Source organism: Camarhynchus parvulus, chromosome 11 (assembly GCF_901933205.1).
Source record: "Camarhynchus parvulus chromosome 11, STF_HiC, whole genome shotgun sequence".
Classification (NCBI taxonomy): domain Eukaryota; kingdom Metazoa; phylum Chordata; class Aves; order Passeriformes; family Thraupidae; genus Camarhynchus; species Camarhynchus parvulus.
The window spans coordinates 2,152,612-2,430,120 of NC_044581.1; the positions used below are offsets into that span (position 1 = coordinate 2,152,612).

Here is a 277,509-nt window from a genome sequence, read left to right on the forward strand (position 1 = left end):
TTTCCAAGGGCTTTGCTTGGGACCCTTCCCAAAGATTCCCACATGGACAATGTGCTTGTTTCACCCATGATGGATGGATGGATGGATGGATGGATGGATGGATGGATGGATGGATGGATGATGGATGGATGAAGAGGAGATGGATGGATGGATGGATGGATGGATGGATGGATGGATGGATGGATGGATGGATGGATGGATGGATGGATGGAGGCGCTGGGGCAGCACCTCAAGCAGCCAGAGCAGGTCCCCACTGGGCTGGCAGAGGATTTACCACTTTCCCTTCAGCCTTTTGGGCCGGGACATCAGCTCCTCCCGCTGGGCTGAGATCTCTCCTCTCCCCAGCGCTCCCCTGCCTGCAGCGGGGCTGTTTCCCGTTGGAGAGGGCTCAGGGAGGCGAGGTGGAATTACAGCATCACAGACGAAGCTTTAACATAATCTTCCCTGCACGAAGAGCAGCGTTGCAGGGGGAGCGTTCTGCGGGGCGAGCTGCAAATGAGGCACGGGCGGTGCAGGATGTACCGGGAATTGCTCCATCACCGCTCCTAATGGCTTAACCAACAAAATCCATATTCATAAATCAAGGCAGGAGCGGGAGCCGACCTCTGTTCAGTGGTGCAGCCAGGAATAAAGGCAGATTAGGAATTGCAGGGAGCTGCTGCAGCTGCCACGGCTCGGCCTTGGCATTAAAGGGAGCCCAAGGAGAGAAGATGCAATCAAAGCTGTCTGGAGGCTGCTGAAGGATTAGCTGAGTCAAGCAGCAAAGAGCTGAGCTCATTTATCGGGCTATTTTCAGGAGCCTGGATGGAATTTTACCCTCAATTAGCGATCTCACACTTGGGCAGAGGGGAATCATCCAAAATGGGCTTTTTCCATGGGCTGGTTGTTGGGGTTGGGCGATGCAGGGGAGTTCTGGAGCTCACTGGGGGGAGCTGGTGAGGGCTGGGAGTGGAGCCAGGGAGGGAGGGAGGAATGGGTGGGTCTGTCCTCTTTGGCCAAGGGGATTGTGGTGCAGGAGTGTCACAAACGTGCTGGCAGAAGCGCCTGGGGCTCTCTCACCAGCACTGGGTCAGGCCAGCTGGGGCTTTTTCTGTCCCCCTCAGGGACTCAGGATTCCTTGTTTTCCAGCCTGAAAATGACCAACGACCCCTAAAATGTCACTGGAAAACCCAGCACAAGGTCTGGCTCTGCCCCTTTGCAGCTGAGCTTTGGGTTATCACAGAATCCTGGAGTGGTTTGGGTTGGGAGGGACCTCAGAGCTCATCCCCATCCCACCCCTGCCACGGCAGGGACACCTTCCATGTCCCAGGGTGCTCCAAACCCTGTCCTGGGGACACTTCCAGGGATGGAGCACCCACAGCCAGGGCCTGCCCACCCTCCCCGGGAATGATTCCCAATTCCCAAACTCCCACCCATCCCTGCCCTCTGGCAGGAGGGAGGAGCCATTCCCTGTGTCCTGTCCCTCCACCCCTTGTCCCCAGTCCCTCTCCAGCTCTCCTGGAGCCCCTTCAGGCCCTGCAAGGGCTCTGAGCTCTCCCTGGAGCCTTCTCTGCGAGCCAGGCCAGGGTGATCCTGCAGTTTGAGCCAGAGCTGCCTCAGTTTCCCCCAAAGTCCATCCCTGCCCTGGAGTGTGGCAGGGGAGGGAAGGGGCTCTGCAGGGCTGGCTCCTCTCCAGCCCCAGCTCCCTGTGACAGAGGGGCCGAAAACAGAACCTTTCCCGGGAGAGGAGAGGAATTACACCTCTCCTGACACCCTGCAATAGCCTTGGGGCTGGTGATAAGCAGCTGTTTGCCTGTGCTCTGGGGCAAACATGGTTTATCTCTTCCTTGTTCCAGCCCTGCGGGAAAAACCCGGCGATTTCACTGCTGTGGGACCCCCCCCCACCCAGGTCTGTATTTGATTATTTCTCTCTCTCTTGGAGCAGCAGCAGCACCTGGAGCTTGGACTGGAATTCCCAACCCTGGCCGGGCTCAGGATGGAAAGCCAGAAGCAGGAGGTGCAGGGGAGCTGTGCAGGTTTTGGTGGGGATGATCTGAGGGGTTCTGATTCCTGAATTAGAGGCGTTTTGGAGGCTGGGGAAGGCAGGGCTGTGAGTGCCCATCCTGGCTGCTCCTCCCAGTGCTTTTCCGGCAGGAGGAAACGTTCCTGCACAAACAAGAGGCCCCGAGGAGGAAACACATCGGGGCTGGGGAAATCCTGACCTCCTCCTGCAAAGCTCAGGGCTCCGAGAGAGGATTAAATCCCAGAGAAAACTGGGATTCCTCCCTCCCTCTGCTGTCCTGCCCCCAAACTCCCGGTTCTGTGTGAGGAGGCGCCACTGCCCCGTGCAGAGCACGGTGATGCTGCTTTAGTGTGCAGGAGAAAACCTCGCTGAGACCCTTCATAAAACATCGCTATTCCACATGAAAACTGATTTTAAGCATTTTTTAGCCAGCAGCTCCTGAGGGTGACGTCTCACTTGGGCGCTCTCAGGCTCTCGCAGCCCTGCCCAGGTTCTTCCCTCCACAAAACTCCTCCAATCCCCCCCTTTTCGCTCCCACCTTCCCCGGGGCGCGGCCGGTGCGAGCAGGAGCTTTTCCCATCTCCGGCAAGCAGGATGCCGTTAAATCCGAAACAAATTACCTTGTGCATCCGAGCGGGGCTGCTCGGCTGCGTTTTCCCTCCCTAACGATGGAGGCAGTGGGAATTTCAGCACCATTAACTCCTCCTCTCGCCTCCTGCGAGCTGTCAGCGCCTCTCCCCCGTGCCCGGTAAGTGCCTCGTCCTCCGGCTCCGGTGCTCCGCTGCATCCCCGCAATCCTCTGGGCTCAAAGATCTCCCCCAGCAGCCTGCGTGCGAAAAACGCCAATCGCTTGTTTTTAAAAATTTTTAAAAGTTTAATAGTGATAAAATGGTTTAAAAAAAAAAAAAAAAAGTAGTAACACAATTAGAGTAATAACAATTCGGACAAATGGAATTAGGACGATATGAGACAATAAAAACAAAGAGTTACAGACGGCCGGGTACCTTTTTCTGGGCATCACGAGCCCTAAAAAGGACACAGTTAACAGAGGATTAACCCTTAAAAGCAACAGCCTGATGCATATTCATACAGCTCATCCATGATGCATAAATTCCATTCAAACACAGGATTCTGTCTGGTCATTGTCAGCTTCTTCCTCTGAATCCTGACAGCGCCTTCGAGGTGGGAAGAAGTTCATTTCTTCTGATAAGAGGGCAATAAATTCTTTTTCTCTTAAAGATTCAGGTGTCCTGTGGCTGCTATCTCAGTGCAAGCCCTTTCTTTAAAACAAAGTATCTTATATAGCATCGTTTCTATTTTAACAGTTTTTATAACCTAAAACTATATTTCGCACACTACTTAAGAGAATTAATACAGCATCACTTTCTAACACAACACATATAACATTCATTTCAATATTTGCCAAAAGCCAATCATAAAATACATGCATTTTTCACGCTGGGGATGCTGTGGGGATCCCAGGGAGCTCAGGAAGGGCCACCCTGACCCCAGCATCCCACAGGGTTTGGAGCTTTTTGGGGTTCCTGGTGCAGGGTCAGGGGATGGAGCAGCTGCCAGGCTCCAAAGCTTTTCCAGCCTGGAGGAGAATCAGCTGTGCTGCCAAAAACCGCTGCTCAGAGGGCAATAATGGTTATTAAATGTCAGGGAGAAGGAAAGCTGCATTTCCCGCAGTTTTCCCCCCGTTTTCTCCCCCTGGCTGTGCTGTTTGCGCTGCCTCGGGGCATCCCAGAGGTTCTGGGTTTGGGATGGGGGATCCCTGGGGTTACTCCTCGAGCATTTCAGGGCCCCAGAACAGATCAGGGGTATCCAGGCCCAGCCTGGCTCGAGGACGGATTAAATGTGTTCATTCCCTGGGCAGGGACAGGGAATTTAGCTTTGGGGTTTTCATCAGAGTGTTGGGGTTTTTATCAGAGTGTTGGGGTTTTTATCAGAGTTTTGGGGTTCTTATAAGAACTTTGGGGTTTTTTATCAGAGTTTTGGGGTTTTATCAGAGTTTTGGGGTTTTTATTAGAGCTTTGGGGTTTTCATCAGAGTTTTGGGGTTTTTATCAGAACTGTGGGGTTTTTATTAGAGCTTTGGGGTTTTTATCAGAGTTTTGGGGTTTTTATTAGAACTTTGGGGGTTTTAATAAATGTGTTCATTCACTGGGCAGACCCAGGGAATTTCGCTTTGGGGTTTTCATCAGAACTGTGGGGTTTTCATCAGAACTGTGGGGTTTTCATCAGAACTTTGGGGTTTTCATCAGAGCTTTTGGGTTTTCATCAGAGGTTTGGGGTTTTCATCAGAGGTTTTAGCAGAACTTTGGGCTTTTCATCAGAGCTTTGGGGGTTTTATCAGAACTTTGGGGGTTTTAATAAATGTGTTCATTCACTGGGCAGACCCAGGGAATTTCGGTTTGGGTTTTTCATCGGAGCTTTGGGGTTTTTATTAGAACTGTGGGGTTTTCATCAGAGCTTTGGGGTTTTATCAGAGTTTTGGAGTTTTTATCAGAACTTTGGGGTTTTTATCTGACCTTTGGGGTTTTTATCAGAACTTTGGGGTTTTTATCAGAACTGTGGGGTTTTTATTAGAGCTTTGGGGTTTTCATCAGAGTTTTGGGGTTTTTATCAGAGTTTTGGGGTTTTCATCAGAAATTTGGGGCTGAAATAGGTTCGGGTTCCTCTTTGGGCTGTGGGATGCATCCCCCCGTGTCCCCAGCCCTTCTCCGGGCTCAGGGCGTGGGTGACAGCCCCAGGGGCGGTGACAGGAGCCCTGCCGGCCTCTGCCACCCCTGTGGTGGCGGTGCCGTGCCCGGCGGCCCCGGCAGGAGCCCGGACAGGTCTTTCCAGTCCCGCCGGAGCTGCCAGCGGCGGGCGGCACCCGCGGCCAGGGAAAAGCAGCGGGGACATCCCGGCCTCGCCTTGTTTGGCTTTCACTTTGTCACCCGGAGCTGGAATTAGTCATTGCACAGCGGTGAAAGCCGGCGGGAGTGTCCCTGTGTCTGTCCCTGTGTCTGTCCCTGTCCAGCCCGGGCTGGGCATCGCCGCTGGAAGGAGCAGCCCCAGGGCCAGGAGGTAAAAAGGGAATTTTGGGGTCCCCCGTGGCAGGCTGAGCTGCTGGGAGGGAATATCGGGGGCTGGGCTGCGGCGGGGAATGGCAGAAGTTGGGAGATTGGCTGTTTTCGCGTTGTTTTGTGGGGCGGTGAGGAGGGCGAGCCCCAGCGAGCAGAGATCCCCAATTGTGCAATATCTGCTGCTGCCCCCGGGCTCATGCACGGCCCTGGGTGACACAGCCACCCCCGGCTGGCCCCGCACTGCCCGGCTCCTGCTTCACACACGGCTGCGGTGGCAACTGCTGCCTCCGGAGAGGAATTTGGGAATTCCTGGTTGGGGTTTTACCCAGCACGGGGTGGATCCCTCTGGGGCTGCTTTGGCACGGGTTGGATCCCTCTGGGGCTGCTTTGGCACGGGTTGGATCCCTCTGGGGCTGGTTTGGCACGGGTTGGGTCCCTCTGGGGCTGCTTTGGCACGGGTTGGATCCCTCTGGGGCTGGTTTGGCACAGGTTGGGTCCCTCTGGGGCTGCTTTGGCACGGGTTGGATCCCTCTGGGGCTGCTTTGGCACGGGTTGGGTCCCTCTGGGGCTCCTCCCCAGCTCCATGGGGACTTGCAGGGTGCAGATCCCTGAGGATGTTCCTGCACCGAGCTGGGTGGATCCAGACAAGATCCAGGATTATTTGGAGGGGAAGCAGAGGGAAAGGAGCCCCATTCCCACCGCTCCAGCCTGTGCCAGCCTCTCCACCTGTGTTTCCCTTTATAAACACGTCCAGCTTTCCTTTTAGGAAAGATAAAACACATTTCCTTCTCTGTGTCACGACTTTCCTGCAGATTCCAGGGAGGCTGAGGGTAATTTTAGCATTTCCATCCTCCTGCTCTGCTCTGCCACACGTGTGCTGGCAGATGTTTGCTGGCCCTGGGCACACAGGGCAGGGCTTTCTCCTCCCTGAAGCAATCAGCATCACAGAGGCTGTGACAGCCCGGGGCAAACCCACAGCTTTGTGTGCTCCCCATGCGGGATCCATGTGTGGGATGGCCCCGGGGCGGGCAGAGCATCCCCAGCCCTGGGCTGTGGTGGGCAATGTCACAGACATTTCTTTTATGAAAAATCCTCTCTTAGGATTTTCCTGCTGGAGCTGAGAAGATCAGCAACAAGATGGAAACAATAGGTTATCTGCTGCTGTGGAATGCAACAGGTGGGTCTGTGATTGGTCTCCTGTGGATGTTTTAGTTCAGTGAGCAGTCACAGCAGAGCTGGCTTTGGCAGTCTGTCAAGGCCAGCCCGGGTGTTATCATTCTTTACTTTTCTTAGCTTAAAGAAACTGGAAACTCTCCTTTCTTTTTCTTTTTAGTATAGTATATGTATATATCATAAAATAATAAATCAAGCCTTCTGATCATGGAGCCCGTCTCATCTCTTCCTTCATCCCAAAAACCCTTGTGACCACCGGCACAGGGGGATATGGCTCTGGCACCTTCTGTGGGAATATCACACCAAAATAATTTGGTTTGGGGCTGTTTTCCTAACCTGGATGCCAGCTGGGATTTGTGGGGGAAGCTGGAGGTCAGAGCAGGGTTTATCTCCTCCTGCTCTTCCCCTGTGTTGGGATAAGGTGGAGAAATCTCTGTTTCCAACCACGAGAACCAGCAAAGGAGAGCTCCTGGCTCTGCCAGGCTGGCACAGGGGCAGGTTTCCCATGCCCAGGTGGCACACAGGGGTTGTGCCAGAGGGATTGGAGCTGGGAGTGCAGGTCCCTGTCCCCAGACACCTCCACACACCAGGAGAGGGAAGCTCTGGTGTGTGACCGTGCTCACAGGGGTCTGAGGATGAGGGAAGAGATGAGGATCTGACTCCATGTTTCAGAAGGCTGATTTATTATTTTATGATATATATATTATATTAAAACTATACTAAAAGAATAGAAGAAAGGATTTCATCAGAAGGCTGGCTAAGAATAGAAAAAGAGAAATTAATAATAAAGTCTTGTGATTCTCAGAGAGTCCGAGACAGCTGGACTGTGATTGGCCATTAATTAGAAACAACCACATGAGACCAATCACAGATGCACCTGTTGCATTCCACAGCAGCAGATAATCAATGTTTGCATTTTGTTCCTCTCAACTTCTCAGGAGGGAAAATCCTAAGGAAAGGATTTTCCATAAAAGATGTCTGTGCCACCGGTGCCTTCTGCATCAGATCTCCACCCTGCACTGAGAACAGCCCGGGATTTTCCCAACTGTGGAGCAAACAGGGGTGTCCAGCATGGGAGGGTGCAGCTTAAAGCCACAAACAGGATTGGATTAGGAGGGATTTGCAGAGGGTCAGTGTGGAGGAGCAGCTTACTCAGGCTCTCAGCAGCTGTGTCACAACCAGCCCTGGTGTGGCAACGCTGGGGTTGCGTTGTGCTGCTCCTGGCTGCTGGGTTTGAGGGGCCAGGAGCTCCGACCAGCACCAGGAACCTGACATCTTCCTTGTCCTGGGAGGCTGAGCCAAATCTTTGAGCCCTGAGATGGTGGAGGGTGAGTTTTTTGGGGGGATTTGGGTGTTTTCCTACAATTAATGCAAATTAATTCATCCTGGTGCAAATGAATTCACCCTGCTGCTGTGGCTGGGTGCTGTTGGAGCCTCTGGTTGTCCCTGTCCCTCTCCAGGAGCTTTGGCTCTGGTGGCACAGCCCTGCCCAAGGAGCTGGCCCTGGGCTCTTGCAGGGCCTGGGCTTTGGGGTTTTCATCAGAATTTTGGTGTTTCATCAGAATTTTGGGGGTTTTTATCAGAGCTTTGGGGTTTTTCACCAGAGCTTTGGGGTTTTCACCAGAGCTTTGGGGTTTTATCAGAACTGTTATCTCGTTCCTCACAGCAGCATTTCAGATGCCAGCGGGAAGGGCAGTGGCAGCTCTGACACCCCTGTGGTGACCAGGGCCAGGACCTGAGTGACAGAGCTGGGCCAGGGCAGGTTCAGGGTGGAGCTCAGGGCAGGTTCTTCCCCCAGAGGAGCTGGCACTGCCCAGGCTCCCCAGGATGGGCACAGCCCCGGGCTGCCCGAGCTCCAGGAGGGTTTGGACACTCCCAGGCACAGGGTGGGGCTGTTGGGGGTCACTCAGGGGCTGGGTGATCCCTGGGGTCATTTCCAGCTCAGGACACTCTGTGACTCTGGGATTCTTCTGCCACCAAAGCCCTTCCTGGGTCTGCCAGCTCCTCCCCTGGCCCTGCTGCTCCGGGGTGTGAGGCAAAAAGTTACCCAATGCTTCAGGAACTTCCACAAAATCTGCTTCCCCTGAGGTGTGGGGGTGTCACCCTGATGGGGACATCACCCTGTCCCTGATGGGGCCGTCACCCTGTCCCTGATGGGGGCCTCTCCTCTCCTTGCTCAGGTGAAGAATTCCCAGGCAGGGCTGTGAGGTGGAGGATGCACAAAACCTCACAGAACCATGGGAATTTTAGGTTTTGGTGTGAAGGGACCTTAAAGCTCACCCAGTTCCACCCCCTGGCATGGGCAGGAGCACCTCGCACCACCCCAGGCTGCCCCAAGGCCCGTCCAGCCTGGCCTGGAACATCTCCAGGTGCCAGGGATGTGTGTGCTCCCAGGATTTCCACCTGCCATGCTCCAAACCCAGGGTCACGAGCAGGATAAACAGAATGAAACCAACCAAACAAAGACCAAACAAAAACCCAACCAAGAAGAACTGGAGAGGGGGAGGCACCAAACCCCTCCCCATGCTGCCCTGTCAGAACTGGGAGGGGGGTTTCCCTGCCACTTGCAATTCCTGAATTCTGCCTTAATTACAATAATCACCCTGGGCAGGCAGTCAATTAGGGATGCTCCTGGGTTCCTGCTGAGCTGTGTCACAGGGAGCTGTTCCCTCCATGAGCTGATGATGATGATGACGGGTGTGCAGCGTCCCTGGCTGGGGATGGAGGGCACAATGAGCAGTTTCACACTAATTACATCCTTTGAGCTCTCCTGACGAGGATGCTCCGTGGCAGGAGGGGCTCACCCAGCTCCCTCAGCCCTGCCTGCCTCCAGAGCACTGAACACCTCCCAGCTGAGGCTTGGGGTTCATCTCCAGGGCTGCCCTCGAGCAGCAGAGCTCAGCTTTGGCCAGGCTGCGCCGGGGCTGCTGCATTGCCCACCCCAGCTGGGTTTCCCTGGGATCACACAATTCCCTGCTCCAGAGGGGAAGGTTTTTGCTGACCGGTTTTTGCTCTTCTTGCGGATCAGAGTGAGGCAGCAGCTCCTGCCTCCCTGTCCATGGGGAGGCTCTGATGCACAGAAAAGGGCTCTGCTCGGGGTTGGGCTGATGCTGGCGTGGGGAGGATGAGCAGGAGCAGGGATCCTGTGCTGATCTGGGGGTTTCCAGCCTCCTCTGCTCCCCCAAATCCTCAGGGACACCCCTCTGGGTTAATGCAGGCAGTGCCAGGGTCCTTTTGGGAGGGCTGGAAGGGCAGAGCTCCTCTTGGTGGCCTCCCCCGCAAGCTCCTTTGCTTCTCTTTGTGTCAGAGACTCCCCTTTGTGGAGAGCACCCCAAAACTGCCTGGCCCAGGACATCCCCTCTGCCAGGGGCTCAGCCTTGCCCTGTTCCCATCTCTGGCCATGAAACCCCTGCAGTTTTTCTCCCAAGGCTCAGGGAGAAGCCAGACCCCAGCGCTGTCAGGGGGCAGCAGTTCCCCCGAGCTTTGCCCCTGTCCTGGTGCTGCTCCCACCGGGGCTTTCCCACCTCTGCTCTCACCTGAGCCCTGTTGCCCCAGAGTGGCTCAGCAGGGGAGGGGCAGAGCAGATAATCCACAATCCTCAGGGAGCTGAGTGCTGGGGACGCCTGAAAACCAGCTAGAGGTGAGGAAAGGGTGAAGAATCCCCCTTTGGTGAGGATCCTGCTCAGTTTTATTTAATATTGCAGATTTCAGAGTGCAGAGGGGCTTGGACAAGGAGTTTTGGGTTGAAAAATCCCCCTTTTATGCAAACCCCACCTCATTCTGGTTAATATTTGGTATATCTGCATGTGCAGGTAGTTAGGCTGGTTTGGGCTGGACAATCTCTCTTTAATGGGGACCCCACCTTATTTTAGTCAATATTTGGGATATCTGCATGCGCCAGCACTTAGGCTGGTTTGGGCTGCAGAATTTGGTGTGAGTGATGTCTAATTTTGCTGAATGTCCCAGATACCAGGGTGCACAGGGGCTTGGAGGGGCTGTTTTGGGCTGGAGAATCCCTCTTTTATGGGAACCCCACCTTATTCTGGTTAATATTTGGGATATGGTGGGACTTAGGCTGGTTTGGACTGGAGAATCCCTCCTTGGTGTGACTCATGCATCATTTTGCTGAATATCCCAGATATCAGGGTGCAGATGGGCTGTTTTGGGCTGGAGAATTCCCCTTTTCTGGGAACCCCACCTCATTCTGGCTAATATTTGGGATATCTGCATGTGCAGGTATTTAGGCTTGTTTGAACTGGAGAATCTCTCTTTAATGGGGACCCCACCTCATTTTCCTCGATATTTTGGCTATCTGCACCTGCAGGCACTTAAGATGATTTTGTCCCCCTTTTAATGGGGACCCCACACCATTTTGGTCCATATTTCCCTGTGCAGCTACTTTAGGCTGGAGAACTCCTCTCTGATGGGGATCCCACTTAATTTTCCTTAATATTTCTCAACATCGGGCGCACAGGGGCTGGTTTTGGGGGAGGATGGGGATTCCCCCCCGGGTGGGGATCCCTTCCCCGGGTGAAACGCTGGCTGTGTGCCGCGGGAAGGGCTCTGGGGAGCCGGCACAGCGTGCCCGGCTGGCACCGGGAGCTTTTTCCGCGGCGCTTTCCCGGAGCCGGCGCTGAGCGCGCAGCCGCGCGTGGGCACCGGGAGCGCCGGAGCTCCGCACGGAGAGAGGGAGGGAGGGAGGGAAGGAGGGACAGCAGCGTCCCCGCGTCCCTCCAGCGCCCGTCCGCGGCCTGCCGGCCACCCCCGGCCTGCCGGATGCTGCCGGGGCAGCGGCGAGCCGAGGCGCTGCGGGGCTCCCGGCTGCAGGTAAAGGGCGACGGAGGAGGGAGGATGAGGATGAGGATGGCGCCGTGACCCCGCCTGGGGACAGGCCTGCGCTTGGCTGGGCTTTAGTCCGTCTTCTGACCCCATATCCCGCTCGGGGAGGGGATACCCCGCTTTTTTTTCCAGCTGGATTTGGGCTCAGCACATCCCGGGGGATGCAGGCATCGTTCCTGGGAAGGATCCCCCGGTGCTCCCGGTGTCCCCGGGCTCCATCCCGGGCACCCCCGCGGGCGCTGGAAGCAGCATTCCCCATTTCCCATGGGAATGGGGGGCTGAGGGTGGTCGGGGCAGGGAACCCCCCCCATCCCGCGTGTGCTTTTCGGGACGCTCATTTCCAAAACGCAGCCTGGTACGGCCCCCCCCGGGAGGAATTTTAGCCTGGTAAAAATGGGAATTGCGGACTAATTAGCCCCGTTTTGGGGCTCCCGGGGGATGTGGCCGTGGCTGTGCGGGAGCTGTGCGGCTGGGAAGTGTGAAAGGAGAAACCGCTGCTCGCACAAAAGCCCGGCTTACGCAGCTCGGGTCTATTCAAGGGACATTTAATTCTCCTCGCAAGCCCGGGCGGATGGGGAGCTGCCATCTGGTGTCTGATGGCAGCGGGGGGAAGGAAAAGGCTCTCCGGGAAGGGAAGCAGGGCAAGCTGGGAGCTCGCCGGGCTTCAGATTCCCGGGAAATGGCTCCGGTTTAAGGGCTGGGTGATGGTTTGTGAGCGCCCCGTGTGAGCTAAAGCCGGGCTTGGGGAGGGGAGGGATCCGCCTGGATCTCCCAGCGCTGGGGCCGGGAGAGGAGGTGATGCTGGGGAATAGATCCTCGAAATCTACACATAAAATCACACGCCAAAAATCCTCCCTCACCAGGGATTGGGATCCCGGTGGGGGCTCAGGATGGGCTGGGAGCTGACCCTGGCATGCACCGAGCGTGTGCGGTCTCTGCCCCGCCTGGCACCGCTCTCAGGTACCCCCCTGGCATCCAGGGGATTATTTTAGGGGGTCGCAGAGCTGTGGGCAGGGCTGTGCCTCGGCCAGGGCACAGCCGGAGCCCCCCCGATAAAACCGGGAGCGCGTCCGGGCCCCGGGATCTGCGGCCGGGGGACGGGCCAGCCCAGCGAGGGGAATTTCGGCTCTCCAAAGCGCCAGGATGTGTTTAAACAAGGAGGTTTGTGTGTTTAAATTCAGTGGGGTGCTGGGAGGGGGATAAGCGCGGTACCCCCGGACTGAGGGCGCGTTTGGGGCTCTGGCACTGAGCGGGTCCGCAGCCCCGAGCCGTGACCCTGTGCAGGGGTGTTGTCCCCGGGGGAGGGACACGGGGAACAAGACTGACCAGTTCCCGGCAGGAAACACGCTGTTCCCGGCCGGCACACGGAGTTTTCCTTGGCAGGCGCTCAGCCGTGCCCAGGGTGCCCCTGCAGAGCCCGGCCGGGCGGGCACAGCGGGTGCGGTGTCCCCGGGCAGCGCCAGCCCCAGGAGCGGGTGGCACTCCCGTGTCAGACCCGTGTCAGACCCGTGTCAGACCCGTGCCGGGGCGCCGCGAACCCCCGGGGTGGATGGGACAGGGGAGGGTTTCCCGGGAGGGCCGCAGCGTGGAGAAATGCCAGCAGCGAGCCATGGCACTCTGCCAGCCCCCGAGCAGCGGTGACACCAAAGATTCCTCCCGGCGTGTCCCCGGGGCTGCCTCCTCTGCAGGGCATCAGCATTCTGCCCCCTTTCCTGCAGCCTGGGAAGGATTTGTGCCCTGGCACAGCTGGCAGAGAGGCGTGGGATGTGTTGGCATCACCTGTGCAGCATCACGGGGCACAAACCCTGCCCTGGCCGGGCCGGGTGCTGCCCACCTGAGCATCCCTCGGCCCTGGCACAGACACAGTGCCAGGGCTCTCTGCAGAGCTCTGGCTCTGCCCAAAGGAGCAGAGTTGTCCCCTCTGGGCTGCCAAGACGAGTCCTGCAGGGACATGGGTTGTGGCTTTTCCCCTTTCCCGGAGCTGAGTGCCCCCGGGGGCTGTCAGAGCTCCTGCACTCCGTGTCTGGGTGCCAGACTGCAGGGGTGAGGCCGCGAGGAGGCAGCCAGAGGTTTCTTTGCTTTAATTACAGTTTTTAGTCATCCCTGACAGCTCCAGTCGCTGTGCAGGATGCAGTGTGTGGGTTGGAGCAGTGTCACCGCGTGGGATGTCACCCACGGCCCGAGCTGATAACCGGGATTATCTCAGTTTGTCATCCAGCTCTGGGGACAGGCTGGGAGCAGAGCATTGGGCTGGAGAGAGAGGAGAGCTGGGGCACAGCTTGGCCAAACCCTGCTCCCCACTGGGATTTCCATTGCATTGGATCCCATTGCCCAGGTGCGAATCGCTGAGGCCCCACAGCAAACCTGACCTCAGCACCTGGAAAAAGCCTCAAGGAGAAACTTCAAACCTGACCTCAGCACCTGGAAAAAGCCCCCAGGGGAAACTCCATGCAGGGCTTAGGGATGCTGGGAGATCCAGCCAGGAATGCTGGATTCAAGGGCAGGTCATGGCTAAAAGCTGCTTGTACAATGTGCAGCTGTAGGTGAATCTTTCACATCTACTCCAGCATTTGTTTTTAGTAAAACCAGGCGTTTCCCAAAGTTTCAGGGCACTGTGGTTTTCTTGTGGCATTCCCAGCATGGCTTCAGCACATTCATGGATTTTATTCCTGGGCTGGTGCCTCCACTTGTCTGGTTGAGTTTCATGGTTAAAGTCAGAACTGCTGAATTTCAGGATGATGCTGAAGCTCAGGATGTTGGATCAAGGCTGCCAAGCAGCCTAAAAGTTCCTTTTCATTCCAGAACCCTCATTTCCTGTCCCACTTGACCCAGCCAGGCATGGGACACCCCTGGGCCATGCTGGGATGTGCAGCTGAGCTGAGTCCATGAGTGGAAGGTGCCAACTGTGGGACCTGAGGCTCTTGTTTGGAATTTTGTCTGTTTCTTCCCTGGATTTGTCCTGCTGGAGCAATTTGGAGGTTGTGGAGTGGGGTCAGGGCTGGTTTTGCAGCTGGTTTTGGGTTTGAAGCTCTTCTGGGCTCTGTGCTGAGAACCTTTGGGGGATGGATGGATGGATGGATGGATAATGGATGGATGATGGTGGATGGATGGAGGGATGGATGCAGGTCCCTGCAGCTGGAGGGGTGGTTTGGGATGGGTCACACTGCCAGGGCATGGAGCCAGGCTGCAGCTGGCTGGATCCCCAAGGGAACACTGCCAGTCCCTGCTGTGCTGCAGCCCTGGGCTGCTCCTCTCCCAGGAGCCAAGCTGTGCCCAGCTCCTGGAGCTCAGCAGTGTCCCTGCAGCTCCTGGGAGCAGCTTTGGGTGTGTGCCAGGGGCTCAGTGTCAGGGAAGCTGGCACAGAAGCTGCCAGCTGAGGTGGCTGCAGGGGTTCTGCCACCCCAGGTGACTTTTCTCTCTGTCCCTGCTGTCCCAGCCACTCAAGGAGCTGTGTTTCTCTCACTGTCCAGTGCCCCACAGGGTCCCTGGAGGAGAGGAGGAGGAGGAGGGGGATGCTGCTGAAGAGCAGCTGCTCCTGCAGCCCAGGGGTTGTTTTCCCACTGTGCTGTGCCTGGGGAAACACATCAGATCTGCTTTCAGCTTGATCTCCTGTTTGTCTCATGAACTGGACATGGGTCCTTTGGGGAATTTCTGCTCTGGGAGTGGTTGCCTGTGTCCTGGGATCAGTGCCCGGGAAGGCAGAGGGGCTGTGTCAGCGCTGCTGTGGTGCTGCCCTGGGTTTGTCACTGTCACCTGTGCTGCTGTCCCTGCTCCTGTCCTGCCTGTGCCCGGATGCTGCAGTGTCTGCAGGGTTTCAGACACTACAATTCGCCTCCTCCTGGGGCAGAATCACCCTCAGTGAGTACATCAGTGACTCTCTGACACAGGGCAGCTTTAGGGTGGCCTCTTTTGCCTCTTTTTTTTTTGCCTCTTTGCCTCCTTTGCTGCAGCAGTGTCCAGGATGGTCCATCCCCATCCCTGTGCTCCCTGTACCTCCTTTGCAATTTGGGGTGCCAAACCCCTTAACTGCAGTCCAGAGCTCTGCATGCTCATCCCATTGCAGTTCCTGTGGTGTCCAGCATCCCCTTCCCAGCTCAGTCTGTGTGTGTTAAGCTCCAGGATGCTCCACCCTGGGGATGATCCCATTTCCCAGCAGGGTCAGACAGAGCCCTGAGCAGAGAGAGGCCAGGGACAGGAGGGTGTCAGGGCTGCCCTGGAGAGCCACCAGTGTCCTCCCAGCTGCTGGCTCCTGCCAGCCCAGTTCTGCCCGTCAGGCCACGAGATGTCACATCCCAAATGTGACATATGGAGCTGAGGCTCTGCTTGTCCCTTTTCTGGGCTAAAGGATGGAAAACCCTCTCGAGCAGGGCCCTTGGCATGTGAGCGTTCCATGGGATTGCTGATTCACGTGGCTGCTGGAGAGGAGCCAGCTCTGTCTGTCCCTCAGTGCTGGGGGACATCTTGGGGACAATTGTGGGTGGTGGCCTTGCCCAAGCTGCATGGTGGTGGCTTCCCGGGGTCCTGTCCTCACTTTTGTCCTCTTTGTGTCTTTCAGATGTGCTGTGGTAACCCGTGCCCTGCTGGGAGGTCCTGCCTGCCTTAGCCAGCATCCTGCCAGCCATGGCCTCAACACACCAGTGAGGGACAAAAGGACGAGGAGAGAGTGTCCCCAGCACTGCCACATCCCCTGGGGGAGCCATGGAGGCCCCTCTGGATGTGCCTGTAGGGAACCTCATTGACTTTGACAGCGAAACGCCCGCCTGTGACCCCTCAGAGCCGGCTGCTCCTGCTGCCCCCAGCGACAACAGCCACCGGGGGGATGACAACGGCGACACGGGGGACACAGGGGATGTGGCCGCGGAGGAGAGCGATGCCACCGAGTCAGCAGACAGCGAGAATGACATGGGGGGCTCTCCCCAGCACTGGGGGGGCCCCCGGCGCTCCTCCTCCAACGAGTCCCTGTCCTCCAGCCAGAGCTCGGAGTCGGCGCCGCGGGACGAGCGCCGCGAGTTCATGCGGGGTTACGTGGAGAAGATCTTCACTGGGGGGTGAGTGAGCAGGGCCAGGCACATCTCAGGATACGGGGCTGGATCTGGCTGCTTTCCCACCCCAGGAGCAGCAGTTTGTCCTTCCCCTTCATGGCGTTGGGGGGATGTGGTTTGTGACCATGTTCACAGGGGTCCGAGGATGAGGGAAGAGATGAGGATGTGACTCCATGTTTCACAAGGCTTGATTTATTATTTTATGATATATATTATATTTAAACGATACTAAAAGAATAGAAGAAAGGATTTCATTAGAAGTTTAGCTAAGAATAGAAAAAGAAAGAATGATAACAAAGGTTTGTGTCTCAGACAGCGAGTCCGAGCCCGCTGGACTGTGATTGGCCATTGATTAGAAACAACCACATGAGACCAATCACAGATGCACCTGTTGCATCCCACAGCAGCAGATAACCATTGTTTACATTTTGTTCCTGGGGCCTCTCAGCTTCTCAGGAGAAAAATTCCTAAGGAAAGGATTTTTCAGGAAATATCACGGCTACAGTGGTTTTTTCCTTGCACTCCTCTCCTGGCTGCATCTTCCACCCCCAGCTTCCCTCCCTTCTTCTCTGTCCCCATTCCCATGCCAGGGGCTCACTGTCCCCATCCCCTCTCCCCACTGATGCTCAGGGAAGAGCCAGTGGCTCTCACGTGCCCAGGGACCCTGTGGCAGCCCCTGGCTGTGCCCCCAGCCCTGCATCCCCCAGCTCTCCGTGGCTCCGTGTCAGGCTGGATGCAGCAAACGGAGCGTGAGGAGCAGCAACAGGGCTTGGTTTTGCTCTGGGGCTCCCTGCCTGTCTCTGGAGCTCAGTTTCTGCTCACACTGTCCTTGGCTCTTCCCTTCTCCCTCTGCCTTTGGTTTCCCTCCTGCCAGTGAGGGAGAAAAGAGCAGCACAAGGTGAGGGATGACAAAATGGATGCTCCTCTCCTCCTCTTCCTCTGCCTTCCTCCAGCACCAGGATGCTGATGCCAAGGGGGGGTGCAGGTCACATCCTTGGCTTTAATGATGCTTTTTATTCTTTCTCTGTTGCAGAGAGGATTTGGACCAAGAGGAGAAGGCCAGGTTTGGGGAGCTGTGCAGCAGCGAGGACGGGAAGGGCAGGGAGTGGTTTGCGAGATACGTGAGCGCCCAGGTAAGGGCAGTGCTGGGGAGGAGCAGGGATCCTGCAACTGCCTCAGGCCAGGGGGATTGAATCATGCCCCAGAGGGGTATTTTGGGAAGGCAGGAACTCAAGGAAAGTGAGGAACCACAGCAGAGGGAGACACAGGAGTGAATAAATGCATTTTGAGCAGTTAAATGCAACGTGGGAGAGAATTCACTCATTTTATTTAACATTAAATCTCACCAGCACTCGGACACATCCTATTCCCTAAAAAAAACCCCAAACCCAGACAGGCACAATGCTGGGAGTCCCAGCCATGAGTGCTCTTTTCCCTGGCCATGGGGGGGGTGCTGGGGGCTGAGGCTGTCCCTGCTGCTGTGCTGACCCCTGGGCTCTGTCCCTGCAGCGCTGCAACTCCAAGTGTGTCTCAGAGCAGACCTTCTACCGCCTGATGCAGTCCTTCGCCCTCGTGCTCTTTGAGTAAGTCCTGGGGGCCCTCTGGGGCTCTGTGGGAACCCCCAAAAGGCCCTGGGGGCAGAGCTCTGTTGGGCTCCCATCCTCACTGAGCCCTCCCTCTGTGCCAGGTGTCACCAGATGGACGATTTCAGCCCTGCCAAGAACCTCATGACCATGTGTTTCACCTATTACTACGTAGGTAAGGGAGCCTGCACCCCTGGGGAGGCTCTGCTGCTGTGAAATGTGTCCTGTGCGTGGGAAAGGTGTTGGAGGGGTGCCCCAGGTGGAAAAGAGCCCAGAATCCCCGCAAACCTGGCAGAACTCCTCGCTGGGGTGGGGATGCTGCTTTGTGCTCACTTCCAGCCAGGAATATTTGTGTATGACAGCCCCCAGGGTGGGATGTGAACACCCCAGCCCAGAAACACCTTGGTTTATTGTTTGGTGTGCAATGGCTGCTCCTCCATGAGGGGCTGGATTTTCTATCCAAAATGGGAGTGGGGAGGATAAAAATAAAAACCTCCAGGAGCTGGGATGGGATCTGGGGCGTTCCCATCTCCTGGTGGTGCATCCTGGAGCTGGATGCAGGTCCCCAGCAGCTGGCAGCACCCAGGGCTGTGTGCCCACTGAGCTCCTGGCACATTTTCCCCAGGGAAGCCTCAGGCCCTGCCCCTGGAGGCCAAGGAGAAGCCTGCGGGCAGCATCGACTCGTACCTGAAGTCAGCGAACACCTGGCTGGCTGAGAAGAAGGACATTGCAGAGAGGCTGCTGAAAAACACCTCAGCCAAGACAGAGAACGTCAAGGGCTTCTTTGGGGGCCTGGAGACCAAACTGAAGGGTCCTGGCAGCAAAAAGAGCGAGTGGGTACCACTCCCTTGGGGGCTGGGCTGGCACCATGCCATGACCAGGGGTGTGGGGCCACCATGGGGCTGCCATGGCCACGAGAGCCTGGTCCCATCTTTAGTCCCTGTCACCTCATGGTCTGGGAGTCCTGTTTCCCTTGGCCATTGTCCTGATTCCTCCTGATTTGTCTCAAAACTGAGACAGCCATGGAGTTGTGTGGTTCCAAGCTGGTGATGCTCTGCCTCATCTCTGTACTGAGGGGAGGGATGTCGCTGTTTCACTGTCTCTTTGTCACCTTTCTGGCCCTGGGGATGGTGGCATGGGATCAGGGAGTCTTTCAAATGAGGTTCCCTCTGCCAGGGCACCATGGGCTGTTGGGGGAACAGGATTTTTGGAGCTGACATTGATTTCTTGTGCCACAGAGAAGGTGAAGACAAACCTAAGGAGAAGCTGAAGAAGACAGGTGAGTGCAGCCAGCTCTGGTGAAATGGGAATGGCCAAGGCACCCCTGGGGAAGGAGAGAGGGGTGGAAATGCTGGAATGCCTTGGGGCTGGGTTTGAAATTCCAATCACAGCTCTCATCCTGTGAGGATCTTGTCCTCAGTGTCACAGGCTGCAGAGGTTTGGGCACCCACTGCCCCTGGGCTTTGGTGGTGCACCAGTCTCCCCCAGCAGCTGTGTGCGCTCCCCAAAGTGGTCCAGTCCCTCCAGGGTCCTCCTGGGACATCCCTGCCTTCCTCAGGGCTGATCCCTGCCCTCCAAGGGCACTCAGAGCTCCTCCTCCCATTGCAGGGATGTGTTTGCTTTGCAACCCATCCCAGCTGCTCAGCCACCAAAATCACACATGGGTGGGAAGCTGGGAGTCCTCAGGTGCTGGTGTGTGACCGTGTGTCCCCACAGTGTCCCTGCAGAGCCCGGAGGAGGAGAAGAAAGGGGAGAAGATCTACCTGTACATGCACCTCAAGCAGCAGCCGATCTGGTAAAGCCCTGGGGCCAGCTGGCTCCTGCCTGGGGAGGGTTTGTCCTGCTGGCCACATGTCCCCAGATGGTCACCAGTGCCCCTAACAGAGCTGGCCTTGGCTTTGGCACGTCCCTTGTGTAATGAGCGTGCGTTTGCAGCCACCAAAGGCTGCTCCAGGTTTGTTTGGCCCACCCTGACCCTTGGGAGGACTCAGGAACAGGATGGGTGAGATTGTGGAATCCTGGAGTGGTTTGGGTTGGAAGAGACCTTAAATCCCATGCCATCATGCCCATGCCATCATCCCATCCCATCATCCTCATCACATCATCCCATCCTATCCCATCGTCCCCATCCCATCATCCCCATCCCATCCCACCCCATCCCTTCATCCCCATCCCATTATCCCATCCCATCCCACCCCTGCCATGGCAGGGACACCTTCCACTGTCCCAGCCCCATCCATCTGGCCTTGGGCACTTCCAGGGATCCAGGGGCAGCCACAGCTGCTCTGGGTACCCTATGGTTCCTAATTATAAATCCCAATTAGCCGTTCCCAGCATTCCCTCCCTCCCTGCAGGCACAACCTCCGTTTCTGGAACGCCGCCTTCTTCGACGCCGTGCACTGCGAGCGCAGGAAGAGATCCCCCACCACCAGGTAGGACACGTCCCTGTGGGAAAAGGACACCCTGTGTCCCCTCCAGCCCCCCAGGGAGCTCCTCCCAACAGCCCTGAGCTCACCCAGCCCTGGGGAAATGCTCTGCTTTCCATCCCCACTGGAATCCTGCCGGGAGCACTGGGCAGCGGGGTGCGCTGGTGAGGTCTGCAGCCTGGCAGGGCTTTGGGAACAGGAAGGGTTTCTTGCTTGCTGTGAAGCATTTTTGGGGGAACCAAACCCTAGAGATGTGCCCAGAAATCCCAGGCAAGGCTCAGGCTGCTGGTGCTGAGTTTGCCAGCAGGTCTGGGAGGCGCTCAGTGCAGCCACCAGGATGGAGGGGATGTCCCAGCTGTCCCCAGGAGCAGCCAGCAAGCAGCAAGGAGAGAAGCTGGGGATGGTGGCACTGCCAGCCCCCAAAATTGGGATAAACCTGCCAGGGAAGGGGCTGCTCGTGTCAGGGGGTGCAGAAGTGGGTGAGACACTCACCAAGCTTGTGCCCATCTCTCGCTGCACCCGGAGCTGTGTGAGGGCTCCAGGCTCTCCCTCCTCTCCTGGCAGCAGTTTCCCACTCCCAGCCAGCCCCTCCCGCTGTCCATGCAGTGCCTGAGGGTCTGAGCTCTCCTTGGAGCCCAGGAGCTGCCCCTTTTTCCCATTTCAGAGCTCTGCCAGCCCCCTCGGTCCCCCCAAACCCCGAGCCGAGCGCAGCAGCCCTGGCTCACACCCTGGGATGCTGTGCCAGGCTCAGCTCTTGGATCAATCTCTGTTTTCCCCTTTACTGTTCTCCTCTTTTCCTCTCAAGCAAGCACGGGAAGAGCCTGTAGAGCAGCAGTGTGGCCATAACTGCATTTGCTCTGATTAAGCCCCAAATTAGCAGCAGCAAGTGCCTCCCAAGGACAGACGCCACCGGCAGCTGCTCCCTGCTCCCAGTGCCTCTCCCAATTAATCTGATGGCTGAGCCTGCCTCGGCTGCAGGAGCAAGCCTGGCTGCCAAAGGAGCTTTGGGAGCTGCAGCCTGGAGAATCCTGAGCGCCTCAGGGGGTTGGGAGGTGGTGGTGACCCCGCTGAGTCCTCTGGAGAGGATGCAGAATCCTTACAGTGAGCTGAGGATTGAAATCCCTGCTGGGAGGACGTGGCTGGGGCTGGGTTTGGAATTCCAGGTCGGTCCTTGGCCATGGCAGATGCCCAGGAGATCCATGAGGATGGGGCTGAGGTCACCTCTGTGCTGGGGTGACCAGGACATCTCTGGGGTGGCCGGGCTTTGTCCTTTGCGAGACCTGGGGGGGATTTTCCTCCTCTGGGTGGGGAGGGCAGGGGAGGGGGGCAAGGAATCAGAACTAAACTCCTCTTTTTCTCTCTCTTTCCTCTCTCTCTGCCTCTAACAACCTTCTTCCATCTCTTCCTCTCTCCGTTCCCCTCCACCCCCGTGTCTTGCATGACCTTTTCACGCGCCACTTTTGGGGCCCCGTTTCTGCCGCCGCTCCAGAGGGAACCCTGGGGAGGAAGAGGAGAAGAGGTGTGTCTGTCCCTGTCCTTCCTTAGTGTCCGCAGGCTGGTGCTCCCTTCAGGTCCAGATCCTGCCCTGGGGGCGGGGGGGATGTGTTTTGGGGGGCTCTGCAAGGCCCTTTCTCCATGGAGGAGGAGGAGCAGCTGCCGGAGCATCGCCCTCCCCAAGGGCCTGAGGGGTTTACATTGGCTCCTCTTTCATGTGGCTCTTAAACAGGAGCCTGAATGGTTTCAAGCTGTGCTATTTCGTTGGGAACATCCCTCTGGGCAGGTTTTGGGCATGAACTGAGTCTCTTTGTGTAGAAAGCATCCCCCTCTCCTGTCCGTCCTGCTTGCTCCTGGCTTCTGCTGCCACTTTGAGGTGCTGGGGATCCTTTGCCAGCTGGAAAAGCTGCTCCTTTTCCATTTTTAATGCACTTTTCTGCTGCCATCCCTTAACAAAATTAAAATTGCAGATGGGGAGGGCCGCATGTCACGATTGGGAGCGTGTCCTTGGGGCCACGAGCTGGGAACAGTCACTGCTCTCTTGGAGTGAGGGGTCTGGGGGCAAATCCCTCCAGGTGATGGCATTAGCAAGAGGATGAGGAGTTTTGGAAGCTTGGCAGTGAATTTTCTGTGTGGCTGAGGAATGTCCTGGCTGAGGGATGGTGTAAATGTCACTGCTGGGGTTTGCTGTGTGGGGGGAAACCCTGCGGCTGCTGGAAGAGGAAGGAGTTGATGGAGAGTTCTCAGCACTTCCAGGCACAGCAAGGCTTCCCTGGATACCCCAAAATACAACCCCACAGCCCAGGGGGTTCCTCATCCCTGTTCCTGGCCTGCTGGTGAAGATCAAAGGCTTTGAGTGGAGCCACATGTGGGTTTTCTCCCTTCCCAGGCATGTTACTCTCCAATAATAAGCCAGAAACATGGCCAGGTTTTTTTTCTGGGTCACTTTGATAATGTTTTTTCTCCCTCCTTCCTCCCTCCAAAACATAAAAAGGCAGGAAAAAAAGAGTTACAAACATGCCTCTTCTGTAAGTGAGCCAGTGGGGTCTGTGAAGTTTTGCTTCCAGATTTCAAAGCCCCTTAATTCCATTCTTCCCCTCTCCTTTCAGCCTCTGCATTTGGCTGTGGGTTTTGTTTGCTATCCTAAGCTTTATCTGAGAGAAATTACACCTTCATTTATTTAAAAAAAAAAACCCTGAAACATGTTGTGTGCATTTCCAGAGCCCTGTAAACAATGAGCTGCTGGCTGCAGGCTCAGCTCTGCAGCTTTGCACATCTGGGTTGGGGTGATTTAGTGGGGACTGGTTCCCTTTGTGGGGTCAGCCTGGCTGAGCCCCCATCCTCTCCCAGTTCCAGCCACACTGGGGCTGAGCCAGCCCCTCTGGATTTTGGGTGAGACCCCCTCTATCCCAGTTTCCCCCCAGCACAGCTCCCCCCTTCCTGCTTGCTATTCTGGCCAGCTACAAGTGTTCCTTCTTCTCCTGGTGTTCTCCTCTTCCTTCTCCTCCATTTTTCTTCTGCCTGTCCCTGTTTTTCCTCGCTTCTCCTCCTCCTATCCTTGGCTGTAACCTCTCCTGGTTCTTGGGAAGGGGCTGGCTTCACCCTGGAGCTGTAGTTTCCCTGGCATGCGTGCACCGAGCCCTGCTGCCACCACCGCAGTGACATCCCTGTGGCACAGGCTTCATTCCCGGGCTGGGCACTCTGCCCCTGCCCAGAGCTGGTTGCAAACACCCAGAGCTTTAACCCCTCCAGCCCTGAAGGTGCTGCTGCAGCTGCAGGGAGCCGGAGTGGAGCCAGGGCAGCCTCAGGGCACCGCTGGCCCGTGGGGAGGGCAGTGGGAGCTCCTGCCCTGTCCGAGGGGGAGGTTTGGGGAGCACCTTGGCAGGGATTTGGGGACTTGGAGCCTTGCTGCAGGTGAGGGACAGCTGCCTGGTGTCCCCTGTCGCCCTCCCAGGCTGGGGGGCTTCAGCAGAGCCCTGCTGGGATGGCCATCCCTGCTTCCTCCTCGTGCCCACGGTGGCACTGAAGGTGAGCTCTGTGCTGGAGGGACCAATGCTACTTTAGCTCTAAATCAGGGCCTTTCCAGGCAAAGCCAAGGTTGAATAAGGTTTTCTTTTCCTGGGGCATCTCTTGCTTTGCTCCAGGGCAAGAACTCTGCAGATGGATCCATGTTGTGAGCTCATCCAACACCCAGCGCCACACCCAGGGGCTCTCCTGTGCTCCGAGGGGTTCTTGGTGCTTTCCTGTCCTTCAGCAACGTGGCCCAGGGTGGGAGGAAGCAGGCAGGGGGTCCTGAGGTGACAGTGGTGACAGAGTGGTGCCAGACTGGCCTGTTCCTTGCAGGGAGAAGTGGTGCCACATGACGCAGGAGGAGCGCGACGACAGCCTGCGCTTCAACGAGAACATCACCTTCGGGCAGCTGGGGTGAGCAGGGCACGGGCACCACCCCCTGGGGACACCTCCCAGCTGTTCCCCCTCTGGGGACATCCCTTATGGCGCAGAGCATCTTTGATGCTTCTCCCTGGGACCTGCTCCTGCCCCTTCTGTTGAATACCCAAAGGGACCGAGCTGAGCATCATCCCAGTGCCTGCTGCAAGGGGCTGTGGAGAGGGAGAGGAAGGTGGGGGCAAGAAGGGGCAGCCTGGCCATTCTCTCACCCAGAGCCTCTCTGTCCTCCCTCAGCACCTTCATCCACAACATGCTGGCGTTTGGCCTCAACAAGAAGCTCTGCAGTGACTTCCTGAAGAAGCAGGCGACCATTGGCAACTTGGACGAAGGTAGGGGAGAGCCCGGGGACGTGCAGCCCCTTCCTGGGGTTCTGGGGGGATGGAGCGTGGATGGGGTGGTTCAGCAGCCTCCCTGAGCCCTTCTCTCTCTCCTTCCCAGAGCAATACAAGCTGCTCAGTGACCACATCGAGCAGATGGCCCCGGAGTAGCCGCCGGGCAGAGGTGGAGATGGCGGCCGGCCAGGTGGGGAGGGGAGAGGAGCCCACCCCCGGGGCTACCTGAGGCTGCAGCTGGGCTACCTACGAACCAAACCACACCCACGAGCTGCAATAAAACCTGCATGATCGTCCATCAAACTCTAGAGCTGCCCCAGGGCGGCCTGTAGACTTAGGAGCCAACCAGCCCCCGCCCTCGCCAGACCCTCCCGCCTCTATTGTCGGAGTAGACACTCCCAAAAGTGAATTTGGTTGGTTGAAAAGCAAAACAAAACACGAGGGGAAAGCAGGAAGAGTGTGGCAGTGCAGCCCCCCCATGCTGAGGTCTCTGGTGGTAAATCCAGAGGGATCCAAGGCTGCCCTTCCCTGCTGGAGTCCCCTCGCTGATGCAGGAGGTGGTGGCAGGGACCACAGCCAGGAGCTGGGGCTGCACCCAGGCACCACTCAGGTTCTGTGCTGTCTGCAGGGTGTCACCACTGCCTGGGGACATGGGCAGGGTGGGGCCTTGCTGGGGATGGCAGAGTGCTGCTGCCACCCTCCCTGGGAGCTGGAGGGAAATCCTTCCCTTGGGAAGCCTTTGCTGTGCTGCTGCCTGGGTGGGTTTGTACCTCTGGGCAGAGGGACAGCAGTTTGCTCCATATCATTAGCCTGGATCAGTAGGAAAAAAGCCATGGCCTTGGGCAGGATTGCAGGCAGAGGCACAGGAGCTCTGCTTGGCTTGGGAGGAGATGACAAAACCTCATCCCTCTCCCTGCTGCCCTGTCAGTGTCGGGATGCTGCTGAATTGTGACATTTCCCAAAGCCTCCTGGCATCCTGTGGCAGTAGATTAATGTCCCCCTTCCCCAGGCTGCTGCTCTCTGCCCCCTCCTTTGCTCCAGCTGCTCATCCATCAAACCTGAAACAGCCCTGTCCAAAGGACACCTCCTGCTCTGCTCCAGGGACAGCAGATCTGTTTTATCCCTTGGACCTTGGCACGGTGCTTGCAGAGAGGCTGGGGACACGGGGACAGACACGGGGACATCGCTGGGGACATGGGGACATCGCTGCTCCCCTCTGCAAGGAGCAGCCCACAGGGGCAGAAACCCCCAGCCCTGCACAGCCAAGGGTGCAACAGTCTCACCCCAAAAACATCATGCTGAAACACGAGTCCAGGTTTCAAACAATCCATTTTCCCTGTGCTGCCAGCTGTATCCCATAGGAAATAGCATAAAAGGATAATTTTTCCATGTAGCTCTTGGCTTCTGGTGTCATTTCCAAGCATCAAAGTGATGCTTTTACCTAAGCTGGGCTTCCCTTGCTTCTGGGGATGGAATCCATGCTGGGTCTTGTAGGAAGGACAAATCCAGCACCAATTTTAGCTTGGCCATTCCCAAAGCTGGGCAGAGTCACGGGGGAAGGGTTTTTTTTGGGGTCAGGGGCTGATGTTGGTCCCTCGTGCCAAGAAACCCCTTCCTGCTGGATAAAATGTGCTGCACCATGAGCAGCTCAGCATCCTGGAGCATCCCATCCCCGTGGCCTTCCCTGTCTCTGTCTCCACTCAGGTCTTTTCCCAAATCCTCCTTCATTTCTTTATTATTATTTCCAACATGAAAAGAAATGTTCAGCGCTGAAGTATATATATATTATTTGCATGTGTATTTTTCTATAAAAACAATTAAAATCCAATAAAAAATAGCCATAAACCCTCCTTGACTGGGACTGTGTGAAGGATGGGATGTGAGAGAGAGAGAGAGAGAGAGATTGGAATAAATTATCTTAGAAATGAATATTTTTGCTCAATTGTTGTTGTGTTTTTTAAGCAGATGGATTCTCTCCACATTGTTCAGCCTCAGTGGTCCCTGTTGCCTTCACCAGCTTCTCCCTTTTGATAATCTATTTTTTAATAGAGAAAAATTGTTGTACCTTTTACAGAGATATTCACATTTGCCCTGGAGCCAGAGAGTCACTTGAAGGAGATTTCATTTTTATTTTCTTTTCCCTTGTGCTTTCCATCTCTGCCAGTGGCCTCGGAGCTGACGGCAGAGCTGGGATCCTGCTCTGGCCTCGGGACATTTGATTTCAGTGTATTTAAAAATCAATTACTCAGTATTATCTTATTAAAAGAAAAGATGTTCCCTTAGGTTAGCAGGCTGGGAATGTCACATTCCACCCAGGATTCAGAGTCCACGTCCCCTCAGGTCTCTGGGTGGCCAAGCTGAGCCTGTTCCTTGTCCTGCAGGGCTGGTTTCTGTCTTGCTAGCCCAACATCTCTTGGTAGCCACGTTTCTCTGAGGAAGGACCTTTCCCTGTCCTTGTTTTTATTGAATTACCCTCATGCAGGAGGGAAAGCCACCAGCCCCAAAGCTTGGATGTTCTCCCTGGTGTTTTCCTTGGGTGTGTGTGGACTGCTCAGCTGGGGAAAACAAAGAGCCTGGGATCAATTTTGTTTCCTCCACCTGCTGAATTCCTTATCACCTGGCTGTGCCTGATAAGTTTGTGTGTATAGGAAGGGAGGGGCTTGTTCCTGAGGTATTTGCCCAGCTCCACGTGCCCTTTGCAGCAGGTGCCCCCTGGCATCTCCCTTTTCCTGGTTTTGCTGGCTGGGTGCTTAGAATTGGTTTGGGAGGCTGCAGGGGCACTTTAGGGAAGTGGGAATGGGATTTGGGGCTGAATCCCAGCCTGAGAGGGTGTGAGATCCATGAATGACCAGTTACCCTGGAGCTGGGAGATCTCCTGTGCTCTGGGAAGTGCCAAGGGACAGCGTCCCTGTCCTGCTTGGGAAGTGCCAAGGGAGAGCATCCCTGTCCTGCTGGGGAAGTGCCAAGGGACAGCGCCCCTGTCCTGCTCAGGTGGTGGCCATTGAGCCAATTTAGTCAGTACTGTTAAAAAGTTAAAAAGTGGCGTCACCACACCCAGGGGGGTCATTAATGCAGCTGGAAGCAGCCTTGGTTTAAATCCCTGCAGGTGGGCCGGGCCAGGTGGGGACTGCAGGAGGAGCCCTGGAGAAGGTACGGGATGCCGCAGGCACAGCCTGTCCCCTGTCCCCCGTCCCTGCCCGGTGTTAATCACACCATGCAGCAGCTTTGGGAAAGCTGATCCAGCTCCGGGGTGATTCCACCCATCCATTAAAGCCAGGGTCAGCCCAGAGGCTGCTGCAGCTCTGCTCCTTCAAGGCTGAGCACAGGGAGCAGCTCCCAGCCCCTCTCCCTCCCTCGGGAGGGATCAAAGGACGGCTGCTCGCCCAGCTCTGGGGGTTTTATTGCCTCTCTATTAAAGCTGTTAAAAATCTTTCCATTGTGGCAGTGTCTGGGAGTGATAAGTATTCATAACAGAGGGGATTCAAGATGGGTTTGGTTGTAAAAACACCTCTAAGCCGGCTGGATTTATGGCTGTTAAATCATCCCTCCTCTCAGCTGTCACAGCCTTTTCAGATGTTCATCACTGAACAACAGCGAAGCTGGGGCCATAATTTGTGCTGCAGTGTGGAGCAGGAGGAGGGGAGTCCTCTCCACCAGTAACTGCCTCAGGATTTATGGAGACTTCTCCCAATTTTTTTTTCCCCTCAGCAGAAGAGGCTTTGCCTCTCTTTCTGCTGTTGCCAGCTTGTTCAGCCAGCTGGAGCCAGGGAGGTCCGGGTGGATTTAGAGCCCTGCTGGGAGGGCTGGCAGCAGCTGCTTGCAGGGAATTTGGGGCTGGCCAGGATCTGCAATGCAGGGCTGTGCCTCTGCTTTGGGGCTGCATCTTCCCATCCTCCCCGGGTTTGGGGATGAAATACGGGAAAATCCCACTGCTGCAGCTGGCAAAGAATCCTGGAGTGGTTTGGGTGGGAAGGGAACTGAAAGATTTGCTGATATTGAGGTGTAGGCTTGGGGGGGGCTGGTTCATCAGGCTGCAGACCAGGGGCTCCCTGCCTGCTCTGGCAGCCTGGGGGGAAATTTCTGGAGATCTGGGATGATATTTAGAGAGACTTTCTCACTCTCTGCACCCTCCTGAAAGGTCGGAGCCAGGCGGGGATGGTCTCTCCCCTCAAGGAACAAGGGACAGGATGAGGAATTGTGAGATGCTGGAGCTGGGGAGGCCAGGCTGTGTTTTCTTGTTCCCTGCGATGATTTTGGGGGCCAGCACTGCTCTTCCCACAGGAAAGCTTTAGGATGTCTGGTTTGGAGCTGTGCAGGGCTCCCCTCTCCCCTCTGGGTTTATTTTAGGGACACTGCACAGCAGCGCCCAGAGCTCCCACAAATTTAAAACCAAGATTAGACAGAGCAGTCAGGGACATCTCAGGGGTTTTGTGCTCAGTTATTGCCAGCCCCAGGTCAAACCCCTCTGTGGCTCTGCACTGGGGAGGGGACACGAGCAGGAACCTGCCCCGAGTTCCCATCCCAGCCCCTCTCAGCGACACCCTCAGAGCTCTGCTGTCCCCTGGGTGTCCCAGTGCTGTCCCCAGCACAGCCCTGACCAGAGGGGAGCTGTCCCCCTGCCACACCCGGTGTCCAGTTAAAGCTTTGAAAGGGTTGGATGTATTTTTATCTGGATTGTGTGAACATTTCCAGGAGTTGAGATTTTTTTTTTTGTTTTGATATTTGCGAGTTTTTTTTTTTTGTGTGAAAATAAAGATTCAAAGTGGAGTTGGGGAATTTGCTCCCACAAACAGAAGGGTGGGAAAGGAATTCCATAATCCCATGGAGGTTCCATAGGAAGCATTTATACCCCTGTGGCAGCTAATAATGCCTTGCTAATTGCCAATATTAATAAATCTACTGTTTATTATAAGAAATAATCATAGTTTTAGGTTGTAATGAGTGGTTGTACTACTGGATCCTAAAAGATAATATTGTAAATAGAATTTAATAGATTTAATAGATAATTTTTAGATAATTTTTATTAGATAATTTTTAGATAATAGATTTAATAGATAATTTAACTGATAATGTAATCCCAACAGTAGAATTTATTGATGATTGTATTAATAGCTAACACCAATTCCATAGATGCTGCTGCTTACAGGAGATGATAATAAATACTAATACAATAAACAAATATTACTAATTAATAATAAATATTAATAAAGCTAATAACCAGCCTCTGTCACTATGCTGAGAGGACAGAGGGCAAAGGATGGGTGACACCATAGGCCACTGGTGTCACCTGAGGCCTTGGGCTCCCCTGGACTGGGCTGGTGGTGTTTGATCCATTACGCCAAAGTGTCCCTTCCTGTCTGGCCACAGTTCATAAGAATCAACCCACTTGACCCCTTGATCAATTAATGGGGACACAAATGACCCCAAGGCTCCCTGTGTCCACATTTGATCCCACAATCAATGAATGGAGACACAAATGACCTCAAGTAACCCCCAGATCAATTAAAAAATATTCCAATGACCTCAAATGACCCCTGTGACCCGAAGTAACCCCAATCATGACCTCAAATGACCCCTGTGACTGGAAGTAACCCCGATCATGACCTCAAACGACCCCTATGACCTCAAGTAACCCCGATCAGGGCCTCAAATGACCTCAAGTAACCCCAAAGAGGGACTCAAAATGACCTCAAGTAACCCCTGGATGAACGAAAAACGATAAAATGACCTCAAGTAACCCCTATGACCTCAAATGACCCCAATGACCTCAAGTAACCCCAATCATGACCTCAAATGACCCCTATGACCTGAAGTAACCTCGATCATGACCTCAAATGACCCCTATGACCTAAAATAACCCTGATCAGGGCCTCAAATGACCCCAGGTAACCTCTGTGACCTCAGGAAAATATAAAGAAGAGTTCAGTGCATAAAATCTCATTCCAGTGCTGTTGCTGAGAGAGTTTTCATAATAATTCTGCCATAAAGTCACTTTCTAAGCTGCCAAAGGGAGGCCAGGTCCCTCCTTTCTCCAACTTCTGCACTGGGTACACCTCTGTAGAATTCCAAACCAGTTCTTCCACGATAAAAAATGTTTTTTATCTGTTAGGATCCACCGGTGTTTTATTATTAAATTGAACGGGGAGTTTTGGGGGATCTTTATTTTCTGCAGCTGCAGCCCATGTTTGTATTCACAAACAGGAGAAAAGCTGCTGACAGCAGAGTTGGCAGCCACTGGGTCCTGGCTGGGATCTGTGCTCAGGTTCTGCACTCCCAGAGGGCTCACTCTGCCCTGGGCCACCCTTAACAGGCAGAGCTGGAAAAACGTGTGAGAAAAAACCTTCTCTGACCAGGACTGGGACTCGAATCTCTGGGATTCAAGGAGTAACACAAACCCTTCTGCTTGTGGGAGCAAACTGCACAACCCACCTTGAATCCATACTTTATTTTCACTTTTTTTTTTTTATAGCATAAAAAAAATAAAACAAACAAACTTGCAAGTATTGGACAAAAAACCCCAACTCCGGGAAATGCAGACACACTGCAAGGAGAAGCACTTAACCCTGGGCACAGGCTGAGCTGGGCAGGGACAGTCTGAAGGCCCTGCTGAGCTTCTCTTGGGCCTGGGGTCTTAAAGGAGAAAAGAGCAATTGTTGGGTGCTATAAAGTTGTTTATTTTATATATATATATATATATATTTATTTATTTATTTATTTAAAATTTATTTGAATATACATATATATTTTTATATATAAATTTATATATATAAATATATATAAATATATATAAATATAAATATATATTATATATATTTATATATATATATTTATCTATACAAAATATTACATATATTATATGTATTATAGATTATATATAATAATATGCATTATATAATAATTAATACATTAATATACATATATTTATATACCTATATTATATGCTTATTATTAATTTTGCTATATATATTTTAAATTTATGTTAATATAACTGTATATTTTTAATATATATTATATATTTGTCTATATATAAAAATATTACAATAATATATTATATATAATATATATTATTATATATTATATAATAAATAATACATTCTATATAATTTTATATTATATAATGAATTTCTATAGGTATATATAATTTATCATATAATATTTAATTTATTATGTAATATATAATTATATATAGTTTTTATATTTTATATAAAAATCTGTTTTATAGACAATTTTAATATTAATATATAATTTTTATATTTTATACATTATATAATTCTATATTATTTATTATGTATTCTATTATTTAATCGAGTACATATTTATTCTATATGAATAGATGAGTCGCAAAGGCAAAGAGTTCTAAGTCTAAAAGTCCATACTAAATATTAAAGTCTGTGCTAAAATCTTTCTGCCATGGAGTCCCACGCAGAAGCTGCAGGGCTGCTCTCTGCTACAGAGCCCCAGGTTCTGTGAGGAGCAGCAGCAGAATTTGTTCCCTGCACAGAGTCCAATGTTCCAAGCAGCAGCAGGAACCACGGCCTTTTCTTCTTCTTTCTTCTTTTCTTCTTCTTGTTCCTGCATGCCAAACACCTCAATACATATAATAAACATAATTTATGTTTTTATTCATAAATCATCCAATCATCTGAAAGCACAATTCTAAAACACTCTTTCTAAACCAATCTAAATTAATTCTAGTGTGCTAAAGTAGTGTCAGCTCTTACCTAAAAACCTACATATATAATATTATCTATTTACACAAATATACTGTTTGCTTACTTAAAATTTCCATCTATAAGTTTATTCTATTCACATGAACAGTTTTATCTATTTACACATACAGTTCCATCTGTTCTAGAGACACAAGCAAAGTTCTGCTATGTCTTTGTTAAGTCTGGAACTAAATTACTTAATTTTAAACTAGGCCTTAGGGCCTTTACTGGCTAACACAGTTTATTAAGGCACTTAAAATGTATTTTTACTCGCTTAAAACTATTAACTTACACTTCCACCTACTCCAAACTTAAACCTACGCTTCTACTTCATATCTATGTGGCTTAATATATCTTAATTTGTCTAAAGGCTTTTATTCAACCCCTGCATTCATCCCTCTCTCTGAGGAACTCAGGCTGGCATTCCAACACTGAGGGAAGAACAAAACACAGGGAATGAACAAACCCCCCCCTATGGACACCCCTTCTGCCCCTTTCCCACCCCCAAAACCCCACAAGAGATCTTCAAATGCAAACTCACAAATGCTAGCCACAAAATGCCTTCTCTTGTACTTCTACTCCAGTGCTGGATTCTGGAACTCCTGGAGTTTCCTGGAGCACCACAAAGAACCCACAATTTCTTTAAAAATTATGGATGGTGGGGGCAGGATGGTCTCCAGTCCAAGCAGCTGCATCACAAGTCCTGGTAGAGTCACCAGGAACCAAAACCTTTTCCCTGGTGCTAAAGTTGTGAGCCAGACTGGGTTAGGTGATAAAAAGGGGTTCCCTCTAAAAGGATCCTTATGTGCACGACACGCTGAATGAAAACACGCCCTGTAAATATTTACAATTTTGTGTTTTTAGCAAATTAGCATGACTGACAAGAACCCCCAGTTAGTGATAAAGGCGATGAGTTAATTCCTCCCTGGTTCTACCCTCTCCTGAAGTCCCAGAGAAGAGTTGATGTCACAGGGGTTCTTTGAGGTCATTTGAGGCTCTGATAATTGATCAAAAGACAATACAGGGTTAATAATTATGAGTCAAATGGTGTAATGGATCAAACACCACCAGCCCAGTCCAGGGGAGCCCAAGGCAGAGAGAATTTGCTGTTAGGGGCAGGAAGGATGGGGAAGAATGGGCTGTCTGAGCACTGTCCCCATCTGCATCCCCCAAGAGCTGTGGGGCAGAGCCATGTCCTGTGCCAGTGTCCCCTGGACACCGTGTCCCAGCCCAGCAGCAGTGACAGCCTGCTGCCACTCTGCTCTCAGCATGCACAGAGATCTCAGCATCCAACCCACGGGCTCAGGCCACTGATCCTGCTCCCACAGAGGGGACAACACACGTGGTGCCAACACCGGCTGTGTCCCCAGGACACCGTTGGGAGGCAGCACGTCCCTGAGCAGCACGGCACAGCCAGGACTCCCCGGACATCCCCCAAGCTCTGATCCTGCTGCCCCAGCAGGAACCCAGCATTCAAACCATCCCTGCAGCATTGCCAAGGCTTCCCCTGGCTGCTGCTCTGCTCCCTGCCCAGCTCTGCCCACCCACAGCACCCCTGGGAGCAGAGCTTGCCTGTCACCCTGCTCTTCTAAAGTTCCTCTAAGCCTCCTGATGTTTACATTTTTGTAATGGAGTTTCTCACACACTTTTCATGTAAATAATGATTGTTTTGCATTCCTTTCTGGAGGAGAATTGATAGACTGTTAGCTTGATCAGTGTAGTTAGAGAAGTGGCAGTTTCATCCTCCAATCCATAGTCACTTTTAGAATTCTAAATAATAAAATTCTAAATAATAAAAATAATAATGCTACATAATAAATTCTAAATAATAAAAATAATAATTCTAAATAATAAATTCTAAATAATAAAATTCTAAATAATAAATATCGAGGTCCAGAAATAAACACGCTTTTTTGCCTTCGAGATCTCAGCGTGTGAGTGTCGTTCATTTTGTGTCGTGTTGTGACACTTGCCCATCTCTGCACCCCCTTCCTCCCAGCCCAGCTGCCCACAGCAGTAATGAAAGGGTGGAAAGGAAATGGTTAATGATGCAGGGCAGGGCATGGAGCAGCTTCTCAAGGATTGGTAGCAGAGCAGAGACAAGGGTGGCATCACAGCAAGGCTGGGAGTGTCACTGCCACCAGCCCTGCCACAGCAAAGGGGGCTCTGCACACCCTGGGCTGGCACACGGCCCTGCAGAGGGGACAGCAGTCTGTCCCCAAGCAACAGAGCCAGCCCAGCCTGGGGACAGGAAGTGATTGCATCAACACCTCCCTGATAACCCCTGCTTGGCAACAGCCACCACTGAGACTTCAAAGGGCAGCGCCACAAAATGCTCTTTGTTTGGAGTGGGTTTGTGGTGGCGCAATGCCAAAATGCAGCCAGCAGCCCTTCTGCCACAGCAAAGGCCCCAACATGCAGGATCAGCCAGCTCAGAAGTCCCCAACACCCAGGTTCTGGTCCTCACCCATCCCCTCAGCACGTTGCAGCTGGCACTAAGCAAAGAGGGGTGAGCAAAGCACAATACAGCAAAGAAGGTGCTGGAAAACCAGGTGAAAGCCCCAGAGAGAAGCACACAGCATCCAGCGTGGCCTCAGACACTTGCAGGGATCCAGGGGCAGCCCCAGCTGCTCTGTGGGGCCACCCCACCCTCACAGGGCAGAGTTTCTCCCTGATACCCCATCTCACCCTGCCCTCTGACAATGTGAAGCTGTTCCCTCTGGTCCTGCCACTCTGTGTCCTTATCCAGAGTCCCTCAAAGAGCTGGGATTCAGGCAGGTGGGAGGGAGGAAACTCACCTTACCTTGCCACTGCAGCAGAAATCTTCATCAGCACTTCGCAAGGCAGGAACTCCCGCTCTCCCTTCCCATCTCCGTGCTCAGAACATGGAAAAGCTTCGGGAGGTGAAGCCTCCAGCTCTCCCCAGGCGCTGCCAGGTACTCACTCAGCATCCAGGAGAGGTGGAGCCCGGATTGAAGCCACCTGGGCGCAGCATCCCGCCTGAGCGGTGGCAGCTGTGACCCGGCCAGCCTGGCACCCGCAGAGAGGGACCCCAAAACATCTGGCAGGGGCCGCTGTGCCCCCCGGCCGTGCCAGCTGTGCCGGTGACCGGTTTCGCAGCCCCATCCAGTGTCTGCCAGGCGAACTGCACCGCTGGCCCCGAGGGGATCGCGGAGCTTTGGCTCCCGGGGCCGTCGGGGCCGGGATGTGGCTGGAAAAGCCCGGGTGATGCGCTCCAGCTGCTCTCCCTCCGGGAAAAGCACAGCTGGGAAGGGGGGTCTGGGCAGGGCTGTCACCCCGTGTGTCCCTCGGTACCTGGTAAATAGTGCAGGTGAGCGTGCCAAAGGCTCTTTGGGGTTGGTGTGGCAAGGGAAGCCCTTCCCAGGGTGGGGGAGCTGTGTCGGGATTCACAGGAAGGGCCAGAAACGATGAGCTGAACCCAGCTGGCTGCAGAGCTCCCCTCTTTAGATCACCTGATGTCTAACACATGGTGGCTCTGCCTGGTCTCAGCACTTTGGGGCTCTCTCCTCTAAATGCTGCTGAGTTTCCTCGGGATTGCTGAAATCCCCCTATTCCTCCCTCCAGACATGGAACATCTCCAGATGTTTCCTCTTGCCCTGTGGGACGTGTCCAAGAAAACCCAGGGGAGTCGTCATGGTCCTTCCCACTGGGATTTGGGCATGTTTAGCTTTAAAGTCTCCAAAGAGATGAATCCTGCCACTAAAACCTTTGATTTCATCCCTCTCTGAATGATTTACCACTGAAATTGGAAGATTCCCATGCAGAAGCATAACTTTGATTTGTTTTAATTTATTTTTTCCCCTTCACAGGAGCCTGAACTCCCCAAATCAGTTTTACTGCAGCAGAGGGAAGCTGCTGGGAAGGGCTGTGCTGTGGCTCCTTTAGGAAGGGCCTGAAGGCAAGGCTGAGTCACTGAGACAGAGCTGCAGAGAGGGGCTGGACAGTAATAAAACACATCTGTCCTCTGTGGCCACATCCCAGATGTGAGTCACATCCTCTCCTTCCTCGCTTCCAACTCCGGGCCATGTTTGGACAAGGTCACTGCAGCTCCTTGTCCAGCTGGGAGACACAGGGGGTGTCTTGGCTGAGCTGGATTTTCCCCTGCTGCTTTCCCCAAAGGACTCTGAGCTCATCTGCCAGCAGTCCTTGCCGTGGGCTCAGCCAAATTTGCCCCTCCACAAACAAAGAGGGATGGACAGCTCTGTAAACACTGGATAAGCTGGAAAATCCCAGGAAATCAGCATGATTTCTCTGCCTCTGGAGCTGGCTGGGTATGGAGCTCAGGGATGGAGCAGGATGCAGGACTGAGGGGGCCAAACCCACCAGGCAGTTCCCTTCTCTCCTGGTGCTGTTTCTGACAGCTCTGCAGAAGCTTTTTGTAGTTTTATTCCAGCCCTAAGGCTTTTCCATGCACCGTGACTTCCCAAGGAAGAGGAGGAATGCTGAGCTGGCTGGCTTGGGACCAGCAGGCCCTGGAGCCCCCACCAGCAAGAAATGCCAGCCCTGATCCTGGGCAGCTCTTGTAAAAGGTGAAAGCCTTGTGTGTGTCCTTGCTGGGAATGGAGGCTGAAGGGAGATTTTCCTCCTCCTTTTCCAGCCAGGATGGAGGCAGGTGTGTTTTCCCCCAGAGCACGCTGTCTTCATCTGGCAGCTGATCTGTTCAGCTGCATCCCCGAGCTTGTGCTTTATGAGCCATTTCTGCACTTTCTCCATGAAATGGGACATTTTTGGCTGCAACCCTGGGATAAAAATCCCGTGGGGCCAGGTGGGACACGGATTCTCTGGTGTCACCTCTGCTCAAGGTCACCTTCTCCAGCCTTTAGCTTTTAATAAAGGATGAACACCTTTCCTTCTCCCTGGGGATTGGGAATTCAGGGTGTGAGCGCCCCTTTCAGCAAGAAATCCAGGGATGTGGCTCAAAAAAAAAGGCAAAGGCTGAGATCCTCAAGGGATTGCTGTGGGGCTGGCAGCCAGCAAAGCTACTTCCCTGCCGAAGGGAGGCAAAATGGAGCAGTTTTCCTTGGCTGGCCTCTCCTGCCACTGCGTGTGCCGCTTCCAGGCAGGATGCTCGGGGACATGGGGGGACAGCAGGGCCACTGCTTGCTTCCCGCAGGCTCCCAGCTTTGCTGTCACTCAGGCCGTGCTGGAAGTGGGTCTGAAATGACCTTTCCCCACTGCAGCCCTGTGGGTTGGTGCTTTAGCCTGTGGGTTTTGGCATCCAGCCCCTCCATCCCTCACAGAGGGGACGGCTGCTTGAAGAGGAGCCGGTCCCTGGAGCAGGTGAGGAAAAGGATGCTGGAACTGCTTAGCTGGGAGGTCCAGTTTCCCAAGATGGCACTGTGGTGGCTTTTTTGAAGATGTCACTGCCAGCAGAAAGGAAAAAAACCCCTCCTGGATAACGCGGGTCTGTGCAGGGCAAATATTTGACGTGCTGAATAAATGAGCAGGAGGGAGACGTCAGGGAGAGCAGGGAGCTCTGACTCATGTTCCCACTGCACTCCAGACACCTTCCCGGCAGGCAGCTGCCAAAGGTCCCTGTCCCTGCAGCATGGCAAGCACAGGAGAGTGTTCCCACAGCCACAGATATTTGCAGATCTCCAGGGGTGCTGTGGATACCCCCAGGTGGGCTGGGACAGCCCCAGGAGTGATGGAGAGGCAGCAGCAAGGGGGTGTTTGGGATTTTGTGTTGGCCCTGCTGGTTCTGCTCCCTCTCCTGGGGATGCTGAGTGCAATCCATCCTTGTCCCCACTTGGGATGCTCCTGTTGAACAAACAGCCTGGGGATGCTGCAGCCATTTCACTGTCAGCGTGATGGGCTTCACCTCCTGGCTCCACCACAGCTTTGGGGTGAAAATAGTGGCCAATTTCCTCCCTCCCAACATGCAATTTAAGCATGTGGTGAAGCAGCAGCGTTTCTCTGGCTGGAAAGCTGCTCGGTGCGAGCATTTGAGCAGAGCTCTGTGGTTTTCCTGCCTGTCCTCCTGCAGCTGCAGGGGAAAAGCGGAAGATCTCGGCTGAACTCTCGTTTCCCATCAGGGCAGCGCTTGTGCACAGCGGGGAGGGCCAACCTGCAATTCAGTCTCCAGCTCTGGGGACAATACAGCCTGTGTCCTGCTGCTGACAGCCATCCTGTGCAGGGACAGGCTGTCCCAGCCTCGTGCTCACGCTGGTGGCACCGGTGCCTGGAGGGACAGCTTGTGCCTCTGAGGACACGGAGTATTTTGTGATGTGAGTCGGCTTTGCTGCCTGTGTGTGACTGGGAAACGCTCTCTCCCCCACCGGCTGCATCCTGAGGTTTGTGGATATGAAAGTCCACATGCCTCTTTCTTCTTTTTAATTGCTATAATTTGTCTGCCTCTTACCCGTGGTCAGGAGCAAGGCTTGGCTCTGAGTTCCCTCCGTGGATTTATTTTGGTTTCGATGCTGTGCAAAAAACCAAACCACCCCAGCCCCTCGCCTGGTGCCCTGGGTGCGCATCCTGTGCCCGGGTAATTTTCCTCGCTGGAGTAATTTCCTTGCCCCCAGTGGGACTTCTCTTGTGAATAAAGCTATGTGGGATAAGAGGCTGAAAACCACAGCCTGGGAAATTTATGCAGAGGAGGGAAGGAGGGAGATTGTTCCTAGCAGGCGAGCGGTGGCTCTGATTGCTGTTCTCATGGCAGGCGGAGCGGGCTGGGGCTCATTAGCAGGCGGCGGGAGGCAGGGCAGGGTTCGGAGCTCACAAATTGCCTCGGGGCACAGGTTGGTGCCTCCTGCCTTGGATGCCGTGAGGATGGGTGCCCAGGGGGATGGGGGTGGGCTGGGAGGGCTCCCCTGTGCCGGTGCCAGGTGTGGGATGCTCGGTCCTGCCCCCCGTCTTCCAGCAGCCTGGAGTCTGTGATGCTGCTTCCTCTCTTGAGCAGGAGGGGAGCCTGGATGTGCTGCGGTTCTGGGGCTCACTGGCAGAGAGTCAGGGTCTCTCTGTGGTGTCCAGGGTGGGGTGAAAACAAGGGCTTGAAATATCAGGAAAGGGAGTAGCTGAGAAAAAAATAGAGGGTCCCAAGCTGAGAGAGGTGAAATTTGAAGTATCATGGGCAGGAAAAGGTAAATGCTGGTGGTTTTTCACGGGGAGAGTGCCAGGAACTGCCTGGGCTGAGCAGAGGACATGGAGCAGGGCAAGGGCAGAGCTGTGATGGGACACATCCCCTGGGATGTGTCTCATGGTCCTATTCCTGCAGACACAAGCAATGTCCCCATCCCTGTGGGACTTCCCAGGAACAGCTCCCACACCTGTACCCATCCCTGTGGACCGGGTGCCCCCAGCCCCCTGGCAGAGGGGATCAGCATGATCCCCCCAGACCCTGCTGTCACACCTAGCCCCGGCAGAGCCAGCGAGCTGCGTGTCCCCACGCCGGCACTGCCACCCCAGGTGGCCTTGTTTTCCTCGGCAAAGGCGGATGGGAGCCACCATCTTCTGAGCAAAGAGCATTTTTAATCTCCTGCTCCCGCTCCATGCAATTAACTTGATTCCCTCCCCTCGTTTCCTGCAGAGGTTTAATTAAAATGCATTGTTCGCCTCGCCAATTATTTGCTCTGTCCCCCGGATAACCTCTGTGCAGCGGCTGCTTCTTGGGGCTTTTTTTTTCTTCCTTTCTTTCTCTCTCTCTTTTTTTTTATTCCCCCTTGTTGTTATTGAGGTTTCTCTCCGCTCCCCCCTCGGCAGCTCCAGCAGCGTTTACCTGCCCGGGAGAGCGGGATGGGGGGATGATGGAAGCGCCGCAGCCCTGCGCGCACAGGGGCGAGCGGGGCCCGCTGCATCCCTGCGGAGCCGGGCGGGGGGAGCGCACGGAGCTCCGTGCCCCCGAGCAGCTGAAACAACAAGACCTTGTTGACTCGCTTTGAGTTCCCGGCACTCGGCAGCTGCTGCTCCAGCAGGTGATAATTGAAACCGGGAGCGAACCTGGATGGCGGCAGGGGTTGAGATGTAGTTCAGCCTTCAGCCCCCCTCCCTCCCTCCCTCCTCGCCCTGCTGCCAGCGGGATTTGCACAGGGTGGGGACCCTGGGGGCGGTGGGTGACAGTCCCCAAGGATAGGGGTGGTGCTGGAGCAGGGAATGAACGGCTGCAGCTCTGCAAGGTCATCCCTGGAGGAGCCGTTTGGGAGAAGGGGTGTTCAGCGCTTTCTAAAAATAACCCCGGAGCAGGACCGAAATAACAAGCTGCTCTCGAGCAGTGCTGGGCTTGAAGCCGGGCCAAGGCAGCTGCTGCCGGGCCGGCGGCGGCCCCTCGGGTGTGCCGTGCAGCTGGACCTGGAGGGGGGGCACGGGAGTCCCCCACACCGGCTGGGGGCGAGCATCGCATACGGGCTGGCTCGGAGAGATGCTGATGCTCAGGCTGAAAGTGGGGGAGGAAGGGCAGGGTCTGCTCCTGGGAAGGTCCCTTAGGAAGCAGGGTTGATCCCCTTGGAGGAGCTGGGTGTTGGGAGGGGGGACACGGCCATGTGGTTTCCTCCTTTTCCACGGGGTCCAGTTTGGAGAGCAGGGCTCGTGTCTGGATCTGTTGGAAAATGCTGGGTGTCTGCAGAGTGTCAGCATCATCTCCTCCTGCAAAGTCTCCTTAATGTGTCCCCAAAGGCTTCCCTGCTCCTGCCTTTTGCAGATCCTGCCCCAGTTCTTGGCTTTCCTTGCAGGGGCTCTGGCAAATGTCACATTCCTGGTGGTCCCACACACTGGGATTTGCTGGCTCGCTGATATTGAGGTGAAAGTCTGGGCTTGGGGGTTCATCAGGCTCTGTGCAGCTCCAGGCTGCAAACCAGGGGCTCCCTGCCTGCTCTGGCAGCCTGGGGGGAAATTTCTGGAGATCTGGGATGATATTTAGAGACCTTCTCACTCTCTGCACCCACCTGAAAGGTCGGAGCCAGGTGGGGATGGTCTCTCCTCTCAAGGACAAGGAATTGTGAGATGCTGGAGCTGGGGAGGCCAGGCTGTGTTTTCTTGTTCCCTGGGATGATTTTGGGAGCCAGCACTGCTCTTCCCACGGTGATGGGGTTTATTGGAATGTACAAGGGGTTGCTGGGGATGGGATTCAGCTGTTCGTGGACCTCTGCTCCTTGAAGTTCCAACCCAGCAGCCTGGCTGGACCTCAGAGAGCCATCCCTGAGAGATGCAGGTGGAAATTCCTCCTACAGGACATTGGGATGAGCTGCTCTTGGGGCTCCAGGCCACTGCATTCAAGCCCAGCAGTGCCAAGCTCCCCTCTTCTCCCACCCACCTTTCCAAATCCACCGATGAAACTTGGAGCAGTTTCCAGTCTAATTGCAGCTTCAGAGTGGGAATCCCCAGCCCTTCAGGGAGGATAAATCCTCTTTTATCCCTCTGGAAGAGGGTACAGCAATAGCCTGGGGAAGGCAGCCCCACTCACGCATCCTTCGAGGGAAAGGTCCAAACCTGCCTCACATTCCTGCTTCAAACCTGGCTCGAGTTCAGCCCTGGCACCTCCCAGCCAGACCTGCAGGGCTGATTTTGGGGAGAGAAGGGCCCAACTCTGTGTCACAAGCTGTTGGCACTGAGATTGGGACGAGCACATCCATGGGCTGACAGTGGTGGCCCTGCTCCACCCAGCCAAGCAGCAGCTGGTCCCTCCTGGGGCAGCGTGTCCTTCCGAGTGCCTCTCATTTTGTTTTTATTTTGATGTTTTTTTAGGCTTCAAATCCATACTCCTGGCTGTTCCTGCCCTTATATGCAAGTGCTCTATAATTGAAAACTCTCAGTTGTGCGCTTCTCCCATGCAAAGCGAAGGCTTCAGAGCAGCAGGTGGAAATTGAGCCGATATCTTGGCTGCCAAAGTGAAAATTTGAATGAAAATTTAATTTTTCCTTCACAAAGCAGGGAACTGGGTTCCTGGGGCCCTGGCCAAAAGCCTGATGTGACCCTGACTTGCAGGGGCAGTGAGGGGAGCAAACCCCAGCTCTGCCTCAGGGATACAGGAGATGCGGTGAAGGAGATTTTTCTGGAAGTTCTCTTGGCCAGATGGAGTTTCAGCTTCTGTATAGCAATAATGTGATTTCCTGGTGGTTTTATGGGTTTAGTGGGTTGAGGAGAAGGAACTGAGTATCTCCTGGGTTTTGAGCATCACCTGTGGGGCTCAGTCCTTTCCTACGAGGATGTTCAGCAGCCTCAGAGCCTCTTGATGGCTTTGAGTGCTGCTCCCAGACTCAAGGTGTGCTTCCTCCAGGTGCTTTTCTGCAACATCCAGCTGTCCTCCATCCTCTTTGGCACGCTGCTTTTCATCCCCACCCACCTGGGGGCTCAGGACCCTGTGCTTTCTGCCGTTGTCACCTGCAGAAGGCAGCAATGACACTGACATGGTGCAGGAGGTAAAACACCCCCATGAGCATCTCCTCCTGGGCTGGGGGCATCCAAAACCTCCTGAGGGATGCCAGGGGCTGGATCCACTGTGGAGGGTGCAGGGCAGGAGCTTCCCATCCCCATGCCCACATTTGGGGACCAGAGGGATGGCAGGGAGGGAGGGAGGGAAGAGAGGAGAGGGAATGTGCCGGAGCTGGAGCTGTGCCATTGCCGGCTCTGAGAGGGAGGAGTGCTCCCCCGGGGGGCCGGGGGCTTTCAGGGGGGCGTGTGGCCCCTTAGGAACGTTCTCTCGCATCCCACGTGGATTTGATTTCCCAGCCCGCGGATTCCTTTGGGCTGAGGAAAGCCGGCGGGGCCGCCTGTGCGATGGAGCCGCGCGGCCGCAGCGGGCGGGTCCCTCCCGGCTCTTATTTTGTGTTTGTTTTTAATTGAAAGACAAAAGGCCGCGTGCTAGAGGCAGCCTGCCTTTCCCTTTGTCCTACGTCTTCATGGGATGAGGAGAGGGAGGCGAAGGGAGCGCAGCAATCCCGACGTTATCCATTCCTGGGGCCAGCATTCCCTGTTCCCGTGGGACCCCCAGACCCCACCGAGCAGCAGCTGCCCCTTTCCTGGGGGTGAAGGGGGAGCAGCTGCGGGGTGATGCCGCAGGCAGGTGTGCCCATCGCTCCTGCTCTCCTGGGCTTTAGTCCTTTCTTCTTTTTTTCCCTTTTAATCCCTGGAAACAAAGCCAGAGGGCAGCTGCGCCTGGCAGCTCATCCTGCTGCAGGCAGGGCCGGGGCTCTGCTCGCTCTGCGGGATCTCGGCTTTGCAGGTGATTCCCGAAAATCCTTTTGCCAAAGGGAACCCTCTTCCTGCCCGGGGAGGTCCGGGCAGGTCAGGGTGCTGGCCAGAGCAGGGATGTTTGGGAGTCCAGGAGAGGAGCCCACCTCGCAGCACCCAGGACTGCCCAGCAAAGGGGTGGCTATTTCTGGGCTGCAAAAGGAAAATTGTCCAACTGCTGAAATTGGCAGTGAACCCCAGGACTATAATAAACAACTTCCCGGCCAAGGTCCCTGGCTATTTTCTCTCTGTTTTGGCTTGGAGAGGAAGATTTATTTTGTTTGCTGCTTGGATTTTTTTCCCCTTGTGTTTTTTTCCCTCTTCCTTTGGAGGTATTTAAAGCCAACAACCCCCCCGAGGCCAGGCTGGGGTTGCTGCTCTCCTGGATGTCCCTGGGTCCATGGAGGTGTCAGTGCCACCGGCTCCCATGGTGGCACTCCAAGCAGAACCTTTTGGGATGTGTTCAAAGCCCATCCCTTACAGACCTGCAGGGCATTTCTAGCCTCCAGATGGGCCTTGACAGTAAAAAAAATGAAATAATGAAAACCAAAGAAACAAGCAGAAAAAAATTCCACTGGCTTCCAGGAAGGGTTTTCCTGGCTGTGGGACTGACCAGTCAAGCAGGAAGATGGATTCTCTGTGCAACCTTTTCCATCCTCATTCTCCTTGGGGAGGTGTGGGCTGCCAAAGCCTGGTTTGGGAGCTCCCACGTTGCTGTGCAGTCCCTGGGTGCCCCTTTCCCCATGCTGCAGAGAGCTCCCAGGTGCCACAACTCATCCCTGTGGGACACAAAGGGCATCAAGCTGGATAAATCAAGCTCAAGTGACGGGGCTGTGCAGCATCTCTGCAGGGTGACAGTTCAGTGGTGCTGCAGCTTCCCAATCCCTGTGCCTGCAGCAGGCTGGGGCACTGCAGGTGGGATAGCAGGAGTTGAGATCCATGTCTTGGGACAGCCCTGGCTTCACACAAGTGATGGAGCAGCAAAGTGAGGGACCACCAGCACCCAAACCCTCTGGGAACAGGGGGAGCTCTTGGCACAGGGCTTTCCTTGCAGGTGGAGGGGGAGGATGCAATTGGAAGTTTGTTGTGGAGTGGGTTTGGTAGAGGCTGCTCCCCTCTGTTTGTTGATGTAAACTCTCTTGGAATGACATTTTCCCCCTCAGTTTTCCTGAGGCAGGACTAACTTTGCTCTCCAGCCAGGAGCAGGGTAAGTCCAGGTGTGTTTTCCCTGATACTGCATCCTCAAGGTGCTGCCAAGGACGTGAGGATTTGGGCAGAGTGCGATGCTTCAGCCAGCTCTGGTCCCACAGAGCCACCAACTGTGGCAGAGGGAACCCCCAGGAGGGATCCTTTAGGATTTTGCATGGAATTTCTTCCTTTTCCCACAGAGCCAAGCTGGCTGGTTGTTGTCAAGCTGAGTGTGGGCATATCCAAGGTCTCCTCCTGAGGGAGGAGCAGAGTTTGGCCAACAATTCTGTTACTCTGTGATGTCTGGGCTGGTGCATCCTGGATTTACTGGGGGTCATTCCCCACTGGAGGGGAAGGGCAGGGCAGGATGGGGCAGGTGGGGTTGGCAGCACTCCCACAGGTGCAGCACCTCCCTGCAGAGAGCCCCATGGAATATGAGGTGCTATCCACAGTGGGGTCCGTTGGCATGACCCACATCTGGCTGGAATTTCTGGGATGCTGAGAGCCAGCTGGGACATACAGAGTGGGGCCAGGATGAAGCTGTGCACAGCACGTGGAATGAGGGGCCAGGTCTCAGCAGAACCATGGGAGAGGTCCCTGGGGCTGAAGCTTTCTGAGCTGGGTGAGCTCAGAGCTCTGTTTTCACCTCTATTCCAAGTGGATTTGGTGTGTTTATATGGGCAGCTATCCCTCAGCACCCCAAAAGTGTATCTTCTATCCCTACAGCTGGAATTGGGAAATGGATGGACTCTTGGAGGTATTTCCATCAGGGGTGAATGGGAGACTCCCCTCATGGGAGCAGGATGAGAGCTGGGGTTTGGCTTGCTGCATTTTCCCAATGAAAACGAGGTGCTGCCCTATCCTGAACCCACATCCCTGGATCCATGTGACCTGGGGAGGCTTTGCAGCACCTCCTGGGCGAGCTGCAGCCCCGGGGAGCTGAGGCTGACACGAGCCAGGTTTCGGAGCCGGGCGCAGGAGGCTGGCGAGGCCTCGCCTTGGCAGAGCAGCCAGGGGAACAGCTTGTGACAGCCTCTCTCCCTCTCCGAGCGCCTGCTGGGGTGCGTTCCCTAACCTTTCCTGCCTCCGTTCCACTCCTGTGTTTCTCTCTCTCTCCTCTTTTTTTTTTTTTTCCCTTGCCTTTCCCCTAACTGTAAATGCGCCATAAAAATGGATCAAATTGCTTAAATCACTGTCATTAAATCAGTGTGAGTCCCCCCTCCGCCCCTGTGCTCGAAGCCTGGCAGAGAACATTTGTTCCAAAGGCTGAACAGCCGTCTTATTGCTCTGAAAGCATATTTGCTGCTTGATGGAAGGAGGAGAGGAGGAGAAAAACAGCCTGCAAGGGAAGGAGGGGGGGTGAAACCACGGGGGGCTGGCTCTCCTTGGACACAGAGGGGGGAGCAGGGGCTGTATCCTGCAGGCTGGGTCCATGGGAGGTGATGGGGTGACAGAGATGAGGGGACTGGGGCACCCCTGGGGTTGGCTTTGGTGGTGAAGTTGGGGTTTCATGGTACAGGGGATGCTGGAGAGGGGTGGTGGGGATCACAGTGCCAGCACAGACCACACAGCCCCATCCTGCAGTCCTCCAGAATGCTCTCCATTGAAGCCCAGCAGTGATGCTGTGAAACAGCTCGGCCTGGTGCAGCACAGGAGAGCAATGAATTCCCAGTAAACAGGGCAGGCTGGGCTGGTGAACCTTCCTGAGGCCCTGGGTTGATAAAGCCCTGCCAGTCCCAGCTTAAAGAGTGGCTTTAGACCCGCTGGTGTTTGCACATCCGAATAAAAAGCTTTTGCAAACCCTCACCACAGGCCCAGGGGAGCTGGGGGAAAGTGATTGCTCTGTAAATTCGGAGTATTTTGGGAGCCTGGGTTTTGGCAGGGCAGAGCAAGGCAGCGATGGAGGCAGAGACAAGGCTGGCTCCGGGAGCTGACGCAGGCACCGGGCCACACGGGGGAATGCAGGAATGCTTCTACCCAGGTGGTCTGGAAAATCCCTAGAGAGAGCAACGCGAATGCTGGGGAGAGCCGGGAGCTGGAGGCAGATCAAAGGGCTGGGGAAGGGGCTGCCACAGGTGGCAGGTGCTGGCAGGGAGAGCACATCCCAAAGGCACCGCTGTGCTGAGCCCTCCTGCTTTTCCAGAGCTCCGGGCTCTTGCAAAGCAGTTGCACTCACCAGAGGCTTTCTGGTGCTTTGTCCCCAGGAGGGTTTCTCAGAGGATGCTGTTCCCTCCACATCCATGAGCCAGGACCCTGCCTCCTGCCCTGGAGCTGCCTCTGGGCTCTGCCTGAGCACTGAGGATGGGACTGAAGTTGTCTCCAGGACCAAAACGTGACCCTGGGTGTACTGTGCTGCCCACAGACCACGGCGGGGCTGGTTGTAGCCTCCTGCTGCACCGATCCCAGCTCCAAAGCCCCGAGGGAAGCAGTAAGATCATTTATAACAATGAGATGTGCTGGCGCAGATCCCCGTGTGTGCAGCAGAGCTGGGGGGCACAGCCCTGCTCCTGCCTCTGCCCTGGGTGCAGGAGCTAAAAGCCAAAATGCAGAACAGCTCCGAGGGCTGGAGAGCCGCCCGAATTTCCACAGATTAAAAACGCACCAGCTCGGAAAGGCTGCCCGGAGGCTGGGGAAAGGCTCAGCCTTCCCGAGGCTCAGCACGCTGGGGATGCCTCCGGGTGCTGCTTTGGGGAGCCAAGCTGGCCCTGCCTAGCCCTTTGGATGCCCTGTTCCAGGCTGGCAGGGACTCCCATGCCCTTAGACCCCGTAGATGGTGAGCAGGGACCCCCTACCATGAGATGGGATCTGACTGGAGCATTTCCAGCTCCCCCTTGGAAATGGGAGCACGGAGAGGGCAACGCAGCCGTTCCCTCCTCGTGGGCTTTGCAGATTAATTATTCCCAGGGTAAGGAGCTGCTTAATGGCTCTCCCCCTCCAGCCCCCTTCCCATGGGAAACTGCAGGGACAGCTTCTCCTTGTCCCTCAGGGGTGATGCATGTCAGGCTTAATCCCTGAGCATCCTGCTGCTTTCTGGGGACACTCCGAGCTGATCCTTGGCCCTGCTCTGAATCAGGAACAACTCCCTTAAAGGCAGCAGCAGTGAGTTAGCATCTCCTGATGCTGTGGCACAGGAATGCTCCATGGAGGAAAGCAGGATTGATAGGAATAATCAGGTTTTGTTTAACCATATTGAACTTTAGGGTGAGGGGCAACTCCCCTGTTCCCAGCTTTTGGTCTTTACTTTGGTTTCTGAGTGCCTGAGGGCAGCAAATCTGTCTTGACAGAAGTGCTAATGGAGAAAAAAATGGATATTAATTCAGGGGAAGCGTTTCCAGACAGGGATTCATCTTTGTAAGCACCACTGAAGTACATGAGCTGCTCTGCTCAAAGCAGGAGCAATGATTTTTTCCAGCTGAATCCCACAAGGATGCTGAGGGACAAAGCTCATTTTGGGCTCTTTTGGACCAGATACAGACCTGGGGTATGTATCTCCCAGGTCTCCCAGCTGGTGGTGGCAGAGCATCCAAAAATCCACTTTACCTCCAGGCTCTACATGCAATGAGGCAGTACAGAGGAGAGGAGGTGACTTCCCTTCTTTCCACCCCAAAAACCCTCTGAGAAGCAGAGTTGTGTCATCACCTCAGGCACGATCCAGCCCTTGGCTTGATTTCCCTCATCCAGACATCCCAGGATCAGGAATTTCTGCCCAGGGATGGTGAGAGGAGGAGGGAGCAGATCCCTCCTGGCAAAGGCAGTGGCTGCTATGGAGCCCTCACAGCTCCCTCCACAGCAGGTGTGTTTATTGTTTCCTGCCGGGAAGGGTGACAGCTGGGATCTGTTTGCTCAGGACCTTGTCAAGGGCTTGTGGGCTCAGCCACTCTCTGCTTCTGCCTGCCTGGAACCCTGCAGCAGGGATAAATCCTGGCAAACCTGGCCTGGCACAAGGCTGTGAGCCGCTTCACCAGGAGATACACCTTATTTTGGGGGCTGGTTACCTTCTGAGGTTAGGAGCCATCAAGGACCTCTCTGCATTGACCAAACTCTCCATGAACTTCATCCAGAAGTGCCTGGGCGCGACTGGAATTGCCAACAAGGGCCTGAAAAATTGAGCCACGATGTTCCTCAACATAAAGAACCCTCTTTCTCACCTCCTCAGTGGCTGGAGTGTCCTTCTCCTTGAGCACTTGTTTTCTGTTGGGGGTTAGGATCTTTTCCTTCTCTCATGGAATTTTGTCCCATCTGTTGCTAAGAGAAAATAACGACCATATTTAAGAGACAAAGGAAATGGCCAAGATGGGTGAAGAGTGCCCTTGACTATTCTCTTACCTGGGGGCTTTCTCTTTGGAAGGGCAAAGATACCTCGAGATTTTGGTGGGGCTGAGGGGCTGGGCTTGGCTCCTCTTGCTCTCAGCATCTGAGGGAAGACAGACTGGGGTTGCTCTGGGGAGAATTCGCCACCATTGCAGAGTTCTGTCTCCTGCTCTCTTCTCCTACTGTGAGTGAAGTTCTGCTCATGGGAGCAGCCATTGCACTGGGACCTTATTAACACCCAGCCTCAGTGGAAGGCGCCCTCACCATCTTTAGGGTGAAGGGCAACTCCCCCATTCCCAGCTTTTGGTCTTTACTTTGGTTTCTGAGTGCCTGAGGGCAGCAAATCTGCCTTGACAGAAGTTTGTGCCTCAGGGGAGAACCCAGAACCCTGGGCCCTTTTCCCCTACAGACAAGCCTCTCCCAGCCGTGTTCATTAACCTGGCTGCCACTGCCCTGAGTTTTTTTGCTACACTGCTTGCCGGGACACCCTATGGCTCATTCTACATCTGCAGAGTTTCAGATACATCTTTAACTCACGCGGTGTCTGCTCCTCCCCGCCCTTCCAGCCGCTGTTCATGCTGCAGCCCGCCCTCGCTGTCCATCGCGCCCGCCATCCCCGCGTGAGGGAGACCCGCGGCGCCACAGCGCCCCCTGGCAGCTCGGAGGAACCACGCCCCGCCCTGCCCGGCCGGCAGCCAGCAGCGCCCCTGGCGGCCGTGCCCGGAACTGCAGCGCAGGGGACGCGCCTGCAGGCGGGAGAGGCCGCGCTTGGGTTTCTGCTCTTTTTGTTGTTTGTTTGCCTTTTTATACATTCTAGTAAAGAAATGTTGTTCCTTTTCTGTGACAGTGTTCAGAGGGGTCAGAGGATGAGGGAAGAGACGAGGATTTGACTCCATGTTTTAGAAAGCTTGGTTTATTGTTTTATGATATATATTATACTAAAAATATACTAAAAGAATAGAAGAAATTATTTCATCATAAGGCTAGCTAAGAATAGAAAAAGAAGGAATCATAACAAAAGTGTCTGTCTCGGACAGAGAGTCCGAGCCAGCTGGGCTGTGATTGGCCATTAATTACAAACAACCATATGAGACCAATCACAGATCCACCTGTTGCATTCCACAGCAGCAGATAACCATTGGTTACATTTTGTTCCTGAGGCCTCTCAGGAGAAAAAATCCTAAGGAAAGGATTTTTCATAAAAGATGTCTGTGACACTTTTCCTCTTATTGTTGGCTGAAAGCATCTTAATTTCAAAGTTATAATAATTTGGAGGGAAGGGAGTAATTTTTTTTTCTGTTCCAAGGGTGGTTCCTGCCTTCCTTGGCAGACACCTGTCTTTCAAACCAAGATTCCTTCCCTGGAGTGATGTCCACCTGTCAGATGGACCCTGAGGCCAAGAATCTGGCAGAACACAGCTGGACAAGGCTGGCAGGAGCTGTGCTTGGTTCTCCAGCCTCTACATGTTTCCTGCCCTTCCCAGTGCTGGTGGTGCTGGTGGGCTCTGGGCTAATGACTGGGAGAACCTTGAATTTCTCTATTCCAGTGAACTTCTGCTTCCCACTCCTCTGCCAAAACCAAGCATTTCCAAGCCACTCTGGTGCTCCAAAGCCAGGTGGCGTCACATCCATTCACCCACATGAGCTGAGGACTAATGAGAGAAGGGAACTGGGACCAGTAAGGAAAAAATGGGAAGAGCTGACATGAAAGTGAAGGGAAAGGGAAAGCTGTGGGGGCTGAAGGCACATCTGGGGATGCTTTTCTCTGGAGACAAGGAGGATGCTGGCTGGATTGGGGTGCACGGCTTGAATCCATGGACTGTTGGGAACACCACCAGAGCCAGCAGGTCCACACCAGATCTACCTGGTAGGTGGGAGAGTGGTGGGAATGAAAGAGATGTGTCTGCTGGGAGGAACACCTGGGGCAGGAAGGAGGATGCAGCCTGGTTGTAGCTGCCTGGGAACCTCTTGAGCTCTGGAGCTTTTTCCTGACGAGGCCCCACAAATCCCACGGCGGGATCTTGGCTCGGATTGCACAGACTAACGTATGGATCCAATAGAGCACAACCCCTGCTTGTCAGAGCCGCCGCCGAGCTCCGGCAGATGCAAAGTTTCGAGGAAATTGTGGTTTCTCCATGTGTCTCTGAACACTGGATCCAAACAGGGTCCTTCTCCTCCACCTCCTGCTCTCGCTGGGAGGTAGCAGGACAGCAGGATGCTTCTCTCCCTGCTTTCCTCACTTGAAGGGATGCAGGAGGGGCTGTCATTCCCTGCACATGGCTTTCCCTGGGGAGCTGTGCTGGTGGAAGAATAATCCCTTGTGTATTTGGAGAGCAGAGCTGTTGGTGGCAGCCTGCTCCAGCATCCCCACGCAGGTAACAGTGCCCAGGCATCATTGCTGGGCTCGTTTTCAATTAAAAACTGATTTGCTACAGCCCTTTGCTGACCTTCAGCCTGGCAGGCTGCTGCTCTGCAGGAGAAATCAGCCCAGCTCCCCACCTCCCTCCCTCCCTCCCTCCCTGCTCTTGTTTCCTTCCCCCATGCCCGAGATAACTCCCTGTCTTGCTCTGTCATCATGTCTTTATCTTAACCCTACAGATTTTTTCCCTTCCCCAGCGAGCTGGATGATTTCTTAATGCTTATTGACAGGGGTTTGTGAGCACGATATAGGAGCCAGGAGCAGGACACAGAGGAACCTGGGGGAGGTCCGTGCTCCTGGTGGCAGGAGGGGCCACGCACAGACAACACCCTCGGCTCGCCTGACTGACCCACGGCTGTGCCCACACCCTGCAGCTGATGCTGCTGCACAACCAGGGTCCCAAGGGATCCTGCTTCCCCAGGGTCCTGAGACATCTCCCATCCCAAATTTGTGCCAGCGCTGCTGCTGTATAACCAGGATCCCAAGGGATTCTCCTTCCCCAGAGTCCTGAAACATCTCCCATTCCCATAGCCAGATCCTGCTGCATAACCAGGATCCCAAGGGATTCTCCTTCCCCAGAGTCCTGAGACATTTCCCATCCCAAATTTGTGCCAGCACTGCTGCTGCATAACCAGGCTCCCACGAGATTCCCTTTTCCTGGGGCTCTTGAGGCATCTCCCCACTGCTCACAGAGCATCATCCCTCCCTCCTCCCCGTGTGCCTTGGAGCTTACAAGGCCGTGGCGTGGGCAGGAATTGCCAGGCAGGCTCTGGCTCAGCAGCTCTGGTGCCAAGCCTGGGGACCCGCAGGCAGGGCAGCTTTGGCCGGGCCCTCTGCCAGCGCTGGGACTGCAACGACAGCTTTGGATTTAGCAATCTGCAGACTTTGCCTTCCGGATGCCAGCCTCCCTGTACCTCCTATGGATTTGCTTATGAGAGGGAAAATTACGGAGCTTTGGAGGGAGGGAGAGAGGGAGGGAGGAGGGAGTTACCTGTTGGGATGGGCACTTTCTGCCCGGGGATGGAGATGGGGATGGGAGGAAGCGTGACTCCAGGGTAGGTTGCAATCCCCTGGGGGGTGAGATTGGATCTCTGTCCCGGAGATTTGATTTATTTCCTGGAGATTTGATTTATTTCCTGCGTGGAAGGCATTGCCCAGCTTGGCTGAGTGTCTCTGCAGGCTCAGCTAGCAGCAGTGCCTGTAAGGAAAAGCCTTAAGTGAGAGATAACAGGGACATGGGACCAGAAAGGCTCTTTGCCAGCCAGGGGGGTGGCACACATGGCTTTGCCGAGGCGTTGGCAGCCGGGCTGAGCACGGGCACACTCAGCGCACAGTGGCACCGGGGGACAGCGGTGTCCCGGCCAGCCCGGCTGAGCCCCCGGGGTGGGAGCCGGGCTGTCCCCGCTCTCCCTGTCCCTGGACCAGCAGAGGGCAACAGTGACCTTTGCAACCGCCTTGTCCCCAAAAAATCACCCTCCCTGCACCTGGGAGGCTCGGCTGGTGCATCCCGGCTGCGGGGGACACGGGGGCCCCGGGCAGTGCCATGGTCCTGCCCTGGGAACACTCTCAGCGTCTGCTGTGCAAAGCGGTGGCACCTGGAGTGGTGACCACATCGGTGGAGTGACAGTTGCCACCTTGGAGCCCATCCATGGGAAGGAATAATCGCTCCAAAGTGGGAATGATCGTCTCAGTGATGGCTCCGAGCTGGGACTCGTCACCCCATCCATTAATGATCTCCAATGGGGGCTACAATCCAGGGAGAGCTGCTCTGAGCCCAAACTTTGGGCCTGAGCAAGACCTGGAGCTGCCCTCAAGGGTGATGGGTTTACCAGCAGCAGAGCTGCTGTGTTTCCTCCCCGTGGGCACAATTTCAGGTAACAACCAGTCGATGAGAAGTGCTTGGATGCTTCCTTGAAGCCCGAGTCACATCCCCGGCGCTTTGGGAGGGAATGGCTGGTGGGCAATGCGCCGGGATGGGCTGTGGGATGTGGATCTGGAGGAGCAGGGCTGCAATGTGCGAGATGGGCACAGCCAGAGCCGGCTCAGCTGCAGCTTGGAGGCTGCAGCAGGATGAGCGCTGAGGGACCTGAAACCAGACAAGCTGTGAACCATCACCCCCAAGCCTCAGCGGCCAGCCCCGCTGCAATTAGCCTCCTGAACCAGCCAGCGGGCTGAAGCCGCAATTTTCTTTCTGGAATAGCTCTCTCCCTCGACCTGCTCGAAGGTCACTCCCAGAGCGGTCGTTAGCGCCGCATCGACCTCCCATTAACGCCCCGAGCTGCCGGGAGGGGCGGCCGGGCAGCCCCAGCCCTGCCGGAGGGGTGGGAGGGGGGCCCTTCGATCTGCCCGCAGCCGTGGGAGTCGATCCATTTGCTGAAATGAATGGGAAATGCTTGAAAGGCTAAACCTCAAATGAGGTATTGACTATCTGCCGAGCCGGGCAGCGCTACCTGCCGCAAGCTGAGCCCTGCTCCCATCGCTCTGGGTGTGCCTAAATCCGCTGGACCTCCCCAGGGCTGTGCCAAAGGGCTGCTGGCATCCCAGCGCAGGGATGCTGGAGCAGGCATCACCTTGGCATCAGGTTTTCCAGTGCCCGCTCGCCAGGGAGCCGGAGCCTTCTGTGGGGCTGAGCTCCAAGGCGAGACAGTAGGGCTGCAATCCTGCCGTCACGCTTGGGTTAATATTAAACCATTAAATGTGCTCAGCTCTTAATAGAGGGGCTGGTTGGAGCCTTAACCCTGTGTTTGCTGGCAGCTGCTGAGTGTCCGCCTCTCCTCTGCCAGGGATGGCAGTCCTGGCCCTGCTTTGCATGCTCTCCCTGCCGAGGTGTTTGTTCTGCAGGCTGTTTTCTTCTATTTTATTTAATTTCATTCAATTTAATTTTCATCCCTCCCCCTCCCAGATATTCTCCTGCCTCTTTCGCGGTCCCAAATCCAAGGCCACCCCGCCAAATATGTTTTTAAAAGTCTATTCATTCGAAATGCCGCGGTACTCTGCAAAAAAACGGTGTTTGAACAAACTCGAAATCATACTTTAAAGAAAACACAGCTGTTTAATTACAGCCTGCATGCAAAGCAGCCTCCATCATGTGAGTGGAGGAGCTGGGTGCTGACTGTGTGTTTGGCCTCTGATCCCCTTTAATCTCTGCAGTCAAAGGATTTTGGTTTGATTTCCTTTTATTTCCCCACCCGCCTTGGAATCTGCAACCAATTTGTTGTTGTTGTTTGGGAAATAAACCCCAGGGAAAAGGTCTGGATCCGGCAGAGCCGGGCTCGCACCGGCTCTCGCCGTGCCGCCTCCTGGTTACCCCAGCGCCAAGAAAAAAATCTGTTTTCCCTTTGCCCATCCTGCTCTGCTTTTTTTGGCCCGTCTCTCTCCCGCCCCGAAGGAGCCGATGACTTTCGCATCTGCTGCTGCATCTGTTTTCCCCATCGGGTCCGAGAGCGCCGAGAGCTTCAGCTGGGAACGGGAACCACTGCCGAGCCAGGGCTGGGGGGAAAACCTTCCTCCCGAGTCCTTCCTCCGCCAGGAATTGAGTGTGAAAAGCAGGGGGGTATGTCAATGGCTGGGTGTTCCACTGGGGCCTGGAGTCCTTCAGAGGTGCTAAATCCAACCTCGAGTTTTAGGCAGCGAGAAGAAGATGGGGATTCCAGTCGCACAGCCGCCCCCCACATCATATTTTTAGGATGGGGAGTGTTTTGGGGATGGTGAGGATAGCAGGCTGTGTTTTTTGGGGATGGCGAGGGTAGCAGGCTGTGTTTTTGGGGATGGAGAGGGTAGCAGGCTGTGTTTTTTGGGGATGGAGAGGGTAGCAGGCTGTGTTTTTTGGGGATGGCGAGGGTAGCAGGCTGTGTTTTTGGGGATGGTGAGGGTAGCAGGCTGTGTTTTTGGGGATGGTGAGGGTAGCAGGCTGTGTTTTTGGGGATGGAGAGGGAAGCAGGCTGTGTTTTTGGGGATGGTGAGGGTAGCAGGCTGTTTTTTTGGGGATGGCGAGGGTAGCAGGCTGTGTTTTTTGGGGATGGTGAGGGTAGCAGGCTGTGTTTTTGGGGATGGAGAGGGTAGCAGGCTGTGTTTTTGGGGATGGAGAGGGATAGCAGGCTGTGTTTTTGGGGATGGAGAGGGAAGCAGGCTGCTCGGCGGGTGAGCACACACAGATGTTGCTGCAGGCTGCAGCCCCAGGTTCATCCTGGTACAAATCCAGCGCTTCCAGGCTCTGCCTGAGGGGGATCCAACAGCAGCGAGCAACAAGGCAAATAACCCCTGGCTCTGGATTAAAGCACAGAGCTCCAGGCGAGCCCTGGTTTGCATCGCTGGGGGGTGTCAAGGGGCTGTCCCCGAGCTGCAAGGGCAGGGGTTGGTGTCCCAGGGGATTGCTGGCTGCAGAGCAGGACCACCAGGGCAGCAGGATGAGCTCCCTGGGCTCTGGCAGTCAGTTATTCATCCAAACAAGATGTGGGCAAGGTGGGAGGGTGAGTGTCCTCATGGTGTCTGGGGTCACCAGCTGTTGGGGACAGTGAGTGATGTCTCCTTGGGCTGCTTTGTTTCCCTGAGGTGACCCTGGGCTAACTTTGGCCAGGCTTCACACAATCCCAAACTTTCCCTGTGTCCCTCCTTGCCCTGCTGAGCTTTACCCCGTGCCTCCAGCCCTGCCAGCCCCGGCCTGGACCCTGCACCTTCCAAGGGCTCCAAGCTGTGCTCAGCTCCAGCTTTGATTCCCCCTTGGAGGCTGCACCAGCCTTTCATTCCTCTCTGCTCCTCCGTGCCCGGTGCCTGTGCCATGAGCCTTTCCAGGCGAACATTAAAGCCTTTGTCTGCTTGGGAGTGCGGAGCAGACCATTTAGGAGGAATTAGTGGTTACATTGAAAGGGGAAAATAAGGGCTCCTGGGTTAAATGCACTTTAAATGTCTTAATAATTGCAATTGGCCAACTCGTTCCTCCCCGGAGCCAAAAGCCTGTAATATGGGAAGCTTTTCTCTAATCAAGAGCAGCACTGATACCTTATGTAGGAAGCCACATAGGATGGAGGGAATTATTTCCCAGCGCTGCCTGTCTGTCATCCCCGGGCTCCCGGCCGGCCCCTCGGAACCCGCCGGTCACGGAACAGCCGGGGTGGCTTTGGGATGGCTGCGAGCCCCAGGTGCTGCCTGTGGGATTGCAGCCACGCTCCCTGCTCCGAGCCAGGGTGGCCTCGCTTGTCGCAGTGCCACCCCCCCGGGCTGTCCCCCTGTCAGTGCCATCCAGGTGGCTTGGCCGGCTGAGCCCCCGTGCAGACACAGCCCGGCTCCCTGGCTCCAGCCGCCGCACAACCACGTCATCCATCAGCGATGACAAGCTCCTTTTGCAAGGAGCCTTTGTTGGCACCCGGTGCCGAGCCAAGCAAAGGGGGAAAATCGGGCGGGCTGGCTTGCGGCAGACCTCCAAGGCGAGAGCGTTGGCCCCGGGTGAGGAGCAGCCCCCCTCCCTGCCAGCAGCCGGGGGAGGGAGGTTAAAAGGTGCAGCTTGGAGGAGGTTAAAAGCGAAGCAGCTTTTAATTTATAACGTGGCCGAAAGAGAAATGGTAGCCAAAAAAGATAAAGATGCTGAAATAGCTGGAATTCTCCAGCCGCCGCGACTCCGAAGGGTAAAGCCACTGGAATGTGTGTGTGTGGCGGGTGGGGGTTCTGCTCTGTGCCCCTCGGGGTGTCCCCCACATCCCCCCTGGCAGAGGCAGGGGGGGTGGAGGTGGTGATGCCCGAGGGTGCCCTGGCACCCACACAGCCCCACCAGGGACTGTGGGGTGCAAGTCTGCCCCTGCTCCCAACCCCCCCGGCTGCTTTTGGAGCAGAACTGGACCTGCTGCCACCCGGCCTGGGTGAGGGCAGGCTCGGAGGTGCTCCCAGGGCAGGGCTGGGGGCCAAAGCGCCTCCGTGTTTGGGCTCGGGGCTTGGCTCGGGCTTTCTCAGCTAAAATTGAACGGCTGCCGGAGGAGGAGGCTGCTCCTGCCCTGGAAAGCAGAGCGAGCAGGGGCTGCCCCCCCAAGCTGGGTGCACCCCCACCGGCAAGGTGTGTGGCAGAGAAGGGGTGCAAGCCAGAGGGGAGGTCTGCTCTTCCAGACGGGCCATAAGGCCGGGTCTGCCCTTTTGCAAGGTCTTTTGCAGCTCGGGTTTCTCAGATCTGGGTAACCTTCAAGCAAGGCTGGCCTTTAGCACCTGGCTGCATCGCTCAGGGCTCGGGCCACGGCCGTGACGGGGACCAGCCCGCTCCCCATCTGCTCCCTTCCCTCTCCCCATCCACTCACAATAGCCCATTCACAAACCCATCCCGGCTCTTGGAAGAGAGGAGGAGGAGGGAAAGAGCCATCAAACCCTGTCTAGATGGGGAAACACCCCCAAAAATGACTGGGAGTGATCCATCCCCTCACTGCCACGCTTGCAGGGATGGGGCAAAGCTCATCCCAGCTCCAGGGGTGAAATGTCTCTGTTGGGGAGGCTTGAGATGGAGCTGGTGGTGCCTATGCCACCTTCCTGAGCTGTGCCATCTGCTCCATGCTGGGAAAGCCGGCTGGAGCTTTATTTTGGGGACCAGAAGAGGATGGATGCCCCCAGCACAGGAGCTGTGCATGTCCTGGCTCCCTGCTGCAGAATCCAGCGCTCTCCCCGGGCTGGCAGCACCTCCAGACACGGGCCAGGGGGAGAAAGAAGGAACTGCTGGAGCTCTGCGAAGTGCAGGGCCTGGCTGTGGGTTGGCCTCGCAGGGCCTGGCAGAACAAGGTGTCCCTGTGTGGCTCTGGCAGTGCGCCGGAGGCGGCTCGGCCGCAAACACCGCTCGTGTGTCTGCCAGAGCTCCAGCCCGAGCTGGGCTGGTTGTGCACACACAGCCCCCTGCTCTGGAACTGGGCTGGACATCCACTCACAGACCTCTGCTCTGGAACTGGGCTGGACATCCACACACAGACCCCTGTGCTCTGGAGCCTGGAGCTGGGTTGGACATCCACACACAGACCCCTGTGCTCTGGAACTGGGCTGGACATCCACACACAGACCCCTGCTCTGGAGCTGGGTTGGACATCCACACACAGACCCCTGCTCTGGAGCTGAGCTGGTTGGAATCCACACAACCTGCTCTGGAACGGGTGATCCACACACACCTGTGCTCTGAGCTGAGCTGGGTTGGACATCCACACACAGACCCCTGTGCTCTGGAGCCTGGAGCTGGGTTGGACATCCACACACAGACCCCTGTGCTTTGGAGCTGGGCTGGATGTCCACACCCAGCCCTGTTCTCTGGAACCTGGAGCTGGATGTGCACGCCCAACCCCTGCTCTGGAACTGGGCTGCACATCCACACCCAGCCCTGTGCTGTGGAGTCTGGATCTGGGCTGGACATCGACACACAGCCCCCTGCTCTGGAACCTGGAACTGGGCTGGACATCCACACCCAGCCCCCTGCTCTGGACCCCAGAGCTGGACATCCACACCCAGCCCCGTTCTCTGGAAACTGGAGCTGGAGCTGGAGCTGGACTGGACATCCACACCCAGCCCCCTGCTGTGGAATCTGGAGCTGCACATCCACACCCAGCCCCGTGTTCTCTGGAGCCAGGGCAGGTCTGAACCTCCTGTCCCGGCCTCACCAGCTCTGCCTGCACGGATGGATGCTCTGACCCAGTTATTGGCACTTTGCTATTGCAAACTCCAGCCAGGCATGAAAACCAGGGCTGGGGCTGCCTGGATGGACATGGGCGAACTTTAGGGATTTGTTTTCTTTCCCAGCCCTTCCCCAGGCAGTACAAAACCACTCAGGGCATCCTGGGTGGTGTCAACAGAGCCAGGCTGAGTTGCTGACACTCATTTCAACTCCCTGGTTTCTCCTTTCCATGGTTCATTTTCCTTCCCTTCATCTGGGAGATGGGACAAGAGGCTTCCTTGATTTTTTCCATGGTGTTTCTAACAGCAAATCCTGCGCCTGTGGTTGTTTAATGGGAACAGTGTTAAAGCAATGGAGTTCATTTGTTGTTCACCCCCAGGCTGCCAGGCATCCCTTCCCAATGGGATTGGAAGCAAAATCCGGGATAGGCAGCCAAATTATCCATGTTTTGTTTGTGTGGCAAGAGGCAACAGCTCTTGGGATGGCACAACCCTGCTGTTGGGGTGGAAAAGCCCGGGATGCTTCCCCTCTAGGATGAAAAAATCCCATTTTCCAGTGTCTGCAGGGAAATCTGAGGAGATGGGTGTGTATTTCCCCCCCTTCTCTTCCACGCTTGCACAGACACAGCTTCCAGCATCCCTTTGGCCAGAGAGGAGCCCCATCCCATCTCCCATCCAGATCCCAGCTGAGGTCTGTCTGCCTGGCTGCTTTTATCCCAGGCTTTAATACAAATAATATCATTACCAGGAGCTAATCGAGCAAGAGTGCCTCAACTTCCCCACTCCTTGCTGCACCTTCCTTATTTACTTCGAGTTATTTAGAGGGAAAAAGAAGTAAAACCAGGGCTGAGCCCTCCCCCATCCCCACTGCTGCATAATTAGTGCTACAGCAAACCCCTTAATGCCATCCCTGGAACAGGAACTGCTCCAGCTGCTGGCCTGGGAAACAAAAGGGATTTTTCTCCCCGCATGGCTTTATTGTTATGGGAATACCCAGTGCCCTGCTCAAAGCCACCTCAGGCAGATGTTGTCAGCCTGAAAATCCCACTTCCTGAAATCCCACTCTTCCCTAGTGCTCCTTCCTCTCACCACCATGAGAGGGTTAGCCCAGATGAGTGGGATGAGGATGGAGCTCCTTCCTCCTGCATCATCCTGAAGGGGAGCAGACACCAGAGGGAATCTCCGTGGATAAGCCAGGGAAGTGGTGATGGGGAGGGTTGTTTTCCCTGCTAGAAGCTGCTTTGCTGCTGAAAAAGCTGCTTTATTTTACCCAAGGTAAGTCCCACCCGAGAGCTTCCCTGCAGCAAAAGCTCCAAACCCAGCAGGTCCACCCAGGAGGGTGCCCGTGGCCCAGCACGGGGAGTTATTTCATCATGAAATTAAAGCAGCTCCTCTGTCTGCTCTGCTTTCACCCCGAGCCTCAGCAGACAGCGCTGAGCTTTTCCCAGCTTGTTAAGCTCAAGCCTAAGCTTTGAAATGGCAGCGCCGTCCCCGCGCTGGGACACCGGGTAAAAATAACGCCGGGGGGATGAAAGAGGATTTGCCATTTTTAGTTGAACTGCTGGAAGTTCTGCTTTTTTGGCAAGTCATCAGGGCGCTGCAAGGGGGGCTGCTGCCGTGCTTCCCGCCCCGTGTGGCTCTTGGCTTCGCTGTGGTGGAGGCCTCACCAGTGTGGAGCAGCTTTGCCAGATGGGAAATGTGTTGTTTTGCAGCCTGTGTTAAATATTTTTTAACCTAGAAGGCATTAACAAATAAAAACTCAGTGGTATAGAGCGAGGTGATGCTCCTTGTGCTGCTTTTCCATCACAGCGTGCCCAAGGGCTGCAAAAAGCAGCTCGGAGGCTCCTCTTTCCTTATCAAATTGAGCAAAACCTCTGGTTTTCCAGTGGCTGGGTGTCAGGATGGCAGCAGGGAAAATCTGCCTTCAGATCCAGCTGGATTAGGACTCCACAGCCTGAGATTTCCTCTTGTGCCCGCGGTTTTTGTCACCATCAATGTCCCCACAGATGGTCTCGCTGTCCATATAACGGCCTAGGAGATACTTATTTGTTGGGAAAGGAATTAATCCATGAATTTAATCCTGCTGAGCTCCCAGCTTTGCTGCTGGGGAGCTGTGAGGAATTCCTCAGGTTAGCACCGAGCTCTGTTCTGGAGGAAAAAAAGGGAAGTAATTTTCTTTCCATGGGCTGGTTCTCCCTGCTTAATGCTTCCTCTGCAGCTCTCCCAGTCCCTCTGCATCCCATTGCCCAAGGCCTGATCCTTCTGCTCTGCATTTCTGCACTTGGCTTCCCTGCAGGGAGGCAGCATTGGGCAGCTCCAGCTCCTCCTCCTCCTCTTCCTCCTCCATAGCCTTTTCTTCCTCTCTGGTGGTGCTCCCCAGGCTGGGGTTCAGCAAGAAGAGTGGTTTGCATTGATCCATCTGCTGCCACGCTTGGATCTCCCTCCTGAGGGATTTGGGCTCGCTCTGAGCCTGGCAGTGTTCAGGAGTCGCTCTGTCCATCTTCCACACTGCCAAAGCTCAGCCCCTGCTGCCTCGCCCCAGGCCCTTCCCAAAACCTCTGAACGTGTTCAGCACGGGCCTCACAACCCCCTGTGGTATCCTCCAGCTGGATCACGCCTTTATTCCATCCCTCTGGAGCTGTTTCCAGCCTTCCCAACCTCGCTGACCTCGGCAGAGGCTGCGGCAGCCTCAGGCAGCGCTCTGCACCCTCCGCCTCCCAGCCCGTGTCCCCTGCCACGCACCAGCATCTCCCTCTGAGCACGGATCCCGCTCAGCCCCTGGCAAATCCCTGTGCCAGGAGCCGTTAGTGGGAATGTCTTGGCTTGGCCAAGCTCCCTAATTTGAAGGTTTGCCTCCAACACGCCCGTGCTGGCGCCCAGCGCCGCGTCTGTGCTGCCGCGTGGGTGGTGGGGAGCAGGTTCAGATGGTTTCCCTTTATGGAGCTGGGGGGAAAATAGGTTTTCCTGGGGATTTCTCAGCCAGAAAGCTGCTGTTTTGTTTCCATGGATGGAGCCTGGGATGTCCTGCTCTGGTGCAGAAGCAGGGAGTGATCAGGGCGATTGGGGCTGAGAATTCCCTTTTTCCAGATCCCAGCTGGTGACAGCGGCCCCTGGACTGGGGAGAGGGAGCCTGGATCACATTTATCCAGGAAATTTTGAAATGTGGAGAGTTTTCCTACGAATCCCAGCCTCTCCCTGTTGTGTTGCTTCTTTCCCCTCCCTCTCTGGGAATCCTGGTCCTAGGGGAATTCTGAGGGCTCCTCAAGCTGAACCCCTTTGTCCTGCTTGGGGTGAGGGGGCTGATGTTTATAGGAACTGTCTCAATGCTGGTTCAGAAAACCCCACGGAGTGCCGGGCTGGATTCGTGTTCTCAGGGACTTTCCCTCCTGCATTTGTCAGTGTCAGCAGGAGTAATTTCATAAATATGCTGGGAGCAGGGGTGGGGACTTCACCCAGACTTTACGTCAATGTAAACAGCCCTAATTGGTGCTGGAGCCTCATAATTCCAGGATTCTCCCCCCTCCCCGCCCGCGTGCATCGAGGAAACTCGTGGTGCCAAGGCCAAACGTGTTTTCATTCACAAATCCTGGGAGGGGGGAGCAGGGCCTCGCTGGCATTTCATGCCTGGGGGTGCTTTTTTTACATCCCCCTCTTCACCCTCCTCAATCTGACTTATCACTGGCTTAAAGCAGTGGCAGAAACGCGGAGTGTTTAATGGGGGAGTGCTGGGAAGAGAATAAAGCCATTTACTGCTCAAATGCTGTGCTGGAGGCTGCTGAGGGCCTCTGGGAGCCTTCATCCCTCTCATATTCACTCACTTGATGGCCTCTGTGTGACTGGAACCATGTGGGCTTTGTTGGGGGGGGCAAACCCACCTGCCTGCTCCACACCTGGGGGTTTTAGGGCAGGAACACCCCCCTGGGGGCTGTGGGGTGGGGTTGTGCAGGTTGGCTCCTTGGAGCAGGCAGTGATCCCTGTTTTCTTGCTGGCCTGCATCACCGGGGGGCTGCTGGTGTTTAAAAATCCATCCTTGTGCTGGGAAGCAGCTGGGAAGGGAGGGAGATGGGTGAGGGTGTCTAGCAGGGAGGCACAGAGCCCTCCAACCCCCCCTGGGCAGCCCAACATCCCCAGGAGGCAGCTGCCAATCACTCACTTGCGCTGCAGCTCTTTTTTTTTTTCCTATAAAATTAGGTTTTCTAAAAGAAGAAAAATAAACTTTGTAGCCCCTGGGGCTGTGTCCTGCTTGGCTGCAGCCATCCCTGAACCACACAAGGGTTGGCAGCCATGGGATGTGGCTCTTCTGGCTGCCCTGCTCGGTGGGGATGGGTGTGAGTGTGGATTTGGGGTCCCAGGAAGGACAGCATCACCCCTGCTCCTCCTTTCAGTGACTCAGTGGGTGCAGCACGGTGTGTGGGAGGGTTGTGGTCCCTTTTCTAGGCTGGGAAAAGGGAAATGACTTCTGCTGTCCTGACTTAAATCCTTCCCACCCACTCATCCCCAAATCCAGGGGAAATCAGCCACTGTGGCTGCGTTTGCTTCCCACATCTCAGTCTGTGGGGACCGTGATGGATGGCAAAGCCATGTCACCAAGCTGGGGGAGCCCAGTGGGTCCCTGGGGGGCTCCCCATGGGTCAGACTCCTCTGCTGGCAGCACCAGGACGGTGTGGGTGCAGCTTCCAGCGCCTTGAGAGGCTGCTGGGGGTGCTGCATGTGCCGTGGTGGAGCCAGGGGCTGCTGCTCATGCTCCCAGCACACTCTGGGCTTGTCAGGGTGAATCCAGAACTACACAGAGCTGGGCTCCATCCTCCCCAGGCAGCTCTGCTCTGAAAGGCAAGCCTGCTGATTTAATCCATGTTTTAGAGGACACATTCTCAAGCTACGTCAGGGAAGGTACAGGTTGGATACTAGGAAAAATATTTTTCACCGAAAGAATAATAAAGCACTGGAGTGCTCTTCCCAGGGAGGTGGTGGAATCACCATCTCTGGATGGGTTTAAAAAAAGCCTGGCCATGGCACTCGGTGCTGTAGTCTGGTTGAGCTGTTAGGGGATAGGTTGGACTTGATGATCTTAGAGATCTCTTCCAACCTCATCATTCTGTGGTTGTGTGATCGTGTGATTCAGTGATTCTGTGACTCCGGGATTCTGTGATTCTGTGATTCTGGGATTCTGGGATTCTGGGATTCTGTGATGGATTCTGTGATTCTGGGATTCTGTGATTCTGTGATTCTGTGACTCTGTGATTCTGGGATTCTGGGATTCTGTGATTCTGGGATTCTGGGATTCCGTGATTCTGTGATTCTGGGATTCTGTGACTCTGTGATTCTGACATTCTGTGATTCCGTGATTCTGTGATTCTGTGATCTATGATTAGCCTCTCTGGGTTCCAGAGCTGAAGGGAGAAGAGGGCAGGATCTGGGTGTCCCCAAGCAGGATCAGCTGCCCTTGTGCCCCGGTGCCTGGACAACAGCTGGCCCTGGTGTCACCGTGCCCTGGGGCACACACAGAGCTGTCCCTGGTGTCACCATGCCCTGGGGCACACACACTCAGAGCTGTCCCTGGTGTCACCGTGCCCTGGGGCACACTCAGAGCTGTCCCTGGTGTCACCGTGCCCTGGGGCACACACAGAGGCTCACTTGCAGCCTCAGCCCCTCGCTGACTTTGAGGGATTGCAGATGTTTTCTCTGCAGCCCGGTCAGCGCGGGAGGAGCGGCTCCGTGTCCATCGGAAGCGCTGTAAATCACCGCGATGGGTTCCTCAGAAGGGCTTCCAGCCAGGGCCATAAACATCTTGCCTCGGGCCAACGTGACATCCGTGGAGCTCCCCGGCCGTCCCCCCTGCCGGCTCACGGCTCACGGCTCTATCCCATCCAGCTAGCACTCAACAGCTGATAACTTTTCCCCCCTTGCCTTTTCTTCCAAGAGTTGGGCTGCTCTTCAAACTCAAAAGCTCGGGAGGGCTTCCAGCCAAGAGTTTAAAGCCCAAGAAGAAGGTTTTGTGAGCTGGGTGGTTTAGCAGTTACAGAACACGTGCTCCGGGACCCCCAGCACGGGCCAGGTCCCCCCAAGAAGAACCTCAGTCCCTTCCCAGTGTGCAAAGACTCTGGAAAAGGAAATTTATTTCTACTGGCCACAGCAACTCCCACTTCTTTGGGGAAGCAGTTAAAAAAAAAACCAAGAAACCTTTGAGCACAATTAAATTTTTTAAACCGTAGTCATCCCCTCTGTTCTCCAGTGATTTCCCACCGGCAGGGTTAGGAAATCATGTTTTACATCATTTTGGCTGCTGACCCTTGTGGGAGCTGCTGGATTTCTGAGAGGAGCTGGAAGGGATCTTCTGAGCTCACCTCAGCCCAGGCAGAAGGAGCTGTTTCATAAAGAGGTACAGTTAGCAGCTTGATCTAAAGAAAATGGCTTGGAAAAAAAATCCCTGAGTGATGGATTGCATTGTGGAATTTCAAATCTTCTGTGAGGGAAAAGGTTCCCTGTGAGCGCTGCTGCTCTGTGTTTCTGGATCCTTTGGGACCTTCAGGGAAGGGTTGGCCTCCCAAAAAGTTTATAGTGGATGTGGTCAGATGTGGAAAAGTACAAACAAGGGATTTTAATTTAAAGTTGTCAATATTTGATCACTGCACAGTCAGTGTTTCATCCCTGGGTCGCAGCATCCTCGGCAGGGTGGGCTGGGTCACAAGGGACATGGCGGGGCTGTGGGACCATCATGAGAGTGAGAGAGTTTTCCAGTCCCTTCTTCTGGTGCTCTCAGCAGGATCTGGCTGGGATTTTATCCTGACTCCCAGTGCTCTCTCCATATGGGTGACTGCTTGGCATAAGCCTCTGGCCCAGCAGAGCTGCCTGCCCTGGGAGAGCTCCTGAGAGCCACAGCTTGGCCTGTGGACAGGTATCTGCTGCCTTCCACAGGCTTTGCTGCTCTGCCCCTGTCACCTCCAGCTTTTCCATTGATCCTGGGGGATTTGGGGACCTCCCCATGCCGGGGTGCTGCGCTCAGCATCCTGGCTGTGCCGTCCCACCCCAGAGCACCGCGGTGCAGGTGAGCTGCTGGCAGCTGGGCCAGCCGGGAGCTGCTCCCCCACCTCCTGCTCTCCCTCCCTCCCTCTCTCCCTGCCGAGAGTTTGGACAAATAAAGTTCGGAAAAAATCCGAGCTGGAGCTGCTGACTCCTTGTGCAAGCGGTTTAAAATAGGCCACGCTGTTCCAGGCTGGCGGCAGCCAGCTGGCCCCGCGGCCTCCCCGCTGGAAAACAACCGGCAACAAAAACACGGGAGCCCCGCGCCGGGCCTGTCACCGCGGCCGGGGACGTGACCCGCTGCCACCCGAGGCTCAGGGACCCTGGCAGGAGCAGGAGGGCAGCTTCATGGATATTTCCCTTTGCCGTGCAAGTGGGATGCCAGGGCAGGGAGGCTGGGATGGGCAAGGAGCATCTCCAGTGACATCTCCGGTGACATCTCCGCGCGTTACTCGGGCTGTGCCCATGTCGCTGCCCCCACAGCGGGGTCCTGGGCAATCGCCCCGCTGCTGCCATTGTGTTTGTGGGTTTTGAAGACAAAGCAGCAGCGCTGCTGGCCGGGAGCCCGGCGGGAAGTGGCCCCAGGTGGGCTGGACAAGGTGCCGGGGGGCAGAGCCCGCGTCCCCCCGGGGCTGGCCGGTGCCGCAGCCCGCGGTGCCTTTTCCGTGCTCGGCGCTCCTTCGGGGACAGGAAGGGCTGCATTGTAAGATGGCCTGCCAGGATTTCCTCCAGCAGCCCTTGGGGCAGGATGCGGCCGTGCACCAGCTTCCAGGGGAACCTGCAGGGATGCTGGGGTGTCCTGGACGTTCTCCACAGCTCCTTTCCAAGCCAGCCCCAGGGCAAGCCCAGGTGTTGTGGTCCTGGTAATCCCAGGATTGGGTGATTCCTCGGGGGAGGCCAAGAACCCAACAAAGTCATGAGAGCCCCATCAGCCCTGAACTGATCCTGCTCACCCAACAGGCCCATTCACCATCTTGGCCCCAAAAAAGTGTGTGAAGAGAGCAATGGGATCCCAGTGCAGGTGGGTTAGCTCAAAGATGATCCTTGGCAGTCTCAGGGGATGATGTGGCAGTGAGAACTCAGCTGAACACAGAGCAGGAGGAGCACAGTCCCCTGAGGGAGATCTGAACTGCAGGTGTGGTGATGCAGCTTGTGAGGATGTGAGCAATGTCCCTGGGCTCCCAGGGGTCCAGGGATGTCACCCCATCCCAAACCTGCCTGCACACGCACTGAGACTGTCCCTGCCTTGTTCTCTTGTCCCTGAACACCCCTGCTGGCACCTGCTTTGCTTCCCTTTGTCACAGTGATCATTTTGGATCTTCCTTCCAATGTGGTCTGGGAAAGCAGGAGGGCAAGGAATCCATCCACAGGGACAGAGCAGCTGCTGTGTGCTCCAGCAGCACATCAACCCTGGCTTGGGGCATTAACCAAAACCTCTCCCAGGAGTGCAGCAGCTTCCCTGTCACCTGCATGGGGGACATCAGCACTGCCACTGATCCTCGGTGCCCTGATGATGGCAACGCCTTGTTGCAAGGTTTAATAGTTGTGTGCAGCTTGCCTCAAAGAGCTCTGCACCTTGGCTGGGGGAGGAGGAGGAGGAGGAGGAGGATTTGGCAGCCGGGAGCAGGGGGATTAGCAGAGATTTGTTGGATCTCAGGGAGAGAGGTGCCAAGTTTTATTTGTCAGAGCAGGAGTCCTGCAGGCAGGGCACGTCCCCTGAGGATGCTGCGTGTCCCTGTCAGCTGGATGCAGCACCCAGGGCTGGCTGAGGGGGATTGGGGCTTTCTGTGTGGGGAACCCCATGGGCCACTGCTGGGGGAGATGCCAGGGAGACAGATTTTGGTTTGAAATAACCACAGGCTCCTGGATGGGGGTGTCCTGGAGGATGGAGCTCTGTGGAGCAAATGTGGTGCTCCTGGAGGTGTGCAGGTTAAACCCAGCTTGGGTTTAAGCTGAGCCCATGCAGTGCTGGTCCCAAAACGCCCTCAGGATGCAGATCCCTGCTGTTGGGGAAGCAGGGAAGGTGGCGACTCGTACCCAGGGCACGGGGAGCCTGCAACATCTTGTGTAACAAGGAGCGAGCATCAAAGGGAAATGCCTGAGCGAAGCAATAACCCATGCTAACAACAGAAAAAAAAGAAAAAACCCTCTCCCCTTTCATTTCCCTCCCTCCCCTCTTGACCTTGAAGAATGCTGGAAGGTGTCATGTCATCAGCATTTCCCAGCCGCTGGGAGCTTGGGGGGGGGATTTTTTTCTTCCTTCAGGGCACCCTGCCAAGAATAACAGCCGACTCCAGCAGGTCGGCACAGGAAGGGAACGGCTGGAACCTGATTTGCAGTCAGACGCTCCGAGAGCCAGAATGCGTTTTATTGAAGAGGTCTCCAAGGAGGCATAAACCTTTCCCCCCCAAAAAAAAAAAAAAAAAAGGAAAAGAAAAGAAGAAGAAGAAGAAAAAAAGCCTTTCCGATGAAGCTGTATTTTTTTATATGAGTTTTTAAAAGTCTTTAAGATAAATTTGCTTTTGGGTCATGCTGCTGGTGTTGATTTAGGGCAGGAGCAGGAACGGGGAGGAATGGGGTGCATGGAATCCCTTGGATGAAGGGACATTTATTTTCCTGGTGGGATCAGGCTTCATCTCTGCCTCCTCCAGCAGGGCCAGCACATCCCTGGGGATGGATGTGTTCAGCAGAGGTCAGAGAGAGACACAGGCATGATTCCTCCCAGGAAGGGGATGTTGATTGCCTGGGAAACAACCTGGGAACAGGTCAAGAGGTCCAAGGTCCCCATCATGACCAGTGCTCCTGTGTCCCACAGTGTGGGAGGTGTGGGGGCACTGAGAGAGTCTGGAATGGGAAAATCCCTGCTGGAAACCCAGGTTTGGTCAGGGAGGTGGTGAGCAGGACAGAGGGCTGCACCTCAGCTGGACAGACCGGACAGGAGCTGGCAAAGGAGGCGATGCTTGGCCCACGTGGAATCTCTGGGGCAGCTCTGGGGCTGGTGGTGCCTCCCAACAGGCACAGGGGGAGCAGGGCTTGGAGCAGGGAAGCCATGACCTGGTGGTGATGGCAATTTGGAAGGGCTGGGCTCACATTCCTGCAGATTCCTTGCCTCAGTTTCCCCAGGCGTGAGCGCTGCAGTGTGTCTGGAGGGATGTGTCCATCACGGCTGATGGGTTCCAGTGCCATGTGGGCAGGGTGAGCCCGCAGTGACAGAGGTGAGTGCCTGTTTCACCTGGCTGGTGGCACCTTTCCTGGGCATCCCTGCTTGCCATGGGGGGGCTGGACCCTTCACAGGCTGCTCTGGCTGCTGCATGGCCACGGATTTCTGTCCCATTGCTGCCTACAAAAATCTCTCCAACACAGGAGTTTCTCTGGTCACCCTTTGGCTACACAAGGGGACAGTGATTCCTGATGTATTCCACTGATTCCTGATCTGGTCCATTGATTCCTGATCTGGTCTATAGATTCCTGATCTGTTCCATTGATTTCTGATACGTTCCATTGATTCCTGATCCATTCCAACCTGCCTGCACCAGCTTGCCTTCAGAAAAGAACCAAACCAAACCCCATCCATTGCTTGACAAGGCACAGGAGAACCCAAAAAAGCTCTTCCACCAATTCTTACAGGGAAGACACTGGAGGCAGCCCTTGATCTCCAGCTCTGGGGGTGAACCTGCTGAGCTCAGCCCTTGTTCCTCTGATCTCAACCCCCAGCTCTCTAAATCCAGCAAGACATTCCCAACCAGGAGCAGAGACCGGGCTGGGGTTGTTTGCAGAGCTCCATCCTTGGGAACATCTGGGACCGCTGGCTCGTCCCACCTCCAGCTGGCTTTGGGGGAGCAGCGACCGTGGGTGGTCACCCTGGGGTGCCACAGGGCTGGTGACAACATCCCTGGGACGGATCTCCGTGCTGGCAGCTTGGCTCCTCCTGGCACATCCCCATCCCAGCCCCGGGAAGCACCAGGCAGGAGCAGGATCCGAGGGTGAGGTGATCCATGCAGCTCCCAGCTCCCTTCTAATTCCTTTCCCAGCTGCTTTTGCTCATGGCCATGACCAGGCTGTAACCGGAGCAGGTCAGCGTTTTGCTGATGGAATGTTTTTCCATCGGGAAATACCAATTTCTGTGGGAACATCTCAATTTTGACCAAAGTTTTCTCTTTTTTTTTTTTTTTTTTTGGGGGGAGGTTGGGAGAGGGAGAATACTTGAAAACCAGGCTTTCCCAGAGGTGAACCTTCTGCCATTGCTTGTGAGATGAGCACAGAGGGTGGCTGTGGGAAAGGTGGGAATGAAAGGTGGTGTGGGAATAAAACCGTGGCTAAGGACAGACCACGGTGCGAAATAGTAAGCGAGAATATTTTTTAAAAAGTCAAAATGAAGTGAACTGGTGGATTATCCTCAAAAATACTCTCATCCTGGGTTTTGGAGTAAGACTTGGGCTTTGTCTATCTCTTCCTCTGCTTGCTTTATCTTTTCCCAAGCGCTGTTACTTGAGCATCCCCTACATCCACTTGGGTTTGACATCCTGGCAGGAGGGAGAGGTGATGCCAAGGGGGATTTTCAGCTGGGCAGGAGCTGTAAGCTCCACCTGCCTCCCAGGGGGACGAGGGTGCTTGACCCCGGATCCAGCCCCATCTCCCGTGGCCGCCCTGCGGGTCAGATCCACCTTGGAGCGCTGAATAACGGGCTGGGAATAGAAAGCTGAAACCAGAGACCGCCGTCTTCCCGTTGCATCTTCGCAGTCATGTGAGAGGTTCCTTCCCTCCCATCCCACTCGGCAGCGGCCAGGGCTTGCCTCGAAATAGCTCCTGGCACTCAGGGGGCAGGAGCTGCACCCCGCCCGTCCCGGGCAGCCGGTGCCGTGCCCGGCCCTGCTGTGGATGCCTGCAGCAGGGCCTGGAGGCCAAGCAGCAGCACAGCAGGCTTGGAAAACCCTCGGAGCTTGAAAAACACTTTGTGCTGCCCACAGGGGATGCCGAATTGCTGGGATGGGTTTGTGCTCTGGGAGGACACAGGGTGCAGAGTCCCTGCTCGATGCCAGCGCCCAAGGGCACTGCAGGGGTCCGGCTGCTGCTCCCGGGTTTTTACTGCTCTGCAAACTGTTATTGTTTGCAGTGACAAACCTTTTCTTCTCTTTTTCACCCCTCCTCTCCCTCTCCTCTCCACCCTTTTTTAATAGCAGCCTCTAACAGCCACACTCATTCTTCTTTGTTGACACGGCCCTTTGGCATCAGCACTTGGCATTTGCAGAGCTGCTCGCCCTGGAAAGGAAAAGAAAAAAAAAATCTCTTAAAAAAAAAAAAAAACCTTCTGAAAAAGCCCCACAGCCAGCAACTGGGCCCTTGTGCCTTGCAGGGGACGTGGCTCCCTCCTGCCCATGGGGACATGGGGGGAATCAGGGCTGGTCCCAGTGAGGGTGAGCAGGAGGAGCAGCACGAGGCCAAGGCTGTGGGTGCCCACGGAGGGATTTGGGGCATGGACTGAGGTGCTGGATTGTCCTCTTAAATTCATGGGCCCACAGGGTGCTCCTGGTTGGACTCAGCCCCTGTGACCACCGTGCCAGGCACTGAATGTGTCCCCACATGGCTTTGTCCTCCAGGAGCAGCAGTGTCTTTGCCACAGCCTGGGAGTGCCCAGAGAGGCTCAGTGTCCCCACCGGGCTGTGGTGGCAGTCAGTTGTCCCTTCCTCTCCCCAGAGCCACCTCCCTCCTTCCTGCCTGCTGGGGACCCATGCCAGCAGCATCCTTCCCTCCTTCCCCACCTCCTCTCTCAGCCTGCAGCTGTGATTCCAGCGTGGTGTGGCCGTGTCCCTGTCCCCTCCACCCCGTCACAGCTCCCTGTCACCTGTGCACAGCTTTCCTTGGGTCATTATTTTTTGATTCCAGGCTCTCTGCTGTGCAGAGGCAGATGTTCCTGCTCTCACCAGCTGGGATCTTGGCCAGGAGCATCCTTGACTCACCTGCACGGCCACACGAAGGACTGGGGGAAAACATTTTGCAGGAGAAAAACTGCCTGGGCTTTTCCAGTGGAAAAAAAAATCAATGAAGCCAGTCCAGAAGTTCAAAGAAAGGTTGAAGCAGCAGATAAGGGATATATCCCCACCATTTCCATGAACCAGCTCTATCTCTCCCATCTGAAAAATCAGCACCAACCGAGTGCAGAGATCAGCCTTTTTAAAAACAACAGAAAAAAAAAGGAAATACAAGCTTGCCGAGACAAATACAGCTGTTGAGTGCAGAGTTCAAGGTCGCTGAACTCCAGACCAGTATCCCAGCATCCCGTGGCAGCCACTCTGCCACCTTCACCCCGGGCAGGTGACACTGCGGAGCTCAGCCTGGCCGCCCCGTGCCTCAGTTTCCCCAGGTGGCACAGCAGGGATGGTCACCCATGCTGGCACGTGGTGGCATTTAGCTGGATTTTGAGCAGGGATGATGCCAGGGCTGGGCTGCCCTTCCCAGTGCCCTTCCCTGCCTGGCTTTGCTGTCGGGCAGGACGCCAGGAGCCCACGGGAGGAGGTGGGAGCCTGGACAGGCGCTGTGGAGGCAGCGGCTGTTCTGCCTCCACGGCCACTCTCGGCTGGGAATTGCCTCCTTGGAGAAATATTCCCTTTTCAAACACCAGGCCCTGCTGAGGATTATCCAGAGGGGGTGGCTGGGGCAGCAGTCACGCTGTCTCGAAGGCACTGTGTTGTTTGAAATGCTCTTTAAGGCACTTGATGACTCACAGCAACAGCTGGAAGGAATAAGCAGTTGGTAATTTCCATATTAACCTCCCGGTCCCAGGGCTGTGGGATCTGCAGCACGTGCCTGCTCCTCGGGGTGCCAGGGAATGGGTGCTGCTGGGGCCTGTCCTGCAGGGCAAGAGGGCAACGGGGACTGGGATAGGGATTGGGATAGGGACAGGGATGGGGATTGGGATGGGAGGAATGAGGGTGAGGATGGGGATGGAGATAGGGATAAAAACGGGGATGAGGATGGGGATGGGAACGAGGGTGAGGATGAGGATGAGATGGGACAGAAGTGGAAAAAGAAAGGGGTATAAGGATAAGGATGGCAATAAAGACAGGAGTGGAAACAGGAATGAGAATAAAGATAAGGTTGGGGCTGGCAGTGGGGATGGATGGAGGAATTGAGGGAGGAATGGGAATGGAAATGAGGATGGGGACAGGAATAGGAATGGGGACAAGGATGGGGACAGGGATGGACCCAGCACCCTGTGGGCTGCTCATGCCTCCATCCTGACCTACACAGGCCAGAGGAGCCCCCTCTGCCCCACAGGGCTGATCACAGCTGTTTGCACAGCACCTTGCACAACTGGTGCTGAGTCCTCACACAAGACAGGGCCTGTCCCCTACCCTGTAAGGGACATCTGTCCCTGAGGCTTGTCTTTGAGCAAGGGGCCACCTCTGCACCACATCCAGCAAGGCACAGTGGGACACTGGCCATCCCCAGCGAGCCGGGAGCCACCCTGCCCTGCCTCCCAGAGTGCTCACAGCGCTGGGGGAGCAGACCTGGCTGTCACCACCCCGGCCCAGCCCAGGGGTGGCTGCTGTGCAGGGCCAGCTCTGGCAGGAGGGCTGCGCGCCGGCCGGCGGGAGCCGCGCTGGAAAATCCTGCGCTAGGCTCGCCTTGATCCCCGCGCGCCCCGGGGGACGCGTTTGCCGCCAGGGCATGTGTTTTCAGTTCTTGCCGAGGCCGACTTGAGAAATTTTCTCTCCCTCCCGGCTTCTCTGTTGCAAACAGCAACCGCAGGGCCGGGGCGGCACAGGATGATAAATGAGCTGCTCTGTCCGGGCGCAGCCGAGGCCCGGGAAGCTGCTCCGAGGCCGCGTCCCAGTGGGGCATGGGGGGAATGGGGGAGCCGGGGGCTCGTGGCGCCTCCAGAGAGGGGCACGGAGGGTTGGTGGTTCAGGGCAGGCTGGGGAGGGGGGTTTGGCCCTGCTGAGCTCTGGACTTTGAATACGGCGTGTTGTTTTCTGGCCCATCTGTGGAGCAGGCGGGAGAGCATCTGTCGGCTGTGCTCGAAGGGTGGGCTGAGCTGGTGGCCGCAGCTCCCCAGGGAGCTCCAGCTGGGCAGCTGGGGTGAGGCATTCCCAGATCCGCTGCTGCTGCCTAAGGTCAGGGATCCCATCCGGCCCAGTGGCCCCTTTCCATCCGGGAAAAGGGGTGACACCGAGACACCGTGCGCGTCTTTAAAGAGCATCTGAGTCATGCCCACCCCGAGGCGCGGCGTTCCCGCTGCCCTCGATGCATAGAGCAGCCACCACATCAGCCCTATAAATAAATAAAATATAACGAGGCCCTGCTGTCTTCTGGAAACCCCTGAAAAAGCCCCGTGGAGCCAGTTCTCCCAAGGTATCGTGTTCCCGCTTTGTGCGTTGCCTCCCACCCCCTGCTTCTTTACTACCGGAGCCATCTGCGTGGAAACTGGATCCGGGTCCCTGAAGAGCCCTCCTGCCCCTGCCCGCGCTCCAGCTGATGTCACACAATCTGTTTGATCTCAGGGCCAGTTGCCGGGGAGCACCGGACGCTGTCACCCGCAGTCCGGGTGGGAGGTGACACCGAGGGTTGGTCAGCCCCAGGGGTACCCGGACAGGGCAGCCCGAGCAGTGATGAGGAGCAAGGGGCAGCGTGGCTTCTGTGCATCATCTGGGTGTGCTGGCACGTGGCTCGGGCATTCACCCTGCTGTCCCTCTGCCCCTGCGTCCTATCCAACCACTGACCTTGCCTCTTTGGGCTTCATCCTGCACCCTCCCAGCTCAGGCAGATTTGCAAGGACAGCACCTGGGATATTGCAGTGCCTTGCCGTGAACCCAAACTCCACAGCGCTGCCGGGAGCAGGCTTCCTACTAAAACGACTGTTTGAAAAAAAATCCCCCTTCCAGCTCCTAATATATTTATTTAATCGGGAGAGCCGTGCCGAGCCGGTGGGCACGCTGACGAGCCGCTGGGGTGCTTAATCAGTCAGGTTTAATTGAGGCTGGCCCTGGGCACAGTTTGCGCTTCCGCGGTGCCTATTGTCCAAGGACAGCAAAGTGCTTTCCAAGCATTAAATCTTATCGCGGGCTGCGAGGCAGGTAAGGATATACCGGGATTATTGCATGCGCCGCTGAAACGCCGCCAGCTCCGGCTGGGAACGCATCAGCTCTTTACCAGTGAGTGGCAAAGCGACGCAGCATTTTAGGACCGAGCGGGAAATAGAATCTGGTATTGAACTGGAACAGCGGCAGCAGTTTGAAAGTGGGAAATAAATTACCGGGGGTGGTCGGGACACCGAGTTAATGGCTGGAAAGGGCAGGAAAGGGCCGCTGCTTTCGGTGGGACCCGTGAAGCAGGACGCGGTGTCTTTGGGGAGGGCGAGCCGCACAAAGCGCCGTGGCGCGGTTTGGGGGCGGCGGGTGGGACACGGGTGACGGGCGCGGAGGGGACAGCGCGTGGGGGCCGGCGCGGGGATCGGTCACAAACCCGCTCGGGGGGCGGCTGTGAAATCCCCACGTCCCTCCCTCCCCCGCGGGGTCCCTCGGCTGCGCTCCGCGCCGGGCCGGCTCCGGGCGGGCAGGCGGGGGGTGGCAGCGGCTCGTTCCTCCCTCCGGGCCCCCCCGGGCGGGCAGGTCGCGGCGGGGGGGCCGGGGAGGAGCCGGGCCGGGGGCGCCGGGGCCGGGAGGCGGCCGGCAGCCGCCCTTCCTCCGCGCCGCCGGCGGGACCCAAACTTTCGCACCGAACTTTTATCCCGGGTTTATTTTTGTTGCTGTTCGTGGATATTTTGTTGCCGCGGGGAGCTTTTTTGTTGTTGTTGTTGTTGTTGTTGCCGTTGTTTTATCATAATTTTTTTTCTTTCCTTTCTCGCTGCCTTCCCCGGCGGGAGGAGGCGGGCGGAGGGGTGGGGGGAGCGCTCCGCAAACCCGCCCCCCGAGCCTGCGTGTCCGGCGGAGCCGCGGGATGAGCCGGGGGCGGCGATGAGCGCGGCGGGGCCGGGGGCGGCGGCGGGGCCGGGGGCAGCGGCGGCGCCGCTCTCCCGCAAGCAGCGGCTGATGGCCGCGCTGGCGGCCGGCGAGGCGGCGGCGGCGGCGGCGGCGGCGGGGGGCGGCCCCGGGACCGCGCAACCCTCGGCACCCCCGCTCTGCTGCTTCATCTGCGGCGGCGGCATCAGCCGCGGCAAAGAGCTCAAGCTTCAAGTGCGACCCCCCGCGACCACCGGCCCTTCTTCCCCTTCCTGCAGCACCAGGAGCCGGCGCCCGGAGCCCGCGCCGTCTCGGCGGAGGGCTGCGCCCTGGTCTGCGCTGTCTGCCGCTGCTTCCTGGGCGAGCAGTGGGACTCCTTCGAGCGCAGCCGCACGCCGGTGGAGAAGCGCATGTACTGGCTCAAGCGGCCCCATCAGTGCGAGGCGGCGGCGGCGGCGGCGGCGGCGGGGGGCCGGGCTGCGGCGGGGGGCCACGGGCTGGGACCCCGCCGCGCCGCCGCGCCGCGCCGCCGGCCACCCGGAGGAGGAGGAGGAAGAGGAGGAGGAGGAGGAGGAAGGGCCGGCAGCCGGCTCCGAGCTCTCCGAGCTCTCCGACGCCGAGCCCCTGTCGGAGCCCGAGGGGGCGGGCGGCGCTGCGCGGGCCCCCCCGGCGGCGGGCAGCGAGCGGGGGCCCCCCTGCTGCTCCTCGGACAGCGAGATCAACATCACCAGCGAGGAGGAGGAGGAGGAGGAAGGCAGCGAGCGGCCCGCTTGGGCACCGGGCACCGCCTGCTACATCTGCGGCAGCCCCCTGGCACCGGGCGCCCAGCACCGCGTCCACGTGCAGAAGCAGGAGAAGAGCTCGCCGGGACCTTTCTTCCCGTTCCTGTGGCTGCACAGCCCCCCGCCGGGCGCCCAGCCGCTGTCCCCCACCGGCAGCACCCTGGTGTGTCCCTGCTGCTTCGCCTCCCTCATGCAGCAGTGGCAGAGCTTCGAGCTGGCCAACGTGCCCGTGCTGCAGCGGCTCTACGTGGTGCCCCTGGGCGCCGGGGCCATGCCCGCCAAGGGCCGCCGGGGCATGAAGGAGGACGGCACGGGCATCCCGCCGGTGCCCGAGGCTTGCTACCTGTGCGGGGAGGAGTGCGGCAAGGAGGCGAGGCCGGTGGCGGCCAAAATCACCAACGGCAACGCGAAGAGCACCATGCATTTCCCCTTCCTCAGCCTCCTGCCCTGCCCGCCCGGCGCCAAGGGGCTGAACAAGCACTGGGAGGTCAGCAGCTGCCGCAAGTGCTTCGGGGTGCTGCAGGACCTGTGGGCCATGTACAGGGCCTGTCACAACGAGGAGCTCATCTCCTCCGTGCAGAGTTTCCTGGGCAGGTACCACCAGGTCTTCTCCGCCGGTGAGCTCGCCGGCCACGCCGCTGTCATCAAGCCCGGTCCCACCTCTGTCTGCTACATCTGCGGGGCCGAGTTGGGAGCTGGCAAAGAGTTCCAGCTCAACGTCAACCCTCCGGGCCGATTTGGGGAGAAGGAGCCCTTTTTCCCCTTCTTGACCGTCTACCCGCCCGCGCCGCGGGCCAGGCCGGCCGACTCCACGGGGCTGGTGGCCACCTGCATCCTGTGCTACCACGACCTGCTGGGACAGTGGCTGCAGCACGAGGGCAGGAACTCCCACCACCCCAGCAGCGCCTGGTCCCGGCAGTACAAGGTGGAGACCTTCGTCTGCTTCTTCTGCCGGCAGGAGAAGAAGCGATGCCTTGGATTAAGAGCGGTTCAGGTGGCCAGGCTCCCCGTCTTCCTCTACACGCTGCGCGTGGCCAACAGCCTGCTGGTGGACGATGGCAAGCAGCTGACCATCGGCGCCTGTGCCGAGTGCGGGGCCGTGGTGCTGGCTGGCAAGAGCGTGACCCCGCCAGAGCTGCTGGCAGTGGCGCCCCCGACTCTGCTCCCCAAGGTAAGGCAGCTGGCCCGGACCCCATCCCTCCTTTCCCAGCGCTTCCCACCTCTGGAATCCAGGAGGAGTTGGAGAGGTGACATAGATGGATGCCCTTCTTTTGGGTCTGGGTCCTGGGGCGGATGCTAATGGATGGGGTGCCTTTAGCAGTGAACTTTTGGAGCTGTCAAGCTGCGAAGGAACAGATAAAAACCCTTCCAGGAGGTGGGAAGAGCCAAGACCTGTCCTGTTCCAGAAGTGTCTGTGTTGTTGGCAGCTTCGCATGAGGGAGGTGGGAGCCAGGACAGAGGAAATCCCAGTCCTGTCCTGCTGGCCATCAAGGGTGCTCAGAGGTGCCAGGGAGGGCTGCCTAGCCTGCCCTCCATGGGGGCATCCTTGGGAAGCTGGAAGGAGCTCATGGGCTCTGTAGGAAACTTCCCAACTTATCCCCAGTTTTACAAGGTGCCTTAATGAAGGGATTTCCCTCGGAGAAGCCCCAATTCTTCCCACAGCTGCTGGGTGAGCACAGGGCTGGGTTCCCCCCACCCGTGCTGCTCTGGTTATCCTGCAGTGAGGGCTCCCCAAAAGCCCTGCAGCCCTGAAGGATATCATGGGTGTCATGGCCCAGGTGCTGCTAGATTCCCCAGTTGCTCCTTTCTGTGGCTCCCCCTGGGGTTACACAGGTTGCTTTGAGGCCATCACCTCAAAAGCACATGGCAGACCAAAAGTTTATTCCTCCCAAGCTTGTCTTTCTCGTGGGATGGGAAAATAACAGCTTTTGCTCCCAAATTTCCAGCTCGTGGGAGCTCTCCAGAGCCGCTGCTCTGTACCACCAAACCAGGCCCCAGGCTGGGCTCTGTCAAATGCCAACATCCCAAATCCCCGAGGTCATTTTCAAAGCCTTTCAGCTCCATCCGTAGCCAGAGCCCTGCAGCTCTCTGAGGCGCTGGCATTTTCTTTAGAAATGTAAACCAGTCCTTCCAAGACAGCTGCTCCTTTTCTCTCCCATCACTCTCCCCTGGCTGCTTACAAACGTAATTTCCCATTCAGCTGTGCTGGCTCCTGACCTGGGGGGACACTTGGAGAGCCACCAGGCAGGAGCTGCATTCACCTGGAGGGTGCCAGGATGGCACAGGAGGTTGGGTTGGCACTGCTGATGGGAATCCTCTGGAAGTTGTTCCTTTTGGGGGATTCCCCCCCAGCTCTGTCAGCCTGAGCTGGGTGGTCCTGACATAATTTTGGGTCGTTTGTGGATGCATTTCCATGGTTGCTGGGTGGGTTGTGATGCCCATGTGGCCACGGGTCTGGTGGCATTTCCAAGGTGCTGGTGGCCACGGAGGACTCGGGAATCAGGTGAGCAGCCTGTGGTGCTGATCCAGGGTGGGTGCAGCTGGTGAGAGGGGCATCACCTGCATGTCCCCAGCTGGTTCTTCAGGCCTCTGCCCCCTTGGTGTCCCCAGGCCACCTCATGGGGACATTATCAACAGCAATTCTGTTCCAGCATGGGCGGGTGCTCTGGGTGCTTCCCGTGGGGTTCCTTGGTGACCCCCCCAGGTCCCAGCATTTTTCAGGTACTCCAGTCCTCGTCCCCATTGGCCTCCATCCCAAACTCCCAGGAGGACACAGAGTGTGTCCCTGGGAAAGGGACATTATTGAGCTCCTCCTCTTGTTCCCAGGTTTGCTAATGAGCAAATTAAGGGGCTGGTGGCAGGAGGCACAGCAGAGCTGCCTGGGGACATCGTGGCCTGGTGGGGACTCTGGCTGGCCACAAGGTCCTGGCACTTTTCCCCTCCCTGTCCCCGCATGCTTTCCAGCAGGCTGAGGCCTCACAGATGTCAAGGTTATTTAAAACACGGCTTAATGCTTGGGTAGGGCACTTGGTTAATTTAGCTGTACCCTTGTTCAGCCATTCTCAGTGCTCAAAGTCACCCCAGATGAGCCTTTCACTCTTGTGTGACACCCAGGCCCCCGTGATGGTGGGACCAAGCTGGAGGGAATGAGCCTGAGCAATTAAATCATTAAATTAAAATAATCTCCCCAGTTCTCCTTTCAGCTCTGCAACTTCATTTATGGACTACACTTGCTTTTTTGCACCCCCTGCACCCAGCTGTGGTGTGCTGCTGTCTTGCCTGTGTATGGTTGACACAAATGGCTCAAAGCTCGAGGTCAAATACCCCAAAAGCCACCAGACACCCCCACATGTCCCTCTTTTGGCAGGGCAGCAAGAGCAGGATGGGGTTAAGTCCTCTCTGTGACAGTGGGGAGGTGCTGATGAGGGACCCCCACATCTGGGGCTTGCCAGGAGGGAGCAGCCACTGATCTTTTGGGCGGGTGGTGCCTGTGCTGCTGGTTTGGTGCTGGGGAGCAGGGGCACAGGCAGCGCTCTGGGGAGCTGGGGTGGTGCCTGAAGCTCTCCCTGCTGCAGGAGGATCTCCTGGAGGTGAGCTCTGCAGAACCCTGCTGGGGTTGGCACGTGTGGGGCGGGTTTGGGTTGTTCCTTCCAAGAAGAAAAGGCAGTGCTGGGTGTAGGAAGGGCATCTGGCTTGGGCATCCTTTGGCTTGTCACCCTTGGTGCCCAGATGTGCGCTGTGAGAATGGATTCTCTGTCCAGCTGTGCCCCTTACAAGGGGAAGCTGTGTAGATCAATGCACTTATTGGTGTGGGGCTCTGATGTTGGGGTATCCAGGTGGGATATCTCCTGATCAGGATAAATGTGCATCCCACTGGGGTGTGCATGAGCTGGTTGCTCGAGCAGCTGCTGCTGGGAGCCATGGCTTTGCATAAACCACCAAATGCCCAGGTTTGGTTGCTTCCCAGAGGTGACAGTGACCTGTTCCTGGCTGGCTGTGCCTTCTCAAGTCACCCCCAGGCTCTCCAGCCCTCTCACAGGGGTGAAGTGATGCATTCCCAGCTCAAGGGCTGCTTGTCCTCAGCCTGCCTGGCGTTCTCAGAGTCCTGTGCTCTCCAGGAAAAGCTTCCCCTGTCCTCCAGCTCTTCCCATCTTCACCTTCCACTGCTCTCCCTGCACTTATGTACCTGTAAAAGTGACTCCTCTTGAGGTTTTCTGGTTTTTTTTTCCCCTTAAATGCAACTTTTTGGAAATACTTCCAGGTGTCTGGAAAGCTCTCAAACCCTACCATAACTCGAGCACAGCTGTTCAGGACAACCAAGTGAGCAGGCCAAGCCCACATGGGTTCACAACCAGCAGGAATTGTCACCTGATGTCCTGTGACAAGGTGACCCACTCAGTGGGTCTGATCTTGTCTGTGTGGATTTTAGTAAAGGCTTTGGCAGCATTTCCCTGGAGAAATTGCTGCTCATGGCTTCGATGGGTTGCTGTTCCTTGGGTAAAAACCTGTCTGGGTGCTGGGCCTGGAGGGTGGCAGGGAATGGGGACATGTCCAGGTGGTGGCTGGTCACCAGGGGTGTCCTCAGGGCTCAGCACTGGGGCAGCAGAGCTGGGAAGGGGCTGAGGGAGCTGGGAGGGGGCTCAGCTTGGAGCAAAGGAGGCTCAGAGGGGCCCTGTGGCTCTGCACAGCTCCTGCCAGGAGGGGACAGGCTCTGCTCCCAGGGAACAGGGACAGGAGGAGAGGGAACAGCCTCAGGCTGGGCCAGGGCAGGCTCAGGGTGGATATTAAGGAAAATTTCTCCACTGAAAGGGTCACCAAGCTCTGGCACAGCTGCCTGGGGAAGTCATGGGGTTGTCATTCCTTGAGGGATTTAAAAAATGTGGCACTTGGGGACGTGGTCACTGGTGGCCTTGGCAGCGCTGGGGGAGCGGTAGAATGATGATCTTGGAGGGTTTTTCCGTTTTCCAGCCCAAGCCAATCTGTGGTTCTGTGCTCAGTGTCCTTTGGTGCTGTGGAGGTGTTGGCATGGATCTCACTGCTGCTCCCAGCCTGCTCCTCAGGCTGGTTCCTGGGAATCAGGTGGTGCTTTCCATGCCCCATTCCCACTTTTCAGAGCACACCTGGGGCTGGTGATGTGGGGCTGTGCCTGGCAGGGCACAGTCAGGCCCCAGGGGCTGCGTTCACTGTGTTTATTAATTGCCAGCAGTGCTGTTGGCTCAGCTGGGGATTTGGCCCCTGCTGCAGGTTCCCAGCTCCAAAGGTCATGGCTGCATTTCCAAATCACTGCGTGGAGCTGACAGCTGTTGGTGGGCACTTTCCGTTTGGCTTTCGAAAAGGGTTTTGGGCAAAAATCAAAGAGTTCTTGTGTTCTCCACTAAACCTTGTCCCACTGATGCTGAGCAGCAGCCAAAGCTCCTGGATGCCAGAAAAACAAACCCAGAAGGCGGGGAGTGATGCCTGAGCACTCCTCCTGCATTGCACCAGGCCAAATTATGGGATATTTGGGTGCACTGCAGCATGAGAATTAAGCGACCTGTGTAGGAAGAGCCCCAGGCGCCTCTGCCTTCTTTGCATCTTTTATGGATTTTGAAGGAAATCAGAAATCTTCTGGCCACTGGCAGTGTTTTGGGTGGTGGTGCTTTTTTGGCCAAGCTGGTGGCACCTCTGTGTCCCCGCCCTAGGCATCATGTGTGGGCTCCAGGGGGGTGGCACAGGCTGCATTTGGCTTCTCCTCATCCCTTAAATAAGGAGCAGAGCTGGTCTTACTCACCTCAACCTCTTGCCTTCCAGCTCGGGTTGGTTTTGGTGGTTTTACCTTTGCTTGTGGCAATTTTTGCCATCAGGAATTCCAGCAGATTCAGAGCAGAATTTTAGCCAGCTTCACTGGGATAAAACCTGTTCAGTTTGCAGCGTGTGAAGTTGTTTTTAGTGAGGCCTTTCAGCAAAGCAGCTGCTCAGCCAGCGCCGACCCGGGCTGGCATTTTCAGATGAGATCTCAATCCCAGCATGGAGGTGGCAATATAATCATGAGATGACTTCATGTCTCGGGGCACGGCCTCCCTCGGGATCGTGTTCCCACATGGCAAACAAAGAAACAACGCGGGGAAAATGCACCCTGGGCTGTGATGGTGTTCACAGGGGTCTTTGGATGAGGGAAGAGACGAGGATCTGACTCCATGTTTCAGAAGGCTGATTTATTATTTTATAATATATATTATATTAAAACTATACTAAAAGAATAGAAGAAAGGATTTCATCAGAAGGCTGGCTAAGAATAGAAAAAGAAAGAAAGAATGATAACAAAGGTTTGTGGCTTGGGCTCTCTGTCCGAGCCAGCTGGACTGTGATTGGCCATTAATTACAAACAACCACATGAGACCAATCACAGATGCACCTGTTGCATTCCACAGCAGCAGATAATCATTGCTTGCATTTTGTTCCTGAGGCCTCTCAGCTTCTCAGGAGGAAAAATCCTAAGGAAAGGATTTTTCGTAAAAGATGTCTGTGACACTGGGCTTTCTCCTGCCACTGTGGTCAGGGCTGCTCTGCTGGGTGGGAACAGCGCCTGGCTGTCCCTCCTCATCCTCACCTGACACTTTGCCTGTGTCAGTCACCCCCTGGGTTTCCATCTGGGAGTGTTTGTCCTTCAGCCCCGCTGTGGGGAGCAGCACAGGGGTCTTTGCTCTGGCCAGGCTGACCTTGCTGGAGCAGCTGTCCGAAATTCCAGGGCTCTCCTGCCAGCGCCGTGTCCCGCAGACCTTGTGCTGACTCCACAGCTCACCAGCTGGCTGCTATATATTTATTTTTCACCCTGCCCTGCCTGCTCTTTGCTTTCTCCCTGCCTTTCCCAAAAGCAGCAGCTCGAGCAGGCACCTGCCAGAAGCGCTGCTCTGACAGTGTGCTGCACCCCCTGAAACACCGCCCTGGGGAGAGGCACCGGCTCCACTCTCACCCCATGCAGGGAAAATGCTTTTGCAGCCTCTGGAGCATCCCCTGGAGTCGCAGCCAAGTCGGGAGATGGGGTGAAGGGCCGGCTCTGGCTGCTGCAGACAGACAGATGTTTTGTCCAGACACTTGGCCTTTCCCAGCCGTCCGGGAAGCTCTGTCACAGGGGGCAGCCTGGGATGCTCCTTGGCTGCTTCCCAGCGAGGAGGGACTTCCCTGCACAGCAGCGTGGGTGCCTGCTTTTCCAAGTACATCAGGAATGGCAGGAGTTGGCTTTTCACTCCTCAGGATACCAGCTGAGTCCTGTCCTGACATCCCTGTCACTGTCCTTGAGTAACAAGGAGCCGTCTCCATCTCCTGAACAGGTTTTGGGGCACTGGGCACAGCTGGTTTGCCAGGAGCCCTTTTACACCTCTCTGGCTGCAGGAGGTGCCCTGGATCCATTCCCACGCTGGTTTTTGGGGTAGGGAGAGCTCTGTTTGCTCCCTGATGGCACCTTTGGCTCCTTTTTCGGAGACAGTCCTGTGCTGCTGGGCAGCATCTGGCCAGATGTTCCTCCCTGCAGCAAAAGGCCTGTGCCACATGATGCCATCCTGGCCTGGAAGGGACGGCGTGGAAACGTCCCTCTGGTGTGCTGAGGGGACACTGCCCTTCTTGGGGACTGCCAGGGTGGGGATTTGGGTGCAAACCCAGGGAGGTGCTGAGGCAGGGGCATCCCTGGAGCTGGGGCAGGACCCGGCTGGCGGTGGCAGCTCCCAGCCGTGCCGGGCTCTGTTCCTCCAGGAGCAGCTGGCAGTGGGAGCCTTTCCAGCAGCACGGCTCCCCCGGGCCCCGTCCCAGGGCAGTGACAGCCCCAGGTCCCCACAGCCAAGGCGGGTGGCAGCGGTGCCCCGGGCGTGCCTTGGCTCCTGGCGGTGCCACGTGCCAGCCGTGCCACTGCGGGGCTGCTCCTGTGCCAAAGGCATCACTCCCAGCCTGGTTGCCCTCCCTGGGCCTTGTGGAGGGTGCCAGGGCCCCGGTGCCAGCCCAGGCTGCTGCGGGCAGGCCGTGGTTTGCTCCTGGTGCCTCTCCCCAGCACATGCAGCTGAGCTGTGCCCTGGCTGGATGAGCAGCCTCGTGCAGCTGCTCTGGCTGCTGTGTGGCTCCTTTTCCCTGCTGGATCTCCGGTAGCAGGGCAGGGATGGAGGGGATGGCTCCAGGGTGGATTTCTGGCTGGGCTGGGAGAAGGGTGGCGTTACCTGGGTGCGCTTCGCAGCCTGGCATGTGCATGACGCTGCTTCTCCCTCTTTGCTTTCCTTCTTTCCTCCCCCCTTCCACGCTAGCACAAGTGCTGCTGGGCTTTAGTAGCTCTCGGGAGACTGAAGTCATCTGTTTACCCACGGAGCTGGCGTGCTCGGAGCAGCAGCTGCCCCGGCTTTCCCTCTCCAACCTGCAGGAGAGGGGCCTGTGCCGAGCGTGCCGTGACCTGCACTGGGGCACAGCGAGCCTCTGGCTGCTCTGGGCTGCCTCACATCCCACCCCATGCCATGCCATGCCATGCCATGCCATGCCATGCCATGCCATGCCATGCCATCCCATCCCCATTCCCATCCCATCCCATCCCATCCCATCCCATCCCATCCCATCCCATCCCATCCCATCCCATCCCATCCCATCCCACCATGGGGTTGGGGTGTCCATGCTGTGCTGGTGCAGGTGTAGGAGCTCCCTCCATCCAGAGAACTCCCAAAATTCTGTGTTTTGGTGGCTGTATCCAGGCACCAGTGCTGGATGGGCCATTCCTGGTGGCACAAGGACTTGCTGCAGGATTTACCAGGGGTTATTCCATTCCAGGATTTACTGAGGGTTATTCCATTCCATTCCATTCCATTCCATTCCATTCCATTCCATTCCATTCCATTCCATTCCATTCCAGCATTGCCTGCCCTGGTATCCTGGCAGAGCCAGGTCTTGGCAGGGGTGAGCAGCTGGGTTTTGGGGCTGGCTTTGACCAGGAATGCGTGGAGAGGGTCCTGGCACCCCCGTGAGGGATGTGAAGAGGGCAGGAGGGCTTGCAGGGACTGGAGCCGGGAGCATTTTGGTGACAGCCAGGACGTTGGGCTCTCATTCAGTGTTTTGCAGCCACGGTGGGACAGACAGACCCAGGAGGGAGGGACACACAGACAGCTGAGGGTCTGGGGCACGCAGCGAATTGCCACCATCCCCTTCCAGCATGTTTCTGCAAAGGGGCTGACTTCAGTTGGCTGTGGGGCTTTGCATTGAGTGATGATCAAGTGCTGATAATTCCAGTTATCATCCTGGCCAGGAATAAGTGTATATTTATATATTTATATATGTATATATTTATATATTTATATATTTATATATATATGGATGGATGGATGGATGGATGGATGGATGGATGGATGGATGGATGGATGGATGGATGGATGGATGGATGGATGGATGGATGGATGGATGGATGGATGGATGGATGGATGGATGGATGGATGTCTCCTGCCACTCTCCTTGTCCTCACTGCCAAACCAGGCTCATTTTCTCCCCAGCTCTGGGAGCAGGCAGCAGGAGTTATCCCAGAGTGCAAACCCTGCAAACACAAGGCCTTTCAGTTCTCCCTGGTGGCAGCGCTGCCAAAGTCAACCTGCTGTGGGGACAGACATGGGCTGTCCCTGCTGGCCCCGCTCTTGGTGAGGGTGGCACCCCGGGGGTGTCCAGGCTGTTCCCAGTGTGGGGCTCTGGGGTGTCCCAGCTGTTCCTTGTGTGGCACCCCAGGGGTGTCCTAGTTGTTCCCAATGGGGGCTCTGGGGGTGTCCTGGCTCTTCCCGGTTTGGGACTCTGGGAGTTTCCTGGCTGTTCCCAATGTGGCACCCCGGGGCACCCTGGGGATGTCCTGTTCCCAGTGTATGGCACCCTGGGGATGTCCTGGCTGGGGATGTCATGTTCCCAGTGTGTCCAGGCTCTGGGGGTGTCCAGGCTGTTCCCGGTGTGGCACCCTGGGGATGTCCTTGCTGTTCCCAAAGGGAGCTCTGGGGGTGTCCCAGCCGTTCCCAATGTGGCACCCCGGGGCTGTCCCGGTTGTTCCCAATGTGGCACCCCGGGGCTGTCCCGGTTGTTCCCGGTGTGGCACCCTGGGTGTGTCCAGGTTGTTCCCAGTGTGGGGCTCCCAGGGCCGGGGGCAGCCGGCTCTGCTGCCTGCAGACACAGTCCAGATGCTCCGGCTGCGGCGTCTCTGGAGAGGGAGATGAATTCGCTCCTGCCGTCTTCTGTTTTCAGTCCAGAACATCTGCACAGTAACTGGGAAATCTGGGCTTTCTCCTGCTTCTCAGCCAGGTCCTGTCAGCCCTTTCCTCTTCCAAAAAGGGGTTTGGTGGTTGGTTTTTTTTTTTTTTTCCCCTCCCCTTCCCGCTATTGCTTGTGCTGTGTAACCTGCTCCCTGCTGTGCATCCTGTCGGGGCTCTGCTTGGGTTTTGCTCCAGAAGGAGCATTTGGAGGGACCTCCCCATCTCAGCCGCCTCCTGAGCTCAGGGATGTGGATCCCCAGGAGCAGATTTTCCTGTGGGGCTGTTCCCTTGTGGCGCTGGGATCACCCAAGCTGCTGTATCACCCATTCCAGGTTTTTTCCTCTCATGGATCTCCCCGTTCTCATGCTGATCCTGGAGTCTGGGTGCTGCATGCTGAGTGCTTGGGGCTGGACAACCCCTCCCAAAAGCTGGCACTGGGAAGCATTTGAGGCTGCAGGGTGGCCCCCACCCTGCTCCCTGTTCTTTCCAGCACTGTGTGGCTTGGCCAGGCTGGCCCTGGGCTGGCCAGGACAGCTCTGGGCTTGGCAACGTCCCACAGGGGTGAGGTTTGTTCCGCAGCCGCTGGCTCGGGCTCCTGGCACGGCTCTGGTGGGTGCTGGGCACCTCCTTTTCCTTGCTGCTGCTTCCACCATGCCATGGGGACCCTCAGGAAGTGTCACCCCAATAACTGAAGCTCTGGTGGAGGAATAAATCCTGCTGTCGTGTCCTTCCTCCCTTTCCATGCACAGTCTGTGCTCTCACCCTGACCTTGCCCACTGGAGCTGCTGGGGTCCAGTGACCCCAAATCGGGCTCCATCCTTTATCCACCCTGCTCCTTCTCCTTCATTCACACTGATTTCCTGCCTCTTTGCTCATCTTTTGGTCCTTTTGCTGTGTTTTGTCCCCCCCCTTTGCTGCCCTAGTTGTGGCTGTGCTGGCGCTGTGCCCAGTGCCCTCTGCTCGGAGCGGAAGGAAAGGCTCCAGGGAGGGATGGCAGCGTCGGGGTGATGCCAGCAGGGGTTTGTACTTGCCTGGGACAGGGGACTGACCCCTCAGAGGGGCTCTGGGGCCATGGATATCATGGCTGCTGCTCCCCCGGGCGAGCAGGGGTCTTGCAGGACACAAAGAGACAGTGGAGGAGGCAGATGCCACCTCTCTTTTTGGGGACCTTGGGACAAAATGCAAAAGGTTCTGCCCTCCCTTTGGGCTCCCTGCTCCCAGAGGAGGGGGGAACCCTCAGGACGAGATGATTTTGGGTGGCCTTGAGGGGCCAGCAGGCTGCCTGGGGAGGCTGGCTGGGCTGGCTGGCTGCAAGCTTGGCACCTGGAGGTGACGTGTGCCCGGTGTCCCTGTCCCTGGGGACAGCCACACAGCTCTGGCCTCACAGCTGCTATTTCTGTCCAGCCACCACCGCCGGGGCCAGCAGCTGCTGCCCTTTCCCTTCCCATCCCCTCGGAGCCGTGGGATGGATGGAGACAGGATGAGGAATCCCCCCAGCGCGGGCAGCAGCTCAATCCCCGTCGGGATCTTCCCTCCAGCCCCGTTTTCCTCCCGTTTCAACCCGGGCTGTGCCTGTGTTTGGTGGGCGGCTGTAAAAATAGCGCTGGGCTGGAGTGAGGAGGGTGGCAGGGCCGGGAGGGGGCCGGGGTGCAGGGGGAGGTCCGGTTTCTCCCTTTCCTGGAGGAATTAGGGAGGCCACATGCTGCCAGGAGTGTTTGGCTGGTAGAGGCAAGCGGAGGCTCCGAGGAGGCGAGCAGGCGTCCGCACAGATGGAAATTTGATCACCCACGGCTCAACAGATTGTTTGATTTATTTTAAAATCAAGCAGATGGCTGCAACAGGAGTTTGTTTAAGTTCAGCTCCGAGCTGGGCCAACGGCCAGGATACTCGGGGGTAGGCGTGCCAAAAAATGTTCAATGACTTTGGTCATCACCCACCTCTCCTCCTCCTCCTCCTCCTCCTCCTCCTCCTCCTCCCTTGCCTCGCTCCAGCACACACACCCCGCTCCCCCTCTTATCGCATCCTCGCCTTCATCTCTTGGCTCCTGCAGCTGGCTTTGTCTCTCCCGGCGGGCGCAGCCTTGCCCTCCGCTTTTCCTCCCCTTCCACGAGCTCCAGAGGGTTTAACTCTTCCCCAGCCATCCCTTCACCCTGCTTCCCTTCTGCTGGAGGGGGTTGTCCCCAGGGGAGAGAGGGAGAACCCCCATGTCTGTCTTCTCTGGGACCAGTCTGGGGGAATGCAGAGCTGTAGGAGCTGGCTGGATGCCCAGAGGGATACCCTGCCCCATACCCTGCCCCATACCCTGCCCCATACCCTGCCCCATTCCCTGCCCCATTCCCTGCCCCCCATGGCTGTCCCTCTGTGATGGGGAGGGGGTGGATGCATCCTGGTGTCCCCCTGCCCTGCCCCACACTGGTGGCAGCCTGGATGAGCTGGGGTCCCAGCAGTGTGAGACCCCCATGGTGGGGTGTGAGGGCTGAGCTGGGCACGGAGCAGAGCCCCTGCTGCAGCCTGTGGTGCCTCTGGATGTGTTCCTGGCCTGGCTGCCATATGGCCAGCAGGGAAGGGGATGGAGGAGCCAGTGGGAGCAGCCTGGGATGTGCTAAACTCCTGTAAATGGGATGGGGCCTGCTGTGTTCGGGGCTTTAAATCACCCAGTGCCCCCAGGCTGGCACTGCCCGGGGGGTCTGACCACCCTGGGGTGGCACAGGGTCCCCAGCACGTGTGGCCGTGTCCCCTCAGCCTGCCGAGGGCCATCTGGGATGCTCTCTGTGGCAGGGACACGGAGCTCTGGGACGAGTGGGTGGGATGCTCCAGGACCACCGGGCATCCTTGGTGGCCCTGGGATATCCCTGTGCCCCACAGCAGCTCCCAGCACCACGGCAGGCTCAGTGCACCCTCTCCCTGCAGGCTCTTCTGCCAGAGAATCGCCCATTCTCCCGTTTTTGGGAGCAGGGTGGTGTGGTGGGACCTCTCCCCAGCTCTTCTCCTCTCCAGGCGGGGCTGGGGGCCGTGGCTCCTGCTGGGAGCAGCGCGTGGGGCTGGAAGGGGTTAAGGCAGGCAAAGGAAAACAAGAGTGCTGCAGGGCCTGGGTGGCTGACAAGCCAAACAACTGTTTTTGACTCACTGTTGCTGCCTTGCCAAGTGCAATTGCTTCCACATTCCCATCCCCTGGCTGGAGGGGCGCGGGGAGATGTTGGCTTTTTGTGGTCAGGAGGGGAAGGGGGATGCCGGGGGAAGGGCTGGCTCTGCACTGCTTTTTCTCAGCTCTTCCCTCTTCAATTCCCCTCCCTGGACAGAGGCAGAGGGTGATGGTGCCAGGGGGGTGATGATGGTGCCAGGGTCACTCAGCCCAGCTTCTGCTGGAGCATCCCCTCTGCCAGAGTTCAAGGTGGGAGAGGGAATGGGGGGTAAAATGCACCCCCAGGGTGTCTGTCCTGCCTTTTCCTGCTGTTTGTCTGCAGGGAGGAAGCTGAAAAGTGGCTCCTTCTCTGCCAGGGGGTGCTGGTGGGTGTTGGGGGCCAGCAGCACCCATTTCCCCCCCTGTCCATCCCTTCAAGCCCCACATCCTCAGTGTCCCTATTCTGACCCTCCACAGGGGTGGGGAGTGACCCCCTTGCTCAGAGATCTGAGGTCTCATGTGGGGCTGGGCCCCCCACCTTGCCTGGCTGCGGGTGAATCTGTCTGCAGGCTTTGGGGGACACACACAACCCCAATAAAATCCCCAGGCCTCCGGGTGCTGCCGTGGTGCTGGAGACAGGAAGAAATAATTCCTCGGAGAAGAGGCTGGGGAGTTACAGCGAAGATTTGAGCTACTCAGGGTCGCTGCTTTGTGGAGTTAATTATCTTCTGAGTCTGGGTTTTTTGGGTGTTTTTTTGAGTTGGTGGTTTTTGGTTTTCTGGGGTTGTTTTTTTTTTTTTCCTCCTTGGGATTATTTCTTGGCAAATGAGGCGTCGTTCTAAAGCACTGAGCTCTGCTCCCTCGGAGCTCCTGGCTGCTAAGTGCTGTGGAGGAGATCCTGGTCTTTAAAAAAACCACAAAAACAACGCACCAAAAAAAAACCTTCAAAAAAAGCCCTGCTGCTTTTGCAGAGTGAATATGGGGTCTGGGATAGCTGAGGAGGATTCTGTGTTCCTGGAGGTGTTTCTTTGGGGAAGCTGGAACAGGAACCTCCTGTGGGCAGCACTGGGATGGGCAGGGGAGGATGTGGAGATCCTTGGAGGGGTCCCTGTAGGGCTGTGAGCTTTCCTGGGTTCTCCACAAAGTCCAGCCTGTTCTGGGGGTCTGGAAGGAGCCCCCAGCATTTGGGAAGCTGTGGGGGTGTGCTGTGAGCTGACCCTTGGGTGAGGAGGGCGTTTATGGGGCACCTTGTGTGGCAGCTGTTTCCCCATTTGGGATGTTGTGGGGTTGGGACATTGCTCCAGCATCACATTCCCGTCACCCTCCAGCTCCTGGGGCTCTGCTGCTGCCTCCCCCCACTTTGGAGAGGCCATTTCCCCCTCCTGACTGTGGGGAGGGTCTGGCTGTGCTGGGACAGGGGGGCTGTGGTGCAGAGGGTGGCCTGGATGCTGTGGGACAAATAGGATGCACCCCTGGAGCTGCTCCTGCAGGATCTGGCTCCTCGGGCTCCTGCTGCTGTCCCTGGTTAATCCCAGCCTGGTTTGCTGAGTCCCAGGGGAGGGAGGCAGCAGCAGAGCAGGAGCTGCTGGTGCTGGAGGTCAGGATGGAAATCCCTTCCCCTGTTCATGCTGCAGGAAGGACCCCAGAGCTTCCCCCAGAACATCCCAATGTCCACGAGGGATGTGGGATGGCTGACCCTGGTCTGGCAGCTGAGACTGCACCCCTGCAGGAGCCAGACACAGCATCCATCACCCCACCTTCAGCCCCATCTCTGCCTCTCTCCTGGGCACCCAGCACCCTGCAGGAGCCATCCACAGCATCCATCACCCCACCTTCAGCCCCATCTCTGCCCCACTCCTGGGCACCCAGCGCCCTGCAGGACCCATCCATGCCACTCCCACCCCGCTGGCACCGGGGGTGTCACCAGGACAAACCCCCAAACTCTGCCCAGCACACCCAGGGGCCCTCCCCGCCACAAGTGGCAGGGGATGCTGGTGTCCCCTGTGATGTGGGACACCCTGTCAGCCCCTAATCGCGACATGAGAAGGCAATTAGGGGCCAGGATGGGCAGATGGGGCGCAGTGCTGCCGTGGGGCTGCTGCTGGGGCTGGGGCTGGGGCTGGGGCCGCTCTGCCTCCTCCTCCTCCTCCTCCTCCTCCTCCTCCTAATGTGTTTGCAAATCCTCCCCAGCTGAGGGGATTAAAGCCGGCATCTGGCTCGCTTTAGAATATTAAAACAAAGGGAGTTGTAGGCGCCATGATCGGGGGCAGGCGAGGGAGGCAGCGGGGCCGGGGCTGGGGGGGGCTCTGGCAAAGTCTGCAGGAATCCCCCCCTCCTGTCCCAGCCTTCCCACCAGCTTTTCCCTAAGGAACAAGCCCCGCCGTGGGTTTGCAGCGGGGCACAGGGGCAGCACCGGGGGGATGCTGGAGGCGGGTGGGCCGCGCTGGGGGTGCTGGCTGGGGGGGGCCAGGGAGGTTTCTCTGTGCTTTTTCCACCCCGTTGAGCTGTTCTGGAAGCGGCAGGAATTCAGGAAGCCGGCGTGCGGCGAGTGCCAAGTCAGGCTGTACCGCAGCCAAGCCCCTGCTTGTTTTCTCGTCTTGCTGGAGCCAGTAAGTGACCTTATTAGCTTAGGGGGCAGCTGCCTTATTAACACACATCTGGCGGCGAGGGGGCCGCATAGGCCCGATATTGTCTCCCTGCCTGCTCCCAGCGTGGCTGGGGGGGTTCCCCCCGTGGCTTCTGCTGCCCCTCCCGCTGGCAGGGCTGGCATCCAGGCAGCCCCACTGCCCCCCATCCATCCCCCGGGGAGGGGCAGGATTAGGCAGATGGGCTTTGGATTTGTTGGGGATTAATAATTTAAGGTTATAATCTGTGTGAGGTTATAATCTGCAGGGCAAGGAGGGGTGTGGGGTCTCCCAGCAGCGTGGGGCCTGTGCTGTTGGCATTCCCATGGATGCTGGCCCATGTCCCATCTCCCTTTTTGGGGCTCAGCATCACCCTGCAGGATGGGATCGCTCAGAGGGGCTGGACCACCCATGCAGCATCCTCACATCCCTGCCAGCAGCCGGGGTGGGCACTGGGATTTCCTTCTGGATTGGTGTCAGCGTCTCCTGCAGCAAGGAGAGCCTCGAGCATGCTGGATTCAGGGCTTTTCCAGCACGTTTGGCTCCTGAAGCGGGGGGGTTCCCAGGAGGATGGGAGCTGGGAGGCTCCTGCTGTGCCAGCACAGGGAGCTGGGGGCTTTTTGCTGCTGTAGAATCACCCCAGGCCCTGCTCAGGGCAGTCCCTGTGGGTGTACATCCCATCACAACCACCATGCAGTGCCCACCCTCACCCAGAGCTGCCCGTTCCCTCTCCCTGGCTGCAATCAGAGCCGAGCTGGGAGCAGCCCTGTGCCACATCCCCTGACCTGGCACATCCCTGGGGGGGCGCTGGGCGCCCGCCCTCCCCTGCACCACACAGGGATGCCCTTTGTCCTTCTTGGCCTGTGGGGGAACTCGGCAGCTCTTGGCTTCTCCCTTCTGTTTTGGAAACTCAAAACATTTGCAGGGCGGCCCACTCGCGCCCTGCCGCCACGGAGAGAGGCACTTGGCTGACTCCTCTGCTTTCCTTGGCCGCTGCTCCCTCCCGGGGGGGGGCTTTTCTCCCTTTTCTCCACCTCCTCACCCCTCTTTTTTCCTTCCCTCTCTTTTTTTTGTATTATTTTTCCTTCCCTATGCTGTAAGCTTGGAGAAACCCCCCCAGCCTTCAGGAAGAGCCTAGGGGGGGGCTTTTCTCCACCTTCTCACCCCTCTTTTTTCCTTCCCCCTCTTTTTTTTGTATTATTTTTCCTTCCCTATGCTGTAAGCTTGGAGAAACACCCCCAGCCTGCAGGAAGAGCCACCCAGGGGGGGCTCTGGTGGTGCCAGGCGGCCCCTGGCACTGACCTTGCTGTCTGCTGGGAAGGGCGGCTGTGCCGGGTGGCCGGAGCAGCACCAGCACTAATGAGCTCTGCCTGAGCAGCAGGATTAATTAGCTGCTGGCAGGAGAGGGGGGAGCATCCTCGTGCGGGGGCTCTGTGCCACCCGAGCCTGGCACGGGGATGGGATGCTCCAGGAGGAGATGTGGCTCTTCCATGAGCCAAAAGGGGAGAGGGAATCCCAGTGCCACACTGGGAAGGTGCAAGAGCTGCTGATCAATCACCCAAACTCCTGCTCTCTGTATTCTATTTTTTTTTCCCCAAAAAAAGCATTGTAGGTTTTTAATTGATGTTTCCGTGCTGTTTCTGAACCCAGGTGTGACATGGATGTGTTAGGTATGTCCTGTGCAATCTAAAGTGACACTACAGGGGACAAAGTGGCAGCTGGCTGGGAGCTGGGTGTGGGCAGGGCCTGGCAGTGTGCTGGGGTCACCCCTCACCCCAAAATCCCAAGGGATTGGGGATGATCAGGAGCGTTGTGTTGGGGACTGTCACCCTCCTGGAGGGTGCCCCCAGGCTGGCTTTAGGTGTCCCATTTAGCTGGGTGGATTTTCGGGGGGCTGGCTGTGTGCCTTGTCCTCCAGCAGCCCCTCGGTGCCCCTCTCCTCTCTGGAGAAGCATCCCCGGGGCAGAGGTGACATCGGGGGGCCCTGGAGAGACAAGCAGGGACACGGTGTCGAGGCCGGGAAGGTCGCGAGGACGCCGAGCTTGAACTTGAATTAGATGGTAATTGCACCGTGCCTAATTACAGGGAAAGAGCAAATCACTGCGGTGCTTCAGAAAGTGTCTGACACGCAATAACGAGCATAATTAGCAATCAGACGGGAAGCTGCTGCCTCCCCGGCCCCCCAAAGCCCTGGGGAGCCCCGCTCCCCCTCCCCTCCCGCAGCATCTGCCCCTGCCTGGGGTGCTGTGTCCCCCAGCGTGGGACATCTGCCCCTCCAGCCACACCAGAGTGGGACATCGGTGCAGCAGAGCCACCCGGGGTGGGCTGAGGTGCAGCTGGTGGCCGTGTCCATCCCCACGCGTGTCTGTGTTGTGTCCAGGTGTTCGTCCCCACGCGGATCCGTGTCCAGGTGTCCGTCCCCACCGCCGTGGTGTGTCCAGCTGTGCAGCCTGTGCCTGCTGCCAGCCGTGCATTAATGCTGCCTGACGCTAGAGCGCACCAGCAGCATGTCGTGACATCCTCCCTCGCGGGGCCACGGCTCCCAGCAGGGCCACCTGCCCCGGCCACCCCGCTGTGACCCCCTGGGGACCCCGGCTGGCCTTGGTGGCCGCAGGGGACATCAGTGGGTGTCAGGGCTGGGACTGACGGTGCCTGATTGCACTCGGAGGGAGTGGGAAGGGAGGGGAATTGTGGCGCCCCAAAATCCCCCCTGCCGTCCCAGGCTGGCTGCTGTCACCCCTCGGGGACCGGGAGGAGGGCAAGGAGTGTCTGGCTCCTAATTAGCTGCACTTTTAATGATGCTGCTGTTGGTTGAGGGAATGTGTGTGCCCCCTCAGGGAGGCTGGGTTGTGCTGGGGAGCTGATCCTAAACCTCCTGTCCTCCCATCCCAGCGCCCAAAGGCTGAGGAATATCCTCCCTCTGGGCATGAAGGCACCTCCCAACCCCAAAATGCCTCTGCCTGAGGGGTGCCACCTGCTTTGGTGACTTCACTCCAACTCCTGCTGTCCCTGGAGCCACCTCACCCCTGTCCCCCACCCAACACCGGCAAGGCCCATCCCTCTGTCCCCTTCCCAGCACCTTCTGGGAATGCCACAGCAGATCCCACCAGGATTTTCGGACTGGTTTGCCCCTGGGTTTGCAGAGAGGGCTGAGCCCGCCGGTGCCAGTATGGGGATGCTGTCCCTGGTGTCCCTGAGTGCTGGGGCAGGCTGGAGGTCACGCCTGCTCATCCTCCTCCGTGCCTGTCTCCTTCCCGCCTCTCCTGCTGGCTTCTCCTTTTTTTGTTTCCCCCTCTTGGAGCAGCTGTTCTCTAATAAGCTGTTAATGATGATACAGTAAGTAGGAGCAGAGAGTCCTGCGGGAGCTGCCACGATTTGTGTAATTGGCCTCAGAGGAGACAGAAGTATCTAATATTTACATGCCGGTATTAGTCCCCCGGGAGCCTGGCTGGGCTGGCACTGAGGCAGCTCCCAGCCTCAACCTGGCTGCTCCCCCCCGATGCATCCTCACATCCCCAGTGGCTGGGAACTGCCGGCTGGGAATGGGGGGGATCCCTCCCAGAAAACAAGCTGGGGGTGGCTGAGCATCCCCAGCAAAATCTGGGGGTATTTGCGGGTGTTGGGTCACCCCAGGAGTGGCTGAGCATCCCCAGCAAATCTGGGGGTATTTGCGGGTGTTGGGTCACCCTAGGAGTGGCTGAGCATCCCCAGCAAATCTGGGAGCTTGTTGCAGGTGTTGGGTCACCCCAGGCTCTGCACATCCCGTTGTCCCCACGTGCCACCAGCCCTGTGCCAGTGCCACCCTCACCCAGAGCTGCCCATTCCCTCTCCCTGGGAATCAGAGCCAGGCTGGGAGCAGCCCTGTGCCACATCCCCAGACCTGGCAGGGGGATGTTTGTGGGAGCAGCGGGGCTGGGCTGAGCTCCCAGAGGGAATTGTGAGGTTTGGGGAGCCCTGTGCTGGGCAGGGGAGCTGGGCATGTCCCACAGTGAGTTTATCAGGGCTTTGACCTGGCTCTTGAGGCACAGACGTGTTCCTGAGCTGGCTGGTGCCTGGAGCAAGCAGTGGCAGTGAGAGGGATGCTCACCCTGTGGCCACCAAGCGCCTCTGCCCTGTGCCGGTGGCTGGGGTGGGTCCCTGGGAGCTGTGCTCCTGGAAGGGCAGGTTTGGGAGCAGCACTGTCACCGTGGCCTGGGTGAGCCGTGGGGCTGGGCAGGGACTGCTGAAACTGCCCCTGCTGATCCTGCCTGCAGCCATGAGGCCGGAATGCCGGGGGAAACTGAGGCACGGCTGGGGAAACTGAGGCACGGCTGGGGAAACTGAGGCACGAAGGGCTGAGGAGCAGCCTGCCCACCCTCCTGCCCCTATGGGGTGTTGCCCTGGGCTCCATCCTGTGCTGTGGTGTGGACAGGGAGCCACCAGGGCTGTCCCACTTCCCTCGGTCCCCCTGGTGTCCCCAGGGCTCTGGGGCTGTCCCCTCCTGCTGGGGGTCAGTCTCTGGCCAGGATTCCCTCAACTGAGCTGTTCTGGATGCTGGGGCCGTGCTCACTCCAGTGCTCACCTTCCTGCACCCCCAGTCCTGCAGAGACCCCCCAAAGCAGAGGGTGGGGACTGGCATGGGGACACCAGTGCTGAACAGTGGGGCCAGGCAGTGGGAACATCCCAGTTCCTTGCCTGGGGTGGAAGCTGGGGGGTCCGCCAGCCCATCTCCCATTGCATCCTGGTGTGCTGGTGTGCCCCCAGCCCTGTGGGACTGCATCCCCCACCTTTGCCACCCAGATTCCCCCTCTCCATTGCCTTGGCAACCCCGGAATGGTGGCTCAGCTGCAAGGGGATGTCTCACATCCATGCTGGGGGTGCCCTCCAGGGAGGGTGAGGGCCATGTGGGGGGCTGATGTGGGTGGCCAGGGGGGTTTTTAGTGGGGTGCCAGGCTGGGCACAGCTGCTCACCCTGCACAATCAAAGGCTCAGTGTTCTCCAACTGTTTTCCAGAAGGCAAGTGGGCAGCTTTGCTCTGGAGGTGGCCTCATCCTGCCCGCTGGGACTGGGCTGGGAGCCACCAGCACCTGGCGCCCGGGGTTCCCTGGGGTCTCCAGGGGGCTGTGGTGGGGAAGGGCTGTGGGGTGGAGGTCGCTGAGCCCTGGCAGGGCCATCACACCCTGAGCTCCTGGCGGGATGGAGGAGCTTGGCTGGAGGCCTGTGGCTCCACGCTGCTGTGGTGGGGGTGAGGAGCTGTTGGCTTCTGTTCTTCCCTCCCTGCCTCCTTCCCTCACCCCTCCATCCTTCCCTCTGTCCCTCCCTCCCTCCCTCCATCCCTTTTGGGTTGTGCTCGCTGCTCAGGACGTTCCAGCCTGTCCCTGGCTCCCTGCCAGCCCTTTCCCACACTCCCTGATCCCGGGCTCCAGCCCTGGCTGCTGCTGCTGCCCCGGGAGCAGCTGCTGCAATCTCCCCGAGCCAGGGAAACAGGACCTGGCCCTTGACCTCCCGGGCAATCTGGGGGTGGCAGCTTTGGCCTGGGGACAGCAGGGGTGTCCCCGAGTCCCCTGCTGTGTCAGCCACCCCTCGTCCAGGGCAGAGTGGGTGGATTGATGTTGGGAAAGGGTGCAGTGGGAAGCAGGGCAGCACCCCTGGGTGCTCACAGGCTCCCGTGGGGTGGAGGGGGGTGTTCACAGCCCCTCACAGCCCTGTTCTGTGGGTGTTTGGGGGGGACATCCCCCCCACCTCCTTCCCTCGCTCCTGCCTGATCTGTTCAATCTGCTAAGCAGGGGAATAGTGCAGCCGCCATCTGTGAGCCTGCCAATAATGGGATTAACTCCTTCCCCTGGCCGGGCTGAGCCTGACGCTGGTTCTGGCACCCCCTTCCCGGGCCACCCCCTCCTCCCAGCGCTGCTGCCGATGCTCCAGCCCTGGCTGGGGACAGCCCCGATTTGCCCCCCCGCAGGTCTCAGCCACCAGCACGGACTCACCCTCTCCTGCCTCAGTTTCCTCTCTCTTCCCTCTGCGTCCCTCTTGCCTCAGTTTCCCCCCTCCTGCCTGTTTCCCCCTCTTCCGCCTCAGTAATACCCCATTCTGCCTCAGTTTCCCCTCCAACCCAGCGGGGTGGATTTGGGGCATTCCAAAGGGCTTCCCTGCGTGAGAGTGGGAGCGCACTGAGCTGTGCCTGTTTGTGGCAGAGGAATGCAGGGTTCGAGCCCACCGCCTGCCCAGGGGATGCTGCCCGAGGAGGGATGCAGGGATGCAGGATTGGAGCCCCGTCCCCCCCGGGATGATGCCCGGGGAGGGATGCAGGGATGCAGGGATGCAGGGATGCAGGGATGCAGGATTCGAGCCCAACCCCTCCGAGACGCTGCCCGAGGCTGGGGCAGAGGCGACACCGCACGTGGGGGGGGGGGGTTCAAGGGACGCCCACCCCCATCCCTGCAGCTTCAAGCCCTTTTGCCGGGGGCGGGATGCCCCCGCTAATCCTCTTAGGCTGCGCCCCGGAGCAGCTGGCGAGGCCGCTGCCCATCCTCCCTCCCTCCCTCCCTCCCAACAGGTGCCCCCCGGCCCCCTCCCCGCCGGGGCTGGGCGGGGGGCTCGGGGCTCCCCGCAGCAGGCAGCCCCCCCTTCCCCTTCCCCTTCCCCCGGGGCCGGCCCGGGAGCGCTCATTAATTATCTAATCTTCCCTTTATGTTTAATTTACAGCCCCGCGCGGCTCTGGCCATATGCTGCTTTTGTTGTGTCTGGCTCTTTGTTGTGGCAGGCAGCGGGGGCTGGCGAGACCCCCCATCCCACCCCCCAGCCCCAGCCTTTGATCCCCCCCTCCCCTCGCAGCGCCACCCTGCAGCCACCCCCGCGGCACGGCGGCGAGCCCCGCCGAGGGGGTAAGTGCCTTTTCCTCGGTTATTAATTCCCTGACCCCCCCCCGGCTCCCCCAGCAGTGCGTGTGTGTGTGTGTGTGTGTCTGTGTGTCTGTCTGTGTGTGTGCGTGTGCGTGTCCCCCGCCTCTCGCCGCCGGCTCGCTCGGGATGTGATCTGTGATCGCGCGTGTGCGTGTGCGCGGCGCTGCCGCCTCCTCCCGCTGCCGCCGCCCGCCCGCCTGCCCGCTGGGGTCACCGCGCTGCCCGCACCGCGCCCCACACCGCAGGTACGTGCAGGGCAGCCGGCTGCCTGTGCCCCCCGGACTGTGCCCCCCGCCTCACCTGTGCCCCCCTCACATGCCCTGGGTGTACCCTCCATCCTCCATCCCATCCCATCCCATCCCAGTACCGCCCCTACCCCCGGTGTGCACTTCCCTCCTCTCTGCCTGTACCCCCCTCACACTTGTACCCCTCCATCCCCATCCTAAATGCCCCAACCTCCTCCCGTATCCTCCCACCCCTCTGTGCCCCCCTCACCTCCCTGTACCCACCCTGTACCCCCAATCTGTGCCTGTGCCCCCCTCACACTTGTACCCCTCTATCCCCATCCTAAATGCCCCCACCCCTCCTGTGCCTCCCTTGTACCCCTCCATCCCCATCCTAAATGCCCCCACCCCTCCTGTGCCCCCCTTGTACCCCTCCATCCCCATCCTAAATGCCCCCTGTATCCCCTCCTGTATCCCCCTGTGCCCCCCCTATGCACTGCCTGTATCCCCTCACCTGTCTGTGCCCACCCTGTACCCCCCTTGCTGTAGCTCCCCTCCCACCCCTGTCCAACCTGGAGGAGGGCATCCCACCTGGATTATTGGGGGGATAAACCCTGTACCCCCCTGACTTGTTGTGTGTCCCCCCCAATTTTGCTGGGTGTGTTTGGGGTGGCTGTGGGGGGACCCCTGTGGCCCCCTGACCCATGGGGGTGCTTTGTGGAACTTGCTGCAAACTTTGTGTGGTGCTGCCGGGTGCCTTCTGCACTTCCCGTTTGGTTTTATTTTTTTCCTGTGGTTTTATTTTAAAAAAGTAGCAGAATGGTTTCCCTGCACCCCTGCAGGCCCATGCACAGCTCTAATGGGGTGCACGGGGGAGCACCCCAACCCGGGGGCTGCAGCAGATGTGCCCACCCTTGGGGGGCTCAGTCTGGCTCCTGGGGGGGCAGTAGGCAAAGGGGTTGGGGGGCAATGTGGGGCTCCATCTGTGGGTGATGGGGAACCCCCCCTGGTGCTGGGCTGGGGTTTGCTGGGCTGGGGTTTGTCCCCCAATGAGAGAAGCTGCTGGCCCATGGGGTGCCCCCCTGGGCTTTGCCAGTCCCGCTGTGGGCAGGGGATGCCCAAACCCCCACGCCAGAGCTCGGGGCGGCACACAGGGGGCTGTGCTCATGCTGTGTGTCTGTCTGTCTGTCCGCACCTCCCGCAGCTGCTGCTGCCCTCTCCCTGCCAGCCCAGGATGGGGAGAGTGGCTGGCTGCACTGTGGCAGGGTGGGTGCCAAGCCAGCAGCCCGCCTTGGCTGGAGGAGCCGAGTGCTGGGCCAGGAGCTGGGCCAGGAGTGCTCTGGCAGCGGGGTAAGGTCACTGTCACCGCCAGCCAGGTGGCCCTGCCAGGGTGTGCTGGCTCCTGCTGCGTGCCAGGAGCCACGAGGTGGTGGCAGGAGCTGCACCTGAGGTCACCGAGCCGCTCACCAGGTGAACAAATCTCCTTCCATGGGCACAGGAGGCAGCTGGCTCTGCAGGCATCCCGCTGCCCGGCATTGCGGGGTCTCCGTAGGAATTCCTTGTCCCCAAGGGGGTGCAGTGGCTTGGGGAACCCGTGTCCTAAAGGTGGGATGTGGCAACAGGGGACAGTGCCAGCTGCTGGTGTGGGTAATGACATGAGGGTGGCGCTGGATGGCCAAGGCACCTGTCCTGGCAGCACAGAGGGAAACAGAGTGGACAGCACCAGCGCTCCTCGTCCCTGCATGTGGGGCTGGCTGTCCCTGTGCAGCCCCACGTGCCAACAGGGTGACAAGACTGCCCTTTTTGGTGTTGTTTTCTGCCCACCAGGTGTGGGGAGCTGAGGAGGGGTCATGCCACCATGCCAGGTGCTGCCATCTGGTCATGCTTGTCCCCGTACAAAGTCCCAGCCCCACGCTGGGGTCCCTTCCCAAGGAAGTCACCCCAGCTCTGTGTCACTGCTGGTTCACACTGCGTGTCACAAGGAGCCACAGCATGAGGCTGGGGTCCCCCCATGGCAGCCCACCCCCTGCCAGCTGGGGAAACTGAGGCAGTGGGGCAGGAGTTGGCTTGCCCAAGGCACTCAGCGCCAGGGCTGGGGAGAGCAAACAGGATTCTTGGCACGGGCTGGCAGTGCCATGCTCTGCCTGCAGGCAAGGGTTGCTCTTTGCTGGGTGTGCAGTTTTGCTGCTGCTTGGCACCCCAGCTCTGGCTCCCTTGGAGTTGTGCCCGTGTCCCCACAGGTGACACCCCTCACCTTGGTGCTGCTGAACGGGGCAGTTGTTGTTCCCACCCAGTGCCCAGCGCTGTGTGTGGCAGGGCTGGCACAGAGAGAGCAGCTTGGCCTTGGCTGCCTGCCCGCTGCCGTGCCCTTTTCCAGAGGCAGCTGCCTGTGGGCATGGCTTGGCAGCTGTCCCTGCTGCGGGCTGGGCCGGGGCAGGACCCTGCTCCCCTGGGTCACCTCCGTGCAGCCTTGCAACACGCAGGGCCATCCCTGCCATGAGTTTGCAGTTCTCAGCTCAGCTGTGGCTTTTCCTTCCGGGTTTCTGTGCCAGCTCCATCCCTAAAGCAGAGTAGGGCATGAACAAGGAGCCGGTTCTCCCCAGCGTGCCGAAAAGTCCCTCTGGAGAGGCGCCCGGTGGCGTCACCCCTTGTAGAAGCGGTGTGTCAGCTCTGAAAGCCCCTGGTTTTCCACCTGGGAGCCGTGTGCGGGAAGGGGGCGGTTCTGTCCCCGCTTCCAGGGCACCCTCGGGGTGGTGACATTCCCTGCTCCGTGCTGGGTTCCGTGCGTCCCTCCCCTCCCAGCTCGCTTGCCAGCTAATGGCGCGGCTTATTCCTATGGCTTTTTAAGTGCTTAATGGCGCGCGGGGCTAATGATGCAGCTCCCTCTGTCCCTGCCGCCTGGATGGATGGATGGATGGATGGAGGGATGGATGGATGGATGGATGGATGGATGGATGGATGGATGGATGGATGGATGGATGGATGGATGGATGGATGGATGGTGTTGGGTAGCGCTGCCCAAACCCCCAGGAATGGGGACAGGGACACGAGGAGGGGCCCAGCCGGTGTCCTGTGGAGCTGGGGCTGGGAACGTCCTCCTGCCTCCCCTCTCTCCCCTGCACGGCTGCTCGGAGCAGTAATGTCACCATAAACGATATTTATCACGAGGTGATAAAAATCTATTTCCAGCGACCTCTTGGAAATGGCCCTCATAAAACCAGGCAGCAGACGGAGGCAGGAGGCAGACAGCGGGGAGGGGGCACGGGCAGGGAAATGGCTGTAATCAGCCAGGGAGCAGAGGCTGGATCTGCTGGGGAGCCGGCCCTGCCTTTCCCGACCCCGGGAAATTGATGGCAGCCGTCAAGGCTAGAGGGCTGCCCGGGCACAGCTGGGAGGATGCTCGGGCATCCCAGGGCTTGAGCATCCTGGGAATGGAGTATCCAGGCTGGGAGGGGAGGGCCAGAGGGATTTTTGTCTGTAGCTGAACAGGATGGGAGGGTTCTGTTCCCAAAGTGATGCCTGAGGAATCCTGGGTTGGAGCTGGTCCTGGAGCAACAGACTGGGATGGGATGCTGGGCTGCCAGCTTTCCTCCAGTGTTCCCAGCCATAGGGATGGCCCCTTCCACTGTCAGGCACTGCTGGGTCACCCCAGTGCCCCCTGTGTCCCTCCTGGGGGGCCACCATCGGCCCCAGAGCCCCCCCCCAGCTCCATCCCTTCAGTGCTGATGGCCAGCTGCTAATTCAGCATCCCAGCACTAATTACTGAGCCCATAGTGGATCCTGGCTGTAAATTCTCCATCAGGTGTGGTGGAAAACCTCCCTGGCTCCTTTTCCTGCTGACCTGAGCAGGGACTTGTGATCCCGTGTATTTCACTGGGGTGCTGAGTTGGCAGGAGGTGTCTCCTCCTTCCCCACCCAGCTTTGGGGCTCACTGCTCCCCAGGAATCCCTCCTCCCTGCAGAGGTCATTCCTGGCTGTGTGATGCTCCAGCTTTGTCCCCACTAGCACTAGGGACAGCCTGGGTGACCCCATGTCCCCTCTGCACCCCAGGTGATGCTGCTGGTCTGGGCATTTCTGGGGGCTTCACCAGGCTAGGGGGACACAGGACACCTGGGCCACCTTTTTGGGGCTGGAGAGGTGGGATTGCTCCTAAAAATGGGGACAGCGCAGGACCTCCCCTTGTTGTCCTCTGGGGGAGGAGATTGCGAGGGAAAACAGCTCCCAGCTGCAGGGTCTAATCTGCTGCTCTGATGAAGAGACTTTAATCACTTAAAGTAATTAACCAGGTGGGGCATTGGCTGGACCCCCCCACACGCCTGGGTGTCCCTGCCTGGGTGGCTCCTTTGGAGGGGGGGGACACGGGCTGGTGAGGCGGGGGCTGGCTGGGCATGCAGCTCCCACAGGGATCTGTGCCAGGAGGGGACAGCAAGGACGATGGGGACATCCAGGAGGATGGGGACATCACGGGCAGAGCCTCAAGAGCCCCGGGGAGGGACGTGGTGCCGCTCAGGGACTCGATGGCACGGCGGGGTGTGTGTGGCAGGTATTATCCTGCATTAAGGCTTCCCCTTGCAGATGGTTCACATTTAATCTGAGGCTTAGGGCAGCGCCGGACCTGGCGGTAAGTCTGTCTTTAGATGGCAGGAGGGAGCTGGGAACAGGCGCTAAGCTGGAGAAGGGGGACACGGATTGGGGCTTTAATGCCACCGTGCCACCAGCTGACGGCCCAGCCAGAGCGTGGCCCTGGCTGGGATTGCTACGGTATGCCCCCCCCCACCATCTGAGACCCCCAGATGTGTCCCCTCACCCGGCAGAGCCTGGCTGCTCCTCCCTGCCTCAGTTTACCCCTGAGCACACGCAGGGATTGGCACGTGTGGGAATGTCCCGAAAACTTGATCCGCTGTGGGGTGGGTGGGGTTTTCCAGAGTGAAAAGCCCCTTGTGGCTGCCTCTGGTTCCCGTGGCAGGTATTTAGGGTGGCGGGGAGGGGACACTGGTCGCAGACTGCCCGGCAGCTCTGGAGCTGAGGTGGGTGAGCTGTGCTGGGTTGTGGTGTCCCTGAGGTGGGGATGGGGAGCAGGGGCTGGGGCCGAGCAGCTGCGTGAGATCTCAGCAGGATTTGGGTGGCAGACGCCAAGCTGCATCCCTCCCATCCCAGCTTTGGGCCCTGTGGTCTCAGGGGGTCCTAGAACCAGGGCTGGGCTGTGGTGACAGAGGGAGGTGGGAGCTGCAGGGGCACCTGAGGCCAGGGAGAGACTGCCCCAGGCAGGGCAGTTTGTGTCAGGCTGGAATGGCAGCACTGCAGCTGTTAACTCTGGAGTCTGATGATGACAGCGAAGGCTCTGTGCTGCTCAACCTTGAGGAAATCCTTGTGGATTTGAAAAAGCTGATTGTTCCCTGCAGGGCTGGGACCAGGAGTGGCAGTGCTGCTGCCAGCCCTGCTGTCCATGCATGGGTGGGATGCTCACACCCTCCTCTGCCTCAGTTTACCTGCCCGGAAAGGAGGCTGAAGGGAACATTGTCCAGCCTGGCAGGGACTGGCAAACACGAGCTAGAAATGTCCCCATGGTGGGACAGGGACTGAGCAGGTCCCATCCTGCCCAGACAGCCTGGTGCTGGGGCGATGGAAGGATGAGCACGGGGGGAATGTCGTGTGGATGTGGAGCATTGTGGAACACATCACTGCCCGGGCATGGGGTGGAGGTGCTGACATCCCCACCAGCCACGGCTCTTCTCACAACCTGGAGAAACTGAGGCACAGGAGGTGACATGGTGTGGCCAGGGCTGCCGGAGCAGCGAGCAGCCGCCGGTGCCCACGCCCAGAGCCCCAGAGGAGCTCGAGGAAAAGCCGGGAGCGGGCGGCTGCGTGCCCCCCGCCTCCCCCTCCATCACCTCCCTGTTTGCCGGCGAACAAATGTCTGTTCTTGCAAAAAAAAGAAGTGACAGGGGTCGGCGCAGCGCTTTCCACATGACCTGCCCGGGAACAGAGGACGTCTTTGTTAATCCAGCGAGCTGTCAGTTCAGCCTCTTCACAAAAGGCATAAACCACTTATTGCTGCTCTCACCCCTGACCCCGGATCCGCCTGCGCGCCCTCCATTGTGCCGTCTCGAGGAAGCTGGCAAACAATTTCGGCTCCGGCTCCCCCTCCCCGCCGGCGGCTGCACGCGGGGGCCGCCGCTTGCCCCGCCGGCGTGGGGAGCCGCTGCGGGGGACCCCCCTACACACTCACACACACACACACACACAGACACAGAGCATCTCCCTCCCCCGGCCGCATCTGCGCGCCCACCGCCTCGCCTGGCAGCTGCTGCTGTGAGGGGATGGGGGCTGCCACAAAGGGAGCACCTCCCTCCCTCCCTCCCTCCCTCCAGCCGTGCCTCCCTCCCGGGGCTGCCGGAGCAGCTGGCCGGAGCCCACAGGCTGTGGAGAGGGGGTGCTGGGTGCTGCTCCCCATGACCCCCTGGTCAAAACCCTGTAATGAGAGGGGACAAAAGCTCCTTAGGGTCCCTGGCTGGGACGGGCTGGGACGGCGGCTTTAGGCAAAGCCGCTTAAGGCCTGGCACAAAGCTGCCAGGAACAGCCCAGCTCCTCGGGGCTGGCGTGGATGGGGTGATGGTTGTGCCCTGCCAGCCTCAGGGTGCCCAGGGGGTCACATGGGCTGACAGCCAGGGGAGAGGGCTGAGCACGTGCCGCTCACCCTGTCCCCTTGAGCCCAGCACCCGGACCCCGTGGCAGGGCCGGTGCGCGCTGGAGCAATTAGATGCAGTCACTTTGGGGCTATATATAACCCAAATTGCTGCCTGCAGCTCGTTAGCTGCTGTCAGAGCCGCTGCGGCCGCGGCGCTGAGGTGGTGTCGCCGGGGGGGGGCTGGAGAGTGACGCAGGGACCTGCTACTCCCCAGGGATGGGGCATGAGGGGGGCTGGGGTCATGCTGGGGTGGCCACAGGGTCAGACCCTCGATGGGGATGGGGTCCTGGGGGGGATGTGTGTGGCACCGGCTTCTGCTCCGTGTGGTGCAGGGTGGCTGCAGTGACACACGGGGGTCACAGCCAGGCCTGTCCCCCTGCCTGCTGTTCCCAGGGCTCGTGGCACAGCCTGGTTGAGTTTGCTGGGGCATGGGGAGCCACTGGTGCATCCCTTGCCCATGGCAGTAGTGTTTCCATCCTCGTCCGCCCTTGTGGCTTCCAGCCTGACCACAGTCTCCAGCCCCTTCCGTCCATGCCAGTTCCCGGCCGGGCTCGCGGCACGTCGCGGCTGTGCCGGCACAGAGCGGCCCCCGCGCCGGCGAGGAGCGCGGCACCTCGGGCTGTCTGGGGGCAGCTGCGAGATGAGTGCGAACATATTGTGTGGGCTCCTGGAGCAGGCGTCATGGTGTCGCTGCTGGAGAGGAGAGCGAGCGGGAACCGCAGCCCTGCCGTGACAAACGGCTCCGGCACAGCCGCAGCCGTGCCCACGCGGGCGCCGCGGCACAGCCGGCACCAACGCTGCACCAGGACACGGAGCGGGGATCCAGGTGGGCACTGATGGTCATGGGAAGACCCTCAGTGCACGGTGTCACCTGCCACCACTGTGACCCACCCCTCCAGCTGTATGAATTTCCTGGGGGGCCACATCCCCATCTTGGGAAGGGTTAACGGCGCTGTGTCTCAGTCTGGAGCCTTTTGTTTCTTTGCCTTTTTTTTTTTCCCCTTCCCCTCTTTAATGAGGAGTTAGCACAGCTGTAATTTTAGGTTCCAACTTTCCGCCAGCAAACACGCCTGAGAAACTTTAAATACGGTGGAGATGCATGGAGCCAGCCACCACCCCTCCCGTGGGCACCCATCAGGGCCAAGCCATGCCACCAGCAGGCACCCCAGCTCCCCAGGGGCACCCCAGCCTGCTCTTGTGGGAAAACCCTCTGTTTTCAGGCTGCTGGGACGAGGATGAGAAGGGCAGAGGCTTCCTGGAGGGAAAAGCAGCTGGAACCGTCTGGGGGAACACACGGCAGGGGCTGTGCTGTGATAAAGCCCCAGCAGGAGCCAGGGGGCTTGAGGGCCTCAGTGACAAAGGGAACTGGGGGGAGCCTGCTCCTGCAGCCCTCAACACTCCAAAAGCACCTTTTATCCTGAGCGCCGCCTCCAGGCCTGGGGGGAGCCGGGGGACAGCGAGGGCTTGTGTCCCCCAGGCCTTACAGCCAGCCCCTGCATCCCCTGGGAAGAGCAGGATGCGGCCCCTCTGTGCTGGGCACCCTCCTCACCTCATGCCATGCTCACTCACCGGAGCTGGCATCGATGCTGTGCCAAACCCCGGAGCCGGTGCAGCTGTGCCGGCGCTCGCCAGGCTCCGTGCCCGCCGCCCTGCCGGGGTGATGCCAGCCAGGAGCCAAAGATTGCATCCACCCCCATGCCCTGGCTGCTGGCAGCGCAGGGGTTTTCCGGGGTGCTGCCAGCCAGGAGGGTGGAGGTTGGGGTGATGCTGGGGTGGGGGCTCTGCCGTGCCGTGCCCGCGGCATTCCCGTGGGCGGCGTTTCCGTGGGCGGGTGGCACCGGCGCTGTGCACGCTGCAGCCTGTCCCAGCAGCAGGGGAGGCAGAATGGGGAAGCCGCGTTTTTGGGTGTCCTGGAGGCACAGGAAGTGTGCTGGCGTGGCCTCCTGCCCTGTGCCTTCCCACTCTGCCACTGCCATCCCAAAGCTGGGGCAGGTATTGAGCCCAGGGATGGGAGAAGAAGGAATGTGTCCTTGGTGGGGAGGGACACACTGGGGACAGTGGGGACACTGGACATGAGGACACTATCCCTTGGTGCCATTCTGTCCATGGGCTGCCACGCTGCCTGCCCTGGGCACCCTGCTGGTGGTGTGGGGCACAGGTGACACAGGTGATGTGGCGTCTGGCAGTGCCTCTCTGTGCCTGTCCCTGGAGGCCACCAGCTCTGTTTTGACCCCCCTCGAGCTCTCCACGTCCTTCATATGAAGAACCTGCTGGGGTAGGTGGGGACAGATGCCACCCAGGAGGGGTTTGAGGAGTGTGATGCCATGGGGCCATCCCTGCCAGCTCTGCTTGGAGCTTTTTCCCCATGGTTTTGCCACTTGTGGAGCTGGCCTGTGTGCCAGCTCCATTCTTCCCATGTTAATAACATCACATAACGATGTCACATTGCTGTCACCTCGCTGCACACCTACCCCTGACCTGGACGTGCCTGAGGCTGTGCCCTGTGTCCCTGATCCCTGTTGTGGATCTGTCCTGGGAGCTGTTTCAGGCTCATCCATCTGTGTGTCATGAGTGGGCCAGCCTCAGCTCATTGGGCAAGCACAGATCCTGGTCCCCTCTCTCCATCCCTGGGAACATGTGGGATAAGCATCTCCCAGAGCCAGGAGGAGCTGAGCTTTATCACAGTGGGACATAGGGGACCTGCCAGCTCTCCCTTCAAATTTCAGCGCTTGGTGGCAGAGCACCCTTCCCTCCCAGCCTCTTCCCAAGCACCTCAGGGTGCTGCTTAGCAAATTAGCACCCAAATCAACCTGCTCACCTCTAATTGGGGGTGAGTCTTTGAGGACGTGGCTGGGGAGGAAGGCCCCCGCTCCGAGGGGCTGCTGCCATGCTTTATCTGGGTGGACAGATCCCTCCTAATTGAGCAGATATTCTGTGTTCGCAAACAGATGGCTCCTTTGCATCAATTATTCCTTATCTGTGTAACTGGGGATGATTTGCTGACAGATAGTGCCAGCTGAAGTTAAAGCAAGGAGGCGGCCGGTGCTCAGTGTGGAGCCTGAGGGTCCCAGGGGACACGGGCAGTGAGGGGGGGTGGGATCCTGGCTGCCCTTGGGCAGGTGGGACCCATCTCTGGTGCCTTTGCATCTCAGCATCCCTTGGCAGGAAAAGAGAGGAGGTGGGCGCTGCTGGGTGGGTTGGGGTCTGGGGGGCTGCCTGGGGAGCAGGAGGGTGCCAGCCTTGGCCCAGCTGTCAAAATCCACTTTCCCCACCAAGACCCTGGTCTGCGACTTCCCAGCTGCGTCTTGCCCAATGCTGCTGTTACACGTGATGGGGAATGATTAATGCTAATTAATGATTAGTTGCTCCGGGTATCAAAGTGCGCCCCAGCCTTTCCCATGCCCACAGGTAGGGGATTGCTGCCTGCTGCTGCCGGTGGCATTGTCCTGGGAGGAGGAGCAGTGGCACGGCCTCCCCCCAGACATCCCTGCCACCTCCAGGGATCCCACACCAAGCTGTCAGGGATGGGGCCTGATCTCTTGGCTTGTCCCCTGCCTGCTGTGAAAGTCACCTTCTGTTAATCACTGGGGAAGAGAAGAGCATCCTGCCATCACCGGGGCAGCTGGTGGCACCCCGCCAGTTGGGGCTGGGACGTGGTGGCACTCGAGGACTCACGGGATGTGCCAAGCGCTCGCGGTTGTGTGGCGCTGCCATATGGATTCCATAAATTAAACCTTTCCAGGGAGCAAACGGTGAATTTATACGTCCGCTCGTGTGCGTGGCTCATTGAGTCTAAGGGCTTCCCAGCAAAGCATCCACCGACCATCCATCTCCTTGTTTATGGGAGTAATCCTGAGAAAAACAGGATCTACATAAAATCCTCACCATGGTCCTAATGTCCCCATGTCAGGTGCACCGTGTCACCTGTGGCAGGGGGAGGTCACCTGCGCCCCACCTTACCTAGGGTGGGCGCAGCATCCTGTGAACCTGGGCTGTCCGTGTGTCTTTCCCAGGGTGGCACAACAGTGCTGGGATGAGCATTGTGTCACTGGCTGTTGCTTTATTAAAGCTAAACAGGAGCGGTGACAGCCCAAGCTGTGTGCCCAGGCAGGAGGGTGACAGCTACAACAAACCCCGGGCCACAGCAGCGCCCAGGGGTCGAGGAAGGGGGACTGTCCCCAAACAAGGCACAGCGGGAATGCCATCCCCATCCCAGCAGCACGTTTCCCTCGCCCGCCTGGCAGGGAAGGCGATGGGGGGTTGTTGATCTCGAGTAAACACTGCCCGGTTGAGTAATCGGGAGCTGCCTAACCGGCCAGCTGCCGCCGGCGGGCGAGGGGACGCCGCTTTGATTCATGTCCTCACCCCCCCTGCAGCCTTTCTTGTCTGGCTGTGCTGGGAGCCATCGGCCGGATCCAGCTGTAGCCCCGCGGCGCGGGCTGGCGTGCGGCTCCCGTGCTGGCCACGTGCACCGGCCGGCAGGAAAACAAAAGCATCTTGTGTGTGTGCGCCCCGAACCCCCCCGTGCCCCCCACCCGTGCTGGGAGAGGCAGCGGCGCTCAGTCTCTGTCCTGCTTCTCTTCCAGGCGTCCTCTTCGTCCCTGGAGACAGCCGCCACCAAGCCTGCGGCCGGTGAGTCCCGGCATCGGGTGGCCAGCGCTGGGGAGAGCCCGGGAACCGGCAGCACCGCCCCGGACGTCGGCCAGCGGACACCTCTGGATGCGGAGGGTGCGGACGCTGGAGCCACAAGTAGGTGATGCGGGGGGATACAGGAGGGTACAAGGCTGCCATTCCCAAGAGATGTCCCACTGTGGGGTGACCATCAGCCCCATGTGCTGCTTGGCACTCCCGGTGAAGGCTCATGCCCAGCGGCTTGGGGTTGGGATCCAACACCCGCAGCCCCGCTGGGAAGGTGACCCCGACAGCACCACGGTCCCTGCCCGCCATCCCCGGGGCCGTGAGTCAGGCCGTGGGCGCCAGGGAGAGCCGCGGTGTTGGGCTGGCTGTGCTGGGGAGCTGGGGGGCCCCCGGGGCTGGGATGGACCGCGGCTCCAGGGACTCGGCCGCCCTGTCCGTCAGGAGCAGCAGCATTTTTAGGAGAGGCATCACGCGTGCTTCCCGCCTGCCGCCTCCCTGGCCCGGCTTGTTTGCCAGCCCTTCCCGGCGGGCGCGCCGGGCCGTGTTGTGCTGGGCCATGCCAGGCTCCTTTGATCCGTAACAACCGCCGATGCCGGTTCCTGGCGTTGGGCTGGGAAGAGTCAGGAACCGCAAGGTGCAGCGGGCGGGAAGCTGGGGCAGGCAGGGAGAGCCAAGGGGCAGCCTGCAGGGCCAGGGGGCTGCTTGGTGGTGGGGATTTGTGACCCCTCACATTCCCTTAGAACGATACCTCTCAGGAATGCAGTGGCCCGTGTCACCCATCGATCAGCCCCACAGGGCTGTGGGTTGGGGACCCCGCAAGGCGCTGTGTCCCCCGTGGCGGGGCTGGGATGCATTTACAAGCTGCTCACAGCCCAGCCGGCAGTGGCGTGGAGGCAAGCTGGGAGCCGTGGCCTGGAACGGGCCCGCTGGAGTCAGCCCGGGATTTATTACCCTGCCAGTGGCTGCCGGGCAAAGGTGACAGTGACTAATGGCTTGTTACACGCCTGCCACATCTCATCTGCGCGCCGCGTCCGGCTGCTGCGCTCCCAGCCCTGCTGAGCGGGCAGCCTGCGCTGCCTCCCTTCCTGGGGGACACACAGGGGTGACCCCCACTTTGCCCCTGCGGGGACCTCAGCCAGAGAGGGTGACAATGACAGCTGGACAGCTTGGCATGGCATCTATCCCCGTGCTGAGCATGGAGACCCACACTGTTAGTGTTCCCTGTGGCCAGGCAGAGCCAGGCTGGCATCTGTGGGAGCACCTCCATGTCTTGGGGGTGGTGACACATCCCAGGGTGTCCTGCTGAGCCTCGTGTGACACACGGGACTTCCCGGTGCACAAAATCCCTTTGTGGTTGCCAAACCATGAGGCACTGCTCTGCCAGCACGGTGTCAATGCCATGCCAGGGTGGTTGGGCTGGGATGCCGAGGAGATCCTGCGTGCGTGTCCGGATGGATGCTGACGGAACCACAAATGCATTCACCAGGAAAATTAAAAAATTAACAGGCATTGGTTCGCTCTAGATTAGTAAAGGCAAGAGATAAAAGCGGCTCTTTATACCTTGTGAGAATTGCTGATAAGGGCATTTGTTCCTCTGTATTCTTTAAAAAGAATGCAATAAAAATTTAAAATAGAACGGGAAAAGGGAGTTGGGGGGGGGGGAAGCACGAGGAGGGTGGGGGGGAAGCACGAGGAGGACTGGGGGGGTGGCGGGCAGCAGTGGCACCACAGCAGCACCAGCGTGGCGGGCACTGGGGCCTGTTGGAGGAAGAGGAGGAGGAGGATGAAGGGGATACAGAGGCAAGGGTGAGCTGGGAAGGGATTTTGGGGGGGTGTGTGGTGGTGTGGCAGTTTGTTTGGGGACGGCTGGGTGTCCCTGTCATGGCCTGTGTCTCCTCCTGCAGAGATGCCAGTTCATGGCTGGCAGTGCCAGGATGAGATTCCTCAGGAAAGCCTCCTTCCTACCCGAGGGAGGTGGGGGTCTGGCCTGTCCCAGCCAGCCGAGCCTGTCTGGCACGTGGAGCTGACTGGTGTGGCCGGTGAATGATGGGCAACTTCCTCCTGTGCGAGTGGGCTGAGCCCCACCCCACTCCTGTCACTGGTGTCCCCAAGGCCAGGTGAGATGGCACAGGGGTGACCACCACCATGCCCACCTGGGAGGGGCAGTGCTGTTCCCTCTCCCACGCCTGGTGCAGGGGGTGCCTGGGGAATTGGGGTGTCCCAAGGGGGCTGCCCTGGGAACACCCCTTATTTCCACAGGGTCTGGGCTCAGGACCACCCTGGGTGCCCACTGTGCTGGGCCACGCTGCCACCCCTGAGCCCCAGGGTATCTTGGAGCAGTTTTGGGGTGGGGGTCAAAGGCCTGGCCCCCATCAGTGCCTGGCACAGGCATCCCCCCATCTCTACATTTGGGGAGGGGTCCCCTGTGTGCCGCCATCAGGAGTGACACCCCCATCACCCAAATTCCTGGCATGCTGCGGAGGGACGGCCACGCCGCGGGACCCCCCGCACGGGGGGAACCCCCATTCCCGGTGAATCCCCGGTGAGTCCCGGGTGGGCGGGTTCCTCCCCGCTTCCAGCATCCCTGTTTTCGGAGCGCCCCGTGCCTCGCTGCCGGTGCCCGCCGCCCCCGCCCCCGCCGCCCTGCCCTGCCCTGCCCGGCCCGGCCCCCGGTGAGTCACGCTCCAGCCGTGCGGCTCTCGGGGCGGCGGGCGGGCGCCGAGGGAAGCAGGAAGCGGCGGGGGAAGGCTCGGCACGGCTCGGCTCGGCTCGGCTCCGCTCCGCTCCGCTCCCTCCCCATGGAGGAGCGCAGCCCCCGTTGGACAGCGCGGCCCGCGGGTGAGTGACCCCCCCAGCCCAGCAGCGCCGTGGGGAGGGGGCAGCGGGGGTGTCCCCCCCCCCCCTCGGGTGGGAGTTGTGCTGGAGGGGTGGGATGGGACTGGTGTGATCCCGCTGCTCACAATCCCCCCCAGCCCCTCTGCTGGGGGTCTGGCATGGGGGATGGAGGTCAGCCAGGGGACCCTGTGCTGGGGGGGACAGAGGTCACCTTGGGGCTGAGAGAGACTGTGCTGGGGGGCATGGAGGTCACCCCGGGGTTGGGGGACCCCATGGTGTAGGGGTTGGAGGTCACCCTGGGATTTAGGGGCACGGTTGTTTGGTGAATGGAGATCACCCTGGAGTTGGGGGAGTTCGTGGTGTAAGGGGCAGAGGTCGCCTTGTGTTTAGGGGAAGCCATGGTATGGGGGATGGAGATCAGCCTGGTTTGGGGAACCCCGATGTAAGGGGAACAGAGGTCACCCTGGGTCTGGAGGAACCCATGGTTTGGGAGACCAAGGTCACCCTGGGGTTGAGAGACCCCGTGGTTGCCGTGGGGCTGGGGGTCCCTGTGATGTGGGGGATGGAGGTCACCTTGGAGTTTGGGGACCCCATTGTGTGCGGACTGATGTCACCCCAGAGTTGGGACATCCCATGGCACAGAGGGTGGTGGTCACCCTGCGCTTCGGGGGTCACTTGTTTGGGGGATGGAGGTCACCCTGAGGCAGGGGGACCCTGTGGCCTGGAGGATGGAAGTTGCCTTTGGCTTGGAGGCCCTTACTGTATGAGGAGTGGAGGTTGCTCTGGTGGAGTGGTACCCCATCATGGGGGGGACAGAGGTCGCCCCGAGCTTCAGGTGCCCTGTGGTGTTGTGGACAGAGGTCACCCTGGCCTTGGGGGACCCCAAGGTGTGGAAAATGGAGGTTGCTTTGGAGTTGGGGATCCAGCTGGGGAATGTTGTGAGGAGATGAGACCCTCGGGGTTCTGGGGCCAGCTGAGGTGCTCAGTCCCCATGACCCACATTCGAGAGAGACCCTTGGGGTCATTTCCCATGGCTGGCAGGGCACGGGGTGGCCCTGACCTTGACCCTTCTCCTTGCCTTGCTGCCTGCCCATCTCTCCATGCGGGCACACAGGGTGCAGCGTGGGGCCGTGCCTCAGTTTACCCCCCGATATTTCTGGACTCCCAGGATCTCTGGAGCTGGGCAGGGACCGTGTTGCTGACTGAGCTGGACTCAGGGAGCCCGGGCACCGCACCCTGTGCCGGGGTGATGCCGCGGCCCCGGCGTCTCGCCTGCCTCCGCCTTTATTGCCCTGCTCTGTCCTGGCTCTTCCAGCCCTGCCTGTGCTGCCTGCCGTGCCCTTCGCCCTGGGGCTGGCAGCTCACCGTGCCCTGCGTCTGCTTTGCATGGTGACATGGGTGCCAGTCCCCAACGGGTGGGTGGCATCTGTCAATTGAGCGCCCCATTGGCAGCATCTGTCCCCAAGCCCCGGGCAAGCGCCCACTGCCAGCGCTTGGAGCAGCAGGGGCAAGTGCCCCGCTCTCTTCCTCCTCATCCTCATCCTCCTTTTGTGGCTGGGGGCACAGAGCTGTGGGTGCCCGCTGGGCCACGAGCAGGATCCAGATCCAGGGAGGGAGTTAATGGAGGGAAAAGGCAGCGGGAAGCCAGCGCCTCTTCCTGCGAGGGCGCGCGTGCGCCGGCAGCACCGGGGTGAGCCCGTGTGGTTTGTGGGTGTGAGCGAGGCGAGCGTGCGCCCGGCTGCGTGTGCGCCCTGTTTGTGTGACCTGCCGGGGAGTGCCACGGGCCTGGCCAGCCATGGCTGGGGGGTCAGCGTGCAGGGGGGGCTGGCTGTGAGCGCACTGTGAGCACACGTGTGTCCCTGTGTGTGCGTGTGTGAGCGTTGCACAAGCCTGGGGTGTGAATCTCTGCGTGCTGACCCCTGGCTGGGGGCACGCGGGGTGCGTGTGCCTGCACGTCCTGCGGGGCTGAGCTCCTGTGTGCACGCACGGGGCCTGTTCTGGCCGGTGCTGGCTGCAGGGCAGGGAGCTGCAGCGAGGAGATGGTGGCTTTGGCGGGGGGCCAGGCTGCCGGGGGGCGCAGGGGGGGTGCCGAAGGACGCAGGACAGTTTATTCCTTGCTGGCACGCCGGCAGCTGGGACAGGGGTACAGGTTGGGGGGCAGCTTGAGGAGGGGGTGTTAGTTTTAATCGCTGCTCCTCTGTTTGTTCCCAGCCCTCTCCCTCAGCCTGCTGTCTGGCCCGTGGGAGGTTGAGGCCTGCAGGGGCTGTTCCGGGGGGGTTTGTGCCTGTGCCAGCTGTGTGGGAGGTGCTGGTGCTCTCCCCCATATCAGGGCACGGTGCCATGGGTTGCACCTCTGTCCCGGAGCCCTGGCACTGCCGCCAGCTCCGGGTGTGAGGCCTGGCCTTACTGTGGGCAGCAGCAGATGGCCTCTGCCATCATAGCCCAGCAGGGACACCCAACCCAGACTGCCGAGTGCTGGCCATGCTGGGGTGCCTCACCCACCTGTGGGGTGCTGGGTACCCTGACGGGCTGTGGGGCGGCCCTGCCGAGCCCCGAGAAGGAGCAGCCGGGACAGAGCTCGGCCTGCGGCGGCTGCCCGGGCAGGCTGCCAGGGGGATTGCCCTTGAACGGGCCCTTGCCATGCCTCGTGCTCCATGCCCCGGCTGCCCCACGTCCCCTCCATGTCCGCCCACCCCGGCACCCCACTGCCCGCGGACGGTTGCACTGCAGGGCGGGAGGAAGCGCCCCAGAGCTCCCGCGCCCGTAACGGCGGCCGCCTTATCTCGGGCCCTTCTGGGCCCCCCCAGCCCTTATCTGCCACGGCCGTTGGCCCTGGCTGGGCTGGCAGCCCCCCCTCGGCCCCCCCAGCCCCTGCGGGGTCAGCCCTTGGGGGCGGCCGCTTGGCAGCCTGCCCCCTCGATCCTTTTTGAAGTTTCAAATCCATTTAAGTCAAGAGGAGGGAAAGTTATTGCCTCTAAAGCCCCTTGCGTTGAGCAGTAAATCCTCTTTGCTGGGCCAGCGCCGCCTCCGAGCACCCGCGGGACCGGGGGGTGACTCCCGGAGGGGGGGTACAGCCTGGATGTGTGTGTCCCCAGCACCCTACAGGCAGCTGCTTTGTGGCTGGGAGGCAGTGGGAACCCCAAAACATGGTTAGTGTGGGGTTGGGGTTCCTTTGAAACCCCCTAGCTGAGCAGGCAACAACATCACTGCTACTTGCCCACCATTTGCTCGCTGCCTCCTTGCTCACCCTGATTTGGCCCAGAAAGGGGGTTCCCCTTGTGACATCAATACCCTGATGTCTCCAAGCAGTGTGGCATAGCACCCCCCCTGCTGCCGTGCACCCTCTTTGAGGCGATGGAGCAGGAGCTGGATGTGCTGCCGGCACGCTGGCGTGTTTTATTTGATTTCCTTTCTCCCGAGCTCGCAATATTTAAATATTAATGCCTGCCTCTAATTGCTGGGTCAGAGGAGCGGGGCGGCGCGGGAACGGGTGCAGGGGCGGCTGATTTTGTTGTCTCGGGGAGTGTTTGCCGAGGAAAAATGTTTGTGCACACACACATAATTTTACTCCCTTGGGAGTGATGCAGGAGGGGGGAGGCTGAGCCGTGATGCCACCGGGCCATCATTTTGCAGCAGGGCACCCACCCCCCGCATCCGGGGGGCCTTTCTCCCGCGCCCGCAGAGGGATTGTTAATAGCAGGGGAGAGGGGGGTGTTTTATTTTCTCTCCGGGCAGCGCGGCGTCAGATGCTTGCGTGCTCGCTTCCTGTAATAAAGCGACCGCCGGCGCGCTTGTCACCTGCTCTCTGTTGTGCTGCCAAGCGCAGACATGCCGCTCCTCGCTGCGGGCCCTGGCGTGCTCCCCGCTGCCGCCGCTCCGTGCCCGCCCCGGGCGCTCGCCCCGTGCCAGCGCGGCGGTAGCAGGTGTTTGGGCAGGGTGTGATGGTGCCTGTTGCCGCACGCCCCGTGCGGGCGGGGGCCGTTTAACTGTTCCTCACCGCGGCCGTGCCCACTTTGATGCCCTCACTGCTTGGCGCTGGGGTGTCCTCATGCTCTGCTGTTCCCCAGCACTGCGGGTGCGCTGTGGCAGAGCCAGCCCAGCTGCAGGCAGGTGGCTCTGGTTGTCCCCAGCTGTGCGGCACAGTTGGAGCAGGCAGGTCCGTGCAGCGTGTGCCATGCAGAGGATGTGATGTGCAAGCTGCTTGGCACTGCTGTTGCCCACCGTGCTGTGCCGTGCCATGCAGAGGATGTGATGTGCAAGCTGCTTGGCGCTGCTGTTGCCCCCCGTGCTGTGCCATGCAGGGGATGGGACACCAGGCCACTGCTCACTGTGCCATGCTGTCCCTTTGCATGCATAGCTCTGGTGCCAGCGCCTTGCCAGTGCTGTTAGGGGATTTTTGCCCCATTGGGAAATCTCTCTGCTCCCCTTTGGATCCCTCGCTGGTTTGCCACCCCCCACAGCCGTTGGTTCTTGGCTGTGCAATCTCCTTCCTCCTGCCCGCATGGCAGTGCTGGTTAACCGGTGTTTGCTGGGTCCTGATCCTGTTAACCCCGGCCAAAGGAACTCTGTACCCTTGAACCTGGCAGGGAGGCTCCTTGCAAGGGGCTAACACGGGGTCTGCTCCCCACAGGCAGCCTGGAGCGTGGTAGATGTGGGGTTTAGGGATGAATTAGACCCACCTATCCCCCGTGGAGGAGGCGGGCTGGGTTTTCCTCCTTCCCACCCGCATCCTGCCCCGCTCCAGCCCCGGCTCCCGGCGCTGCCTTTGTTTCCGCTGTATAACAAGATGATGGGTTAGGGTCAAGCTGCGGGTTCATAACTTGTTGGAAGACTTTGCCGAACAATAAAGGTGTCTGGCTTTATATCTGCTCGTATTTTATCCGCGCCACGGCCTTTCCCCAGCGCCGGCCGGGATTTATGGCGGGGGATATTTGAACGTGTCGAGGCGAGCTGGGGAAGCCGAGGCCGACCCCCTCCCCACGCCTTTGCATTCAGTGCCTGGGCGCTGAAATATTTACCTTCCAGCTCCTCTGACAGTTCAAGCCGTCTCGTGAAGCAAAGGTTATTGAACTGCGAATGTTATGACATTACATTTTTGTGTCTGCACTTTCTAGATGCGTGATGCAGCCTGAATGATAAGTGATCTCGGGGTTAAGGGTGGGGTTTTTTTTTTTTCCCTTTCTGTTCCTTTCCCTCCCTCCCTGCTCTCCTCCCTGAGCTGTCAGCTCTGCTGGCGCTTGATAACGCTCCCTTTTATTGCCCTGCCTTTGCATTCCTGCTGCTGGGCTCCCTGCAGTTGAGGTGGGTGCTGGGAAGGCGGGAGAGGGACATTTCCAGCTCAGAAGCCTGGCTGCCTTGCTGTGTGCCTCAGTTTCTCTAACTCTCATGCCCTGAGTGGTCACCCATGCCAGCAGCCCCTCTTCATGGTTGGTAGGGAAATGCTGCATCCTGTATCCCACCAGGAGTGTAGAATCACAGGACAGTTTGAGTTGCAAGTGACCTCAAAGCTCCTGTCATTCCAACCCCCTGCCATGTTCAGGGACACCTTCCACTAGTCCAGGTTGCTCCAAGCCCCATCAAACCTGTCCCAGCCATGCCACGGGGTAGGAGGTGATGCCTGGTGTCACTGGTGCCAGTCTGTGCCCATCTTGCAGCTGCATTTGGTGGGATTTTGGGGTGCTGAGGTGATGCTCCCTGCTACCCTGGTATCCCCCTGGTACCCTGTCAGGGCTCTGAGCATCTCATCAGCTGTCCCCACTTGAGATGCAGCATGCTAGCTGGCCAAGTGGCCAGGGGGACAAGTGACAGCAGGCCTGGGCTGTCCCATACACACTAGAGGGCAGCAATAAACTGGATCAGTGGGCTGTGCTCTGTCCCTGGGGGCATTGAGGGGTCTTACCCCCCAAATTTGCCCTGGCACAGTGGGTTTGCAGCAGGGGCACACCTTATTTTTCATTGCAGCAGGATGAGGCCCCTCCAACCACTCAGACCCAGAGTGTCATTTCATCCCAAGAGCAAATTAATTAAGTCATTCCATAAATTTGGCTGTGTTTGCTGCTGGTGAATCACATCTGCACCCCCCCCTTCTCCCCTGGCTTTTCCCCCTCCCTGCTCAGCTCCCTGCAGGAGTCAAGATCTCACCCTGCAATGCCTGGAGATTTCCAAGGGCTCAGGGCTGGCCGAGCATCCCGAGCATCCCGGGTCGGGGCGGCTGCCAGAGCTAACAGAATCCAGCTGTGCTCCCAGGCAGGCAGCGGGGGCGTGGGGAAAAGGGGGGAAAAAAAAAGAGGTCAGGGCCCGGGAAATTAAATGTTCATAAATGTAGGCCCGAGCGCTTAAAAAGTAGGGCAGTGCCATTAAATCTCATTAAAGTTTAATACCTATCAGTGCCACTTCAGGCAGCCCTTGGACATTGCTTTAATTTGATGGGTGTTAAGGGAGAATTATCAAATAATTGTGCTGGCTGGGGACTTGCTTTTATCATGTTACATGGAAAGCTCTCCCGGCTTTGTGCCGCACATCAAAACAGCGGCGGGTAGGTATTGTTCTGGGGAGGGGATGGGGGCAGCTGCAGGGGGGTCCCCACTGTCCCCATCGCCCTCAGAGGTGGCAGGAGGGATGAGGGACACCGGATCAGGTTGTTACAGGGATTAGTTGCCCCACTGATCAGCTTTTTCTGCCCAAATTTAACCCATCTGCCCCCAGCAGGGGTTTGCTGCCCCAGGCTGGCAGCCTTGAGGGTGGCATAGGGACAGGGAGCATCCTGCCGTTGTCCCCATGGATTGTGCCATTATCCCTGTGGGCTTTGCCAGTGTTCCCATGGGTCCTGTCACCATCCCCATGTGTCTGTCACCATCCTCCTGAGTCCTGCCATCATCCCTATGGGCTTTGCTGGTATTCCTGTGCCTCCTGCCACCGTCCCCATGGGTCTTACTGGTGTCTCCAAGGGTCCTACCATCATTCCCATGGGTCCTGCCATTATCCCCATGGGTTCTTCCAGTCTCTCCATCAGCCCTCCTGGTGTTCCCGTGGGTTGTGCCAGTGTCCCCATGTCCCAGCAGGGTTGTGCCACTCTTCCTGCACTTGCTACCCCAGGATGATGCCAGTGTGTGGCTGTGGGTGCTGCTAATTAATTCTAATTTTTGGAGAGGCTGTGGGGTCTGTGGGGAATTGCAGATGGGAGGAGCTGGGGAAGGCCAGCTCCGTGCAGAGGTGAGGACATGGGGCCATGCATTTTTTATAGAGTGCACCCGGGGTTATTTTTATTTCTTTCTATTTCCTTCCTCCTCCCCTCGCTGTAGAAGTCCCTGTTGATAAAGAATTAGTGCCAGGTCGTTAGTCCTGGTTTTTATGAGATAAACCCAGGCACAAGGTGCTGTCGTGTAAACGCCGGGGCCAGGGGAGTGCAGGGACGGGGAGAGCGGAGCTGCTGCCATGAATTATTCAGCAGCTCCTGATTTCACATTATTCTCACTGATACTTTTACAACCTGTCAGTAAATAAAAAGATTCTACATTATTTATAGAAATGGACCCGAATTGGGTAGGAGAATTTACTGTTGCTATTATTAGGGGCTGCTCAGCACCGCGTTAATGAGGGACGGGTGGTGCTGAATGCTGCTTCCTGTGGGCATGGTGTCCCCCGTGTCCTTCCGGGTGCCACCTCGCTCCCCAAGGACCACCGTGTCCCTCACTGCTGGGGCTCCATGGGTTTGGGCTGTTTGAAGGGGGATATCTCCTTCCTAAGGACATCTTCTTCCCAGTGACGCATCCCTGCAGGTGATGCCTGCCCCAGGACATCCATGCCAGGGAGGTCACCTTCCAGGGGATGCCATCTTCTCAGGGATGTCTCCTTCCTGGGGACATCTCCTTCCCAAATATGTCTGCTTCCTGGGAACACCTTCCTCAGGACTGTGTCTTCCTGGAGACATCTTCTCAGACACGTGTCCCTCCTGAGTGTCACATCTTCCCAGGGACATCATCTTCCTGACACTTTTCCAGAGACGCCTCCCTGTGGATGACACCTTCCCAGGGACATCCCTGTGGGGGATGTCTCCTTCCAGGAGATGATATCTTCCCAGAGACACCTTCTTCCCAGGGACAACTCCCTGTGGATGACACCTTCCCAGCAATGTCCCCTTGTTGGGGACATCTCCTTCCAGGGATGTCTTCTTCCTGAGCACATCTCCTTCCCGAATACATCTCCTTCCCAAGGACCACATTTTCTCAGGGTCATGCTCTGCCTGGGGATTTGTCCTTCCCCAGGATATCATCTTCCCTGGGACGCCTTTACCAGGGGCATTTTTGCTGTGGATGTTTCCTTCCAGGGGATGACATTTTCCCAAGGACACTTCCTTCCCAAAGACATCTGCTTCTTGAGAACATCTTCCTGAAAATGTCTCCTCCCTGGGGACCACATTTTTAGGAACATCTCCTTCCTGGTGACCACATTTTCCCAGAAACTTCCTCCCAGGGATGTGTCCTTCCCAGATGCCAGCCCTGGGACACACATCTCTGCCAGAGGAGGATGCTTTTCAATCACGATGCAGTTACATTTCTGTCCCTATCCAGTGAGTTGTTCCCACCATCCCTGCTGGCTCTGCATCCCACCCTGTTGCAGGAACTGGAGGGGCTCCACTTCCAGCCTGTCCCCCCCTTCCTACCATTTGCCTGCCACCAGCACGGGAGCCATCCCACCCACACCCCCACCAGGCCCCCAGATCCCATCTGGGCATCCTGCATCCCTGATGTGACAGCTCCAGGGAGGTGGAAAAGCATCTCACAGGGCTGGGAAGCCCTGAGGAGGGGGGTACTGGGCTGTGGGGAAACCAAGGCACGGCAGCAATGGAAAAACCAGGAGGAAACCCAAGCTGTAATGGTTTGTCTGCGGTGTCCTAAGGTGGCTGCTCCCAGGCTGCCGGTGACAGGTTTATTGGCAGGCAGGCCGGGCTGGAAGGATTGTGGGCTATTTACAGTGCTGGGGCCGTGACTTTGCGAGCAGACAGTTAACATAAATTCACATGATGGATCAGTTATCACTTCATTGAACTGGTGGCGGATCCATTGAAGGCTGTGCAGTAACATACTGTTTCCTGGCTCTGCGCAGCGCTGGGATACATTAAATACACTTTATTTATAGCTTACCATTGCTGCACTGTGGGCAGGAGAATGCAGCTTTTGCAACTATCATCTAATTTTATGATGAGCATTAAAGCAAGGCCTATAATTTGCACCTTTTTATTCATTAGACACTGGTGCAGCCATAAGTCAAGAATGCCCAGGGATTTAGATGCAGATCCAGAAGATAAACTATTGACAAGCCAGATGTATTTTTACATTAGTGTGCCTTTACAATAGTTTATGTTGAGAGTGGAATATAAATTGCATTATTAAATACGAACCACTCTTGTAACCGCTGCTCTTCCTGCGTGTGTGCAGGCAGGGTGGGATTCGGAACCGCAGAGCACGGAGGCTTTGCCTAATGGCTCCAGGTTGGGGGGAGATTGTTATTTTGGCTTATTTTATCCGTGTTTATGCTGATGCATCAGAGCAGGGGTCTGTCTCAGCACCGCCCCTAGGAGGAGGCATCCTGAGGGATGAAGAGATGTGGGATGTCAGAGCAAAGCCATCCCAACCACGTGCCCCCAGCAGGGACCTCGGCTCGGCCGCTGCCACCCGGCCAGCAGCGAGTTAAATCCTTTTGTTTCTGAGGCAATACAGTTTATATTATGAGCATGAATAAAAGATGGTTGTGCTAGGGGTAGCTGTCAGGATCTTCGCCTCCTATAAAGGCTTCTACTGTAGCTTGACAGTAAAAGACTGTGTTTGGGGACTGATGTGGTTTCTCAAAGGAGCTAAATAAATAAGGGACGCTTATTTTTACACCAGTAAAGGCTGCTGGAAATTTAAAGCCCTGTTTATCTCGCTGAAATCACGGTGTTTATTGTTATCTCGTGGAGGGGGAATTTGCATGTTCACTAATAATTAACCCAGCCCAGCATTCTCCCTCCTGTACCTGTGGCAGCCCTGCCGTTATCTGGGGGGAGGAAACGCTTGCAAATCAAATGCAAATATTGACCCTGCCTGGGCTGGGTGCTGTGGTGACAGAGGGGCAGGATGGAGGGGCTGGCTGCTACTGTGGGGCATGAGGGGGCAGATGGGAGCCACCCCCATGGCCACCCCATCCTTATTTCTGCCCTATTCTCATTGACATCCCATCCACACTGATGCCTTTCCACATTTCCACCCCACTCCCATTGCCATCCTGTCCCCATTGCCCCCCTGTTGCTATTACCACTCCATCCTTATTCCCATCCTATTGCCATGGCCACCCCATCGCCATTGTCACCCTCTGCTACCCCTTTCCTGTTGTCATCATGTTGCCACCCCTTCCTTCTTTTTACCTCAAACTCATTGCCGTCCCATGCCCACCCCATCTTCATTGCTACCCAGCACCCATTGCTGTCCTGTGTCCATTCCTGTTCCCATTGCCAACTCCATCCATATTTCCACTCCATATCCATGGCCACCCTTTCCCCATTGCCACCCCATCCATATTTCCACTCCATATCCATGACTACCCCTTCCCCATTGCCGCTTCATCCTTATTTCCACCCTTGTCCCAGGGTCACCTCATTCCCACCCTATCCTTACTGTCACCTTGTCCCCATTGACACTCCATCTTTATTTCCACCCTGTTTCCTTCACCACCCCATTCCCATGGCCACCCCATCCTTATTTCCACCCCATCCCCGTGGCCACCCCTTTGTGGCGGGCGCTAACAGGCATCCCGTCCTGGTTGCCAGTCCCGGTGCCACCAGATGCTGCGGCTCCATGTCACACCATCATGTCGCTAGCAGAGTGTAACGGGGAGAGCAGTCGGTGCCTTTGTTTCTCCTGCTCTCCGCACAGCTGTCACTTCCAGTGATCAGTAGAAAAATCATCACCCCACCGGATCATACATATGGAACGGTGTCTGTGCGGAATATTTATTGTAACATGTGTCGAGGCCGCGCCGGTCGCGAGCCCAGGCTGGGCTCGCGCTGCGCCAGCCCCGGAAGGATGCTCCAGTCCCCTGGGCTCTGCCTGCTGGGGAGGTGTGGGTGTCCCCACAGCAGTGTCCCCACTGTGGCTGGGGGACTCGGGGCTAATTGCGCTTGGTGGCCTCAGGCTGTGCAGCATCATCTGCCTCGTGGGGGACTGGGAAAGTGTTCCTTCTCCCAGCCTTGTTCCCAAAGGATGTCTTCAAGCTGGGGGAGCAGCTGAGGTGTGGGGGTGTGCAGAGCTGCAGCTGGTAAAGCTGCAGGGGAACAGAATCCCGGGGGGTGCCCCTTGCTGGGGTCACCAGTGGGATGGCCCTTGGGGTCTCCAAGGGCAGGAGGAGAAGGCACACAGGCACCTTGGCCCCGTCAGTGTCTCCGGGAGCTCTCTCCCATCCCTGGAGCTGTCAGCTCGGCACCTTTCATGTGTGATGGGTAAACAGCGTGGCGCGCCTGCCGGGGAAGGCTGTTGGATCCCTGCTGGTGCTAAAGCGGCGTCTGGCAGGGACGGGGAACGTGCCGTCGGCTGCGCGAGGCACGGCGGACGTGACGCCCCGCTGGGGCTCCGTGCGGCTTTCCTGATGGAGAGCAGAGCCCCAGCCGCCCCGGTGTCAGGGTGAAGCCGTGATGATGGCATCCCTGGTATTCCCTGCAGGTGTGCCACTCCCACCGCCAAAAACCAGTTCTCACATCCCCATCCCATGCGCTGGTGGGGACACAGAGCCCCCCTGTGCCCCCTCTCCGTGCGTTTTCCCTCTCTGGGGTGGACAGATGCCGCGCGGGCAGGACGGGGTCACCGGGTCCCCCCAGCACATGGCTAGGGGAAGGTGTTGCCAGCGCCTTTTGGCACCCGCTGCCACACGAGCGCGCTCCTCTGACAGCTTTATCAAGCCTCCAGACTTCCCAATTCCATTGTTCCTGACATCTGTTTCGGTAAGTGATTAATTGCAATTAGTGAACGGTTTGAAAGCCTGTGGAAGAATATTCAGCAGAAAACTCGTCAAGATTAATGAGTGGTGGCAGTTGTCAGAAGGGCTGCTGCCTCGCCGGGATGCGGCGGCGGCGGGGAGGTGCGGGAGGCTGGGTGAGTGGGGTGCCCCCCTCCCCGTGCCCGTGTCCCCCCCCAGCGTGTCCCCCCCTCCCGGAGAATAACACGGGCTGATTTTTCATCCGAACGCATGAATTATCCACTAATGCGCTATTAATAAAGCGCTGTGGAGTTTCACCGAGATTAGGTCCTAAATCATGCAGAATGAATTTTAATCAGTCCGAAAGACACCGGTGCTAGCCACTCCCGGGGACCTGCGGGAAACCAGCCTGGATCCGGCTGTGATCAGCTGCCGGAGCAGCCGCGCCTGCACCTTTAGCCCCGTGCCATGCCGTGCTACGTGCGGGTGGTGGCAGAGCCAGGCACCTTTGTGCCTGGCACGCCGCTGCCGTGGCAGGAGGGTTGCAGGGTATGAGCTCTGTGGGCACAGCCAGCTCTCCGAATCCTTGCCAGTGGGCACAGGGGGATGGCAGCCTGTGAGGTGCCACCTGGCTGTGGTGCCCAGCAGGGAGCAGGGATCATCCTCTGTGCCCAGATTCCCAAAGGCCCCATATTTTGGGGGGTGTCACTCCTGCAGTGAGATTCCCAGGTCTCTGCAATGTGCCTTTGCTCTCTGGTTGTGCCCCCAGCTCGGTGCAAGGGACCACCCCGAGGTGCCGCGGGTTTGTGGGGGTGCCGAGCCTGGGGGGTGACACACCCTCAGCCCCAGGGGGGAAGGGAGGGTGTGACATCTGCTCCTGCAAATTGTGTTTGCCTTGCCGAGGTCAGGGCGGCTCGACAGCCCCAGGTCCTGCGAGCAGATGGCTCTGGCATGTTCCCGGCCGCGCTCCGCTGTGCCGCACCCATGAAATTCCCCATTAACTGGCTGTGACCGGAGGGTGGAGGGGGAGGAAGCATCCCTCACTCCTCTGCGCTCAGCCTGGGAGCACGCACAGCCTGTGTGTGTCCCCAAGGGCAGCAGGGACTTGTCCCTTCTGCCGGGGAGGGGGATGGCTCCCATGCTTTGCATGGCCTCACTAATCCAGGGCTCATCACCCAGGCGCTGGGGGTGCACCCACGTGGTGGTGGGGAGTGAGTCCCCATCCCCATCCCAGCCTGTCCCTGTCCCATCTCTTTGATTTATTGCTCTTTTGGCGGAGGGCAGGGGTGGTGGGGTCGCCAGGGGCTGGCAGGGGTCGGGAGGTCCCACCGTCGGCCGCCCTTTGTTGGTGTCCGGCACAATGACCCGGCGCAGGCTGTTTGCTCGGTGCGCTGGGTAATTACCGTGCCGGGGAGGATGAGGAGGTCAGGGCCGATGGAGCCGCTGTGACCCGCCGCCGTCGAGGCCCTGTGTGGCAGCGGCTTGTCCTTCCCCTGTCACCATCTGCTCGGAGGCGGCCGCCCGGAGCGGGCGGGGCTGCGGCGCTCAGACGGACGGACAGATGGTGGTGGGTTTGAAGAGGTAGAGTGTGTACTTTGTTCTGGAGAGCTTGGAGGAAAAAAAACATTAGAAGGAGAAAAAGACAGGGTGAGGAGAAGGAGGGGACGTCTTCCTGTGTCCTCACTGCCTGCCACGGTGCCACACGTTGTAGTGGAGATTGTCACCGTGCCGTGGATGAGGCTGTGAGTCCTGCACCACGGTGTGCCACAGTTGGAATGACAGGGAGATGGGGTGAGTGGTCACTGCCCCTCTGAGTGTCCCCTGTGCTGCCACACCAAGGGATGTGGGTATCCCTGCGGGGTTGCCAGGGATGCCCTAACCCCGCTGCGCCTCTCCAGGGCCTGACCCCAGCGTGCAGCCTGCCAGCACTGCACGTCCCCGCCTGCCAGCGGTGCCAGCCAGGCCGGGGCTGATGCAAGCGGCATTCCCGGGCAAGCCCGCCGCTTCCCAACCGGCTGGGGCAGCCGGACCGGGTGGGAGGCACGGGTGTGGGGTCCCTGCAGCGGTGCTGCGGACGCCGGGCACAGGCAGGGCGACACGGCGTCTCCCCAGGGCGCTCCTGACCCGCCGGACCCGCTCGGGGAGCGCTGGCGTGGGTTGGCGGCTTTGGCTCCGCTGCAAGAGGTGGGGCCCGGCCGCCCCTGCCGCCTCGCCGCCGCCTGCTCCAGCGGCGCCGGCCCTCCGTGTCCCGGCATCGCCTCTGCGCAGCGGGCTGCGCTCGACGCCCATGCAACGGTGCCACGGCGGTGCCTGCCCGGCGCCCGCGGGCAGGGCAGGGGTGCTGGCACCGCGTCCTGGCACCTGGGTGGCTTTGCTGGAGTGCGCCGGTGTTGGGCCGTGCAGGGGGGATTTGGCGCGAGCAGGTGGGGCTTGAGGCCGCGGTGCACGGGGCAATGTGCTGGAGTGGGGATGTGAGTGGGCTCCCTGAGGAGGGATTCCCACGGATGTCAGAGGTTCTGGGTTTGGGACCCTGCCCGCTGCCTGCCACCGTTGCAATTCTGGCTTTGCTGCCTTTTAATTACCGCCCGCGCCAGGCCTGGCCCTGCGTTCCACTTCATTACACGATTGCGATCGGGGCCGCTCCTCCCTCCCAGTGGATAATTAGGTGTGTTTTCTCCCGCGTGCAGACAGACACTTAATAGAGCTTTAATCACCTGCTCCAGCGGCTCCCACCCACCGCCCTGTGCCCGCTGCTGCCACTGCCCACAGCCCGCCCAGCCTGGTAATGACAGGCTGCGGGTGCCCAGTGGAACGCCCGCTAATAACCCCCAGTGCAAATGCCCGCTGCAGGTGCCCAGTGCAAACAAACACCCCCTGCAAGTGCCCAGTGAGCCTGCCCACTGCATCACCCCTGTGCCAGCACCTCGTGAACATCCCTGGTGCAAATCATGGAATTGTGGAAGAGTTTGAGTTGGAAGAGACTTTAAAGATCTCTTTGTTTGAACCCCCTGCTGTGGGCAGGGACACCTTACACTGGACCATGTTGCTCCAAGCCCTGTTCAACCTGGTCTTGAACATGTCCAGGGATGAGGAATGCCACGTGCCAATGCCCAGTGCCCAACCCTGATGCAAATGCGCCATGCAAACACCTTGTGCAAATGATCAGTGCGAGCACCCGCTGGACATCCCCAGCGCACGTACCCCATTCCAGTGCCCAATGCCCATCCCTGGTGCCAGTGCCCGGTGCAAACACCACCCAGGTGGGGAGCTGGCGTGTCCTGGGGTGCTGTGGCACTGGCAGGCGGCGCTGCCCGGCTCCCGGCCGGCTTCTCTGGAGCAGGCGGCCGCCGGCTCCTCGCAGGTGTACGCACAGACTCCGCGGCGCCCGAGCTTCTGTGCGGCGGGCGCGTGCCAGCACACTGCTGTGCCTTGCGAAGGTAGCAGCCATCTGCACTGTGATAAAAAGCCCTGAGGATGATAAATAGACAAGTAGCACTTTTATTGGATTGCCGTTCCGAAGCAGCCACTTTGGGTTTGGCACGGCGCTAACGACAGACTCGCCGCACGCTGTGCCCAGCCGCCCCGGCCGGGGGAAAGGGGCTGCCCGGCAGCGATGCCAGTGCCTGCCTGGGCACCACTGCTCATCCCTGAGCGCTCCCCCTGCCTCTTCCTTCCCCCTTTGGTTTTCAAGAGTGACATGGATCTGGGATGTGGTGGATGGGAGGGCAGCGTGGCTGGCTGTGGGGCAGGAGTGGGGCTGTCCAGCTGGCACAGCATGGCACAGTGTGGCACAGTGTGGCACAGTGTCCCAGCTGCTGTGCTGGCCTCGGCATCACCTGCACAAAGCAGCTTGTTTGTCAATAATGGAGCAGGGAAAATTGCACCCGAAATGCCTCTCGGCTCTGCTTTGTGCTGCCTTAATGCATCCACCCCGGAGGTGCCGGCTCAGCGGCGGCACAAAGGCTGCTGGAAGGGAGAGGAGGAAGGGATGGGGAGCTCAGAGAGGTTCCAGGGGGGATTTACTCCCCACTGGCCCACACAGCCCCGCAGTGCCAGGGTGAGGGGGCAAAGACAGGCTCTGACCCAGGTGGTTGGCACCGTCATGCCCCCACAGCTTGGCCTGATGCCAGGGATGTTAGCCCAGTGGGATTGATCCCAGAGGGATGTGAGTCTTGGGGACAGTTTTGGCGGGGGCAGCATTGCTTAGTCCTTGCCCAAAACTCCTGCTGCTGGGAGCAGGGAGTGGGGTCCTACCAAACATCCCCATCTCACTGTGCTGGGACATTGCTCTGGCCTTGGGGATGCAATTTCCAATTAATTCCATGTGAGTGATGGCTGCAGTTGCCATCCCACCCTGCCTGTCCCACTAGAGCCCTGACATGGAGGTGACACTGGATTTTGGAGTGGCATGGGAAAAACAGTGCCCCCTGGTCGCTGGTTTGGCTTGGGAGGCACTGGGGTGGTTGTGGGGTCTGTCTGTGTCCCTTTGTGGTGGCAGCTTCTGCAGCGGGATGGGGCAGCTGGGGACAGCATTTCAGGGCTGGGACAGGACAGACTGGAGCCCCCAGTTCCGGGATGCTACAGCTTGGGGACACTGTTTCAGGGCACAGCCCCCATGTTACAAGGGGAGCACAGACACTGGGGGTGCTGAGGGGGGGTGTCTGTCCCCACACCCTGCCAGCCCCCACCTGCAGCTCAGGGGCCGCACGCAGCTGCCTGCCCGGGCGTGCATGCCAGGAATTTGGGAACGCAGGGGGGGCCGGCTGCCTCCGTGCCCTCTGACCCCCGGATGATACAAGCCCTCTTCTGTTTCTCCTCAGCCCGCCGGCGGGGTCAGCCTGACGGCTGGCGCTGGCTGCCTCGCCGTGATAAAGCAGCTCGTCTGTCACGACACAATGGATCCATCAGGCTGCTGGCACGGCCCAGGGGACACGGGGTGCTGGTGTGCCCCTTGGAGCTCCCCCAGCCGTGCTGGGGCTCCACAGGATGTTCAGGGTCTCAGCAGAGGTGTAGGGACAGGGACAGGAGCCAGGTGTCCCAGCTGATACCCCTGCCAGCCCCTGCTCTGCCGCAGGGAGATACAGCCCCGTGCCCTGGCTCCCTGCCATGCCTGCTGCCCTCACTCCTCACCATCCAAAAATACCTCGGGAGGCCCCAGCACGAGGTGCCCCTCATGCAGGGGACGTTCCCGAGGGAATTGCTCACCTTCATCCATCCCAGTCCCACTTTCCTCCTGACTTCTGGATCTTTTTATCCAATTTTACATCAGCTTCTCAATAATTTCTGGGATCTCAATATCCAGGATGCATCCCCCTGCAGCACCACCCCTTGGCATGGGTGCAGGACCCCCCTAGGATCCCCCAACCCCAACTGGGTGGTTTTTGAGAACTCAAAAGCATCTCCAATTAGGAGCAGCCGTGCCGCGGCGCTCTGGCGAGGCACTGGGGCTGTCACTGTGCCGCCTTAATTAGCAGCGCCAGGGCAGGGGTCAGCACAGCTCGGCGGGCTTGACAAGGCTGCTATCAAGTGCAAGGAGGGAGGAGGAGGGAAGGGAGGGAAAAGCAAAACTCCCCAACTCAGGACCAGCCTGGCCGGCGGGGAGGGGGAGGATGAGCGTGCCGGAGCCACGCAGGCAGAGTTAAAAGGCAATAAAATGGTTGCTGTCACCCGCCGGCAGCTCAGCACCAGGGCTGTGCCTCCCTCTGCCGGGGTGTGGGACCGGTCCTGGGCCCCCCCAGCAGCCTGAGCACCGGCCTGGGGAGGGGGGCACGGGACCCTCGCCATGCTGGAGATGAAGAGCTGGTCGTCTTTGCTGCAGAGCCTCAGTAAGTGACGGGGGTGGCGAGGCTGGGGGCTGTGGGGACACCCCTTCCTGTGGGGACACCCCTTCCTGTGGGGACACCCCACTGCGAGGTCCCCACAAGCAGTCCCCTCCCTGGCCCCACCGTGCAAGGGGAGGTGGGTGGGTGGCATGGCGGGGTGAGGGTCCCACACCCCCAGGCCCCCTGTGCCGCCCCGTCCCCTCTCCAGCGTCCCCGGCCGCAGGGTCAGCGCCCGGCCGCGGCCAGGCTTAACCTCTGCCCTTACCCTGCCGACCTCCAGGCCTGTTAAAAAGGGTTTAAATGCAAAGTTATTTGATAGCTAATCCCAGCTATCCTGGGGGCAGCCCTGGGCTTTGGCGCTGGGAATCGCCCCGAGCCGGGACCCTCAGGCGGCACCGCCGGGGTTGCGCCGGGGCTGGAGGTCAGGCAAACGCGCCGATTAAAGTCCGGCGGGTGAAAAGAGCTTAAACAAATCCCAAATCCCTCAGATGCCAGATGAGGCTGGTTGAAATTTGCTTGGGAGCCACTGTGGGGAGGGGGAGAAACGCTGGAACTGACGGGAGCGCTGGGAAGGCCGAACCTGGGGAGGCCGGAGCTGTGTGGGTGCTGCGAGGGTTTGGGACTGGGCAGGGGGCTCAGCTGGTGTTGTGGGGGCCAGGTTGGTGTTGGGGGCCCTGTGTGCCTTCCTGCCCTGCATCCCTTTGCTGCTGGGCCATGTGGGACCAGCATCAGGGGACCCCTTGTTTTGCCATCATCTCCCCATCTTAGCACACCTCTCCTCCAAAATGCCACTTGTGGGGTGCCAAGGGGAGACACAGGTGAGTGGTCTCACTGCTGAGCAGTTACCAGCCAAACCTGGGAGCAAAAAAATCCTGATTTTCCCCTTCCTGGCATCATGACATGGCGGTGCTCACTTGTCCTCAGGGCTGTGCCACCGAGGAGGTCATGGGTCCCTGGCTGAAGAGGTCATGGGTCCCTGGCTGCTGTGTTCCCTTGCTTTCCCCAGGGATAACGTGTCCTGGAGGTGCCAGGCTGCAGCCTCACATCAGCAGGATAGGCACTGAAGTGTTCTCAGGTAGCCAGATCCTGTTGTGATGCTGTTAGGGAAACTGAGGCAGGCACAACCAGGGGGTGCTGGTGTGATGGGACCTGTGGGGTGGGATGGGATGGGATGGTGGCTGTGGGTGGGAGGCAGCCAAAGGAGGAGGAAAAGGGGGACAATTCCTGGTGACAGCTGTCTGGCCTGGGGCAGGGGTGGCTGGACAGGCTCTGTCCCCTCAGTCCTTACCTGTCTCCCACGGCAATGAGTCCCCAAAGAACCGTCAGGGCCAGCTGAACCCCAGCCCAGGGACAGAGGTCACAGATGCTGTGAGGAGCCATGCAGACCCCCAGGCCTCCCTTAATTGGGGAGGATGGATGTGCTGCAGGAAGGGCTGGGGACCCCAGTGCCCCCTGCCCAGTGGGTATGGGATGCCCTGTGCTCCCCTGCCAGCCTCTGCATTGTCACCTTGCACCTCCATCGCAGTGCCCATTCCACTGGGGGGTGCACCCTCCTTGACACCCCCTTGTGAGCGCTGTGACAGCCCCAGATCAGGCAGCTGGTGGCAGGGTGTGCTCTGTGCAGGGGCCACTGGCCTCCCCAGCTCTGTCACATCCCACATTCCACATCCCTGCCCGCCAAGGGTTAACCCTGCAGAGGCAGGATGCCTGCAAGCCCTCGTGCCAGTTCAGAAATGAATGTTGCCTTTAATATACCATCCTTCAATCCTTATCTCTCCTAATTTATTGGACATAACTGGTTGCGCTGATGGATTCGTGGCTTAGACCTTGGCTTCTAAATTTCAGCATTAATAATCTGCCCCTTCATTCTGCTCTCCAGATGTCTTTCATTTATCTGCTTATTCAGTAGGGGTGCAACCTCGCGTCCTCCGTGCCAGCGCTAATGTGGTCCGGTGACAATAAATTTGGACTTGTAATAACATGGCCAGATGAATGAATTGACCTCTTGGTGACTGTCACTCCCAGCCTCCCCCCTTGTTAGGGACTGCTGGGGACGAGGGGGGCCCCTAACAATGGCTGCTAATGTCAACCCCCTCCTCCTTGCTTTTTTTTTCCCCCCAAATTTGGAAAAAATTGTGGGGAAGCAGATGAGTGGACCGCTTAATCTTTAATCAGCTTTGGAGCAGGGTGAGAGCAGCCATCCTTAGGGGAAATCCTAAAACCAGGGAGCCCTAATAGGGCCCCCCAGGGGCTGTGACCCCTCGCCCAGGTGGGGATGTGTCAGTGCTGCCGGGCTGAACCTGAACCGGGCAGGTTGCACACCTGAGAGCGTGCGGAGGAATGTGTTTGCTTAATTAATTGGCGGCGGGAGCGCGCCGGGGGTGTAAATCTAACGTGGGCCTTGGCAGCCTGCAGTGCTGCGCACGCAAGACTAGACTTTAAATAAGGGTGCAATTATTGTTTGAATAATTGACGAACAACGGGCGCGCATCGGCGCTCAGCCTAATGGGCTTTGATCGCTCGCCAGGGCCGCCCGGCGCGCCGTCATCCCGCCCATGGAGGATGTGAGGGGTCCAGCGAGGGGTGTGGGTGGGTCAGAGGGGCAAATCGGGGTGCTGCTCCCCTCTGGGTGGGCTTATGGGGCAGATGTGCAAAGTGGGGTGTTATTCCCCACCCGCCCCGGCCGACAGCGCGGCGCCGCGGGGTCGGCCGGGGAGGAGGAAGAGGACCCTGCACGTAGCAATTGATTTAAATCATTTTAGAGAGGACCTATGGAAAATAAAAAGCCTTTAATCACATTTGTATCCATTTCCAGCCTCGGTAAATCAATTTGGATTGAGCTGGGTGCCACGGTTACAGCTGATTAGCGCGCGGCGGATGGGGTCAAATTAATGCTAGCTGGGTTCGCTTAATGGGGTCACCGTTGTGAGCATCCCTCCTCTGGGGCACTGTGGTGGGCAGGAACATTTTGGTCCTGTCCATGCCACAGGGAGCTTTTCCAGCGAGGAAGTGCCAGGGTGTGAGCTCCATGCTGCTCCGTGCCTCAGTTTCCCCTTGCACATCAGCATTGACCGTGGCAGAGGAGCCAGCGAGCAACACTGGGGATGTTTAGGGGGATATTTGGGTTGTCCCACCTTCCTCCCCTGATCCCACCGTGCATCACCCACATGTCAGAGCCACTCACGTGTCCTCCCCCGCTGCCCCACGGAGGAGCCATAAACAGGTCCCCACGCCCCGGTGCCGGTTAATTTGTTTTCAATAGGTTCCAATCAATTAAGCGTGGTCCTGGCGAAGAGAAAAGTGCCCTGGTAATTGGTGAAAATAAATCACTCGGCAGAGCCGCGGTGGTGCCTGGGAGCCCGGGCTGCAGCCGCGTGGCACTGTGGGGATGGGGACACCGGGGATGGAGCCCGCTTTGCCTGGCTGGGATCCCTGTGGGGCTGGCGTGTGATCCGCTGGGAATGGCGTGCTCGGGAGCTCCCAGCTCGCTTCCCTCGCGTCTCCCCGCCTGCCCTGCCTGCTCCTTGCACGCGATGCCTTCCTGCACCCCGGGGCCAGGGCGATGCCTCCCTGCCCGTCCCCACGGTGGGGAGCATCCCCCCCATCCCTTCGCCCGCCTCCCCCAGCCCTGCCCCAACCGGGGCTGTAATTACCGCACGCTGTGCTTTGATTGCTCCATTCCAATTAATTAAACCCGGCGGTGACCCAAATTATGATCCCTTGTCTTGTCAAGCGCCGTATTTTTAACCTTAACTGGCTGGGCTGTGTTTAGATTTCCAATCCGGGCAGAAATGTCACCCGGGGAGAGTGACTGGCGTTGAACCCAGCCTTCCCGTGACGAACCCCGTAATTAGAAACCCTCGTGTCCCCGAGACGGGTCTTTAAAGCTGTCAGAAGCCAAGATCCAGCCATTTGATACAAGACTATCATTAGCTGCGCCCAACCTATTAGCTGCAGGTAAATAACAGGCTGTACCGGAGCCGGGGAACAGGCGGGTTGGGGAATTGGATGGTTCTTAATTAGGAGAAGCGGTGCGAGGGATGCTTTCCCCTCTAATTGCCTTCGTTAGCAGCCTGGGTATGTGTCCCTGTGCTTGGATCCTCTTTCCTGGCAGAGCTACGGCTCCTGTGCCCCATCTTCCCATCGTGGTGCCCATCCCACCTGCTGGCCTGGCTGTGGGATGGGCACTGTGATGGGGAGGCAGGGTCGTGAAGCCATTTCCCAGGGTTGGATAGGGATGGATGGTCTCTGGTCCAAGCAGAGGATAAATCTGGGCTTGCCGCCGCTTTCTGAGGGCTTGTCTGGGTGACATATTCGGTTGGTTTGAATGTCTGGATGGAAAATCAATCACCGGGGCTGTTTCCGTCCCCCCTTTCGCGCTACGTTTTAATTTGCCAGGCTGCAGGGTCCGTACTCCGAGGATCCATCTATATTTGTGTCAAGTGCCGGCGTCTTTGTCTCCCTGGTGCAGAATTGTCCTTCCCAGCTTGGCACACTCTGCCCTGGGCACGGTCTTGTGGTGCATGTGGGCACCGGGGAGCTCTCCAACCCTCCTGGGGTTTTATGTGATGTGGAGCTGCCCTCCTTCACCAGATAGAGGGGCACGGAGTGTGGGGAAACTGAGGCACGCAGTCTGCTCCGGGCTCTGCTTTCCCTGCTGGATGGATGATGAGGATCCCATCCTGCTCTGCCCCCCTGAGGGCAGGATGACCCCCCCATACCCAACATATGGGGGGGTCAGGAGACACTGGGCAGTGCCGCGGCAGCGGTGCCGCCCGCCTGGCCCTCGCCGGCCTGCCCCCGCCTGATCCCTCTCCTGCAGACGCTCTCCCTGACACTGGCTGACAAGAGCCATTTCCAAGATGGATTGATTCAATTTAGCACCGATTTTTTGCCGGGGCCGGTGACGTACGGCTCCCCAGCCGGCGCTGGGCGGCACGTGACTCCCCAGCGCCCGCCGTCATTAGAGCAGCTCAGCACCGGCTGCTGCAGCCTAATCAGCCCTGGCCGGCGCGGGAGGGGGCCCCATCCTGCCCTGCCACGGCTCCACGAGGTTCCCACCCCTGGCATTCCCACCAGGATCCGGCCCTGGGAATGCTGGGGTGGTGAGGTACCTGGGATTGTGGCAGCTGGTACCCAGGGATGCTGGTGGTGGCAGTGAGGGACTGCCAGCAGCACCCAGGGATGCTGGTGTTGGTACCCAGGGATGCTGGCAGTGGTACCCAGGGATGCTGACAGCACTACCCAGGGATGCTTGCAGTAACACCCAAGGGTGCTGGCAGTGGTACCCAGGGATGCTGGCAGCACTACCCAAGGATGTTGATGCTGATACCCAGGGATGCTGGCAGTGATATCCAGAGATGCTGGTGGTGGTACCCAGGGATGCTGGCGGTACCCAGAGCCGCTGGTGAGGCTGCGCAGGGGTGATTTTGTTTGTTCCCTCGTTTTCTGGGTTTTTCTCCAGGCTTGATGAGTATGTCTGGTTCTTTCTCGCTGTCTGTCTTCTCTCTCCTTCCTTTGGAGGCAAATGGCTGACTGATTGCTTTTCATCTCCCACTCTGAGGAGCTGTAAGAGCTACTTTATACAAACATCAATTACAGGCACGTAATAAATTAAGGCTCCCTTACACCGAACCCATTAGAGTCCACTCTCATATCAAAGCGCTCCCATCACACACGGATTGGGGTGGAGTGGGGGGGAGGAGGGAGAGGGAGGAAAATGTCTTATTAGCCGGCAGATTGTTAGCAGAACACTGATTTAATTGTGTCCCCGCGCCCGAGCGCGGGAGGAGGACGGGGAGGGGGGGTTCGGGGGGGGGGGGGCACCCGGGGCCTGCCAAAAAAGAAATGCCCAGGGATTGTTCCGTTCCCCGAGGTGCTGGGGGGCCACCTCTCTCCCAGGCTTGTCCCCGTGCCAGCGCCGGCTGCCAGCGATTCTCCTGGTAACGGCCGAGGGGGCCGCGCTTCGGAGGTGCCCCCACACCCCGGCAGGCACCGTGCCAAGGAGCAAAGTCCAGGGTGGGTAGGCGTGGGTGCCAACCCTTCTTCTACCCCCACCACCTTTGGGGTGCCACCTTCAGCGCCTTGGCCTGACTGGGTGATGCTGAGGGCTGCTGGGGCAGCGGGAGCATGGCAGCTGCCCGGTGTCCCTGTGTGCCAGGGCCTTGTGGTGAGTCCTTTGGACATCAGAGCTGGGAACCCCGAGCTTGGAACTCCCCCAAATGCCTCGCTGCCTTTGGATGGTGCATCGGGGTGTGGAGGTGGAAAACCAGGGGAGATGGGGGCCAGGCAGGAGGCAGGGAGCAAACTTCCCTGTAGGACAAAGGCGGCTGCATCCGCCAGCAGCTCCCGCTGCCTCTGCCTGCGAATAAATAGCCTCCAGGCTGTCAGTCTGGCACTACCCCGGGGCTGGAGGCTCTTGGAGAGGAACGGAGCCCAGGAACAGCAGGCATGGCTGGAGCGCTGCCCGCCGGGGCTGTGCAGGCTCTGGCACGCCGCGCCGGCGCGCTCTGCCCGGCCGGGGCTGCCTCCCAGCCCGGCGTGCCGGCCCTCCCATGGCCTCACCACACATCCCTCAGGGTGGGCACGGCTCCCCGGGACTGTCCTGGGTGTGTGGGGGTGCTCAGGCGTGCATTGGGGTTGTCCATGGGTTGTGACACATGGCAGGTCACCGAGGTTGTCTGTCCTCCTGCAGAGGTGAGGCGCGAGCGCATCCTGCGCTGCAAGGGAGGTGTTGTGCACACGTGTGTGAGTGCACACGCAGGAATGTCTGCTCAGGGGTGCTCTGCACACGTGTTGGGGCTCACACACACACACACACATCCCTGTCAGCTGAGGCTGTGCATGGTGCACACACGTGTGCCTGCATACCAAGCTCCTCTCTGCACGCTCCATCCCAGCTGTGCCTCCCCCTTCCTGCACACCCCAGGGTGCGGGCTGGGGGTCCTGCTCGCCCCCCTCCCTTCCAGGGCAGGTTTTATCTCCCGGCCTGCTCCTTGCCTGCCGTTCCCTCGCTGCCCTCTGAGCCTGACATTTACATATTAATATTTTCCAGGGAGGCAATGCGTTGCGGTGCAAGTGTCTGCATTGTGGTTGCACATAATGTAAAGTGAGATAAAGCGCCCGGCTCCGCTATGAATAACTGCAAATGAAAACCCATGTGGCCATAAAAGCCTTCACATTTGCCCTGTCAGCATGTGGTACATCGGCTAAACAACTGATTTAGCTTTTCTCTTTTTTTTCCAAGGTTTATCACCACTTACAGAGGACATGCTCTTTGTGTACTGCCTGTCGCTTTCTGCTCAGCTTCCTTGTCACTTCCCCTCGGCGTCCTCCCAGCCGGGCCCCGAAACGATGCTCTGCTCCTCTAAACCGCCCTGACAGCCCCTATTAGCTTCTGGCCGAGTACAGCTTGGCGCTGCTGGGGCTATTTATCTCGCCGGCACAGAGGGCTGTTATCTATCACCCTCGCTCCTCACAGCCCCGCTCCTTCACTTCTGCTGATGGCAGGGATTTGGGATGGGGTCCTGGCGGGGCCTGAGGGGAGCGAGGAGACCTGGGAGCGCTTATCCCTCCTCCCAGAGGGGCTGGATCCACCCACCAGCCTTTGCTGTTTTGGCCATGGTGGCTCCTCACCCTGCTGCTCTGCCCCGCTCTGTGCCAAGCAGGATGCAGCCCAAACCGCTCGGGATAACCTGGACAATCATTCCCGCTCCTACGCGGCGTGGCTGGTGTCATCCCGGCAGCGGTGGCCCCGGGCAGGGGTGATGTCCCTGCGGGACCGCTGGCTCCCGAAGGCGCCGGCTTGGGGTGCCAGACCTGAAATTCCGGGTGGGGAGGGAGCAGGCGGGGCGGTGACGCCGGGGAGCGGGACGAGCAGCTCCGTGCGGCGCCTGCGGCACGGGGGGAGGATGAGGATGGAGGACGGGGGTCCCGCTCGGTGCCCGCTGAGCTGCCTGGCCCTCTGCCAAGGGTGCTGGCACCCAGCCGGCTCCCGGCACTGCCGGTAACCAGAGCTGCCTCCCCTCGCTGTTATTTCAGCAGGTGGGGGCAGATCGGTTTACAAGGCCTGGGAGATGCCTATCAGTCCCCTCCCGCCACTTTGTCCCCATGCCACCTCCTCTGCCATGTCCCTGTTAGCAGGGCTGGACATCACCGGTGATGGCAACTGCCAGCTCCAATGGTGGCCTCTTCTGGGCACGCTGCTCTTTGGGGTCCCCTGCGCTGGAAGGTGCTGGCAGAGGGACCTCAGTGTCACCAGCCTGGTGTGCTTTGCCCCTGGCTGCCCTGTGCCACCACCTCGGCTCATCCCCTTGAGTCACACCAGCAGCTGGGATGTCATGGCAGGCGCCAGCGAGGAGTTGTCCTGCAGGGCCAGCCTGGGCTGGAGCAAGCTCTGCGTCACCCCACGCCCTGCCCGGGGTGCCAGCGTCCCTGGGCACCGGGCAGGGGCTGGGGGGGCCCTGTCCCCCTGGCAGGGCTTGCATCAGAGCGTGCAGGGGGTGTTGCACAAGTGTTTTCTGTCTCAACCTGCCCCTGGCCAGTGCTTGGGGAGGGCTGTGGGGGGCCGTGGGTGGGAAGCGGGGGGCCGGGGGGGTTGTTTACAGCCACGGAGCTTGTTTCCTTCCACCTGCCTCGGGGGAAGCAGTTAGCGATTTGTTAGTCAAACCAGATGAGCCTTCCTGGAGCGGCTTCCTGCCAGGCTTAGCGCAGCCTGGCTGCCCTGCTGGTGGGGTCCGCTGTCACCTCGCCCTGCTGTGTCCCCTGCCACAGCCAGAGCCACACGGGAGGTGTGTGGGTGAGGTGTGGTGAGGCTCGGCAGCCTCCGGGTATCACACTTGGTGTGGGCACCCCTGGAGCTTGGAAAAGCGGGGTGCTGCTTGCTTCTGGGCCTCTCCCCAGATACCTCCAGGGAGGTTGTGCTGGCCCTGGCAGAGCCCATGGTGGCTTGGCGGGGTGGTGAGGTGGAGGGGTGCTCTCCAGGGAGATGTTTGGGTGCTTAGGTGCTGTGTGATGCGCTGAGCACCGCTGTGACCAGCGCCACGTGTGTCAAGGCCTGTGCACTGACCCCTGTGCATCGTGTGTCAAGCCCTGCCATCATCCACGCTGAGCCACATGTCGTGCATCGTGTCCCGTGTGCCGCATCCCTCGTGGGCATGCTGTGCTGAACCCCACACACCACCGTGCATGGCATGTCAAGCTGAAAATGCTGCATCGAGCGTGTGCTGACCCCCATGCACCACACAGCACGTATCCCACACACCTGGATGCTGTGCCAGGCCCCCTGCACCGAGCACTCTGTGCATCAGGAGCCCCGGGGCCAGGCGGGCACCGTGCCCTGAGCCCCAGGAGCCCTGCACCGTGTGCATCCCGCGCACATGCAGCGCCCCTGACCCCGCGGGATGAGACCCACGCAGGAAGCTGGAAGTGCCAGCCCACGCCCCCTCGCTCACCGAGTGGCGCCGGGTGATAAATAAGGAAGTTAACACCCAACCCGGGTTGCTAATTAGCGTTTAACCTGTACTAGCAGTTAACTACAAAAGGCAGTCATTTGTTCCGGGGAGCTGGTAGCGTAGAAAGAACGAAACATGGCCAATTTTGTTCAGGATGAATTAAGACTTGCAAATGTAAAATGAGTTCATCTATTTAATTAAGTAGCGGCAATATGGATGTTAAATTAAGTTAATGGCAGGCATGCCAAAACAAGGTTATACAAATCTTGTCCTGGCGGGGTGGGTTCCGGATCCGGCCCTTGGATGTGGGGCGCTGGGGGGCCCTGGGGTGGGCTGGTGGCCCTGGGGACACTCTGCTGGCCTCTTAAGGGATAGAGGGAGAGGGAGGTGGAGGTGGAGGGAAGAAAAAACAAGGCAGGAGGAAAGGCAAAGCGCGTCTCACCCAGCGCCGCAATCTTATCAGGGCTGAACTTTACTCTCCCGCTAAAGATATAGGATACTTTAGGGACATCGGAAAGAAATAATAACCCTCTGATTTGTAGCTCTTGGGCTCTGGCAACCGAGGGGGAAGGAAGACTGTCTTCTGCCATTACCATTTTTTGTATGAACTATTCCCCAAAGAAATCAAACCCTTGTACAAGCCCTCCCGTGCGGCAGCCCCTGCTCCGGCGCTGACCCGAGCCGTACGGATTATCACCGCGCATCGCAGCCGGAGACAGGAACATTCATTAAAATTTGAAACACAAATGGAAAATTGCTACTTGAAGCCTCCTTGCCGGAGAGCCAGCCGCTTGATCAGAGACCTCATTAATGTATCTAATGTGTAAGGAACAATTAGACTTTTCAAAGACATCCTTTTCCCAGCCAGGGGAAAAAAAACCAGAACACCAGAAGCAGCTTGAACCCCCGCACCCCAATCCAAAGCAGCCCCAAACCTGCCCCAAGGGATTGGGGTGCACAGCACCAGGGGCAGCCTAGGAGCCGCCAGAGAGTCTTGGCTCCATCCCGGCGCCCGAAATGCCCCTTTCTCCTTAAGTTAGATGGAGAGGAAAGTGGGCTGATTAAAAAGCTGATTTCTTTTCCCAGCGACCGGCGGGGTTTTGCCATCCTCCCGTAATTAGCCGGTTACACGGCCGTATGTTTTATTTATGAGCCGAGGGCGGAGGGAAGGGGAAGCAGAGGAACGACCGTGCCCTATATATCTGCAAATAAAACACTTCATTTCCCTCCTGGGGAATGTCACCTCGAGAAACCATCGCTTTCCTGCTCACTGCCCCGTCCAAATCGCAGGCTGTAAATGGCTTTGTGGGCCTGGCTGGCGCTCAGATGGGTTTAAAATATGGATTTATGTCTTTATTCTGCATAGTCAAAGGTCAACAAGAGCAGGAAATCATCGCTGAGCTGCTTATTTACGATAGGAGGCGACCGCTCGCTCCTCTTGATCCCGTGTCCCCACTGCTGGATGCTTCCAGGGTGCCGGGCTGCAGGGAATGCGGTGGGAGCCTGTGCCTCAGTTTCCCTAGAGCGGGCATCCCTTGGGGTTGGGCGTCTCTGTGCTGGATATCCCCAGCATGGCCGCATCCCATTCCATGGGGAGACCCATGGGGAGGCTGAGCATCCCCAGGGAGGGGTGTCCACCCAGGATGGCCGTGTGGACGCCGTGGGCAGGGCCGGCCCCGCGAGCTGCGCTCTCATGCTTTGCTAATCCCGCCTGGCACCTGCCCCAGCTCCCGGCGGCTCCGCGCGAGCAAAGGAACCAATTAATCCTCCCGGCGCTCGGGGAAGTGGGTCAGGCTCGTCAGGCTCTCCCGCTAACGAGGGGCGAGGCGCGGCGGCGTGGCCCAGCCGGCTGCTGGGTGGCCGGGTGGGTGTCTCGGCCGGTGCCCGGCGTCCCGCGGGGTTGGTAAGTGGGTAAACTGAGGCAGGGTGGTCGCCCGCCTCAGAGCGGGCACAGCCCAGGAGGAGGGTGGCGGATAATTCGGTTGGGCCGATGTTGCAAAGGGTTTCCCAACGGGGCTGCCGCTGTGCCTCGGTTTCCCCATGCCGGCCAAGCAACGGGTGCTCCTGGTTTGGGGTGTTTGGGGTTTTGGGAGGCAGGGCGGGGAGCGCAGGCAGGGCAGGCAGGGCGCCCCTTTGAAGTGGAGCCCAACTTCCAGGAGTGAAGCAATTCTCGTTTGCATAATGAATAAAGGCAGCGGAGAGGGAGGGGGGAGAAAGGGGGGTGAAACCCCAAAACCGGAGCTGGCAGGCAGGTCTGCCCTCCCCTCCCTCCCCTCCCTGCCTGCCCGCTCCCCCAGCCGCCTGTAATTACAGGTTTATTGCCTGCACAGCTATTGTGTAATGACATGTTTGCAAATTAATTTTTACGGCTCCTGCCGTGGAGGGGGGAGCAGGGGAGGGGTCCCCCGGTGCTTGCCTGAACCCAGCAAATCCAACCCCTCTGCAAGCGAGGTGGGGATTGGGTGCCGTGGTGACCCCAAAGCTTTCCCAGCCTGGGGTGAGGGGTCCCCATTGCCCCCACACGATGGGTTTGGGGCACCCCCAGGCGTGTCACCCCATCACCAGTGAGGTTTGGAGGGGGGTTTGGCCGGGGTGGGAGGACACGGTGGAGCAGCACCCCAGGGTGGGAGCAGCAGCTCCCAGCACCCCACAGAGCATGGTGACACAGGGGAGCTGCCTGGGAGGGAGCGGGACGCGAGCGACGATGACTCAGGGGACGGGCCAGAAATACACCCAGCGTCGATCTTGACAGATGTAGGTTAGGAAGGAAGAGAAGACATAATAATAATCCCCCGACCTGGAATCGGGAAAGCAATATTTAACGGGGGGGGGAGGAGGAGGGTGCAGGTTTGCACAGGCTCTGTCTCTGCCGAGTGGGATTTTGGGGAGCACGGCTGGCAGGGTGGGAGTGCAGGGATCCCTGTGTGTGTACACACATGCACGTGTGTGCATGCAAGTGTGCAGAGGTGGGCACAAGTGCATTTGCAGCCAGAGGACCTCTCACAAACCCCCTCCAACCATCCATGCCCAGCCATGGGGCTGGATAGGTTTGGGGTGATGCTGTGGCCCCCTTTTCCCCCTTGTGCCCATGCTCTGGTGGAGTTAGGGCAGGCAGTGGGAACTTGGGAACGGCTGGGCGGATTTGGGTTACCCTATGAGCCCCATACCCCTGTGTACCCACATCCAGTGCAGGCAGTGGGCACCTGGGAAAAGCTGGGTGGATTTGGGGTTACCCTGTGATCCCCATACCCCTCAGTCCCCACGCTCTGGAGCAGGAGGGGGCCACCTGGGAATGGCTGGCTGGATTTGGGGTGACATCTTGACCCCCATGCCCCTCTGTACCCACACCCAGTGCAGGCAGTGGGCACCTGGGAGCAGCTGGGTGGATTTGGGGTGACACAGTGATCTCATTACCCCCAATCCCCACACCCAGTGCAGGCAGTGGCCTCCTGGGAGCAGCTGGGTGGATTTGGGGTGACACAGTGATCTCATTACCCCCCAGTCCCCACACCCAGTGCAGGCAGTGGCCTCCTGGGAACAGCTGGGTGGATTTGGGGTGACACAGTGATCTCATTACCCCCCAGTCCCCACACCCAGTGCAGGCAGTGGCCTCCTGGGAACGGCTGGCTGGGTTTGGGGTGGCACGGTGACCTCGGTGCCCCCTGTCCCCATGCTCCGCTGCAGGCAGGGGCAGGCGGCGGGCGCCTGGGAATGGCCTCTGTATCTTTAAGCTGTTTGAAGGGCTGGCCATTATCATACAGGATGTGGCTTCTCTTGCAGGGGCGAGATATCACACGTCGCCCCGGTGAACTTTGGTGTTCAAACCAGTTTGGGAAGAGAAGGACGGAGCTGGGCGGGGGCGCGCTGGGAGCCGAGGGTGGAGCGGGGGGGGGGTTCAGACGCGCATGTAACACTCAGAGGGGCGCGCTCCCGTGAGAAGCGCGCTCCCGCTGGGAGGAAGCGCGTGCCCGCGGAGGCGCGCCCGTGCGTGCCTGGAGCCGGCAAAGGCTCCCCCCGATCCACCCCGTCCCCTCCTTTCTCCACCCCGCCTCGGCTGATCGTTTGCTTAAAGCAAATTAAGCCGGGCCCTCGTTACTATGGTGCAGCCAGGATCTCCAGCCTCCCTCGCGCTCCCGTAATAGCATTTATTAGCCCTATTTGCCTGCAAGCATGTCTTCCCGGATCTGCTAATGCATCGGCGGAGAGGGGATGGGGGAGATCCTATCGGGCGGCTCATTACAGCCCCCGACGCCCGGCGAGGGGGGATTTAGGGGCTCGGAGGGGATTTGTGGGGGAGCAGCCGGGGTTGGGGCAGGCGGCTTTGCTCGCCTGCCTTTTGTGAAGCAGCAGGCAGCTCCCGGCAGGCAGGAAAGTTGGGTTATTTATTGTTTTATTTCCTAATTTTCCCTCCTGAAGCGACCGAGGGTGGGGGGCTTGCCTTCCTATTTTTATTTTACATTTACCTCTCTCTTCCCCCCTCCCTCCCCGCCCCGCTCCGCCCGCCGCATCGGCAGCTGTTTGAAAACAGAAAAAGGCAAGAAGGAAAGAAAAAAAAAAATTAAAATTATTCCGTCTGTAGGCGAGGAGGAGGAGGAGCGGGGGGGGGGGATGAAGGGGAGGGAGATGCTCCCCGGGGCGCCCTGGGGGTTCGCCCCCTCCCCCGAAAGCGCCGGGGCCAAAGGCTGGAGCCCGGGGGACGCGGGCGGTGGGCGGAGGGTGCTGGGGGCGAGCAGCTGCCGGCCGCCCTCCTGCCCGCTCCCCGTCATTAGGGGAGACAAATCTGCTGTCAAGGAGCCAGATTTCCAATTTACCGATAATGATTCTTGCATGAAAATTGATCGAGGGGCAAGCCTGCCGCCTCTCGCCCGCCCGCCTTGGCGCAGCCCGCGGAGAACGGGGCTTTCCGGCCGCACGCTCGCACGCACGGACGGACGGACGGACGGACACCGGCTCGCGACCCCCGCCTGGGTCACCCCGCCCCACGGCTCCATCCCCCTTCCCCAGCGTGGGGGGGAACCCCAGTGCACTGCTCAGGGGGTGCGTTCCCCGCCGCCGAGGGTCCCGCCGCCTCTTCATCCTCCTCCTCCTCCTCCTCGTCGTCGCTGGCTTTTTGTGTGCCTGCGGTTGGCAGCTGGGGGCTCGGCGGCAGGAAAACCCCCGGGAAGGCGTCACGCGTGGCAGCCAGGCTCCTGCCCTGGCCCCGCCGGTGACAGCCGCCACCGCCACCCTCCGCCGGCGCCCTGGGCTCGCTGCTATTTCAATTTTTATTTTTCCTCCTCCCCCACGCACTTGATTCCCCCCGCTCCTCCTCCTCCTCCTCCTCCTCCTCCTCCTTCTCCTCCTCCCCGCTCCACCGTATTTTTTCGCCTCTGGTTTATTTTTCCAACCCCCTCCGTGTGGCTTGGTGCTAATTTTTGGGGTTTTTTTCTTTTTTTTTTTTTTTTTTTTTTTTTTTTTTTTTTTTTATTGCTTCCTGACACATCCTCCTCACGTTGGCTCTTTTATTTTTATTTTTAAATTTTTTTTTTCTTCCTGGCTGCAATGGAACTGTAACATAAATCATGTTTGGGTTGAAACCACCTCTCTATTACTTACCAGGTAAGGCACCGAGCGATGCTGCTGCCAGCCCTCTGCACTCCCTCTCCCCCCACTCTGGGGTCTCCCCCAGGGTCCCCCCCAACCCGGGGACTCCCCTTTGTCCGCCCCAGCCAGCGGCAGCCAAGGGCGATTTGGGGGTGAACTTACTTTCTTCCAGCACCTTATAAGAGGTTTTGGGGTCGGGGGACGCGGGGAGAGGGGGGAGCAGAGACCCCTGGCATGGCACTGCAGTGTTTTGGGGTGCTGGGATCCCCCTCTCTTCTCCTGCTGCCACTCCCTCCCCCTGAGGGTTTCTCCCTCTCCCCGAGGAGCCGGGGGCGTTCTGGCCAGGGTGGGATTGGGGAGAAATGTGGGATGTGCTGTGTTTTGGGGTGCCAGCGTCGTCGCTGCCAGGGCACGGGGATTTGGGGCACTAAAGTTTGCTGTGCCACCCCAGCCGGCAGGTCCGGCTCCTTCGGCTGCCAGCACGGGAGGGGGATCCCCCCGGGGGGGTTTGGGGAGCACCAGTGGGGTTGGGGTGCGAGCCTGGGGGTTACTCAGTGGTGTGTGCTCAGGGTGAGTGTTTTGGGGGGGCTTTGGGGTGCTTGAGGGTGGGAGCTGGAGGTGCTCTGGGGGTGCAGGCTCAGGGTGTGTGTTTGGGGTGCGCTCTGGGGGTTTGGCACGCTCGGGCTGTGAGCTCAGGCTGTGATCTCGGGGTGCTCCCGGGGTTCACGCTCGGGGTGCAGCCTCCGGATGCAGCCTGGGGCTGGGAGCCCCGGCCGTGAACTCGGGGCGCTTTCGGGGCGCGGGCTCAGGGCTCTCTCCCCGAGCTGGGGAGCGGTGGCAGGGCCCTGTCGGGGCTCGGTGCCCACGCGTGGCCGTTCCCCCGCGGATGCCTGTTTGTTTCAGGAAATGGCTTTGGCATGTGGCCGCTCTTACCGGAGCCAGCGGCTCTCCCGGCGCGCCTGCGCCGGAGCACGAAGCCGAGCCGGGAAGGGCGGCCGAGGGGCACCGGGGTCCAACTGGGGGTCCCCTCGCTCTGGGAGGGGTTGTGCTGTGACATCCTCTGCCAGCGCTGTGCCACGGCGGGGACATGGGTGACCTGCTTTCCTCTGGCACCCTGAGTGTTCCCACCCTGCTCCGACCCTGCGCCCTCCTCCGTGCCGGCTGTGGGGGTCCCGCTCCCCGTGTTCCCCCCAAACACCATCACCTCGCCTGCTCCTCGCTCTTCTCCACTGCCTGCAGCAGCTCTGGGCGATTCCTGCCCGGCCTCAGAGCCGTCCTTTGCGGTGGGGACTCTCCGAGGGCTGCAGGTGCAGGGAGACGTGTTTGGGGTTGGCTTTTTCCCCTTAAATTCCATATTTAGCACGCGCCGGTCGAGCCGGGGTTCCCGGCGGCAGCTCCTGTTGCGTGAAACTTCTGGTTTTGCCGTTGTGGCTGATGCACTAATTCCTGCGCCCTGGAAAACCCTGCTCCGGCCGGCTCCCCAGCCGCCTGGGAGGAGGGGGAATAATAAAACCGGAGGAGAAAAGCAAGACGGAGAGGAACATGGAAGTGTCAGGCTGCGAGGTTTAAAGCAATTAGGGGGAGCGGTGCTGGAGGCGCTGGCACGCAGCGGGATCGCTGGCGGCAGCTGCCGGGCGTTGGGAGATGCCGGTGGGCCAGGTCGGGCGGGAGCAGATGGAGACGGGAGCCTTCCCCCCGCCCTGGGCTCGCGGGGCTTTCAGCAGCGCCGGGCTGGTGGCGGTGACTCAGCGGCGCGAGTCCTGCTGGGGACTGTCACCGCCTCAGGGACTGCCTGCCCGTGGCCCGTGTCACACGCTCCTCCTCGGTGGCTTGTTCCTGGCCCGGGATCCAGCCGGATCCTCTGTGTCCCCTCTGGTCACCAATGCTGCTGTCCCCTCTTGTCACTGATGCTCCTGTTCCCTGTATCCCTCTGATCACTGATGCTTCTGTCCCTCTCGTCACCACCGCTGCTGTCCCCTTTTATCCCTCTGGTCACCTCCCCAATGCTCCTGTCACCTCTGTCTCTCTGGTCACTGATGCTTCTGTGCCCTTTTATCCCTGTGGTCACCGATGCCTCTGTCCCCTGTACGCCTCTGGTCATGAGGCTGGATTCGTGCCACAGGGCTCAGCCGGCTGCCAGGGGACACTGGGCACTGTGGGGACCTGCCACCAGGCATCACTGAGAGCCAGGGCAAAGGGAAGGGACCCCATTCCCTGCTGGTCCATATGGGAGCCATGCTCAGGCTCATCTTTCTGGGATAACGTGGGTGCAGTTGTCACCCTGTGGCCGTGTCAGTGTCCCTCAGGGACACCACCCTCCTCTGGGGACACAGAGCATCCCCGGAGGGCCCGGCTGTTTGCTCCAGCAGGCACAAGGGTGGCACCTGGCTACACACAGCTTTTTGGGGGCTCCCCCTTGCTGTGAGTGTCCCCAAATCCGGCAATCCCCCAGGTGGCCCTGGGGCTCCCCGGCGGGCGCCTGGCGTGCCGGGGAGGATGGCGGTGGGTGCCGGCAGCGGATGCTGCTGACTCAGGACCTTCCCAAATGCTTCCTATTTTTATGCCGGGGCCGGGAATATTTAGCCCCTGGATCAAAGCAGATGGAAGGGGCTGGGTGATGCCGCGTAAACACCCGCTCGGCTCGGCGGGTGCCGCTGCCGCGAGCTGTGAGTCACCGGCGGCTCTCGGCAGCCCTGGGCGGGCACAGCCGCCCCCAGGCTGCCTTTGGGGTGCTCGGGGCTCAGCCCCACTCTTGGCGTCCCCCCAGCTGGGTCTGGGGTTTGGGGATGCCCTTCCTCATCCTCGCCGGGTGTGGGGTCGAGGGGTGCACGAGGAGGGGTTGGTGGGGTGCTGGGGGGAGCTGGGTGATGCCCAAGCCGTGTTGGGGTGCCGGGAAGTCCTCCTGCCTTCCTCCCTTGCCCACCCCACCATCTTCCTCCTCCTCCTCCTCCTCTCGCCAGTCCTAAATTCGGTCGCCATGGCAACCATGTCAACCACTTTCCAGCTTCCCCGTGATGGTTTGAGGAGGGGAGGGGGGGAAGAGGGAAGCCAGGGGAAGGGGGGGACTGGGGGCATTGCTCGGAGCTCAAGGAGGGGGACACTTCCCAGATGGTTTTTTCCTGCTGGATCTTGTCTGGCAAGTGAGGCCATTGCCAGCCCAGCCTGTGCCAAGGGGTCAGGGAGTCCTGGCCTGGGGAGGGGGCTCCATCAGCTCTGAGTGGGTGGGTGGGCACCCTGAAAATCTGGTGCCTTTCTGCAGCCCTCCTGCTCATGCCATGGCCCTGCAGGCACCCGGGATATCAGCAGCCACACAGCCAGGAGGGGGGTGAATTATTCCCAGACACCCCCTTTTTCCTTCCTTCTTCCTTTCTCACCGCCCTCCCCTCTGTAATCTCTTTATTCCCAGGCTAAACCCGGTTCCTGATGGTTTTACAGGCAGATTTCTCAGTAGCTATATAGGACAGGGTGCAAAGCTGTGTCTGGGTGGGTGGGTGGGTAACGCCAGCATTGGCATCACCCCACGGCGTGTGGGCACCCGTCTGCCCCCCAGGAACGGCTGTGCCAGCACAGAGCTGCTGGGGGAGAGGTGGAATCACCCCAGGAGGAATTTGCCTGGCGATTTGGGGCACCCCTGCCACAGCCCCCTCCCTCCTGGCACCGCCGCACCCCAATCCCCGCGTGTGCAGCGGGCGCTCGCTCACCTCCAAACCTCCAAAGGCACCGCGGGGGTTTCGAGGGGGAGCAGGTGCTGCCTTTCTCCCCGGCGTGTCCCCCCCTCCTCCCTCGCCTTGGCACCGGCTGTCAGCACCTGCCGGGATGCTCCTTGGCACGGCACCGCGGCACGTGCGCGGGCACCGCCGGCGGCAGCCGCGCTCGAGGCACCGGCGCTGGCAGCCGGTGGGGTGGGGGGAGAGCGGGGCCAGCCCTGCCCCGAGCCTGGCAGCAGGAGCATCCCCTCCCTCTTAATTTTATGACTGATTTTTAACTTTTATTTCCCAAACGCCGACTTAATTAAACCCAGGCGCCTCTCGCCGCGAGCCCGACGTGGGGGATTTATGACTCCAAACATCGACCCCCGCCGAAAAAAACCCCTCTGACAGATTCTTCTCCTGGAGTCAGAGTGGGGGTGACACTCCAAACACCCCCCTTCATCCCTTGCAAGATGCTCTGAGGGGGAAAAGACGGCTGTGCTTCAGCATCCCCAAGCTTCCTCCTTCCCCCCTTCTTTTAATAATAATGCTTTAAAGATGTTTGACATCTGTAACAAACAGCTGGCATCCTGTTATGGAAGAATGTCCTTTTATTTCCAAGCAGGTTGAACTGTCATTAATAGTATAATTAGGTGATTATCGGCGTACAGCAGAAAACTGCTTAATTGCACAGCCAGCTTTCCGAGGATCCCAGCTCCTTTATTGCTGGATTTGTTTTAGCCGCCTGAATATTTTCTCACTGTTTTGCTGGGTTCGGTTGTTGGTTGGTTTTGTTGTTTTTTTGTTGGGTTTTTTTTTTGTTGGGTTTTTTTTTGTTGGGTTTTTTTTTTCCACGTTGATGATTATTATTTTTTAATGCGTGTGACAGCTGGGGGAATGTGGCAGCACTGGGGGGACACACACACGACAGCTCTGGCACTTGTCCCCATGTGTCCCCCCCCCTTCCACGTCCCCAGGGGGTTTAGTTTTAACCCCGTGCGTGCTGGAGTTGGGCAAAAGGGGTTAGAGGTGGCGTTTTGCTGGGTGCAGCACCCATGGTTGGGAGCTGAGAGTTATTTGAGGCAATAAAGGAGATGTCTTTGTTGGGCAGCAGAGCCGTGGCACCTGCTTGGAGGGCACCCATCACCCTGGGCATCCTTCACCCACCCTCACCCTGCCCTCCCTGCTGGGACCCTCCTTTTGGAGCTCCGTGTCACACAGGCGCGGTTCCCTGCTCTGCCGCCGTGCTGTGGCTCCGTGGCCATCCCCAGCCTCATCCCTGTGCCCGGGATGTGTGGCTTTGGGGGGCACAGCAGCTTTTTTGGCGCCTGCCAGACAATAGCGCTTTGTATCTCCCCCCGGTGCCGCCAAACACACTTGTTAGCGCCGCAGCTTTGTGCTGTAAATTTCCATGGAGTAATTACGTCTTAATTTATGATAATCCCGGGCGGGCGGTGGAGGGGGGCAAGCGCCAGTCAAGTTTGGAAGTTTGGGGTCCCCCGTGGCTCCTGCTGCCCGTGAACTTCTCCATCCCGGTGGGTGGGGAGAAGAGCATCCCTGAGCAGGGAACGGGGCTGTTCCCGGGGCCAACAGTGAGTGAGGACACCCGGATTTGGGATTTGGTGTCAGTTTGTAGGATCAGAGCCATGTGTCCCATCCCAGCGGCCATCCAGGAGCTCGGCATCACGCCGGGGTCATCCTGGGCTGAGTGTCCCGTCCTGTGTGTGTGTCCCCAGTGCTGGCTCCCCCAGCAGGGAGGGAATCTCTGGCTTCCCCCAGCCCCTGGCACGGCTCCGGCGTGGGGCCGGACCTTTCCCCCTTGCCGGCGCTGAATGGCTCATCCCGCCTTTGTCTGGAGGGCTTATTACAGCAAAATAGAGGCTCTTTTCCCTCAGCCTTCCCAGCGGGCAAATTAGATGCTTTGGCAATTTGCGAGGAGGGAGGAGGAGGATGGGGAGGGGAGGAAGGCTCTCATCACCCCCAGGGTGACTACAATGCCAGGCAGGGCGCTGGCATCTCCGGCACTGGTGTGGGAAAGGGAGAGAGGGGCTCCCAGCGTCCCCTCCAAAGCCACCACGCTGGGAATCCCATGGGATTTGGGGAGCTTCCCTGCACAGGGAGGTGTGCCTGGTGTCACTGAGCATTCCTGCAGAGCTGGGAGGCTGCTGGCATCCTGGCATCCCACTGCCCTGGCCAGTGGGGCCTGTGGGCACCCTGTGCCCTGCTCCAGGGTGGGATTTATCCCCGGAGAGCGCTGAGAGCCGCGGGCTGTGCCTGCTGCACCTGCAGCCGGGTCCCCGTTGGGAGGCAGCGTGCACCCACTGACATTTGCCAAGCGTAAAAATTCAATTAATTCCAGCAGGCAGATTAAATATAAGTGAATTTTAATAATTTGCTCAAAAGGCTGAGGATTACTGTAGGCGAAAAGGAAAGATGCTGCTCATGGGGGCACGGGCCGGCCTTCCCAGCACCAGCACGTGGGATCACTGGATTAATCACCCTAAATCCCGGCGTGGGAAGAGAAGAGGGGTCTGCTCCCCTTGCTGGGCTTTTGGCTGATCTTCCTTGCCATGAGGAACGTGCTGGATCTGTCCCACCAGTGCTGGCGGCGTGTCCCCATCCCCAGCAGAGTGGCTCCAGGGACGTCTCTGCTCCTTCAAACCTTCCTCCTTTTTTTGTGGGGCTCCATGAAAAGGGAAATACCCATCAAGGCAGCCCTGGTGACCCTGCAGGTGCTCCCAGGCTTGGAGAAACCCAAGGTCTTCCCAAGACCTCCACAACACCTCATAGCTCAGACGTGGGGCACCGATCGGGAGCAGATGGTATTGGGAAAATGAAAATCCACACAGCAAATTCTCTGTTTGCCAAGGATAATTTCTTATCCCAAGGTAAAACCTTTCACTCTGGCCCGTGCTGCACCACCAGAAACTGCTGGGGGACCCCGGGGGTGAAGGGGGGACCCCCATCCTGCCTGGGCTCCCCCATGCTGCCCAGACCCCCTGCTCTGCAGCGGGATTGATAGAGATTGCCTGTGACCTTTGCTAGGACACGAGGAATTACCATTAATGCTCCTGTATTTCCGGCCTTTGCGCCATCCATAAATCTCATATCAAGCCGGGCGGGCGGCGTAATCTGCCAGGCAGTGTTATTAATGCTCCTTATTAATGCTCCTTATTAATGCCCCTTATTAGTACTCGTTATTAATACCTGTTATTAGTACCCGTTATTAATTGCCCCTGCTGCCTGGCATGAGCTGCCCCCATGGGTGGGGGCTGCACTGTGGAACCCCTCTCAGCTTTTTGGGGTGCAGCTGGGGTGGATGCTGAGGAGTCCCTGCTGCCAGCAGAGTCACCCACCAGCAGCAGGGCTTCCCTGTGGGCACCCCCCCCATGATGGGGGCAGTTTTTGGCTGTGCTGCAGGGGGGGTGGCACGAGACATCTGCTCACCTTGTCCTGGCACTTCCCAACTGTGTCCTGCAGCCTCTTCCCTTGGCTGAGACCTGGCTTCCCACCCTGCCTGCAGCCCCCTGGCCCTGCCTGCAGCCCCCCTGCCCTGCCCCTGCCCCTCCAGGGCCTGCCCCATGCAAGATCCAGCCTGCGTGAAACTCTAATCTCCAATTTTATTCGCCCGGCTCCAGCCGATTTGCATAATCCACATAATCACCCTGGTTTTAATTGCCTACAACTCTGCAGAAAGATCATGTGGTTAAGTGGTAAATCATAATTAGATAAATAATTGGCTTGGCCGCAGCAAGCTGCTTTGTTATACCTGCCATCTGCTGGGCAAGGGATCCTGCGCCCAAAACAATGCACTGCTGCTGCTGCTGCTGCTGCACGCCTGCGCCAGCCTGGGGGCCTGGGCACATGGGGCACGGGCATGTGGGCATGGGAGGGCAGCCTGGGGGTGCCAGGCATTGCCTGCTCTCGGGCTGTGCCCTGGCTGGTAGCTCTGTGTAAGTTTTGGCAGCACCGTGTGGTGCCTGGCTCTGACCCAGGTGTTGCCCGAGGGCTCTGTGCAATGCCCAGTGCTGCTGTGCAGCGCCCTGTGGCATCTGGCAATGCCCAGTGCCACCTCCAGGAGATGCCCAGCAGCACTGAGGAATGCCCAGTGCCACTGTGCAGTGCTCAGTGGCTCTGGGGAGTGCCCAGTGGCACCATTTAGTGCTGCTGCGCTGTGCTGTGCCTGGCAGCACCAAACAATGCCTGGCAGGGCCATTAGGTGCCCATCAGGGCAGTGCCCAGCTCTCTGTCAGACCATACCCAGCATCCCAGTGCAATTCCCAAATCTCCTCCAGGCAATTCCCAGCATCCCAGTGCAATTCCCAAATCTCTCTCAAGCAATTCCCAGCATCCCAGTGCAGTGCCCAGTGTCTGCAGGCAATTCCCAGCATCCCAGTGCAATTCCCAAATCTCCTCCAGGCAATTCCCAGCATCCCAGTGCAGTGCCCAGTCTCTCCCAGACAATTCCCAGCATCCCAGTGCAATTCCCAAATCTCTCTCAAGCAATTCCCAGCATCCCAGTGCAGTGCCCAGTCTCTCCCAGACAATTCCCAGCATCCCAGTGCAATGCCCTGTCTCTCCCAGACAATTCCCAGCATCCCAGTGCAGTGCCCAGTCTCTCCCAGGCGATTCCCAGCATCCCAGTGCAGTGCCCAGTCTCTCCCAGACAATTCCCAGCATCCCAGTGCAGTGCCCAGTGTCTCCGGGCAATGCCTGGCAGCCCCATGGAGTGCCCAGCACCCCACCAAGCCACTGAAAAGCCCCAGAAGACACCAGGGTGAAGGGGTGAGGGCTGTACCCCGCTCCCCACAAAGCAGAGGGACCCTCAGCAGGCAGCTGGCACTTGGATTTGGGCATCAGGAGCCAGGAGGAGCTGCCAGCCCAACCCTGAAGCTGCAGAGGGGAGTTCAGGGCCCAGCAGCACCCTTGGGGCACAGGGGCTTGATTTTCCAAGCTCCCAGCTTCAAAACAGGGCAGAAAGTTGCTTTAAAGTAAATTTTCCCCTGGCTCGATCTCCTGAGGGCTGAAAAGGCTCCCAGGGCTGCTTGGCTGGGCACGGCAGAGTTGGGAAGGGAGGGAAAGCACCCGGCCTCGCTCCATCCCCAGCGCTGCGCCCTCCAAACGAGCTCTTATTAGTTTGCTTGTTGTCGTTTGCCGGATCAATGGTCCATGGAGGAGTGATCGATGGAGGCCCAGCCTCCAGGATAGCAGTGCTGGATGCCAGGCTCCACGGGGAGCCCCGATCCCACCCAAGGTGCTCCTCACCACGGGGAACCCATCCAAGGGGATCGGGGCGTTCCCAGGACGGGCCCTGGGTTCCACCTAAAATTGGGCAGAGGCTGTGACTGTATCTCTGTGCCTGGGGACACTTGGGGACACCAAGCCCGGCCACCTCCCGTGCTGGGAAGGGGGGAGGGAGGGCAGGAGCACGGGCTGGGATCGATCAATTAATTAATTAATGGAGCATGTTGGAGGTGCGGGCGGCGGCAGAGCTGCTTTAATGAGGGGTGGAAAACGTGCAGGGCATCGCCGGGAGGGAGGGGAGCTGGTCCCCTCTGCCTGTCCCCTCCGCCCGAGGGGGTGACAGGGTGTGTGACAGGGCCACCACAGCACGCGCTGGGCCTGGCCCCCTGCCCTCCATGCTGGGGCTGTGCCCGCTGCCTTCAGGCGGAGAGGGAAGCGGGGCTGACAATGCGAGGCCATTAGCATCGACAATCCATGCGGAGCAGCTGTTCCTGCTCCGAGCGTGCAGCTGGATGCGGCTCCGGAGAGGGAGCACGGGCGCTGAGAGAGGGGGGAAAGGCTCGGGGGGGACCTCAGCACCCCAAATCCCTCGGGGAACCAGCAGCAGTCGGCGTGGCAGAGCCTTCCAGAGGGTTTGGCCGAGTGGGCTCCGTCCCAGCTGCGGGGTGGGTGCGGATCCATCCCCGGGGAGGAGGAGGAGGATGCAGGATGCTCGCCTCTCCCCACTCCCCACTCCCTCGGCTTCCCGCCGCACTGGGTTTTTTTCCGCTCCATTTGCCAGGGGCTGGAGCTGCTGCCTGATCGTATTTGGTAATAAATTATTAGTTCCAGCACTTGGGAAGCCCGGCAGCTCAAAATAGCTGCTGTAAGAGCGGGCGGCTGGTGCAGGTCGAGTTCAATGGCAATCTGCTCCCAAGGGCACTCCACGCTCATTAGAGGCCTTTCAAGGTGCTGGGAAGGGGGCAATCGGGAGCCGAGGTGCTAAACCTGCCCATTTCCCCTTTCCCGACAGCCCTACCCCGTGCCCAGGGATTTCAGGGTGCTGGGAGCCCGTCCCTGCCCCTCGCGGCCCGCTCCTGCCTGCCCGCAGCGGCTGCCAAGGGCTTTTATTTGTCTCCAGCCCCACCAGGCAGCCAGACTGGTTCTGCTCTCGCTGCCGGAGGAGGCTCCCGCTGCCAAAAAACCCGCCAGCATCATCAGGAGCAGATGGAGAGAACATGGCACGCTCCCAGCTCCCGGCTCCCAGCCCTGAGCCGGGGATGCGGGGGCTCGGGGGGGGCTCCAGGAGTCGGGGCTGGGGGGTCCTGTGCCCCCGGAGGTGCCAGCCCTGCGGTGGGTGCCGTGTGTGGCACTGCGGGGAGCGTGGCAGTGACCCTGCCATCCCTCCTCCTCCTCCTCCTCCTCCTCCTCCTCCTCCTCCTCTGGCTGCTCCGCGGGCACGTAGCCAGCGGGCACCGGGAATGCCAGACACTCCCTGTGCTGCTGTGCCCGGGCACATGCTGGGGGAGGGACGGGCACAGGGTGACACACCGCCAGCTCCTCAACCTCCCCCTGTGGCCTCCGCGGGGCACCCAGGTGTCCCCAAGCCCCCTGCCTTGGTGCGTGGGGGGTTCAGGCATCGCTTTCCCAGGGAGGGGTGCATGGGAGTGCCAGCCCTGTACCCGCACAGGGCTGGGGACAGTGCAGGGACAGCCTGTCCCGTTTTGGGGTTTCTCTCCCCGCCCTGCTGAGGCAACCGCTGCCATGACCCCGGGCTGCTCCCGGCACCAAACTTGACCTGTTTTTCCGCACGGATCTGCTTGCTGAGAGGAGCAGCCGGGGAGGGGCAGAGCCGGGGGGGCCCCACCTCACCGTGGGGTGTCACGGCGTCCCCAGCCACCCGCAGGGGTGAGTGGCACCCACACCGTGCTGGCAGCGGGACGCCGGAGGGATGGGGGGATGCAGCCCCATCTCCCATCCCATCCCATCTCATCTCCCATCTCCCATCCCTGTGTGAATGCTCCCGCCCAGCCAGCTCGCCGTGCCTCAGTTTCCCCAGCTGGCAGCTGTCCCGCAGAGCAGCCCAGGGACGCCCGGACAGACGGACGCCAGCGCCGGCGGGGCACGGCGGGTGAGCGGCGCTGCTCGGGCCCCAGCCGGGGCGGAGGCGCCGATTTTATCACCGGCAGGGAGCGGCAGAACTGGTTTGGAGCGCGGCTGGGGCAGCGGCTCAGCTCAGCCCGGGGGCAGGAGAGCTCCCCGCACGCTGCCCCGGCCACTCGGCCGCTCCCGGCTGCCCTGAACTCGCCCAGCAAATCCCACTGGGATCAGGAGTTGGCCGGGAGGCGTTTGGGGATCAGCTGAGCATCACACGGGTGATGCCCTGCCGCCAGCCCCGTGCCCCTGTGCCAGCCTGCTGATCCCTGCTGATGGCTGGAAAAGTATCTCCAGACCTGGGCTGGGGCTGGAAGTGGGGGTTATGGTGGGGAGGAACTGGGGGGCACTGGGAAGTGTTTGGGGCTGTGCCTGGAGGCTGTGGGGCAGTGCCTGGGTATGCGGGATGGTGCCAAGGGGATGCAGGATTGTGCCTGGGAGATGTGTACCAGTGCCTGGGAGATGTGTGCCAGTGCCTGGGAGATGTGGGGCAGTGCCTTGGGGGCTGCAGGGCTGTGCCAAGGGGATGCCAGGCAGTGCCTGGGGATGCAGGATTGTGCCTGGGAGATGTGGGGCAGTGCCTGGGGATGCAGGATTGTGCCTGGGAGATGTGGGGCAGTGCCTTGGGGGCTGCAGGGCTGTGCCAAGGGGATGCCAGGCAGTGCCTGGGGATGCAGGATTGTGCCTGGGGGATGTGGGGCAGTGCCTGGGGGTGCAGGGCTGTGCCAAGGGGATGCCAGGCAGTGCCTGGGGAATGTGGGGCAGTGCTCAGGAGGTGCAGGGGAGCTGCAGGCTGTGCCCGGAGTGCCGTGTCCCCTTTGGATGGTGCGTGGGCGCCTGGTGCTGCAGGCAGATCCCGGTGCCCTGCTCTGGAGGGGGCACCGAGCCCCCAGCCGGGGCTGGAGCAGAGCCCGGGGGTGCCGGGGCCGGGCTGGCGTGGCGGGTTGGCTTCCCAGCTGTTCTGGTAATGAATTTACATGAGCCCGAGCGTGTCGACAAGGCGGCAGTCAATGGCTGAGAGCAGCGGAGTTAATAAATGCTTGTATAATGAGGGCAGAGGGGAGCGCGCCGCCGCGCCGGCCGCCTCTCCTGGGGCCGGGGGGCAAAGATTAATCAACGCTGAGTGCCCCCCGTGCCCCCCCGGCTCCCGAGGCGCCCCCTGCCCTCCGTGCCCATCCTGGAGCTGCCGCGGGATGCTCCGGGGATGCTCCATCCACCCACCGTCTGCAGTGGATGGATGCTCCAGGTGTTCAATGCCTGCAGGCCCGCTGGGATTTGGGGGCTGCCCCACGACCCCCCCATCCTCCTTCCCACCTGGGAGCAGGGCTAATTTTAGGCTGGTGTTAATGAAGCTGCGGGGCGAAGTCTATTTTAAGGGCCCTGACATCAGCAGTTGCTGTTTTGGGAGGTGGAGAGCCCTGGAGCAATTGGTGTGACAGCTGGGGGGGCTCGGGGAGGGGCTGCACCCTCCTGCTCAGCACCTGAGCCTCACTTTTGGGGTCACTGTGCCCTTTAGGACCTCGGTGCTTTGGGGGGCAGTGGTGGGGATTTGGGGATGCAATATTGGGGTATTGGGGGGTGTAGTGCTGGGGATCGAGGGATGGAATATTGGGGTACTGGGGGGTGCAGTGCTGGGGATTTAGGGATGCAGTATTGGGGTTTTGAGGGGTGCAGTGGTGGGGATTTAAGGGTACAGTTCTGAGGATTTAGGGATGTGTTATTGGGGATTTGAGGGTGCAGTGCGGAATACCAGGGATGAAATATTGTTAATCCTAGGATGCAGCAGTGGGAATTTGGGGGTTCAGCGCTGGGAATCCAGGGATGCAATATTGGGGATTTAGGGGTGCAAATGATGGGGATTTGAGCGTGCAGTGCCTGGGATTTGGGGTGCAATATTGAGGATTTAGGGGTGCAAATGATGGGGATTTGAGCATGCAGTGCCTGGGATTTGGGGTGCAATATTGAGGATTTAGGGGTGCAGTGGTGGGGATTTGAGTGTGCAGTGGCTGGATATGGGGGTGCAATATTGAGGATTTAGGGGTGCAGTGGTGGGGATTTGAGCGTGCAGTGCCTGGATTTAGGGGTGCAGTAGTGGCAATAAGGGGTGCAGCAGTGGTGCTTTGGGTTTTGGCAGCACCATGCGAGTCAGGGGACTGCGCCTCTCCCCACCACCTGCATCAGGATGCTGAAGTCCCCCAAAACACCCTGCAGAGCTCAGCTGAGCCCTCCTGCTCCATTATCCTGGGGACTGTGGGGTGCTGGGACACGCTTCCCCCCATTGCCTGAACTCGGGGTGCATTGTGGGGTGGGATGGTAAATTAGTGGAAAGGTGTTGATGTTCCCATCTCCTGGGGAAAACTGAGGCTCCCATCTCCACGTGTCTAACCTGTTCTCTCTGGTTGGCAGGCATGAGCCATGAGCGGAAGTCGCCGTCGCTAGGAATGCTCTCCACGGCCACCCGCACCACGGCCACCGTGAGCCCCCTGACCCCGTCGCCCCTGAACGGCTCCATCGTCCCCAATGGCAGCCCCGCCGCCAGCAGCACTTTGTCCGTCCAGGCAGCACCTTCCTCCAGCTTCGCCGCCGCCCTGCGCAAGCTCGCCAAGCAGGCCGAGGAGCCCAGAGGTGGGGACAAGGACAGGGACAGGGACAGGGCGGTGACAAACGCTGGTGCCTCTCCCAGGAGCTGGAGTTGGTGTTTTCTTGGCCATTCACCCACTGATGCCTTTTGCTGGCATTGTGTCTCGAGGGACAGTTTGGGAATTCAGTTCATCCGGAGTGATCTGAGTGCTGTATCGCCCTGGGAGAGCACAGCATGGCAGGGACCAGCCCTGTGCCCTCCCACCACGCTGCTCTTTCCAGAGGTTCCCCAAATTTGCTAATTCCCCAGCCAAATTTCCCGACTGAACAGCCCCAGGGGTGCCCAGCCCTTGTCACCCACATTCTTCAGTTCGTCCGGAGTGATCCGAGTGCTGTACGGCTCACTGTGCCCTGGGAGAGCCCAGCATGGCAGGGACCAGCCCTGTGCCCTCCCACCACACTGCTTTCCCCCCAAATTTGCTAATTCCCCAGCCAAATTTCCCGACTGAACAGCCCCAGGGGTGGGTGCCCAGCCCTTGTCACCCACATCCTCCATCACACCCTCCTCTCTCTGTCTGGATGTGGGGTGCTGGGTGTGAGCTGCTTCTGGAGCACCCCGAGGTTCCCCCTGCCACATGGAGCGTGTCCCATGGGAATTGCCAGGGCTCCCACAGCCAGATGGAGAGGCAGCCAGTCCCCAGGCTGGGAAGTGTTTCAGGAGACTGCTGGTATCACCAGTTTGGGATGAAACAGTCTTTATCTCTGCTGTTTGCACTGGTGGGTGCTCCCACTGCCTGGGCACTTTGATCCCTGGGAAAGACACCCAACCCCTTTGCAAGATGTTTTTTGCACCCAACCCCTTTGCAAGATGTTTTTTGCAAAGTCTTTTTGGGAAGACCCTATTTAAAAGGCCCCTTTGGCACAATCCTTTTCCCAGGACCCCTTTTGCAGGGCTCTTTTTGGAGAGTCCCTTTTGGAAGCACCATCTACAAGACCCTCCTTGCAGCCCAAAAGTCTCTGGCACAGCCATGACCTGAAGCATCAGCTGCTCCCAAGGAAATGTGTGGGGATTCCAGGTCCTTGTAACTCTGAGGGAACCAAGTCTTGGTGGTGCTTCATCCTCACTGGAAGCTCCTGGTTTTTCCCAGCTGCTTCCTCTGGAACCCATCTGCTTCCTTTGGAGCGACTGATTGAGTTTGGGGAATTCTTTTGCTTTTTTTTCCCCCTCGCACCCCACAGCTTGTGCCCTCCCTGTGCTGCTCAGCCCATCCCAAGGGACATCAGCAGGTTTGGGCATGGATTTTGTGGCACTGGAGAGAAGCGGCCACATTCCCTTTGGATTTCCCCTTAACACCTGCATGGTTTGTTTGCAAAAACCCCTCCCTTGCCCATTTGGGTGCCTCATCCCAGAGGTTTTTGATCCGTGTGGGTTTGGGTGTGTGTTGGGAAGGGGTTTTTTTTCTCCTTGCTGTGGTTTTTAGCACCAGGAAACGAATTGCTTTTCCCTGAAATCCTCACCCACTTCCCACAAGAGGAGATGCTCCCTCCACTCCCCTTCCCAGCTCGGGAGATGCTCTGCTGTGGCAGATGCTGGATCCATGCAGGATCACTGGTTTTATTCCAGCTTGATGGGCTCACAGGTGTGCTGGCACATCCCTGGGGATCCCCTGCTGCTCCACAGCATCCCAAACTGTCAAAGCTCATCCTGACCGACCCCTTCCCAGCAGAGCCCCACAAAGCCACCGCCTGCCCGGGGGCTGCTGCCTCTTGTCCTGCCCGGGGCTGTCCTCAGGGTGGGTTTTATTCCACCCCTCCCTCCCTTCTCTGTTCCCAGCTCTCCGTCAGGGTCTCAGCTGTTAATTACATTTGCCTGTCAGCCCGGGCTGCTAATCTGCTATCGCCGAGCTGGGGAAGCGGGAGGTCAGAAAACAAAGGTGACACCATCACACTGTGCCTCTTGTCATCTCCAATCCAGATTAGTTTCATTGACTAACTCCTGGCTGAATACCACCAGTTAATTATAACGATCACAAACCCTCCCGTTTAAAGCCACACAGCGAGAATTAAGGTTCTGAAGTAAGACTTTAGCTTCATTAATTGCCGGGCTCATTGTGATGGTATTGATTGTTAACGCTATCGCGTGGTGAGTAATGGCTTCCCAGCTCAGAGGGGATTAGGCTGCTAATTGTTGTTGGCCTTGCGCTGACAAGATAGACTTCAGTGGGTGTCAAATCGGCCTCCTTTGTCGGGGACAGCCTTTCTCCTTCCCCCAGCCTCGCTGCTCTTCAAATGAAAGCGATTCGGAGCGACTCGGGAATCGTTCAGTTCATCAGGGAGGGCGGCGGGATGCTCCTCCTGGCCTCTGCTCTGCTGAGCATCCTTCCCACAGAGCGTCCTTCTGCAGCATCCTTCCCACCCCGCGGCCCTCCTGCTGTCCGGGGATGCTCCTGCTTCCCCCGGCATTCCCAGCCCCTGGCTCCCTCCCGGGGTTGTGTGGCCTGAGGACAGGCAAGGGGATGAGGTGGGGTGTAATGTGAGCAGCTGCTGGCACACTCCTGCCATGCCCACAGGCGCGCTTGGGAGTGGCCTTGCACACTGGGAAGGTGAGGAGACATCCTGCACACTCAGGGGACACCCTGCACACTCAGGACACATCCTGCACACTCAGGAGACACCCTGCACACTCAGGAGACACCCTGCACACTCAGGGGACACCCTGCACACTCAGCAGACACTCTGCACACTCAGAACACACCCTGCACACTCAGGACACACTCTGCACACTCAGGACACACCCTGCACACTCAGCAGACACTCTGCACACTCAGAACACACCCTGCACACTCAGGGGACACCCTGCACACTCAGCAGACACTCTGCACACTCAGAACACACCCTGCACACTCAGGACACACTCTGCACACTCAGGACACACCCTGCACATTCAGGGGACACCCTGCACACTCAGCAGACACTCTGCACACTCAGAACACACCCTGCACACTCAGAACACACCCTGCACACTCAGGACACACCCTGCACACTCAGCAGACACTCTGCACACTCAGAACACACCCTGCACACTCAGGGGACACCCTGCACACTCAGGACACACTCTGCACACTGAGGAATGGGGAGTGTTCTGTGGAGCAGACACCAGGCTCCCTGTGCCCTGCTTAATGTGGAATTTGTATTTCTCTGCTTTTCCTGTTCTCCACTTCCACTCCATTTCTGTTTTCCCTTTGGAAATATGGCCAGCATCCCTGGGGTGGGGATAACTTAAAGTACAGATGTGTTATGCAAATGAAACCAAAGCCTTGCCCAAGGGTTTCAGGAGTCACTCCTTCATCCCCGAGGCCCTGGCCTGTCCCTGACAGCTCCTGCAGCTGCATTAAGGAGTCTCTGGGTCTGCCTTGGGAAGGTGTGGCAGTCTGGGGCTGGCATCACATCGGTGTCACTTGTGCCAAGGGGCTCTGTGGGACTGGGGGGTTTGGCAGTCCCTGTTAGGTGGGAGCAAGAGGCTGCCCCGTCCCACCTTTGGCAGCACTGGGAACTTCTGGGATGGGAGGATTGGGGACCTCCTCCAGTTTGGGAGTCTGGCAGGACACTGAACACCCTGAGTGCATCCCAGTGCCCCAGCCCTACTCCCTGCAGTGAGAGTAGGGTTGCAATGCAGCTCCATCCACTCAGCCTCTGGGTTCTCTCTTGGTGTCCCCAAGGGTCTTGGTGTCATTGGTTCTCTCTTCTTTTTGCTAGGACTTGCCCTTGTGGTCTTTGTGCCTCTTTCTCTCTCTCAGAGATGGGATTTTGGGGTCCACATCCAAGCCCAGTGTCTCATTTGATCATCCTGAAAGCTGAAACATTGCCAACTGAACATCCCAGCCCTGATGGGTTCCAAGTGTCCGCAGATCCTCCAGCTCCTTCAGAGGGTGGCTCCATCCAGTTACCTCCCTTTCTCCTAACTTATTTCAATCTCTGCTTGAATTCCAGGCTCCTCACTGAGCAGCGAGTCGTCCCCAGTGTCCTCTCCAGCCACCAACCACAGCTCCCCTGCCAGCACCCCCAAACGTGGCCCCATGGGCCCCATCATTGTCCCCCCGGGGGGGCACAGCGTGCCCAGCACGCCGCCCGTCGTCACCATCGCCCCCACCAAGACGGTCAACGGGGTCTGGAGGAGCGAGGGCAGACAGGTATGGCTGGGTTTGGGGGCTGCCCAGCCCCCCTGAAGGATGGAGGGTATGGGATATCGTGTATGTGCTGCCCACATTTGGTCCCTTCCCCTCCCTGCTGTGTCCCCGAGCTGGCGCCGTGCTGACAGCGTGTCCCCCGTTGTTGTCACCGGGGCTGCCATCCGGAGGGGAGGGCAAGGAAGGAGGAGGAGGAGGACGAGGAGGGAGGGAGAGGGGGAGAGCAGCTAATTAAGAAGCATCGTTAGTGGTTCTCCTCTCCTCTGCATGCTACAAGCAGATTCCCGGGGGGATTATGCCACTTGGAAAGACTAATTAAACCACCAAGAGAGGCGAGGGTAGGGGATGAGAAACGCCGGGGGCGAGAGGGGGAGAGATAAATGGAACCGGGATCCCTGGGAGCTCAGAGGGGTGTGTGGGGTGTCAGGGTGCTCCCCAGCCCTCTGTCCCCCCCGGTGTGGGGGTTAATCCAGTGTGGGGATGTCTGGCAGAGTGTGGCACCGCACGATGGGGGACACCTCACCCTTTGTGGTGACCTTGGGGCTGGCCCTGGAGGGATGAGATGGGGTGGGATGGGGTGGGATGGGATGGGGTGGGATGGGGTGGGATGGGATGGGATGGGATGGGATGGGATGGGATGGGATGGGGAGGGATGCACGGGGGTGGGGGATGCTGTGGGTACCACCATCCTCCTCCTCCTCAGCTGCTGAATGGAGAAGGTGCAATGAAAAATAATAATAATTTTTAAACCAAAACTTGTCTTGCTGGTGGGGTCGCCCCACTAATTGTCAGATCCTGTGGGGTCGCTTGTCACCCCAAGTTGTTCCCCCTTGCTGGGGGTCCCTCCCCAGCTGGAGGGGGTGACCTTCGTGCTGACACCAGGGCTGGAGGCTGATGGAAAGCAGCTGAGGCCCTGTGGGAGGGTGCTGCTGCAGGGGGATTGTGGGCTGACCCCTGGGTTATGGCCCTTATCAAAGGCCGGCTGGATTTCCCCCGGCCGTGTCACTCCTCCCCGGGTGATTAATAGCTCAGGAGAACAAAGCAGCCATAAATCTCCAGGCAGGTAATGGGTGTCTTGCCCTCAGCTCTGCCCCGGCTTCAGCACCTCCTTTCCCACTGGGGCCCCCCGGTGCAGCCTCCCAGACCCTCCCACCCCTCCAGCAGCCCTTCCAAAGCCTGGATGCAGGAGATGCCCTAGTGGATGAATCCTTCCCTGGGTGCTGGTGCCAGCCAGGGCACGCTGGGGACCTCCTGAGGGTGTTGGGGTGGGGACAGTGATTCCCCATCCCCTGCTGTCCCTAATGCCCATCTTGGCCTTGCAGCAGGAAGCAGGGTCACGAGGCAGCAGCAGCAGCGCCGGCCGCGAGCGCCTCATCTCGGAGCCCCCCCTGACCCAGGAGAAGGCAGGGGGTCCTGCTGTCCCCTCCCACCTCCTGGGGACACCCTACTCCTTCGGGCTGCCCCCCAGCTCCGTGGTGCAGGACTCCCGCTTCCCTCCTCTCAAGTGAGTCTGCTCGGGATGGATGGGAGCGGTTTGCAGGGCGAGGGTGTCCCCTGCGAGCTCTGCTCCCACCTGGGCGAGGGAGGTGACATCTCCCCGGGGGGACAGGGAGGGATGGTGACCGTCTCCTTGCCCCCCAGCCTGCAGCGGCCCGTGCACCACGTGGTGCCTCCCAGCGCCGTGACCGAGGATTACCTGCGGAGCTTCCGTCCCTACCACACGGCCGAGGACCTCCGCATGTCCTCCCTGCCACCCCTCGGCCTCGACCCCGCCACTGCCGCCGCCTACTACCACCCCAGCTACCTGACACACCACCCCTTCCCTCATCCTGCCTTCAGGTGGGCACCTCCCAGCCTTGGGAGATACCTCTGCATGAGCTGAGCTTTGGGGTATTGGGAGGTGGGAGCGCTGAGGGCGTTTTGGGGCTCCCCATCCCTTTCTCCCAGCAGAAGGCAGTGGTTTCTAGGTGGGTTTGGGGCACCGCCAAGTCCTTAGAGTTTTAAGCATTGGTGCTCGTAGTTCTCGGGCAGATGCTTTAGTAGGGGTAAGCATCAAGATTTAGGGCCAGGCATAGTGGGGTATCTAATCCCAGTTTGGGCCCTGGCTTTCGTGGAGTTCCATTAATCGTTGTTCTAAGATCTTCTTTGATGGGGAGGCCATATTGGCCCATCTGGCTCCTGGGAGGGGAACTGGGGGGTTCTTTGCCTGTCTGAGCATCCCTGTCTCCCCAGGATGGATGAGTCATACTGCCTGTCAGCACTGAGATCCCCCTTCTACCCGCTGCCAGCGCCGGGCTCGCTGCCCCCCCTGCACCCCTCGGCCATGCACCTGCACCTCTCGGGGGTCCGGTACCCCCCCGAGCTCTCCCACTCCTCCCTGTCCGCCCTGCAGTCCGAGCGCATCTCCAGCCTCGCCGCCGAGAGGTACGGGATGGTGAGGGCATGATGGGGAGCTCCAGAGGATGGGGATGGATGGGGATGATGGGGAGCTCCAGAGGATGGGGATGGATGGGGATGATGGGGAGCTCCAGAGGATGCTGATGGTGGGGGGATGATGGGGAGCTCCAGAGGATGGGGATGATGGGGAGCTCCAGAGGATGCTGATGGTGGGGGGATGATGGGGAGCTCCAGAGGATGGGGATGATGGGGAGCTCCAGAGGATGCTGATGGTGGGGGGATGATGGGGAGCTCCAGAGGATGGGGATGATGGGGAGCTCCAGAGGATGCTGATGGTGGGGGGATGATGGGCAGCTCCAAAGGATGCTGACAGAGGACGAGGGGTGAGCTCCAAAGGATGCTGACAGTGGGGGGATGGATGGGGAGCTCCAAAGAATACTGACAGAGGACCGGGGGTGGTTTTGGGGTGCTCTAGGAATGCTGGCAGATGACTTAGGGATTTGGGAGTGCTGCAGAGGGTGCTGGCAGGTGCGCAGGAATTGTTTGGGGATGCTCTGGAGGTCCAAGGGTGTCCCAGGGGATGCTGACAGGCATCCAGGGTTGATTTTAGGGGGGTGCTCCAAGGGGGATGTCTGGGGTTGGTGCTTTTGTTTTTGGTTTCTCTCTGCAGGCTCCAGATGGACGAGGAGCTGCGGCAGAGGGAGCGGGAGCGGGAGAAGGAGCGGGAGCGAGAAGCCGACCGGGAGCGGGAGAAGGAGCGGGAACGGGAGCGGGAGCGCGAGAAGGAGCTGGAGCGGGAGCGGGAAAAGGAGCGGGAGCGGGAGCTGGAGAGGCAGCGGGAGCGTGCCCGGGAGAAGGAGCTGAGCATGGTGAAAGCCATGGAGGGGCCCTTCCTCCCCGTGGCCGAGCTGCACGGGCTGCGGGGGCACCCGGCCGAGGAACGGGGCAAGCCGGTGGAGCCGCTGGCGCCCAGCAGAGCAGGTAATGCCCGCCTTCCAGAGCTTGCCTTGCTCCCCTCTCCCCTCCAGATGGCAAAGCTGAGGGGGTCGGTGGCCCCGGGAGGTGGCTGGGGACGGGGATGGGCTGTCCTGGCTGCCAGATTGCTTTGCCAGGAGCCCAGCTGCGGCAGCAGTGCCTGTGCCATCTGACTCGGGCCAGGCTGGCACCGTGCCCAGTGCATGCCCGGCAGCTGGGCTGGCAGCGAGGGGGCAGCCCCCTGAGCTGAGCTCTGACCAGAGGCTGCCCCACACCTCCATGTCCCTGCTCACCCCAAAATCCCCCCCTCTTTTCCACACCCTGACTCTCCATCACCCCTTTTCCACCGCAGACAAGCTCAAGGACTCGGTGCTGCCCACGCCGAAGCCCATCCAGCACCCTCTGCACCCTCCACCGGGCTCCCACCACCCCGTGCCCAGCCTCATCCCCAACCACAGCGTGTTCCCCCTGCCCGGGAGCAGCGCGGCCACGGCGCTGCTCATCCAGCGCACCAACGAGGAGGAGAAGTGGCTGGCCCGGCAGCGCCGGCTGCGCCAGGAGAAGGAGGATCGGCAGTCCCAGGTCTCGGAGTTCCGGCAGCAAGTGCTGGAGCAGCACCTGGACATAGGGCGTGCCCCCAGCCAGGCTGAGCCCGAGCACCGGCCCGAGCACCCCAGGTAGGGATGGGATGCTGCCAGCCCTGCTCCAGGGATGGAGCTTTCCCCCCAAACTGAGCTGTGTTTTCCTGTGTCACTGCTGTCCTTGCTGGAATATCTGTATCTTAGCTGGAGAGGGACTTTGGACAAGGGAAAGGAGTGATAGGACAGAGGGAATGACTTTGTATAGAAAGAGGGCAGGGTTATATGGGATATTGGGAAGATATTCTTCCCTGTGATGGTGGGGCAGCCCTGGCAAAAGGTACCCAGAGAAGCTGTGGCTGCCTCATCCCTGAAAGTGTCCAAGGCCAGGTTGGATGGGGCTTTGAGCAATCTGGTCTTGTGGAAGGTGTCCCTGTCCATGGCAGGGGCTGGAATAGGATGGTCTTTAAGGTCCCTTTGCCCCACACCATTCCATGATGCCATGATACGATGATTTATAAGCTTTCCCCCCAACCTGTGGCTGTGCCCACCCCGTTACCCACCTCTGCCTCCCATCAGGCATCCACCACCCCTCAGCCGTGCCCCTCACACATCCCATGAGCCGGAGCGACGATGCCTGGCTGGTGCCAGCGGGTTCCTGCCACGCGGTGCCAGCCAGGCCGGCTGTGCTGGCAGCACCAGGCGTTCCTGGTGCCCGACATCTGCGCGGCGGCAGGCGCCGAGCCCGGGAGGTGGCCCGGGGCCAGCGGCGAGTGGCCAGGTGCTGCCCGGCCACCAGCCCCGCTAATTGCAGCTCCCCCCTCCCAGGCAGTGGGGCTGGGCGGTGGATGCCTCGTTTGGGGGGCACCTGTCTCAAGCCTGGGCAGTTTGGGGGGCAGCAGAGCATGCCCACAGTCCTGGATTGACTGACAGGGCCTTGCTCGCCCCCGTGGCTGAGCACTTAAGCGGTGCAGGCTCATCCAGCCAGCTCTGCTGCCTGCTCCCTTTGTTATTTTTGGGTATCCAGGGGATTAGCGCGGCTCATCGAGGATAATAAGGAGCGGATCACGGGGCGGCACAAAGGCCAGCGCCCGCCGCAAGCTCCCTTCCCCATCCGCTCCTCCCACCCCAAAGCGGAGAGGAGGCAGCAAGGTCACCCCCAGACACCTGCAGCTGGGGATATTCCGTCCCCATCCTTTTCCTGCATCCAGCGGGGTGGCGGAGGGATGGATGGATCCCGGGGGGCAGGCGGTGACTCCATGGCGGCGCTGGGCTGAACTCGCTGCTCTGCGCACGGAGCTCCGGGGCGCTGGAGCGGAAAAGTGTTAAATGCACAGCTTGGGCACATGAAATATTTATCCTGCAAACGGGCTGGCTCCGGCTCCTGCTGTCAGAGGAGGGCTGTGCCGGGGTGCTGCCCTCGCCACGGGGCTGGTGGCTCGCTTGTCCCCACGCAGGGGTCAAGGCTGGAGTCGCCAGCCCTGTGCTCCTGGGATGCAGCCACATCCATGCTCAACCCGCCCATGCACAGCCTTAACTCTGCCCCCATCCCTCAGGTTTGTGGCATGGAGGGGACAAGTGTGGCAGCCCCACGTGCACAAACCCCTCTGGGTGTTCCTCACAGGCGTGTTTCTCCCCCAAATCCCCCGGGGCTGGAGTGCTGCCAGCTCTCTGGTGGCAGTGCCAGCTCCTCACTGCTCCGGTGCTCTCCTCTCCCCGCAGGTTGGGATCGAGCCGCCACGAGCCGAGCAGCCGGGAGCCAGGGCAGCACTTTGGCGGGCCCCCACCCCTCATCTCCCCCAAACCCCAGCACCACCCCGTCACCACGTCCCTCTGGAACCCCGTCTCGCTGATGGAGAGCCCCCCCGACCCTCCCCGGCGCCTCCCCGAGCCCCATGCCCTCCACAGCCACGCAGCGCCCTTCGAGCCCGGCCGCCAGGGCATCCCTCTGGTGAAAGTGGAGAGGGTCTTCTGCCCGGAGAAGCTGGAGGAGGGCCCGAGGAAGAGGGATGCTCTGGAGAAATACCCTCCAGGACGGGAGCCCGGCGCCCCGGAGCACGGGGCCTTCACCCACACCCCCTTCCTAGCTGAGCTGGAGAAGTCCACTCAGAGCATCCTGAGCCAGCAGAGAGCCCCGGCCACCCCGTTCCCCGAGGCCACCAAGCCCAGCTCGCCCTTCCGGCCGCCCCAGCCCCGCGCCCAGGACCCCATGTACATCTATGACGAGTTCGTGCAGCAGCACCGCAGGCTGGTCAGCAAACTGGACCTGGAGGAGCGCCGGCGGCGGGAGGCCCGTGAGAAAGGTGAGGGAGCAGGGGCGTCCCCCCTGGCACTGGGGGTCTCCCAGGGGTCTCCCAGGGATGCCGACGTTCCCGCATCCGAGCGCTTCGGTAAACCCTGCTGTGCTGCAGACATGCCCGATGAATAAATGATGAACTGGAGCTAATAAGAGGGTTTTAAATATTGATGGGGCTGATGGAGTTGGGATGAGAACAGCGGTGAGGAGGAGACAGCTGGGAGGGGCTGGAGTTGCTGTCCCCGCTCCAGTGGGAATGGGGGCTTTGCCACAGTGTCCCCAGCCTGTGCCCCGTTGACTCCCTGCCACCCATCCCAGAGTGATGCCAGGAGGATACACAGGGATGGGTGATGCCCTCCGAGGTCCCACAGCTGGTGGAGAGGGGACAGGGCTCCACTGGGTTGCACTCCCCACATCACTCCTCTCTGACATCCTACCCTGCTGCACCCCCATCCCCAGTGGGGTTCCCCGGGGTCCCAGAAGGTCCCCAAAGTGTTCCCAGCCTCACACCAGCCTCTCCCCATCCCCAGGGTACTACTACGACCTGGATGACTCCTGTGATGACAGCGACGAGGAGGAGGTGCGGGCCCATCTCCGCTGCGTGGCTGAGCAGCCCCCGCTGAAGCTGGACACGTCCTCTGAGGTACTGGTGGCACCTCTGTCCCCTCCCTGTCCCCTCCCTGTCCCCTCCCTGTCCCCTGAGGGACCAACCCCTTCTTTACGCCAGTTCCCAGTGCCTCATGCAGCCACCGTCCCCACATGTGTGCAGAGGCACCAGGGGGTTAGAGATGGGGATGGGGATGGGAATGGGGATGAGAATGGGGATGAGAATGGGGATGGCAGTAAGGATGGGCATTGGAACGGGAATGGGGGTGGGATGAGGATGGGGAATAGGAATGGGAATGAAAATGAGGATGAGGGGAATGGGGATGAGAAAGGGGATAGGAATGGGAATGGAGATGGGGATTGCAACAGGCATGAGGGTGGGCAGGAGGATGGGGATGGAGATGGGGATGGGAATGGGGATGGCAGTAAGGATGGGCATTGGAACGGGAATGGGGGTGGGATGAGGATGGGGATAGGAATGGGAATGAAAATGAGGATGACGAGAATAGGCATGAGAATGGAGATGGGGAATGGGAATGGAGATGGGAATTGCAACAGTGGTGAGAGTGGGCATGAGGATGGGAATAGGACTGAAGATGAGGATGGCAGTGGGCATTGCAATGAGAATGGGGATGGAGGCGAGGATGGGGTGTGACCCTGCTCTGCTCTGCCCCTGCTCGCCCCAGAAGCTGGAGTTCCTGCAGCTCTTCGGGCTCACCACGCAGCAGCAGAAGGAGGAGCTGCTGAGCCAGAAGCGGCGCAAGCGGCGGCGGATGCTGCGGGAGCGGAGCCCCTCTCCGCCCACGGTGCAGAACAAGCGCCGCACGCCCTCGCCCCGCCTGCCGCTCTCCACCCGCTACAGCCCCGACGAGATGAACAACAGCCCCAACTTCGAGGAGAAGAAGCGCTTCCTCACCATCTTCAACCTCACGCACATCAGCGCCGAGAAGAGGAAAGGTAACAGCCGTGGCCCGCGCACGCTGGGGCTGGGGTGTGCTGTGGGGGATCTGCCTGGGGCCCTGAGCTCGCTCTGCTGAGCTGAGGCTACACTAAAGCTCAGCTTCCCATGCTGCAGACAAGGAGAAGCTGGTGGAGATGCTCCAGGCCATGAAGCAGAAGACCACGCCGGCCGCCGTGGTGGTGAAGAGCTCCCCGCGGGACAGCCCCGGTGCCCCCAGCACTGGTAAGTGCCCCAAGTCCTTGCCTGGGTCTTGGGCTGGTGGGGCACAGCTTTGCCTTGAGGGGCACACACAGTCCTGGCTGCAGCCAACTGCTCCTCCTCTTCCCAAAGAGCCTCCAGTGCCTCCGCTCCTGCTGGACCTGGATAAACCCGTGGGCATCGCCGTCTCCGTGCCGGAGGTGCCGAAGGTGGCAGAAGCCTCCAGGTTAGAGCAGCTGAGACCCCAGGAGCCAGGCAGGCCCAAGGAGTCGGGCGCGGCGCCGGAGAAGCCCCGGCTGAGCGATGGGCACCCCGGGAAGAAGGCTCTGAGCATCCTCAGCTACGTCAGGGGTCCCCTCCCCAAGGACATCCCGGTGCCGCTGTCCCACAGCATGAACGGCAAGAGCAAGCCCTGGGAGCCCTTCATTGCTGAAGAGTTTGCCCACCAGTTCCATGAGTCGGTGCTGCAGTCCACGCAGAAGGCGCTGCAGAAGCACAAAGGTAGCGTTGGAAGTTGTTGGGAATTAAAGTCACTTAAGGAATCACCAGCAAAAGTGTCAGCAAAGCCAGGTTTAGGGTAAAACCGGTATCGCAGCAAAGTTCGTTGGCGGGGTTCTCTCTCCTGTTTGTTAGGTGGTTAAAGCACTCTGAGGAAAAGGAAATAAAAATGCAAAGTCAATAAATAAACCCCAAATAACCTGTGTGGAGGCTGGAGGAGGGGGAGACAAAAGGATAGGAAAGGGTAAGGACAAAAAGGGATGTTGGAAGACCCTCATGTTGAGACACAAGTTCAGAGTAGATCCCTGTGCTAAACTGAGCCTGGACTTGATCAACAGGTTATGTTTAAAGGCTCAACAGCACTTAACTCAAACTTAACAGCACTTAACAGCATTTAAACTTAATTGATAACTTCATTTAGGAAGGGGTTCATAGAGAATTTGCTATACCACAAAACAATAACTTCCTTACAGGCCTAACTTACAAATCTAGAGGACTTAAGAATGCAGCAGAGTAAGATTCTGCACTGAGTGCCACATCGAGCTCTCCTTGAGCTCCTCCAGGGATGGGGACTCCACCACCTCTCAGGGCAGCTCCTTCCACTGTTTAACAACCCTGCCAATCAAGAAATTCTCCCTGATGTGCAGAAAAAGCAGCAGGGATGCAGGAGGCTGGTTGGGTACTGGGATGTCAGCCCCTTGTCCCCCTACCAGGGTTTGGCATTGGCAGCCTCATTGCTAGAGCGTCCCATGAGCTCATAGCTGAAGCTAAAAATTAGGGATAATGCAGCTCCAAAGCCTCCAAACTCACTCCATGGAGTGATTGAAATAAATAAAACCACTCCAGCACACCAGGAGAGATAAAAACCCACCTGTAATCCCCTGAAAAGTCTGTGAAGAGTGGAATTAATGCCTTGAAGGGGGCGAGGGGAGTGGGCAGGGGCTGACTGTGGCTGCCCACAGGGGGGACAGCGGCGGAGCAGAACCACAAACTGGACACCTCCATCCACTACAACATCCCCGAGCTGCAGGCGTCCTCCCGCCTGGCCCTGCACAACGGCACGGCCGAGGCACCGCCCCGGCCACTGCCCCCCCTGCCCCGGGACTCGGCCTCCGAGGACGAGGAGGAGGAGGAGGACGAGGAGGAAGAGGAGGAAGATTACCCCAGGCCCAAGTGGCAAGGGATCGAGGCAATTTTTGAAGCTTACCAGGAACATATAGAAGGTAAGGGGTGTTGGGCAGGGAGGGTGAAGTGCCAATTTGTGCTTTGGGTTCCTGTCACTGGTTCCTGCTGGGATGGGCTGGGGGATCTCCAGCAGTGCAGGAGCAGCATGAAAGCAACAAGGCACTGTTGTTGTTTTTGCAAGAATTAATGTATGTGCGAAAAATCCGTGTATTCACAGCTGCCCAGTGTCCTCCTAAAGGTTGCCCACAGGCAGTGCCAGGGTTGGGAACGCTCTGGGATGCTGGGGGCAATCACTGGTGGCTGGGCAGAGCCTAGAGCAGGGCTGGCACCCTCCATGGGTGGTGCAAGGAGCTGGAGGAGCTCAGCCCTTTTCCTTTGGCTGTTGCAGAACAAAACCTGGAGCGCCAGGTGCTGCAGACGCAGTGCCGGCGGCTGGAGGCCCAGCACTACACCCTGAGCCTGACAGCTGAGCAGCTGTCACACAGCATGGCGGTGAGTGGGGGTGGGCACACATCCCCTGGGCACCCAGTCCACCTAGGCACTCATCCCCTGGGCACTCATCCCCTGGGCACCCCATCCACCTGGGCACTCATCCCCTGGGCACCCCATCCCCTGGGCACCCAATCCACCTGGGCACTCATCCCCTGGGCACCCAATGCCCTGGGCCCCCATCCCCTGGGCACCCCATCCCCTGGGCACCCCATCTCCTGGGCACCCATCCCCCTGAGCACTTCATCCCCTGGGCACCCCTCCCCATGGCGCTCCATGCCCTGGGCACCAGGCTCTGTGGGTGCCCAGCCTTCTTAGGATCTTCTTGGGCACCCCAATCCTCCCATAGCACACTTGTGCACATGCATTGCATCCATCCTGTGCAGTGCCCATTCTCTGCAGTTCCCCATTCCCTGCAGTTCCCCATTCCCTGCTGTATCCCAAGCTCTGCACTGCCCATTCCTTGCAGTGCCCACTCCCTGTAGTAACTGTTTCCTGCAGTGCTCCATCCCCGCACTGCCCATCCCCTGCTATATCCCGTTCCCTGCACTGCCCATATCCCTGCTGTATCCCAAACCTTGCAGTGCTCGTTCCTGCTATATCCCAAACCTTGCAATGCCCATTCCCTGCAGCACCCATTCCCTGTCCATTCCTTGCACTGCCCATTCCCTGTCATGACTGTTTCCTGCATTGCCCCATTCCTGCACTGCCCATCCCTTGCAGTGCCCGTTCCTTGCAGTGCCCGTTCCCTGCACTGTCCATCTCTTCACTGCCTGTCTCCTGCTATATCCCAAACCCTGCACTGCCCATTCCTTGCAGTACCCATTCCCTGCACTGCCCCATCCCTGCACTGTCCATCCCTGCACTGCCCCATCCCTGCAGTACCCATTCCCTGCTATATCCCATTCCCTTCACTGCCCGTCCCTTCACTGCCCATCCCCTCCTATATCCCAAACCCTGCACTGCCCCATCCCTGCACTGCCCCATCCCTGCACTGTCCATCCCCTCCTATATCCCAAACCCTGCACTGCCCCATCCCTGCACTGCCCCATCCCTGCACTGCCCCATCCCTGCACTGTCCATCCCCTGCTATATCCCAAACCCTGCACTGCCCCATCCCTGCAGTGCCCATTCCCAGCAGCACCCCCACCCTCTCCCCGTGCCGTTCCCCTTCCCTGGAGCTGTCTGACCATTCCCATTCCCTGGCTGCCTGCAGGAGCTGAGGAGCCAGAAGCAGAAGATGGTGTCGGAGCGGGAGCGCCTGCAAGCCGAGCTGGATCACCTGCGGAAGTGCCTTGCCTTGCCTGCAATGCAGTGGTCTAGGGGTTATTTCAAGGGGTATCCCAGGTGACGCTCCTTGGGCCAGGCCGAACATATAGTCTAGAAATAATAATCTATTTTATTACCTTGAATATTTAATATTTTTCACTGGGAGGTTTGAAGCTACGAAAATAAAATTAAAAAAAAAAACTTAAAAAAAAAAAGAAGAAATCCCAAACCACGACAACAAAATCATTAATAATAAAAGGAAGAAAACAAAACAAAAACAAAAAAAAAAAAAAAAAAAGGAGAATGTGCCATGCATGAAGCAAACTGGAGCCGGGAGGAGCCGGGAGCCCATCCCACGGCCAGCAGCCCCCGGCATGTCCCCTCCTGTCCCCTCCTCCTGGGGCCACGGCTCTGAAGCGCCCCCCTCCACCCACCCACACTTTATAACGCTCATTTTTGTTGGTTCTTTGGTTGTTTTTTTTTTTTGTAAAAAAAAAAGAAAAAAAAAAGGAAAAGACAATGAAAGACTCCACCGACAACACTAAACCCGGCGGGGCCCGGGTGCTGCCGGATCCCGCTCCCAGCACGGCACCCCCAGCCCGGGGCTTCCCTGGAAATGCACTTCGCTATCAAAAAATAAAGTCAATAAACTGGTTGAAGGTCCCTTTTTGTTGCTGGTTGGTGGGGAAGGGGCAGGGACACGCGGTGGGTCACTTTGTCACCCCGGCTTTGGGATTGAAGAGGCGGGAAAAAAAAGAGAAAAAAAAAAAAAAGGTGCTTCAGCCTTGTACTGTGTATATATATTAAAAAACAACAAAGTTTTGTATGTTTTTATTGCTTTAATTATTGTTATAAAAAGCTTGCCTTTTTTTTTAAGATGTTTCTGCTTTTTTTTTCCTTTTTTCCCCCCCTTCCTTCTCCCTCCTTGTTTTTGCTTTCTTTCTAGTTTGTTTTCTTTTTTTTTTTCCTTTTGGCAAAAGGATTAACTCACTTTTAGTATTTGTACTGCTGCTGGTTGGGCCAGAAAAGATATTGAAATGTTTTAAAAAGAATTGAAACCCAGGAAAAATAAATCCCCTTTTCCACTGGGGCAGCTCCTGTCCCACCACCAGGCCCTCAAGAAGCTGAGCCCTTCCACCCTCCTCTGTGGTTTTGTTTTTTATTTTTACTCTTTTTCTTTGCTTTCTGGGGCTTTTTCTGCTCCAGCTGGGTCGACGTGGGTGTCACGGTGCTGGGTGGTGTCTGAGCCTTGCCCAGGCTCCATCTGCCAAAGGAAAAATCCCAAGGAATTGCGTGGAGAGGGCGGAGGGTGCAGGGGTGGGTGGCACTGGGGTGTCCTTGTCCCCCCCCAGAAAATACCAAGACAATCAGAGCGGCTCTAAGGCAGTTTGGGCACAGGGAGAGTGGGTCCTGTGGGGTCTCTTGGTGGCACTTTGGGGACAATCCATGTGGAGCTGTGCCCGCAGGCGGGCAGGGATGTCCCGGTGCCACCAGGGTCAGGCTTGGTGCCGTTTTTAGCCACTTGCTAAAAACCAGAGTGTGCTCCGCCTCCCCTCCCCCGGGAGAGCCTTTTTATTTGATTGTTATTTTTAAATTATTTATTAGAAATTGTTTTTAATTCGCCACGAGACCAGCTTCACATCTCTGGGAAAAGGTGACCTCTGCTTCCTGCTTTAAATTCCCTCGTTGCTCTGGCAAAGGAAAGCATTAACCCCCCCACGCCCCCCCTGCTCCCTGCTCTCTCATTGGCTTCACCAAATAAAAAAAAAATAATAAAAAAAAAGCTGGGCAAGATTAAAAAGCGAAATGCCCTTGTGACAGAAATTAGTTTAATCTTTTTTAAATCCCCAATTGCCTCGCCAGCCTCTGGCCTCGCTGCTGCCAACTCCGGGCTTCGAAGGGAATTTTAACACGGCAAAATTCGCTCCTCTCCCTTCCTGTGTGCCGTGGCAGAGGGAGGGGGAAGAAGCCAGGGATGGAAAATCATTGGCAATTTATCAATTTATCCCTCGCCGTGCTGAGGAGCCTGGCTGGGATGCAGCCTCGCTTTGTAGCAGCTCCTGTGCTGACTTTCCCTCCTCACCAGCCTGGATTCTGGGTTTTTTGGACCAATTTTCCCCCCGGCCTGGGGTTGTGGTGAGAATTTGTGTCCGTGCAGAATTGCTGGAGCAGCTGTGCCAGAGCCTGGAAAGGCTGGGAGGAAGGAGAGGAAGGCAGAGCCTGCTGGGGGCAGGTTGGATGCTGTGAAAAAAAAACAAACAAAAAAAAACGCCAAAAAATGAGAAAAACCCAACCCTAAACATGTTCAAAGTGTACCTTGTTGGAATTAATTGTAATGTAATATATTATTTGTTGACTGTAGTAATTAGGTATTTATGAATATATTGCTGTAATTCCTGAAAACATCCCCCCAAAAAAACCCCAAATAAACTCTTCCACAACGACGGCAAGGAATCCTTTCTCCCTTGGGAAGGCAGCCCTGCTCCGAGCATTCCTGCCGTCATTGCTGCCATCCTCCCTGTGCCAGCCCGTGGGGCACAGCCCGGCCGGGCAGGAATGGCACAGGAATGGCACAGGAATGGCACAGGAATGGCACAGATGGCAGCGGGAGCCCGGCCCAGGTGCTCGGGAAGGGCAGCGCCGGCAGCCTGGCACCCCTGGGCACCACCGGGAATAACGAGAGCTGCCATCAGCACAGCCCTGCTCCAGAGCGCGCGCCCCCCCCGCCTGCTTGAAGCTGCCCAGACCGCCTGAGCTTGATCCGCCTGGATCCTGCCTGTCCCTTAATCCTGCCTGGATCCTGCTTGAATGCTGCCCTAGATCCTGCCTGAATCCTGCTCCTGCCCTGAATCCTGCTCTGGATTCTGCCCAAATGGATCCTGCTTGAATCCTGCTCTGGATTCTGCCTGGATCCTGCTTGGATCCTGCCCTGGATTCTGCCTGGATCCTGCCTGGATCCTGCCCTAGATCCTGTCTGAATCCTGTCCCAAATCCTGCCTGGATCCTGTCCCAAATCCTGCCTGGATCCTGCCCTGAATCCTGCCTGGATCCTGTCCCAAATCCTGCCTGGATCCTGCTTGAATCCTGCTCTGGATTCTGCATGGATCCTGCCCTGAATCCTGCCCCAAATCCGTGCCTGGATCTTTCCTGCCTGATCTCTGAATCTGCTCTGTCTAAATCTGTTGATTTGCTGGATCCTGCCCCTGCTGAATCCTGTCTGGATCCTGCCCCCTGATCCTGCTGCAAATCCTGTCTGATCCTGCTCTGCCGATCCTGCCCCAAATCCTGCCTGGATAGTGCTTGAATCTGCCGGGATCCTCCCCCAGATCCTGAATGGATCCTGTCTGAATCCTGCCCCAAATCTTGCCTCGATCCTGCCCTAGATCCTGTCTGAATCCTGCTCTGGATCCTGCCCCAGATCCTGTCTGAATCCCACCTGAACCCTACTCTGGATTCTGCCCAGGACCCTGCCAGGATCCTGCCTGAATCCCACCTAGATTCTGCCCTAGATCCTGTGTGAATCCTGCCCCGGATCTGGCCATGGATCTTGCCCTAGAATCCTGTCAGGATTCTGCTGGATCCTACCCTGGAATCCTGCTCTGGATCTTGCCTGGATCCTGCCCCAAATCCTGCCCTGAATCCCTCCAGGATCCTGCCCTGGATCCTGCCCTTGCCTGTCACTCTGCTGCAGGGAAACAGGCCCAGAGCCAAAGGAGAGCTGCAGGATTTTCCAAGCATTGTTTGTAACACAGCCCAGGATTCATCTGATGCCGTTCATCAGCTGCAATTATTTTTTTTTTATCTTTATTTTTTTTTTTACAGACAGCTTCAGATTAAAACCCCAAACATTACAAAAATAAAGATGGCTGATATTCTGGTATTTCCCCACAGCCTGGCATCTGAGAGGGAAAACCATTTTCTTTTGTCCTTTTCCAAAGAGCAGATGGATCTGCTTCCCAGCTGATCTCCCCAGCAGACACCTCACTGCTGCCACATCTTCCCTTCTCTCTCTTTTTTTTTTTTTTTTGTTTCTTCCCAAGGCTCTGAGAAAATCCATGGAAGCACCGCCTCGAAATTTATGGCTTTCAAGGCAGTGCGTGGCCTGTGCTGCCCTCAGAAGTTCCCTCGCTGAAGTACAACCCGAGAGATCCGCCCAGAGTCACCGGGGAGGAGCTGCACAGCTGCCACCCTGCCCGGGGCCCCGAGGGGACATGGGGACAGTGGCACTGCCCTGTTCTTCGTGTCCTGAGGGGACATGGGGACAGAGGCACCGCCTGCTCTTCATGCACTGAGGGGACACGGGGACAATAGCACCGCCCTGAGGGGACATGGGGACACTGGCACTGCCCTGAGGGGACATGGGGACAGTGGCACTGCCCCAAGAGGACATGGGGACAGTGGCACTGCCCTGCTCTTTGTGCCCCGAGGGGACATGGGGACAGTGGCACTGCCCTGCTCTTTGTGCCCTGAGGCACACAGGGACAGTGGCACCCCAATGTGGGGCTACAAGGACAGCTGGGGCATCCTCATGCCCTGTGGGGACACTGTGGTGGGGACACTTGGACAAGGCTCTGTTGGTGCCCTGTGGGGACATGGGGACACACAGACAGTGGGCCAGCCTGGTAGGGGACACAGGGGCTGTGCCACAGACGGGGGACATGGTGCCACCATGCCAGGGGACACAGGGTGTGTTTAATGGGTAGTGGCAGAGCTGGGGTCACACAAGTTGTGCCACAGGTGAGGGGATGTGGTGACACCAAGCTGGGAGAGTGGGGGGCACTTGGACAGGGACAAGGACAGCACACGGTGACTCTGAGGGGGAGGACACACAGACAAGACAGAGTGACACAGAGCTGATGTCCCACATGCCCTGTGTCACCTTAGGGGGCACATCCCAGAGCTGTAAAGAGGGGAAGGGGACATGGACAGGGATGGGCTGTGAATGAAGTTGTGTTTTGGGGGGTGACAAAAATAATGGGGTGGGAAAAAGTGCCCCAAATGGGGGTGGGGACAATCCCAGGAGGAAGAGTAAAAACCCCCTGGGGGAGGGAGGGCAAAAAGCCCCCGGGGGTGAGGGTCTGAGTGCTGGCAGTCCCTGCAGGGAGCTGGGGGCTGCCCACATGAAGCAGCTCCTTCCCAGCTCCCCGTCAGAACTCCTGGGAGTGGGAGCCCTCGCCAGGCTGGAGGTTGGTCCGGAGCTTGTACATGTGATCCAAGGCCTGGGTGAGGAAAGTCCCAGTGCTGTTGATCTCCATCAGGGTTAAGTTATCCAGCTGAAAGGGGAAAGAGCAGGATTTGAGAAGACAAGGTATTTGGGAAGCAGCTCACAGCCCAGAGCTCCCTTTGGTGACACCCCAAGGGACCGACCCAGCTGCCAGCCCTGGTCAAGAGAAGCACCCAAGCACCACTTCAGGAGCATTCCCCATGCCTGGAAGTGCTCAAGGACAAGCTGGATGGGGCTTGCAGCTGCCTGGTCCAGTGGAAAGCATGGAAAAGGGTGGAACGAGATCTCTAAGAACCAACCCAAACCATGCCACGGCTCCTCTGCCTCCCACATGGGCACAAGGTTCAACACACACCTCCAGCTCCTCAGTAACACACCCACAACGCAGGACAAGCATTTCCCTTTCCCAGCAGCTCATCCCTCAGCCCTGATCCCCCTGGATGCCTCCTGGGAGGGGTGCTGGCCCACCTTGGCGTGCGCCTCCTGCTGCCGCACGAAGCTGTCGGCCGACAGGCGCAGCTTGGCCATGCGTGTGTCCCACGTGTCCTTCACCAGCGTGCGGATCTCGTCTGCCCTGGGGATGTTGTCAGAGGCACTGGGACAGGGGAAGGGAGGGCAGGGTCAGGGCACGCTCTGAGGGCTGTGTGGTTGTGCCACGGAGGGGTTGTGTCACTGACTGCTGTTGTCACCAAGCGGTTGTGTCACTGCGTGGTGCTGTCACCACCTCACCCCAGCCTGAGCTCGCAGGACAGTTTGCTAAAAAACCTGCAACTCCACACTAAAATCCTCTCTGCTCCTTGTCCTGTGGCGTTTCTGGGATGGGCTCTTTCCCCAGGAACGCTCAGCTCCAATGCAGCAGCTGGCTGTCACTAGAATCCTTCTGCTCTTTAATTGCCCAGCTGGTTGGAGGCACACAGAGGGCCCTGAACCTGGCCAAAGTCAGGGCCAGCTGGGGAATCCAAGGGCCCAGGCAGGATGAAATCCCCAGCTCAGGGCTCCTGGGGCTCCATCAGGGAGAATTAAGCTGGAAGGGCCGGATGGGATGTGCCACATCACCCCATGAAGGCCGCTCAGCGCTGCCATAAGGAGCTGGGAGACAGGATGGATGCACAGGGACAGAGCTGTCAGGGCTGCTGGAGCGTGCTGGGAAGGAGCAGCACGCCAGGAGCCTCCTCTCCAGAGGGAAAAGCCAGAGCTGGAATGCCCACCCTGCTTAATCGAGGGCTTTAAAAGTCAGCAGAGCCCTCGCCGAGACAAATAGCAGCCAGCAGATTTTACAAGTGAAATGCCTCAGCAGGCAGGAGAGCTCAGGCTCGGAATATCCCCAGCCTCCTGCTTCCCAGGCTGAGGCAAGAGGAGCTTTCCTCCTGAAGGAGAGCCAAGGAAGGAGCCTGGAGGCTGGAGGCTGCTGAACAGATTGCAGCATGGAACGCGTGGCGGCTCCTCCACGCTGAGCTGCTGCTCAATAAAGCAGCACAGCCCCAGTGATGAGGCCACGGAAGGAGCCATCCCCAAGTTCCTGAGAGGCAGAGTCACCAGCAGGGAAGCGCTGCTGCGAAATCTTGGCAGGCTGAGGGATGGAAGCTCCCTCAACTCTCCCTTTCCCCACCGCCCTGCGGGGCTGCTGCCAAGCAAAGCTTGAAAAATGCTCCGTGCTCACACCAAGTGGGGTGGAAAATGGCCCAGCTCAGCTCCTACTCACTAGTTCAGCAGCAGCTTGGTGAGCTCCATGTAGTAGGGACTGGGCATTGGAGTGAAGGTGTCCTCCTTCCGCTCCTGATCCCGGATTTCCTCCAGCTTCCCTAAAATACAACCAGGGATGCTCAGCTTTTGCCAGGCTTTCAATGCTCCAGGTGTGTTTTTCCCCCCTCCCCAGGAAAATCCACGTTGTTTCTGTAGGATCAGCTCAGCCAAGCCTCCAGGGATGCGAGGGCAGGAAAAGGCTCCTGTGAGCAGGCACACAAGGGACATGGATGCCTCCAAGGTCTCCCTCCTCACAGAGATTTGCCCAAGAATTAGTGACAGGATGAGAGGAAACAGCCTCAGGTTTGGCCAGGGGATGTTCAGGTCAGACATCAGAATTCCTGGACTGAAAGGGTGGTTAAACACTGGAAGGGGCTGCCCAGGGAGGTTTGGAGTCCCCATCCCTGGAGGTGGCACTCTGGGCTGGTGACAAGATCAGCACAAGTTGATGAAGCTGGAGCTCTTTTCCAACCTAAAAAATTCTGGGATTCTGTGACCCAAAGTCCCTAAAGATTCTTCTGAGCAAGCCTCACCACCCTCAGAGTAAATAAAGAATTCCAGTGGTGGGACACGAGATCCTCCTGCCTCAGCCGCTTTGTATTTTTGAATTAAGCTCCCCACTAATGGTGAAAAATGGGTTATTTTTAATTTCATGTTTCCACTGCTCCCACTGAAGGCCAGAGCTGAAGCCAGAGCCTCCATCCTCACCAACATCCATCCATTCTGGGGGAATGAGCCGACACTTCTGCCTCTGCTTCAGATTAATGGCCAACCACACCGGCACTTCCACTGGCAAGCCAGGATTGAAGGGACCCAGATCTCCCTGGAAAACAAATTAAGGATGAGAGACGGGCAACAACCAGGGCTTGGACTGCACAGAACTTGTCTGCTAATGTGGTGAGAGTTTCCAGAGGATCTGGAAAAGCCTCAGTCAAACATTTGATCCTGCATTTCCTCCTCTCACTTCCCAGAATTCTTGCTCTCAGACTTTTCCTCATTTCCCTCGAGAAGGAATAACCAAGGTTTCCTTTTATTCCAAGCTGTTTCAGAGGAGTTACAAACTCCATCTCCCTGGACATGCAGCTCCCAGAGGCTCCCCAGGTTTTGGTCAGCCCCAGGACAGCCGGACACTCCCAGCCAGGGCTCATGGGGGACAGCACAGCCCCCTCAAAACCTCCTTCTCCCAGTCCTTTGCCTTGTCATTCCTGAATCCCTCCATCCCAAATCCATCCCCCATGTCCTCCCCCTGCTCCCAAACAGCCCAGACCCACCCTCATCCCCACCCTAATCCCCTCATCCCCACCCCAATCCCCTCAGACCCACCCCAATCCCCTATCCCAATCCCAGACCACCCCAATCCCCTCAGACCCACCCCAATCCCCTCAGACCCACCCCAATCCCCCCAGCTCCTCTCTCTCACCCCCGCAGCTCCAGCACCTCAATCCCAATCCCTTACACCCCATTCCCAGACCTAATCCCTGCCCCCAACACCCACCCAGACCCCATGAGCCGCCCCGACTCGTTCCCGGTCACCCCAGGCCGTGTCCCCAGTGCCCCAGGCCAGGCCCGGCCCCCTCAGCCCAGCCCGCCCCGGCCCCGGCCCCGCCGACCCCGATGAGGTGAATCCGGTCGAGGCTGAAGTTGGGCACGATCGTCACCAGCTCCTTCTCGGCCAGGAACTCCACCTCGGCCGGCTCCATGGGCCCGGGCCAGCCGAACCGGGATCGAACCGGGATCGCGCCGGCATCGAACCCGGGCCGAGCCCGCCCTCGCTCCCTATTGGCTGCGCAGCCCCCAAGCCCCGCCCACCCCTTCCCGCTCCTGCTCCCCGGCGCGTTTTCGCGGTCTTCAGAGTAGGCGGAGCCTGGCGCGGCGCGGCGCACGCTGATTGGCTGTCCCCTTCTGTTGCCGTGGCGCACGCCTCTCTGATTGGCTGTTATGCCCGCGGCGTGCTCTGGCCGCGGCCCCTCGGGAGGAGGTCCGGATGAGGACACGGGGACCAATCGCGGCGCTCCCCGCGGGCGCTCGGCCAATCAGCGCTCGGCACTTGTTGCCGGGGCGCCGAGGGAGGGGCGGAGCCCTCTGCTGCCGCCCCCTGGCGGCCGGGAGCGGCAGCGCCCCGCGGGAACGCGCGCGGGTCCCCGCGACCCCCGGGTCGTGATGGGTGACACGGACTGCGATGGGTGACGCGGACTGCCATGGGTGACACGGACCGTGATGGGTGACACGGTCTGCCATGGGTGACACGGATCGTGATGGGTGACACGGGCCGTGATGGGTGACACGGTCTGCCATGGGTGACACGGATCATGATGGGTGACACGGGCCGTGATGGGTGACACAGACTGTGCGTGGCTGTCCCTGGGTGGTGCCCAGGCCCCAGCAGCCGCACTCCTGTGTGTGCACCAGCAGCAGTGTCTGTCTGTCTGTCTGTTCAGTGACCCCTGTTCAGACACCCATGCTCAGGCACCTGCCATCATTCACCTGTCCCTTTCTGCTGTTCCACATCCATCCGTCCATCCATCCATCGTCCATCCATCCATCCATCCATCCATCCATCCATCCATCCATCCGTCCAGCCACACCTTCATCCATCCATCATGCATCTATCCACCCATCCATCCATCATCCATCCATTGATCCATCCATCCATCCCCCTCCCCACACCCAGCTCAGCCAAGTGTTTTCTGGATGATTTTGGGGTGGGGGCTGCATCCCATTTGCAAGCCCCATGGAACCCCCTCCCCTCCCCACCAGACAAATCCACCTCTCCCAAACCACCTCAGGCTCTGGGACCACCCATGGATCATCCACCACCCTTGGGATGAGCGTTACCCCACCCTGGGGTGGGATCCAAGCCCTGGGGACCCCCAGCCCACCTTTACCATGGGTGGCACGAGGAGGGTCCCCAAGCCCCCGTTCCCGGAGCAGCCCCCGGTGCTGCCAGCACGTGCTGGGCGCTCCGGGAGCGTCTCCCCCACGCTGCGCCTCCCCTCGCGTGTCTTTTGCCATCTGCTGCTGTCATTAAAAAATTAAATTTCCATCTGCTTTCACACTCCCGCCTCTCCCGCCGGCTCCGGTGCCGCCGCTCCCCGGGAAGCATCGCCCCCGGCTCCCCGCCGGGATGCGGCCGCTCCGATCCCGATCCGGCGGGATGCAGGTGACACCGGCGGGATGCAGGTGACACCGGCGGGATGCAGGTCGCACCGCCGAGTTCATTTTCCCGCTGCCGTTGGCTGAAATGGATCCTTCAATCCCTCCTGGAGAGGTGGGGACACCACTTTTTGCCCCCAACAGACACACGGGAGTGATGCTGGCGTCTTTTGGGGTGCACTCACCCTTCCCGTGCTGACACAGCCAAGCTGGGGGTGCAGAACCCCAGGGTTTTATTCACCGAGGGGGGATCCCCCTCCCCGGCGCTGTCAGGAAAAGAGACGAACCCCAGTCCCTGGTGTCCAAACCCACCCGTGTGGGTGCCCCGTGTGTCCCTGGCGGCCGTGGCTCCATCCTGCCGGGCTGCGTGTCCCCGGTGTCCCCTCTCAGCAGGGGCTGCAGGGTGCGGCACCCTCCGCACGCCGGGCCAGCGCGGTGCCCGTGGGCGTGGGCGGTGTGACGATGATGGAGGGCACGTGGAGGCGCTTCTGTCCCTCCCTCCGGCTCCCCTCGCTGCCGTTCCCGCTGCTCACACACATCTTCAGGCCTGGGGGGGACATTTGGGGGATAAAAGGAGATCAGGCACCCCCCAGCTCTCCACCCTGCCCCATGCCAGCCCTTTACGAGCCACAGCATCCTCACATCTCCTCCCCTGGATCCACTTTGGATTTTGGGGGGTTTCAGAGGTGGATCCTCCCCCTTTCCCTAGACCACCTGCCCAGCCCACCCCCCCTGAGGGGAGCAGATCGCTTTAATCTCCTTTTTTTAATCAGGAGAAAAGCCCCGTGTGGCACAGGCGGCATCCAGGGAGGTTTCAGCTCTTCCCAAGCAAGAAAATGCCCGGAGGGGACAGACACTGATATTTTTAATCTCTTTTTAATTAAGGATAAAGCCCTGCCTTATGTAAGGGAGCTGGAGAATGGGGAGGTTCTTTTCTTTTATTCCAGGCTCCAAGCTCATCAGAGGGGTCTGGAAGCACGGGGGAATATTTTGGGGCTTTGTCTTGGATTTGGGGCAGGATTGGGATTCCTTGGCTGCTTGCTTCCCCTCTTCAGTCATCCCTTGTTGGACAGGGGGGGTTGTGAGACCCCAAACCCCCCTGACCACTCCCTCCCAACATCCCTGATGTGGAGAGCGGGCAGAGCTCATTTCTGGGTGATGCTCTGTGCCCACCACAAGCAGAATCCCACAGAATGTGGCCTTGGGAAAAGCCAGGGAAGAAGCAGCCCTGCATCCTGCAGAGGGATCCTCATTAAGCCCCATCCCTGACGAGCCCGAGGACGATTAGCAGGAGTCAGAGGGATGCAGAGCTAATGGGAGATGCCATATCCAGCCCTCGGCCTGCCAGGCCAGCAGCACTAAAAGCTTTGCCCCTGTGCAGACATCCCTGACGCCATTCCCAGCCTAAATCCATTAAGAAAATTCAACTTGGGGAAGAAGCTCCTGGTTGGAGTGTCCCTGGGGAGGGTGGAGCAGTGAGGGATGCTTGGGGCCAGCCTGGAGCTGCATCCCACCCACGTGTCCCTGAGCAGCCCTTCCTGCCTCTGAGGAAACCCACCTGATTCATTGAACCCATGGATTCTCCAGAGCAAAAGGACAAGCACAGGACTGAGAAAACAAAGCTGGGAAAATCCTCTTCGGGGTGATCCAGGCACAACAGGTGGCACTTGAGAAATTCCCCAACTCCACCAAACCCGCCCACACCTGAACCTCCTGTGGGTGCAACCATCCCTCGGGTGCCTTCAGGGGAGCAGCAACACCCCAAGCCCTCAGCCCAAACTCACCTTTCAGGCAGGATAACCTGAGCCCCATGATTTCATCCTCTCAGCGGGATCCAGCCCTCCAGCCCCGCCGCCGGCCCTCGCTGCAGGCGCTGGGGGAGAGAGGAGAGAGCGCTGAGGGAGGCGATGCTGGGGGCAGGAAAGGAGCAGGAGCTCAGAGCTCACATCCCTCCCTGCGTGTCTGCGCCTACAGGAGCCACAGGAAACGCGGCTGCTCGCTCGCAAAACCACCACTGATGTCACGGCGCTGGGGTGACTCAATCTGGCCCAGGAAGAACTTTTTGGGAGGGTGGAGAAGGAGCCTGGTGCTGGCTGAGTGGTCCCATGCCAGCTTCTCCACCCTTGACAATATTTCGGGATGAGAAGGTTGGGAGCAGGAGGAACTGGGTTGGTTTTAGGTTGGTTCTTGCAGAGAAAACCCCACAATTTCTCTGTTTGATCCCAGAGCTGCCTCCCTCGGGCTGAGCAGGAGCAGCTGCTGGGATGCACTGCTGGAATCCACATCCTCCTGCTCCTCTTGGGCATCCCTGATGTCCCCAGAGCTTTTGGATGGATAATTCCCACTGTGGGACACCATATTTTCAAGATGCTGACAATTTTTTCTGCGGAAAAAAAATAAAAAATTCCCTTTATTGGGAAATCTTCACCCCTCCTCCCACAGCTGCTGGGAAAAGCTTATTGGGATGAGGGTCAGTGATTCATTTTGGCTCTTCCAAGCTACACAGAGAGCCAAGGAAAGCCTCTGCCCCCCCTGCCTGACCTCTGCCTTTCCAAGAAGCTCTGAGATGGGTTGGCAGCAGCCCGCAAGGGGAAGTGAAAATTTGCTATCTCTGCTTTTAATTCTGTATTTTTATCAGTTCCCCAGGTGCAGCCTGAGCTGTGAACGCCCCACAGGGCTGGGGAGCGGAGTCCTCCCCAGGACCTCACTTTGCAGCTCTCCTGGAGGCGGCCCAAATATCAACAAATCTGTTCTGAGGCAAATCCTGTGGGGCTTGGCACCTGCTGGTGGCTCACACCACTCTGGGACAGAGCAGGGTCCTGCTGGGGACACCCAGCTTCAGGGGGTCTCCATCCTCTGGGGTCTGATCCTTTGGGATTTCATCCTCTGGAATCTCATCCTCTGGAATCTAATCTTCTGGAATATCATCCTCTGGAATCTCATCCTCTGGGATGGGGACACACAGCTCTGTGCACAGGGGGTCTCCATCCTCTGGGATCAGATCCTCTGGGATTTCGTCCTCTGGGATAGCATCCTCTGGGATCAGATCCTCTGGAATCTCATCCTCTGGGATGGGGACACATAGCTCTGTGCACAGGGGGTCTCGTCTCAGATCTGATCCTCTGGGATCTCATCTTCTGGAATTTTTTACCCTCTGGGATCCGATCCTCTGGGATCACCCCCTGTTGCCAAACCCTTGCAGAGGACACAGCAGCCCCCTCCCCATGGATAAGGACCAGAATTCGGGTGGAGAAGTCCCCCTGCCAGCATTCCAGCAGGATTCCTGCAGCCGGGGCTCCAGCTTGTCTCCCGTGTGCCAGCACCAGGCCAAAGGAACGTTTGCATCCCGAGTTCACGCTCCAAAAAGCCCCAGACGCTCATGGCAGGTGTCACTGCAGCGGGGACCGAGCTGCCGGGCCAGGGGGGACACTCAGAGCGTGCCCTGGGAAGGGGAAAAGGGACAAAGCCGGGGCTCCGAGGGGTGGCACTTACCCGGTGCCCGGAGGGGCGATGCCCGCGGTCGCATCCCACCTGCCGGGTGCCGGGGGCTGGCACGGGGGATCCCTCGGCAGGAGGTGCCAGCCGGCCGGCTTTGGGTTTGGCGGGGTTGGTTGGAACTTGGTTAGTGAGGATAGCGGAGCCCCGGCTCCTCCCATCCAGCCCCCGCTCCGAGCCCCTACCCGTGCCCAGCAAAGCCCTTGGGGGATGAGGGAACGCGGATTTACTCTCACCCCGCTGCACAAGGCAGTCCAGAGCCGAGAGAGACAGAGGAAGGTGTGCCAACAAAGCCCCCGCGCGTCCAGCATCCCTACGAGCAGCCTGAGGGCTCCCAAGCGCCCCGACAGCGCCCACACCCAAGGACATCAGCATCCCCGAGGTCCTGATGAGCCAACAACCTCTGGGAGCAGCTCCACCTTCCAGGAAGGATCTTTTCCCCTGCCCAGCCCCAGAGCCAGCCTGGCACGGGACGGGTTCCTCACCGTGCCCGGGATGAGCGCTCCGGGTCGGGTCCCAGCCCGGGGCGAGGCTGCGCCTCCGGAGCAGCCGCCTTCGCCTGCATCAGCAGTAGCCAGAGGCTTTCCCACGTTCCCCCTCCTCCGCAACTGAGAGGCGAGGCCCCGAGCCTTCCAGGCTCCTTTTCAGGCTCCTTTTCAAGCAGCGGTTCCAATGCAGGGCACGCCGGCCGCACATTAAACAGCCCCGGCTGCGGGAGGCAGCAAGGTGGGAGGGAAAGGAAGGGAAAGGGAGCTTGGAACTTCACCCCAGGATCGGGAGAGAGCCGATCCCGGCGGTTTGGGAGGGATCCTGAGGGATCAGAGCCCCACCGAGCCCGGCTGGGATGGGGGTGAAGGGCAGCAGGGAGAGCAAACGGGGTGGTTTTGCTCCACTTTCTGCTGCTCTGGTCCTGCCATGTCTGATGAAAATCAGAAACCTGGGAAGAGCTGATTTCCTTCCCGATCTGACTCCTCTGATTTGTCAAATAACTGAGTTATTGCAGAGCTCCAGGAGAGGGGAGGGTGGCACAGGGGCAAGGCTGCAGCTCCAGCTGTGGGCACAGTCCTGGGCAGAGACGTTTGCAACCCACAGCTCCCCTTATTTCCCCCAGAAAACAGACAAATTAATCAGTTTGTGTGGATTTTTTCACCTGTTCACCAGCAAAGTCTAAGACTTAGAGACAAATCCTGAAGCAGAGCCTGGCAAACCTGATCTTTCAAGATCCCATCCCAAGCTCAGAGCAGGCAGCATCCCATGGAGCCAGGGATTGCTCCCTGGCAGCACAAATCCAGTCAGAGCAGCACAAATCCTGCTTCCAACCCTGAGCTGTTTTACTGCTGTCTCCAAAACAACCTGTTTGCTGCTGCTGGGTGAGAGCAAACAGCCCCAAACCCACGAGGGCTGGAATTAGCCTGGCCTGGAGCAGCAGTTGTTGCTACAACAGTGACAAAAAGCGATTGTCTCGCTGCAGCAGGGATGGGAAACATAAACACCAGGCTGCTAAAATACCTGTGGTTAGTTCTGCGGCTGCAGCACAGCTCCAGCTGCTCTGCTGACACCTGATAGGCACAAACACAGCGTCAAGCACCCCTTCCTGCCCTCCCCAGGGCTGGTGAACAAAGCAAAAAAACCCTTGTGAAGGTTTAAAAAGTGGGGGTTGTCCTCCTTGAGGTGACTGGGAATGGCCCCTGTGGTGTGGGGTCCTAGTCACTGCTGGGTGAGCAGGGTCAGGGAGAGCTGAGTGCCAGTGGGCTCAACACCTCCCTTCCAGGAGTTCCTGGCTCCTGTCACAAGGCCCTGAGCTGTGACTTGCTGAGCATCACGTCAGGGCAAGTGGCCAAAGCCCACCAGGAGCCAGCTGGCCAGGGGAGGAAGAGGATGGGCTCAGGGGGCTGGGTGGGTATGGAGGCACCTTCACTGCCTGGGGGAAGATTGTCCTCGCAGAGCTGGCCAGAGCCTGGCTGTCCCCGGGGGTGCTCACTGGCTGTCCCCAGTGCTCACTGCCTGGTTTCCAGTCCTGCCTGTGTCCCTTTGGTACTGGGCTGCTCCTCTCCCCTGCTGCTCCATCCTGCCTGGGGCTGAAGCCGTGCTGGAGGGTGAGGATGGAGGGCAGCCTCCCAAATCCCCTCTGGGGGAAGGGCAGGGAGAGCCGCTGCTGCTTCCCAGGCGCCAGAGGAACCGCAGGGACAAGGGACGCCTTGTGCAAGCACTGGCCACAAGAAAAGCTTTGGTTGGAGAGCCCGGAGCTGCTGGCTGCCTTCAGGAGCTGCTCTGCAAACACCATCTGGGCTCCCCTTCCAGCAGGGAGGGGGAGGAAGCAGCTTTCTGGGTCACAGAGTGCCAGGGTGTGCTAACGCAGGTGACACGTCACCCCCGTGCTAACGGAGCAGCGAGGCCACCTGTCCCCTCCTGCCCCCAGCCCTTCTGGGAAAGAAAGAGCTGCTCCCAGCCTGGCTCTGGGGCTGCCCCAGAAAGGAGCTGCTGAAAGGGCCTGCCCGGGGCTTGCCAGAGCTGGAAGTGGCAACCAGTGCTGGGAGTGGAGAAGAAACTCCCTCCCTGAGATCCGGAGTCGCCAGGGCTGGCGAGCAGCGCCCGGAGGGGATGCCAGGCGTGGGGAGAGAGGGAGGGAGGGAGGAGGATGTCACGAGGAGGCAGCTGAAGATGCAGGCTCTGGGGGAACTGGAGCAGCTCCAGCACTCCCCAAGCACGGGCTCTTGGCAGGACCAGCAGAGTGAGAGAGCAGCAGGAACCGCATGGGCTGGAAGCACCCCCGGAGAAAATCCAGCGGGATGGGGCAGGAGAGGGGGTCAGGAGGGAAGGGGGAGCGAGGACATACCTGAGGCACAGAGCTCCTGCATCCAGGACAAAGCATCTCTTCCCAGCATGGATCCAGCCAGGAGGCCACGGCCAGGAATTGGCTTAGGGACCTGGCCACGGCTGCCGCGCTTCCCGGCTCGCTGAGCTCCCGGTTAATCTGGGCCCAGCTTTCCCTTTTATCCCCCGTTGCTACAACCTCGATAGAGTTTTTCAATTAGGTCCATCTTTTAAGCTCCAGGGTGCATTTCTAGGAAGGGCGGCGGCGTTCTGCCTGGCCTGGCTGTGCGCAGAGCTGTGCCTGGCACGGATCCTGCCCGCATCCCGCTGGAGCTGCGGCCCCAGCAGCCCTGCCTGGGACACTCCCGGAGTGACCCTCACCCCCAGCCCACCTACCGGGTGTTCCTAAGAGCAGAGTTCCCTGCTTCCCTCATCCCAGCTCCGGCAGGATGTAAGTGCCACACGCAGGAGCGCTGTCCCCCCTGCCAGCTGTGTCCCCGTGTCCGTCCTCTCCTCTGGAAACCAAGAGGAAGGGATGCAGCTGAGCAAGGGATGCAGCTGGGGTGCACTTTCGAAGGAGAAGGCTGGGTGAAAATGTGGTCTAAAAGCGACAGTGAAAAAAATAAAAAAGGGAAATCGATAGAGCCCTCAGCGGCTCCTTGGGCACAAAGAAAGCGCTGCCGGCTGCGGGAGGGCTGGCTCAGGGCTCAGGGGGTTGTGCTACACGACTGGGATGTGTGGAGGTGCTCAAGTCCAGCTGGGAATAGCAGAGCACGGGCAGGATGGGAGGGGAGCAGCCCAACAGGGACCAGCTCGTGTGGGTGCCCCATCTCGGCTCCAGGAGCTGAATTGCACCCGAACGAGAAGCAGAGCTCACAGACCGAGCACATTTCCCCTCGAGGCCATTTTCCAGGCTGCACTCGGCCGCAAGCCCACCCCGCTAACAGCCTCCTCCATTAGCATCATCACGGCTCTCCCTGGCAGTGCCCTCCTCCTCCTCCGGCATCTCCAGCCCGGAGTGCAGCGATTAGGCTGGGAGCCAGGGAGCAGAGAGCCCGGGCACTGCTTCCTGCATCTGTCACCGTCACCTCTCCTCGCCTGCCACTTGCTGCAGGAATTCTTGGGGGCAGAGGGCCGCCCCTCACGGCTGGGCTGGGCTCTGCACATCTGTCTGCTGCTGGCTCCAGCTGTGCCAGGTGATCTCTGAACCGCTCACCTGCTCCTGTATCAGCTCCAAGAGTTGGAGCTGTTACATCTCCGCTCGCTTTCCTCGGGGAGGGAACATCCCAGGAGCAGATGGGAAGAGGGAAAATGCCAGCAGCAGGCTGCATTTGCTTGCTGGATGGGGAAAAAATTTCCCCAAATCCTTGTATGGACACACAGAGTGATGAGCTCAGGGAGAATGTGGGACCTGGCATTCCCTGGGAGCAGGGACCTCACTTGTGAGTGCCCCAGAGCAGCTGCTCAGGTGTTCTGTGGCTCCTGACACCCATCTGCTTGTGGGGATGTTTGTCACTGTTCTGGAAAATCGGGTTGAGTGGGGAAAAGAGAATCCCACAGGCGGGGAGAGCTGGGGGTGCTCACATGGGGAAGAGAAGGATCCAGGGAGAGCTCAGAGCCCTAAAGGGGCTCCAGGAGAGGACAAGGGATGGAGGGACAGGACACAGGAATGGCTCCCACTGCCAGAGGGATGGTTTAGATGGGATAATGGCAAGGAATTGTTCTCTGTGAGGGTGGGCAGGTCCTGGCACAGGTGCCCAGAGCAGCTGTGGCTGCCCCTGGATCCCTGGCAGTGCCCAAGGCCAGGCTGGACAGGGCTTGGAGCAGCCTGGGACAGTGGAAGGTGTCCCTGCCCATGGCAGAGGATGGAATGAGATGATTTTAAGATCTTTTCCCACCCAAACCATTCAGGGATTCTTTTTTCCAAGCGCTTCAGGTCGTGTGGATGAGGTAAAAAGTTGGGGGTTAAAAAAACATCTGGGCAGGTAAATGCTAAATCTCCAAATTTTGGTGGATAGGGAGAAAAAAGTTAATTCTGGAAGTCATTAAGTGCTAACAAACCAAAAAAGAGTAGGACACATTCCCAGTGCTGCCATCCCAGCTCTCAGCAAGAGATGCCTTCCCCAAGATTTCCTCCCCCTGAAGTTTTAAAAGGAATTACCTTGGATTCCTGCCCTGAATCCAGAGGATCAACCAGCCAGGAAAGCAGCATTTGCCCTGGGCACATCAGCAGGAGAGGGGAACACAGCCTTCCCTGAGCCCTGCAGCTTCCTCATTCTTCCAGGAGAGCCACGGTGGCTGTCTGGATTTATGGAATTGCTGCTTTTGTCCAGCCTTCAATGCAAATAGGCCAGGGGAGATAAGATCTGCAGGTTTGTCCTCTTTGCCTAAAGCCAGCCTGGGCTTCTGCTGGTGGCAAAAAATCCTCGTTTGAAAGCAAAGAGAAGATTAAAAGAAGGGGAAGACAAAGCACTAAAAGCTGCTCCCCTTCCAGCAGTGTGTCCCAGGTTAGTCACAGAGTATTCCAGCAGGTTACACTGTGAGGAGACACACTGCCTAACAGGGGCAGCGGGATTAGCCTGAATTTGCATATTTATGATCAAAGCTTGATTAGGAGATGCTGTTACAAAGAACAAGAAACACATTTCCTTTGGCTCAGGAGAACCAGCAGCTCCTTCTGACAACCCCACACGAGGAATCTGGCCAAGATAAGGATCTGCCTCTGGAACAATACCTTGGATTTCGCTGGCTGTTTGTGCAAAGTCCTCTTCCTGCAGCCTGGGTGCTTTGCATTCTGCTCCAGGGAAATCTTTTCCTACAGATATGGAGTGGAGCAGCCACTGGAATGTGTTATCTCACTGGTTTGGGGAGCTAAATACATGTTTTCAGTCAACAAGTGAAAACATTTCCCTTTCTGACTCAGCCTAGGGAAGGTTCTTGTCTCGGTGCCAACCTCTTTGGTAATCACACCTCACCCGTGCACAGCAGGGAGATAAAAACCAAAGTGCCCAAAGCTTCCTCTCCTCCCTCCCACCTCACCCCATGGCCCTGTGGAATCATCTCACCTGGAGGGAACTCCACAGCCTGGGGGCATCCAGGGTCTTCCCCTGCTGCAAATGGGATTTAAGCCTTGCCCCATCCCTCTCAAAAAACAGGAGGAAAACTTGGGATTATTGACTCAAAATGGTGAGGTTCTGACAATTCCATTTTGAACTAAGCCCAGGTTGGATGGGGCTTGGAGCATCTGCTCGTGGGGAAGGTGTCCCTGCCCATGGAATGAGATGATCTCTGAGCCCCTTCCAACCCAAACTTTGCTGTGATTTTCACACTAAGACTGGAGACAGGCAGACATTTTGTGGATATTTGGATCTTGTAATAACGTCTCTGGGCAGGAAGGGAAGAAAATCTGGAGGAATGTTGCAGGTTGAGGCTGTGTTTAACTACAGTTAGGAGAGAGGCAACAAAGAGCTTTTCTAGGCTGGTATAAAGCTGCATTGTCCAGGAAACTTCTCTTTGGAAATAAATATTAATGGGAAAGACAAGGAAAGCTGAACTAGGCTAGACCGAGGCTCCCTGATTCCATCTACTTGGATCATGTGGAAAATGAGATCTGCTGATTAACTCCCCCCACAAAATGCACTAAATTAATAAAGTATTTCACTACTGTAGACTCCAACTGCAGATTCAAACTCAGTAGTGTGCTTCCAGTCCTTTTTATAAATCATTTACTTTGGGTTTAACACATTCAAGCAGTAACTGTGCTTGCCAAGCCCATGGAGAGCAGGAATCACCAGATTATTTGGGAATACTGCTTTAAAACTCTCTGTCATGCTAAAGCACTGCAAAACAGGTGACACATGAGCATGGAACATCCTCAGCAGTTTGCATTTTACTGTGCCAAGAGAGTTACAATTCCAACCCAGGCCAGAAGAAACCATTCACCTCCCATTTGATCTATTTGACCTTAAAATCTCTCACCTGAGGACAGGATTGATTATTTTTTTTTTTGGAAAGGTATTTCCAGAAATCGTTAAAAAGTAACCTCTCTGAAGATTAGAAAAGCCAAAGTCAAAACTTTGGAATAGGAACAGTGGGGGCCAAGCAGAAGCAGTTCTGGTTTCCAAGGAATAGCAACATTCACTACAAGTGGGATGGTGTCCACGAGGACAGCTGGAAGCGACAGCTGGCAGCTCTTCCAGGGAATGTCACCACCAACATCATCCCATGGCTTTACGGACACAGCACCGCGCCACGGGACGGGCCCCTCCTCTTTAATCAGTCAGCTTTCCACACAAGGTACTGAATATGAATTCTATTTACATTCAAAAATAGCATTTTTCTCTCTTCAGTACAGAGTGGGAATGCCCATGGATTAGTCAGGAGGATCCCTCCTAGCACAGGTGCAGCACAGCTTTGTTGATCTCGGGGTTTGTCCAGTCGTTGCGAATGTCATCCAGGTGATTATCGAAATCCACCAGGGTCTCGTAGGATTTGCTGTCCAGCAGGGAGGCAGCGATGCGCTGGGCTTCGGTCCAGTCTTCACAGAAGTCACTAGGATGGAAAAGAACCAGGCAGCAGTTGGAATCTTGGATGCTGAGAATTTTAAACTTTCTGTGCTTACAAGAGAATGCTGCATTTGACCTGAGGCTGTGGAACAGGCTTCCAAAATTAATTGGTAGTACTGGGATTCTGGGTGTGTAGTTGGTTAGAAGTGTGTGATTTCACAGGGTAGAAAACTTAAAGTTTGGGGTTTTAGAATACAGAAATAAATATGAAACAAGATGGAGTTTTTAGGGTGGAGGCTGGTTGTTCTTCTTTACCTTCTTCTTCCTTCTTCTCCATGGGTTTGAGTGGCATTTTGTAATTGGGCAGAAAAGTCCACATTGCGGGCTTCGAGGGATCAGTTATCGGCTTTGAGGGATCAGTTATTTAAGTTTTCTACCCTGTGCTATTACTGATAGCACAGGGTAGAAAACGTAAAAGTTTGGGGTTTTAGAATATAGAAATAAATATGAAACAAGATGGAGGTTTTAGGATGGAGACTGGCTGTTCTTCTTCACCTTCTTCCTTCTTCTCCATGGGTTTGGGTGATGTTTTGTAATTGAGCAGGAAAGTCTGCATTGTGGGCTTTGAGGGATCAGTTATTGGGTTAAAAGGGAAAATAATTTAGGTGTCATTTCTTAACTGGATAGTTTAGCCTTAAAAGACCTTGTAACAAGAGATTGTTGGCCATTTTGTGCCCTTTAATGAAAGGCTGCCAAACTCATGGTTGTGAGACTGTTTCACTGATAAGAAATAATAAACACCTGAGTCCAAACATGAACTACTGTCTCAAGTGCCAGAGAAACTGAGAGGAATCACCACAGAAAAACTCTGAATTAAGCCAGGCTGCAGCCTCCTCACAGGGACAGCCTGTTTTTCCCCAAAGCTCATCGAATTCCTGGTTCACTCACACGTGGGGGTCCTTGCACCTCCACTTGTTCTCGTGCAGCTCGTACACATGGATGGCAGGCTCCACACACTCCATGGTGAACTTGGTGTTGTCAACCTGGGGTGGGACACGGAAACAGCACCTCAGTCTCCTCCTCAGCATCCCAAGAGAGGAAATAAACCCAAAATCAGTTTGTAAAAACAGGGCATCTTACACCCACCCACTGTTTTACCCTCCAAATGTAAGCTGCCAATGTCCTTTGTCACAGCAGTGAGGAGGCAAAGCTTGGTTTGTGACATTAAATGTAAGAATTTAAGCTGCAGGAGGTGGGCTGGAGCCAGAAGCTGCTGCCTGAACATGCAGAGAAAGCCTCCAGTTCTTCTGAGGTGGCAGAGAGCTCACCACAGTGCCTCTGTGGATTTACACTGTACTTCTCTGCTTGTTGCATCTCCTCCCCAGAGCATTTTGAAGGGGAAGAGAAACTGAATTCCTCATGAAAGCAGCCAGAGAACAGCATTTCCCTGGTCCAGCAGCAGGGTCAGAACACACAGGGGGTGAGGGGAAGGAAGTTCTTTACCATGATGAGCGCAGTGTCCGTGAAACCCTCGGCAATCCGGGAGGCCACTTTCTCTGCAACCTGGTTTGGGCTGGAGCAGAAAGGAAAAGGAACTGAGTGATGGGAGCCACGAGTTTCAGCTGAAAGCATCAGGAAATGAGCTCAGAGAGATGTGAGAGTGACTCTGGGTGCTTGCAAACAGGAACAAGATAAAGGAGCTGATGCCACAGCTGATAGAAGGCAGCTCAGCTGGGTTTAGGAATGGCTTTGGAATGACATGGAATCAACATTTGGTGGCCTCCTGTCTTCTTCTCCCAGACCAAAGACTCTGCCCTGGCAGGCATTTAAAACAGAAACTGAGTTTTCTCCCCAGTCTGCACCGAAAACCTGCCCAAAATCAGATAACCTGTGACAACCTTTACCACGTTTCAAAGGTGACAATCTCTATGTGGTGTCACTTAATGTGGTGCCATTGACAGTCTCTGTGTGGTGCCAGTTATCTTCAGAAATCAAACTGAACTTTCAAAAAACAATCAAACCTGTGACATTCTTTCAAACTTCAAAGAGAAAAAAATGTAATTTCTCCTTAAAAATGTGTGCAGCAGATTTATAAGGAAAGGACAAATAATGCTTTTATCCCTGTTAGACACCTCAGAAGTCACAAGTGTTCCTTAAAAACCATAATTGAGTCTGAATAGACATTAACAAATAACTGGAATCAGAGCATCATGGAATGGTTTGGGTTGGGAGAAACCTTAAAGATTCTCTTCTTCCATCCCCTGCCAGGGGTGGGGACACCTTCCACTATCCCAGGTTGCTCCAAGCCTCATCCAGTCTTGGACACTTCCAGGGATGGGGCACAATACTTTAAACACATTACTCTTATTCTAATTAGTCCCAATCCTGGATTTGTCCAACAGATAGAGGGGAAAACATGGAATACACAGATCTAAAATTAAACTCTGGCTCCACAGGAAGGTTCCTTATTGTTTAGGGAGTAATCTGAGTCAGCCAGCAGGGAAAAAAAATGACTAATCCTGAGGAAAAGAAGTGATAAATAAGAGCTATCACTGCCTGACTGACATCATTTTACCATGTAAAAAACAGCTCTGAAAAAACTCAGCCACGATGAAGAAATTTGGAAAGAATCAGGTCACTCCTGACTTTCCATAAGAACCTGGGAGTCGTCAAGACTTTCCAAGATCCATACTGCATGAGCAAACACTCTGCAGATTTTGGCTTTTTCCCTGACAACTGCAATTCAAGAAGCTGGCACTGGTTCAAAGAGTGGCCTTTTATAGCAGCCACGGGAGGAGAGCAGGGATTCTGCAAAGCCAGGACTTTCTGCACCTGACCAAAGGCCACATCCCGCAGCCCCACGGAGACAATGTGGAAGCAGCTGACAGTTGTCAGAGTGAATCACACACGCCTGATTTATGGGGATGATTGCTGCTGGCAGAGTCCAAGGTACGAGCTAAAAGAGCAAACAGAAGGAAATATTGGCCCAACACACCTGGCATCTTTCACGCGTTCGTTCGCCTGGTAGTATCCAGCTATCACGTAGCTGTTCTCCTTGCACCAGGAATCAATCTGGAAAAGCAATGGCAACAATGAATCCTAGGGAAAAAAAAAACAAACCTCCAGGATCAAGGAAAAAAAATAATAAAGCAACCCAGGATGAAGGAAATCTCATGGCTGTCCTGTAAATAAAGCAGTGTTGCTCCATCTCTGCCACGGGGTTCTTGAAATAAATCCATATTTCTGTCTGCTTTGTGGGAGTGCTCACAGTTGGGCTGACTGAGCTGGGATGGAGAAACCCAACAGAGCGTTTGGAGGATGATGGGAAGCATTAACCAAACGGAGCAAAAGAGCAAGGAGCTGTCTCAGTCAAAGCCTGGCCTAAATCCCAGTGACAGGACAATTAAACTCAGCCTGGAGAGGGTTTGGGGCTCACCCACCAATGGCTGGGACAATTTTCTGTCAGTGTTCACCTGCCAAGGCACTTCAGGGAATGCTGCCCTGTCCTTGCAGAAAGGTTTTATTTCTAATTTCTAATGTCCCATTTCTAGGGGAAAATGCCACCATTTGGGGCCTTTATTAGAAAATCAAAGCTTGAGGTGAAAGGTGAATGTGAGGCAGAAGTTCGTCCCATTTAGCAGCTTTTCAACTGAGATAAAATTGTTTTGTGTTGAGAGTTCTCCCTTATTTAACATTTCTATGTAAATGCTTAACCAGATGTACTTTTGGCATAAACTTTAGACAAATTTTGATTTACACTTAGGTACTTTTGTTGGTTGTTACTTTTTAATTAAATGGGTTTAAACACTGCTGTTCTTGCTGCTTTAAACTGGAGCTGGATTCCTCCTGCTGAGTATGACTTTGAAAATATCTATCTATATATATACATACATGGTATCTATAAATATATATATTATGTTTTTTATTAGAATCGAGGGTATCAAGTCAGCAAAATACAAAGACAGAAGGGGAGGAAGCAGCTCGAATTTTCCTTTGCAGTCCCTAGAGAGCACGGCCTCAAAAAACCCTGCCCAGCTCTATTAAAAAGGCCTCCAAAAATACATCTGGTGCTGACCTGTGGCATCCTGGGAGTCAAATCAATCTCATTTTCAGCAATAATTATTGTATTAGACTGCAGAACCAACCAAACAAAGCAGGGATGTGAATAATCCAAGGGATGACACGGATTTAAGTGATAGAAAAAAAAAGGCTGTGCAGCCCTGCAAGAGCTGCTGTTTCAATTCCAAACCCATTTTGAGGGCTTAGGACTCTGGTTTTAATTGTTAGTGGTTTGAAAGCTTGGCATTAGAGCCAGCAGCCCAGGCAGTAAAATTAATAATAATTATTTAAAAAAAACCCCAACTCCATCCATTTAAAAATTAAAAAACCGCAGTCCTAAATCCATTTTTGCTCCCTACCAAAAATTGTCTTGAAAAGAAAGAAGAGAATGATTTTAAGTTCTCACTTTCCTAACTGGTAATTAAAAATTGCTTCTGCATAAAACAAAGGGGGGAGAAAAAAAAATCTCATTTTGGAATGAAAGCTGTTCCAAGCCCAGCACTGTTCCCACAAGTATCCTACAGCAATTAGCTCCTATTAGAAATATTAGAAGTATTTTTAGTATTAAAAACATTTTTAATGGTAGAAATATTTTCAATTTTAGAAATATTTTTAGTATTAGGAATATTTTCAATGTTAGAAGTATTTTTAATGGTAGAAATATCTTTAATGGTAGAAATATTTTTAATGGCAGAAATACTTTTAATATTAGAAATATTTTTAGTCACATCCAGTCCTGCCAAGGAAAAATCCAAAGTGGCTTTGGTTTGCTGCAGCCACCAGGGCTGGAAAACCCTGGGAGGAGGAGGAGGAGGAGGAAAAGGAGGAGGAGGAGGAGCTGAGTGCCATTCCAGGAGAGGGAAGTGTTCCTTGGTTTCTCCTTTTTGGAGCTGTGGTTGTAAAACCACATCAATTAGCAGTGAAATTCAGAGGCTCGAGTGCAACTTAATTCACTTTTTCTTCACGACTCTGGCTTGGGAAAGGATCTCAGAGTGCAAATGAAACACACCAGCTGCTGTGTTTGGACTGGAGCTCCCACTCTCTGGAAATCAGAGGATCCTGGAATGCCCTGAGCTGGGAGGGACCCCAAGGATCATCAATCCAACACCCCAAAATCCCTCCCCGTGCCTGGCAGCGCTGTCCAAACGCTCCTGGAGCTCTGGGACCTTGGAAATGTGAACGTTCCCTGGGGAATTCAGTGCCCAACCACCCTCTGGAGCTGCTGTTTGGGGTTTTTGGGGTTTATTTATTCCTTGGACCCCCTCTAAAGTTTGAGAAGGCAAAGCCTTAAAGTTTGGAAGTCCCTCCTCTATTTTCTGTATTTTTGCTCCCATCCCATTCTGGGATGACTCAGGGCAGGGAAGAGGAGGTGGAACTTGTGGGGTTGGTTCTGAAACCCCTCCCAGAGGGCTGACCAAGAATCAGCAATAATTGAGCCTGGAAAGAAGCAGATCCCACTAAATCCTACCACAGCTCTGAAATTCTTTAGGAGTGAAGCTGCTTTGCTACAAAAATGGAGTTTGAGCACCCTGATCTCCTTGATTTATTCTGGATCCACACACAAGCTTGTACAGATGATGTGGAATCACCTCCTTCCAACCTTTTCCATGAGAAAATCCAATTTTCACAGCTGGTCTGACAGAATTACTGACACCTTTGCCTTTGTTTAAACCCAGAACAGCAGCAAAAGACCCTGGGCTCTTGTAAAATTCTGTTTTTTAAAGGATGAACCACACAGAGCCCTAATTATTGTGGGAAACACCAGGAGTTTCCAATCTTTAACTTTTTGTACCAAAAACTGAGAGTAAATAAGTAAAAACCTGCCGTTGCTTTGGCTCTGGGATAATTTTCTTCCTGCAGATGTTGCAAGAAACAGGATTTGTTTCCTAATAATCCGATCCTGCTGCAAGACCTATACTAAAAAGCTGCACTGAAGGCCTGAAGTTTACCAAAGTTCAGTGCCACAAGCCCTGTGGAAAGATATTTAATCGTGATTTAATGAAAACACACTGTGCTCTGCTACTCCCACATTGCTGTGAATATATTTCAAATGATCAATTTTGGGTGTTTAATGGTAAAACTAACTGGTCAGGGCTCAGGCTCAGCCACAAAGATGTCAACATTGCCACGGCATCATCTCAGCTGGAAAAAACTAGAATTTATTTAGGAGTAACTGGAATTTGTTTCCAAATAAAATGTTTACTGGGATGAAAAACTCAGAGGGAAACATTAAGGACGAGTCTGGAGGAGGCAGAAATTTGTTCTTTTTAACGGTATCAAGAAGGGATGGATCTTCTTTTGCTCACAATCATGGGATGGTTTGGGTTGGAGGGGCTCATCCCATTCCATCTTCCACTGTCCCAGGCTGCTCCAAGCCCTGTCCAGCCTGGCCTTGGGCACTGCCAGGGATCCAGGGGCAACTACAATTGCTCTGGGCACCTGTGCCAGGGTCTCCCCACCGTCATGGGGAACAATTCTTTCCCAATATCCCATCTAAATCCACCCTCTGGCAGTGGGAGCCATTCCCTGTGCCCTGTCCCTCCATGCCTTGTCCCCAGTCCCTCTCCAGCTCTCCCGGAGCCCCTTTAAGCCCTGCAAGGTCTCTGAGCTCTCCCTGAATCCTTCCCTTCCCCATGTGAGCACCCCCAGCTCTCCCACCACAATTCCCCCAATTTTTGCACCATTTCCTCGCCCCTGCCCTGCCCTGCACCACCCAAACCCCTTCCAGCACCCCTCCCCACACCCCACACCCCGGCGGGATCACCTCACCAGGGTCAGGGCCACCTCCAGCATGGGGGCGAGCGCCAGCGTGCCGTGGAAGAGCGGGATGCAATCCACGAACAGCGCGGGCTGCGCGGGCCGCGGCGCCGGCGGCCGCTCGGCCACCAGCAGCCCGTTGACGGCGCAGTGCGGGTACTTGGCGCCGTGCAGCACCATCTTGCAGTAAGCCTGGGTGGTCAGCTTCATGGTGCCGAGCCCCGGCCCCGGTTTGGCCCGGTTCGGCCCGGTGCGGCCCCGCTGCCCGCCCTGCGCCGCTCCCCGCCCGCCGCACGGCGCCGCCGGCTGTCGGCAAGCGCCGCCAAGCGCGGCCGGCTTTGCGACAGCGATTTTGGGGGGATTTTTGAGGGGATTTGGAGTGTGGGGAGGATGGTGAAAATCCCAGATATCTGTGGGATGGGGGGTGTGGGGTGAGCGGGGTGAGGAGCGCGGAGAGCGGGGAGGGATGGGGGAGATCGGTGCTGGCGGTGCCGCGAAACCACACGGGGGGAAAGCTCTGGGATCGTGGGGTGGGAAAGGATCTCTGAGAAAAGATCTCTGGGATCATCGTGTGGGAAAAACCTCTGGGGAAAGATCTCTGGGATCACCAGGTGGGAAAAGATCTCTGGGATCATCGGGTTCTGAAAGATCTTTGGGATCATCCTGTGGGAAAAGATCTCTGGGATCATTGTGTGGGAAAAAACTCTGGGAAATGATCTCTGGGATAATCATGTGGGAAAAACCTCTGGGATCATCGGGTGGGAAAAACCTGTGGGATCATTGTATGGGAAAAGATCTTTGGGATGCTCAGGTTGGAAAAGATCTCTGCAGTGATCATGTGGGAAAAACCTCTGGGAAAAGATCTCTGGGATCATGGGGTCGGAAAAGATCTTTGGGATCATCGGATTGGAAATGATCTCTGTGATGATCGAGTTGGAAAAGATCTCTGGGAAAAACCTGTGACATCATCATGTGGGAAAGGATCTCTGGGATGGTCAGGTTGGAAAGGATCTCTGGGATGATCCAGCCCAGCCTGTGGCTCATCACCTCCATGTCACCCTGAATTACAGGATGGTTCAGGTTGGAAGGGCCTTAAACATTCTCCATTCCCACCCCTGACACCTTTCCCTGTCCCAGCCTGCTCCCAGCCTGGCCTTGGGCACTTCCAGGGAAGCAGCATCCCAAATAATAAAGGAAATCCCAAATAATAAAGGAAAAAGTGTTTCTGTATAAAAATTGACTTCAGTGATGCCTCGGCTGTGCCTGTCCCCGCCTGGCACATGGATCCCCCTCAAGGTGCTTTTCCATCCTGGCCTCCAAACCTCAAATCCTGTGCCAAATTCTGGGCTCCTCACAGGACCTTGAGGGGCTGGAGCGTGTCCAGGGAAGGGAACGGAGCTGGGAAAGGGCTGGGGAATCCTGAGGGATCCAGGGGCTGGGGAATCCTGAGGGAGCTGGGAAAGGACTGGAGAATCCTGAGGGAGCTGAGGGGGCTCAGCCTGGAGCAAAGGAGGCTCAGGGGGCCCTCCTGGCTCTGCACAGCTCCTGCCAGGGAACAGGGACAGGGAACAGGGACAGGAGCAGAGGGAACGGCCTCAGGCTGGGCCAGGGCAGGCTCAGGTCGGACAGCAGCAGGAATTTCCCCATGGAAAGGGGGTCAGGGATGGGAACTGCCCAGGGAGGGTTGCAGTGCCCATCCCTGGAGGTGTCCCAGCAATTCCTGAGGTGGCACCCGGTGCTCTGGGCTGGGGACGAGGCGGGGATGGGGCACAGCTGGGCTCGATGATCCCGGAGCTCTTTCCCACCCTCAGACATCCCGGGATTTTGGAAATTCGGGATAAACCTCCAGCGGCGGTCCGCCCGCATCCCATCAGCCCCCGCGCGGGGCCGCTCCGGCCCGGCCCGCTCGCTGCCCCGCGCTCCCGGCGTGCCCTGCGCTTCCGGCCGCGGCTCCTTCCGGTCCCGCCAGCCGTAGAGGACGGTCGCCAGGTCGCGGGGCCGGGCCGGGCCGGGCGGAGCGCGGGGACGGGCAGGGAGCGGGCTGGGAGCGAGAACGGAGACTCCCCGCTGTCCCTATCCACGGCCGGGCTGGCGGGGCAGCGCGGGTTGGGGGTTGCGGGAAGGGCTGTGAGGGGGCAGCGCCGCGACCCCGCCCGCCGGCTCCGTGAGGGGTTCTGTCAGCGGTGTCGCGACTGAGGTGACAGGCAGGGAGGGCAAGGTCAGGGACAGACAGCGGGTCCTGGCGGGAGCTTGGGCGGCTTTGGGCTGGGCTGGGGTCAGCGGAGGATCCGGAATCCCGTGTGGGTGGGAATCGCTTGTGGGGATCTCGCCTTTCTCTGGGATGCTCCCTGCTCAGGGGTCTCTGCATTGGCTCTGGGATGCGCTTGGGGCTCCTGGAATGGTTTATTTTGGAATTACAGCGTCCTAAAAGGGTGGTTTAAATAAGGCAATGTCCTTTGCTTGCAGTGCAGGAGGCTCGGGTTAAAAACAGTGAGAGAAAGGCTCATCCAGATCGGTTTAGTGGGAGAACATCCCACTAAATCTCCTCTCCAGCATGGAGTGCTGTGCTGCCCTCTGGAGAAGGAAATCTTTAGGCTATATATTATATATATATATATATTTATATGTGAAACCTCGTGGGAAATGTTCTTCTGTCACCGTGGGCACTGACTGTTGCTGCCTGCCCTGCAGGATGTTGGCTTCCAGAGTGTTCAGCCTGGTCGGGAGGAGATCCATCTCCACCTCCCTGTGCCTCAGGGCCCATGGACACGGTGGGTCAGGGGGAATAAAGCACAGCCTGGAGGGGGGAGCACAGAAATCTGCCCTGGCTGAGGGGAGGGTGGGGATGGAGGGAGCCTGGGGAGGTGGCAGGAGTGACAATCATGGGATCATCCAGGTGGGAGAAAGCTGCAAGGTCACTGAGTCCCAGCTGTGCCCCATCCCCACCTTGTCCCAGCCCAGAGCACTGAGTGCCACCTCAGGAATTGCTGGGACACCTCCAGGGATGGGCACTGCAACCCTCCCTGGGCAGTTCCCATCCCTGACCCCCCTTTCCATGGGGAAATTCCTGCTGCTGTCCGACCTGAGCCTGCCCTGGCCCAGCCTGAGGCCGTTCCCTCTGCTCCTGTCCCTGTTCCCTGTCCCTGTCCCCTGGCAGGAGCTGTGCAGAGCCAGGAGGGCCCCCTGAACCTCCTTTCCTTCCCTCAGCTGCCCCAGGATCCCTGGCAGTGCCCAAGGCCAGGCCTGGAGTCCTGGGATGGCAGGAGCTGTCCCTGCCCATGGCAGGGCCTGCAGTGGGATGGGCTTTAGGACCATTCCCAGTCCATCCCAAAGCCTCCTGTAATCCCATTTCTGTGCTGGTAGAGCAGCTCTGCTCCTGAGCCCTTCCCCCTCCTCCCTGCACTGCTGGGCTGGGACCAATGTCCCTGTGTGTCGCTGTGTGTGACCAATGTCCCTGTGTGTGTCCCTGTGTGTGTCTCTCTGTCCCCCTGTGTGTCCATCCCTCTGTCCCTGTCTGTGTCCCCCTGTGTGTGTCCCTGTGTCTGTCCCTGTGTCACCCATGTCCCTGTGTATGTTCCTGTGTGTGTCCCCGTGTCACCCATGTCCCCCTGTGTGACCCTGTGTGTTCCTGTGTCCCCGTGTGTGTCCCTGTGTCTCTCTTTGTGTCTGTGTGTCCCCGTGTGCCCCTGTGTCCCCATGTGTCCCCGTGTGTGTCCCTGTGTCCCTGTATGTGTCACCCATGTCCCCTCTGTGTGTCACCCATGTCCCCTCTGTGTGTCACCCATGTCCCTGTATGTGTCACCCATGTCCCCTTGTGTGTCACCCATGTCCCTGTGTGTGTCACCCATGTCCCCCTGTGTGACACCCATGTCCCCATGTGTCCCCGTGTCCATCCCTGTGTCCCTGTGTGTGTCACCCATGTCCCTGTGTATGTTCCTGTGTGTGTCCCCGTGTCACCCATGTCCCTCTGTGTGTCACCCATGTCCCCGTATGTGTCACCCATGTCCCTCTGTGTGTGTCACCATGTCCCTGTGTGTCCCTGTCCCCGCAGGCGTGGTCAAGGCAGAGGATTACACCCTCCCCTGTGTACGTGGACCGCCGGGACGTGCCCCTGCCCGAGGTGGCCTTTGTGCGGGACCTGTCGGCGCAGCAGCGCGCGCTCAAGGAGAAGGAGAAGGCATCCTGGAGCGCGCTGTCTGCCGAGGAGAAGGTGGAATGTACGTCTGGGGGGCTCGCAGGGGCCTCGCAGGCAGCCACAGCGCCATCTCTGTGCAGGGAGTGGGCTGGGTGGGAAGGGAGCTTGGGGATCATCTCCTTCCACCACCAGAGAAACTGAGGGAATGGGCCAATGGGGATCTCCTGGAGTTCAGGAAAGGAAAATGCCAAAATGCTTGGAACAGGAGGGAATAACTCCATGTGCCAGTACAGACTGGGGAGTGCTGGGAAAGCAGCTTGGAGGGAAAAGACAGGGGGATCCTGGTGATTCTATCAAACTTGCAGGTGATGATTCTTTAATTTCACGATGACCGCTTTTTAACCAAAATCGAAGCAGAATTTTGAATAGAAATTTGTTGTTATTCTATGTATTATGAATATTACTCTTCTGTTATTAATATATTCTATTATTATGCTCCAGGCCCTGTCCATCCTGGCCTTGGGCACTGCCAGGGATCCAGGGATCTCTGGGCACCTGTGCCAGGGCCTGCCCACCCTCACAGGGAACAATTCCTTCCCAAAATCCCATCTGAACCCACTCAGCTCAAAGCCATTCCCCTTGTCCTGGCACTCCAGGCCCTTGTCAAGTCTTTTGACAGCTTTTTGTTCCAGGCCATGCTTGGAACAGCTCTTAATCCTTGTTTTTCCCTGTGTCTGTGAGCAGAGCTGATCCATGAAGGAATTTTCTGAATTATGATGGAGCTCCTTGTATGCTCCATGGTTTTTATTCCCAAGAACTTTGGTGCTGTTACAGAACATGCAATGCCCCTGCTGTGGCTTCTGTTCCATACCTGAGGTCACATTCAGCCATTCCTTCCTCTTCCAGAAACAAACAAAAAAACCAAACCCCCCCACCCAAAAAAAAAAATTAACAAGAACAACAACAACAATAATAATAACAATAACAAAACCAATAATAATTTATTTCTTGATTCCCATCTGCTTTCAACCAGCCAGGAAAAAAATCTCTTCAATACAACACCATGCCATTGTTAGTCTAGCTGGGTGAAGTTAGCCCCAAACACAAACATGGATTTGAATGTTAATAACCACTGACCTTGGTATGAACCAAATTCCAGCTAATGAAGGCTCCCCCTGGGTGTTTTGACTTGCAAATAAAATTCCCTCATCTTTTCTAACTGCTCTCATGGTATGAAGGGAGAACCTGACCTGGGAAAGGTTTAAAACTTTTTGAGGAATTGCTTCAGATTTTCTGTTGCTTTGGATTTTAAATTCCTGTGGATTTCAGTGGCAGCTGAGCTCGAAACATTCCTGTTGGGATTATTTGTGCTAGGAAGCTTTGGGGTCAATAACCACACTGGGAATTGGAGGGGAGGAAGGAGAACTCCCAGTTTTCCTTCTTTCAGGTCTACACTGTCACTAGGATAATCTGTAAAATGGAGACTAAAATTGATTTGGGGGTGAAACAACTGATTAGGTGTGTGCCAAACCTAATTTAACATCCATCCCCTTTGGGGCAGCCTCAGCCTTCGTTCACCTCCCTCTGCAGAGTTCTGGTCACCTGCAAATCCCAGGAAAAGTTAAAAGAGAGGATTTGATGCTTTTTTTCCCCAGTGTATCGGATAAAATTCAACGAGACCTACGCAGAGATGAAGAAAGGGACAAATGAGTGGAAAACCATCCTGGGGGGAGTTCTGTTCTTCCTTGGTCTCACTGGAATCATCCTCATCTGGCAGAAGAACTTCAGTAAGTAACTCTTCCATGGAGAGTGGGATCAGGACATGCCTGATGGGAGTTCTGTGGGGCCAGGATGGTTTGGCGAACAGCCAGAACAGGGACTTGCAGCAGGAGCTGTCTGTTAGTCTCTGAAAACTCCATCCTGGAGCTGTCTCTTGTGGGGGTGTAGCAGAAAGAATCAGGAAGCTGACTCAGAGAAATCTGGGAGGACAGGAAATGGAAGGGAATGAGTGGTGAGATTCCTGATCCCAGAGCTTCCCCTCTTTCGCTGCCTTGGGTAGTGAACATTTGGGTTTCTGCCACGTTTGGCTGCCTTCCCAGCTAAGGATTCAGCCTCCAGAGAGCCTCCAGCTGCCAGGAGGCAGAGCAGCAGTTAAAGGAGCTGCTCCCTGCCTTGAGGCTCCCAAAAATAGGAGAGCAGGAAGCTGTTATCTTGGTGATGGAGGAAACCACTGGAGAATCCATGTGGGAGTGTGGTTTGAGCTGGATGCTGCAGATGCTGCATGCAGGGAGGTTTGAGCAGATCACAGAATCACAGGTTTGGGTTGGAAGGGATCCTGAAGATGATCCCATTTCACCTCCATCCATGGCTAGGGACACTTCCCACTATCCCAGGCTTCTCCAAACCCCATCCAACTTGGCCTTGGAGATCCAACACTTCCAGAGCTGGGACAGCCACAGCTTCTCTGGGCAACCTGCTCCAGTGGGATGACTTCAGCGAGGAAAAACCCCTTTTATTAGCAAAACTTAGCCCAAAATTCCCAACTTGCTGATGTGGCATGAGGACTTAACTCCATAATTCCATAATTCCCTCCCATCTGCAGTGTACGGCCCTGTCCCTCACACCTTCTCTGACGAGTGGGTGTCAGCTCAGACCAAGAGGATGTTGGACATGAGGGTTAACCCCGTGCAGGGCATCACAGCCCAGTGGGATTTTGACAACAATGAATGGAAGAAATAAAGCAACTCAGTGGAACCTGCTCTGCTTGAATATGAAATGATTCCATCACCCATGTGTGACCTCGTTGCTTGTTGTACTGGAACACCCTCTCCACCTCCAGAAATGCTAATAAATGTCTGGTTAACTTGACAGCTGCCTGTTGATGGTCTTCTTGGGGTGGGACATTGGGTTCTTGAACAAGATTTGCTGCCTGGGTTAATATTTTCAGGGCTAAGAAAGCTGCTGCCAAATTTCTCCCTTAGCTGAGCTGGTGTCCTGGATTCTGCAGGTTTTTAACAGCTCTTAATCCCTGTTTTCCCCAGTGTCTCTGGGAGCAGAGCTGATCCATGAAGGAATTTTCTGAATTATGATGGAGCTCCTTGTGTGCCCACACATGGGCATCAGTGGATTTTATTCCCAAGATCTTTGGTCCCTCTAATCCCTGCCCCTTTGAAACTTAAACCAAGCTTGGATTTAAGTTTGCTCTTTTCCTGATGGGACAGAAAACCATCAGGAAATTGATGTTGTGGTTTAGGAGCTGTGCTGGGCTGTTGCTGACCCCTCTTGCCCTTCCACTCAGAAATTTGGGAGGTTTTTAAGGTGAGGTAACCTGGTGGGAATTAAGCAGTGAGCTCCCTTTCCTACAGCTGAAAAATCCCTTAAGTGATAAATTTATCTCTGGGGTGCTGATAAGGATGAGGGTGACAATCCCAGATTGGTGCTGGCTGGAATTCTGCTTTTCCCTGCTTTTTGCACAGCTCCTGCTGTGGCACTGACCTGGGTGAGGGACACGGAGCTGCCAGGGTTTTGTGCCTGGAAAATTGATTTATTTTGGAGCAAATGCTGGAGTTTCAGTGCTGCTGGGATAAGGCAGTTGTTCCTCCCGGGTCTGTCCTTCCCAAAAAGCTGTGGAACCCAGGGAGGCCAGGAGAGAAACCTGAGCCTTGCCATGATCCCAGATCCTTATTTCATCCTCCCCTTCCTGGCACAGCCACTCTCTGCTCCCTTCCCTCCAGAGCAGCAGCAGGACCTGCTGGAGCAGCCTCAGGTGAGCTGAGCTTGCCAGGGCTCTGCTTGCTCCCCTCCTGGTGTGTTCCCCTTCCTCCTGCCCTGGGAGAGGGTCAGATCTCACCCTCCTCCCTGGGAATTTGGGGAGTTTGTTTGCAGGTAGCCTTGGAGACTGAGAAACCACCCAAATCCTGATCCTGGGGAGAGAAAATCCATGGGGACTGGAATGAGCAAGGTACAGGGGACAGTGGGATGGGGGCCAGCACATTCTCTTCTTCTGCAGCCCATGGATGCACTTCCCAGGTCCCTAAATACAGCTATCTGCACCTTCCCCTTTCCCACAGCCCTTTGGAATTCCAAGCACTTCAAGAGAATTAGGAAAACAAACAGGGATTTAAATCTGAGCTTTATATCCGGGGTGAAGAGCTCGGTGTCTGCAGGTGGCAGAAAAGTGACAGCTGGCACTAAATGCTCATCCCTGGGGTGGTAAAACCTTGGCATTTTCATCCTCAGGGATAACAGGGGGTCCCTGCAGGGAAATTCCCCCCTTCCCACCCTCGGGGTGTGCCCCAGCAATGGGGGAAGTGTGCTCTCAGTGCTGCTTTTTCCTCCAGGGCTGGAGGAGGGGATCAGTTTCTGTCGCTGTCCTTAAATAACCACTTGGAATATGAGTCCTCCAGTTTAAAATTAGACTCTGGGACAACAACAGAGAGATCAGATCAGGGCAAACTCACTTTGCATGGCTCTGATGGGGTTTAACATCGGGGATTCACCCCCTGTGAACTCAGCCTGACAGGCAAAGTGCTTTTTACAGCCCCCAGTGCCACCAAACCCTTTGGGGGAGCCCTGTTGCCAAGGGCTGGATTGGTGCAGACCCTTTTGTAGGATCAAATTTTGGACTCCATGAGATGCAGGGCTCTGCACTCCCCTTCACAGTTTGTGTTGTGCTGAATCCAGGTGTTTGCACTCAGGAATGGGCTGGGGTTCAGCTGGATGTGACCCAGTGCTGCTGAAAACCCTAAAACTCCTCAAACCAGGGCTCCTCTGCCAGATGGGCACCAGCAAGTCCAGCTGACAATCAGCTCTGTCTTTCTGTGCCTCTGGAAATGCTCTGGCAGGTTCTTACACCCCTTAAACACCCTCAGCTGTCCCTTTTCTCCTTCATAACCCTGCAGCAGCGAGTTGGAGACCAAATGTGCAGCCTTGACATCTCTTAAACTGCAATAAATAGAAATCCTGCTATAAATAGCATCCATCCATCCATCCCCAGCTGGCAGATGCAACCTTTGGAACTCCAGAGGATCGCATCCAAACTCCTCCCATTCCCGCGCTGAGTTGTTCCTGAGCTCTGCTCTCCTGAGGGGTTTGTGCTCAGCCTTTCCTGTTTGTTTATGAAGATGATCCATGGATTTGGGTGCTTGGTTTGGCATGGCCTGGGGAGTTTGGTGCCAGGTGTCCTGGTCCTGCTGGAGCTCATTCCCACCACATCAGATGTACCTTGTTCCTGGTGCCATCTGAATTCTTTCTCCTTTTTGTCACCTCCCAGATTGTCACCGGCCTCTACCTGGGGAATATTCGTGGTGAGTGAATTCCCTGCCCCTCCCTGGTGCTGTGGGATCCTTGGGCAGCTGGAAGGGCTGGAGGATTCCTCTCCTTGGCAGCTCCATGTGCTCCCAACTGGGAATCTCAGCATCTCCCAGAGCTCCAGAGCTGCCCCAAATCCCCATCCCAATTTCCAGTGATCCCAGTCCAGCCCAGGAAAGGGATGTCCACTGGGAGCTGTGTGTGACCGTGTTCACAGGGGTCTCATGTTGAGGGAAGAGATGAGGATCTGACTCCATGTTTCAGAAGGCTGATTTATTATTTTATTGTATATATTACATTAAAACTATACTAAAAGAATAGAAGAAAGGATTTCATCAGAAGGCTAGCTAAGGATAGAAAAAGAAAGAATGAATAACAAAAGTTTGTGGCTCGGGCTCTGTGTCTGAGCCAGCTGGGCTGTGATTGGCCATTAATTACAAACATCCAACATGGGCCAATCCCAGATCCACCCGCTGCATTCCACAGCAGCAGATAATCAATGTTTGCATTTTGTTCCTGCGGCCTCTCAGCTTCTCAGGAGGAAAAATCCTAAGGAAAGGATTTTTCATAAAATATGTCTGTGACAACTGTGCTCACCACCCATGCTGGAACCCCAGGAAATTCACGGCATATCTGGAAACCTCCCCAACAGCAAGGACACAACAGCCTTGGCTGAGTTCTCAGGGTAATTTCTGATGTTGGGGATGGCTTCAGGAACCTGCTGAGCACCCAGTGCATCCCAGGGGGATTCTGCCTGGAAGGAGGTGTCCAACCTCCTCCCTGCGCCGTGTGGGATGAGAGGCAGGGCTGGAATGGGGGTCAGGGCGTGGGGAGGTCCCAGCAGGGCAGGTAATTCCCACGTGGCTCCTGTTCCCAGACTCTGAGGACCACGAGAACCTGCTGAGCAAGGGGGTGACCCACATCCTGTCCGTCCACAGCGGCGCCAAGCCCGTGCTGGAGGTGCGTGCCTGACTGGGGGTGCTGGGGGCCACCCGGGCCAGCAGGAGCTGGGAAGGGACACCCGGGGGCTTCTCCTGGCCTGGGGAGAAACAATGCTGGGTTTGCAATGATTTGCACCGATTTACACTGATTTACATCAATTTGTACTGGTTTACACCAATTGGCACCAATTTGCACCAATTGCCGCCAGGCGATGCTGCCCAAAGGGGCTCAGTAATGGATTTGGGGAGGGGGCAGCACGGTATTTGGGTGGTTTTTGGGGGGCAGCGCGGTATTTGGGTGGTTTTTGGGGGGCAGCGGGGTGTTTGGGTGGTTTTTGGGGGACAGTGTGGTTTTTGGGGGGCAGCGGGGTGTTTGGGTGGTTTTTGGGGGACAGTGTGGTTTTGGGGGACAGCGGGGTGTTTGGGTGGTTTTTGGGGTGCAGTGCGGTGTTTGGGTGGATTTTGGGGGCAGTGCGGTGTTTGGGTGGTTTTTGGGGGACAGTGTGGTTTTTGGGGTGCAGTGCGGTGTTTGGGTGGATTTTGGGGGGCAGGCGGGACCCGCAGCGCTGCGGGGCCGTGCCCGGAGGGTGCCCGGTGCTGCCGGGGGGTCCCCACGAGAGGGCGGCGGCGCCCCGCGAATGGAGCCCCGGCGGGGAGGGGACACGGCGGGACCGCAACCGGAGCTGGCACCGGTGTCCCCCGCTCGGTGTCCCCCGCTCGATGTCCCCTGCTCGGTGTCCCCTGCTCGGTGTCCTCGCTCCTCCAGGCTCGCTGATCCCCGGAGCGCTGCGGGATGCTGGCTGGGGAAACTGAGGCAGGAGGGAGCCGCCCCTGGGCTGGTGGCAGAGGGGTGGGACAGGTCTCTCCTGCACAAATCCTGCCCCGGATGGTTCTGTGCACCAGGAGCAGCTGCAGATTCAGCTCCCAGAGCAGTGAGGGGCACGGCTGAGGGGTGCTGGGGACCTGCTGGGGGACAGGGACACCTCCCACTGTCCCAGGCTGCTCCAGCCCCAGTGTCCAGCCTGGCCTTGGGCACTGCCAGGGATCCAGGGGCAGCCCCAGCTGCTCTGGGCACCTCCCCACCCTCACAGGGAACGATTCCTAATCCCCAATATCCCATCCATCCCTGCCCTCTGGCAGTGGGAGCCATTCCCTGTGTGCTGTCCCTCCATCCTTGTCCCCAGTCCCTCTCCAGCTCTCCTGGAGCCCCTTTAGGGGCCCTGAGCTCTCCCTGGAGCTTCTCCTCTCCAGGTGAGCACCCCCAGCTCTCCCAGCCTGGCTCCAGGGCAGAGTTTTCCCAGCTTTTGGAGCAGCTCCCTGGGCTCTCTCCAGCAGCTCCACATCCTCCTGGTGCTGTGGGTGCTTCACCCCAATATTGGGATGCTGCAGAAAGGGAACGGGACCACCAGGACCCCTCATCCTTTTGGGATGCCCAGCAAAACCCCAGCTGGGGCCCTTCCCCTCTGGGGCGCTGAGTACTGGAGTGGGACAGGGCCACGGGGAAGGACAGAGCTCCTGGGAAGGACAAACGGGCCGGGGCAGCAGCCGGGGCTGGCGAGCGTGGGGCTGGGCCAGACGGGGAGCAAATGGAGCGCCTACACCACTGAGCAAAGCGCGTGGAGCGCTTACAAGGAGGAGCAAAGGGCTCAGAGCGCTTACAACAGGGAGAAGAGTGCATGGGGGGCTTACAACAGAGAGCAAAGCGCATGGAGCACTTACACTATGGAGCAAAGCGCTTGGAGCGCTTACACTATGGAGCAAAGCGCTTGGAGCGCTTACACCACAGAGCAAAGCCCACGGAGGACAACACAACGCAGCAAAGCGCATGTAGCGCTTACAATGGGGAGCAAAGTGTGCGGAGTGCTTACACCATGGAGCAAAGTGCACAGAACACTTACACCGTGGAGCAAAGCGCTCAGAGCACTTACACAATGGAGCAAAGCATACAGAGTGCTTTCACCACAGAGCAAAGAGCGCGCAGTGCTTACACCAGAGAGCAAAGCACTCAGAGCGCTTACACCATGGAGCAAAGCGCTTGGAGCACTTACACCAGGGAGCAAAGTGCTCAGAATGCTTACAATGGGGAACAAAGCACACGCAGCCCTTACATCATGGAGCAAAGCGCTTGGAAAGCTTACACCAAAGTGCATGGAGTGCTTACACCATGGAGCAAAGTGCATGCAGCCCTTACACCATGGAGCAAAGCGCTCAGAATGCTTACACCATGGAGCAAAGCACACACACAGCCCTTACACCATGGAGCAAAGCGTGCACAGCCCTTACACCAGGGAGCAAAGCGCATGCAGCCCTTACACCATGAAGCAAAGCGCGCACAGCCCTTACACCATGGAGCAAAGCGCGCACAGCCCTTACACCAGGGAGTAAAGCGCATGCAGCCCTTACACCAGGGAGCAAAGCGCACACAGCCCTTACACCATGGAGCAAAGTGCTCAGAATGCTTACACCACGGAGCAAAGCACACACACAGCCCTTACACCAGGGAGCAGAGCCCGCGGAGGGGAAGCGGAAGGCCCGGGGGGTTTTGCAATGTGTCAATCACGGCCCCAGCGGTGACCGCAAACCCCAGCGCTGCCACGGTGGGATGGGGACAGGGACAGGGCTGGGGACAGGGACATCTGGCCCCAGGAGCAGCCCCAGGGCTCATCCGGGCCTGGGGGGTGTGGGTTGAGCTTTGGGGTGGGTCAAGGTCCTTTTGGCTTCCCCAGGGTGGATTTGGTGCCTCTTCCCAGCCTGGGGACACGTTGGGATGCACCAGGTGTGGAGCTGTGGGTGAGGTGATGCGTGAAAAGCCTGGGGGTCACCCCAGCACAGAATTATCCCTGTGCTCATCCTGCTCTGCCCCTTTCCTTCCTTAAATAATCCAATTTTCCAACCTCCTTTGCTGGAGGGTGGTCCAGGGCGTTGGGCTGCCTGAACCTGATGGAGATGGGGCAATCCCTGGCGCTCTGGCTGCAGGATTTCCTCCCCCATATCTTGCTAAGAAAGGATTAAAAAAAACCGCCCCAACCCCCAGATGAAAAGGATCTAAATTAAGCTCCGAGCAGGGAGGATCGAGGAAGCGATGTTTTAAGGAGAGGAAAGTAATCTGACCTAGGCCAGCAGGCAGCAGATGATTTATGGGGTATTAGAAGGACAGGGAGGAAATAACTCATTGATGAGAGTGGCTTTGTCACTGCACGTCTTCCTGGTGGAGTTTGGGGCTCCCTGGCTCTGTTTTGGGGGGCTCCTGAATATTTGAGTTGTCCCCACAGCCTGGCCTGTCCTGTGAGATTGAGAGGAAATCAGTGGGATGGGGTGGATGCACTCATCCATTGCAGTGGAGCAAACCCCAAAGTGGTTTTCAGCTTTCTTCTCCCCTCAAGGTCAACTGAGGAAGGAAAAAAAAAGAGAGAGAAATGGAGGATTTTGTGATTCTTGGAGGTGTTTCGTGACTGTTTTATTTTGGATTGCAGGACATGACCTATCTGTGTATCTCAGCCTCGGATTCATCCAGTCAAAACCTGTAAGTGATTTCCCATCCTTTTTTCTTGTCAGCAGTTGGTCAATAAAAGCTCAGGTTGTGCAGGATGAAGGTTTAGTCCATTCATGCTGTGAAATTTCTCATAACCCCTGAGTTTCCCAGAAGCTGGGGCTCATTTTTATGTGGTAAATAACATTTTAGGGCTTAAAATCTATTTTTAATGTGTGCTTGCAGTCAGGAAATGTGATATTTTTGTCGAGTTTCAGAGCTATTCCACTGGGCAGGATTGAAAACTGGAGTGTTAGAAAGATGATTTGTGTCAGTCCTCCAGGCATTTTTTTTAAAGATAAATTTATTAAAATATAAATTATTTTTGCCATATAAAGCAATGATCCACGCTCATAACTCTTGGAATGCTGTTTTGGAGATGAAGCTGCTGAGAGGAGCTGGGAGAAATTCCCAGGATTTTGTGGGATGCTGCTGCTTTGGGTGACGAGCACCAATAAATCATCAATTTGCACCAGCAAATTGGCAAATCCAGGGGGATTTTTCCCTCCAATCAAACCCTAAAAAGCATCAAAACTTAATTTCCAAGCCCCTGCCTGTGGAGGTGCTGGTTTTTCCAGCATCCTTGGCAGCAGCCGTGCCTGGGGGTGGAATCCTGCTTGCTCATGCTCTGGCTGAGCGGAAAGAGAAGCTTTACAAGAAAACCCTGCCTCAGCAAGAACTGGGATTTTTTGGTTGTTATTTTTTCCCCCTTCGCTCATTTCTTTGCGCTCGTGGCGTGTCTACGAAAGGGAAAAAAAAAATTTAAAAAAGGGAAAAAAAAAAAAAGAAGATAAGGCTGCCTGCAGGAAGGAAGAGTTATTCAAGAAACTATTTTCTGCTTGTCAGTTTATGCCTTGGATTTCACAATGCTGGTGAACTTTGTGTCCTGCTTGTGACTGGGGAGCTCAGCACTAATTCCACTGCCTGATCCCACACTTGGAACAGCACAGGCAGAGCTTTCCCTGTGGGAAAAACACCCGTGGAGTGGGTGAGGATGGATGGGGGAGCCCAATTCCTTTGGGATATTGGGATAGGGATGCAGGATGGAACAGGAGCATCGTGGCATTGTGTCCTTGCAAGCAGAGAAGATTCCTGCTGGTCCTGCTGAGGGGCTGAAGGGCAGGACTGGGATCTGGAGAGTTTGGAGCTGAGCAGGCAGCACCTGCAGGCCCTGGGGGATGGTGTGTGCTCTGTGAAGATCAGCAGGACAAGCAGGGAAATCTCCTGGGATGAGATTTTGATGCCTTGTGAAGGCTGAGCTAGAACAGAGGCTGGGCAGTGCTACAGAACAAAGCAGGGATTTATTCAAAGCATCTCCTCAATAGATCCACCTTGGGCAGCACAAGAGCCCAGCCAGGGCTCCACCCAAGATGAACCAAAATGGTCCCAAAATGAGCCCGACATGAAACAAAATGGTCCCAAAATGAACCCAAGATGAACCAAAATGGTCCCAAAATGAACCCAAGATGAACCAAAATGGTCCCAAAATGCACGAGCGCTCCCGGGGTCTCTCCCTTGGATCAGTTCTGCTCCATTTGCACCTTGCAGTTCATTGTCCCATTCCAGCTTTAGCCCAGGCAGTCCCACCCTGCTTGTTTTTCTCTCTCCAGCCCACGGTGTTTGTGCTCTTGGGGCTGAGATTTGGATCATTTGTCCTTGGTGCCCAGCTGGAGCAGGAATTGTTTTGTCTCCCTGCTCTGTGCACAGAACTCACCATCCCCTGATATGAACCCCAGACCCACACACTAAAGCAGCACAGAATGTGAAAAATAGAAAAGTTTAACCCTGAGGCATCATTTTGGGCTGGGAAAATCCTCCCAGATGATGATGCTCCATTTGCTGGAGGATCCTTGGATTGACATCTCCTTCCAGGAATGAGAGGCTCAGTATTTTTAGCCTGCTCACGACGTCAGACACTCCCTCACCTCTCTTGCTCCTGGGAAGCAGAACCCCCTGCAATTCCTGAATAAATTCATTTTGGCTCCTCAGACAGCACCGAGCCCAGCGCTCCGGGGCAGGGGGAAGAACAAACACCCTTCTCCATGGGCCAGCAGGGATGGAGGAGCTTCTGGAGAGTTCCCAGAGCGAAAGCAGCTCCCTTGGCAGTGGGAATGACTGCAGGAGGTCAAAGTTTGGCTTCTGAGAAATCAGGAAGGCAGCGTGGGCTCACGCCCACCCCATCACGAGGAGCAGAGGAAGTCCGGCGCTGCAGCAGAGGGGCTGCCAAAGGGACCCTCTTCCCTGTGGATTTTTTGGGTTTTTTTTTTTGTTAAGATTGGGATTAAATGCGTGAGATGTTATTTTTTTTTAGGTGTTTATTGGTTTTTATTTATATTATTTTTTTTTGTTAGATTGGGGTTAAATGTGTGCCATGGTATTTTTTGTTTGGGTTTAGGTGTTTATTGTTTTTTATTTATATTACAGATTATTTTATTTATATTATTTATATTACAGATTGTTTTATTCATATTACAGACATTTCACAGATTGCGAGCTTTATAGTGCTTTAATAAGTTAAAAATGGAGTTGTATCTTTTTTTTATAAGATTTTTAGGGATAAACTGTTTAATTAAGAAGTGTTACTTAAATTATTTTTATGTTTAACTTAATAACTATTTTATAAGTAATTTTTAACTTAATCACTATTTTTTTAACTTAATACATTTTTTAAACTTGATAACTTAATACTTACTCAACTATTTTTTAATTTATAACTAATTTTTAACTTGATAACTGATTTTTAACTTAATAACTTAATAACTATTTTTCAAACTTAATAACTATTTTTTAACTTAATAACTTAATACTTAATAACTAATTTTTAACTTAATACCTTAATAACTGTTTTAAAACTTAACAACTAATTTTTAACTTAATAACTTAATACTTAATAACTAATTTTTAACTTAATAACTAATTTTTAACTTAATAACTTAATAGCTTAACTCTGTGCACAGAGCTCACCATCCCCTAGAATGAAGCTCAGAGCCACACATTAAAGCAGCACAGAATGTGAAAGATATAAAAGCTAAACCCTGAGGCATCACCTTCACCGGGCAGAGGAAGGATCTCTGCTCCCACCCCACGCTGGTGGCCCCGGGGTGGTGGAGAACCCTTGGGAGTGACAGTGCTGGTGTTTGCAGGGTGCCCTGCAGGGACAGCCAGCCCTTCCCTCCTCACCTCTGCCTCTGCCCCTGCAGGCTGCAGCATTTCAAGGAGTGCATCCAGTTCATCCACGAGTGCCGGCTCGGAGGGGGAGGCTGCCTGGTGCACTGGTGAGAGCTGCTGGGACCCCTGAGAGCCCAGCCAGCCTCTGGGAGCTGGGCATGGTGCCCTGGGGAGGCTGAGCTGCAACAGAGGCTGGGCAGAGCTACAGAATAAAGCAGGGATTTATTAAAAGGATCTCCTCAATGGATCCACCTCGGGCAGCACAAGAGCCCAGCCAGGGCTGCACCCAACGTGAACCAAAATGGTCCCAAAATGAACCCAAGATGAACCAAAATGGTCCCAAAATGAACCCAAGGTGAACCAAAATGGCCCCAAAATGCACGAGCGCTCCCGGGGTCTCTCCCTTGGATCAGTTCTGCTCCATTTGCACCTTGCAGTTCATTGTCCCATTCCAGCTTTAGCCCCTGCAGTCCCACCCTGCTTGTTTTTCTCTCTGCAGCCCACGGTGTTTGTGCTCTTGGGGCTGAGATTTGGATCATTTGTCCTTGGTGCCCAGCTGGAGCAGGAATTGTTTTGTCTCCCTGCTCTGTGCACAGAGCTCACCATCCCCTAATGTGAGCCCAGCCCCACACACTAAAGCAGCACAGAATCTGAAAACCATAAAAGTTTAACCCTGAGGCATCATTTTGGGCTGGGAACATCCTTGCAGACAGTGATGCTCCATTTGCTAGAGGATCCTTCGATTGGCATCTCCTTCCAGGAATGAGAGGCTCAGTATTTTTAGCCTGCTCACGACGTCAGACACTCCCTCATCTAATATGAAGCTCAGAACTGCACACTAAAGCAGCACAGAATGTGAAAAATAGAAAAGCCAAAACCTGAGGCATCAAGCATGGGCTCCCAAAAAGTGTCCTTGGATCCATGGGGATGGTTGCTCCGTGTGCAGAGCCCCTGAGCACCCAAGATGTGCCTTGAGGAGGGGACAGGGAGGTGACAACATCAGTGAGAGCGTGAGAGGAGAGCTCCTCATCCCCTCCAGCCCACGCTGCTCACAGCCCAGGCAGGGCCCTGTATCCCAGGGGTGATTCCTGTGGCATCCCCTCCCTGAGTGGCTCCTCCCGGCCCAGCCTGGCCGGGGTGTCCCGCAGCAGCACCCTGCTGGTGGCATACCTGATGACAGTGACAGAGCTGGGCTGGCAGAGCTGCCTGGCTGCCACCAGGGCCGTTCGCTCCTACGCCAGCCCCAACCCCGGCTTCCAGCAGCAGCTGCAGGAGTATGAGAGCACCCTGCTCCACGAGGTAAGGCCCCTTGGGTGCTTTGGAGGGGTTTGCAGCCAGGCACGGCTCCTCTGCACGCAGCTGTTTGCCCCAGCTCGATTTGGGAATGTTTATCACCTGAGGATTTGGGGGTTTGTGTGCAAAAACGAAAAGAAATTTTAAAAAATAATTGCCTTGGTATTGTGCGAATGCACTTTAAAAACCCCAAACTCGAAACCCTTGGGTACATTTTGGAGGGGTTTGCAACCAGGCACGGCTCCTCTGCATGCAGCTCTCTGTTTGCCACAGCTGGATTTGGGAATGTCATTTATCACCTGAGGATTTTGGGGGTTTTCAAAAACAAAAAGAAATTAAAAACAAAATTGCCTTGGTATTGTGTGAGTGCACTTTTAAAAGCTCTTAAAAACCCCAAACTTAAAATCCCCAAACTTGAAACCCTTGGTTACATTTTGGAGGGGTAAACTCCAAACTTGAAAACTCCAAACTTGAAAACCCCAAACTTAAAACCCTTGGGTGCTTTTGGAGGGGTTTGCAACCAGGCACGGCTCCTTTGCATGCAGCTGTTTGCCCCAGCTGGCTTTGGGAATGTTTATCACCTCAAGATTTGGGGGTTGCGTGCAAAACCAAAAAGAAATTAAAAAAAAATAAGTGCATTGGTATTGTGTGAGTGCACTTTAAAAAGCTCTTAAAACCCCAAACTTGAAACCCTTGGGTACATTTTGGAGGGGTAAACTCCAAACTTGAAAAGCCCAAACTAAAAAAGCCCAAACTTGAAAACTCCAAACTTGAAAACTCCAAATTTGAAATCCTTGGATGCTTTTGGAGGGGTTTGCAACCAGGCACGGCTCCTCTGCATGCAGCTGTTTGCCCCAGCTCGATTTGGGAATGTTGTTTATCACCTGAGGATTTGGGGGTTTTCAAAAACAAAAAGAAATTTAAAAAAAATTGCCTTGGATATTGTGTGAGTGCACTTTAAAAAGCTCTTAAAAACCCCAAACTTAAAAACCCCAAACTTGAAACCCTTGGTTACACTTTGGAGGAATAAACTCCAAACTTGAAAACCCCAAACTTAAAAACCCCAAACTTGAAAACCCCAAACTTGAAAACCCCAAACTTAAAAACCCCAAACTTGAAAACCTCAAACTTGAAAACTCCAAACTTGAAAACCCCAAACTTGAAATCCTTGGGTACATTTTGGAAGGGTTTGCAACCAGGCACAGCTCCTCTGCATGCAGCTGTTTACCCCAGCTGGATTTGGGGGTTTGTGTGCAAAAACAAAAAGAAATTTTAAAACATAAGGGCCTTGGTATTGTGTGAGTGCACTTTAAAAAGCTGTTAAAAACCCCAAACTTGTTTTCTGGAGTTGGGATGCAGCAGGAAGGATGGGAGAGCAGTTTGTCCCTTGGGAACCTCAGGAAGGAGCTGGGCCGGTTCCCGGGAATGCAGCAGGGAGAGGGGGAGTGGAAGGGGAGGAAGGCTCTTGTGAGGAGTTTTGGGATGTCTGGGCTCCCTCTGCCACAAGAGCCCTGCTCTCAGGGGCAGGTGACAGGCAGGAGGGGAGAAATCTCCTATTTCCTCCCCAAAATGAGGTTTTGGGAGAGCAGGAGGCTGGCTGGGTCCCAGCAGGGAGGGAGGATGGAGCAGAGCCCAGCTGCATTCCAGGGAGAGCACTGAGTGCAGGGGTCAGAGCTGCACGTTTGACCTGGAAAGCCTCCGAAAGCAGAGGGAAAGACCTTAAAAATCAAAGAAAAAAACCATAAAAGCAAAGGGAAAAACCTTAAAAAGCAAAGGAAAAAACCATAAAAGCAAAGGGAAAGACCTTAAAAAGTAAAGGAAAAAACCTCAAAAAGCAAAGACCTTAAAAAGTAAAGGAAAAAACCTTAAAAAGCAAAGGGAAAGACCTTAAACAGCAAACGAAAAAACCTTAAAAAGCAAAAGGAAAAAAAAACTTAAAAAGCAAAGGGAAAAACCTTAAAAAGCAAAGGGAAAAAAAACTTAAAAAGCAAAGGGAAAAACCTTAAAAAGCAAAGAAAAAAACCTTAAAAAGCAAAGGGAAAGACCTTAAAAAGCAAAGATAAATACCTTAAAATACAAAGGGAAAAATCTTAAAAAGCAAAGAGAAAGACCTTAAAAAGCAAAGGAAAAAAAACTTAAAAAAGAAAGGAAAAAAACTTAAAAAGCAGAGGGAAAGACCTTAACAAGCAAAGGAAAAAACCTTAAAAAGCAAAGGGAAAAAAACCTTTAAAAGCAAAGGAAAAAAACCTTAAAAGCAAAGGGAAAAAACCTTAAAAAGCAAAGGAAAAAAAAAAAACTTAAAAAGCAAAGGGAAAAACCTTAAAAAGCAAAGGGGAAAGACCTTAAAAGCAAAGGGAAAAGCTTTTAAAAGCACAGCTCCCCCCTGGCTCTCCAGCTGCCTCCAGCCTCCCACTCTGGACTCTGCTCCTTCACCCATGCCAGACTCCCCATGGGACACAGACAAGGGAAGGGAAACCCTGGAGATGATGTGTACGAGGGGGTCACAGCTCCTGTCACCCCTAAACCCGGCGCCACCGCTGGAGGCAGAGCCCCCCGTGCACTGCAGGCACCGTGCAATGGCAAACAGGGGGTCCCTGGGGGGGTTCCCATGGCAAACCGGGGGTCCCTGTGCTCCCCCTGAGCCCTTGGGGGGGTTCCATGGCAAACAGGGGGTCCTTGTTGTCCCCAGAGCCCTTGAGGGGATTCCATGGCAAACAGGGGTTCCCCCTGAGCCCTTGAGGGGATTCCATGGCAAACAGGGGGTCCTTGTTGTCCCCAGAGCCCTTGAGGGGATTCCATGGCAAACAGGGGGTCCATGTGCTCCCCTGAGCCCTTGGGGGCGTTCCCATGGCAAACAGGGGGTCCCCCTGAGCCCTTGGGGGGTTCCTGTCCTGGCAGGAGGGAGCAGGGACAGCCTGTGACACTGTCCCCAAAGGCCAAGTTCCTGTGGCACTGTCCCCAAGGCCAAGTTCCCTGTCCCCGGCTGCTGTCACACAAGGGATGTGGCCCTGGGCCGTTGTCCCCAGCTGCCAGAAAGGCCCCTGGAGGAGGCTGGCAGATGCTCCTGGGGATGACAAACCGCCCTGGGTGCTGGAGATTCCCTGCAGGGCTTCCCCTGGCGGGGCCAGCTCTCCCCAGCCCTTCCCACAGACCCTGGGCTGGGCTTTGCCGTCCCTCCGTCCATCTCAGCTCTTCCTCCTGCTCCCCAAATCCACCCTGGCCACCACAATTCCCTCCTTTTCCCTTCCAAGCTGCTTTTCCCACCCCCTCACAGTTTTGCCACCCTTTCCCTGAAGCAGCCGAGGGTGGAGGTGCTGGGATGTGTTTTCCTGTCGGTGGGATTTAGCAAGAGCTGCCTTTTCCTTGAAACTCCCACTCGCGTGTGATGTCAGCCCTGGAACGGCCCTGGTGGGTGGGAAACCTCAATCCCTGCTGGTTCAAACCTGTGAGGAACATCCTGGACTTTCTGGGGACCTCCTGGGGCTGCGGTGCCTCAGTTTCCTTCACCCCAGGGAGCTCAGATGGGAGGAGGGAATGGGGAAGATGCTCCAGCCTCACTGCCGTGGTTTCAGGCTGGCAAATGGGGATCCTCCAGGCTGGGGGGATGAAGAAGGAAGGGAAGGAGCAAGAGCAGCAGCAGGATGATGGGGAGGGCAGAAAAGGAAGTCACAGAGGGCACAGAGGGGCATTCTGGTGACAGAGCTGTCCCCTGTGGTGCTGGCACACCGTGGCCAGGCTGCCTTTTCACCCCAGATGGGCTGAGGAGGAGGAGGAGGATGAGGAGGATGAGGAGGAGGGTGACTGTGTTCACAGAGGTCTGAGGATGAGGGAAGAGATGAGGATCTGACTCCATGTTTCAGAAGGCTGATTTATTATTTTATGATATATATTATATTAAAACTATACTAAAAGAATAGAAGAAAGGATTTCATCAGAAGGCTGGCTAAGAATAGAAAAAGAAAGAATGATAACAAAGGTTTGTGACTCGGACTCTCTGTCCGAGCAAGCTGGGCTGTGATTGGGCATTAATTAGAAACAACCACATGAGACCAATCACAGATCCACCTGTTGCATTCCACAGCAGCAGATAACCATTGTTTGCATTTTGTTCCTGAGGCCTCTCAGCTTCTGAGGAGGAAAAATCCTAAGGAAAGGATTTTTCATAGGATTTTTTCAAGGGTTTTTTCATAAAAGGTGTCTGTGACAGAGGAGGGCAGTGGCTTGGTGCCCAGCACTGCAGGAAATGAGCTGGAACCCCTTCTTGCTCTGGCTTGAGGAGGAAATGCCTGGCAGCTTCCCTCCCTCGTCCCAGGATGGGGAGGCAGCTCCCAGCTGGGCGCTGAGCCCTGCTGGGTGCCAGGAGCCCTTCCCAAGGAGCCCCATCCCTCTGGATGGTTGGCACAGAGGGGATGTGCCCCCCATGGGATCCTGGCATGGATCTTGCCCCAAATCCTGTCCCAAACCCTCTGGGTGTCCCTTCCCAGGGGTGTTTTCTCTCAAGGAATGCAGGTCTGGCTCTCAGGGTCACCCTGGGCAGGGATGTCCCTGACTGTGTGACAGCCCTGGTGAGTCCTGCTGTGGGAGGGAGTGGATTGGGGAAATCCAGACATTCCCAGTGGAAATCCCCCCTGCCCCAGCTGATTTTCCCTGGCTGCAGCAGAGGGGGATACCACCAGGGTCACTCTAAAACTTTTTTTTCCCCTTGTGGCTGATGCAGCGCTGAGCTGCCAGTCCTGCTGGCCTGGATCCCGACCTTTTTCTGGGAACTCGGCGGCTCCTGCCCATTCAGGAGCCCAAATCCCCAGTGAGAGCACCTCACCCTGGGGGTGCCAAGGCTGGGCAGCTCATGGGAGCTGCTTCCCTCTCCCTGGCTGCATCCCATCCCATCCCATCCCATCCCATCCCATCCCATCCCATCCCATCCCATCCCATCCCATCCCATCCCATCCCATCCCATCCCATCCCATGCCATCCCATGCCATGCCATGCCATGCCATGCCATGCCATGCCATGCCATGCCATCCCATCCCATCCCATCCCATCCCATCCCATCCCATGCCATGCCATGCCATGCCATCCCATCCCATCCCATCCCATCCCATCCCATCCCATCCCATCCCATCCCATCCCATCCCAGGGCTCCAATGCTGGGTCCCACAGGTGCCCTCCATCCTTCCCTCGAGGTGTTTGGTGTTGCTGGCTGTGCTCCTGCCCCTCATCCCAGCAATTCCTTGCTGGATCCTGCGCTGGCAGTGTATATACAGACACAAACAGGACCTGGGGCTGCCAGGAAAGCGTCGAGAGCTGTTTGTTTCTCAGCAGCAGCTTCACACATGATTTTTTACCTGCAAGATGCGAGCAGCTCGCAATCTAGGCAGCAAGCTAGAGAAACTCATTGTTACAAAATGCTAAATACTCATCTTAGCCAATTACATAGAGCAAGGGAATATTGACAGTGACTTTAACTAATCAACATAAGCACACGTAGCTTGGGTTAAAACAATGCTTGCTTGTTCATTTATAGGAAGACAATGCATAAAACTTTATTCATAAAGTCAACCTTGCTTCTAGAAACTCTTTGCAACTTAGCTCTTTCGAGACACTAGACATAGGTCTATTGTTCTATTCTTCACGTCTTCTTACAGCTTACAAGATGCATCAGCAATATTCATAATTCTGCTGTAACTGAGGCCTGTCTTTTTTCTCACCAACCTAAAACCCTCTGACTTTAGGGATTCCCACAGATCCCAGCTCCTCGGGGAGATGGCAGAGCCCCTGTGAGCCCTGGGACGGTGGATCCTGGCAGAGCTGCCCCTTCCTGCCCACGCTGCTGCCTGTCTGGCTGTTTCCTCTCATCCCAGCAGTAACGGGAACAGTTCCTCTGCATCATCCCTTGCTTCCAGCCCTCAGCCTGCTGCCAGCTGGCCCCTGGCCACCAGGGTGCTCCTGCCTCTGCAATAATCAGGATCAGTGGGGTCAGAGGCTCCCCACAACCTCCCGAGGTGCTCAGACATCAAACCTGCCCCACCTTGCAAGGACCGTGCTGCTTGTGGGGGGAAAAAAAAGCTTTGGGAAGAATTCTTTACAGGAATTCAGGCACATCAGCAGCAGCTTCTTGGCAAGGAGGAATAAATAAAGCTGCTGTCCCAGCTGCAGGCAGCGTGGGAAGCTGAGGGTGCTGCCAGCTCTGTGCTGGGGATGTGGGGAGCGCTGGGATGGGGGATCCTCTGCATCTGTGGGGACATCCATCCACACTGGCTTCCTTTTGTGACCCTACCCATCATCCTGGAGCTGGGATGGGGGATCCTCTGCATCTGTGGGGACATCCATCCACACTGGCTCCCTTTTGTAACCCTACTCATCATCCCAGTGCTGGGATGGGGGATCCTCTGCATCTGTGGGGACATCCATCCACACTGGCTTCCTTTTGTAACCCTACCCATCATCCTGGTGCTGTTTCTTTTTCCTTTCTTCTTTCTTCCCCCCTCCCGCCTTTTTGTGCGCTCCTGTGGGATGGGGCATCCAGTGGTCTGGGGATGTGGGAATGCATCTGTGGGGCCATCCATCCACACTGACTCCCTTTTCTAACCCTACTCATCATCCTGCTGCTGCTCTTGGCCCCTTCATTCCTTCTTCATCTGCCCAGCCTGAGTGTGAGCTCCTGTGGGATGGAACCCTCCTGCATGGCAGCTGTGCTGGGATGGGGGATCCACTGCATCTGTGGGGCCATCCATCCACACTGGCTTCCTTTTCTAACCCTACTCATCATCCTGCTGCTGCTCTTGGCCCCTTCCTTCCTTCGTCCCTCCGGCCTGAGTGTGAGCTCCCATGGGATTGGGACCTTCCTGCATGCTGGCTGTGCCTGGGATGCTGCAGGAATTGCTTTGCTCGCTGCTTTCCCCCTGCTCTCACTCTCTCTCTGGGGTTGCTCAGCTTTCCAGCTCACGCTGAGAGCCTCTCCTGCCTCTTTTCCCGGCAGTACCGCGCCTGGATCCGCCGGGAATACGGCAGGAACCCCTTCCAGGACCAGGAGGAGCTGCAGCGCCTGCTGGGGCAGCAGCAGCAGCAGCAGCCCGGGGGCAGGGATTGCTCCTGGCTCCCCTCCTCGGCTCCCACCTCGTCCCCTCCCTGCCGTGCCGGTGGCACCGCTGGTGGCAGCGGGTGGATGAGCAGATAAGCAGCCAGGTTGTTCCCAGGCAGGAATTGGCTCTGGGGCTTGGAAAACTCAGTTTTCCCTTTGCCAAGCGCCTCCGGGGATTGGTGTGTAGGGCACAAAGCTCAGCAGCAGCCTGGGCTCCAGGGCGGAGCAGGGGACAGGAGCACGGAGCTGCCAGCTCCACGGATGGGGGGCTCTCGGCATCTCTGCTGCTCACTGTGACCCCCAGATGTGTTAGAAAATCTCTTTTCCCAGCCTGGTGGATGAAGAAGGAGCCAGAGCTCTTCATTTCTCGGTCTCAAGGTTGTTTATTGTTTCTTATCTATAAAATTCTTTCTCCAGTCCTGCCGAGGTCCGCTCAGCAGGACAGTCAGAGGCACTCTGCCTGCCCTGGGCAATGTTATCTTTTTATACTAAAAACTGCATGTACAATATTTACAATTCCCAATACCCATCACCTGTGTTAGACAGTGAGCTTCTACTCCAAACCAATCCAAAAGTGCCACCATCACAGCAGAAGGTGGAGGCCAAGAAGAAGAAGGAGAAGAAGGACAGGACATGCCCAGATTCCTCCATCTTGCCCCCATTCTAAAAACCCCAAAAATCTATTTTTCACCTTTGTGATAAATTCACTATCATTCTACTCAAACTGTCATGGCTTGTAATTCTTCATATAAAGTTGGTAAATGTTTTTTCCAAGGGCTAAATCAAAGGCACAGGGGTCTTGGGCTCTGGGGCTTACCTTATCCCAGCCCCAGGGGTAAGGGGAAAAGTGAATCCAAATTTACCTTTTTTCTGGCATTTTCCTTATCCCAGCCCCAGGGATAAGGAGAAAGGAAAACTCAAATTTAGCTTTTATCTGGCATTTTCCTTATCCCAGCCCCAGGGGTAAGGAGAAAGGAAAACTCAAATTTAGCTTTTATCTGGCATTTTCCTTATCCCAGCCCCAGGGATAAGGAGAAAGGAAAACCCAAATTTACCTTTTATGTGGCATTTTCCTCACCCTAACCCCAGGGATAAGGGGAAATCCAGCAGTGCCTGTCCCACTGCCTCCATCCCTGCAGCCAGAGTGGGTTTGGGATTTCCCTGAGCTCCATCCCAATGTCCCTGCTTGCCAAAGGAACCAAAAGCTTGGTTGGATTCACTCAACCCATGGGCCAATTTAACTCTGCCCCTCTCCAAAAGCCTTTTTGATACCTAAACCCCATGGCCATGTCCAGTTTTTCATCCCAAACTCGGATTGTGCTTTTCCAGAGCTTTTTTTTTGGCAGGAATTCCCCCCAGCTGCCTTACAATCCATCCCATCCCATGGATTCAGCCCTTCCACATGGAAACCTTCAACCCTTCCGTGCCATCTCGCCCTTTTACTATAATTACCCTGTTTGTCCATTCAAAAAAAAAAAAAAAAAGTGTGTTCTGCAATTCCTTCTAAGAAAAAAGGGATTCAAAACATTTCTAGGAATTCTCTGGATGAAGATTTTCGATGTGACAGCACCAGGGGCGACTCACCCAGCTCCTAATAAAGAAAAAAGTGATTAAATCCTGAGGGTGCCTGGACTTGATTTGTGGTGTTCCTGGTGGGAATGTACAGAGATGGACTGAAATGACCTCCCTGCTTCCCATTTTCTTGATGAGAACCACCAGCAAAACGAAAAGTTTTAAATATTCCGTGTTTAGCTATGATGTATAGAATTCCAGGGGAAAAAATTAAGGTTTTTTTCCCATTTATTTAGATGGAGAGAAGGGTCCCTGTGGCTGTTATTCCACAGGGAAGTAATGGGAAAGCAATTAATGAGGTGGAGGCTGTTGATGGAGTGGGCTGAGGGGAGGCTGAGCAATCAGCTCAGGGATCAATATTGGATTTAAAGCCTCGGTTTTCATTTTAGGAAGCAGCAAAATGGAACTCGCAGGCAGGAAGAGAAAAGAGAAGAGAGTGGGAGTTAATAGGAAGTCATTGGAGATGGGTGATAAGCAGAGATTAGATGTGCAGGAGGTGTGATAAGCTCCACAGCCCAGGGTTCAAACATTCCCAGGGAAGCACAGCACCAAAGCAAAACCTGGGAAAATCCCCCAGATCTGGGGAATCACAGGGAATGCAGCAGCAGCACCCTCCATGCCTGACATCCCAGCCACAACCATGCCCCAAACCCTCCTCCTAACCCACATTTCCATGGATTTGGGGGCTATCAAATATCTATTTTTATAGAAATATATCTATTTTTTCCCCTCTGGCCTCCATCAGTGAGACCTGAGCTGGCTTTAGGAATTCTGGGAGCTGGGAGGCAAACCCCAAACAGGTACAACTGGGCTGATTTCCACTTTTTGGACATTGCCTAGAGCAGCCCAGGCTGGGCTGAGCTGCCCAGGGTGCTGCAGACACAAGAAATTGTTCCCAACGCATTCCTGGCCCTGCTCATCTTCCCTTCCCAGCACCAAACAGGGCTGGGGGGCACCTCAGCCCCCTATTTTAACCCCCTGTTTTATTTGGGTTAATTTTTTATCCGCCCCACAGGGATCCTCCTCACCCCAGGGAATTTGGATTTGCCTTTCCACCTTTACCTTGCCTAGGAAGCTGCAGAGCCAAAGTGAAGGTGGGAATGATGAACTCACCTCACCCCACTGTGATGGATTTCCAGGTTTTTGGTCTCTAGAGGGGGTGGAGAGTTTGGCTGTGTGCAGACCCTTTAAAATATCACAAGTTTCCCAGAATTTTAACAAAGCAAAGAGGTTTTTACAGGAGGGTCTCTATCTAGCAGGAGGATGCAAAGATTAAAATTGTATTTTTGGTGAAAAAAAGAAAATGAATCCCTCTGACTGCATCTGATTGCAGAAGATGGGTTTTGGCTCACCCCAAATCTCCTGGGGGGGAATCCAAGGAGGATCAGTGGGGTGTTTAAAAACAGGGGCCATTCCAGCCATCCTTTATTAGACATGACAGGAAAGGTTGTGCTCCTCAGGGCGTTATTTTTATTAAACCATCTGTGCAGCTCCATACATTTCCCATTTCTCTGTATTACCCACGTGGGAGTAATCATGGTTTTCTTCCAAGAAATGCGTGTGTAATCTGGTAATCCCAAAAAAATCCCCCTCTGAAGTCAGGCTGCAGATGGTCCTTCATGCTCTGGTGGGCCTGGCTGGGTTTGGCCAGGCTGGGGCACAGTCAGGACACCAAATCCAGACTGGGAACAGCGGGAGCTGCTGGGGAAGGCACGGAGGGAATGATCCAGGGCTGGGGCTGAGCCAGAAAGGAACTGGGAACTGCCTGGGCTAAACTGGGACTGGGGATGGACCAGTCTGGGACTGGGGAAAGTGGCCTGGCAGTGGGGATGGACTGGGCTGGGACTGGGGACACTGGTCTGGGAATGGGGAATTTGGGACTGGGGAAACTGATCTGGGAATGGGGAAATTGATTTGGGACTGGGGAATGGGGACTTGTGGGTGGGGGGTGGGGACTGTTGGGGGTGTTGGGGGGGAGGGGGGGGTCTCATATTGATCTGGGACTGGGGAGACTGGTCTGGGAATGGGAATGATGGGATGGGGTATTTTTGGGGCTGGGGAAACTGATCGGAATGGACTGGGATGGGGATGGGACTGGTCTTGGAATGGGGATGGGATATTGGGTGGGAGACTGGTTGGGAATGGGCTGGTCTGGGACTGGGATTATTGGGTGTGATTGGAGGGTGGGGGGGGTTGAGGGGTTGATTGATGGCTGATTGGGCTGTTGTGGTTCTGGTTTGGTGTGTATGGGCGACTGGGATATTGGTGTGAGACTGGGGATGGGCTGGGCTGGGACTGGTAACGGACCAGCCTGGCTCTGGGCAGACTGCTCTGGGACTGGGGAAGCTGGATTAATCTGGGAATGGATTAATCTGGGATTGGGAACGACGGCACTGAACCGACCCGGGATAGACCCGGGACAGGGGCAAGTTAACCACGCCCCCTCCCGCCGAGGCCCCGCCCCCTCCCGCCGAGGCCCCGCCCCCCCAGGTCAGCTGATTTCGGGGAAAGTCGCGCTTTAAGAGAAACTGCGGCGCGCGCCCCGCCAGGACGCTTCTCATTGGTCAGCTCAGCACGGCCCCGCCTCCCCATTGGGCAGGGCGGGAGGGGCGAGGAGCCGGTGATTGGTGGAACGTGGGGTGGGCGTGGCAATGGGCGTGGCCGCATAATCTCGCTGGTATAAATAATGAGCTCGGCGAAACCGCGGGCGCGGCACCGGGAGCGCGGAATCGGGAACGGCGCCGATCGGGGGAACAGGTACCGACATCCCGATAGCAGCATCTCCCGCGGGTGGGCAGGGACCTGACTCCCCCGTGGGAGGGCAGGGACCAGCTGGGGGACCGATACCGGCATCCCGATACCAGCATCCCGATACCAGCATCCCCCGTGGGAGGGCAGGGAGCGGCCGGGGGACAGGGACCGGCACCGACGTCACCTATGGGAGAGCAGGGACCGGCACCGGCATCCCCTGTAGGAGGGCAGGGAGCTGGCCCAGGACTGCGTCCTGTACCGGCATCCTCTGTGAGAGGACACCGGGAAGGCACCGGCACCAGGCGGGGGAGGTCCCGAGCCCGGTTTCCCGCACGCTGCCGAGGAGCGCAGGGGGTGTGCGGGATCATGCGGGATGTCCCCGTGTCGCGGTGCCCTGCGGGTGGCAGAGCCCGGGATGGGCGGTGGAGCCGCGGCGCTGCCGCTGCCAGCCCGGCGGGGGCGGCTCCTCGATGTTGTCCCGAGCGTGTGACTCCCTCTCGGGAGCGCAGATGGAGCCCCGGCCTCCGGCAGTGATGGGAAGAAGCTTTCTAGAAAAACAAGTGTCCCCTTTCTGCGGGATTTCTCGGGTTCTTCCCTTTTGGCATCACTCAGGGCGGGCGCTGGAGCCCCCAGAGAAGCTGTGCGTGCCCCATTCCTCCAGGGATCAGCTGTGCCGTGTGCTTTGGGACACCCAGAGCTGTGCCCTCTGTGATGTTTTGGCGGGTGGTGTTGGTGCTCACCATCCCTAAAAACCAGGAGCTGTGCTCTGAGTAGCCAGGGCCATCAGGAAGGGATGGAATTTGGTGGCACTGAGCTGGTGGCAGCCCATGGCAAAGCAGGGACCACAGGCTCTCAGGCTGTGCTGGGAGCATCCTTGTTTTCTCCCCAAAAATCTTCCAGTGGGGCAGTAAATAACAAATAAACGAGGGAGAGGCAGTCCTGTAAAATGGAGAGCCCAAAATGCCTGGGAAGTTGGTTCAGGGGCTGCTGATCACTTCTGCCAGGCCACCAGCTCCTGTCATGGCATGGAGGTGACAGGGAGGGTGAGCCTGGCACTTTGCTTCCTTTGCTTTTGTGTTCCTTGTCCCTGGGAGGATTTGGGATGCAGTTTGGAGCTGGCATCTGCTCCCCTAATGGTGCTTGGTGAGAGGAGCTGCTGCCCCCTCCGGGACAAATCCTTGTGCCAGGGACAGCTCTGGCACCCCAGCATGGCCTGCTCAGTGTCACTTGCTCAGGTGACAGCACAGCTGGGGGCTTTAATCCCCATCCATCTGCTTCCTCTGTGATTTATCCTGCAGCAAAATAGGAATAGGCAGAGCACTGAGTCAGCCACTCTGGGAGCGGAACTTTGGTAGGGCTGGAGGAAGAATTTGTAGCAACTCAGAAGGAAATTGCCTTAATTTTTTTTTTTAATTTTAAAAGAAGCAGAGGATGGGGTGGGGGCATGGGCTGGGGGTGTTTTAATCTTCGAATTAGAGTTGTGGGATCCCAGAAGGGTTTGGGTTGGAAGGGACTTTATAGTGGGCAGACATTGGCATGTGGGGCTTCCAAAAGCTGCAGCTGGTGCTGCTGCCAGCTGAGCACGGGGCAAAGCAGCCCAATCTCTGCTCCCAGGCTGTGCTGGGATGGAGCTGGCAGAGCTGAGAGGGCTCGCTGGGTGTCCCTGCATGTGAAAAACGCCTACCACTTGTTTTTAAAATTTTAAAAGTTTAATAGTAATAAAATGGTTATAAAAATAGTAATATAATTAGAGTAGTAATAATTTGGGCAATTTGGATTAGGACAGTATGAGACAACAGAAACAAAGAGTTATGGATGTCCGGGTACCTTTTTCTGGGCAAAATAAGCCCGAAAAAGGACACACATTAACAGAAGGATTAACCCTTAAAGGCAATAACCTGTTGCATATTCATACATCTCATACATGATGCATAAATTCCATTCAAACACAGGATTCTGTCTGGGCAGTGTCAGCTTCTTCCTCTGAATCCTGACAGAGTCTTCAGGGCTGAGCAAGGTGGGAAGAAGTTCATTTCTTCTGATAATGGAGAAACAAATTCTCTTTCTCTGAAGGATTCAGGTGTCCTGTGGCTGCTATCTCAGTGCAAGCCCTTTCTTTAAAAAAAATTATCTTACATAGCACAGTTTGTATTTTAACCCTATGTTATAACCTAAAACCACATTTAACACGCTACTGAAGAGAATTAATACAGCATCACTTTCTAACACAACACACATAACATTCACTTTAATTTTTTGAGGGAAGCCAATGCTAAAATACAGATTTCTTTCCCCCGTCCGTGCAGGATGTGTGACAGGAACGGCGGGCGCCGGCTGCGGCAGTGGCTGATCGAGCAGATCGACAGCGAGCTCTACGCGGGGCTCATCTGGGAGAACGAGGACAAGTCCATGTTCCGCATCCCCTGGAAGCACGCTGGCAAGCAGGACTACAACCAGGAGGTGGATGCTTCCATTTTCAAGGTAGGGAGTGCCTTTTCTTTGGTGGTTCCTTGTCGGAACCCAGGAAATTCCTCTGGCTGCCCTGCAGCGCTCGAGACCCTGCCAAGGGGATTGGAGCCTTGGCAAAGGGCTCAAAACCCCCGTGCCTTTGATTTAGCCCTTGGAAAAAACAATTGCCAACTTTATATGAAGAATTACAAGTCAAGAGAGTTTGAGTAGAATGATAGTGAATTTATCACGGGGTGAAAATGTGGAATTTTGGGGTTTTTGGAATGGGGGTTCAGGGGGCAAGATGGAGGAACCTGGGCATGTCCAGCCTTTCTCCTTCTTCTTCTTGTCCTCCATCTTCTGCTGTGATGGTGGCACTTTTGGGTTGGTTTAAGGTGGAAGCTCACTGTCTAACATAGGTGATAAGTGTTGGGAAGTTATGGTAAATATTGTACAGATAGTTTTTAGTATAAAAGACAACACCAGTGTGGCTCAACCCAACCTGCCAGACAGATCTCAGCAGGTCAGAGAAAGAATGTTATGGATAAGAAATAATAAACAACCTTGAGAACGAGAACAGAAAAATCCTGACTCCTTCTTCGACAGCCAGGCTGGGAAAAAGAAGCTTGAATATCTCGGAGCAGCAGAGATTCTGAGAGTCCCTGGGTCTGTGCTGCTGGTTTTGTCCCTTTGTGGGACATGGTCATGCTGTCTCTGGGTTTTACATCTTTAACCCTTGCAGGAAATGCTGCAGTTGGTCTCCTGGCTTTTTTTTGGGGATGATTTATTCCTTTTCATCAAAATTTATGACCAGTTTTAGGTTTGTTTTCACCATGTTTGAATCCAGGTGTGATGTGAGAAGCAGCTTTTGACCTGCTCTGAACTCCTCATCAACTTGATGATAATATGCTGATGAGTTTGATGATAAAATGCTGGGTTTATGTTAAAAAAAAACCAAAAATGACTTTATAGGTGGGAAGGAAGGATTTCACTGAAGTGAGGGTTTCCAGTTTTGGAAAAAATGGGAAAACTCCATCCTGAAGCAAAAAGTTCAGATCTTCCCCAGGAATTCCCTTCCCTCTGACCCCACTTCCAAGTATCTGTACTGGTGAAGGAATTTAATTTCAGTAACAACTGGTTTGGGAGTTATGAGGATAGCCTTGAGCTCAGCCCTCTGAAAATATAGAAATATCTATAAAAGAAATCAATCTGTATATTAAAAAAATCTGTAATGTTTTTCATTATTCCTTCAGCCTACCAAAAGCACAAATTATGTTCTGATCTTAGAGAAACCAATTATATTTATTAATTTATCAGTCAGGAGCTGGGAAATGAGGTTTACTTTGATTTTTGAGCAGCGATTCCTCGTGCTCCTGACCATTAGGTGCAGAAGCGAACGCGCAAGTGATGATTTTGCCCTCTGCTTTTTGCAAACCTGGCTTTTACAAGCCTTTCCTGCATTTCTGAGGTATTTACAAGCCTTTCCTGCGTTTCTGAGGCAGGCAGTGCTGCTGTGCACCCCAAACCCCCCCAGGTGTGGCGGCTGCGCAGGTGGCCGCAGTCTAGGAGTGAAACAGCAAATCCCCAAGAGATGCTCGAGAGGGTGCAAGATGCAAAATGCTCTCTGCAACCCCAGCTCTTCCTCCCTGAGAGGCTTTGTGGGGCTCACAGGGATGGATTTTCTTAGGGGTTTTTTTCTCATTCTTTGCTTCAGGCCTGGGCTGTTTTCAAGGGCAAGTTCAAGGAGGGCGACAAAGCCGAGCCGGCCACATGGAAGACGCGGCTCCGCTGCGCCCTGAACAAGAGCCCTGACTTCGAGGAGGTGACAGACAGGTCCCAGCTGGACATCTCCGAGCCCTACAAGGTCTACAGGATCGTGCCAGAGGAGGAGCAGAAGTGTGAGTCCCCCAGGAAGGGGCTGTGAGTCCATCCTGTGAGCACAGCCCTGCACCTGAGCACGGCTCCCAGCCCTGCTCTGTGCTTGTTCTGCTCTGCAGGTGTCCCCTGGGGTGACAGGGAGAGGAGGACAAAGCCCAGGTTTGGGGTTTTTTAACCCCTTAAACCCCTAGGAAAGGTGGGACAGCTGCAGCTTTGTGGGAAATCCCCTTCCCTGAGGACGTTGTAGGGACAAATTCCACTTTCCCTGCCTGGGGGAGGGACATGAGCCTCAATCTTTTTTTTTTTTTTAACTCCCAACTCCTGCCCTGTGGAGGGTGGTGGGGAGCTGCAATAAATCCCTTTTCTTGCTGGAGGAGCAGTAATTTTGCAGAGAGCTGCTCTGATGTCCGCTGTGGCTCAGCTCACTATAACTCTATTTGTGGTTAGGGGAGCCTGTGTGCTTTGTCCTGTTTTTTTTTTTTTAAAGTTAAAAACTTACAAAAAAAAAGCATGATTTTGCACTCAGGAAATCTGCCTTTAGCATCTCTGTCCCCCCCAGCCTGTTCACACAGGGGCTGTGCTGCCACTATGCAAATGGCACTGCAGGTTCCCACCAGCAGCACCACTGCCCTGGGGTGGCTGGTGGAAAAAAAAGAGAAGCAGCAGCCCCAGCCCCAGTCTCTGGGGTGCTCAAAAAAACCCCAAACCCTCTCCCCTGCTCCAGCTCTGTCTCTGTCACCAGCCAGGCTTTTGATTTTTCTTGCTGCTTGTCCCTGTGCAGGGGGAAAATGAGTTCTAAAGTGATTTTTGGCCCCAAACAAGCAGCTCTGGAGGGGCTGTGAGCCTCTCCAAGGTGCTGTTGCGTGCCTCTGCTGTGGTTCCTGCTTTCACCACTTTCACTGGGTGCGAGGTTTCCAAAGCCCTTCGGGATGAGCTGTGCTTGGCAGCTGTGGCTGTTGTGACTGCAGCCGTGCCTGTCCCTGCAGGCAAAGCCGGGGTGGCCAACGGGAGCAGCCTGAGCGATGTCACCGAGATGGACTGCAGCTCCTCCGCCATCGACGACCTCATCAAGGAGGTGAGGCCTCGCCCTGGCTGCAGGGGCAGGGCTTGGGTCAAGCTGTCAGCTTTGGGAAAGCGCTGCCTTCCCCACATTGCCGCTGCAGGGTTGGGTTTGCAGCTCCCTCAGGTGAGCCAGCACCAGCTCCTGCTTTCCTTGTGCGTCCAGCTGGGAGAGACCTGCACTGGGGATGGGTCTGTCACAGCTCTGTGCCCCTCCTTGGCCCTGTCACACCTGCCTGCTTGCCCTCTGTAGGGTTTTGTTCAGATGCACAACCTGGGCAGTGCCAGACTTGGTCTTTCCAACCCCCCAAAAATTAGCTGGTGATGCCATTTGGGCCCTCCCTGAGGGCTCCAAGTGCCTTGCTGGAGGCATCAAACCCGCTCTGATCCCGGTGCCTGCTGTCCCACAGCCCTCCTGTGTGGATGAGTACCTGGGCATCATCAAGAGGAGCCCCTCACCCCCCCAGGAGACCTGCAGGAACCCCCCAATACCCGACTGGTGGGTGCAGCAGCCCAGCCCTGGTAAGCAGCCAACAGCTTGTGTGCTGTTTGGGAGGTTTTTGGGGCAGGAAAAAAATCTTCCTGTGTGGGGATAAACTGCTCCCCACTGTGTATTTTATCTTCCTTGTTAAGAATGTTTGAAGTACTCATGAAGAAATCCAGCTGGGAGCTTTTTGCTGGCATTCCCCATGTGGGAGCTGGGAAACCTGGGGCAGAAAATGAGGGAGCTGGTTGGGGGGAACTGGGGGATTGGGATTTGGGAATTTGCAGGCTCAGCTTGGCTTTCTGTGCCCACAGCGTTGCCCCTGATGAATGGATACTCCAGCTATGAGCAGTATCACTCAGGTAAGGCTCCTCACCTGGCCAGCAGGTGCCCCTCTCTGTTTGGGGTGGCAGGAGGTGGCTCTGACTCCGTCCCCCACCTCCAGGGAGGCTTTGCTTTGGGTTTAGGAGCTGCTGCACCCTCCTGATTATCCACATTGCCATGCTGGGATGAATCCTGCCTGGTGGCATGGGGGCAGAGAGCAGCTGCTTGGGATATTGGGATTAGGCAGCTTTTGGGATGGGGGGATCTGCCCGTGGCATGGGGGGAGTGTGGAGCAAAGGCAGGAGGAGGGGGTTCAATGTGGTTGAAACTAAACCACCAGAAGTTCCACCTCAACCTGAGGAAAAACTTCCCATGGAGGGTGTCAGAGTGGAGTTGTGGAATTTCCCTCCCTGGAGACATTCAGAGAGGAATTTGTGGAACAAACCCCACCTGGGTTTGTTCCTGTGTCACCTGCTTCAGGTGACCTGGGTGGTCCAGAGATCCCTTCCAACCCCAACCACTCCATGATCCTGTAATACTGGGGGCTCTCACTTGCTGGTCAGCCCTGGAGATGTCCCTCCCCCAAGAGAGAGCCACTCCCAGGAGATTTGGGATTTGGGCATGGCGGCCAGGAGCACCTTTGTCCCTTCCCTGATGAGGCATGCACATCCCTCACCTCCCAGGTTATTCCCAGATGGTGATCAGCTTCTACTACAGCGGGAGGCTGGTGGGCCACGTCAGCACCTCGTGCTCTGAGGGCTGCAGGATCTCCCTGGGGCAGCCCTCGGGCCACGGGGAGAAGCTCTACGCCCCCGACGCCCTGGAGCACGTGCGGTTCCCCTCGGCCGACGCCATCCAGAACGAGCGCCAGAAGCAGATCACCAGGAAGCTCTTTGGCCACCTCGAGAGGGGTGTCCTCCTGCACAGCAACAAGCAGGGCATCTTCATCAAGAGGCTGTGCCAGGGCAGGGTCTTCTGGAGCGGCAACACCATGGCCTACAAGGACAGGCCCAACAAACTGGACCGGGAGGACGTGGTGAAGATCTTTGACACCAATCTGTTCTTCCGAGGTTTGTAGGAACCTCCTGATTTTTTTTATTTTTTATTTTGGTGTCGGGATTTTCTGCTCTTTCCTGTGGGAAATAAATCCCCTGCATTGGGTGGTTGAGGATGGTCAGCCAGCTGATGTGGTGGACAATCCTGGGTGGCAGAGGTTTTGGGGTGGGGAAGCCTTCAGGAGGGTGGAGGAAAGGGTGGGAGGACAGGGATATGAATCTGGCCAGAAACTCCCTGGAAAAGCTGAGGTAATTCTGGGATCCCAAAGCCTTGAGACAATGCACAAAGGGTTTCTGGAGCCCCTTGAGACCCCCTTGAGCCCTGTGGTGGGGTTGAAAGGGTGGAACCCTTTTTCCTTGCACACTTTGAGTCCCTCCCTGCTGGGCTCCCAAGGATGAGCAGCTGACACTACCAGACCTAGGAAAGGATAATGTGGTGTTTGGGGTCATGTGGCAAATCCCAGACTGGAGGCTTTGCTTGAACCCACAGCTTCCTTGCGGGGTGTTTGATCCCAGGGATGTGTAACAAAGCCCCTGGAGGGCAAATTCCCAGTTTTCCTCTGTCCTTGCAGAGCTGCAGCAGTACTACAACAACCAGGGCCGCTTCCCAGACAGCAGGGTCATGCTGTGCTTCGGGGAGGAGTTCCCAGACGCCGTGCCCCTGCGGTGTAAACTCATCCTTGTCCAGGTATGGGCGGAGCTGGGATGAAAAGGGACCCAGGCAGAGTGGGAATTGTGCCAGCAGAGCCCCACCCCTGCAGCCACGGGGCATTTGGGTGCCTAGATTGGGGTGGAGGTGCTGTGGTGCTTTTCCACAGCCTCCTGAGAGGTGCTTGGGCTGCTGATTATCAAATTCCTGGTGCTGGGTTTGCAAACAGAGCTCCCTAAGGGCATGAGTTTTGTGAACTGCAGGGAAATCTTTCCTCTTCCTCCTGATCCTGCACTGGGACTTCTGCCTTTTCCTGTGGGAAATGGGGCAGTAAATCCCTGGAGTGCTGGATTTAAGATCAGTCAGTGATGCGGTCAACAGCTGTGATTGGCAGCAGTGGGGTTGGAGGGGGAAGAAGGGGTGGGATGTGGGGTCAATCCTCTTGGCTCTGGTCAGAAACTTCTCCTTGGGAGAAGCTGCACCAGTTGGGTTGAAGAGGCTCAGGACAGGTTTCTGGAGCCTCTTGGGCCAGCCAGGCTGTGACAGGGAGGGCACAGGCAGGGTGTGGCATCCCCTCTTGAGCAAGCAGAGACCCACCAGTCTGTGGGGCCCTGTGGGGATTTTAGAGGGTCAGAGGCTGGTCCTGTGCCTCCTGCACAGCTCCTGACCTCGTCACCTCTTGCTGCCTTGGATGTCTGCCCCAGTGGATCACTCTGGACGTGCTGGGACACCCCCAGCCTGTCCTTGCACCTCAATCTCCTGCTGGCAGCAGCTCCTGGGGCTGCTCCTTTATTCCTGGAGCTGCTTGTGGCGAGGCAGACCTGCTGTCCTGGCAGGACCCGGCCCCCTGTGCTCTGCTGTGTGTCCCCCAGCCTATCTCTGTCGGAGACATCTTTTGTGAAAAATCTTCTTTTAAGATTTTTCCTGCTGAAGCTGAGAAGTTCAGCAACAAGATGTAAACAATAAGTTATCTGCTGCTGTGGAATGCAATAAGTCTGTCTGGACTGGCCCAGCTTGGATGTTTATGGTTGATGGCCAATCCAGGGAGGGAACTCTCTCAGAGAGTCGGAGAGAGCTGCCTTGTTATCATTCTTTACTTTTCTATTCTTAGCTTAGCAGCAGCTTCTGAAAAGCTCTCCTGCTTTTCTTTTTAGTATAGTTATAGCATATGTATATATCTTAAAATAATAAATCAAGCCTTCTGATAATGGAGTCAAAGATCTCGTCTCTTCCTTCACCCAAGACCCCTTGTGACAACCGTCACACATCTCCACTGGCTGGAGCAGCAGAGATGCCCCAAGAGTTCACTCCTCACTCAATCCCTGCCTTTTTTGCTTTGTGCCAGGTGGAGCAGCTGTACCTGAGGCAGGTGGTGGACGAGGCTGGCAAGAGCTGCAGCTCCAGCCCCATGCTGCCCATGGCTGAGGAGCCCCAGCACGAGCAGGGCTACCGGATCTTCCAGGACATCTGCACGCCCCGGCCGCTCTTCAGGGAGAGCCAGCAGATCGCGGTGTGAGCCTGGGGCCCCCTCCCTGCTGGGCTGGCCTGGCCACACCCGACTGCTCCCACCAGTGCCTAAGTGTCCTAAAAAGGGACACTCAAAAGTGTCCTTGATTTCTGCTTATTTTTATTTTCTTCTTATTTTTTCTTTTTTTTTCTTTATTTTTTCCTGTTTTTTTTTTTTTTTTTTGATTTTTCTTTTTTTTTTTTTTGTTTTTGTTTATTTTTGTTTTGTTTATTTTTTCCCTATTTTTTTCCCCCTTTTTTTTTTTTTCCCCCCTCTTTTTTCTCTTTTTTCCCCCCTCTTTTTTCTCTTTTTTCCCCCCTCTTTTTTCTCTTTTTTTCCCCTATTTTTTCTCTTTTTTCCCCTATTTTTTCTCTTTTTTCCCCTATTTTTTCTTTTTTTCCCCTATTTTTTCTCTTTTTTCCCCTATTTTTTCTCTTTTTTCCCCTATTTTTTCTCTTTTTTTCCCCTATTTTTTCTTTTTTTTCCCCTATTTTTCTCTTTTTTTCCCTATTTTTTCTCTTTTTTCCCCCTATTTTTTTGCCTTTTTTTTCCTATTTTTCTTTTCTTTTTTTTTTTTTTCCTATTTTTTCTCTTTTTTTCCCCCCAAAAGTTGGGTTTTGTTCTTTGCTGTTTCCAGTGCGGAGTCTGTATAAATCCAGCGGTGAAAATTTGCCATGAGCAAATAGCTTGGCTGTTCAGTGTTTGTCCTATAAAGAATTTATGATAAAAATTGTTGACAATAAGAATTTATAAGAATTTTATCATAAGAATTTATGATAAAGCTTTTCTAGTCCCAGCTCATGGCTGCGGGGCATCCAAGCTGTGCAGGAAGGTCAGGGCTGGCTTTGCTTTGTGTTGCCTTTGTTAATGGCCAGTCAGGCAGAACCAAAACCCAGCAGCTGTAACCACCTGCCCCAACAATCTGCAACTCAGACCTTGCTGAGAGCAGCAATTCGATAGGAGGTGACTCTTGGAAAAGCTTTAGGATGCTCAAATTTAGGAAATTATATCCAGGAATCAGCTTTCCCCCTTCAAAGAGTCCTGCTGGTGGAAGACAGGGTGTGCCTCCCAAAGAGAACTCCTGAAATTCCTCTTTATTTTATATTTTTTTTTGCTGTGAGATTTATGTGTTTCTCTTTCACACCAAAGTGGATTGAAATTTGGGAACCCGTGCAGAGATTCTATATGTAAATATTGAATACGAAAACTTGGGAATCTTCATTTTTCCTGACCAGAGCCAGAGTTTATATAAATACACAGAATTTTAATTTTTCAAGATTGCAGCGTAGTGTGAATAGCTTGGCTTCACCCTCCCGAACACACGTGTGGGGCTCTCCCAGGCGTGTCCAGGCAGCGTCATCCATGTGTAAATCCTCATTTTCACAGCCCCTGTGTGTGCCCCCCAGAGCAGGGCTGCACATGTGTGCGTGCCACCCAAGCTGCCTATTTATTGTATGCCTGAGGTTTGTTCATTTTTGGGTAAATTTTTATATCTCCCTGCAATTAAAGTGCTATATTTTGTATTTCTCTTGCAATGTGGTTCTTGGGTGCAATGGGTGGTGGCTCAGAGCTGCTGGGGGGAGTCTGGGACCTCTGACTTGCCCCTAATTTGGTTTTTACCTGTGGTGGGGTCTGTGTTAAACCTCTGTCACCGCCTTCCTTTTCCTGGATTCACCTCCAGGCAGAAAAAAATGAGTCAAAATGCTGTAATGCAGTGGAGGGAGGGAAATGGGATCACTTGCAGAGCCTTCATTCCAGGGAGGAGGAGGATGTGTCCTACCACAGCACTGAGCTGGGTGTGATGCTTCGAGGTCACGGGGTGGGGACAATTTTTTATGGCTGTGTCCAAAAACTTCCCCTTTTCCTTTTCCCATGGGAAATGGGAGCATTTCCCCCCTGTCCTCTCGTGGTGTAATCCCAGGTGCCTCCCTCATTCCCTGGTAGCCCTGCAGAGGGAGGGGAATTGGAAAGAAAAGCCTTGTGGACTGAGAATAGTTTAATATTTGGAAGAAATTCTTTACTTTGGGAAGGAATTCTTCCCTATGAGGGAGTTGAGGCCCTGGCACAGGGTGTCCAGAGAAGCTGTGGCTGCCCCTGGATCCCTGGAAATACTCAAGGCAAGGTTTGATGGTGCTTGGAGCAGTGGAAGGTGTCCCTGCCCATGGCAGGGGGTGGAATGAGTTGAATTTCAAGGTTCCTTCCAGCAGAAACCATTCAGGGATTCTAATTATAAAAATATCAAGTATAGTAATGGTAATGAAAGGGAGAGAGGAGTAAAAGTGAAGGGAAGCAGGTGCTGCACAATAGAATTGAATGGCAAGTGCTGAGACGAAAATGCCACTGAATGACACCTTGCCTGGCCCTGGGCAGCCCCAGGCAGCTGCTGCTGCAGCTGTGCCCTGCCTTCGTGGTTTTGGGCGACTGGTGACTCAAATACTTTCGTTGGTTTCTGTTCATTTGGGTTCCTCTCTGTCACCTCCCCGAAGTGAAACCTCAGTGCCAGTGTGGGCTCCTCTCTGCCAGCGGCTTGTCAGCTGCCAGGTCCCAAAAGTGGCCCAGGTTTTTGGCTGAGGACCCTGTCCCCAAACCCTGGGGGTGATCTTTCCCCTGCAGCCCCTCCATTGAGCGATGCTCCTAGTGGAGCACAAATGAGATGCTCAGACTGCCCTCCCCAAAATTCTTGCTGCTTTTTTTGGTGCTTTCCCACACTTGGAGTCAGAGCAGCAGCACCATCCAACTCTTGCTTGATGTCAGGATATCTCTTTGTGTCCCTGTGGGAATGGGAAGGGAATTTCTGGGAGCTGCCCAGGCTGAACTGCTGCCTTCAGGAGCAAAAGGTTCCACATGGGAAGGAGAGAGGAGCTTGGTTTCCGTGAAGGAAACCTCAACTTGCAGGACATCCATTCCCTCAAGGATATTTGGGCAGGAGCCATGTGCTTACCAAATCCTCCTGACGTCTGGCAGGGAAGGGTGGACCAGGGCAGGAAATTTGGGGGAATTTCCTAAGATTTTCCAGCCTAAAGATGTCTACTCCATGGCAGAGGAACATTTTGATTTCTGGGTGCCGCAAAGGATGTGATCAACACTGCCGCCCCTTGATATTTGCTCACTGGCTCAGGGATGTAATTTGGGTCCAAAGCCAACCTTTCTCCTGAGATTTGTGGCTGGAAGGCAGCTGGGCTTCTGGGAAGCATTTTCCTTGGGAGAAAAGGAGCTGGGTTATATCCTGGGTTGTATTAACCTTGTTCATCACGTGTTTCTGGAGTTTGGTGAGGGGCATGCAGGACATGCACCTCACCAAATGATGCTCCTCACCAAATGCCAAAAACACCCCAGAGGTGGCTTCAGAAGAAGAATTCAACATCGATGAGGACAACAAGTGTCCATCCACTCCTCCCACATGCCTGAAACCCAGTGTGAGGATTAGTGCCAAACTCGTGTGAAGAACAAGTTTGGTGGGCTGGCGAGGAGGAAGGCGAGGTTTGTCCCAGCTAAATCCTGAGATTTACCCCATCTCACCCTGGAGAAAGAGGAGAAGCTCTGCAGGCATCTCGATCCAGGGCTCTGCAACCACAAGGCAGTGGCAGGTCCCAGCTCACAGTTGAACTGCTCGGGAATCCAAGAGCCACCAGCTCCAGCTGCTTCCTCCCAGGCGCCTCTCCAGGCGTTAGAAAACAAACAGTCACTTTTTATTTCTAGACACCAGCCTCTCCAACTGGTCTGATTGCTCAATGCCCCCCCTTTCAGCACAGCAGCCTGTCCAGAGCCAGCTCCTCTGGGCTCTTCCCTGCAGCGTGTTGTAATGTGGGAGCAGCCCCTCCTCATGGGCAGCAGGAGAGCTCCATGGAGGCCCCCGCCTCCTTTTCCAAAGGGATTTCTACCCCCTTGGCTGTTTTCATGTCCAAGGATGATGATTTGTGATGGAAACTTGTAATCTGGGAGCAGCCCCCTCCTTATGGGCAGCAGGATGCCTTGGGAAGGCAGGAGAACTCCATGGAGGCTCCCACCTCCTTTTCCAAAGGGATTTTTACCCCCTCAGCTGTTTTTATGTCCAAGGATGATGATTTGTGATGGAAACCTGGCAGAAAAACCCATCCAGAGTTGGCTTTGGTGGCTCTCAAGGGCTTTGCCCCATTTTGTGTCTGTTTTTTTGACACGGTTTCATGTGACACTTTTCAGCTGCCTTTTGGTTTGGGTGAGTGGTGGGACTTGGCTCAAGGGCCAAACCATGAGGTGAGAGCTGTGCAGGCAGCACAAGGATTGGCCAAAGGCACCTCCTCAGCTCCATCAAAAGAAGGAAGAGGAGGTGCTGGGAAGAGCTGAGGGTGAGCAGGCTGAAGCTGCAGGGATCCCTCAAGCTGGACTTGGCTGCAGGAAAGTCTCATGCAGAGGAAAGGAGACCCCAAACCCCAGAAAATGTGACAGCCACTCAGTTTGCAGAATCAGCTTCTGACAGGTGCCCGAACACCAGACACCAGGTGCTGAGAACGGCAGAGACAACACAGGCACGAGGAGAAACGCAGTGGTATTTGTGCAGAACTTTGGGTTTGTTATGAGACCCAGTCCAGGCAGAAATCCCGTCCCTTCCCCCTCAGTCTGCATGTGCTCAGGGGCTGTGTCCTGCCCTGACACGTTTTTATTGCAGGTGATTTGTTTGCAATAACCAAACACCCAGATGCACCGAGCAGCCATAAAAATCAGCCTGAGGTTTTGGTGTGGGACTGGGTGCCCCAGAGCCACCAGGTAACCTGGGCCTCTGCTGCTCTTCCTTAGAAGGGTTTGGTCTCAGCCCTAAAAATGGAAATGGGAAGAAGCCAAAGGGCATTTCAGGCCATTGCACAAGGAGGTCTTTGCAATGTGGTGGTTAAAAAAAAAATACTCCAAGCTGGAGAAATATTCCTTTTCCTTCTTTTTCACCCCAATGTGTGAATGTAGTTGGGTGTTCAGAAGAGTTGCTCCAGCTCTTGCTGAGAGAATAATTCACATGGGTTATGTAAAACCTCCTTACTCTTTGCTGAGTGTTTTTCAGAGAAATGCAAATCATAGAAACATGGAAGGATTTGGGTTGGAAGGGACCTTAAAGCTCATCTCATTCCAGCCTCTCCCTGGAGGCTGGAATACCTCTAGGCTGTTTAAAACCCCCCAAAACAACAAGATTTTTAGTCTTTGGAGCAATTAGTTTCAATAATATCAATTTCCAGCATCCCATGGTTTCTGCTTTTTCTTCTGTTGGGCTTCAGAGGGCGGACTGAGGGATGTGGAAGCAACAGTGGTTTGAAACAAGAGATTCCCTGCCTGTGTCTTTCTGTTCTGTATTTGAGGAGTAACCACTTCTCCCTGAGGTAAATCTGGCTCATGGACAGGTCTGCAGGGTGCAGAAGGCAGGTTGGTCTTCCCAGGGATCACAGCTAGAAAATAGCAAGAGAGATCATTTTGGGGAATGTTTTTACCCCTCTGCCCCAGAAATACAGTCTGGTTTTGTTTTGGAGGAGGGTCTGGACACCTCTTTTGTAAAAATATAAAATATTTCAAATGTGCTGATTTGCTTTTCTGCTCCAACCCAGGTTTTCTCTGTTTGCTCCTAGATGCTCAGGACCAATGTGACCTCCAGTCCTTCCTCGGGCAGATGGGGAGGTCTGGAGGAGACCTGGCCCAAGGAGAGTTGGGAAGAGCCCCTTTATCAGGTGGAGAAGGGAAGGGACCACGACATTCAAGGCAAGGAAGGGAAAAATCAGTGGGAAACTTTCACTTGTGGTGCAAGCAGCAAGGGCAAGGAGGGCCTGCAGGAAGGAGGCTCGTGGTGGGGAAGGTGGGGAAGGTGGTCTGTGGGGTTCACCGCCGGGCAGGAGGTGGAAAAGGTGGGGGAAAGTGAGAGATGGTGGTGGTTGGAGGGAGGTTCATCGCTGGTGCAGCTCAGGAGAAGGCTGAGCACCTGCCCTGCCCAGTGTCCAGCCCTGGTCCTACACAACATCACCCAACAGACCCCTGGGAGGGGAAGGAGCAATTGTGGCTGAGCTGAACCCCAAAACCAGGGCTGAGGGAAGCCTGGACTGTGGGTTGTGGCTGCAGCATGGAGAGTCAGAGCCCCCAGCACAGCCCTGCTCCGTGGACATCTTAATTCCCTCAGCTGCTCGTGGCTGTGGGGACCAACCCCTGTGGAGTGATGGCCAAGAAAGAGCTGGGTTATGTGGGGACGGGATCAGAAAGGACAGAGAGGTTCCACCCTGCTGGGCAGGACACAGCCCCAGTCTCTCCTGGGAGAGAGGGAATCTCCTGGGTTCCTCCTGAGGAGCATCTCTGGTGTCTGCTCGATTCCTCTTTCCAGCCCACAGCCACTGACAGGGCTGGGTCTCCTTTTTGTGGGGCTGAGATCAGGCAGGAGACCAAGATCAGGCTGAATGGTGGGGACACAAACCCTCTGTGCCCACCCTGGGTGGCTCTGCCCTCGGGGTGGATGTGGGGAACTCTCAGTCTCGACAAGAGGCTGGAAATTCTGGGGTAATTTTAACCTTGCTGTGGGTTGTGAGAAACCGAGGGGTTTTACAGCTTTGCTGTGCTGGGCACTCAGAGTCACGGGGTGCAACTCCCCCAGGAGAAACAGCGAGTCCCAGCTGGAGCAGGGCAGGATTATGTGAGCCCTCAGGACTGGGATCCCCTGGAATGTCCTTTCCCACCTTCTCAGGCTGCGCCCTCTGATGAAATACAGAGCAGTGATGGCTCAGGGGAATTGGTCCTCAAGGAGGGTTTAGAAAAAGCACAATTTCTTCATTTTCCCCCCATCAGATTTTTCTGGGTGAAGCTGTGAGGATGAGTCACGAAGCCAAGAGGTGTCAGGAGGTTTTTTGAGTACCAGGGAGGATTTTGTGTGGCAGGCAGGTGTCTGGCCAGGCTGGTTGGCCAGCACCCATCCCGTTTGGATGGACTTTGGGCCATCTAGTTTGGACTTGGTGACCTTTAATAATCCCTTCTGTCCCAGATTATTTTACCTGGCCTGGAACTCTTCCTGCTGGGAGTTTGCAACTGCAGAGGCCTTGATGTGAAAGCAAAACCTGGCCCTGGGTTTTGCCCTGTTGAGAAATGATTCCATGTTTCTGGTAAAGTGACATCATCTTTTCGAGCTGCTGCAGGAAAAGGTGCCACTGGGTCATTTCTGGTCCTCTCTCCTAATTTTGGTTCTTACTCACGGAATCCCAGACAGGTTTGGGTTGGAAGACATTTTAAAGCTCATCCCACCCCCTGCCATGGCCAGGGACACCTTTCACTCTCCCAGGTTGCTCCAAGCCCTGTCCAGCCTGGCCTTGGGCACCTCCATGGATGGGGCAGCCACATTTTGAAGAGTTTAAACACTTTGAAGAATTTAAACACTTAAGCACAACAGTGGAAAACTGGGGATTTTGCTGGAATTTTTATGAAACTGGTGGAGTTTGCAGCAGCCTCTTTCTAAAGTGAGAAATGAAGGGAAGGCAATAAACAATGCCTGGAGCCTCTGGAGCATTTTTGCACAGAAGCTCCAACCCCAGGAGCAGGAAAATCTTTGCCTACCCACGAAGGTTCATTTTGCAAAGGCTGGATATCCTGAATGTCTCACCTTGCCCCACGATGAATTTGTTCATCTCCAAACAACCAGCAGCTGTTCAGGAGGGGCTGATTCATCACAGCCCAGTCCTTGAGACATCCTGCTCCTTATCAGCCCTGCAGGGCTATCAGGAGAGGTGAGGCTGGAAAGGAGCCCAGAGAATTTAATAATTCACTCTTGATTTGTGCGGCCGTCACCGATGGACGCTGAGGTGCTGCCAGAGACGGGATCTGATTCCAGGGCAGGGCCAGATCTTAAAATAGGAGGATGGGAATGAATGCTAACGTTTGCTTTCCCTTTTATTGGCCTGCTGTAAAGGTTCACCTCCAGCCTGAGCTGTCAGTTGGGCACGATGTGGTAACCCCAGAGTTCCAGGAATCATGCCTGAGGTGGCCCATGGACCTGTGACCCCAACCTGAGCTGATATAGCACACCTCTGTTTTTTATTGAGATAAGAAATAGTGGTGAGTTGATCATATCTCTCCCGTTCCCTACTTTTCTGCTGTTTTAGCTATTTTATTAGGGTTTTTTGGTCACAAGTGGAGGCTGGCAGAGCCAGAGCTGCTGTCCTGTACATTCAATCAGCTTTTCTCAGGCTGGGTTTGGGACAGAGCCAATTCTCCCCAAAACCAGAATCTTTCCATCACATGCTTCAGCCTCAGAGTCTGCAGGTGTGATCATCTCATCGGGTTCTGAGGTAGCTCCACTGCCTACATACAAAGCTTAAGCTTTGAGAATTCACAGAGCAGCAAAAAAAAGTTCCCCAGCTCCTTTCCCCCAACACCAAGAGCTGCTCTAAGTTTTGTACAAGAGAAATCTGGAGTTTCACTGAAACCAGCTAAAAAAGTCCTCCCCATCCTGTAACCCCTCTCCTTTTCCAGATATTTATTATGTGCTTGTGTTACAGCCTCCCCCTGGATCTGGAATTTAAGAGGAATTCTGGCTCGAGACCAAATTTTCAAAAGCAAGTAGAAAAAAAAATATTAAACCAATGAGCTGCAGTGCACAAAACCCACGTGCAGAGAAAAACAAAATTCACGACATAAATATTTATTTTATTCTACTGAAACTTCCTGAATAGTCAAGTAGGAGTTTTCCTGCTGGGATGAGCCAGGATGAGATCCATTCCCTGGGACAGAACAAGCCTTGAGTTCAGACTTTGGCCTCTGCTGAGAATTAATTAATCTGCTCTTAGTGAGATCTCAGCTCCTGAGATGCTGAGCCCAGGGGTGCCCCTGCTTTAAAAATCAGAATTTCCTTGCAGAAATTCTGACAGAAAAAGCGGTGAGTGCTGTAGTGGGTGCAGGAGTGGCCTCAGGGCTCATTTACATTTACGGGTGAGAAGTGGGGTGTGAGCTGCTTTCCTGTCAGCGCCAGGCTTGGCCCTAAAACCCCCTGCTGGTTTGGTGTCCCTCAGGGCTGGAGCAAGGTCTTGAAGGGGGAAAAGCCCTGAGAGCTGCCAAACCTCTTTTCCTTGTAGGGGAATTGGTTGGTGTCCTGTAATGGCGCTGAGCCTCTCCTTTGTCACCTCTAATAGTGGTTGTCTTGCCTCGTTAAACGTCTGGGCTTGATGACCTTAGAGATCTTTTCTGACCTAAAGGATTTTATTGTCGTGTTTCCTCCTCCCAGGAAGCTTGCTCCATTCTTGGAAGTGTTGGATGGGGCTTGGAGCAAGCAAAATTCTCCAAGAAAAATTCCCCAAGATATTTTGGCCAAGTTTTTGGACCTGAAGGAACTAGAAGTGTTTTGTGGAGCTTTTGGTGTTCCAGCCATGCTGGGAAATGGATTCCCTTGGGCTGACCCTGGAATGCTGCAGGATCTCATGTCCCTGAAGCCCCAACTTGCTGAGCATGGGTTCAGGAGCTGAGCCTGGGGACATTCCTGTGGAAAGGGACACGTTTAATAGAGTCCTTAATGAAGGAGCTTTTTTTCGGCATCCCAAACTTTCCTTAACCAATAAATGCTGTGTAAGACAAGCTGCAGGGCTGGGGAGGAGTGGTTGTTCTGCCATATTGAGTATGCCAGGGAATGAGGGAAATCTATTTCCCCTCCTTTATTTCCTTTTCCCTGCTATTATTGATGGACTCCTTGTCCCTTTTTTCCCCACTGTTTTTGGTGCAGGATGTTGCAGGGTGGAATGGGACATTAATCCTTTTACTCCTTCCACATCCTTGTATCTACACCGAGGTGGAAGATAGAACTGAGCATCCCTTCAGGGCAAAAGGGTGTTTTATAGGAATAAACAACAAAAAAAGAGAGAGCAAACCAGGTCAGAGATGAATCCAGGCCTCAGGGGGAGTTTGCAAAAGAGCTGGAAATCTCACAAAAGGCCTCATGAGATTTCTGATACTTCCCACTTCTGGCTGGGCCAGAAATACCACAAGAACAACGCTGCATCATCATTCTCAGCTCTGGCTCTGCTCTTCCCACACTCCCAGCCGGGATCAGCCTCCCAAACCTCCTCCAGGCCGAGGATCCACCAGCGCCGACAGGCACAGCCTCCATCCGGCTTTTCCTTTCAGCCCCAAGCCTTGAGCAGGGAGATATTTTTGGTCCAGAAACCAAATGAGTCATTTTGTGGATCCCAAGGACTATTTTTGGGTTGGGATGTGCGCCTCCCCCTGCTGATGCTGCCAGGGCATCTTCAGCCACCCGGGGCAGGTGGGCACTGCACCCTCAGCCTCAAATCCAGCTGGATGGCAGAGCCTGCAGGCTGCCCCTGGCCCAGGGCTGTTGTGCAATCCCTCCGTTCACGTTTCAGAGCTCGGTCCTTACCCTTTCCGCCCTCCAGGCCGGGTTTGTTATGCAGAGGAAGCTTCTAAGGAGCCCCGACAAACAGACAGGAAACCAAGTCTTTCACCGCGCGGACACATTGTCTGCCCGGGGCTAAATTTGAACATAAAAAGACCTTATTTATTTCTTTTATTTATAAATCCTCAGCCGTGTGCTTTGAAGACGAGCCCTGGGTGGGAAGGGTGAGGGGAAGGGTGAGGGGAAGGGTGAGGGGAAGGGCAGCCAGCACGGTGTAGGCCCAAGTTCAGCTCTGCTGTGTGGGGTGGGATCAGGGCAGGCTTGGACGCTCCATGCCATGGCCTGGAGTGACGTCCAGGTGGGAATGGCCAGCTGAGATGGTGGGGCTTGGATGGGACAGCTCTGGTGATCAGTTTTGGGGTGGAGACTCCGCTCAGGAGCTCATGGGCCTCCCCTTTGTGGGTGATGGTGAAGGTGGTGCTGGGATCCATCCTACGTTGCCTGGCTGAGGCTGAAATCCTGGCTGCCTCAATGTCCCCACAGAGGTGGGGTGATGAGGGATTCATATCCAGGATTGGATCCCTGCAAGTATTTAAAGCCGGGTTGGATGGGGCTTGGAGCCATCTTGGATAGTGGAAGCTGTCCCTGCTTATGGCACAGGTTGGAATGAGATGATCTTTAAGGTCCGTTCCAACCCAAACCATTCCAAGACTCCAAGGTCAGGTGGCCACTCCATGTCCACCACTGGCCTTGGCCACCACCTCTGGAGAAGCTGCTCATGTCCCCAGCAGCATCAGAGCTGCCTCCCACCAACCCACGGCCTCCTGCTCCCACCAGTGACCCTGGTGAGGCCATCAGAGGAACCAGAGGCTCCTTTGGAGATGTTTTTTTTCTATTTTCCATGTCACCCTGGGTATTTCCAGGCAAAGGTAGTGTGGGAGAGGCAGGCAGATCTCAGCCACCACAGCAGGCTTTAAAAAGTGAAAACACGAAGTCGAAAGCTGCCAAACCTGCAGCAACTTCCCAAATCCCACCTGAAATTTAGCAAAAGGCACAGGGAAAGTAAAAGTTCCAGCGCTGCTTTTTTTGGGGCCGTGGTTTCTTTTTTAATGCTGTTGTTGCTCTTGGAGAAACATCTCCCCTCATTCTGAGAAAAGGGAAGCGCTGGGGCCGTGGCTTCTGAGGGGCTGTGGATCTGCCCCTCAGGAGAGCAAAATTGGGGTCAACCCCAGCACCCAGGGTTGCGTCAGGGCTTGGAGAACTCAACAGCGATGCTGAGGTCCCTGTGGCAGGGCCAGGAGCTGCAGGATACATGGGTGACACAGAAGAGGAGAAACCTCTTGTCCTCTCTCTCTGCCCCATCAGGAGCACGGATGGGTTTGGGCACGGAGCTGCTCCATCTCCCCGCTCCTGAGGGTGAGGTTGGGCTCAGCTGCACCAAAACCCACCAGTCCCAGCGACCCTTTTCTTTATTTAACCCTGCCCGAGCCCAGGATTGAGGAGCCACTTCCACATTTGCTGCTGGCCACGGCCAGAAGGCCTTTGGAGCCGTTTGTGCTCCTCCTGCCCGGCCTGCCTCGCTCGCAGATGCTCAAACCACACGTTCCTTCACCCAGCCTGGCCCAGCACAGATGGACACAGCTCAAAACACCCCAAAATAACGCCTGGCCTGGCCACAGCAGTCCTGCGAGGGTCTCCCAGCCAGAGCAGCTGGGCCTGAGGGGACAGGCTAAAAATAGGGGTGTGCTGTGAGTTTCTGAAGATGCCAAAGCGTGAGGTGAAACTCAGTCTGGGTTAACTGAAAAGCTGAGGGTGTCTTTGGGGTTATTCCTGCTTGGGGGGGTGCTCAGCAGGAGCAATGGGGGAGCCCTCTTGGGCATGGGTTTATTGGGGGTCTCCCCATCAGCTCTGGGCATTGCCTGTGTTTGCTTTGTGGGGTCACCACCCTGCAGGGAGCTGCATTCTGGGGCTCAAGGGTGCTGAAAGCTGTGCTGTACCCACAGATTTTGGGGTTTTTTGGGAGAAATCTGCAGGTCTGGTACCTTTGCCTCATACAGAGGGTCCAGCCCAGCATCCCAGTGTAGCTGCACACTCCAGCTGAGCCCTGTCCTGCCCATGAGGACACCCAAACCCTCCATCCCTGCACAGGGACAGCATGAAAATCTCTCTCTGATACTTCCACCCACGGCCCACGAGCTGAGGACACACCTGGAATTTTGTGTGGGACCCCCTGAGCACACCAGAAACTTGGAATATTGGATGCAGAGAGCTCAAGCGTTGAGAAAATTGAGAAATTTGTCACGTTTAGCGACTCTCCAGGGTTTGAAATTTCACAAGATGTTGTGCATCTCACTGATGTTTAGCAAAAGCTCAGCTTCCAGGTCCTTTCAAAAGTGGGGGGAAATAGGATTGAAAGCTTTAAATAAAGTGTCAAACCAGATCTAAATGAGGAAAAAATGAAATAACAAAGATGACAGTGCTGTTCCTTCCCATCCATGTGTTTGGGACCCCCTGTATTCCCCACCAAGGCCAGGGGAATCCATCCCATCCCTGTCCTCCCCCCTTGCACAACCCACCAGCTCCTTCCTTCTCCTTCCTCACCCTGGGTGAAATCAGAGCTGTTATTTCAAAGAGAAGCTTGTGATTTATCGCTGTAATCTCAACCACAAGTTGAGCTGGCGGGAGTTAGGGGAGCCACGAGGAATAACAGAGGGCTTGGCCATTCATTTCAGCATCCTCTGCTCTCTGGAGGTTTTTATTTCTTCACTACAACAGCAGGGAAATATGAGTTTCTCGCAGAAAGAGGAGAAAATGAAAAAAAGGGAAAAAAAGGATTGTCCAGGATTTGTGCTGAAGTAGCTGAAAATGGGAGCTGTTTCTCTGCATTCTGGTTTTAAAAAATCATCTTTTTTGAGCTTAAAAACCTGAGGTCATTGCAGCAACCAGAGGTACCAGCCCTGCCTGGCAAAGGGGGACACCCTGGGATGGTGCTGCTGGTCCAAGGGCAGAGCTGAGGGGGGGTTTCTCCTCATTTTTCCCATTTTCCCTTTCTCCATAAGTCACTTTCAGAGCTCCCAGCAGCCAGCCTGGCAAGCACAGCTTTGCAGGGATGTTAATGAGTCTTTAAATCAAAGGTTTGTGGTGGCCAAAGCAAACCTGGTGTCTCCTGCCAGAAAGGGGCTGCACAGAGAGCTCCCAAACACCTCCTGGCTCTGAAGGAACAGCACTGTCATCTTTGTTATTCCACTTTTTCCTCATTTAGATCTGCTTTGATGCTTTATTTAAGGCTTTCAATCGTATTCCCCCTCACTTTTGAATGGACCTGGAGGCTGATTTTTTGCTAAACATCAGTGAGATGCACATCATCTTGTGAAATTTCAAACCCTGGAGAGTTGCTAAACCTGACAAATTTCCCAATTTTCTCAACACTTGAGCTCTTTGCATCCAATATTCCAAGCTTCTGGTGTGCTCAGGAGAAATCCATCAGTTTTTTATGCCTTTTCCTTGTTTTACAGAAGAAAAGGCTGTTTTTCCAGGCTGGCTGCAGACTGTGGGGGAGTCACATTTTAACCCACTCTGAGGAAATGACAAAGCATTAACTCCCCTGCAAGGCACTGAAATAATTTTCATTAAAGCCAATCTTCACAAGGAGTTGTTTTCCAAGCCAAAAAAAAAAAAAATAGAAAAGAAAAAAAAAGAGAAAAAAATTTTGCTCTTTCTTGTCCTTTCTGCTTTGCTAATCCACTTTGACATTTATTAGCAACTATTTATTTCCTTCCCTGTTGGCTGTTTGTGGTGCAATTTTTCACCCAAATAGGCATTACTCAATAATAACCCCTGCAGAAAGGCAATTAGGAAACGTGAAGGGGGTGGTTACAGAGATCGTGGGGCTTTTCCCAGCCCCAAAATCTCATTTTTTTGGCCCAAACAGAGCTGGAGATGCTTCTCAGGGCAGCAGAATCCTGCCAGGTCCTGGGATTGGAGCATCCCATCCTCATCCCATTCTCATTCAGGGTTTTTGTCCCTGCTCTTTGCAGCTCTTGCAGGGAGCCACGAGCTGCAGAGGCCAGATTTAGGAAGGCTCCACTTTCGTTGTCTCCTGGGTAATAATCTTCTTTCTTCCCTTTGGGTTTGGCTGATGAGGAAGGGCTGTAAAAAAACAGGATTCTTGTTCCTTAATGAAAATGCTCCGTGCCCAAAGAGGAGTTCCCATGAAGCCGCAAGGTAGTGCAAAACTGAAAAGAAAATTCAAGAAAATCTTTCCAAAACTGGCTCAGCGTTTGGGTGCAGCATCTCAGGAGCGTTTCCCCATTCCACCCCTCTGTGGGGACAGCTCAGGGCAGGTCCCCCCCACTCCAAAATCCCCCCTGAGCCATGGCTTTCTCAAGAAAACACTCCTTGCGTGCAAGAAGCCACAACGAGGGGGGTAAAAAAATCTGAGATTTGAGTTGAAATGATGGAGTTTATAAGGAAATAAAGACTTTTTCTGGCTGTGCCTTGTGCTTGGTCTTGCTGGGGGTGCTGAGGGGAGTCAGGGCATGGTGCTGGTGGGGTTTGGGGCTGGGGCTGAGTGACAAAAGCCCCCGCAGGCAGGGCGGGCAGGAACCACGCTAGAGAGGGGTGAGAGCACAGCGGGTGCTGCACGAAGGTGGGGACAGCCCAAGCCTGGTTCTGCTTGGCTGCAGCTGCCACCCAAAATAATCAAACCTCACCCCAGAGTTTCTGCTGCTGCTGCTGAGGGAAAGTTGATTTTCATTTTCCGACCGCTTTCCCGGCCGGGACACGCCAGGGCTGCTGGGGTGGGGGATGTGGGGCACCAAGGGGCGCTGAGATGCCACTGGGGCTGGCTCTGGGGTGGCTTTTGGCCAGAAAGGGGGGTCTGAGAGTGAGGTGGGGAGGGGATACAGCCAGAGCAGCGCTGGGAGTGGGATCATGAACCATGGGTTGGTTTGGGATGGGAAGGATCTTAAATCTCATCTCGTTCCATCCCTGCCGTGGCAGGGACACCTTCCACAGTCCCAGGGTGCTCCAAACCACGTCCAGCCCGGCCTTGGGCACTGCCAGGGAGCCAGGGGCAGCGACAGCTGCTCTGGGCACCTCTGCCAGCACCTCTCACCCTCCCAGGGAAGAATTCCTCCCCAAAATCCCACCTAATCCTGTCCCCTCAGTGTGAGGCCATTCCCCCTCTCCTGTCACTGAGCTCTTGCCCAAAGTCTCTTCTTTCTGTCTCCCTCTCATCTTTCCTGTGGGTTCCCTACAGGCCCCAGTGAAACCACCCTGAATCTTCCCTTTCCCGGGCTGAGCACTCCCAGCTCTCCCATCTTTTCCTCAGGGCAGGGCTGCTCCATCCCTCTGATCACCCTGGTGCCTCTGGGCCTGCTCCAGCAGCTCGGGTGGGACATTGTGCTGCTCCCAACAAACCTGTGGGCTCTCAGAGCGGCTGGGAAGGCGTCCTTGCCTGTCACTGTGATATTTTATGAAAAATCCCTCTGCCAGGATTTTCCTCCTGAGAAGCTGAGAAGCCTCAGAAACGAAATGGGAACAGCAATTATCTGATTGCTTGAAATGTGTTTTGAAGGTTGTTTACCAACAGGTGCATCTTTGATTAGTTCCACGTAAATTGTTTTTAATTAATTACCAATCCCAGTCCAGCTGTGTTGGGATTCTGGTCAGTCATGGGTTTTTTATCATCATTCTTTTTGAGCCTTCTGATGTCTCCTTTCTCTCTTTCTTTAGTATAGTTTTAGTATATAATTTTCTTATATTGTAATATAATATAATATAATATAATATAAATAAAAAAAAATAATAACATAAAACATAATATATGTAATAAATATAATATAATATAATATAATATAATATAATATATTATACATATAATATAATATAATATAATATAATATAATATAATATAATATAATATAATAATATAATATTATATAATTATAAAATATAATATAATATAATATAATATAATATAATATAATATAATATAATATAATATAATATAATATAATATAATATAATATAATATACAACATAACATAGTATAATACAACATAACATAACATACTATAACATAAGATAACATATCAGCCCTCTAAGAACTTGGAGTCAATTCTCATCTCTCACCTCATCCTAGAGACCCCAACACCACCACAACAATTAATAACGACACTTGCCCATTTCCAACCCAAACCATTCCATAAATGATGCACTACCCCCCTTCCAGGCCATGATAATCCCTAAATCATCCCCCCCTGTAACCCATAAACCCTCCACAGGCACCTCCAGACAAGATTAAGCTCAGCAGTAACAAATCCAGAGGGTTTTCCCTCTATTTATGTGGATCATCATTGTGGACAGCCCCCGGTGCATTCCTTGATCCCACATTCCCTGCTGCACTTCCCCAGCCAAACCCCTCCCTCCACGTGTATCAAATATTTCCCTGGTGCTTCCAGGGGCTAAAAACATTTCTCTGTGTGGATTCCTTTAAATTCCACCCTCTGGATCATTGGAAGTGGGAATGTTTGTACTGAGGGTTTTACAGGGAGCCTGGGAGTTATTTTGCCGCTAACAAACGTTGCTCATGCCTTTACAAAATGCAAATATCCCAATTCCAGTGTTGCTAAAACACAGAGCTGAGATCACAGGGACTTGTTCAGGGTGTTGATTTCTTTTTTAGCTGCTTGTTCTTGGTATTTGCTTGGAAAAAAAATGTGGTTTTCTGTTTGCAATAAATAGAGCAGCATGAACAACATGACTTCCAAGCAAATCTCTGAAATTAGGAGCTTCAAATCCTTCTGGATTTCCCCCTTCACAGGGGAAAGGATCTGGCTAGAAACAACAAGCACAGCCTGGGAAGTGAACAGTGGGAATATTCTGTCTGAACAGGAAGAATGCACAGAACCATTAGAGTCAGTGTTAATTAGGGCTGATTGACTGAGAGCAGAGTCTGGCACGAGCCTGGCAGAGCTGCTGAGAGCCTGTGTTGAGTCACTGGGAAAACCACAGGCTGTAGTTAGAGGGAAAAAAATAACAAAAAAAAAATGCACGAGCAGGTGTGGTTTTCCATGGTCCTGAGTGATGGAAGAACCTGGAATTTGGGATCAACCTCAATTCCTGGAGGTGGTGCCCCTGTTCTGCAGATCCAGCCCCCTCAGAGGGTGATGGGGAATCCTCTCCTGGGAGATCCCTGTCTCTGCCAGGGATGTGAAGGCAGAAAGTGGCTCCAAGTCCTCAAAAGGTGGGGATTTAAATCCCCAAGATTGAAATCAAGAATTCAATCCTCCATTCCTCCACAGGCAGAGCTCCTGGCTGGATCCAGCCCTGCCTTAGAGAGCTCCTCTCTCCAGAGAAAGATTTAGGGCTGTGGAAAATCACTGCCCCAAATCCTCACTGCTCTTTCCCCACTGGAAGGTCCTGCAAAAACCAGATGGGCAAAATGTGTGTTATTGAGGGAAAATGTGGGGAAAGCAGAGAAAATCCCATTGAGGGAGGGTTCTGGCAGCCTGGAAGCAGCTCCACAGGGCCTTTGGAATGCGCTTTCTGCAGCTCTGAGCATGGAAAGCCTCAGGGGCTCAGTGGAAAGGTCATTCCACTGGGAACCACCCCCCTGCCCCTTCCTCCAAACGCTGAAACTTCTGATTTCATGACTTCTCCATGTTTTTGCTGCCATAAATTCCCACAGCTGTGACATCAGTGACAATCCCAGCTGGGGCTTCTGGTGCCTTCTGCAGCACCAGGAGCAGATCTCCATCACCACCTCCCATAGCTCAGTTAGGGGCTGGTGATGCCTCAGGTTTTGGCTTTTCTATTTTTCACATTCTGTGCTGCTTTAGTGTGTGGGTCTGGGCTCACATCAGGGGATGGTGAGCTCTGTGCACAGAGCAGGGAGACAAAACAATTCCTGCTCCAGCTGGGCACCAAGGACAAATGATCCAAATCTCAGCCCCAAGAGCACAAACACCGTGGGCTGGAGAGAGAAAAACAAGCAGGGTGGGACTGCCTGGGCTAAAGCTGGAATGGGACAATGAACTGCAAGGTGCAAATGGAGCAGAACTGATCCAAGGGAGAGACCCTGGGAGCGCTCGTGCATTTTGGGGCCATTTTGGTTCATCTTGGGTTCATTTTGGGACCATTTTGGTTCATCTTGGGTTCATTTTGGGACCATTTTGGTTCATCTTGGGTTCATTTTGGACCATTTTTGTTCATCTTGGGTTCATTTTGGGACCAATTTGGTTCATCTTGGGTGCAGCCCTGGCTGGGCTCTTGTGCTGCTCAAGGTGGATCCATTGAGGAGATCCTTTGAATAAATCCCTGCTTTATTCTTTAGCTCTGCCCAGTCTCTGTTCCAGCTCAGCCTTCCCAAGGCGTCACTGGGAGATGGCAAAGAACCCCTCCACCACCCCTTTGCTGTGGTTTTTGTGCACGATTTGGGGCTGATTTGGCTCTGTCCCTCCTCCCTGCACACCTTGACCCCCTTGCCCACGTGCTGCAGCCATAAATGCAACGGGCACGGTCAGAGTCTCACCATTATTGTTCATCCTGTTTTATATAATAACCAAGTTTGTTCCTTTGACTCGCCGACTGCTCTCTCCAGCAGGAATTCTGCTGAAAATCGATCCACTTAATGCAGGAAGTGGTCACTGGCATGGAAAATTTCAAATATTACATGGGATGGGCTGGTTTGCACCTGTTGGTTTGCAGGGCATGGATTTGGGTGGGCTGCTCCACTATCTGCTCTGCTCTTTGGGGTTTTTCCCCCTATAAAAGTAGATTTTTGTGCTAAAATCCTCTTGGTGCTCCTGGGAGCTGATGGGAGGCAAAGGGAATGGGATTCATCGCTGGCCACCAGCACTGGAAACCTTGGAAAAGACCCCTGAGTGCCCATCCAAGCCCAGCAGCTCCAAATGGAGCACTGGGGGGAATTGCCGTCCCAGAGCCACCCCAAGTACCTGCCTCATCAATCATGCTGCCTAATCACCTGTTAATCACCTGTTCCTCAGCACAGCTCTGACTGTGCTTGCTCTGGGTGTAAAGCTCTCCCTGCCTGCCCTGGGAGCAGGGACATGGGTTTGGAAAACGCTCTCAAGAACCTGAAATGATTCCTGGGGCTCTCCAGAGCAGAGTCAGGAGTGCTGACCCTCGTGGGTCCCTTTGAGCTCGGTTTATTCCATGGGTGCTGTCCCCTTCTGCCCCCAGCTCGGTGTCCCTGCAGTCCCTGGGACCCAGAGGGGTGGCCATGCCCAGGTGTGCATCAAAGCACAGCTGCAGCTCAGTTTCCTGGCTGAGCCCTCCAGCAAACCCGATCCCACAAATAAATCAGGGTTTATTGCACCCAAACCACGGGGAATTTGAACCCAGGCAGGATGCAGCAGATAAAATCTGGAAGATACTCAGCAGCAGGAGGGAAAGCTTCACCTTTAACCACTTCCTGCCAAGCGTGTTCAAGGGATGCTCCCCAAAAACGAAATCCCTTCTCTCTGCTTGGGCACAGCTTTTTGGGGTGCTGGAAGCCAGAGGTTCTCCCTGGCACAGCTGCCAAGGTAGAGGTGGCAGAGGAACAGAGAGAGTTTTGTATTTAGGAAGTTAAAGCAGGAACGAGTTCCCTGAAGGGATGGACTGTCAGTCGTGCTCAAAAGCTTTCTGCAGTTTTAATAAATGTTGATTGGGATCTTTAAATTATTCTTGAACTGTATAGCCTGGATATTGTAATAAATTGGAATCCTATTTGTCTCCAAGTTTTAATTCTGTCTAATCCTTGTTTCTTTGACTTTTGAAGGAGAAGATGACAGAGAATTGAAAGAAAAAACCCCACACCGAATAAACATGGATTATTTGCCATGATTTTTCACAGCCCACAGACTCAAAGCCGAGATCTATCTCTGTTTTATCATCTTAGTAGATTGTGAATTTTGCATGCAATATCCAGCTGTGATGGCTGGGAAAATCACTGCACCTCAGTGAAACGATCCAAGAGCTCCACAGCATTCAGCCACAGACATGTGGCAAGTTAGCTAAAACTGAAATGAGGAGATGGTGAGGAGGCAAAAAGCACGGGGCTGTGGGGCCACAGGGACCTTTGTCTGTGTCCCCAGTGTCCCCAGTGTCCCCAGTGTCCCCAGCCCAGGCACCAGGAGCTCCCAGCACTGGCTCGGCTGCGCCCAGGTCACCCCGAGGAGCCGCATGATCTGCGAGGTTGGAGCAGCGACAACAACAGGAACAATCTGTGGGAGAGGAACTTAGGGATGAACCCAACTTCTCTAAAGTATAAAAAGAGCCGGGGGGCACAGAAGGCTTTGCACGTCCTCCCCTCCCGCCGCCGCCTCCGAGCGCTGACGGTTGGGAGCCGGCGCTGGCCTGGCGTTGTGCAACTCCAGTTGTGAGCTCTTGGCATTGCCTCCACTGCCCTCCCAGGAAAGGAAACACAACCCAGCCAGGCTGAAGGGCCTTTGCAAGGGCTCAAACGGCTCTGCTCGGCCTCTGCCTGGCTTTGCTTGGATGGGAGAGCAAAGCCCTTTGTCAAACCCTGCTAAAGTGCAGCAGGGGTGGGAAGTGTAAGGAGTGACTGTTTCCTGTCCAAGGATGCTTCTGCACCTCAAAAAATTCAATTCAAACTTAAGCAGACTTCTAGCATCTTGTATGCACAGTTGCACCAGGGGGAATGAGAGTTTTTTGGGTTATTCCCAAAATTTGCCATGAATGTTTCCTTTTTTCCTGTGATTTATTGGTGTTTCCACTTGCTGGCCCAAAGCAGTGGGGGAAGGATGTGTCCCTGGTGCACCATGGCTTTCACAGCAGCTCTCTCTCTCTCTGCAGGCACCCTGAAAATAATTACACATTTGAAAGCCTATTTTTGGCTTGGGGAAACACTATTTCTGCCTGAAACCTTCCAAAGAACAGAAAAACCCCACAGAAGATGAAGGCAAAACCTGTGAGGTGGCCTTGCTCCAGATCAGGCACATGCCACAAAATGCCAGTCTCCAAGGCAGACCTGGTGGAACCCCCAGGAGATGGGGCAGAGGCTGGGATATCATCAGGCACATCTGCAGATGTTTGTGATTTTTTATGGGTTATGAACTTAAAAAATGTCACCCCATGTAAAAAATCCTGTTTCAGGCGTCCTTTGGGCCCCAGGATGTGATAGAAGCCCTGCATGGTGTGACATTTCCTCCTCATCTAAAGGAAAATGTTTTTTGCTGACTGGAGAGAGGGGAATAACAGAGGAGAAAATGAGATCCTAAATTCCAGGTACTTGTGGTTGCTGGAAAATTGGCCTTTAGTATTAAAGCAAACTGATGGGACCAGAAGGAGAAAAATCCAAACGTGATGGGATTCTAAAACTGTAGCTGAACGAGGAGCTGAGATTCCAGGAATTTGGGTTTTATTTAACTTATAGGAAAGGAGGAAGAAGCAGATGGAGCTGCTGCTCCTGAACTAAAAATACTGTTTAGAGAAGGACATCCGCAATGCAGCTTTGAATGTCAAGGTCCTCAGTGTTTGGGTTGTTCCCCCTCAAATGTCACCTCCTGATGTCTGGAGAGTTTGAGAGGCTGAAAATGCAGGGATTGCAGCCATTCCCTTCTTCCCATAGAAATACTTGTTCATCTGGAAGTTTTGCAATGAAGTGGAGAGGAAATCCCATTTTCAACCTCTGGTGCAGGCACGGGGATGCCCCTGACGTGTCTGTCCCACTTTGGCATCCTTGAGTGCTGGATCTGGACTGGTCCCAGCTGCTGGAGGCTGTCTGGGGACGTGAGAGTCACCAAGAAATCCGACAAGTCATTCATAAAACTTCTGGGAGAGTATTTGTGAAAGCCAAGCAAATTCTGCCCCTCCCAGCATGGAATAAGTGACCTTTGTCCTGGCTTTTATTTTCACTTTCGAGCTCCTGCCTGCTGAGGTCAAGCTGTTTATAAAGTTTAGCAGAATTAAAGAGGCAGCATTAATCACCTCCGTTATTTTATCTTGCTGGCCACCATCTCACTGTGCTTTTGCCAAGGTCAGGAATTACGCAAAAAAATCAAGGTGTCCCAGAGTGCCACAAGTCAGCCCCAGGAGAACCCAGAAAAATTAGGTTAAAAGGCACAGTCTTTGCAAAAAATACCCCTTTGTGTCCTGTCCTTCCATTCAGGGAGCCTTGGCAGTTCTTGTTTCTCAAAAAAAGGAAGAGTGTGATATTCTCATGTAATGACAGGACTCCAGGAGCTGGAGATTTACAGGGAAAAGAAATTAACACATATTGTACAACTTGTCCTAAAGGGGTGAATAATCACCTGTGCTTCCCTCTGGTCCTATTAACCACTGCTGCAATAAGGGATTCTCACTTTTCTTCTTTGGTTTATAGGATTTTATCAATATGAGTCAAAGAGTGAGCCAGTCAGGCCATACACTCCGTCAGCTCCGGTGTGTTTTTTAACCCCTGATTATTTAATCCCTGATTATTGAACTCCTGATTATTTAACTCCTGGAGTAGGATGTGCTATCTCTTATCAGGGCTCAGGGCAATATTGCCTCCCCCGTGCTCTGATAGCAGCAAGCCCCTAATCTGGAGTTAAACATTAATGAGCTGTCACAGCGCTGGGTTCCCAGAAATCTGCTGAGTTTAGGTCATCCATAGGGATGATGAATAATGGGGCTGGTCTGAAATATCTCCAGGACAGAGTAGGTCAAGGCTGTGGGGGAAGCCTCCTGTGAGTGTCAGCAGCCCCTGCTGTGGTTGAGGTCTCTCTTGGCCAATGCCAAGGCTCCATCAGGCTCTTGCTTCAGCCTTGTGGTCCAGCAGCTGCTTCCCTGCAGATGTTGAAAGGAAAAGAGCGAGAGAAGAGGGGGCTGGGTGTCTGAAAGCCCTTTCAGAGCTGCTTTTGTTGCTGTTAATGGCAGAGCACACGGAATTCTCTCTCCCTGCTCAAGTGAACCTCTTCAGATGGTGGCTTCAGCCTGAACTCCCTGCTCTAATTACCTCTGCCAAGAGCAAGTGCTGCCCTTTGCGGGGGTTTGATTTCCCATCTATTCCTTTCATCTAATGGTTCCTTGTGCTCGGGGTCCAAGCCATGAAAACAGCTCTTAATCTACCTCCTGCCTCCCACCAATTATTTAATACCTGGGTTTTATTCCTTCTCATTTGTCTTTCTAACTACCCTAATTTCTCCGGTTTCCCTCATCAGCGTTTTCCCAAGCTCTTTATTGTTTTCTGATTGCTGTAATTCTGCAATATCTTTTGGCACTAAAGCCTGGCTCCCCAGAGGAATGGGCTCATGAATTTATACAGTGGCATTACCCAGGCTTTGCAGATTTGGCTGCCCAGAAATGCTCCTTCTGTTCCTGCCTCTCCTGTCACTGCATCCCTTTAACGAGGGGGAATTGGCAGAGCAGGAATTGCACTCTTGGTATGAAGAGCCACGAAAGTCTGAGTCAAGAATTTTGGAGATTAAAAGTAGATTAAATATTCGCCCTCCTGCACCCTTCCCCACTCTCTGTGCCCATGACTTGGCAGAGAATTTCTCTCTCCATTCGTCAAGCAAGAGTTTCAGCCTGGGAGGAAATTTTCCCCATGGTATTAATTTCTTCTACTTCTAGCAACTGAAGCACATTTGAGAATTTGTTCCTGAAACTTCCCATGTTCTAATTTTACATGATGGGACTGTCAGAAGCAGCACATGAGAGAAATGAGATCTCCTCTGCAGCTTTGGGGTGCCTGTGCTGCCCTAGAAGGGCTGATGAAACTCAGAGCTGCTCCCCTGCTCATTAATACCAAATTTCCTGTCTTGGTTACAGAGCTTTAAATTGACAAAAACTCAGCCTGGGCCAGGCACGACTTCCATGAAATCCTCTTTAAGCAATGCCACCTCTTTTTTTTCCTGCTTGGCAGATGAATCCGCCTTCTAACCAAATACTTGAATGCACTCATGCCAGGAGAGGAGATTTAAATATGATCACTATGAGGAAACGCACTGGGGTGCTGGGAGTAAACACGTTCCAGGGCGTTTATCTGTTTATCTTCCAGGGCTGCCCCAGACCAAGGATTGGCTCAGACAGGAGTCAAATGTTGCTCTAAGGGTGCTTTGCCTCTTCCAGTAATTTGTTTCTTTTTCTGTCTGAGAATGGAATTAAGAGAGTCACAAACTATGACGAGGGATTGTGCTTGGGAAATGTTCTGCATTTTTTGGAGGGCAGGAGGAGGCAGCTGTGTGGTGAGTTCTGGTGGGTGGATGGGGATCTGGTGGAATTGCCTGGTCAGAGACCAGGATTTGAATCCCTGATCCTCCACGACTCCCTTCTGGTAGCTCATCCTACTTGAAAAGAGCAAATAATTGCAAATCCTGTCAGAATCCAGAGCTCCTAAAGGCCCTCAGGGAGGCTGCTCAGGGTCAGAGGGTGAAAGTGGTTTCCTTGCTGGCTCGTTGGTTATCGGCCTCCTCTGGAGAGCAGGATGAGACTGATGTGCAATCTCCTGGTTGGGAACCAGCAAGAGCTCAAAAAGCATCTGAAGATCCAAACACCTCTGATTCTGGGAGGGTTTGGGTTGGCACTTGGCCGTGGGGTTTGACCTCTGTTGTCATCAGCCAGGATGGAATTTGCAGACAAGGCTCAGATCAGGCTTTGATCATGAATTGACCCAGATGGGCCTGAGGTGTTGCATGCCAAGGCCTTTGAGGCTGAGGGCTGGAAACGCCATCAAAGCGTGAACTCATGAACAGAAATCAATGTCTGCCAGTTCCCATGATCACGGCTGGGAGGAGGAAAACCCTTTCCTCGTTGGATCAAGCTGTCCTTGTTAGATTTCTCCTCCCATACCAGTTGGACAACAAGAGCAACAAGTTCCCAACTCTGGCCCAAGCCTTGAAAATCTCCCCAGAACCACACCCAGTCCCAGTCATGGTGCCCAGTGCTGTTTCCAGGCCCCAATTAGTGTGGTCATTAGCAGGGGTGGTCGGGGGGGCCGATACCTCACCCCCAGAGCTCTCTGTGTCTCACCACCTCAGATGTCTGTTGGCACTCTGTTTTTTTGAGCCCAAAACTGTTATTCTCACCTTCTGCCCGCTGGGTTCTTTCCTCTTTTCTGGCCCTGCGGTGGCCTGACAGGAGCGGGTCACGGGGCAACCTGTCACGTGGAACCAACCGCCCGCATCTTGGCGTGGTCCGTGCCTACCTTTTTTTATCTTTGGAGAGACCAGATCATGACCATAAAAGGGAAGAACGGAATTTTGGCCGAGGAGCCCCGCTCCGATTGGCTGAGTGACGCTTCGCGACGGTTTCGGGGGAAATAACCAGATGGGAGAAATTTTTGGGCCTGAGAATAAAAACAATACAACAAAACCATGTGGTTCACCATTGAAACCAAGACAGGACTTTCGGTGCTGGTGCCTCCTGTTGCTCTTGGTTCCACCTGCATGAAACTGCAGGAGGGCCCTCACTTCCACATGGGCACAGCCACACAGAGCTCCTGCTTCCCATGAAACCTCTCTGCACACATAACCAGCTGATGCCAACCAAGAGAGCAGCTCCTGGAGGTTAACAGGAAGGACCTGGTGGTCAGGTTGGTTGAGAAAAACAATTGTACCCACCTCCTGTGAAGCCATCTCTGCAGCCATGAGCAGCTGATGCTACCTGAGGTAACATCTGGAGATGGAACAACTGGAGTCCCAGTTGGCCAGAAACCAGACCTGCAATCAACCTCTGTCATCCTCTAGGTTAGGAGAGTCTGGGAAACAGTTTGTTGTGGCTGAGTATCTGCAGATCCATGTCTGAAAATCCAGCAGGACAAAGTCCCTTCGTGCCTGAACATGTCTTCCACCTAACCCTTGTTAGATCATTTGCATGGTTTTAAAACCAGGGCTTTAATCCCTTGAGACATTCTCCTCAAAAGTGCCACTAGCACTGAGTTACAACACTGAGTAAATATGATAAAAACATCTTGGAGGATTTCCTGGAAACTTTGGCAGCCATTCTTTGGGAGCAGATGATGGTCACCAGCAAAGTCCTTGTAAGCCATGGAGATATTTTTCTCTTTACACTTAGCATGAGAAATGTGACAGCTGATTTAGGGCATTTGTGTCCATGAGCACAAAGAGAGGAGATGTTTGCCTCACCCCTTCTGGGAATGCCACACCCATGCAAATCCTTCACTTGGTGCCTTCATCCAATAAGAACAAGATGGTTTTATGGTTAATGTTGTTCTTGGAGTTGGAAACAGGCTCTTGTCGCTGAGGTGATGACAAACACGTGCTTTGCTTGTGTGCTTAGGGCGGCAGCAGGGCCACCTGTGACCAGGAGAGGTGAACCCAGCCTGGGGAACGAGGCAGCCTGGCTGCCATGCTGGGGGAGGTTTGCTTCGACCACCTCCCAGAAGAAGTGATGCTGGCAGCCTGTGGTTCCTTCCCTGAACTGAAGTGGGCTCTTGGTGCCCCCTCACTGGATGCTCCAGGCAGCATCGAGTCCATTGCTGGCTCCTTTGGCAAGTCCATCCAAGCCCACAGAGATGCGCCTTGCAGGTGACTGCACACAAGTCTCACCTTGCTCTGTTCATCCCTTTCTTCAGCTTTCCTTCCCATTCTTCCTCATATCCACCCTTCCATCCAGTCTCCCCTTTTCCCCATTTCAGATAAGCACCAGCAACCCTGGAGTGGCCCAGCACCACCTCCCCACCCCTCCCTGTCCCGCCATGCCCCTTCCTCTGCCCCTGCCCCAGCCCCAGGTACCTCGAGCTGTCCCATGGCAGCAGTTCCTTGGTTCTCCTCACTCCAGCACCCACTGTAATTTCTCTGCCTGCTCCACTGCACTATTTCTGCAGTGCTGACCACAGTGGTGGCTCCCAGGACCTATCGCAGCATCGCAGCCATGGTGCTTGGCCCCACAAACCCAGAGGGGAACCACAGCCTCTTACTCACTGCCATCACCCCAGTGATGCTGCCCCTTCGCCTCCTTCCCCCTGGGCAGTGGTTTGGGGACAGGGGGAAGAGGTGGCTCTGAGTGTCTGCTCTGGGGTGTTCTCCATGGCCACCAACCCAACATCTTGGGGCTCTCCAAACCCAGCCTTGGCTGCACAATCCCGGGTTTGGTTGAGGCATCTCTGTGAGGCAGGGATAAAGGAAGGTGGTGGTGAAGGACTGTCATCAATGTGGTTCAGGGATGAAGGTGGTGGTTGTGGGTTTATTGTCAATGTGGTTCAGGGATGAAGGAGGGTGGTGAAGCTTTGTCATCAGTGTGGTTCAGGGATGAAGGGGGTTGAAGGTTTGTTGTCAATGTGGTTCAGGGATGAAGGGGGTTGAAGGTTTGTTGTCAATGTGGTTCAGGGATGAAGGTGGTTGAAGGTTTGTTGCCACTGTGTGTGACTGTGTTCACAGGGGTCCAGGATGAGGGAAGAGACGAGGCTCTGACTCCATGTTTCAGAAGGCTTGATTTATTATTTTATGATATATATTATATTAAGACTATACTAAAAGAATAGAAGAAAGGATTTCATCCGAAGGCTAGCTAAGAATAGAAAAAGAAAGAATGATAACGAAGGCTTGTGGCTCGGATAGAGAATCTGACCCAGCTGGACTGTGATTGGCCATTAATTAGAAACAACTCTATGAGACCAATCACAGATCCACCCATTGCATTCCACAGCAGCAGATAACCATTGTTTACCTTTTGTTCCTGAGGCCTCTCAGCTTCTCAGGAGGAAAAATCCTAAGGAAAGGATTTTTCATAAAAGATGTCTGTGACAACTGTGGTTCAGGGATGAAGGTGGTGATGAAGGTTTGTTGTCGATGTGGTTCAGGTGGTTGCAGGTTTGTCGTCAGTGTGGCTCAGGGATGAAGGTGGTGATGAAGGTTTGTCGTCGATGTGGTTCAGGTGGTTGCACGTTTGTTGTCAGTGTGGTTCAGGGATGAAGGTTTGTTGTCAGTGTGGCTCAGAGATGAAGGCAGTGGTTGCAGGTCTGTTGTCACTGTGGTTCAGGGGAACACTGGTGGTGAAGCAGCTCTGGAAGCTGCAGAGGAGACCTGGGCAGAGCCAGCCCAAGGAATGGTCTGTGTGGTGTTTTGCTTCTTGCTGAGTTAGGCTTGAATCACCAGGGTTTGGGGCTGGACTGGGCTGTTCCGCAGGATAAGTGACAAAACTTGCTGGAAGCACAGCTGGAGCTCCCTGGGTGTTTCAGATATTCCCTTGTGCTCAGAATCCCTCCCTGGGCCAGGACTGTGCTGATGTCCCACTGCCCTGGCTGTGAGCAGAGGCCAGGCGCACACAGGGATTTACCCAGGGCTGCAGGAGCTCAGAGAATCCTCCCCAGCTCCCACCCCAAGCAGGCTCCAGACTCCCAGACCACAGATTTCCTTCTCAGTCCTCCAGCCCTAACCCCAAACCAGCCTGCAGAGAGCGAGGAGGAATTGCTCCTTGCACAAAAGCCTTGGCTGCGTTTCAGAGCAGCCTCCTGATTCTTGCCTGAGTGTCCCAAGATGCTGGCAAGTGCCCCAAGATGCACCCAACCCTACCCAAAACCGCCAGGGAGACCAAATCAGGAGTTTTAAGGATAATTCAAATGACAAGGAGCACAGGGTATGGATGGGGCTTGGAGCAGCGTGGTCTGGTGGGAGATGTCCCTGCCTGTGGCACAGAGCTGGGAGTGGATGGGGTTTAGAGACCCTTCCAACCCAATTCCACAGCTCTGTGACACTGTGCCACCCCGCAGCCCCTGCAGACAGCCCATAAAACCCAGCAAGATGCAGCGGGGCGAATAACAACAGGCAAATGAGCATTGGAGGGGAAAAAAAAAAGCATAATTATATTAAAAAAAAGCGCTTTAACTACATGACAGCTTGGTTGAACCCCTGTTCCTGCATTTGCTTAGCTGAGGGCTATCTTTACAAGTCCTCGCTGCCAGATGTTCCCATATTTGCATGCGGGGTGAAGGGAGGGATGCTCGGCGGGGCCGGCGCGCAGCCGGATGGCGATTGCCACCCAGCGGCTGCTCGCACCCAGCTGCCTCTGCCTTGAAAACTCCCCAAAATCGCTTCTCCAAGCGCAGAAAATCCGCGGCTTTTCCCTCCGTCAAGAACCTTGAAACCCGCGGGCACTTCTCTCCCAGCCAGGGAGATTTGGAGGGACACTAAACTGATTTTTGTTTTAAGTGCAAGTCACTGCTGCTGCTGCTGCTGCTGCTGCAGGGAAGCTCTGCAGCTCTGAAGAAATCTTGGTGATGCACCTGGGCCACATCCTGGCAGGGGCTGGCTGATCCCATCCTCAGGGATGGGGGAATTATCTCAGCTCCCATCTCCAAGGCTCCCTTGCCATAAAACCACAGAATTTTAGGGTTGAGAGGAACCTCTGGAGGTTAAAAGTCCAACCTCCTTTCCCCCGCTGAGCTTATTCCTCAGCTCAGATCATACCAAACAATAAATCTGGCCATAAATTCTATTAATAATTTCATAATCTGCTGCAAGTTTTTGTCACAGAGAACACGGTCAGAGACATCCCAGGCACCAGGGACCTGGGCTTTGATGGTTTTCCAGCTGGTCCCTCCCATGTTTGGGCTCATTTTTGGCCCTCACAAATTTTCTGCCTGGAATGGAAACAGCAAAGTCCCCTCAGCAAACATACTTCTCTGCTCTGGCTCTCCTAGGGATTTTTTTGAAAGGTATATTTTGTATTTCTGTATTGTTACCTCCAGAAATCATAGTCAATTAGTAGAATTATTCTGTGTACCTACAACAGCACCAGCCCTGCTCCTAAAACAGCTTTTAAAACCCAATTTCCATTACTTACTCAGCAAACAATGCTCACCTTTATACAGACACCTCTCCCACACACCTATTTAACCACAAACCCTTTAAATTCAGCACAGTGCACCTTGCTGTGGTTAATGAGGCTAATTAGGAGCAGAGGAGAGGGAACGCTCTTGCTGCAGCATGATTATTTATTTTTTTCCCTGATGCTTCAGTGGTTGGAGCAGCTCATGTGAGGCTGTAACCTACAAGGGCTGGAGGTGTTTGCTGAGCCAGCTGCTCGTTCCTTTCTGCTTCCAGCAGCTGGTAGGGCAGCAAATTCCCTGGATTTCCTTTGAAATGTGCTCTGCATCTCTTGGAAACGCTTGGAGGAGGCTGTTCCTGAGCCAGAGCTGCCTGAGCCCGGGGGGAGCCTTATCAGAGTTAATGGCTGCTGGCAGATTTTCTTTAAGACTTGCAATGGAGCATAAATTCCCTGATCCTGGAGCTGGAAGGAGATAAGTGGGAGTCCAGAAATCCTTTCTGGTGGAGTGGGGACTGCTCTAGGGCAGCTGGGGAGGGGATTGCTGGCAGAGCCCATCCTCAGGGAAGGTCCCAGCAGGGACCTGGGGGAATTATCCTCACATCTCCAAGGCTCCCTTTTCATAAAACCACAGAATTTGAGGCTGGGGGTGTCCCCTCTGCTCTGCTCTCTTCCCCTCCTTGGGGGTTTCCTGCTTGGAAAAGCAGAGAAGTGTCTGTGTGAGCTGATAGATAAATAAATGGATTGTTGGGCAGCTGATGAGGGGAGCGTTGGGGTGAGCTCCCTTCCCTTCTCCATCCCACAGGGAATGACAGCAGCCCTGGGACAGCTGCCTGGGGGACACCTTGGGGTGCTGCCTCTCAGTGTCCTCCTCCTTCACCAAAGCAAACCTGGCCACGTGAGCAGGGCTGGAACTCTGGCAGGACCCAGCTGCTCCACAGGGGCTGATGTTGGGTGTTCAGAACCAGAAAATTCACTCCAAATCCCCTGATCTGAGGTGCAATTCAGGCAAGGCTCTGGATTAAAAATAAATTATTATCTCAACCCTACATTCAAAGCACAGGGTTTAACTTCCAACCTCTGCTCAGCTGCCTGCTTGCAGGAATCACCTGCTGCTCTCCAAGGAAAAAAATCCCAGTTCTGGTTATTCCAGCACTAAATCCCAGCTCTGAAGCTGCCTGGGCACCCCAAGGCAACACTGCAGCAGCATTTCCTCCCCCAAACCTCGTGCCCTGCAGCACAGCTGATCCTCCTCCTGCACAGAATCACCCGTGGGAAATGCTTGACCACTGCTAAACTTTCTCCCAGTGCAAAACTCCTTCCCCGTTGGTCAGCATTTAATTTACACTCCGTTCATCTGCAAAAAACAAAACAAAACAAAAAAAAAAAAACCCAAAAAACCAAAAACAAGAAAAAAAAGAAGATTTGCAGCCTCCAAACCATTTCCTCTTTCTGTGGGATGCGCTGCTGAGCTGGGGACAAACGCAGCCTGTGTGGGTTTGACAAAATCTGACCGTGCACCCCCTTTGGGCTGGGTTTAGTGGGGGTAAAATCACCTTTTTTTGGTGATATGACAGCCTGGGCTGCTGTAAATTCTGTGTGCTGAAAGGCAGAGCATCACTGGGGAAGGTTGGCTGCACCACTGGAAATATCTGGAATATTGGTGGGGCCAGGCACTTTCTTCAAACAATAATTGGATGAAAGGAGGGAGATTATTCCAAAAGGGTGGAAAAACTCTGGTGTTTATTGCTCAGAGTAGTGGTGGCTGCTCCATCCCTAAAATCCTTCAAGGTCAGGTTGTGCAGGGCTTTGAGCAGCCTGAGCTGGTTGGAAATGTCCCTGTTAATTATGGGGATGTTGGGTTAGAGGAGCTCCAAAGGTGCCTTCCCCAGGGAGCTGCTCTGGCAGGGATTCTGCACAGGCCTCAGCTGGAGGAGGAGGTGCAGCCCTGGCAGCTGAGCAGCAGAAACGTCCCCCTGAGTGCTAATGAGAAAGCAGAAACTCTGCTTTTTCCCCTAAATCAGCCTAGAAAAGGCACGCTGGAGTTTCAAAATCGAACCTTTTTGTCAGACTTCCTTAAAAATTTAACTTATTCCTTCCCTGGGCTCTTCCTTTCCCTAAGGCAGAGGGGAAGTGGAACCATCTACTCCCATGGATTTTTAAATATCTGCTTTTCTTCAGAAAGACTCAGGATTTTGCTTAAAAAAGGGCTTTTGCATCAAGTCTCTGTAACTTTTTATTCTTTATGCCTCTGAGTATCATCTAATCATTAAATGTGTAACAAGTTGCCAAGTCTGGCAAATAAGTTTCTGATTATCTTAACATAGAAATTATATTGGGCTTTTTAAAATTGCTCCTTGTTCCTGAAAACCTGGAGAGAATGGTCACATTTATATTTTGTTTTTGGATTTTGTATGTCCATCCATATATATTTTATGCCTCAACATAATACCTGTGTATCTATGAATAAAACCCTTTATAAAGCTTTTCAAACTTTAATGTCCCAGCTAAAACCCATCCCAAATCAAAGCCATTTGGAGAAGGAATTGAGGTAAGCCCCTCAATTTTCTGATTTTCTACTCTTTTTTCTTTATTTAAAAGGCCACTTCCCAGCAGCTCCATAGTTATTTTTTCCTTCAGGAAGTCCTGGTGCTATAGGAAAATGGATTTATCACTCCTATTCCTCAAATCCTGCTTGCTCTGGCTGCCAATTAGCAAATTTACTGCCTTGGTGTAACAGATTCATAATTTTATAATAAATTTAGGGGAAATAAAAGGGGAACTATTAAAATATAAATAAAAGACATAAAAATAAAAATAAAAATAAAATATATAAATTTATTGTATATAAAATATATAAATAAAATATAAAAATAATAATATAAAAATATAAAAATAAATAAATAAAAATATATATTTATATTTATTTAGTATAAATAAATATAAATAAATATAAATTTAAATTTAAATATTTAAATAAATATAAATATAAATATAAATATAAATATAAATATAAATATAAATATAAATATAAATATAAATATAAATATAAATATAATATAATATAAAAATAAAATATAAAAATTAGGGGAAATAAAGCATTGCTCTAAAGCACCTGTGAGCAGTGACCCGGGTCCCAAAGCACTTGAATTCCTGCTTTAATCCCCACGGCACTGATTCCCGGGGATTTTTCTCTGCACTTTCAGGAATGGAAGGAGATGAGGTCAGATAGAGCCAGGGCTCTGCCAAACCTGGTTCATTCCAATCTGGAGCTCTGCACATCCCAAATCAAACCCATTTTGGGAAGGAATTGAGACAAACCCCTCTGTGGTGTTTTCTGAGACCCCCGCCGCAGAAAGGAATGGTGAATCTGTGTTCTTAGAAGGCTGATTTATTATTTTATAAGGCTAATTTATTATTTTATGATCTATATTTCATTAAAGAATACTATACCAAACTATACTAAAGAATACGAAAAGGATACAGACAGAAAGCTAAAAGATGATAATGAAAACTCGTGACTCTCTCCTCCAGAGCTTGATGTTGACTGGCTAATAAGTAAAAATTCACAATAAACCAATAAAACAATGACCAGTCGATAAACAATGTCCAAACACATTCCAAAGCAGCAAAACACAGGAGAAGCAAATGAGATAAGAATTGTTTTCCTTTTTCTCTGAGGCTTCTCAGCTTCCCAGGAGAAAAATCCCGGGCAAAGGGATTTTTCCAGAAAATGTGATGGTGACACCCCTCAACGTTCTGATTTTCATCCTGGGTGAGGGTGTGCACCAGCATCCCTGGGTGAGTGGCGCTGGCACTTTCCAGCCTTCGAGGATGTGAGGCATGAGGGGTTTGTGGGAGATTTAGGAGCTCAGGGGAGCCCCAGCTCCCCAAAATAGAGCCAGACAAGCCCAGCTCCGATCCCGGGAAACCTCTCGGGCAGGAACAGGAGCTCAGCCCATCCTCAGAGGCTGCCTCGGGCGGCTGGGGAAGCTCGGGCTGCCCGCAGAGCTCCTCCTGCGGCTTCTCTTGGCTCTGCCTCCCTCTAGCGAGAGCCGGAGCCACCGGCAGCCGGGGATGCTGAGCGGGCTGGCAGCATCCTGCGGGCTCTGCAGCGCGTTCCGGGGCTGCTGGGCGCATTTTGGGTGCTCTGCAGCAGCTTCCGAGGGTGCCGTGCACATTTTGGGTGTCCTGCAGCAGGTCCCAAAGGTTGCTGTGGGACTTTGGACCAGCATCCAAAATGTGCACAGCACCCTCTCCAGCAGGTCCCAAGGGTGCTGTGCATGTTTTGGGCACAGGTTTGAATGGACTGCGGGTGCTGTGCACATTTTGGGCGCTCTCCAGCATGTTCCAAGGGTGCTGTGCACATTTTGGGTGTCCTCCAGCAGGTTCCAAGGGTTCTGTGCATATTTTGGGTGTTCTCCAGCAGGTTCCAAGGGAGCTGTGGACACTTTGGTGCTCTCCACTGCATTCCAGGGATGCTGTGTTCATTTTGGGCGCTCTCCAGCACGTTCCAAGGGTGCTGTGCATCTTTTGGGTGCTCTCCATCACATTCCAAGGGTGCTGTTTATGTTTTGGATACTGGTTTGAATGCACTGAGG

General features: G+C 56.0%; 7 protein-coding genes and 1 long non-coding RNA gene across 12 annotated transcripts; 5 read left to right on the forward strand and 3 right to left on the reverse strand.

Annotated features, from left to right (window-relative positions):
- The first annotated feature begins 2,617 nt into the window (after positions 1-2,617).
- KIAA0513 (KIAA0513 ortholog) lies at positions 2,618-26,338 on the forward strand. Of its 4 annotated transcripts, none has more exons than XM_030955981.1 (13): positions 2,618-2,750; positions 15,643-16,135; positions 17,163-17,262; positions 17,639-17,712; positions 17,817-17,887; positions 18,338-18,545; positions 18,951-18,991; positions 19,429-19,507; positions 20,067-20,144; positions 21,628-21,657; positions 23,976-24,056; positions 24,315-24,409; positions 24,519-26,338. In XM_030955981.1, exons 2-13 carry the CDS (start codon positions 15,786-15,788, stop codon positions 24,566-24,568), a joined length of 1,257 nt encoding a protein of 418 aa, XP_030811841.1. In that variant the 5' UTR covers positions 2,618-2,750; positions 15,643-15,785; the 3' UTR covers positions 24,569-26,338. The 4 variants fall into 4 exon arrangements, with proteins under 4 accessions (XP_030811841.1, XP_030811840.1, XP_030811839.1 ...); XM_030955980.1 differs by lacking the exon at positions 2,618-2,750 and adding an exon at positions 4,952-5,076; XM_030955979.1 differs by lacking the exon at positions 2,618-2,750 and adding an exon at positions 10,948-11,075.
- A 49,942-nt stretch (positions 26,339-76,280) lies between these two features.
- Positions 76,281-175,992, forward strand: GSE1 (Gse1 coiled-coil protein). Of its 2 annotated transcripts, none has more exons than XM_030955723.1 (17): positions 76,281-77,756; positions 110,936-111,098; positions 160,098-160,316; positions 164,262-164,461; positions 165,781-165,962; positions 166,100-166,297; positions 166,691-166,882; positions 167,526-167,836; positions 168,183-168,507; positions 170,131-170,711; positions 171,235-171,347; positions 171,997-172,267; positions 172,371-172,493; positions 172,602-172,970; positions 173,930-174,190; positions 174,541-174,644; positions 175,858-175,992. In XM_030955723.1, exons 1-17 carry the CDS (start codon positions 76,776-76,778, stop codon positions 175,990-175,992), a joined length of 4,728 nt encoding a protein of 1,575 aa, XP_030811583.1. In that variant the 5' UTR covers positions 76,281-76,775. The 2 variants fall into 2 exon arrangements, with proteins under 2 accessions (XP_030811583.1, XP_030811582.1); XM_030955722.1 differs by having other exon boundaries at positions 76,362-77,756; positions 172,386-172,493.
- Positions 175,993-179,685: 3,693 nt separating this feature from the next.
- GINS2 (GINS complex subunit 2) lies at positions 179,686-184,651 on the reverse strand. Its single transcript, XM_030955986.1, has 5 exons — positions 184,488-184,651; positions 183,586-183,700; positions 182,837-182,936; positions 181,603-181,729; positions 179,686-181,183 (listed from the first exon to the last, which is right to left on the reverse strand). Exons 1-5 carry the CDS (start codon positions 184,575-184,577, stop codon positions 181,058-181,060), a joined length of 558 nt encoding a protein of 185 aa, XP_030811846.1. The 5' UTR covers positions 184,578-184,651; the 3' UTR covers positions 179,686-181,057.
- A 1,680-nt stretch (positions 184,652-186,331) lies between these two features.
- LOC115908080 lies at positions 186,332-190,144 on the reverse strand. Its single transcript, XR_004061086.1, has 3 exons — positions 190,011-190,144; positions 187,815-187,903; positions 186,332-186,577 (listed from the first exon to the last, which is right to left on the reverse strand). It is a non-coding gene; the product is annotated as an uncharacterized LOC115908080 (long non-coding RNA).
- A 5,884-nt stretch (positions 190,145-196,028) lies between these two features.
- EMC8 (ER membrane protein complex subunit 8) lies at positions 196,029-203,955 on the reverse strand. The gene is made up of 5 exons (XM_030956007.1): positions 203,673-203,955; positions 199,840-199,916; positions 198,348-198,417; positions 197,793-197,887; positions 196,029-196,890 (listed from the first exon to the last, which is right to left on the reverse strand). The coding sequence occupies exons 1-5, from the start codon at positions 203,868-203,870 to the stop codon at positions 196,731-196,733; spliced, it is 600 nt and encodes a 199-aa protein (XP_030811867.1). The 5' UTR covers positions 203,871-203,955; the 3' UTR covers positions 196,029-196,730.
- Positions 203,956-205,570: 1,615 nt separating this feature from the next.
- On the forward strand, positions 205,571-210,663 carry LOC115907832. The gene is given in 6 exon segments (XM_030956001.1): positions 205,571-205,649; positions 206,352-206,431; positions 207,712-207,740; positions 207,742-207,877; positions 209,451-209,582; positions 210,398-210,663. Coding segments are annotated over 5 exon segments (513 nt in total). The 5' UTR covers positions 205,571-205,649; position 206,352; the 3' UTR covers positions 210,535-210,663.
- A 1,072-nt stretch (positions 210,664-211,735) lies between these two features.
- Positions 211,736-229,213, forward strand: LOC115908055 (dual specificity protein phosphatase 22-A-like). The gene is made up of 7 exons (XM_030956349.1): positions 211,736-211,756; positions 213,068-213,101; positions 213,983-214,065; positions 217,520-217,569; positions 220,776-220,850; positions 221,871-222,042; positions 229,016-229,213. Exons 1-7 carry the CDS (start codon positions 211,736-211,738, stop codon positions 229,211-229,213), a joined length of 633 nt encoding a protein of 210 aa, XP_030812209.1.
- Positions 229,214-233,384: 4,171 nt separating this feature from the next.
- IRF8 (interferon regulatory factor 8) lies at positions 233,385-242,952 on the forward strand. The gene is made up of 9 exons (XM_030956112.1): positions 233,385-233,446; positions 235,747-235,921; positions 237,603-237,786; positions 238,753-238,841; positions 239,236-239,347; positions 239,624-239,671; positions 240,317-240,703; positions 241,261-241,376; positions 242,683-242,952. Exons 2-9 carry the CDS (start codon positions 235,748-235,750, stop codon positions 242,851-242,853), a joined length of 1,281 nt encoding a protein of 426 aa, XP_030811972.1. The 5' UTR covers positions 233,385-233,446; position 235,747; the 3' UTR covers positions 242,854-242,952.
- Positions 242,953-277,509: the final 34,557 nt, after the last annotated feature.

Excerpts from the sequence above, each read along its gene's own strand:
- KIAA0513 (XM_030955981.1), top strand. The coding sequence starts at position 15,786 with ATGGAGGCCCCTCTGGATGTGCCTGTAGGGAACCTCATTGACTTTGAC. Across the intron at positions 17,888-18,337 it reads TTTCACCTATTACTACGTAG|GGAAGCCTCAGGCCCTGCCC; the intron begins GTAAGGGAGCCT and ends CATTTTCCCCAG. Across the intron at positions 18,546-18,950 it reads CCTGGCAGCAAAAAGAGCGA|AGAAGGTGAAGACAAACCTA; the intron begins GTGGGTACCACT and ends CTTGTGCCACAG.
- GSE1 (XM_030955723.1), top strand. The coding sequence starts at position 76,776 with ATGCAGCAGTGGCAGAGCTTCGAGCTGGCCAACGTGCCCGTGCTGCAG. Across the intron at positions 166,883-167,525 it reads TCCAGCCTCGCCGCCGAGAG|GCTCCAGATGGACGAGGAGC; the intron begins GTACGGGATGGT and ends TTCTCTCTGCAG. Across the intron at positions 168,508-170,130 it reads CACCGGCCCGAGCACCCCAG|GTTGGGATCGAGCCGCCACG; the intron begins GTAGGGATGGGA and ends CTCTCCCCGCAG.
- GINS2 (XM_030955986.1), bottom strand. The coding sequence starts at position 184,577 with ATGGAGCCGGCCGAGGTGGAGTTCCTGGCCGAGAAGGAGCTGGTGACG. Across the intron at positions 182,937-183,585 it reads CCCAGAATGGATGGATGTTG|GGAAGCTGGAGGAAATCCGG; the intron begins GTGAGGATGGAG and ends GTTGTATTTTAG. Across the intron at positions 181,730-182,836 it reads ACCAAGCTGCTGCTGAACTA|TGCCTCTGACAACATCCCCA; the intron begins GTGAGTAGGAGC and ends CCCCTGTCCCAG.
- EMC8 (XM_030956007.1), bottom strand. The coding sequence starts at position 203,870 with ATGAAGCTGACCACCCAGGCTTACTGCAAGATGGTGCTGCACGGCGCC. Across the intron at positions 199,917-203,672 it reads TGGAGGTGGCCCTGACCCTG|ATTGATTCCTGGTGCAAGGA; the intron begins GTGAGGTGATCC and ends TTGCTTTTCCAG. Across the intron at positions 197,888-198,347 it reads CGGACACTGCGCTCATCATG|GTTGACAACACCAAGTTCAC; the intron begins GTAAAGAACTTC and ends GTCCCACCCCAG.
- LOC115908055 (XM_030956349.1), top strand. The coding sequence starts at position 211,736 with ATGGGGACTGGAATGAGCAAG. Across the intron at positions 211,757-213,067 it reads TGGGGACTGGAATGAGCAAG|ATTGTCACCGGCCTCTACCT; the intron begins GTACAGGGGACA and ends GTCACCTCCCAG. Across the intron at positions 220,851-221,870 it reads GGAGGCTGCCTGGTGCACTG|CCTGGCCGGGGTGTCCCGCA; the intron begins GTGAGAGCTGCT and ends CTCCCGGCCCAG.
- IRF8 (XM_030956112.1), top strand. The coding sequence starts at position 235,748 with ATGTGTGACAGGAACGGCGGGCGCCGGCTGCGGCAGTGGCTGATCGAG. Across the intron at positions 239,348-239,623 it reads GGTGCAGCAGCCCAGCCCTG|CGTTGCCCCTGATGAATGGA; the intron begins GTAAGCAGCCAA and ends CTGTGCCCACAG. Across the intron at positions 239,672-240,316 it reads CTATGAGCAGTATCACTCAG|GTTATTCCCAGATGGTGATC; the intron begins GTAAGGCTCCTC and ends CTCACCTCCCAG.